The sequence below is a fragment of the Typopeltis vanoorti genome, chromosome 14 (genome assembly GCF_054136105.1).
Source record: "Typopeltis vanoorti isolate ZY-2024b chromosome 14, IOZ_Tvanoo_1.0, whole genome shotgun sequence".
In the NCBI taxonomy this organism is placed as follows: domain Eukaryota; kingdom Metazoa; phylum Arthropoda; class Arachnida; order Uropygi; family Thelyphonidae; genus Typopeltis; species Typopeltis vanoorti.
This window is the reverse complement of record NC_143562.1, coordinates 38220373-38508730: the sequence shown is the minus strand read 5'-3', so window position 1 is coordinate 38508730 and position 288358 is coordinate 38220373. Positions and strand designations below refer to the sequence as shown.

Sequence of the window (288358 nt, the reverse complement as noted above, 5' to 3'; positions counted from 1 at the left end):
ATGGCCAGCCCATCTTCACTTAGCCTATTTAATGTATTTTACAATATCCATGACACCTGCTTGAGATCTTATCCAGATATTTGTCTTCCTATCTCTTAATGATATTTTTAGCATACTTCTTTCCATGCGATGTTGTGTTGTTCTCAGCTTTTTGTTTAGGGCTTCTGTTAAAGTCCACGTTTCTCCTCCATATGTTAGGACAGGAAGTATGCAATTGTTGAAAGCTTTCCTTTTTAGACTCATAGGGATGACACTTCTGAATATGTCTCAATGCAAGGTGAATTCTTCGTTCAATCTCTTTTCTTTGGCACTCCTCAAAGGATAACAATTGGCCCAAATATACATATGAAGTAACTTGTTGTATTTCATGAACAAGTAAATAAATACATAAACCATAGAACATCAAAGTTTTCAACTTTGATAGTTCTATGTGTTTATTCCTTCTGTTTCCCAATCAAGGCTTCTAAAGACTTCCTCTAGTGCAGCTGCAAATAATTTGGGAGATATGGTGTCGCCTTGCCAGATGCCTTTTGTATTGGGAACTTTTCACATATCTTTACCCTGGAATAATTCAGAGTAAAGAAATTACCCCATATCCCCGAGTAATTAAAAAAAAGATAATACATTTCTAGACTGGTTTTGCTGCATAAGTAAAGGAACATCTCCAAAAATTAATTGATTTTTTAAGTCACTGTGACCTCAGGATCATTCTAACTTATTACTCTTGATCTGGATCCCTAAATGATACTGAGGTGGTTTACAAGACACCACCTACAAAAACCTAGGCTCTACCCAGTGACTGGGTACAACCTACCACTGAGCCGAACATTAGCCTCCTCAAGCAGCCAGCATGAACTGCTTGTCTATTAGGAATTAAAGAAATAATGAGTAGCGAAGAATAACTTTACTCAATGCACACGATATTACCCTAGTATTAGAAGCAAATGAAGTAGTTCAGGAAATGAGTACTCTCTTCACAAAGATCTATCACTCTGGTATGTGTAATATAGTGCACAATGCCACCACAGTGCTGGATGAAGAGATAGATTTGCATAAGGAGGTTCTAGAGCTGTTGTAACCTAGATATGAATATGGTAGTTGGTACCGATGGGATATCAGTATGCAGGTCCATCGAGAAAGGGGAGAAGGGAGGGGAAGGATAAGATTTCCCAGTAATTTCCATTGGGCAAGTTAGGTACTAATATATTAATATAATCTTTTGATATAGTATAGCTCACAGAAAACATTCGACTTTTCTTCATTCGATTTGCAATTTCGAACATTCGATTGGCAATTTACCCAGGGAATTCAAGATATTTCATTTTAAATACCCGGCAACATTTATTCGGTTATCTATTTTTGTTAAGGATCGCAATAAACAGCATCCTTTGTTACTCGGCGAAATTCCCTACTTTCCTCTGCAGCATGATTCCCTGGAGTTGTTCACAGTAAGGGTATAGACCAGTGGTGCACAAAGGTGGGGGGGATGGGAATGGCCCTGGCACCTCCAAAGAAAAAGGGAAAAAAACACTAGAAAATTTTCTAAAACTCTTTTTCTAATTAAAATTCATTTTTTTTTTTTAATTTATGTTGTGTCGTGTTTTCTATTTCTATACTACTTATGAATTAGCGGTCACATGAGGTGGGAATGCCCTATAACTGTCGGGAATCACGGCCGCTGTGAACGCAAAGCGAACGAAGTAGTGGTCGGGCGCTCCGAGCGCTACTTCGTTTGCCCAGGCCAGGCCAAAGGAGATCACTGATATCATGTATTGGCGTTCATTACAGATGCTCAATGATAGGTCGTATGCGATGCGCAGTGTGTATTCTCAAATCGTCTACTCAACTCATCCCCCCCTCCCTTCAAGATTAAGTCCTGCGTGCGCCACTGGTTTAGACTTTGGTCAGTGTATAGTCTATTCATTTGTAAGAGACTATCGATGTAAACAAATACAGGGTGTTCGGGATAAATTTGACATATTTATAATTAATTATATTTTTCCGTAAGTTACATGTATTAACACACACTTCTCTTCATTTAAAAGTTTAGACCCTTCTTCATTCATATACAAGATGTCAGAAAGGATGGATAGCTGGAACCTACCTGAATCATGGAAGAGAATAACTTGTATCATGATGATTTGTGCCCGCCATCAAAATAAGGATATTACGACTGCTGCCCAATGCTCCCTGAATACAGTAAAAACAATCAGGCATGAACTAGAGACTTGCAATGGTGACTACGAGGATGTAGCAAGAAGAAAGATCCCTAGCAGACGATCTGATTGCGTTCGTACAGCAGAATTCCTCGCAAATCTGCAGGAACAGGTGTTGAAGAACCCTGGCATTGGAATTCGGGCTTTGTTCGTGGAGTTGCTAACTGTAGTCAAGCCCTGGATAACAAGGGTAGCCAATGGTAGGCCGTATGTATGGCAGCAGGATTCGGCCCCTTGCCACACCTCTGGGAAAAGTCAAAAATGGTTGTCTGAAAATTTCTACGACTTCACCAGTCCAAATGTTTGGCCTCCAAACTCCCCAGACCTTAACCCCATGGATTATTTTGTATGGGGCGCAGTTGAAAAAGACACCAATCGCACTTCCAGTAATACAAAAGCCCAGTTAATGGATAAAATTAAAACAGTTTTTGCGGCCCTTCCCAGGGAGACTGTAGCATCAGCTTGTTCGAGGTTCCGAAGCAGAATTGAAGCTGTGATCGATGCTAATGGTGGTTATTTTGAGTAAATCTTGTTGATAGTATTGTAATTAACTCTGCCTGTAATGTTTTTTTGTCAATTCATTAAATTTAATAGATACAAAGAAGATTTTCTTTTTCCTTACGAAACTGTCAAATTTATCCCGAACACCCTGTACATGTGAACAATATGTGATCATTAGGTAAAGTTTATTATATAAATATAATTTTACTGTTAATTCGATTTCCGTATATTCTACTTTATTATTTATTTTTTAGAAATTGAAATTTCAAGAATGAGCTACCATCACAAATGGAGAAATAAACGGAAGGAAAAATTATGAAAAGAACAAGAAAGAAAGAAGAATCAAAGAACTTTGAAGAACCTAGGATTTATAAGAGAGCATAAGTACAACTACAATAAAATTACAATGTTTTGATTTAGAAAACGAAGGGCCAAAGAATCAGAACAGCAGTTGACTAGGCAAGAGAGCTATACTCATTCATACTTAATAAAAACAATAATAATAATAAACTAACATCTTTTATTCCCTTATAGGGAGTAGGCGAGGCCTTTTGACCCTATCTAGCTTTTGTAGATGGAGTAGGCAGTTCAATAAAAACAATAGACCATTATGACATAGGTGTAATTGAAACACGAAATATTGTACATCAATTCATGTGGAGGAGGTGGTACACCTAGGTCCAGGAAAAAACCTACAGAATTTCCAAATGATATTCTTGGGTATAAATTTCCAATTAATTTGCTTAAAATAACTTTACAGAATCGTGAACAAATACCTTGAGAATTAACTTGTCTGGAGTGACAGCAAACAAGTATTGTTTTGATTTTCCTACAGACATTTTTAATAAAGCTTCGACATGTCATACATCCAGTTTTGCTTTGAAATCTGAATATTCAACAACACAGAAATAGAAGAAATTGTATGAAAAAATTCCCGAACATGAAAATAATACTAACCATAAAATAAATTATATGCAATGGAGAATTTTAGAGAAAAATCTTGGCAACACAACAACTGTAAATTCATATCTTCATGATTATGTCAAGAATTGGGAACGCAAATGGAAACAAATCAGCTAACGCCTTTCTGTTCCCGTATAGGGAGTAGGCGACGCCATTTTAGCTCTATCTAACTTTTGGAGACTGAGTGGGCAGTTCAATCTCCACTGATAGCCAATCAGAGACAGCTGACTCAAGATCACTAATTAATCGTGACGCAGTGAAGAAGGCGACTAGCAAGTGCCACCATCTCCTGGTCCCTAACCCTAACACAATATTTTTAATGTCTGAAAATAGTTTTCAGACATTAATAATTTTTTTTTTTTTTGAAGAATGTGTTAAGGTCTACTGTGTGCCAAAATCATCTCAACCATCTAGGTACTTTGGCTATTAAAACAATATTAGCCAGACAGTTAGAATTTCATTATATTATTCAAATGTTCGCAAGTAAAAAACCAGGGAAGCTCTAATATAAATGCAATTTATATATTTATTATTTTTTTATATTAATAAAACAAGAAAGTATATAAATAATTGTTTTATCTGTTCTTTTATTTTGGGACGACCTGCTCAGAGCTTTTTCCCTGGCCCAGAGTTGGCTCTCTACGTCCCTGTCAGTATGTGTGCTAAAAGAATGCTCAGCCGAACTGGCTAGGCTCTTTACATGTTTGTATAATTTGAGTCTTAACTGAGGAAAGATCCCTCAAGAATGGAAGGTATGTGCTCTAATCCCATTGCACTAGGGTCGTGCAAAGACCTTTGGAGTAATTGTAAAGATTTTACAGAAGCTACTAAGGATAATGGCATAGATAATGGCATATAATAAGGATGATGCACACTCTTACTAGAGTACTACTACTCTAGTAAGAGTGCGCATCAGGGCCGCCGAGAGAAATTTTCGGGCCCGTAACAAGTCTGTGGTCCGGACCCCACTTAAAAAAGTGCATCACTTTTGTTTAATAAAAAAAAAGTCAGCAGTTAAACTATTAGCACATTGTTTACTTGAAATTTCAATATCTTGGTGTTTTTCTCTCTTCAAATATTTCAGTAGTAAATGCTTGTTTTTTAAATCTTCTTTTGCCTTCTCACGATCTCTTTTCTCCTTTCGTTTTTGATTTCCATATTTATGATGATACATTTCTATTGGTCAAATTTTTGTTATTAAAAATATAATTTTAATAATTAAAAATCAAATTAATAAGAATACTTACTTTTATTTTTTAGCTGACGGCCTACACTATACAGTTGCACACTTTACAAACAATCACAAAACCTTCGTCTATCAAAATACTAACAAGAACGAAGCGTTCTGGCAGGGAACATTACTATGAATGCAATTAATAGCTAGCGCTACTGCAGCCGACTACAACAACTTTGCACGAACGCCTATTGACGTTATCACCCGCTATAACTACAGCGATCCGCTACGAGAGAATCGGTGTCTTCCGATGATACTCATCGCGAGCTAAAGAGCGTAGCCGTCTGTCTAAAACAAAACACAGTATCATTCTAGATATGCCATTATCCTTTATCATTCTTGTTATTACGAGAATTAAAACTAGGCATTATAAACACAGTTATGTAACACATCGGGGCCCAACGGTCGGGCCCTTTTCGATGCCGGGCCCGTGACTAACGGCTTAGATGTCACCCCCCCTCTCGGCGGACCTGGCTCGCATACAGAAATTGGTCAACAAACAAGATATTGTTTGTCGACCAGTAAGCAGTTTGCTCATGTTTTATAACATGAGCTGTTACTGCTGAGTTGGATAAAGGTAATGGACACACTATGACACTGTTCGACTTTGATAAGGCATAATAGGATACCACATGAAAGGCTGTTGCATAAACTGGAGAATATGGGATTGGAATATAAACTTTGGCGTGTATAAGTGGGTAGCTTATGAACAGGTATCAAAAAGCGGTATATGGGGGATGTGAACATGCTAGATTTAAGGTGACTAATGGTGTAACTGAAGGGATAGTTCTTAAGCCATCGTTGTTCATTCTATACATTAATGACACCTTTTTCGTGAGACATTAGTAGCAGAGGCTCTATGAATCAAACAACCTTTGGTGGGATTGTGCTTGGAGTGACTGACGAGGATAGAAATCTTGGATTATAATGGAGAGAAAGTTGAAGTTCAAATGTTAAAAATGTTGAAGTTCAAAAGTGGTATATATGGGGGATGTGAACATGCTAGATTTAAGGTGACTAGTGGTGTAACTGAAGGGATCAGTTCTTAAGCTATCGTTGTTTATTCTATACATTAATGACACTTGTTTCGTGAGACATCAGTAGCAGAGGCTCTACCAATCGACCGACCTTTGGTGGGATTGTGCTTGGAGTGACTGACGAGGATAAAAATCTTGGATTATAATGGAGAGAAAGTTGAAGTTCAACATAAAAATTGTAGATACAACTCAGAAGATAATTGCGATGTTGAAACGAACATTGATATGACTTCACCTGGACTACTGTGTACAGATTTGGTCTCTTGGATACAAAAGAGATAAAGAAACTGTGGAAAGCTGCAAAGAAGAGTTATAAAGTTGATATCTGGATTATGCAATGTAAAAGGAATTGTAGGTACTGGCGAACAGAAGAAACAGGTATAATATGATAGAGGTCTATAAAATATTTATAGGGCGCATGGGATATTGTTTAATAAATTTTTTTATTATACAGAAGGTGGGGAGAGGACATCAGTGGAAGTTAAATTTGTATGCAATTAAGAAAGGGGTAAGAGCTAGATTTTTAGATCATAGAACAGTGACTGAGTGATCAGTTTGCCTTCAACAATCTCGATCTTGAGCCTCTCTCTTTTCCATGTTATATCCATAGATTTCATTAATGGGTCTTCCCATCTTGTAGGTGGTCTTCCTGGTTTTCTCCTTATTCTCGGTTAAGTGTGTTCAAAAGCACTAATGAAAAGCGAATATATGATTCTCGGGGCCAAGTTCTTGTAAAATTATTATTTTAAAATGAAGCGTTACTTGATTATAAAATAATAATTGATATTTATTATCCTATCTTTTAATAGCTTTTTGATTCAGGCTTTTGCGCTCCTTACTTCTAAACCTGGTTTATTTTGGCCCTTTTCTTCTTAACCTGGTTTATTTTGGCCCTTTTCTTCTTAACCTGGTTTATTTATTTAAATTCGCTAACCTTGACGTTTCCTCTGGGTTTATTTTTTAGTATATGAGTGTTACAGTAGGAGGCATCGTACATCAGTATTAAGTATGGGTGCGAATTTTGATATCCGTCTTAGAAAAGTTAATAAAATTTATCGCGAACAGGTATATATATAATAATAATAATAATACAGAAAGTTCATTTTTTTCAAGAAATCTATTTTGAATATAAAATCAAAATTCATTAAATCAAACGAGTTGTTATGTTAATAGACTTATACTGTTGAGCTATGGCTGAAGGAACCTCCCATTTCCTCATGATTTTACAATGCTTAAAAGGACTGAAAAGTTCTTTAAATTCTGAAATAGGAGTAAACTGTCATACACAGCGCAAGTAAAGTGTTGAATTAAGCGGTATAAATTGCTTGGAGTGGAGGTTAAACCATTTGCTATATGAGAAATCATTCTTAAATAATTTATTTTTTGAAAGCTGACTTGAATTAATAAGAACTAAATTCATGTCTTGATTTTTCCTATAGTTTTCAGATATGGTAACTTGGATATTATTGTCTATAAAATTGAACTTACACAAAGAAAAATGAAGCAGTTCTATGTATTTAAAAGAACTCTCATTAAAATAAAATAAATTCTAATCATGAGGGAAGTCTATGTATGAGATGTGAAAGAGTCATCTGCGAAATGAAAAATATTGACTTTAGTGTTCATGGTTGGCTTTCAAGTTTTCAAGACAGATGAATCACATTTAAATGAATAGCAACAAAATTTTGACATTATACTACTATTTTGTCTTTATCTCTCAGTTTACCAAACTGAGAGATAAAGACAAAAGAATTTAAGAAAATGCACAAACAAGATCTCCCTTTTCTGCATCTATTTAATAATCTTGTATGCTGTCAGCACAAATATGGAGTAGTAACAACTTGAATACTGCCTTTTCTTCTGTTTTCAGAATTGTCCTTCAGAATTACTGTAATGTCTTTTCTCATAATGGTTCTTTCCATATTAGGTCCAGCTAACCACTTGTTTTGAATGCATTTCAACAATTGCCATCACAGTCATGTATTAAAAGGCATGACTTTGTATGAGGCATTGGCCACATAAGTGGAAGCGATGGATTGCATAACATTCTGTCCTCACAGATACTTTTAGCAACTGTATATTAGCATGGGTTGGAAGCAGGAAGGACCTCATATTTATGAAGACATTAATTTTGATATTTTGGAAATTGATTAGTTGGTTGTAGATAAAAACTTATGTTTTAATGTGATAATATGTAAAAGTGAAACTTTTTTACAAATTATTATTTTGGTTGAATTCCATGGACAGGAAGTAACTACATTGCCAGTGATGTAGTTGTTACAAAATCATACTGGACTGATGAAATAATAAAATTTTCAGGAGTAGCATGGGGAAGAAAAGTCATAGATAGGTTTAAAGTCATCTTAGAAAGGCTTTCAGCTAGCAATAGATGGATAATGGCTGCTGCTGATGTTTTTGGATCAGTTGATGTGCTTGGCTATCAAACTGTTTGAATTTTTGGAGCAATCTACAAGTCTAATTTTTTGTTACCTCCTCCCTCTCTCTTTTTTTAATGGTCTTTTCAAGGATAGCTTTTTCAAGAACACCCTGACATGTATAATCAACTTTTTCAGTACAAAATCTTCTGGTATTTTCATAATTTTCTTTGTGAGTATTTACAAAATGCGATGTCAAGTAATAGCAGATAGGATTGAAAGAGAGATTAAATGTGACATGATTGAGAGAGCAAGAGAGTAAAAGTGTTGATTGAAAGAATAGTTTGACTGATGTAAAGAATGAAGAGTTGGCTGTAATGAGAGAGATAGCTCAGTTATGTAGAGTTGCTACACAATGCAAAGCTGGAGCTGGAATGAATGCAGAAACCTCTGGTGGGTGGGTGGGTCAGCTGATAACAGAAAGAAGTGCAAGATAAGAAAAATGAAGGCTTGACCAAGAGAGAGAGAGAGAGAGAAGGAAAATTCAAGGAGTGAATCTTGTATGGTGATTCAATCATAAGAGGTGTGATCGATGAGAGATTGACAAAATTGTCCTTTCCGTGTGCAAAAATTAATGATGTTAGCAAGGCTATTAGAGTACAAAAGGGTAAGGTGAAAGAGATGATCATTGGTTGGAGCAGATGATTTGAAAGGAGAAAAGTATCGCATGAGAGAGGACATGAAAGAATTACTGGAAGTAACAAAAGAAAAGAGTGAGAGAGAGTTAAGATAGTGAGTCTGTTGCCACGGTATAAGAGAATAGAGCTGAGAAGGATGGCCATAATAGTGAATACTCAATGCGTAAGTTATGCAGGAGGAGGGGTGTGGAGTTTGTGAATGTGTTCAGTGAGTTTGACCAGCAAAAGGACTTATACAAGAAGGATGGTTTGCATCTGAATGAATTTGGTGTTCGGAGACTTGAAAAAGTGTTGTTGAATGAAGTGCAAGTGTTGATGAAGCCCGAGACTTGGGAGTGTTAGTGGATAGGGAGTTAAAGTTTAGGGGCACATGGCAAAAGTGGCTAAAGCAACTCATATTACTTGGTTACTGAAGAATACTTTGATGAGCAGACAAGCAGGTTATTGTTCCTCTTTATCAAGCTTTGATAAGACCCCCATCTTGACTACTATGTGCAGATCTGGGTGCCAGGGTTTCTTGGCGGTGAGGAGGAAGTGGAGAGGATCCAGAGACGAGTGACCAAGATGGTAGCAGGTGTATGGAATGAACCTTATGAGAACAGGTTGAAGATTTGTAGGTTACAGAAACTGGTTGATAGGCAGAAAAGTGGTGATATGATTGAGAAATACAAATTACTGAAGGGTTTTTACAAAATTAATTCAGAGAAGTTGAGAAATTTTTCAGAACAGGTGTGGTGGGAGAACTAGGGGCCATCCATGGAACTGTGTAAGAGCATAGTTAGCAAGGATGTTAGAACTATGTTTTTTGCTTGGACAGTAATGAATGAGTGAAATAGGTTGCCAGAGTCCATTGTGGGTGCCATGACTGTGAATGAGTTCAAGTTGCATAGTATCTATTATTGCAAAGTATAATAGATACTATGCAAATGTTGAATAGTTCTTCACAGGATGTTCAGGACCTCCCTTGGTGAGTCTAAGGACTCCTTGGAGTAGTCTATAATAATAATAATATCTCAGGTCTCAGTAATTTTGAAAGGTTAATCTGCATGATGCATTTTAAATAGTTATGGCTTTGCATAATTTTATTGTGCTCCAGACATTCTCAGCAATTGCTGTATAGCTGTCCCTAGTTAACACACTATCAGCACTGGGTTACATCATTAATTCAGTGTGCATCGCTTTCTGTTTCCTTTATGAGTGACTATTAATGAAGCTCTTTTATATTTCTTATAAGAAATATTGAAACAGTATCATTATCACATTTTACTGGCATATAGAGAGCTCATACCAGCCAAAAAATTGGAATGTGTGAGACATGACTACATGATGATAGAACTAGAGCAGGAAGAATGAAAATGGTGTGCAAGAGAGATTGATTATTGTTAATGTTAGCAGACAAATTATACCCAGCTCACATGGAGAAATAAGTTATCGGAAGTTGGGATCGGTGATTTCATTGCGTGATGTTACATCTTGTTATTGGAAGCCTAAAGTGGCATTAAAAAAAAAAAAAAAAACTGTTTAGCCTCCATAATAGTTTCTGGTTATTGTAAGTCTCCAATGGGGAAGAAGGCATAAGTTTAAAGCTGTTTGGTGGAAAGTTGACAAATTTGACAACACGTAGTATAATGTTGTTTTTTGGATTTATGGCCAATACAACTAAAGCTATAAACAGGGCTTGACATGTTAAAAGAACCTTACTTGCCCAAGATCCCCCCCCCCCTTTTTATTATTATTTTTAATATGTCACAGTAAGTCAATAGGCGCTCCAAATGGTGATTAGTGATGTCGCATTCCTTTTGTCTTAAAAAGATTTTCTTTAGAAAGTTAGTTTTTTATTAAATAAGAATATTCTATTTTGTCTAGTCCACAGTTACTAGCAAGCTGGCAAAATCCACTTGACATGGAAAAGCATATTGGTTGAGTCCTGGTTATGAGGTTAGTGTTATTATGTCTGTAAATTGCATGTGTCTTTAGGCCAGTTTTCCCAAGTTTATTATTATTACATGATATCTTCCATGGAGTCCAAGGGCTCATCACCGGAGGGCACTTTACTCCATCCCCACTAACCCTCTTATCATCTCCTTAATTCTCCTACTACCCACAACTACCATCAGTGCCATCTACTGCTAATCACTACCAACAGTATTTTTTGTCTATAAATTGTGTGTGTTCTGATGGCTGATTTGCCTGTACACAGGATGAAAAACCCGAGTTTCCAGGAGAAGAAAACCCTGTCACCTCCATATGAGATAGGCTAACTCACTTTCAAATGAAAAAGCCCATATAAAGATTCTTCTCGTAACAATGAGAATCAACGTTATGAAAGGGATCTTTATATGGGCTTTTTCATTTCAGACCTTTTCCAATCAAAGGGTGCAATATACCATCATTCTTCCAGTTGCACTACAGAAGTATGTTTACATTTGGAAAGCCTTACCGTTTCCATATATGAGATTGGTTTACTGTACTTAAATGATGTCTTAGGACTATGTTGGTTTCATGAGATGGTACTGTACCTTCTCACATCTCTTCACCATCTCCATATAAGACTGGTTTACTGTACTATCATGATGTCATAGGTAATAATACTAGAAAATGGATGACTTGTGCTTTGCTACTCTTGACTGTCTCCATGTGTTTTATTTGATGATGATTTAACCCTTTAGTCATATCCAACTCTTGGTAACTTTGTAGGCAAATGTTCTTGCCACAAAGTGTTTCTGGTGAGATTTTTACAGGGTAGTTCACTATTGCTTCCCTTCCCCCCCATTTTATCTGGGCTTGGGACCAGCATATAACTGATGAATCAGGCCTATGGCTGGATCATAAGTATTTAGGGCTGTAATCCATGTGTGTTCATGGGGCCAGTTTGCCTGTTCCTAGGACGAAAAATCGAGTTTTCGGATGAAAAAAACCCCCTCTGCCTCCATATGAGACCGGCTAACTCACCTTTAGTCAAAAGAGACCAGATATAGGTTCCTCACGTCGGTAACAGGAATCGAACCCATGTCTTTCCAAACAGAGGGCTTCATCTATACCAACTGAGTTTCGGAGGTCTATGTTTTATTTATTCTACTATTATTGCCAGCTTTGCTTTTTAATTTATATTTTGTATTTGACAAGCATACGTGTATATATATTTACTCTGGAGATGTCACAAATTAATGTGTGGCAAAACTAGTTGGTTTCTTTTAATCTTTTTTTTTAAACCCTTACAACAAAATAAATACCCAGTTTTCTTGTGATTAACCTTTTATTGGGTGACAGTACTTGGAATATGAAATCTACTTTATTAAAGGCACACTTCCTTCATATATAAATAGAATATGCTTAGAGTACTTCTACTGCTAGAATCAGTGCCATAATTAACTTTTCGTGAGCCCTGTGCAAGATTTTATTTTTGGCCTCCCCTTTTTTTTTTTTTGGAAAAAAAAATAATAAATAAGATAGAAATAGATCAGTGAATTTTTAACTTTAACCAAAAAATGTTATGGAATCAGCTTCCATGGTGGCAAAATGTAAAATTTGAAAATGAAAATATAATACTGATTATTTTTTCGATATCCATTTTCCTTAATTAAGTTAAGGGGATAATAAATCCCTCATTATTTTAAAGCCGGATACGAAACTCGGAGATTGAAATCTATTGAAATCTAAGAGTTTCATGCCGAAGAACTATCGGCGAGTCCAAGCGTAAGTCAGCACCTGGGTGGTACAACACTTGGGCAACTCTGAGCAAAGGTGGAGCAAGCTCCATCACTATCCTTAATATTTTCTCCTAAGGTACGTGTGTTGAGGCTTAAGTGCTGTGAAGAATTCATGTTAGAGGTTTAATGTAATATTAACAGCACTGAGAAAGGATTAAAACTAATTTTAATACTTCCAATATTTCATCTCTGTCACAGAGACATCTTTGGGGATTACAAAAACTTTTTTGTAACAACACACACACACACACACAAATACAATACAAAACCAAAGTCCTATCTAGGTGGTGCGTCCTCTATGGGCATTTGCAGGTGGCCTGGGATGTAAAGAGGGATCTCTGATAATTAAAGTTTCCCAAATTTTGGGAAGTTTAATGCAACCGTATTTGTTTAAATTAGGTTGATTCCTGAGTGCAGATGCAGATTCAAAGAATAGTCTTTCTTTTTTGAATTTACTATGGTGGAGCATGGTAGTTTTTTTCCTGGAGATCCAGGTATTTTTTCCAAAAGCAAGACTATTCTTTGAATCTGCATCTGCACTCAGGAATCAACCTAATTTAAACAAATACGGTTGCATTAAACTTCCCAAAATTTGGGAAACTTTAATTATCAGAGATCCCTCTTTACATCCCAGGCTACCTGCAAATGTCCATAGAGGGTGCACCACCTAGATAGGACTTTAGTTTCACTTTGTATTGTATTTGTATGTGTGTGTGTGTTGTTACAAAAAGTTTTTGTAATCCCCCAAGATGTCTTTGTGACAGAGACGAAATATTGGAAGTATTAAAATTAGTTTTAATCCTTTCTCAGTGCTGTTAATATTACATTAAACCTCTAACATGAATTTCTCCTAAGGTAAAACGCAGCCCCTAGGAGATGTATTACTGTTTTACATTATGAGGAGAGGTCACTATACAGACCGGTTTTGACCTTTATCGAGGTCTCATCAGTGAGTAGGTAGACCTGGATAATACCAAGGTTTAAGTGAACTGAACTTACATATACCCCTACTAACGAATTGCCAGACTGGTGTACCCATATATTATTATATTATTATCCCCTTTAACTTAATTTACGCTGCCGCAAAAATAGCCTCTTGGCTCTTTATCATAGTAATCCATTTTCCTTTTTAGAAATTATGGACTTTACAACTGTGTTATAAATAACTACCATATTTGCCGGCGTATAAGACTCAGTGGCCTATAAAATGCACCCCCTTTTTTGCACATATTTTTTAGGAAAAAAAAAACTATCACTGAATATTATATTAAATTTACAGTATTTCAAATATAAAGTAATAAGTAGGTCTACTTTCAACAAATACCTAATCTAACTAGGAAAGAGTACCCACCTTTTAATATTCTTCGTTAAAACCAAGAAATTCATCTCCAGAGCTAAATGAAGAGAATCAGAATCTGAGTCCTCTTACAACAAATTGTCCTCTGTACCATCCAGTGCATTACTAATGCGACACTTCTTAAATGATTTAACCACTCAGTTTTCACAACATCCCATGAAGCTTTGACCCACTCACAAACTTGTGAAATACTAGGCTTCTTCCTGATGGCGAAACCTCAAAATCTGAAGACTGCATCCAGCAGTCTTCTGAATGTAGTGTTCCACTTCTCCTTCATAAATCTCTTAAATGGTTTATTAATACAGACATCTAAAGGTTGAAGCTGACTAGTTAGACCTGGAATTACAGCTAACCAAGTTTTGAATTCATTGAGTTTATTTTTAACATCTTCTGTTCTGTGAGAACGAAACTGATCCCATACCAGCAGGGCAGGCTTCTTCATCAGAACGCCTAGACCAAATGTTATCTATCCATAACTGGAATACTAGAATTATGTATTCCAGTAACTGAAATACATAACTGGAATGCTCTCTCACACCGCAAGGAATCAAGAAAGAAATCACGTAACTCAGAATAGAGTTACGTGATTTCCAGAAATGAAAGTAATAAAAAATTGAGTATCGGCGTATAAGATGCACCCTGTTTTTCAGACCTATTTTCAAAGAAAAAAAAGTGTGTCTTATATTCCATCAAATATGGTATTTTAATTTCCCGACGTTTCGACCTTCATATTAAGGTCATCATCTGGAGTATATACAAATATACAAGGACAAGCTGAGTTACATTTCACATGGTAAGCTAAAGAAACAATGATTTGATCACCGGTTATTCTACTGGCATGACCTCTAGTGAACAACAAAAGAAAAAAAAAAATACAGATAAAATTACAAATTAATTAATTATTTAGAAACTACATCAAAGCTAAATTCTATTTAAGATAACATGAGAGAAACATTCTTTCTTATACATAGTTTTCTTACAGTAATGGTCATGTCCTATTTTTAACATTACAATTGTTATATTAGATTTAGGATTCTGGATTATCTACAGTCCTGTTTATAGTTGACGCTTAGGGAGAAAGGTTCCGTGGGTAGAATATGTACCTTCCATATGCTTGGATTTTAGACTATCATTATTGTTCAGATTGGGGTGGTTGATAAGAATCTCGCAGGCATCCTTAAATTTGCGTTCATACCATGTTTTGGTGTGATGTAAACAACTGGTGCTTTTCCAGTCAATTCTATGTAAAGTGTTAAGGGCATGATCAGAAAGGCCAGCTTCACCATAGTTATTATATTTAATGTGTCGTTTATGTTCCTTTTGTCTGATAGGAATTGTGCGTCCTGTTTCCCCTATATGTGGTAGATTACAGGTGCAATAAATACGGTATACTCCATGGTGGGCCAGCGGAGGGAGTGGGTCTTTGGATGAGTTGAGTAAGCTTTTTAATTTTGCAAGAAGTTTAAAGGTGGCTTTGAGGTTGTATTTCTGTAGTATTCTGTTTATTTTATCTGATGTCCCTTTAATGTAAGGAATGGTTATAATTTTATTGTAGTCTGGTTTATCTTTGTTTTTTACTGAGGTCTTGTAGAGAATTTTGTTAATAGTGTTTTGGCTGTAACCATTTTTTAGAAAAATATTGCTGACAACTTAAGCCTGTATGCTACATGAATGTGCAAGACAATTGGTATTGCCTCTGATGAAGTTGTTCCATTTAAGTCTGTGGTAGGGTTCCAGGTGAGTAGAAATAGAGTAAGATAGTTCCATCACATAGAGGTGGCTCCAAGACAGAGATAGACAGACCAATTAATATATCAGAAGTTGTTAAAGTATTGGAAAAATCCAATATATTGTGGATGAGGATGTGTTATTCTATAGTAGGCAGCATGGTTTTGTAAAGGGTAGGCCCTACTTAGTAATTTATTCACATTTTATAATAAAGTGACAGTGGAATTGGATAAAGGAAATCGCTACATCGTGATATTGCTGGACTTTGCTAAGGCATTCCAAAGAATATCACATTGAAAACTATTACAGAAGTTAGAGTAAATTGAAAATGGATATGAAGCTAATAGCATGGATGGAGGGAGAGTTGCAAACACCAGAGAGCAGTATATGGTGGAATGGAATCTAGGAGAATGAGAGTGACTAGTGGAGCAACCTTGGGGTTCTGTACCAGGGACACTTCTCCTTAATTTGTGTATCAATATACAAAAATATTTAATGAAGCAGGATATTCAGTTGTTTCTTGATGATGCAAAACTGGGAGAGCAATAGTTGATAAAGGTTTTGTAGATATCCTGCAGGATAATTTAAATAAATGGGCCTTGTGGACAAAGGATACTGATTGTCAATTTAATATTGCAAAATGTAAGGTTCTGCACTTTGGGTTGAAAAGTTTGCATACAGTATATCATATGGATGGTACTGGATTGCAGGAAATTGATTATGGTAGGGACTCGAGGATAATGATGGACAGAGAATTGAAGTTCAAGGGGGCATATTGCAAAAGTTGGTAAAATGGCTCAAAGGATTACTTGGATGTTGAAAAACACGCACTAATAAGTAAAGATAGAGAAGTTATTATCCCTCTTTATAAGGCTGTGATTTGGTTGCATCTTGACTACTGCACACAGATTTGGTTATCTAAGTTTCTTGGAGACCAGGAGGTGGTAGAAAAGATTCAGAGACGAGTGACTAAGCTGGTGACAAGTCTGTGGAATGCTCCCTATGAGGATAGGTTGAAGATGTGTGGGTTACAAAGTTTAGTTGATAGGCAGAAAAGAGGGAACATGAAAAGGGATTTTATAACAATTGATGTAATGGAAATTTTTCAATGTATGAGAAATAGAGAACTAGAGGTGATCTGTGGAAGTTGTGTAAGAGTGTGGTTAGTAAGGGTGTACAGACTAAATATTTTGCATGGAGAGTGGATTGCCAGAATTAGTTGAGTTCTCTGACAGTGAATGAATTTAAGGAGAGGTATGAAAAGTTTTTCTGTATATAATAGTTTGAGTCTCCCAAGGCGATACATATAATAATACTCGGTGAAGTTGCCATATAGGTCTGCTCTCAGATCATGCCATATAAATTAAGCTATCTCATTGAAAAATGACAGCAGCACTTGCATCACATAACATAATCAATATGGATGCCATTCTTGTAATTATTATACAGTTATGTTAAAATCACTTTTTTCTTAAGGAAAATTACAATGTTATCAGTTTTTACCAAAAATTAATGAGCAAAAAAGTTCTGTGAAAATTGCATTTTCACAGGAACTTTTTCGTTTGACAAGCCATACTGTTCAAGCATGAAAAATGCTGCATTTCTTCGGTGGAATACTCAGAATCATACTTCTCATTTGTCATCGATCTGCAGGATGCACTTCCAAGCAGTTTGTCATATACCTATATGGTTTTACTAAATTTGCTCTGCTTGCATTATGTTAAAGATGGAGATTTAATTTGTGGCATTAAGACCACATTAATCATTTGTTTTGTCCTTGGAAATAGTCCCCCTGATAACAGTTTTCCCTGAGAATTGTAATCCCCAGCCATTCAAGAAACTTATTCAAAAAAAAAAAAAAAAGAGAGAGAGAAAATGCCACAGTAACAATATTGAAAAATCATATAAACATTTGATTTATGTTCTTGGCTGTGGTCAGAAGTACTTATTTCAGTCATTTAAAATACTCTTTAACAGATATCCAGTATGTACATTACTTTTTAATAATTATAATTGAATTAATTTTTGATATTGGTATATTTTTATGGTTTCACTACAAAAAAAAAGTACATTAATTTGTAATTTTTAAAAATTCATATTAAATTTAACTTTACATAATATCCTTTACATTATTGAATTTTTGTGTACTATTCATCAAAGACTATAAGTTGATATATTGTAACTCAATGTTTTAATAGGAAGATATTGCAGGAGTTATTGTTATTGATAGCAGAAGTGAATTTAAACATGAGGGGATATTGCTCACAATGGAAGGAAATGTTACTATGCAGCTGAGTGCTAAAAATGTTGGTATTTTGGAAGCATTCTACAGTTCAGTTAAGGTAAGTACAGTGCTTTCACTTATACTTTTTATTTAAATCATATGGCATTTGTATGTTTGCATATGTATTGTGAGCAAGAGAGACAGATAGTTATATGACTTCTACTCGTGAAAGGCTGTAAATGTATAGCACATTTTTTAGTATCATGGTAAGCTAAGGTATAGATATAACTAGACCCCCCCATGCCAGAGACCAAATATGATATATATATATATATATATAGAAAGTTTTTTTACCTTGGGTATAATATACGTTAAATATACCAAGCTTGTATACACATTTTATATGTATATAAAAAAAAAAAAAAAAAAAATCAGCTAACACCTTTTTATTCCCGCATACGGGGAGTAGGCGAGGCCATTTAGCCCTATGTAACTTTTGGAGACTGAGTGGGCAGTTCAATCTCCACTGGTACCAATCAGAGACGGCTCAAATGTGCCGCCATCTCATGGTCCCTAACCCTAACACAATATATTTTAATGTCTGAAATAATGTGGGTTCTACGGTCGATTTTCTTGAGTTTACGGGACGACAAACCCGAGTTTCTGGGAGGAAAAACCCGCTTGCCCATGCCCGAGATCGACTAACTCGGGAACCGGTTGAAAAAAGGCTTAGAAAAATTTCCTCTAGTCGCCGACTAGACTCTAAACCAAGTCTTCCTTCGTGCGGCCAAGCGCCATGGTGTGCAAACGCCACATCCACTGAACTACACAGGCGTATATAAAATATAAATGTTTATATATATATATATATATATATATATATATATATAATAGCTTGGTTTTAAAAGAGGTATACCGTGAGTAGACATATCGATACAAAATTAATAATGGAAAAAACTCACGTACAAAGATTATTTAATAGTATAATTTTCGCCTGTGTGTCACAGGCATCTTCAGTACATTAAGCTCAAATTAAACAATAACTGACAATTCCAAAAAGCGCCACCTAAGTAGCTGGTGTAAGATAACTAAAAAGGTCAATAACTTTCCTAAAAAAAAAAAAAAAAATCAATACAATAAATAGTTAGGAAAGATTAGCTGATTTGTAAAGTACTATCTCCCATAAAGGGGATAGACGTAAGCCGTTGGATCTGTTTAAGTTAGGAGAATGAAGTAGAGTTTCACATGTTTCTTTATAAAGGCGTTCCATGAGAAACTGACTTATCTTATTTCGGACAAACGGGAAGATCTGCCTCTATTCGGCTAGAAGAACACCAATCTTATATTGAATACTTTAAACCTGAAAAGTCTGGACTTGCAGAACATGCCATCTTCACTAGACACAGAGTTCATTGGAGAAAGACAAGAGTTCTTCACAAAAGTCAGTTTCTCATGGAACGCCTTTATAAAGAAACATGTGAAACTCTACTTCATTCTCCTAACTTAAACAGATCCGACGGCTTACGTCTATCCCCTTTATGGGAGATAGTATTTTACAAATCAGCTAATCTTTCCTAACTTTTTATTGTATCGATTTTTTTTTTTTATTTTTAGGAAAGTTATTGACCTTTTTAGTTATCTTACACCAGCTACTTAGGTGGCGTTTTTTGGAATTGTCAGTTATTGTTTAATTTGAGCTTAATGTACTGAAGATGCCTGTGACACACAGGCAAAAATTATACTATTAAATAATCTTTGTACATGAGTTTTTTCCGTTATTAATTTTGTATCGATAATAGCTTGGTATCTTTAACATATATATATATATATTAAGGCATCTGGGTCTTCAGCAAGTGGGATGAGATTCAACTAGATGATAAAAATCAACCACTTAAAGACATTCACAAGCATCTTTTCTTTGATGCTTACATAGTGATCAGAATACATTATCAAAAATTATGGAGTCAACTACCATGCTAGAGCAAAACTTTAGTTTAATATAAACCAAAATGAACACTCGACGTTTCGACCTTCATATCAAGGTCAACATCTGGAGCATACACATATATACAAAGAAATAAGCTGCACTACAATCTACATGGTTTACTAAAGTTACTGACCAACCATTACAATTATGGGCCTGATCTTTGGTGAGGAGAAAAAAAACCTTTACTACATCAAAGCTAGAGTCCTATTATTATATTTTGTGTGATGTACATCATACAAAAACCTGGTATGAAAGAAAATTTAAAGAACCCTGTGAAATTCGCCCTTGGTGGTTAATCAGAATTTCACAGGGTTCTTTAAATTTTCTTTAAATTCTGGCCTTGAAATTCACGCTTGCTCTTGTTATCATTCAGGGAGTGAGAGGTGTGATTGAAGTCTGATTAGTGGAATAATGAATTACTGACCATTTAAAACTATATATTTAGAAATTTATGTACATTTAATCTTACAAATATATTTATTTTACAAATGATATTCTATCTTTTTCAATTTAGCTACTTGAATACAAATTCTACCCTACGGTTCTTCTTTATGAACTGGTTAATAACATCGTCATAAAAAGTTGGTTGTAACTTAATTTTCCCAAGCAACATGCACACTTGTAAAGGCTGGCTAGAGCTACGTTGACTGCCTATGGCCTGTGTTTAAGCAACAGAGTGAGGTGGAAATGACTTTGTGCGCGCGCATGAAATCACAGTGCTGCTGCAAGGACCTGGAAGCTTCTACAACCGAGCAAGCCAAGGTAGTTTGACTAGACGAGTAAGCATTGGCCTTCAATACACAATGCAAAGCTCAGTTATTGCCACACAAGCTTAAGACATCTTTTGTCTACAAAAATAAAAGCCTAAATAGAATGCTTATAAATGCATGCATTTATTAACAAATAAATATTTCTTCTTTCTCAATTAATGAGGTTGCGCAGCAAGCATGAAGAATTTGTCCCTGTTAACCACCCTAATCTCAACAATGCTGGTGGCATAAAATTTCCAAGAATTTGGATGGCGCATATTCTGCCTACTTAGTTTCCATCATACTTTAGGTCTTTAAGCAATTGGAAACTATTCCATACCAATTGGTTGAAATTTATATGTATAATCACATAGTTTTATATATACAGGGTGTCCACAAATGTTTACCCTGATTATAATATATTATAACTCTTCAGTGGATACTTGAAATGGAACACAAAGTTAGACTTCAGTGCATAACATATAGAAAAAAAAAAAAATGAACAACTTCAACATGTGCACCGCCTGTAACACATCTAGGGATGTAATGTCTGGTGACCTCGGGGACCATTGGATTGGACCATCTCTGCCAATCCAGCGATTCGGGAATTCTCGATTAAGATGATTGCAAACATCACGAGACCAATGAGGAGGGGGGGGGGGCTCCATCCTGTTGAAAGATAACATTTGGTTGCATATCCTGTAACTGGGGAATGGCATAATTATTGAGCATGTCTAAGTACATATTACCATTGATTTCTTTTTCAAGAAAGAAGAAAGGGAAAATCACTTGACTATGCATTAGTCCACACCACACATTGAGTTTTGGACTATCTCGAATGTGTTCTCTTATGGCATGTGGGTTTTCAAATCCCCAGATCCTTACATTGTGTCTGTTGACTACTCCACTCGTGAAATGTTGCCTCATCAGGGAAACAAATGCGCTGCAAAAAAATCCTTATCCTCATCAATGCGGTTCAAAATGAGGTTAGCAAATTCTTCACGCTTTGGATGATCATCTGGCTTTATCTCCTGAACAATTTGGACTTTGTACGCAAACAATTTCAAACGTTTGTGTACCACAAAGTGGTATGCAAACATTGCCATTGTAACTGGAGATTTTGTTTCTGCTAGCCACAGAACACATTGGGCTTTTTCCTGTACTGAAGCCATTTTTAAAGAAAATCAGCAGCAGCACTCCCGGTGGCAAAAGCAGTATACTGAAGATACCAGTATGGAAACTTTATGAGTGCCCAAGTTTACCTGCAACAAAATTTATTCAGTTAGTTTCATTGTTAAAATATTATAGCCAATTGAAATCAGAGTAAACATCTGTGGACACTTTGTGTATGTATATATATATACACATGTTGCTCTCCAGCCTAATTTAATTTTGTAACGTAATAGATAATAATAATAGGACTCTAGCTTTGATATAGTAGAGGTTTTTTTTTTTTCCCTCAGTAACTTTAGCAAACCATGTAGATTGTAGTGCAGCTTGTTTCTTTGTATATATGTGTATGCTCCAGATGATGACCTTGATATGAAGGTCGAAACGTCTAGTGTTCATTTTGCTTTATATTAAACTAAAGTTTTGCTCTAGCACGGTAGTTGCCTCCATAATTTTTGATAATGTACATTCACAAGCATTCATATCACAGTGGGATTCAACCCGTAGCTGTAAGTTGGGGGCGCTATTCACAGAGCCCAGTCAAGCAAGGGAACCTAATTATAGTGACAGTGAAATTGATGAGAAACGCCAATCTTGAGGTCAAAACATTAAAAGTACATTGCAGTATAAACTCGAAGATAGTAAGTGAAAGTTGTTGTGCTGTTTTTTCTTACACATAAAAGAGTTAAAAAAGTAATAAATTTATTATCACAGCAGTTTGTTCAAAAACTACATAGTTCACTTGACATTAGTTGCTATCACAGATTTAGCTCTCCTATTTTGTATCCTTTTTCTGATATGTTTTTTAATATATCTGTCAGGGATGTACATGACACAAGGATATTTTTTATAAAAATATATCTGAAAAAGGATACAAATGGAACATCTATATCTCTGACAGTAGCTAATTCAAGTGAACTTTGTTGTTTTTGAACAGACTATTTTTGTTACTATAATAATAAATTTCTTTTTTATTTATTATCTTATTTATTTAATATATTTATTATCTTATTTATTTAATATATTTGTTATCTTATTTATAACTTTTTATATTTGGTCACTTAACACTAAGTATGAGATATTTTCCTTTTGGATTTATTAGTAGACCATAATTATTCATAAATATACAATTGTCAACAAGTTTCGCCAGCTAATTCTGTTTGGCTTCTTCAGGACAAGAAAATAGGTACACTAACGTTTACTGGTAAAAAAGAAGAATGGAGTAACACAGTTAATTAATTAAAAATTGAAACTAATGCATAACATCAAGAGCATGGAGCGTGGAGTCTTAATCATTGTTTGTTGATCGCATTTTATAGTTTTCCGTGAAATTAAATTCTGCTAAGCTTAGTGAATTTATTAAGCTTTTCCAAATGTCTTTCAGTATCATGCCTTGATTTCTGTTTAGATTATCTCCTGTCTGGAGTACCACTGCAGCTTCTTTAAAGTTTCTACATCTAAAATCTTCTTCAGTGTAAGGCATGGAGCTGTTATCCCAATTGATGGAGTGGTTCAAAATTGAGAAATGATGGACTAATCCTGAGGTATCTGTTCTGTTGTTATTGACATCCCCTATATCTTCTTTTTTTTGGATTTCTAGGCTTCTTGATGTTTAGCCTATATAATTTAGTCCACAGGAACGTGGGATGTTATATACACCTGCATACTTGTAGAAGGCAATACTGTCCTTAGGAGATCTTAGCATGTGTCGTGTAACTTTAACAGGTTTGAAGGCAACCTGATGTTGAAAGACCTCATGAGTTTGGCTATTTTTGTTGAAACTGAGCCGGCATAAGGTATGACAATGGACGATGTATACTGCGTGACCGGAGGTTGTTGCTGTGGGTTGTTTCTATGGAGAAGCTTTTGGATTATATTTTTTGGGTAACCATTGCTAACTAGAGTTTGAGATGTGAGATAGAGTTCATCAAGGAGATCTTTTTCTTCTGAGATAATATTTGTTGCTCTATTTTTAAGCATATGTATAATGCTAAGTTTTTGTGCATGATGGTGAGAAGATTTGAAGTGCAGATAACGTCCTGTGTCTATAGGTTTGCGGTAGATTGTGAGCTTGATTTGTTCATTCTCTTGTTTTTTTATTAGTGTATCTAGAAAAAGTAATTGATTGTTATTTTCTAGCTCTAACGTGAACTTGATTTTTTGGTGGAAAGAATTTATTTTTTTAAGGAACTCGTGTAAGGCATTTTCTGTCTTTCCATATAATGAAGACATCGTCTATGTATCTCCACCAGACTAATGGCTTCATTATTTGGAAAGACACAGAAAATGCCTTACATGAGTTCCTTAAAAAAATAAATTCTTTCCACCAAAAATCATTTTACAATTTAGCTAACTTATATGCTAGGAACTTTCGATGCACTTTTCTTGTCCCATGGCTGCTGCTTTAGCTTCTTGAATCCATCAGGAAGCTCCTTGCAAACAACTTCATGACTTGTCACCAAGTTCAGAATTAGTTGGCGAAACTTGTTGACAATTATATATTTATGAATAATTATGGTCTATTAATAAATCCAAAAGTAAAATATCTCATACTTATCTTATTTATTATTTTTTTATCCTTTTATCCTCTTTTAGCAGTAACAATATTTTTTAATGTCTTAAAAATATAGCAGGAAAAGGTGATAAAAATTAGCCTCTACTTGTATATAGAGCCTAATAATTTCACATTAATTGCTTTGGTATCCAGTAATGCACTGCACATATCCTTGCAGACATTATAGCACTATAAATAATGGAAGGGCCACTATCTTGGTTTTATTGAGGTCTCGTCAGTGGGACCAGACCCAGAAGTGATACCAAGGTTGAAGTAATGCAGATGTCATATTTCCATATACAAGTAGCCAAAATATGTCACACCTTATTACTAAAATACTCTGGATTACAGTTAAAGGATTAATCCAAGAATATAATTTTTTTATTATTATTACATAATAGTCCAAAGACTCATCGAGGTAGGGCACCTGCTCTACAATTCTCCATCTCCACCACTCCACTAACCGCAACTACCTTCATCATCTATACCAGCGCCATTTACCGCCGACCACCACCACTATTTTCACAGACAATCGCAAAAGATGTCAATTTCTTGGCATCTTTAATTTATAGTATAACCAAGTGATTTCTTGGCTATTTGTGTTCAAGTAAAATTTTCATCCTGACAGCCTCTGTTTGGCCTGAATCCAACTTGTTTATATTTCACAGTTTTTCTTAGTCTCTTCTCAAATATGTTTGCATAAATCAGACCTGGAATGCTCGTTAATAAATTTTATATTTTAAATAAGTAGTGAGTACTCTACTCCAATCGTTTTGAATTGAACCTTCTGACTAGCCTCTTTAAAAAAATTTAATTATTTAATTTAAATTAAATTCAATATGGAGATATATAGCTTGATCATCTCCATATTTGAGTATTTTCGATAAAATATCATCTACTTCAGCAGCTATTTTTCCACATTTCTAGTTTCTGATATGTATGTATATATTTTTTTGTATACCTCAAGTATTGATGATTGCACTTTGGTTGAATATTTGCATGTCACTGTTTACTTTGTTTTAAGTGTCTTTCTGAGTAATTATTAGATGCATCCAGAATATCCTTCAGTTTTTTTTTTCTTTTTAATCACCATCATCAAACTCCTGATATGTACCCTCAAGGGGTGTACAGGATATGATAGTACTACATGAAAAACTTGACAATTTTCCTCCAAATCAATCTGTTATTTGTCATGGCTCCAACAATCAGATCTTATATTTCTATCTTCTAAGGGAGATATATCAATCCCCCTATATCTTGGTCTTCCTCTGTATCTTTTTTTCCTGCCAATCTGGCAAAGAACACTTGATTTGCTAATCTTTCCTCTCCCATTCTGTTTGAGTGACCATACCACCTAATTTTTTTAAAATTATCTCTGAAAGTTCAGTTGTTTTTATCATTTTGTTTTTATGTAGCGTATTTGTCGGCATATAAGATGCACTTTTTTTTCTTTGAAAATAGATCTGAAAAATAGGGTGCATCTTATACACCGATACTCAGTTTTTTATTACTTTCATTTCTGGAAATTTTCTCTATTCCGAGTTAGGCGATTTCTTTCTTGTTTCTTTGCGGTGTGTGAGAGCATTCCAGTTACATAGAGTTTAATGGATGCGCATGCGTTGTCAGTGATGATCACAGCTGTTAAATCACTGATCTGCCATTAAATGTTCTCTAAATTTCTTGGCAAATAATGGCTAAAAACATCAGCATTGCTACAATATTGCATACAAGCTACATGTGATTGTGTATACTAAAGAACATGGAAACAGGGCTGCAGAGACATTTCGAGCCATACACAACTGATAAAAATGATAAGAACGTGGCGGAATCAGGAAGAGGATCTAAAAAAAGCAACTCGCAGTAAATATAACCTACGAAGTGGAACTACAAAATGGCCAGAACTTGAGGCAGAACTGAATACTTGGATTTTAGACCACAGAAAAGTGGGACTTTCAGTCCTGCTTTTCTGTGGCCTTCCTGCTGATATGGGATCAGTTTCGTTCTCACAGTACAGAAGATATTAAAAAATAAACTCAAGGAATTGAAAACTCAATTAGCTGTAATTCCAGGAGGTCTAACTAGTCAGCTTCAACCTTTAGATGTCTGTATTAATAAACCATTTAAGGGATTTATGAAGGAGAAGTAGATGCAATCTTCAGATTTTGAGGTTATGCCATCAGGAAGAAGGAAGTGGCCTAGCATTTCGCAAGTTTGTGAGTGGCTCAAAGCTTCATCGGATGCTGTGAAAACTGAGACAGTGGTTAAATCATTTAAGAAGTGTGGCATTAGTAATGCACTGGATGGTACAGAGGACAATTTGTTGTATGAGGACTCAGATTCTGATTTAGAAGAGGTTTCAAGTGTCTCTTCATTTAGCCCAGAAATTCATCTCCAGAGCTAAATGAAGAGACACTTGAAAGCTCTTCTAAATCAGAATCTGAAAGTAGACCTACTTATTACTTTATATTTGAAATACTGTAAAATCATTATAATATTCAGTGCTAATTTTTTTTTCCTAAAAAAATGTGTACACAAAAAGTGGTACGTCTTATACGCCGGCAAATACTGTAATCTTCTAATCCTTCACTAAGAGGGCTCAACCAGTTCAAAGAGACAGTGGAGGAATGGGGAGAACCCTACATGAATAAATTAAAATATGTAATTTTCTGTGTTCCTTGAAAAGTCTTCCCATGGCTTCCATCTTACAATTTAGCTAACTTATATGCTAGGAACTTTCGATGCACTTTTCCCATGGCTGTTGCTTTGGCTTCTTGAATCCATCAGGATTCAAGAAGCCAAATTCCACCAAGTTCAGTCAGTGTTTTCTTCAGATTTTGTAATGATTTTGGTTCTTTTTTTCACACTTTTCATTCCCCCCGGATAATATTTTCCCACTATTTACCAATAATTTTCTGGACACTTTAGCAATTTACAATTGATACCAGCAGACGAACCCTAATATCGGGTATGTCCACCTTTGACTTTGATTACCTCCTGCACCCTTTGATTGGCTTTCCATCAATGTGCAACAGGCATCAGGTGGAATTTGTCTCCATTACTCCATCAGAGCAGCACTGAGTTCAGCGACAGATCAAGGGTGTGCTGCTCTGGACCTCAATCGCTGCTCCAGTTCGTCCAGCAGATATTCGATGGAGGTTGAGGTCAGGACTCTGCACAGGGCAGTCATTTAACACCAATCTCTTCATACCATTCCATAACAGCTACAGCTTTGTGGCATGATACATTGTCTTGATAGCAACACAAGTCCATTCCAAAAAAACTTCAGTGTAGGCAGCATTTAATTATTAAGATACTGAGCTTCTAAGATACTAGTACTAGTAGTCCCACTCCAAACCAACTGAATGCACCCACACCATTACTCCACCACCAAACTTGACTGTAGATACCACACACACTGTGCTAACAAGCATTCACCAGGCTTCCTCCAGCCATCAGGGTGGAAACAGGTGAACCTTGATTCATTGTTCCAGAGTATCATTGTCCACTGGTCAGTTGTCCAGTTCACACGCTCTTTGTGCCAGGCCAGATGAGCTGCCTTATTTATTGTGATTTTTGGCTTGTGTGCCGCTGCTCTTCTGAAGAAACCTAGTAAATGGAGATCTTTTCGTACAGTATTAATGCTCACCATGGTGTTACTGGAGCTTTGGAACTCATCATGGATGGTCTGTACTGATCGTAGCCGGTTTTTGCATGCCACCCGTTTTAACATTCCTGTCAGTCATTTTCACCAGCCATCCTAGGTGTTTTCCTGCACTAATGATGCCAGAACTTCTCCATTTGTTGATCACATTACCAACCGTTGATTTTGGATGCTCCAGTTGAGCAGCAATAGCATGTATGGAAATTCACCAATGTGACAGCCCATGATGACCCCTCTCAAAGTCACTGAATTCACATCATGCCATACCACCTGTATTCAACTGCTACTATGAAATAGTCTTCCTACTATCTGTACACTGGTTTTTATGTTGTTAACAAACCTGGAATGTTCCATAACTTCAAATAATAGGGATATCTGGACAATGATTGGTAGATAGTGTATATTTCAGTACAGTTTATTTTGAAAGCTGCTAGACTGATTATTTTTAAAACTTTTGTACATATTAATATCATATTGAAATCGAAAAAAAAAAAAAAAACCATCCTGGTGATCACTTCCTGTTTCAAATTTCCCATATTCTACTTGTGCTGTCTTGTATTCATACCGTTGCAAAAGTGTCACTATCAACATTAACATAGTCAATAAGACTATTATTATTATCATCTAATCTCCATGGAGTCAGACTCATCGTGGGAGGTACACACTATTGCACACAAAGCTCATCCTACCTTTCCTTAAAGTGATTTAGTGTGTTACATTCATAACACACTCAGGCAGTGCATTCCACTCACCAACCACTCCCCATGTAAAGAACCTCCTCCTCTGTCCACACCCTCCTTATCCAGTTTCCAGGGATGGCCTCTTGTTCTACCCCTTCTCCTATTCTATGAAAAATCTCTTCCTTGTCGACCTGCTAATTCCTGACTATCTTATTTGTCTCAATCATATCCTTCCTCCTATTCATGAGGCTTTGCAATTTACATTCCCTCACATGTCCTCATACTCTACATTCCAAAGACCACTGACCACCTTTGTGAATCTTCTGAACCTTTTCTAACATATCCTTGTCACTGTGAAAACCCAGTTACCAAATCTGTGCACAATAATCAATATGAGGCCTGATCAAGGATCCTCTGCTTCATTACCATTATCCTATGTGACGTCTTCACAACTTGTGCAATGTTGCCTCTGAATTTCAGGACTTTGTCCACCACCACTCCCAGATCTCTCATCTCCTCTACCTTTTTAAAGTTTCTCCACCAAGTGTATACTTTGCATCCCATTGTTGCCTACCAAATTTCAAACCTTACACACTTTGTAACATTGAACTGACAGTTCTACTTACCTGCCCATTCATGCAATCTATTCAAGTCCTCCTGTAAGGCCATAACGTCTGCTTGACTCTGCATTGTTTGCCCCAATTTTGCATCATTTGCCAACAGCTGCATATTACCCATTAAACCCATCCCAATATCATTAATATACAAATTGAACAATAATGGTCCCAAAACTGATCCCTGCAGCACATCACCACCACCACCACCTTCTTTCAGGATACTGCACTTCCATATACAACTTTCTGATACCTATCTGACAGCCAATCACTGATCCAACTCAGAAGTCTGTTATCCAGTCCCATCCATTTCAATTTATTTAACATGTGGCAGTCTATAAAAGCTTTTGCAAAATCTAAGTTTACCACTGTATATGCATCTCCCTTGTCCAAGACATTTATCACCTTGTTATAGTATATAAGTAAGTTAGTAAAACATGATCTCCCTTTAACAAACTCATACTGATAACCACCGAGAATACCGCTGTTATCAACACATTTCTGTATCCACTTCTCACCAATTTCTATAATACCTTCATTATAACTTCAGATATACAGTTGGCCTGTAATTTGTAGTCACAGCCTTATCACTACCTTTATTCAGTGGAGCAATTTTACCTTCTTTCCACTCCTTTGGGACCTGTCCTGTTGTAAGACTTATTAAACAGACATGCCGATGCTATTGTCAATTCCCTGAAACATTCCCTTAATACTTGTGGTGATATGTTATCAAATCTTATTGCCTTATTGACATCAGAGTCATTTATTTCCTCAGATACCTCCTGCTCACTCACAATTAAGCCATCCTCTCCTATGTCCTTTACATTTAAGTTTCTCATGATTTCACCCTGATGAGGATGAAACACTCTTATAAATTGATCACTGAATACTTCAACAATGTCTTCTACAGCAGTTACCATTCTACCATTTTCATCCATTAACATCATCTTACCATAATCATTCGTCCTTCTACCTACTGCATATCTAAAAAAACTCTAGGGTTTTTCTTTGCCTGATTTTTTGCCTAATTTCTGCTGGTGCTGCACTTTTGTTGTCCTTACTGAGTCACTCTCCTTGCTTGTTCTTCATGTAACTGATTATTACCATTATTCATCTGTGATGCCACCAAAGTTCCTGTGACTTTCTTCTTCTTCTTCATGTAGCTTCCTCAGTGAGAGGGTACAGCACCATGTCCTTCCAGTTCTCTCTCTGTTGGTGCTTTCTTTGTCTCGATACCCACAGAACTTCTGAGCAGATCTTTATTTTTCTAGAAGGCATCTTTAGCTATGGCTGTTCTTATTTTTATTTCTTTATCTTGCTTTCCATCTGCAGTAAAGCAGGTGCCTAAATATTTGTATTCTGTTGTATGTTCAATTTCCTATTGTTTATGAATATTTCTGGTTCGGATCTTTTCTTTTGAGATTTTCATAAATTTGGTCTTTTTTGCATTTATATCTAATCCAAACTCTTTACCTTCTTCAATTAGTAACTGCAGTAATTTGATTAATTTGTTTCTGTTTTCTGCTATTAGAATGGTATCATCAGCATATCGAAGATTGTTGTATTTTATACCATTGATACTAATTCCTATTTTTTGTTTTTTCAATCTTTTTCATCACTGTCTCACTATAGATATTAAATAGATTTGGTGAAAGGATACCATCTTGTCTAACTCCTCCTTTTATTTTCACTACAGAAGCCTGAGAGTTAAACAGCTGCATTTTCTGTTTGGCATAATCATTTTTATAATCTTAAGTACATGATCTTCTATGTCTAATTTATCTAATATACTGAACATTTTATTATGTTTACCCAGTCAAGGTAAACATAATAAAATGTTTACCTTGACTCAAATCAAAGGCCTTCCGAAAGTTTATGAAGCACATGTAAATGTTCCTATTTCTTTCAAGTGATCTTTCTATTAGTATATTTAGTTCCAGGATAGCATTAATAATTCCCGTTACTCTTCTGAAGCCTTCTGTTGTTCACTCAATTCACCGATTAAGGCTCTTTCAATTTGTTTGTTAACAGTGGTTAAAATAATTTTAGATGCATGAGATATTAGGCTCACAGTTCTGTAATCCTCACAATTTTGTGCATTATTTTTCTTTGGAATTGGTATGCAGATAGATGTGGTAAAAACTTCAGGTAATTGTATTGTTTTATAGATGTACTGAATGGATTCCACTAAATAGTGTTATTATTGCCATTCAAAGCTTTCAGCAACTTAGCCAGGATATTATCGCACCCAGGAGATTTGTTATTAGGAAGATTCTTAATTACATGTTCTATCTCCTTTCTTGTCGGTAGAGTGGTATCTATTACATTTAACTTAAGGTGTCATGAATCATCTATCATGTTACCATTATCATCATCATAGAGATCTGATAAGTACTCGACCCATCTTCCATTTATGTTTTCCTTATCAATGATTATTGAAAGTTTATTTTTCACTTGGTTAGAGTATAATAAATTTAGTTTAATCCTTTATCCAAGTGTGAGCAAACAAAGTTTGCGCCTGAAAGTATCTTCAGGACTGGGTTAGGGTGGTACAACACCAGGGCAACTCGTTGCAAAGGTGGAGCAAGATACCAACACTCCTATCTCAGTATCTCCTATAATGCAAAACACATCTCCTTGCGGATATGTCTAATGTTATGCATTAAGGGAAGGGCCACTACCCAGACTAGTTTCGACCTTTATTGAGGTCTTTATGTTGGAGGTTTAATGGACTTTTTTACAGCACTCACAAAGAATTAAAATAGAATTTAATAATTCCTATATTTCGTCCTAGTCACTAGGACATCTACGGGGATTACAAAGACAATTAATGTAACATGCACACAAAAACTTACAATACTAAGCCCAACCACGTGGGTGACAATAAAGTCCTATCTAGGTGGAGCGCCCTCTAAGGGCAGTTGTAGGTGGCCTGGAATGTAAGGTGGGACCTCTGGCGATGACTGTTTCCCAAATCTTCGGAAGCTTAATGCAACCGTATTTGTTAAGATTTGGTTGGTTTTTGAGAGCTGCTGCTGCTTCTAAGAAAAGTCTCTCTTTCTTGAATTTGCTGTGGTGGAGCATGGTGGTTTTTTTCCATGATACTCTGTGGGTGGTGTCCAAAACATGGTCAGCCAAGCCTGAATGGCCATAGTTGTGTTTAACGATGTACGACTTGTGTTCCTCTAGGCGGATGGATGCTGATCTGCCTGTCTGTCCAAAGTACGCAAGCTTACAGGAACAGGGTACTTTGTAAACTCCAGGCAGAGAGAGAGGAGGGAGCTGATCTTTCGTAGAACGGATAAGGGTAGCCAGTTTGCGGTAGGGCTTATATGCTGTGTGTAGGTTATACTTTTTTAGTATCTTAGCTATTTTTTCCGAAGTGCCACGGATGTAGGGTATGGTGATGGCATTTTTAAATTCTTGTTGATGAGAGGGGCGGGGAATGGGGGAGGAATTGATTATTTTTTTGATACTGTGTTCGCTGTAGCCATTGGAGAGGAAAGTTCTGTGTATGTGGTTAAGCTCAGTAGTGAGGGCGGTTCCACTGGAACAAAGATTGTGGGCTCTCTTGGTAAGGGTTTTAATGATGCCATATTGTTGTGAGGGGTGGTGGTGGGAGAGTTTGTGAATGTATCTGCCTGTGTGTGTGGGTTTTCTGTATACAGTGAAGGCAAGTGTATCATTAGGCAGGCGCGTGACTAAGGTGTCTAGGAAGGGTAAACAATTGTTCTTTTCCTTTTCCATAGTAAGCTTTGATATCTCCTCCTTGTTTACTAATATTCCCTTAACTGACACTTTATCTCTCTTAGAAAACGTTTTTCCCCCTGACATCTTAGATCTCTTTTCCTTTGCCATCAACTCTGGGTATTTCGCTTGGAATAACAAAATCTACAAGCAGATAGAGGGAACCGCCATGGGCTCCCCCCTCTCCCCCCCCCTTGCCAATTTCTATATGGAAGATTTCGAAAAACGAGCCATAGACTCAGCCCCACTCAAACCTTCTATCTGGCTAAAAAAATATGTAGATGATGTGTTCTCTATTTGGCCTCATGGCCCAGACACGTTAGATTCCTTCCTTGGTCATCTCAATAGCCTACATCCAAGAATCCAGTTTACTATGGAAAAGGAAAAGAACAATTGTTTACCCTTCCTAGACACCTTAGTCACGCGCCTGCCTAATGATACACTTGCCTTCACTGTATACAGAAAACCCACACACACAGGCAGATACATTCACAAACTCTCCCACCACCACCCCTCACAACAATATGGCATCATTAAAACCCTTACCAAGAGAGCCCACAATCTTTGTTCCAGTGGAACCGCCCTCACTACTGAGCTTAACCACATACACAGAACTTTCCTCTCCAATGGCTACAGCGAACACAGTATCAAAAAAATAATCAATTCCTCCCCCATTCCCCGCCCCTCTCATCAACAAGAATTTAAAAATGCCATCACCATACCCTACATCCGTGGCACTTCGGAAAAAATAGCTAAGATACTAAAAAAGTATAACCTACACACAGCATATAAGCCCTACCGCAAACTGGCTACCCTTATCCGTTCTACGAAAGATCAGCTCCCTCCTCTCTCTCTGCCTGGAGTTTACAAAGTACCCTGTTCCTGTAAGCTTGCGTACTTTGGACAGACAGGCAGATCAGCATCCATCCGCCTAGAGGAACACAAGTCGTACATCGTTAAACACAACTATGGCCATTCAGGCTTGGCTGACCATGTTTTGGACACCACCCACAGAGTATCATGGAAAAAAACCACCATGCTCCACCACAGCAAATTCAAGAAAGAGAGACTTTTCTTAGAAGCAGCAGCAGCTCTCAAAAACCAACCAAATCTTAACAAATACGGTTGCATTAAGCTTCCGAAGATTTGGGAAACAGTCATCGCCAGAGGTCCCACCTTACATTCCAGGCCACCTACAACTGCCCTTAGAGGGCGCTCCACCTAGATAGGACTTTATTGTCACCCACGTGGTTGGGCTTAGTATTGTAAGTTTTTGTGTGCATGTTACATTAATTGTCTTTGTAATCCCCGTAGATGTCCTAGTGACTAGGACGAAATATAGGAATTATTAAATTCTATTTTAATTCTTTGTGAGTGCTGTAAAAAAGTCCATTAAACCTCCAACATAATGTCCTCACAGCACTTAAGCCTCTACACAAGAATTTATTGAGGTCTCTCTTCAGTGGGAGCCAGGCCCAAGTGGAGATATCAGGCAGAAGCATTAGCAGGTCAATTATTAAAAAAGGGTGGCACACCAATTGGCAATTCCTATAGGTGGAGATGACCTGCTAATGCTTCTGCTTGATATCTCCACTTGGGCCTGGCTCCCACTGAAGAGACCTCAGTAAAGGTTGAAACTAGTCTGGGTAGTGGCCCTTCCCTTAATGCATAACATTAGACATATCCGCAAGGAGATGTGTTTTGCTTTATAGGAGATACTGAGATAGGAGTGTTGGTATCTTGCTCCACCTTTGCAACGAGTTGCCCTGGTGTTGTACCACCTTAACCCAGTCCTGAAGATACTTTCAGGTGCAAACTTTGTTTGCTCACACTTGGATAAAGGATTAAACTAAATTTATTATATTATTATCAATGATTATGTTTCCATCTTTGTCCTTAATGTTATTAGACTGTGTACGTTTTGCTTTTTCATTAAGTTCTTTCACTTTCAAGATGGCTTCTCTGGTTTTGTTCCTATTTTGTAATTCTTCTATCTTGGTGCATTGCCTATTTATCTTGTTTTCTTTCAATCTTCTGCAATACTGTTTGATTCTTTTACCCAATGTTTTATATCTTAATCTTTCTTCTTCATTTGCTCCTCTTTTCCATGTTCATCTTTCATCGATAAGGTTGATTATTGATTACTTCTTGTGTTATCCATGTTTTTTTCTTTCTTTCTTCCTTCCTTGTTTATTGATGTGGTTTTTAGCAGATGTTATGATAGCTGCTTGTAGTCTATTCCAGTGAGAGGGTTCATTTTTGTTTTGCAACTGTGCAAACAGCAGTTCTGAAACGTTTTCATTAAATTTTGATTTTACTATTGGATTTTGTACCATTTACAGATCCCATTTAGAGGTTGACTTCTTTTAATGTTTATTGTTTTCAGGCAAATATTCATCTTTATTAAGACCAGTCTATGATCAAATCCACAGTCAGCACTTGGCATCACCTTTGAGTTTTATATTCCATTGAAGTAACATTTACTCACCAAAATATAGTCTTAATTGATTTTTGTATCTTCCGTCCGACATTCCCATGTGTATCTTGCTGTTGGTTTTTACTCAAAATAAGTTCAAGATCATCATCTGGAGCATACATAAACATACAGGACAAGCTAAGTTACATCCTTAACTGTAAGCTAGAGAAACAATGATTTGATCCCATGTTACTCTACTGGCATGACCTCTGGTAAAAAAAAAAAAAAAAAAAAAAAAAAAAAAAAAAAAAAAAAAAAATTACATCAAGCTAAATTCTATTTTACAATGACAGGAATAAACATTCTTTTAGATGGTTTTCTTTCAGAAACAATTGCTGTCCTATTTTTAGTATTACAATTTTTATTTTTGATTTACAATACTGGCGAATATATACCTTCCATATGTTTGGGATTTTTAGACCATCATTGTTGTTCAGATTGGGGTGGTTGGTAATAATCTCACAGGCTTCCTTGAATTTCTGTTCATACCATGTTCTAGTGTGATGTAGACAGCTGGTGGTTTTCCAGTCAATTCTGTGTAAGGTATTCAGGGCATGATCAGAAAGGCCAGCTTCACCATAATTATTATATTTAATGTGTCATTTATGTTATTTTTGTCTAATAGGAATAGTGCATCCTGTTTCTCCTATATATGGTATGGTGCAAGTACAATAAATCCGGTATACTCCAGGGTGAGCTAGTGGTGGGAGTGGGTCTTTGGATGAGTTGAGTAAGCTTTTTAATTTTGCAGGAGGTTTAAAAGTGGCTTTGAGGTTGTACTTTTGTAGTACTCTGTTTATCTTGTCTGATATTCCTTTAATGTAGGGAATGGTTATAGTTTTACTGTAGTCGGGTTTGTCTTTGTTTTTTATTGTGGTTTTGTAGAGAATTTTGTTAATAGTGTTTTGGCTGTATCCGTTTTTTTGTAAGTTATTACTGATAATTTAAAATTCGTCTTTCAGTGCCTGTTCACAGGAACAGATCGTCTGAGCTCTGTTTTTTAGCATGTTGATGACACCTAGTTTTTGTGTTGGGTGGTGGTAGGAGTTTGTGTATATATTGTCCCATATGTGTCGATTTTCGGTAAACAGTGAAGGAAAGATTGCCCGAGGGAAGATGTGTGACTGGTGTATCTAGAAACAGAAGTGTGTTGTGTTTTTCAATTTCAATTTTGAACTGTTTGTGTTGTTTGTTTAGGTGGCTAAGGAATGTGTCTAATGTCTGGCGGCCATGGGACCAGATCACAAAAACATCGTCAACGTATCTAAGCCAGACTTTGGGTTTTAGAGGGGAGGAATCTAGGGCAAGTTGTTCAAAATGTTCCATGTAAAAGTTAGCAAGGGGGGGGGGAATAATGGCAAATCCATGGCTGTGTCTTCTTTTTGTAAGTAGAAGGCGTTTTGCCATACAAAATAACCCGACAGTAATACATGCGCAAAAAGCGCCGTGATATCTGGAGGGAATTTGTTCTGTAGGAGAAGGATTGTGTCATTGATTGGGACATTCGTAAAGATGGCAGAGACGTTAAAACTGACTAATAAATCATCTTTTTCTAATGTAATGTCTTTAATGATGTTTATGAAGTGTTGTGTGTTTTTGATATAGGAGGGGGAATGACCTACCAACTCCTTGAATGTTGCCGCTAATTTTTTTTGGCTAAGTGATACATCGGGTTATCAATTCCTTCAACGATAGGTCTTAGCAGGGTGTTTTCTTTGTGAATTTTTGGTAGCCCATAAATTCTTGGGGAGCATGCTTAGTGAGGAAACAGTTTTTTGACTATATCTTCGGGCCATGTGGTAATCGACTTAAATAGTTTTTGTTTTTTGTTCTGTTAGTTGGGTTGTAGTTAACTAATTTGTATGTGTTATTGTCAGAGACCAGCAGATTCGTTTTTTCTATATAAGTAGTACGGTTTAAAATGACAGTGGCATTTCTTTTATCGGCTGTGGTTATTACTATGTTCGGATTTGTTTTAAGTGATTTTATCGCTGTTAATTCGTGTTTTGTTTTGTTATGGTTTAAAATGTTTGCAGTTTCAGTTTCTATACGTATTTTGTCTGCTATGTTATTAGGTATGAATCTTAGGCCTCTTTCCATATTACAAATAACTTAAAGTTTGTTTATCATTTTCGGTGCTATAACAAAATTTAAACCTTTGCTAAGTATAGAGATTTCGTCTTTGTGTAGAGCGTGGTTAGATAGGTTGACTATATTATTGATACCTGTGGGTGATTGGTGGCTCCTGTTGTTTCTTGCTTCTGGTTGGTTGTTGTTGTTGTTCAACTGTGGCAAACTTTGAATATAGCAGCTGGTTTTGTCGTTCTTTTAGTCTTTGAAATTTGGAAATTAGGTTTTCTTTATTCGTTTGTTGGATGTGGTTTGCTGTGTTGTCCGTAATCCTTTCTAGGATTATCCAGATATCTGCGTTTACGTAGCTAGACGGCTCCATTTTTTCTTTTAGTAGCTGGTTTTGTGTAGCGGCTAGGTTCTTTCTGGTAGCTTGAATCTGCTCTCTCAGTGCCTTTGTTGAAGTGAATTTTCTCTTTAGCCTGATGCAATTAGGAGTGATATTGCTGTCCCTACACCGTTTTAAAAACACCAGTCGATTGATCAAATTTGAAACTTGGATCTTCAGCTTACCTTATTGATTACATCGCTTGTGGGTCGAATCTCCATGAATTATCGTAATCCTTTCTTTTAGGGTTACACGGTGATCAGCATTCATTTTAAAAATTTTATGGAATTTACAACCGTGTTAAAAAAAACTTTTTTTATTATTCCGACGTTTCGATCTTCATATCAAGATCATCATCTGGAGCATACATAAATATACAGCACAAGCTTAGTTACATCATTAACTGTAAGCTAGAGAAACAATGATTTGATTACATGTTATTCTACTGGCGTGACCTCTGGTGAAAAAAAAAAAAAAAATTTTTTTTTTTTTTTACGTCTTTTTTGACATCTCTGCCCTCTTTACGAATGTCCAAATCAATGACACAATCCTTCTCCTACAGAACAAATTCCCTCCAGATATCACGGCGCTTTTTGCACATGTATTACGGTCGGGTTATTTTGTATGGCAAAATGCCTTCTACTTACAAAAAAGAAGGCACAGCCATGAGCTCGCCATTATCCCCCCCCCCATTGCTAACTTTTACATGGAACATTTTGTGCAACTTGCCCTAGATTCCTCCCCTCTAAAACCCAAAGTCTGGCTTAGATATGTTGACGATATTTTTGCGATCTGTTCCCATGGCCACCAGACATTAGACACATTCCTTAGCCACCTAAACAAACAACACAAACAGTTCACAATTGAAATTGAAAAACACAACACACTTCCGTTTCTAGATACACTTGTCACACGTCTTCCCTCGGGCAATCTTTCCTTCACTGTTTGCCGAAAACCGACATGTACGGACAATATATACACATAAACTCCTACCACCACCCAACACAAAAACTAGGTGTCATCAACACACTAAAAAACAGAGCTCAGACGATCTATTCCAGTCAACAGGCACTGAAAGACGAATTTTAAATTATCAGTAATAACTTACAAAAAAACGGATACAGCCAAAACACTATTAACAAAATTCTCTACAAAACCACAATAAAAAACAAGACTACAGTAAAACTATAACCGTTCCCTACATTAAAGGAATATCAGACAAGATAAACAGAGTACTACAAAAGTACAACCTCAAAGCCACTTTTAAACCTCCTGCAAAATTAAAAAGCTTACTCAACTCATCCAAAGACCCACTCCCACCACTAGCTCACCCTGGAGTATACCGGATTTATTGTACTTGCAACATACCATATATAGGAGAAACAGGACGCACTATTCCTATTAGACAAAAAGAAGATAAACGACACATTAAATATAATAATTATGATGAAGCTGGCCTTTCTGATCATGCCCTGAATACCTAGAATTGACTGGAAAACCACCAGCTGTCTACATCACACTAGAACATGGTATGAACGGAAATTCAAGGAAGACTGTGAGATTATTACCAACCACCCCAATCTGAACAACAATGATGGTCTAAAAATCCCAAACATATGGAAGGTATATATTCGACCTTCCTCACCAAGAACAACTATAAACAGGACTGTAGAAAATCCAGTATTGTAAATCAAAAATAAGAATTGTAATACTAAAAATAGGACAGCAATTGTTTCTGAAAGAAAACCATCTAAAAGAATGTTTATTCCTGTCATTGTAAAATAGAATTTAGCTTGATGTAAATTTTTTTTTTTTTTTTTTTTTTTTTTTTTTTACCAGAGGTCACGCCAGTAGAATAACATGTGATCAGATCGTTGTTTCTCTAGCTTACAGTTAATGATGTAACTCAGCTTGTCCTGTATATTTATGTACGCTCCAGATGATGATCTTGATGTGAAGATCGAAACGTCGGGATAATAAAAAAAGTTTTTTAACACGGTTGTAAATTCCATAAAATTTTTAAAACAAAATAAGTGTTAGTTATGATGAGACTGTGCTTGTTACAGAAATCAATCAGTTTTTGTCCTCTCTCATTCTGAATTCAAAGTCCAAATGGACCCATGTGTATAGATGTTCTCTCTGATCCAACTTTTGCATTCCAGTAACCCATAGCACAGATAACTAGCTGGGCTGTCATTTACATTTCTGTGACTTTACATTTCTTATTTTTTGTATGTTCTGTCCATGTGAATTTATGCTCATCTGTATGTTTGAACATGGTGTTAGTAATCACTAGTCCAAGTCCTAAACAAAATCCAGCAGGTACTTATTTACCCTTTTTCTCAAAACAGTTCTGTATATCTAGTATTCATTTCCTACCTTACTGTTTAGATCTCTATCAAGAACCATATTTTCTTTGTCTTTTATGTTAGTTATCCTATCTAATAACTCAAGAAAATTTATACTTCCTGAGTAGAACCATCTGCAGGGACCATAATCATAAATATCTCATTGTTCATATCCTTATTTTAAAAATTTTTGCACATCACTGCTTGCTACTGCCCACTATTCAAGAAGTTTATTTTAATCGATACGAAATTAATAATGGAAAACTCACGTACAAAGAATATTTAATAGCATAATTTTCGCCTGTGTGTCACAGGCATCTTCAGTACATATTAAGCTCAAATCAAACAATAACTGACAATTCCAAAAAGCGCTACCTAAGTAGCTGGTGTAAGATAACTAAAAAGGTCAATAAATTTCCTTAAAAAAAAAATTATACAATAAAAAGTTAGGAAAGATTAGCTGATTTGTAAAGTACTATCTCCCATAAAGGGGATAGACATAAGCCATCGGATCTGTTTAAGTTAGGAGAATGAAGTTGAGTTTCACATGTTTCTTTATAAAGGCATTCCATGAGGAACCGACTTTTGTGAAGGACTCTTGTCTTTCTCCAATGAACTCTATGTCTAGTGAAGATGGCATGTTCTGCAAGTCCAGACTTTTCAGGTTTAAAGTATTCAATATAAGATTGGTGTTCTTCTAGCCGAATAGAGGCAGATCTTCCTGTTTGTCTGAAATAAGATAATCTACAAGAGCACAGAATGTGGTAGACACCTGGATAATTAAGATGTGGAAGCTTAATTATTCACTGAATATTTTTGTCGCTTTTCGACAGTTTAGAAAAATCTCCACCTTTCTCACTTCTCCTAAGGACAAGAGCACGGAATCTGGTAGACAACTGGATAATTAAGATGTGGAAGCTTCTCCTTTATTGTATAGATTTTTTTTTTTTTTAAGAAAATTTATTGACCTTTTTAGTTATATTACACCAGCTACTTAGGTGGTGCTTTTTGGAATTGTCAGTTATTGTTTAATTTGAGCTTAATATGTACTGAAGATGCCTGTGATGACACACAGGCGAAAATTACTATTAAATAATCTTTGTACGTGAGTTTTCCATTATTAATTTTGTATCGATATGTCTATTCACGGTATACCTCTTTTAAAACTTATTGCTAGAACTTCACGGAGAATCTATTTCCAAACAATCTGCTAGATACGGTAAAGTATTGGTAAAGAAGGCCAAATGCATTAACAGATTAATATTCCTTAAACGATGTAAGATGGCTCAGGTTATTCCAATCTGTTGTAAAATAAAAGAAGTTTTTAGGTCACCAAAAGCTCATCGGATCTACTTAAAAGCTAGTAAGTCTCTTTTAAATAATCAGCTACACGAAGCTAAAAAATCTATTGCCCTCTTAATTAGAGAAATTATGGACATTAAAAACGCTCTGGAATCTGTTTTAACGGTTGAAACTTTTAATACTATAGTGCGCATATCTTTGAATTCTTACCTAAAGGTCTTTAATGATTCTCGTGACAAGCTAAAACGCAAATTTGAATCGCTGGTCAGCCTACCTAGATCCAATAATAATGCTATTGATATAGATAAAGTAGTTATAAATGTTTCCGGACATCCACTAACAGACTGTGAACGTTTTGTTTTATCAAAAAGACATGATTTTGCCATTATGCTGAATAAGGTGCCGCTTATGGATTTTTTTCATAACATAGACAGAGGTATTCGATCCTTATCCCAAAAAACAGCCAACAGGTTACATTTTCAATGTGCAAAAATTCTTTTTAATGTCAAGCCTCCTCTTCCTAATCTTTCTTACTCTGAGTTTAAAGTATTGAAATCACTGAAGAACAACCATAATTTAATTATTACGAAAGCTGACAAAGAGAGGGCTGTAGTGATTCAAGATAAGAAGGAATATGAGCGAAAAATGTCTCTATTACTTCGTGTCTATTCAACCTGTAGGCCTCTTACATCAGATCCTACCGGGAGTCAATTGAAGAGACTTAATTCTCTTATAGATAATGTATCTACATGGAATGAAGATCAAAAGAAAAAACTTAAAACCTTCTTCAGTCGTCCACCTAGATTGTATGGTCTTCCAAAAGTTCATAAACCAGGCATTCTGTTAAGACCAGTCGTAGATTGTATAGGTTGCCGCACTTACAAAATCTCAAAATTTTTATCAAATTTACTCTCCTCTTCAACTAGAAGAACTGATACTTATATAAAAAAAAAATACTTCGGATTTCAAAAATAAAATTTCAGATCTTTATTTGGATGTTTCTGATATCATGATCAGTTTAGATATTGTTTCTTTATTTACAAATGTGCCTCTTTCTGAAAGCATTGAATTACTGCAACAGGAATTTCCTTCAGACATTGCAAAATTATTTGATTTTGTAATACAGTCTGGTTATTTTTCCTTTAAACATAAGTTGTATCAACAAATTGAAAGAACAGCAATGGGCAATCCTCTTTCTCCTGCTATCTCCAATTTCTTTATGGAACATTTTGAACAATGTATCTTTGACAACATTTCTCCCAGACCTACTCATTAGTTCAGATATGTCGATGACATTTTTGCTGTATGGAATGGCTCTTCTGATGAACTTCAACAGTTTCTCACTAAGTAAAACACACTTCATCCTAGGATCCAGTTTACCCTAGAAGTAGAATCAAATAAGCAGTTAGCCTTTTTAGATCTTCTAATTCTTTGTCAACCAGATGGTAACCTACATTTCTCAGTCTATAGAAAGAAGACTCAAACAGGCCATTATATCCATGCTGAATCTCACCACCATTCCAGTCAAAAGGCAGGAACTATTAAAACACTGGTTCATCGGGCCCACTCCTTTTGTTCTTCACACGATCTTTTACAGAAACAACTGCAATATATAACTTCTTCTTTTCTATCTAATGGTTATAAGAATTGCTTCATTAAAAGAGCTTTGAGTAGTTTTAATATGTCTTCCTCTTCAAATATAGAAGAAATAACACTCATTCTTATCCCTTATGTACAAGGCATTAGTGAACGTATAGCAAAAGTTTTAAAACCACTAAATATTTTTGTTGCCTTTCGACAGTTTAGAAAAATCTCCACCTTTCTCACTTCTCCTAAGGACAAGATTCTACATTTTAATTATCCAGGTGTCTACCAGATTCTGTGCTCTTGTGGATTATCTTATTTCGGACAAACAGGAAGATCTGCCTCTATTCTGAACACCAATCTTATATTGAATACTTTAAACCTGAAAAGTCTGGACTTGCAGAACATGCCATCTTCACTAGACATAGAGTTCATTGGAGAAAGAGAGTCTTTCACAAAAGTTGGTTCCTCATGGAACGCCTTTATAAAGAAACGTGAAACTTTACTTCATTCTCCTAACTTAAACAGATCCGATGGCTTATGTCTATCCCCTTTATGGGAGATAGTACTTTCAAATCAGCTAATCTATCCTAACTTTTTATTGTATAGATTTATTATTATTTTTTTTTTTAAGGAAATTTATTGACCTTTTTAGTTATCTTACACCAGCTACTTAGGTGGTGCGTTTTGGAATTGTCAGTTATTGTTTAATTTGAGCTTAATATGTACTGAAGATGCCTGTGACACACAGGCGAAAATTATGCTATTAAATAATTTTTGTACGTGAGTTTTCTGTTATTAATTTGTATCTATATGTCTACTCACGGTATACCTCTTTTAAAGTTTATTTTAATGTTTAGTGTTAATTGCTGTAGATACTTCTTACTTATCATTGTTGTTGTTACTTAATGTTAGAGGGATAGGTGGAGCTCTTTTAGCCCAAAGTAACTTTTAGAACTCAGCAGGTAGCCAAGCTCCACTCATAACCATAACCAATAACTGTCCATGGCTATTGATGATTTTCATGGCAGCAGGGAAAGAGAGAGTATAGTGGTTTATGATTAAGAAATGACAGAGTACCGCAATTTCTTGAATCCTAAACCATAACACTTATGTTGTTTCTGAGATAGTGCAAGTTTTACATTTGATATTTTCTTAGATAGTGGACTAAAATCTTAATTTTCAGGGGGGGGGCATGTGTCAAAGATTGACTAGTTTTAGGGTACTGGCTGAAAAAAAAAATGCTTAGAAGTTCCTTTGCTTGGTGACCAGAATCTAACCTTTTTTTCTGGATCAAGTGTTATGGTGCTAGAAATGTTGCCACAAGACAACAGAGGCAGTTCCTGATTAGTGCTGCCCAAATGTAACATCTTATAGTTAGCATTATCTCACCTGTTTTAGTTTCCTTTTGCCTTAACAACATTTATGTCTGCATGATATTTCCTCTCAATTTTTCTGCCTATGCTACTTCATATGTTGATGGTGTTTGTCTTCAGTTTTGCTATTGTTGAGTTTGAGTTTGTTTCCTTAGCTGATTTTTCACTGTTTCCCTAATGAAAACAGTTCAGCCCTTGTTTAACTAGGCACTATCCCATCAAGCATGATATTTTTTCATGTGCTGTCTTTTAAGCCAAAACAGAATACAATTTAGTCGGCTAAGTAGCAAATTCTCAACCCATCCTTATTCAGTATTCTGATGGATACCTAATCTAATAACCAGATTCATTGTGAGAAGAGGAGATTTGGCACTGGCTCAGAAGCCCCAAGTTGGTTTCCCTGTTCCTTGTCTATTGGTGCATGAAGAAATTTTCCTTGCCATTCATCCAAACATTCCAAATAGCCTTATTGCCCCATCTAGCTTTCTTCTATTGAATTGCAGTGACTACCATTTGATTTCTCATCAGTCTTCAAAATTCTCTAATGAGATGTGATTGTCATGAAACCACTACCAATTCTTAAGAAATTACTTTCATAAGTTGAGGAAACTGACATCTTGTTCTGTGTAATACAAACTATTAATGTTATGCTATTTGCTGATATTGCTCAAATCGTAGATTATTTACTATCAAATCTAGGAATTATAAAACTTTATTTATTCTTAATTTTGCAGCTATAGTGAGTGCCAAGAAATCATTTTTAATCTTAAAGACCCCATTAAATCATTAGCTTCTTATGAACTTTTTTCCCTTTTTGTTGTAAATACTATTTTCAGATGCCATACTTGATAACTAATATTTAAGGAATTGACAGCGTATACTAGAAATATAAATTAAATAAACTTTAATATATACTTTCCGATATTTCGGCAAACGTCACGTTGCCATCTTCTTGGGAACTTAATACAAAGACACGTGCACACAAGTACTAATAACAGCAAATGAGACTGAAGCTAGGAAGCTAACGTTTTCCTAAAGTCCTGATGGTGCCCCCTGACGGGCTATATTGGTAGTTTTTGGCCTTTGGGCTGAAGTTCTTCTGATAAAAGTTTCCCAAATTTGGGGCAGTCTCATGCATCCAAATTTGTTGAGGTTTGGCATGTTTCTAAGGGCCGAGGCTGATTCCATGAATAGTCTTTCATACTTGAACTTGCTGCGGTGTTATTACTGTGGCTTTCTTCCATCTTATTCTGTGGCGAGTATCCAGAGTGTGGTCTGCAAGCCCAGAGTGGCTGTACTGGTGAAATCGGATGTAATCCTTGTGTTCTGAGATTCTGAGATTTGCTGTCCTGCCTGTTTGGCCAAAGTAGGACAATTTACAGCTGCAAGGGACCTGGTATACACCAGGTAGGTCTAGGGGAAGTGGTTGGTCTTTAGTGGAGCAGATAAGGGATGCCAGTTTTCTATGTGGTCTGTAACAAGTGGTCAAGTCATGTTTTTTTAAGATTTTATTGATTTTTTCCGAGGTGCCTCGGATGTAGGGAATGGTGATGGATTTAGAGTAATCTTTTTTGTGAAGGGGAGGGGGTGGTGGGTTGTGGATAACTGGGTTAAGTATTTTTTGAATTTTTTGGATGGGGTAGCCATTGGCTGAGAAAGTGTCACGGATGTGATTTAGTTCAGTGGTTAGGGCTTGATCATTTGAACAGATTATTTTTGCCTTGTTGAATAATGTCTTAACTCCATATTGTTGTGAGGGGGGGTGATGGGATTGTTGGTGAATGTATCTGCCTGTATGGGTGGGTTTTCTATAAACTGAGAAAACCAAGGTTCCATCAGGTTGGCGGGTGACTAGTGTGTCTAGGAAGGGGAGGTTATTGTTTTCCTCTTTTTCCAGGGTGAACTTGATTCTAGGGTGTTGGTTGTTTAAGTGTGTTAGGAAGGAGAGGAGTGAATCCGGGCCATGTGGCCAAATAGTGAAAACATCATCAAAGTAGCGAAGCCATATGGTAGGTTTTTGTGGGGCTGAGTTTAAGGCTTTCTCTTCAAACGTCTCCATGAAGAAGTTGGCCAACGGTGGGGAAAGTGGTGAACCCATGGCTGTCCCCTCTATCTGTTTGTAGAATTTTTCCTGCCAAACGAAATAGCCCGGGTTCATTGTAAACTGAAATAGGGCTGAGATATCGGGAGGAAATTTAGCTTGGATTAGCTCTAAGGTTTCTTTGAGGGGGACATTCGTGAATAGGGAGGAGACATCAAAACTGACCATTATGTCATTATGTTGGAGTGTAAGGTTTTCTCTACTGGCTTTGAAGTGGGCTGAGTTTTTTATGTGTGATGGTGTGTTGCCAGTATATTGTGAGAGCACTTTGGCTAAATGCTTGGCTAGTTTGTAAGTGTTCTGTTCAAATGATCAAGCCCTAACCACTGAACTAAATCACATCCGTGACACTTTCTCAGCCAATGGCTACCCCCTCCAAAAAATACTTAACCCAGTTATCCACAACCCACCACCCTCTCCCCTTCACAAAAAAGATTACTCTAAATCCATCGCCATTCCCTACATCCGAGGCACTTCGGAAAAAATCAATAAAATCTTAAAAAAACATGACTTGACCACTTGTTACAGACCACATAGAAAACTGGCATCCCTTAAGAAGATGGCAACGTGATGTTTGCCGAAATATCGGAAAGTATATATTAAAGTTTATTTAATTTATATTTCTAGTATACGCTGTCAATTCCTTAAATATTAGTTATCATGTTTAACCAGCATATAAGCCTCTCAACAAGAATAACAGATGCCATACTTTTGTCTAATAAAGCATTCCTAAGCTGTATTCCTGTGTTCATTCAATTTTAGATTAGAAAGAAAAATAGAATACCTCTGAATGGAGAAGTATCGCACAAGAAGACAAAGTTCTTTTCTTTTGAAATAAATAAAAAGATCTTTTTTTATTACAGATTTACAGTATTTTACTTTAGTTTTTTAATATCAAGTACATTAACCAATCGGCTTGGTTGACAAAGTGGTTAGTAAATAATAATATTTGGTTAACCGATCAAGTGTTGATCAATATTTTATTAATTAACTGGACCAACTAGTTTTGCCACACTTATCTGTTGGCTTCTTCAGGGCACTAACATATAGGTTTAAACACTCTCACAATTATGCGTAACTGCAAAACTGACTAGAATAATTACAAATGAAATAGTATCGAACGTGAGTGAAACACGTATCGCGTGTACAAGATCAGCTAGCTGTTGCTGAGGAACCTTCTATAGTTTGTATTAAAGTTCATTTCTTCCGTTTTTAAGGCTCTGATTAGGGTTTTCCATATCTCTGGCAGTATTAGGCCTTGATTTCTGTTAAGGTTCACAGTAGAACGGGCAACTGTGGCTGCTTCTTTGAACATTCTTGAATGGTAATCTTCCTCTAAGTAGGGGGAACAGCTTTTGTCCCACTTGATGACATGGTTAGTTATGGAGAAATGAGACGATAGCCCAGAAATGTCCTGTCTGTTGTTTTTGACATAGCCAATGTGCTCCTTTTGCCTGATTTTGAGGCTTCTCGAAGTCTGTCCGATGTAATTAGAGCCACATGAGCATGGAATATTATAGACTCCAGCATATTTGTAGAAAGGATGGTTGTCTTTTGGAGATCTTAGTAGTTTACGAATAGTATCTATAGGTTGAAATGCTACTCTTATTTTGTGTTGTTTGAGGAGATTGGCGAGCTTGTTGGAGATGCCACTTACATACGGAATTGCTATCGTTTTTATATATTGAATGTCTTCTTGTTCTCTTTGTGGTGGTTCAGAGAAAAGGATTTTATTGACTAGTCTTCTTGGATAGCCGTTCTAGTACAGATTGTTGGAAATAAATTTTAACTCATCTTGAAGGGTCTTGTTGTCCGTTGAGATGCAAATAGCTCTTTTCTTTAACATGTGTATAATGCTGAGTTTATGTGATATGTGGTGAGAGGAGTTAAAATGTAGGTAGCGACCTGTATTGGTCGGTTTTCTGTAGACCGATAGATTTAAACTGCCATCAGTTTGTTTTTTGATTAAGATGTCTAAAAACGGAAGTTGTTTTTCTCTTTCAAGTTCCAGAGTGAATTTAATAGAATGATGGAAAGCGTTGATCTTTTTGAGAAAATCATATATGTCATCTTTGTTGTTGTTCCATATGATGAAGATATCGTCCACGTATCTAAACCAAATTTTAGGTCTAGGAAAAATTTGTGATAGGATTTTGTTTTCTAAGTCTTCCATAAAGAGGTCAGCACATGAAGGTGAGAGTGGGCTTCCCATTGCCAAGCCTGTTAACTGTTGATAGATTTTATTTTTCCAAGAAAAATAATTGGAGTTTAGGCAGCGAGCAAACAATACGGTTATATCTTGTGGGAATAAGGTACTTAAGATGTCAATGACCTCTACTACGGGAACGTTTGTAAAGAGAGAGGTGACATCTAAGCTGGCTAGAAGATCATTATCCGATATCTTGATGTTTTTTAGCTTTTCCGAAATGTCCAGAGTTTTTGATGTAACTCTCTGAGTTGTGGATGTATTGCTGTAGGAGTTTCGAGAGATGTTTTGACAATAAGTAGGTGGGCGAGTTGATTGCATCAACGATTGGGCGTAAAGGAATACCCTTTTTGTGCACTTTTGGAACTCCATAGAGTCTCGGAGTTAAAGGATGCATCGATTTTAGTTTTTTAATCAAGTCTGTTGGCCAGTTAGATAAATTGCGTAGTAATTCGTTGGTATCATTGTGATTTTTTAATGTTGGATCTTTTGTTAAAAGACGGTAAACAGACAAGTCAGAAAGTAGATGGTTAACTTTGTCTTCATAGTCCTTTGAGTTCAGTACCACAGTACTGTTTCCTTTATCTGCTTTAAGTACTATGATCTCTTTGTTGTTTTTTAAATTCCGTATGTAAGTGGCATCTCCAACTAGCTCGCCAATCTCCTCAAACAACACAAAATAAGAGTAGCATTTCAACCTATAGATACTATTCATAAACTACTAAGATCTCCAAAAGACAACCATCCTTTCTACAAATATGCTGGAGTCTATAATATTCCATGCTCATGTGGCTCTAATTACATCGGACAGACTTCGAGAAGCCTCGAAATCAGGCAAAAGGAGCACATTGGCTATGTCAAAAACAACAGACAGGACATTTCTGGGCTATCGTCTCATTTCTCCATAACTAACCATGTCATCGAGTGGGATAAAAGCTGTTCCCCCTACTTAGAGGAAGATTATCATTCAAGAATGTCCAAAGAAGCAGCCACTGTCGCCCGTTCTACTGTGAACCTTAACAGAAATCAAGGCCTAATACTGCCAGAGATATGGAAAACCCTAATCAGAGCCTTAAAAACGGAAGAAATGAAATTTAATACAAACTATAGAAGGTTCCTCAGCAACAGCTAGCTGATCTTGTACACGCGATACGTGTTTCACTCACGTTCGATACTATTTCATTTGTAATTATTCTAGTCAGTTTTTATTCTTGTCAGTTTTGCAGTTACGCATAATTGTGAGAGTGTTTAAACCTATATGTTAGTGCCCTGAAGAAGCCAACAGATAAGTGTGGCGAAACTAGTTGGTCCAGTTAATTAATAAAATATTGATCAACACTTGATCGGTTAACCAAATATTATTATTTACTATTTATGATCAAGAAAACAACCTTCATGATGAATAAAGTGGTTAGTGTTTAGTTAGCTGGAGTTACCCTTTCCAGCAAGCTGTAGTTTATATCCTGCCATGGGGTATGGATGTTTGCGATTGTCTTTAGGTGGGAGATGAATTTCATTCCTCAGTAAGACCACTGCCCCATTTATTGGAAGCATTAAGTGGCTTGAAAAGGTTCCATGTTTCTTCTCTAGAGCAGGATTTCTGGTTTATATAAAAATAAAACATATAAGCAACAAGCAGTGTCAGCACCAGGGCTGTGGAGTCGGTACATAAAACCTTCCATTCCAACTCCTTTATTTATATATCAATATAGGAAATAAATAATAAATATACTAATTATTTATTTCCTATATTAATAAATAATAAATATACTAATTATTTATTTCCTATATCAATTGAAAGAACTTAACATACAAGGCATTTCATCATTCCCAACCTGAATCATCGGGCTACTTTTTAGAACTCTAACCTGTTAAAGTTTTGGTCTAAAGGCTATACTATGCCATTGTGGCTTTTAAATTCTATTTATTAAAGAAATTACAAATATTCAGTAACATTAAATTTTAAACAAATGACAAAACTTAGAAAATGAAAACGTTGGTCAATTGAGGTTATATTTTTATCAAAAAGCTATAAATAATAAAGTAATAAGAATACAGAATATAAAACAAAGAAACTATAAAAGAAAATAAGGAACATCTTTCTCTGCTAGTTCTCTTCCTTTTTGAGATTGAAGTATTGTTTGGATATAAAATTTAAGTGAATGGACATGAAACATTACATTACATTAAATAAAAATTATATTGTAGATTAAAAAATTGTTCCTTTCAACATTTTTAAAGAAACTTAGCATCTAGCTGTAGAATAGGGGTTAAACCAAAAATGAAATCCAAAATTTACTACAAATTGTTCTTAGAAACAGAATTACTTCTGTCAATCTGATTTGACTATTTTCAGTGCCGAAAACAATTTTTTTTTTTTTTTCAACACTGACTTAAGTAGGTGTCATTGTTCTTACAATTCTGGCTACATCACTAATAACCTCTGGATAAACAAAGATGGCTTCTTCTATAGTCAGTTTCGATGAGCTGTCATACTTTTCCACTTCTTTTAATTGTTTAAAAAAACTCTTGCTGTGATTCCTTTATTTTGACATTTACTGGTTTTTCCATGCATACGCGACATCACTTTACTTTTGAACATTCCATTTTGTCCAAATAGGCTTCAAAGTCTAATTCTTCATTTGAACTTGAAGAGGATGATCCTGAGTTACTGATGTTTCTAGCTTTATCCAGTAGTTCAGGTAGTACTTGTAACCGTTTCATGCAAACTGCTACTTTATAGAGTGCCTGTTTTCCTGTAGTAATTTGGTCATTACTGAACAAAATATGGTTCATTGGATTAATGTAAATATCTAACAGGATTTGATTATCCAGCAAGAGATCCTCTCTTTTCTTCATTGAAGATACAGTGCTATCAGCAATTAATTGTCCACTTTTGTTCAGGGATACATCAAACTCTTTCACTTCAACAGGAATTTACCAGGTGTTAAATCTCACATCGTAACTTCTTGGTGACAGTAAAAGGGTGAGAAAGTCTTCAAGAAAGCTTTTTAGCTCAAGCAAACACCTTATCATCAAATAAGTGCTCCCCCCAGTATATTACCTGATCCAAAAATGGCTCCTTTTCCAGCACATCTCTGCAGAATAGCATCTGTTTTAGGGGTGTTGGTTGAACAGCTACTTGCCTCAACTTGCCATTGAAAGTAGCTGCATGACGATCTTTCAATCCATTTCTTATTGCTAGTTACAGAGAATGAACAGCACGATGCATATGTTGAACTGTAATTAGCTTAGACGCTTCTTCAGCAGTACCATCTAAAATTTCAATGCTCTCTTCTGTTTCTACTGTTTGTGAATTACTTGCAGAAACATCATCTTCTAATATTTATATGATTTCTTCATCAAATTTATTAATTTTCTCAATTGCACTTAACATATTTGAAGCATTATCTGTTATAATACATAGAACCTGCTCCTTTCAAATTTCGAATTCTTCTAAAACATCTTCCACTAACTTTTGAAGATATTTGCTGTTATGATGCACATGGGCTTTACTCCCAATGTCTGAGTTATCATTTTATTGTTTTCATCAACAAATCTAACAGCAATATCAAAATAATTGACTCTGTGATGTGTGCATGCATCCATTTTAATAAAGATAAAGGGTCCCTTCAAACTTTTTTGAAGTTCTTCTTTTAACTTTTGACCTCTTCAATTATCAGTCTCTTACCAGAGAAACTCCAAGTTTTCTAGCCATTTCTCCATTTAAGCCTAAAAAGGCTGGTTGTGAAAAAGGGATAGAGGTACACTATTCTTCACTGGCATTTCAATGATGTGGTTTTTAAACTTTCCTGGCATCATTGTTATGGTAACTTTGTCAGATGTAAAGAATCTTGGTAGTTGTTTTTCACCTCCAGTAGATTTCTGATCTCTCTTTATCCCTGAAGTAGAGGGGATTTTTTTTATTGCTGTCTTTATCATTTACAGCCTCTAACACTTTAGGATAAAAATGCTGCAAGTGTCTTTTTAAATTTGATGTTCTTGCAGGTGCATTTTTATCTGAACCACAAAAACTATTAATTTTTGCATCACATGCTTTTTCATAATCATCATCTTCTATAATACATTGACACACATAATATTTCCCATCTGTTGTTATTATAAAGTATTCAAAAACAGAGGACTTTGACACTCTTTTTGCCATTGTGAATTTTTAATCATGGGGTGCTTCTTTCACTAATATAATATATAAATTATTATAAAATATGCTTCATTTTGAAATTTGCCAAGAACTTGAAAATTTTAATTTTATATATCATGAAAATATAATGTGCAAAAAAAAAAAAAAAATAGGTTAATCAAATTATTATCTGTGAAATAGGAAATTTTAAAATATTATTTATATTACAATTTAAGTTCATTAGGAGTTGATACATTTTTACCGACTCTGACTCCACGACTTTGACTTCATAACTCTATTCAGCACAGTGGTAGAAAACTCCCAATAGGAATGCAGTCAGGAATACATAACACTTGAAGTAGAAAAAGTCATCAAAAAATCTGAAATGTTTTTTTTGTAGAAGGGAAGATTGGTGAAGAACAAGCTGGATTTAAGCCAAATAGGGATAGTCAGGATCAGATTTTCACTTTAAGACAAATAGTTGAGAAATCTTGGGAATATAACAAGGATTTATATTTAAGTTTTGTTGATCTGGAAAAGACATATGAAAGGTGCCAAGAGGAAAGCTCTTCAAACTGCTACAGTTATATTATGTAAATGGGACATTATATCAAGCAATACATAGTCTCTATTTAAGCTATAAGTCAGCATTTAGATTTGAAGGAGATACAGAAAGATGGTTTGAGATAAAATCAAGTGCAACAAGGGTGCACATTATCTCCACTGTTATTCATTATCTATATGGATCATTATGAAGGAAAGTGGGATTAAATGTGATATTAGAATTGGTGATGTTAATCTTAACTCTTTACTTTATGCAGATGATGTTATACTTCTGAATAAATCCAGTACAAGTCTGCAAGATTCCCTGACTAAATTAAATAACTGTTGTAATAAATTTGGTATGAAAATCACCAATGAAAAGACAGACAATGAAATAAGCTTGAAAACCTCAACTGTATACTGAATGGTGAACCTAGAGAACAAGTAAAACATTTCAGCTATTTTGGCACAATTTTTAGAAAAGATGGTAAATTGAATATGGAAATAGACAACAGAATTAATAAAGTTGGTATGGGAGGAACTCAGCTGAATAAATTTGTATGGAATAAGAAAGAAATTAGTCAAAACACTAAATTATCTATTTACATGACAGTGTTAAACCAATTTTAATTTATAGATCTGAGAGCTTGGTTAGAAATAAACACTTGATCAATGACTGGAGACTTCTGATATGAGAGTTCTGAGAAAGGTTAGTGGAGTGAACGGATGGCATCAATAGCAGTATCACATTAAAAATGAGGATATTAGGAAAGAACTTGCCATTGTTACCATTCAGGAATGTGTTAGTAGAGCTAATCTCTGGTGGTATGGTCACTTAAACAGAATGGGAGAGGAAAGATTAGCAAAACAAGTGTTCTTTGCCAGGTTGCAGGGAAATGACCTAGAGGAAGTCCAAGTTGTAGATGGATTGATACAGTAAAAAGTACCTTAAAAGATAGAAATATAATATCTGATAACATTGGAATCTTGACAGATAACAGATTAATTTGGAGGAAAATGGTTAATCGGAAGTTAGTAATGTTGTGAATTTTCCATGTAGTACTATCATAATTATCCTGTACACTTGATATTTGCCTGAGGGTATATATCAGGAATTTGATGATTACGTAAAAAATAAATTAAAATACAAAAAATACATTAAAAATTTGATAAAAATCCTTGGCCCACCTACTGTACAAAATATATATATAGATTTGTATACCTTTTTATGAATGGGAGCAACATATAAAAGAGTAAAATAACTGAACCCATCATGTTAACTAAATAATAAATATGCAAAATATTGTAAACTGATAACAAAAAATGTATTTTTTAAATGATTTTAGAAGTAAAGAATTTTGCCTTGTGTAGTATCCTTCAAGAATGGCTCAGAAAGAACCATGTAAATTTCATTTTTTACTAAAAGAATTTTACTAGTTCATGTTTTATGATTATTAGAATTTTCTCTTATGTGAAAGGAATGAATTAACAATAACTCTGTTTTCTTGCATTTTAAATTACCTATTGTAGATTTGCCAGTTAGATTTTTTTTAAGTGAATTATACCCATGAAAGGATATAAACCTCTAGTAGATTAGAACTGTGGATAGACTAACTGTTAGATGATCTGAAAATCCTGTTTTGAAGATAAATTTCAAGCTACTTCAAGCCTCCAGTAAACAGGATTGTGATGGCGTTACATTGGCAATAAAATTTATATACCACCTATTGATATTCAGACATTCATTCCTTCTGTAGGATTCAAACCCATGGCCTAATGATTTGACAGAAAAGATTAGACATTCAGCCAACCATTTCCTTCACCAAACTTGTTGCACTTTCTCTACTTTCAAGTCTTTATAATCATCATCATCAAATTCCTGCCATGTACCCTCAAGGAGTGTAAAGGATATGATAGTACTACATGAAAAAAAATTTACATCATTACCAACTTCCTATCTACAATTTTCCTCCAAATCAGTCTGTTACTTGTCAAGACTTCAACATTATCAGATCTTATATTTCTATCGTCTAAGGCACTTTGTACCGTATCAATCCACCAATATCTTGGTCTTCCTCTGGGTCGTTTTCCTGCCAACCTAGCAGAGAACACTTGTTTTGCTAATCTTTCTTCACCCATTCTGTTTAAGTGACCATACCACCTGAGATTAGCTCTGCTAACGCATTCCTGGATGCTGACAATGTCAAGTTCTTTCCTAATATCCTCGTTTTTAATATGATATTGCCATTGATACCATCTGTTCACGCCTCTATCTGCGGTCTCTAGTCTTTGGTCAAGTGTTTTACTTCTGACCCAGCTCTCAGATCCATAAGTTAAAACTGGTTTGAACACTGTCTGTATAGCTAATTTAGTGTTCCGACTAATTTCTCTCTTATTCCATATGAATTTATTCAATTGACTTCCCACCATACCAGCTTTGCTGATTCTGTTATCTATTTCTATATTTAATTTACCATCTTCACTAAAAATCGTGCCTAAGTAGCTGAAATGTTTTACATGTTCCACAGGTTCTCTATTCACAACACAATTGACATTTTCAATCATTCTGCCTATTTTCATTGTCTTTGTCTTTTTATTGCTGACCTTCATACCATACCTATTACAACAGTTATTCAATTTAGTCAGAGAATCTTGCAGACTTGTTGCGGATTTATTTAGAAGTATAACATCATCCGCATAAAGCAAAGAGCTAACATTAACATCTCCAATTTTGATATCATGTTTAATACCACTTTCCTTCATAATGTGATCCATATAGATAATGAATAACAGAGGGGATAATGCACATCCTTGTCTCACACCAGATTTAACATTAAACCATCTTCCTGTACTTCCTTCAATTCTAACTGCTGACTTACAACTCAAATAAAGACTAAGTATTGCTTGATATAATGCCCCATTGACACCATATAACCGTAGGGTATTGAATAGCTTCTCTCTTGGCACCTTGTCATATGCCTTTTCCAAATCGATAAAACTTAAATACAGATCTTTGTTATATTCCCATGCTTTCTCGACTATTTGTCTTAAAGTGAAGATCTGATCCTGACAGCCTCTATTTGACCTGAATCCAGCTTGTTCTTCACCAAGCTTTTCTTCCACAATTCTTCTCAATCATTTCTCAAGTATACAAATATATATTTGAGCGCCTCCGTAACGCAATTGGAAGAACGACGGTACATTGCGCCCTTCGATTGGAATAGGCCTAAGTTCGATTCTCGTCGCGACGGGAGGAATCTTTATCTGGTCGATTTCAATCGAAGGTGAGTTAGCCGATCTCATATGGAGGTAGCAGGGTTTTTTCTCCCGGAAACTCGGGTTTTTCATCCCGCATACATACAAATCGGCCCTTCAGAACACACGCAATTTACAGATAAAAATTACTAGTTGTGGTGGTGTTGGAAGTGGGCGGTAGATGGCGTTGATGGAGATGATTCATAGTAGAGGTTAGGTGTAGAGACAGTTGTAGATGTCCTCCCACGATGAGTCTTCGGACTCCTTGGAGGTATCAGGAATAATAATAATAATACTTGCATAGATCTTGCCAGGAACACTCAGTAGGGAAATACCTCTGTAATTCTCACATTCAATTTTATTTCCCTTTTTATATATGGGTAGTATGAGAGCTCTACTCCAATCATCAGGAATTCGTCCCTCTGTCCAGGCTTTCTGAACTATGCAGTGCAGCCACTGTAAGATTTTTATACCACCATAATTCAGCATTTCTGGTCGAATATCATTACTCTTGCTGCTTTTCATATTTCAAGCCTTTGATGGCTTTTTCTACTTCAAATATGGATATGTATTCCTGACTGCATGCCTGGTCAGTGTTTTTTACCACTGTGCTGTCATCACTGCTTGTTTCATTTAGCAGTTTTTCAAAGTAATTACTGCATATTTCAAGGATATCTTTTTCTCCCGTTTTCATGTCACCTTTATCATCTCTAACTCCTTTTACAGCACTCTTTCCTCCATTCCTAAGCTTCTTCAACAACCTCTAGAATATTTTGCCATCTTCTTGATATTTATTTTCTATATTCTTGCCAAAGTCCTCCCATGACTTTTGTTTAGCTAGTTTTACACACTGTTTAGCTTTCTTACATTTGTCTCTGTATTCTCTATGAGCACAAGTTGACTTATTGGCCAGGAACTTTTGATATGCTTTCTTCTTTTCCTTCACTGCCTCTTTAACTTCCTGTGTCCACCATGGAGTTCTAATTTTTCTATCCTTGCAGACAACTTAACCACATGCCTCTCTAGCTGAATCAATCAATCGAGGCTTTTTTCAAGGCTTGCCATTGAATCTCCAAGGTTTGATTCCTGTTCTCAAACTCTTTCATTTTTTCTTCAATAATCTTTATGTATACAGTTCATATCTGAGAGCTGATCAACTTTTATTCGCTTTAAAACTTTCTTGCATGTTATTCTTTTCAATATGAAATTCAATTTTCATATTGAAAAGAAATTTCCTGCTCAAGACTAAATAGTGATCACTTCCAATTTCAAATCCTCTGTACACTCTGGTGTCCTGCACCAGGGAGAAAACATCACTATCAACAATAACATAGTCACTGAGACTTTTCTTATTCCCTGCCTCTTCTCTCCACGTGAATTTGTGCACATTTTTATGTTGGAACATGGTGTTAGTAATAACCAGTCCATGTCCTGAGCAGAAATCCAACAGATATTTGCCATTATTATTAGCTGTGCTCTTTTCTCCAAATTTTCCCAAAATATTTTTGTATGTCTCACAATCATTTCCTACTCTGCTATTTAGATCCCCAACAAGGACCATCTTTTCCTTCTTCATTGTGTCAGTTGCTTTTTCTAAAGCCTCAAAAAAATTCCTCCACTTCTACCTTAGTAGAACCTTCTGTGGGACCATAGGCACAAATAAGTCTCATTGTCCAGTTCCCCCATTCTCATATTTGCCCATATTACTCTACTTGAGAATGCCTGCCATTCAAGAAGATTAGCTCCATATTTTGTGTTGAATACTATGGCTACTCCTTCTTTTCCTTGATTGTCATTGCCTGAATATAACATCTTGTATTTATTGCTCAGAAAGATCTCACCAGTTTTTGTCTTTTTTGTGTCGATCTATTATGTCGATCTGGTACTTATCTAATTCCTCAGGTAGCTCCATTTCTTTGCCATTCAGGCTTCTTATGTTGATAGTACCGATCTTTAACTCTGGTGATGTTGAGTTGAGGTTTGTTTTCAGATTTGTTCCAGTAGCTGACTTTTCGCTGTTCGTCCTGGTTCTCTGGTGAAAACAACGGGGGCCTTGTTTAACCGGGTGACGCTCCAGCCGGCATGAAATTTTGTCATGTCGTACCATCATTTTTTATTTTGGTTTAACCAATAAGAATACAATTTGGTCGGCTAAATCCCAAATTGCCAGCCCATCCTCGTTAGTTCAGTATCCAAGCAGATACCCAACAGGGTGCACCACGAGAAGGTGAGGATTGGACATTAGGTCAGAAGCCCTGGTCGGTTCTCCGCATTCCTTTAAAGCTATATGGAGGTCTCCTTTCAGTTATACAGCTTTGACCCTTAAGCACCCCGTCTTTATAATCTTATTGTTTTATATTCAAGATTTAGATGTTTTCTAAATAAACACTCACTTCTAAGTTACTTATCTTCAAAAGTAACAAACAAAAATAAAACACCATCTCACTAATAGCGTTCACATGCACTGTGGCGGGTTGATGCTTGATTTCAACTAATATACATAAATTAAGATAGAAATGGCATGAAAAAGTACTGTTTGATCCTTAGAGCAAGACCTCTGGATTATGTGATTCTTAGCTCATTTATGGTTCTAATGTGCTATTGATTTGCCTTTCATGGAAAAGTTTGTCATCAGAAACACACACACACACACACACACACACACACACACGTGTTTCCACGTGCATGATAAATATATGCAAGATAAAAGCAGTTTGGTTTAACGTAGATTCCAGTTCTGGGGTTGTTACCTTGCGTGTCCATATTCTTGTACTGTGAAATCTCCATTAAATGTAATATTACTGTCTATGATATCATTTATATTCAGTACAGAGTGGCCCATAAGTTATAGAACATTCCATAGAAAAGGCTTCTTTGTGAACCCAAAAATGGAAGGCATTTATGTGATGTGGTTTTTCCTAACTAATAAAAAAAAATCTTGTGATGTTAAAAAACACTTGCAGTTACTTCACAAAGACAGGTCCTTTCTATGGCATGTTCCATGACATAATGGTTGCCCTGTGTTATCACTCTGTTTACTAGAATTCTTATTAGAATGATGAGGATTTCTAATAAACTAAATTGTTTCTTGTTTTCAACTAATTCAGCCTTTAAAAATCATCTGCTTTTTAGAAAATTCAAATTTATCAAATTTTCTTTTTCTAAACATTTTCACAAAGTTATCAGTTATTTATTTTGCAAAGCAAGATTTCTTCTTTAGTATCCTGACTGGAAAAAGCATTCTAAATATATAAGTTTATTCTTGCTATAGTAACAAACTCGTAGGTTTTGAAGTTTTATACACACACACACACACACTGCTTGGAAATAAGTCAGTGGACATCATAGCATGAGGAACAAGCTGCCATGATACCCCCCCCCCCCTTAATAAAATAAAGGTCTCCTTTACTGCAATGACTGCAACAATCCTATAGGGCATACTTTCTACAAGCATGTGATGGCAATGGCAATCGATGAGAATTTTGCGACCTCATCTGACACTCCAGTTCATCCCACAGATGTTCAGTAGAGTTGAGATCTGGGCTCTATGGAAGCCAGTCAAGTGTGGTGATTTACAAACCACTACCACAACCATTTACATCTGTTACATCAGTTCAGCTATTCTGGTTATTTAAAAGAAAAAATCTGTCAGCTGCACCATTTATGTTAATTTCTGTAAAAAGATTGTTTTACATTGAGTGTTAAGTAATTACACAAGAGTTCATTCCAATTGGTGCAATGACTTTTAGCTCTATTTATTTTTAGAATCCAGAAAATTATTGACTCAAGACCAGATAAAATTATATACATTTAATTAAACTACTCCAGTTCATCCCACAGATGTTCATTAGAGTTGAGATCTGGGCTCTATGGAAGCCAGTCAAGTGTGGTGATTTACAAACCACTACCACAACCATTTACATCTGTTACATCAGTTCAGCTATTCTGGTTATTTAAAAAAAAAAAAATCTGTCAGCTGCACCATTTATGTTAATTTCTGTAAAAAGATTGTTTTACATTGAGTGTTAAGTAATTACACAAGAGTTCATTCCAATTGGTGCAATGACTTTTAACTCTATTTATTTTTAGAATCCAGAAAATTATTGACTCAAGACCAGATAAAATTATATACATTTAATTAAACTAAAACAATATATACATTTTAAATAAAATTGCATAAATAACTACAAAACTAATAGGATCCAGTGCCTTCAAAATAAGTCTACACTTGAGAGATTTTCTTATCCTAAAAAAGATTATTTATTCTCTGACTCATTCTGTTACTGGGTTGTTTAACATATACTTAATCATGTCTACCAGACTAAACACCTTTTTTTCACAACAAAATGTTTATCAGTATTCAGTTTTTTTGTTAGGCCATTTCCAAAAATATAAAATTTACTTCATTTCCATGGGATCCTTTTTTTTTATCTCACTCTTTAGCATACACCTGCTCCACTCATCCCCTTTGCCTCACTGGAGCACAAATATTCTTACCTTATGTATTTTTACCACCAACCTACACCCTTAAGACAGAAGACAAAACTTTTCATTCAGCATTTCCTCAAACATTGAATTAGAATGTCAACTTCAATATCTTCTTTTATTTACTAAACACTTGTTGACAGTCAGTTCTTCCAGTTTAAAGATTCACAGTGCTATGATTCCTTTTCGGAATCTTCTATTAATATTTTCCCAACTGTCACGTTTTCTTAAAAACTTCCTAAGAACAAAATTCTTGGTTCCTGTTCTCAAATTTCCATTCTCTCTCTCTCTCTCTCTTTGTTTTCCTTGTTACTATGATACTGAATGCTCTCTCTGTCCGCTGTCAGTCACCCATCAATCTCCTCGGTGAGCATGCACACTTTGTGTAAATGGCAAGCAAGATGTTAAGTAGTAATGGCTAATGTGTTGTCTTTGTTAGTGAAAAAAGAATGTCTTTACAAAACACAACAAATATCTCAACACTTAACAATTTTAAATTACAATAAGAAGATTGAAATCATTACATCTATCAGAATCTAGTAAGTACATTAATTTCAAATGCTTTATATTTCATTTTAACAATAATAATAATAATATCAATGATGGGCATATCACAAGTGCTGATCATATGTGTTACGAAACCAAAACTAATAATATACTAACCTATGTAGAGAAACAATTGTAAAAAGATTCATAATTTTAAATTGATTATTTTTACAGCAGCCTTACGATATGGTGCATTGTCTTGCTGCAATAGACAATGGTCATTTCCATAGAAATGCACATTGCATTATCCAGAATGTTCAGATACCTCTTAGAGTGCAATGTTTGTAGCATCACAAAGATCTGATGCCAAACCAGGAAAAACAGGACCATACCATCTCACTACCACCTCTGAATTTCATAGTTGGGGCTATGCCCTCTGGTAAGAAACGTTCACTGGGCATCCGTCAACCTACACCCATCCATCTGCTTGGTAGAGGGTGTGATGTGATTCATCACTCCATAACACATCTTTCCAAGTTTCGACGTCCCACTGTACATGCCTCTTTGCACCACTGAAGATGATGCTGTATGTTGGTTTGGGTAATGTGGAACTTGCATATTGCAGTCCTATCATGGAAACCAATTGGAGCCTCAGTTATGGATGTTTTTGTGTTCCAGTCTATGCCTTTGCATTCAATGTATCAGCAGACAAATGGTGGTTTTTACATATTATCATTTGTAGCACCCTATGATTACGTTTGGTGAGTGTGGTGGGCCATTCACTCCAGGTAGCACTTGCAGTTGACTCCCCTGCTCTTCCATCTCAGTATGGTATTACTGATTGTTGATATGAGATGGCCCAGATTTGTCAACAATTTGCTGAATAGCTAGACCTGCAACATTCCATCATTTTACAATGCTTCTTTCAAACTCCATCAGGTCCCTTCTTGCAGCCATTTCACCCGGACACAGTTGCACTGACTTGAGAGCATCATATTCCTCCAATTTATACCGACTACAAACACATGATTCATTACATGTGGGCTTTGGTTGTGACTAAAGCCCACAGGTACAATATCTTTTGATAATTTGTTATAATGATGTTTGCTATAGTGAAGTTGATTGTATAATACTTATTATTATTAATATAATTATTAGTTATTAATAATAGTTACACAATCTACTAAATATAAATAAAAAAAATTATTTCTTGTAGCCAGTCCAGTTGTTGAATTATACTCTTGATATTTCCAAACCAGGAAAATTACCAGCTGGCAGGACAGAAATACCTTTTGAATTACCTCTGAAACCCAAAGGCAATAAAATGTTATATGAAACATACCATGGAGTTTTTATAAGTATTCAAGTAAGAAATCATTTATCATTTTGTTCAAGTTTTGATTATCAGCTTATTTTTAAGAATGTGCAGTTGGATTATTATATAAATTTGATGCCTGTTTCAAATTTCAAATAGGAACATAAGTACACATAATTACCCTAAATTATTGTGAATAACTTATTGTGAAAATTATGTAAATAATTTTACTGTATCCATTTATAAAAAATGGATACAGTAAAAAAACCATTCACAAGATGATCCTCCACAGAGATACCACTAATAACAAATAATATAGAAATAGGACATATTTCTATTAGCTTTGACATAACTTCCCTTTTCACCAGTGTCCTAATCAATGATACTATCTTGCTCTTACAGAACATATTTCCCCACGACATCACGACCCTCTTTGCCCACATACTCTGCTCTGGGTATTTCGTGTGGCAAAATAATTTTTACCTTCAAAAAGAGGGTACAGTCATGGGCTCACCACTCCCCCCCCCCCCCCCCCCCCAATAGCAAACTTTTATATGGAAGACTTTGAGCAATGAGCTCTAGATTCGGCGTGCCTAAAGCCCAAAATTTGGCTCGGATACGTTGACGATATTTTCGCCATTTGGCTGCGAAGCACTAAATGATGCATTCCTTAGCCACCTGAATAAACAACACAAATGTATCCAATTCATCATTGAAATAGAAAAAAACAACTCTCTTCCGTTCCTAGACACACTCGTCACACATCTTCAGGCTGTCTCTCCTTCTCAGTCTGCTGCAAACCTACACACACAGGCCAGTACATACACAAAACTTCTTATCATCACCCAACACAAAAACTAGAGGTCATAAGCACCCTTAAACACAGAGCCCAAACTATTTGTTCAAATGAACAAGCTCTTAACCATGAATATGAGATCATTAACCATACCTTTATACAAAATGGATACAGTAAAAAAACCATTCACAAGATCCTCCACAGAGATACCACTAATAACAAAAAAGATTTTAAGAATGCTATTGCCATACCATATGTTAGAGGCATTTCCAAAAAAATAGACAGAACATTACACAAATACAACATCAAAATCATCTTTAAACCCCCAACAAAATTAAGACACACCTACTCAGTTCTTCCTCTGCCACAGGGGGTTTACAAAATATAATGCACATGTAACATACTATACATAGGGGAAACAGGGTGAACTATCCCCAATCAGGAAGGATGAACATAAATGACACATTAAATATCTCCATTTTGGAAAAACCGGCCTTTCTGACTACGCACTCCAAACATACCACAGAATTGATTGGAAAGGTACCAAGTCCCTACACCGCACCAAAACCTGGTTCGAGCGGAAATTCAAAGAAGCATGTGAAATGCTAAAACATAATCTGAATCTGAATAAAAATGATGGTCTAACCATTCCAATTCATAGCAACCACAAAGAAAAATCTCAATACAAGAAGACTTGGTGAAGTGTTTTTTTTTTTTTTTTCATGAACATTCAATAGCAACCTGAACTGTACTAATCCAGAAGATAATCGTAATATAACAATATGAACTGTACATTTCTAGAAGAATATTAGTATGTGAGGACTTTAGCAGAGTTTATTGTAGGTTTTTTTTAGAGGTCAGGCTAAGAAAAAGATTAGTTAACAACGTAGATTTAATTTACCTTTATAGAGTGCAACAGCATGTAGCTTGGTTCCTATACACATGTATCCTTCTGATGATGACCTCAATACAGGGGTCAAAACATCGAGTTGTTAGTTTATTAATAATTAGTAAAATAATCTTTTCAACATGTGTGTTTTATGTCTCTAAATTCATAAATATGAATGCTGATCACCGTGCAACCTTAAAAGAAAGAGTTCTCTCAAAATATGATTTAGCCTTTCTTATTGTACTAATTACCATTCTTGAATGCACTTGGTATTGCTCATGAGCATGGTGATTATCTTTTTTGTTTCTTTTATTTTATTTTTTATTTTTATTTTTTTTCCCAGCTCATGCTGTATATTGCTATGCATCCACTTAATCCTTACTCCCATTACCTTCTTGACTGTGGGTATGCAATATGATACGCTCTCTCAAACAAACAATCCCTGCCCACTTCCCATGGCACTGCTCTAAGCTGCCACTTAAGTTTGTCATAACTGCCAGCTTTGAAGTTCAACATAAACCCTTTCTTGACTGAGAATTCCACATGTTGAGCAACCTCCCAGAACAAGACTGTGTGGTCACTTTCTCTAGTTGCTACTGTAGTTATAGAGAGAACATATGATGTTATTAGCATATTTATTTTTGTTGATCAAAGTTTTTCAGCTATCATTAATAATACCCCTTCTCTACCTGTCCTATTTCCTCCATCTTCTCTAAAAATACAATGTCTTTTACATTGTATCTACATCATCCTCTGTCAATTAAATTGCACTGGTGTTGATATTTGTCACTATCTGTAGATATGCATGAGCTGGGTTTGCTGTTTTGAGGGATGAAAAAACTAAAGTTTCTAGGAGAAAAACATTCCACCTCCATATAAGATTGACCAACTCACCTTTAGTCAAAAGATTCCTCACGTCACAGACTGGAATTGCATCTAGGTCTTTCTGACCAAAGTCAGTCTGCACTGACTGAGCTATGGAGACTCAGGAGGTTGTGAAAAAGGCCCAGAACAAAATGACCAAGTTGGTGAGTGTTCTCTGGAATGCTCCTTATGAGGATAGTTTAAAGGTATGTGGATTGCAAAGTTTAGTTGATAGGCAGAAAAAGAGGGAACATGATACAAATTTACATTACTAAAGGAGTTCCATATGGTTGACACAAAAGAAATTTTTCAATACAGGATGAATGGGGACAAGGGGAGCTAGGAATCACTTCTGGAAGTTGTATAGGTATTGCTAGTAACAGTGTGCAGGCTAGATTTTTTGCTTAGAGAGTGGGGAATAATGAGAACAGATTGTCAGAAGTAGTTGTGAGTGAACGAGTTTTATGATAAGTATTGCATGTGTAAAGGTTAGTATGGGTCTCTGACAGTAAGCCTTCTGACTCCACAGAGATACCATATAATAATAATCATAATTCTTTTTAAAATCATTAACCTTAAAATGCAGCATATGATGTGTTAAAATAATGTTTAGGATTCCAGTTTGGGATTCCTCTGATTGTTTTCATTTATTTTGTCTTCCTTCTTTGGATTGCCTGCCTGCATTATTGAATTTAATTTTTTGGCCATGCATGCACCTTTCTTTTCATAGTGGTGAGTTATATGCTTGAATTACACTACTATTTGAATTGAATTGAAAATTTTTGGAGTTAGTCTGTTTTGAGAGTTATTTGGGCTCAAGCTGTGAATCCTCTACATATGAATCTTAATTTCTGTATTTAACCTTCCTACCAGCCGAGACGGATGAAATAGTGAGACCAGATTGCACTTCTTATCCATGTTATTCAACTGGTGTTACAGGATCGTATTCAGATTTAGCTGGACATCTATAGATGTCATGGCTGGTTGGGATGTTAAAGGAAAAGCATTACAGTTCCACAGCAAAAACTTTACAAAAAAGTTAATATTTTACTATTAAAGATATCCAACAAACATCTTTAATATCATATGTTTTCTTTTTGAATCTGAACTGTTGAAATTAACCTGTTACCTCATAGTGTCATTCATTATTTGCTTTCCTTTTCCCTTATATATTGCATATAGTAGTTTCAGCTTTTTGCAGTGATCTGAATAATTGTTTTCTGACATGCATTATTTTGCTTCTTTCATTTTGAGTGAATATTTTCAATCTCAAGTCTGATCCTTTGACTTTGTTTGCTGTGGACTTTTTAAATATTTTCATTCTATATAAGAATATATAAGTTATTGTTTCACCATTTTAGTAATTCCTTCTCTCTCTCTCTCTCTCTCTCTCTCTATATATATATATATATCATCTAGGAATGAAATATGTTTGAGAAGTTGGAGTATAACTCATTCATGTTTTGAGATGTAGTATGGTATGTTATTTAGTATTATGAACTTATATTGCAAAATCATGGATGCAAGATTGTTAGCAAACCATTCTTTTTTGTTGAAATATGACTGTTTCATTGTGGTAATCACTACCTTCCCTTTGTTGTTTGAATGAAATATGGAAGGTTGTTTTTTATATTCATGATCATAGCAGATAGAAGTTAATTGATTTTTTTATTTTTGAGACAATTATAGAAGAACAGAAACAAAATGAAAAAATAACAAGAATTTGCCTTATTTATATAGGGCACTGCTGTTTAATTGGGCAAGTCAGTAACTTCGACCACATGGAGTGTTAGAAAAATTTACATAATTACTGCATGACTCATTCATTTAGTATAACATGAGTTTGCATCCATTGATGATAACCCTGAATATTATAATAAAAATGAAGATTTTGAGAATGAAATTGTGGAGGAAATTGCAGCAAAACATCAGAGGGCATTAGAAGAATGTGAAAGTTGTGAGGATGATGCTCTCAAGCTTGAACAGTTGAGTAACCAGGATGATAGAAAATTTATTGCTTGATTATGAGTATTTTATACAAGTAGGCAATGAAGGTAGTCCTATATGTACACTAAACACCTATGCTAATTTTGTTCTATTGCAGTCAGTCAAACTCAGACAGAACAGGTAACATTTTCTCAGTTCATAGAATGTCATTAACTGCTAAGAACTGGATGTGACCTCCACATAGCCTTTAAAGGAATCTGGAGAACCGACCAGGGCTTCTGACCTAATGTCCAATTCTCACCTTCTCGTGGTGCACCCTGTTGGGTATCTACTTTGATACTGAACGAACGAGGATGGGCTGGCAATTTAGGATTTAGCCGACCAAATTGTATTCTTATTGGTTAAACCAAAATAAAAAATGATGGTACAACATGACAAAATTTCATGCTGGCTGGGGCGTCGCCCAGTTGAACAAGGCCCCCGTTGTTTTCGCCAGGGAACCAGGGCGAACAGCAAAAACTCAGCTACTGGAACAAATCTGAAAACAAACCCCAACTCAACATCACCAGAGTTAAAGATCGGTACTATCAACGTAAGAAGCCTGAATGGCAAAGAAATGGAGCTAGCTGAGGAATTAGATAAGTACCAGATCGACATAATAGGGGTGACTGAAACAAAAAAGACCAAAACTGGTGAGATCTTTCTGAGCAATAAATACAAAATGTTATATTCAGGCAATGACAATCAAGGAAAAGAAGGAGTAGCCATAGTATTCAACACAAAATACGAGGCTAATCTTCTTGAATGGCAGTCAGTCTCAAGTAGAGTAATGTGGGCAAATATGAGAATGGGGAACTGGACAACGAACTTATTTGTGCCTATGGTCCCACAGAAGGTTCTACTAAGGTAGAAGTGAAGGAATTTTTTGAGGCTTTAGAAAAAGCAACTGACACAATGAAAAAGGAAAAGTTGGTCCTTGTTGGCGATCTAAATAGCAGAGTAGGAAATGACTGTGAGACATACAAAAATATTTTGGGAAAATTTGGAGAAAAGAGCAAAGCTAATAATAATGGCAAATATCTGTTGGATTTCTGCTCAGGACATGGACTGGTTATTACTAACACCATGTTCCAACATAAAAAGTGAAGGAATTTTTTGAGGCTTTAGAAAAAGCAACTGACACAATGAAAAAGGAAAAGTTGGTCCTTGTTGGCGATCTAAATAGCAGAGTAGGAAATGACTGTGAGACATACAAAAATATTTTGGGAAAATTTGGAGAAAAGAGCAAAGCTAATAATAATGGCAAATATCTGTTGGATTTCTGCTCAGGACATGGACTGGTTATTACTAACACCATGTTCCAACATAAAAAGTGAAGGAATTTTTTGAGGCTTTAGAAAAAGCAACTGACACAATGAAAAAGGAAAAGTTGGTCCTTGTTGGCGATCTAAATAGCAGAGTAGGAAATGACTGTGAGACATACAAAAATATTTTGGGAAAATTTGGAGAAAAGAGCAAAGCTAATAATAATGGCAAATATCTGTTGGATTTCTGCTCAGGACATGGACTGGTTATTACTAACACCATGTTCCAACATAAAAATGTGCACAAATTCACATGGAGAGAAAAGGCTAGGAATAAAAAAAAGTCTCATTGACTATGTTATTGTTGATAGTGATGTTTTCTCCCTGGTGCAGGACACCAGAGTGTACAGAGGATTTGAAATTGAAAGTGATCACTATTTAGTCTTGAGCAGGATAAAATTGAATTTCATATTGAAAAGAATAACATGTAAGAAAGTTTTAAAGTGAATAAAAGTTGAGCAGCTCTCAGATGTGAACTGTAGACTAAAATACAGAAAGATTATTGAAAAGAAAATGAAAGAGTTTGAGATCAGGAATCAAACCTTGGAGATTCAATGGCAAACTCTGAAGAAAACATTGATTGATTCTGCCAGAGAGGCATGTGGTGAGGTTGTGTGCATGGATAAAAAAATCAGAACTCACTAGTGGGCACAGGAAGTTAAAGAGGCAGTGAAGGAAAAGAAGAAAGCATATCAAAAGTTCCTGGCAAATAAGTCAGCTTTTACTCTTACACAATACAGAGACAAATGTAAGAAAGCTAAACAGTGTAAAACTAGCTAAACAAAAGTCATGGGATGACTTTGGCAAGAATATAGAAAATAAATATCAAGAAGTTGGCAAAATATTCTGGAGGTTGTTGAATAGGAATGGAGGAAAGAGTGCTGTAAAAGGAGTTAGAGATGATAAAGGTGACATGAAAACAGGAGAAAAAGATATCCTTGAAGTATGGAGTAATTACTTTGAAAAATTGCTAAATGAAACAAGCAGTGATGATAGCACAGTGATAAAAAACACTGACCAGGCATGCAGTCAGGAATACATATCCATACTTGAAGTAGAAAAAGCCATCAAAGGCTTGAAATGTGGAAAACCAGCAGGAGTAGATGATATTCGACCAGAAATGCTGAAGTATGGTGGTATAAAAGTCTTACAGTGGCTGCACTGCATAGTTCAGAAAGCCTGGACAGAGGGACGAATTCCCGATGATTGGAGTAGAGCTCTCATAGTAGCCATATATAAAAAAGGGAAATAAAACAATGTGAGAATTACAGAGGTATTTCCCTACTGAGTGTTCCTGGCAAGATCTATGCAAGTATACTTGAGAAACGGTTGAGAAGAATTGTGGAAGAAAAGCTTGGTGAAGAACAAGCTGGATCCAGGCAAATAGAGGCTGTCAGGATCAGATCTTCACTTTACGACAAATAGTCGAGAATGCATGGGAATATAACAAAGATCTGTATTTAAGTTTTGTCGATTTTTGGAAAAGGCATATGACAAGGTGCCAAGAGAGAAGCTATTCAATACGCTGCAGTTATATGGTGTCAATGGGGCATTATATGAAGCAATACTTAGTCTTTATTTGAGTTATAAGTCAGCAGTTAGAATTGAAGGAAGTACAGGAAGATGGTTCAATGTTAAATCTGGTGTGAGACATCCCCTCTGTTATTCATTATCTATATGGATCACATTATGAAGGAAAGTGGTATTAAACCTGATATCAAAATTGGAGATGTTGATGTCAGCTCTTTGCTTTATGCGGATGATGTTATACTTCTAAATAAATCCGCTACAAGTCTGCAAGATTCTCTTACTAAATTGAATAGCTGTTGTAATAGATATGGTATGAAGGTCAGCAATAAAAAGACAAAGACAATGAAAATAGGCAGAATCATTGAAAATGTCAACTGTGTTGTGAATGGAGAACCTGTTGATCAAGTAAAACGTTTCAGCTACTTAGGCACGATTTTTACTGAAGATGGTAAATTAAATATAGAAATAGGCAACAGAATCAGCAAAGCTGGTATGGTGGGAAGTCAATTGAATAAATTCATATGGAATAAGAGAGAAATTAGTCGGAACACTAAATTAGCTGTATACAAGACTGTGTTCAAACCAGTTTTAACTTATGGATCTGAGAGCTGGGTCAGAAGTAAAACACTTGACCAAAGACTAGAGACCGCAGATATGAGAGTCCTGAGAATGATTAGAGGCGTGAACAGATGGCATCAATGGCAATATCATATTAAAAATGAGGATATTAGAAAGAACTTGACATTGTCAGCATCCATGAATGCGTTAGCAGAGCTAATCTCAGGTGGTATGGTCATTAAATAGAATGTGAGAGTAAAGATTAGCAAAACAAGTGTTCTCTGCCAGGTTGGCAGGAAAACGACCCAGAGGAAGACCAAGATATAGGTGGATTGATACGGTACAAAGTGCCTTAGAAGATAGAAATATAAGATCTGATAATGTTGGAGTCTTGACAAGTAACAGACTGATTTGGAGGAATATTGTAGATAGGAAGTTAGTAATGATGTAATTTTTTCATGTAGTACTGTCATATCCTGTACCCCTTGAGGGTACATGGCAGGAATTTAATGATGATGATAATGTAAATTTAAATTATTTTCATGGCAAATATTTTATTTTAATTAAAGCCATTTGTTTATAAATCTAGTCATTATATTGCAAAATCATGGATATAAGATTGTTAATAAAAACCTTTCTTTTTTGTTGAAATATGACTGTTTCATAAGTGTATAAGTCTAGTCCACGCAGTTAGCCTAGTGGCTGTGCGCTTCACAACCATATGCCTAGGGAAGGAGTGTCGTTGGTTTGATTCCCGTCAGTGACGTGAGGAGCTGAAGGATTTTCCTCAGCCATAGCCAAGTTAGCCAGCCTTGGGCATGGACAGTAGGATTTTTTCCCCAGTTTATCCTGGGGTTTTTTGCTCCACAAAACAGGCAAACTGGTCTTGAGAACCCAACACTACGGACATAGGATACACCGGAGTGTAGGGCTTGACCACCTTATCCTGTGAACGGTTTGAGGTCCGATGATAAATAAACCCTCAACACCACAAGGTAAAAGAGGTAAATAGGAAGATGAGAAGAGATGTTTAAGTCAATAATTTTGCTATTCATCCAAAGAAAAACTTATCCTTTATCTTATGTACATATATCTTTTCAACTCTATGTGAACTTCATGTAATTGGCCACATTACGCTATACCTGATGTGGTCCAATTAACTGGAATCCACTGTATAAGATAATAGGAAACAGCTAGTTTTTTACAAATATGTTAATGATTTTACTTCTTATTTTTCAGTATGTTTTAAAAGCTGAAATGAAGAGATCACTTCTGAATAAGGACTTACAAAAGGCAGTAGAATTCATTGTGGAATATAAGGTACTTTTTTTTTTGTAATACTTCTATGAAAAAACAAGTAAAGGAAACAATTGCAGACAATCATAAAAGTAGCATTTTTTATAGTGATATCATTTGTTATCACAGTTGAACCTGTGACTTTGCAGCAAGAAAAGTGCAGCTCCAATTTCATCAACCTTTGTAGGCAATGAAGGTAGTCCTATATGTACACTAAATACCTATGCTAATTTTGTTTATTAGTAATTTTGTAATTAAAAACTATTCCAAAAAATATTTTTAGACTGTTACTAGAAACATTGCCAACATATAATCATGTGGATGCACATTTGAAGATAAAATCCTTTTTCTTCAGAGCTAGATGAATTTTCAAAATTTGGAGCTGCCCTTTTTTTGCACCAGATTGCATAAAAATATGCTGATTAAGGTAAATAATTAAAATACGTAACAAAATGTTATTACAAAACCATTTATTACTACATGGGAATATGTCAGAAAATATCAAACAACACAGTTTTATGAAAATTGCAAAGAAATATTTACAAGAAATAATCATATTAGTTGCAAAGTTGTAGGGTGCAAGTACTATGATCATTATAACTCTGCACTGGCTTATTGGCTGCCTCATTCTTATTCCAATCTATCAGGGTTTTTTTTTTTTAACATACAGTGCATCCTATAACTCAATTTTCAAGCATAAATGGAGCTTCCTTCTTTTTCATAGTAATATCTTCAACTTTTACTTTTCTTTTCTTTTCTAAATCGCTTAGGGAATTGAACAACGTAGATCCGAATATAAATTAAATTATACTTTAATAAATATTTCCAATATTTCAGGAACGTCACGTTGCCATTTTCAAAAGGAACTTACAAAAAAGGCACGTGCACACAGTCACTACAACACAGTAACTGAGAATGAAAATATGAAGCTATCGTTCTCCTAGAAGTCCTGCTGGTGCCCTCTAGCGTGCTAAGTAGGTGTTCCTGGCCGTTGGGCTGAAGGTCTGCTGATGTATGCCTCCCAAATTTGGGGCAGTCGCATACAACCATTGAGGTTTGAGGAGTTTCTTAGGGCTGAGGCTGATTCCATAAATAGTCTTTCGAATTTGTATTTGCTACGGTGTATTACTGTAGCTTTCTTCAACCGTATTCTGTGGCTTGTATCCAGAGCATAGTCTGCAAGACCAGAATGGCTGTACTTGTGAAACTGGATGTAGTCATTGTGTTCAGAAATTCTGATATTCGCTGTCCTGCCTGTTTGGCCAAAGTACAATAGTTTACAACTGCAAGGGACCTGGTATACACCAGGTAGGTCTATGGTTGGTCTTTGGTGGAGTGGATAAGGGATGCCAATTTTCTGTAAGGCCTGTAACAGGAGGTGAGGTCATGTTTTTTTAAAATTTTGGTAATTTTTTCTGAGGTGCCTCGGATGTAGGGAATGGTGATGGATTTAGAGTAATCTTTGTTGTGGAGGGGGGGGGGGGGGCTGTGGTTTGTAGGTTTTAATATTTTTTGGATTTTTTTTTTTTGGGGGGGGGGGGTAGCCATTGGCTGAGAAAGTGTTCAGGATGTGATTTAGTTCAGTGTTTAGGGCCATGTCGTTAGAACAGATTAGTTTATCCCTGTTGTATAGTGTTTTCACCACTCCATATTGTTGTGAGGGGGGGGGGAATTGTTGGTGAATGTATCTGCCTGTATGGGTGGGTTTTCTATAAACTGAGAAAACCAAGGTTCCATCAGGCTGGCAGGTGACTAGTGTGTCTAGGAAAGGGAGGCTGTTGTTTTCCTCTTTTTCCAGGGTGAATTTGATTCTGGAGTGTTGGTTGTTTAAGTGTGTAAGGAAGGAGAGGAGTGTTTCAGAGCCATGTGGCCAAATAGCGAACACATCATCAAAGTAGCAGAGCCATATGGTTGGTTTTTGTGGGGCAGAGGCTAAGGCTTTTTCTTCAAAGGTCTCCATAAAGAAATTGGCCAAGGGTGGGGAGAGTGGTGAACCCATGGCTGTACCCTCTATTTGTTTGTAGAATTTTCCCTGCCAAACGAAATAGCCTGAGTTCATTGTGAACTGAAATAGGGCTGAGATATCGGGAGAAAATTTAGCTTGGATTTGTTCTAAAGTTTCCTTGAGTGGGACATTTGTGAATAAGGAGGAGACGTCAAAGCTGACCATTATGTCAGTATGTTGGAGTGTAAGGTTTTCTATGCTGGCTTTGAAGTGGGCTAAGTTTTTTATGTGTGATGGTGTGTTGTCAGTATAGTGTGTGAGCTCATGAGAGGAACAAAGCTGAATTTATTGAGCTGTTGCAAAACAATTTTGTCTGTTAGCATATAACAGAAGCAGCTCAAGGTGAGTGTTAGACCTGATTGTAATATCAGAGGGATTTCAGTTAAAGATGTTGTGTGTCAACTGTTGTGGTTTAATTGTTGGAGAGACCGGTGAGAATCAGAATCCAGAATCGGATTGACAACAGTGGTATTATCTTTGATGGACAGCATGGATTGGCTAAAGGGGGGGGGTCATGTGTTAGTAATATACTTATTACAATAAGGTGACAGTTTCATTGGACAAATGAGATGGATACACAGTAGTATACTTAGATTTTACAAATGTTTTTGATAGATTATCACATGATAAGTTGATAGTCAAACTTTGGCAGATGGAGTTTGATATTAGACTAGTGCATTGGATTGGAGACTGCCTATCTGGGGAAGCAGTATCCGAGAAGAGGAAAGTCACTAGTGGTGTACCTCAGGGGCCCTAAAACAGACCCTTGAATATCTCCATCCAAATCTTAATTTGGATGGGGATATTCAGTTGTTTGCAGATGATGCAAAGTTTGGACAAACTATGAGGAGTAGATAAGATGATCTGGCCTTACAAGAAAACTTGAATAGATTGAGTGAATGGGCACAGGAGTGAGGATGACAGTTCAATATTGCAAAATGTAAGATTTTAAAATTTGGAAACAAAGATGGGATGTAGAATTGTTGGAGGTAGAGGAAATAAGAGATCTTGGGATGATGGTGGATAAGGATTTAAAATTTAGGGGACACGTTGCAAAAATTGTGAGGACAACACAATGAATTCTGGGAATGGTATGGAGGACACTGACTATAGAAGTAGGGAGATTCTTGTTCCATTGTATAAGGCCTTGATTAAGCCACATATGGACTACTGTGCACAGATTTGGTTACCTGGTTTTCAAAAGGATTAAGAGATGTTGGAAAGGGTCCAGAAGCAACTGACTAAGATAGTTTCTGATCTCTGGAATGTTGAATATGAGGAAAGGTTGAAAAGATGCAATTTACAGAGTCTAGTGGATAAGGAAGAGGGGTGATATGATAGAGATGTACAAGTTGGTAAGGGGTTGTTATAGGATCAATGTTGAAGAAGTTTTTCATAAAATGGTGGGATATCAGGGGAGAACAATAGGTCATCCCTGGAAGCTGTGTAAGGAGGGTATGAACAAGGGAGTGAAAAGCAGGCATGCAGAGTTGTGAATGATTGGAATTCCTTGCCTGAGAGTGTGGTGTCTACATAAAATTCAAATGTGTTTAAGGCAAGATATGATGAGTTATGTATGACAAAAGGAACCTCCAAGATGAGTCTTTAACTCCATGGAGTCTTAGAACAATAATAATGTGACTGTTATGCCTCCAGTTGGTGATACTGATCTGGGAAGTGGCTAAGTATATTGATGTCCATTTAGTAAAGGTTAAGTGCTGAACTTCTTCAACCTATCCATCCCTTAGGATGGTAGAGTCCTCTTATTAAGGATCATGATGAATTAATGCAGCCAGCACATCACTCCTCTGCAACCAATGGGCTCGTCTATACCAACTCTGCTACATTCCCTAAGGCCAGTATTTTATGGCTGTAGATCTGTGTTTGTCTGTTCTGAAGGATGAAAAATCCAAGTTTCTATGAGGGAAAATATCCTCTATCTTTTATGAGACTGACTAACTCACCATTTGATTGAAAAGACCTGATAAAGGTTCTTCACCTCATAGATGGGATTCATATTCAGGTCTTTCCAACCAAAGGGCTTGTCTATACCAACTGAACTATGGAGACCCATGTGCTTAACTACAAACATTAAAAATAATACTTAAATGATGTAATATCAGAATGTTTCCCTAGAGTTCAAAGAATAAATAGGCTAGTAGTGAAATGGATATGAAAACTTATTAAACAAGAGATTCTTATGAAAAAGATATTGAAGGAATACCGTGTGCATAAACATAACGTCTATGAAAATTATAAGTGCAGGCCAGAAGAGTTAAAAGTATTGTACAGGAAGCTGAGTATGAAAACCTGGCTCTGTGAGCTAAAGACAGCCATCCAAAAAAATTCTATTGTTTAAAACAAGAATGAATGTGAAAGAATCTGTTGAGTGTAGATTGCAGATGCAGAGTAGATAATTTAAATGATGAGTATCCATTTTTGCTATTCGACCTGGTATATGCAACATGGAGCTCAGTGTTATCTCTACAGTGGATGAAGAAACTCAGGTGTATGAGGAGGAGGAGCTACTAGAGCTGTTGCATAAAGTGAATAAGAATTTGGCAATAGGGGTTGATGAAATATCAGCATGGATGCTAAAAGAGTGTTTAACTCAATATGATGATTCTGTTCCTGAACTGCCTGTGACTTCTTGGGTTCATCATGAAGTTCTGATTTTCTATTTTTGCAGACTTTACCACATGCCTCCCTGGCTGACTCAGTCTGCTTTTTTCTGATTTTGTGACCAAGTCTCCAAGATTTGGTTGTAGTTTTCAACCCCCCCCATGTCATATTTGTATATTTGAGTTTACAACTTTTGAAAGCTGCTCGAATTTGATTGTTTTTAAACATTTTATATTTCAATGTGATATTAATTTTTATCCTGCTCAAAATTAAATGGTGATTACATCCCATTACAAATCCCACTGTGTACTTCTTGTATCCTGAACCACTATGAAGATATCAGCAATACCATAGTCAATAAAATTTATTTTATGTGTGCTCTCTTCATGTGAATTTATACACATCTTTGTGGAACTTGTGTTAATAATGATTAGTCCATCTTGAACAGACATACTTATTATTATTAGCTTTACTGTTTTTTCCAGATTTTCCCAAAACATTTTTGTATGTCTGGTGTTCATTTGCTGTTATTTTCATTAAACTATGATCAGCATTCATTACAATAAATTATGGAGAGAACTATCTTGTTAGATTAATAACTTCAATTTAATATAAACCAAAATCATTACCTGATGTTTCGACCTTCATATCAAGGTCATCTGGGGTGCACGCACACACAAAGAGACAAACTACATTACAATACACATTATGCTAAAGTAACACTAATTTGATCATCTGTTAATGCTAAACCTGTCCTCTGGCAAATAAATAAATAAATACATCAAAGCTAGCATCCTGTTCTCTGCTTGGTTAGAAATTACTAACAGACAAATTGGAATGAAAACAGTATTGGTGGTGGCTGATATATGAAATAAAAGCTGAAATTATTGCTAAGAGTCCTGAAGCAAGGGTTTGCTGGAGAATCTGAGAGTTGTGTGTGCTGTCCATATTCTAGGAATTTTTATGGCACTGTCATTGTTTAGATTATGATGATCAAACTTTCACATGCCTCTCTAAATTTTCATTCATGTTTGTATGTAATATAAGAAACAAGTTCCTTTCCAGTCAATTTGATGTAGAGTGTTGGGAGCATGATCAGTTTTTTCATTTCTGCCCTTTTCACAAACATCCCAATCAGTGACATGATTCTTATCTTGCAGAACAAATTTCTGCCTGATATTATAGCTCTTTGCTCATGTACTACATTCTGGTGGTTACTTTATGTGACAAAATAATTTTTACCTATTTGGCCCATTGCTATCTGCTCCTATTGCTAACTTTTATATGGAAATTTTTGAGCAATGTTCTGTACTTTAAAATCTACTGTTTGGCTTAGATACATTGACAATGCTTTTGTTATCTGCCCAAACTTTAAACACCTTCCCTAGCCACCTGAACAAACAACACAAACACATACAATTTACCATTGAAATTGAAAACCAAAATTCACTTCCTTTTCTCGATATACTTGTCACATGTCTTCTCACAAGCAGTCTATCCTTTACTGTCTACCGCAAGCCTATGCACATCGATGACTGCATATAAACTCTTACCACTACCGTTCACAAAAACTTTTTCATGAACACCTCCTAGAAACAAGCAACAACAATTTGCTTCAATGAACAAACTCTTAAGCAAGAATTACAAATTGTTAGCAGCATGTTTATCAACAGTGTCTATAGCAAAAATACCATCAACAAAATTCTTCACAAAACTATACCTGAAAATGGAGTTAATATTGATTACAGTAAAACTATAGCTATTCCATACATTAAAGGGATATTAGATAAAATAAATAGAATGCTACACCATTACAACCTCAATGTCACTTTTAAACTGCCTACAAAATTGAAAAACATATTCAACTCTTCCAAGGATTCTCTAACCCACCCTGGGGTATATCAAATCCACTGCATCTGTAACTTATACTGCTGAAACTCGACAAACAATTCCAATCTGTTAAAATGAACACAAATGACACATCAAATAACAATTTGGTAATTTGGACCTCTCTGATCACACTCTATATCAAATTGATTTTAAAGGAACTTGTTCCTTACATCATACAAAAACTTAAGTGTGAATGGATTTAAAAATGCCTGTAAAATTTGGATCTAAACAATAATGGTGATCTAAAAATCTCTTGAATATGGATGGCGCACATTCAACCCATATAATTTCTGTTTTAGATTATCCAGCAAACCCTCACTTCATCAGTAAGCAATAATTTCAGCTCTTATTTCATTTATTGTCCACCATAAATACTGTTTATGTTTTAATTTATCTGTTAGTTATCTCTAGCCTAGCAGATAACAGGATTCTAGCTTTAATGTAGTTCCCCCCCCCCCCCCCCATACACACACACCACCAGAGGTCAAGCATTAATGGTTGACCAAATTAGTGTTACTTTAGCATACTGTGTGCATTGTAATGTAACTTGTCCCTGTGTGTGTGTGTGTGTGTGTGTGTGTGTGTGTGTGTGTGTGTGTGTGTGTGTGTGTGTGTGTGTGTGTGTGTACTCCAGTGATGAGCTTGATATGAAGGTTGAAACATCATGTTATTATAATTTGGATTATATTAAACTGAAGTTATTACTCTAACATGGTAGTTGTCTCCATAATTTATTATTATTATAATGGATGCCTTTGTCAGCTGTCCTCTATGACTCAAAAAATTCTGTACTTCCTTAATAGTCTCTTGGATGATAATGAAAAATAAGTAATTTCCATTTTGAAATTGCCCATGGCACTCTACTTGAAATTTCCTGCTATTTAAAAAGTTTTTCTTCAGATTTAGTATTGAATACTATAATTATTTCTTAGTTTTCCCTGGCTTTAATGACCAAACATAAATAAATTTGGACCAAAAATCTTAATAGTTATTATTGAGTAATATATTGCTTGTTTTTATGTAACACCATTCACTTTGATATGGCACTTCTCTAATTGTTTGGCTGGTTCCACTTTTTTCCATTGATACTGCTTATGTTATGGGGTCTGTCTTTAATTCTTCAGAGGTAATGTTTTGTTAGTTGAGTTTTCTCTATTCACCCTGGTGTACTGACGAAAACAGCAGGTGATATTGTTTAGCCTGGAAATGTCATAATCATATGACATATTTCACTATATTGTTACATAATTTTTGGTTTAAGTCAATAAGGAGTACATTTGGTTGGCAACATCCCATATTGCCTATTCTTTCTTATTCATTCAGCATCCAGGTGGATATCTAATACTTGGGTGCACAACAAGGAGGTGAAGATTAGATGATTTATCAGAAACTATGGTTAGTCTCCATATTCCTTAAGGGTTTGTGAAGATATCTTTCTCTCCATTATCTTTTACCATTACATGATCTCTCCCCTCCCTTTCTTGGTTCAATTATCAATATTTTTGATTTGTTAGACCTATTATGATGTTTTTGTAATAGATTTGCATTATTCAAAAAATTCTGTCAAATAATTTTGTGTTTCCCAGTTGTGTCACTACAAATGGTCTAATTGAAACAATTTGACAAGTTTTAATAGCACTATACCGACTGCATTAAATTCCATTCAGCCAGTGTTGATTTATTAATATCACTGAACGATTTTGCCCATAAAAATGATTCAATTGAAACCAAAAGTGAACTGCTTGAGTATAGAAGATGTCAAGTGGACATTCTGTATGTGTCCTGAATCCTAAATTTTATCACAGCAGAGTTATTGTCACTTTGCATTACTACAGATGGTCTTATCATTATAAATATTTCCTCAAGAGGTGTAAAGGCTACTATGACAGTACTACATGATTAAGTTTACATTATTACTAATCTCCTCTCAACAGATTTCCTTCAAATTAGTCTATTACTTGTCAGCACTCCTATAATTTCATATCTAACATTTTGGTATTTTAAAGCATTCTGACTGGATCAATCCACCTAGATCTTGGTCTTATTCTGGATCATTTTCCTACCATTGTGGTATGAAACACCTGCTTTGTTAGTCTTTCCTTACCCATTCTTTTTAAGCCACCATAACACTTTAGATTAGCCCTGCTCACACTTTCTTGAATGCTAACAATGTCAAGTTCCTTCCTAATATCTTCATTTTTGATATGATTCTGCCACTGATGCCATCGGTTTAGGAACATAATTTTTTTCAGATCCGTGATGTCTGATCTTTGGTCAAGTGTTTTATTTCTAGCCCAACTCTCAGATCCATAACATAAAACTGATTTGAACACTGTCTTGTATACTACTAGTTTGGTATTTTGGCCAGTTTCTCTTATTCCATATAAATTTATTCAGCTGGCTACCCACCATACCAGCTTTGCTTATTCTGCTGTCTATTTCCAGATTTAACTTGACATCTTCACTAAAAATTGTGCCTAAATAGCTGAGATATAATTGAAATTTTTTATGTTTGTACCTATTTTCATAGTCTTTTTATTGCTGATTTTCATGCCAAATTTGTTACAGCTGTTATTCAGTTTAGTTAGAGAATCCTGAGAATCTGAGTTAGAGATTCTCTGATTTACAATTTAAAATGTAGACTTTGCTTTTTTGTAATTCTGTATTGCTTTTAATAATGTTCTATTTACCCCTTATAACTGTAAAATTATGAAGAGCTTTTCATTGAGCACCTTGTCATATGCCTTTGGAATAAGTAGATGCTTGTTATATTCCCGTGATTTCTCAACTTTTTATTATAAAATGAAAATCTTATCTCGATAACTCTATTTGGTCTGAATCCAGCTTCTTGTTCTCCAGGTTTCGTTTCTTGCCCAAATTTTTTTTTAACCTGTTTTTAAGTATGCTCATAAATCTTACCTGGAATACTTATTAGAAAAATTCCTCTGTAATTCTCACATAGATGGGGAACTGTGAGCTCTAATTAATTCATCTTAAATTTAACCTTCAGACTGTACTCTCTGAATTATGCAGTATAGTCGCTGCGAAACTTTTACACCTCCATATTTGAGCATTTCTGTAATATCATCTACTACTCCAGATGCCTTTCCACATTTGAAGTTTTTGATAGTTTTTTTGCCTGAAGTAAAAAAAGTTTGTGTTAAGCAAACCGTCAAAGGACCTGTGGTCCTTTGACGGTTTGCTTAACAGGCTTTCAAAGTAATTAATCCAGATCTAGAATATCTTTATCTTCAGTTCTCATGTCATTGCTATCATCTTTGATTCCTTTTACAGTTTACTTTCCTCCATTTTCATCCTGTTCTTTACATTGACTATTTCTTGTATTTCAGCGGGTGTCATTTGGGATATTTGTGCATATCAACATGTTGTGTACACTGCCATGAACTTTCCTGATGAAATCTAGGTCTGCATGTGTATAGTTTGGGCTGCATTGTTTTTCTAAACTGTCAGTGAAAGCTTCTACTTTCTCAGCATCACGATAGACCAAACCTGTTTCACCATGGATTAGTGGGAGGGATTTGTGGTTCATTCTAAGAGCCTTTGTCATCTTCCATAGTGAGTGATCATTCTCAATGTTTAGGGACAGCAGTTTCATTTCCCACTTGAATAGGTGGCTCTGTTGAAGGTTTGTCAGTCATCAGGAGTCAGCATTCTGTGATACCGGCACTTGGCTCAGTTCTTGAGAGAAGATTCTTGATTTTTTCTGGGAGGGGGGGGGGGGGGGAGCAGTCAGTATTTGTTAATCATCTCTTTAGATTTCATATGACAAATTGAGGTCATCCACCACATTTAGCCTATATTGGTAAGAGCAACATTTCAGAATATAGCAATGTCTAAAATATTGGGACATCCTGTTGTGCTATAATGTGTGGGTTCTTGAGGTCCCACAACTGCGATAATCCTTGTGGTGGTAAAATCGTTGAGTATTTTACTGTTCCGATTAGTGGTTGTGCTATTCCAGACTGGGTGCTTGGCATTTATGTTGCCTGCTACTAGCACTGCTCATTTCTTGTCTAGTATTTCTGCTAAGTCTGTTAAAGTTTCAAGTAGCCATTTGTTGGTGGAGTTGTAGAAATCTAGACAGCCAATCCAGGCTACCTGCATTGGCTGTCTAGATTTCCATTCTGTGATCTCACTATTAGCAGCTGAGGGTTTTTCGATTTTGCTGTATTAGTATTCTTTTTATAAAGATACCTGTTACTCCTCCCCTGGCATTGGGCCTGTCATTGCAATATAAAACGTAGTTTCTGAGCATTGAATTTTTGGCTGGGTGGAGATGCATTTGTTTACCAGGACATGTTAACATCATGACATGTCATGAATTCTTGAAGCTCATGCATTATGTTTCCTGGGCTGTTTAGCATTCCAGAAAATTATTGGAATGTAATAGCCTTCTACGTTCATTAACCATCATTGATTAGAGAGAATTGCATGCATTTGTCTTACAAACAAGTTTGTTGCAAAATGTTGATAATTCATTAAATAAATCATTTATTTTGTTTGTATTGTAAAGCAGCTATGGATGAAAATTGCTATAATATTGTTCGCTATAGTAAAAATGGACTTTACATCACAGATTTTTTTTAATACAGGATCCAACAGAGAAAGCTGTGGCCAGACCTGTTAACTTTTCTATCACTCCTGATTCTCTTCAGAATATAAAAGATGTAAGTAATTCCATATTTGCATGAACTGTATGGATCAGATGTGAAAGTTACACTCAATAATTTCATCTCATCATTAACATTTTAACAGAATCGTTTATTAGCCAAGAAACTTAGTTTTCTTAATTTAATTTAATTTTACTTTACTTGTACAGAACAATAAGTCTAGTCTCTAGTTTGCTCTGTTCCCTTTTATCACATGAAAAGCTCTGTAAATGCATTCTTCACATCCTGCACAGGATTTGAATCTAGGCCATTTCCAAACAAATGGTATGTCTTTCCAGATACTGCAGAGATTCTTAATTTAGCATATCTTTTATGTTTCTTTTATCAGAAATGGAGACTCTCCCATCCAGATTTTATTATTTTTTTTTTAATATTGATTCAGTACAAGAGGTTGAAGAACCTATAGGCACATCAGTGTCATGTGTGGGGTGCAGGTATGATCAGACAATGTGTTTTAGTAGTGAGAAATACATTTTAGCTGGGCATACCTTACAAGGGCAAAATAAACTATAAATTTATTGTCTGCTGATACTTTACTAAATTCAAACTCACATCCTTGAAGCACAGAAGTATCATAAGAAAACATAAGACATTACAATCAAATAACCATTGAAAAACAATTCAAAATTGTAATGGGAAAAAAAGCGAGAACCGAAGTTCAAGCATATATACTTGTCTGGGACTCCTGATACAAAGTACATCCAGGAACTAAATTAAATTTTGTTGTAAGAATGAAATGACAACATTTTCAGTTGTCATATGAATCATAACATCTCCAGGTTTTTTTTATTTTTTTTAAATTTTTTTTTAGTCTGATGGTAAACATCTGCATTTATTGGTGTTCCTTGAAGCATAAAATCAATGAGCAAACTGCCAATTATATAATGGATCTCCAAGAATGACCAAACTGGCTGCCTGTCATTAATTGCTATCACTTTTCTTGACCAAATGAATGAGAAAATTTGAGATAAAATGAAGATTCACTGTTTCTGAGCTGAATACATATTTCCTGCACATCTCTCATTCTTTACCACACAAAACTCATAAGCTAAAGGCCAAGAAGGAAAGCATGCTGCTTTTTTTTTTTTTGGCATGCTTTCCTCCAAGAAGATCATGTGTACCATGTTTTGAGACATATGCAGTAGTTTGCTCATCAGGAATGACAAATAAATGCAGATGTTTATTCCGAGACACTAAAAAAAAACTGCGATCTACTTCATCCTCCCTTCACTGAATATCTACATCTCACCATTCTTTCTCATGACATTTTCTCTAACTTGCTGCTAAATTTCAGCCAGGCAAATGTTTTGCATTTCAAAATGTTAATCACTGACCATATCTCACAACAAGCAGGATTTTGGATTTGCTTACTCATTTTATGGCATGATAGCATATAAACATGGACTGAGAACTGAAAATATATCTATCATACACTTCTTGACTCCTCCATCACTGCAGAGGCACATCTTCCACTCCTACCACTTAGACTGCCAGTACAGGATTGGAACTTTGTTTCTAGATGTGCTTTGTATATAGGTAGCCTATGAATAATAATCTCACAAATTTTAGATCAAATCAATGTGTGACTATACTTGTTGTAGTGGGAAGTGTTTCATTGCTAACATTGATGCACCAAAAATAGTCTCTCAGATTGGATGGCTTCTATGTAATATTATTTTTTTGTATCCTTTGGGAAGGAATACCCAAAGCATAATCAGTCCTGACTTACTATAATGATGGTTGCTGTCATTATTATTATGTGACACCTCCAGGGAGTCCAAAGACTCATCAGGGGAGAGTATCTACTCTACAACTCTCTGTCTCCACCACTCATCCATCAACTACAACTAACTGCATCTATACCAACACCATCTACCGCCCACCACCACTTTTCCACATACACATTTCCACAGACTATCACAAACATCCATGCCCATGGCAGGATTCGAACCCGCAGCCTTTTGGCTGGAGAGTGCATATGCTAACCAGTCGAACAAACAGGCCAGCATATTATGGTAAGTGTCCTCAAAGATATACTGTATTTGCTGGCCTATAAGACACCCCCCCTTTTTTGTACACATTTTTTAGGAAAAAAACTTTATCACTGAATATTATAATGAATTTACAGTATTTCAAATATAAAGTAATAAGTTGGGTATCTACATGGATACTGAACAAACGAGGATGGGCTGGCAATTTGGGATTTAGCCGACCAAATTTATTCTTATTGGCTTAAACCAATATAGAAAATGATGGTACAACACGACAAAATTTCATGCCGGCTGGGGCATCGCCCGGTTAAACAAGGCCCCCGTTGTTTTCGCCAGGGAACCAGGGCAAACAGCGATAAGTCAGCTACTGGAACAAATCTGAAAACACACCCCAACTTAACATCACCAGAGTTAAAGATCGGTACTATCAACATAAGAAGCCTGAATGGCAAAGAAATGGAGCTAGCTGAAGAATTAGATAAGTACCAGATCGACATAATAGGGATGACTGAAACAAAAAAGACAAACTGGTGAGCTCTTTCTGAGCAATAAATACAAAATGTTATATTCAGGAAATTATAATCAAGGTAAAGAAGGAGTAGCCATAGTATTCAACACAAAATATGAGGCTAATCTTCTTGAATGGCAGGCAGTCTCAAGTAGAGTGATGTGGGCAAATATCAGAATGGGGAACTGGACAATGAGACTTATTTGTGCCTATGGTCCCACAGAAGGTTCTACTAAGGTAGAAGTGGAGGAATTTTTTGAAGCTTTAGAAAAAGCAACTGAACAATGAAAAAGGAAAAATTGGTCCTTGTTGGGGATCTAAATAGCAGAGTAGGAAATGATTGTCAGACATACAAAAATATTTTGGGAAAATTTGGAGAAAAGAGCAAAGCTAATAATAATGGCAAATATCTGTTGGATTTCTGCTCAGGACATGGACTGGTTATTACTAGCACCATGTTCCAACATAAAAATGTGCACATATTCACATAGAGAGAAGAGGCAAGGAATAAGAAAAGTCTCATTGACTATATTATTGTTGATAGTGATGTTTTCTCCCTGGTGCAGGACACCAGAGTGTACATAGGATTTGAAATTGGAAGTGATCACTATTTAGTCTTGAGCAGGATAAAATTGAATTTCATATTGAAAAGAATGGCATGTAAGAAAGTTTTAAAGTGAATAAAAATTGAGCAGCTCTCAGATGTGTACTGCAGACTAAAATACATAAAGATTATTGAAGAAAAAATGAAAGAGTTTGAGAACAGGAACCAAACCTTGGAGATTCATTGGCAAGCCTTGAAGAAAACCCTGATTGATTCAGCCAGAGAGGCATGTAGTGAGGGTGTCTGCAAGGATAGAAAAATCAGAACTCCATGGTGGACACAGGAAGTTAAAGAGGCAGTGAAGGAAAAGAAGAAAGCATAACAAAAGTTCCTGGCAAATATGTCAGCTTGTGCTCTTAGAGAATATAGAGACAAATATAAGAAAGCGAAACACTGTGTAAAACTAGCTAAACAAAAGTCATGGGAGGACTTTGGCAAGAACATAGAAAATAAATATCAAGAAGGTGGTAAGATATTCTGGAGGTTGTTGAAGAAGCTTAGAAATGAAGGAAAGAGTGCTATAAAAGAAGCAGTGATAGCACAGTGGTAAAAAACACTCAACATGAATACATATCCATATTTGAAGTAGAAAAAGCCATCAAAGGCTAGAAATATTGAAAGGCAGCAGAAGTAGATGATATTCGATCAGAAATGCTGAATTTCTGATCGAAATTCAGATTTGATGGTGGTAAAAAAATGATTTGATTGTGGTATAAAAGTCTTACAGTGGCTGCACTGCATAGTTCAGAGAGCCTGGACAAAAGGACGAATTCCCGATGATTGGAGTAGAGCTCTAATAGTACCCATATATAAAGAGGGGAAATAAAACTGAATGTGAGAATTACAGAGGTATTTCCCTACTGAGTGTTCCTGGCAAGATCTATGCAAGTATACTTGAGAAACAGTTGAGAAGAATTGTGGAAGAAAAGCTTGATGAAGAACAAGCTGGATTCTGGCCAAATAGTGGCTGTCAGAATCAGATCTTCACTTTACGACAAATAGTTGAGAAAGCTTGGGAATATAACAAAGATCTGTATTTAAGTTCTGTCGATCTGGAAAAGGCATATGACAAGGTGCCAAGAGAGAAGCTATTCAATACACTACGGTTGTATGGTGTCAATGGGGCATTATATCAAGCAATATTTAGTCTTTATTTGTGTTGTAAGTCGGCAGTTAGAATTGAAAGAGGTACAGGACGATGGTTTAATGTTAAATCTGGTGTGAGACAAGGATGTACATTATCCCCTCTGTTATTCATTATCTATATGGATCACATTATGAAGGAAGTTAGTATTAAACATGATATCAGAATTGGAGATGTTAATGTCAGCTCTTTGCTTTATGCAGACGATGTTATACTTCTAAATAAATCTACTACAAGTTTGCAAGATTCCCTGACTAAATTGAATAACTGTTGTAATAGATATGGTATGAAGGTCAGCATTAAAAAGACAAAGACAATGAAAATAGGTAGAATTGTTGAAAATGTCAACTGTGATGGAACAAGTAAAACATTTCAGCTACTTGGGCACGGTTTTTACTGAAGATGTTAAATTAAATATGGAAATAGACAACAGAATCAACAAAGCTGGTATGGTAGGCAGTCAATTGAATAAATTCATATGGAATAAGAGAGAAATTAGTCAGAACACTAAATTAGCTGTATACAAGACAGTGTTCAAACCAGTTTTAACCTATTGATCTGACAGCTGGGTCAGAAATAAAACACTTGACCAAAGACTAGAGACTGCAGATATGAGAGTCCTGAGAAAGATTAGAGGCGTGAACAGATGGCATCAATGGCAATATCATATTAAAAACGAGGATATTAGGAAAGAACTTGACATTGTCAGCATCCAGGAATGCGTTAGCAGAACTAATCTCAGGTGGTAGGGTCACTTAAACAGAATGGGCAAGGAAAGATTAGCAAAACAAGTGTTCTTCTCCAGATTGGCAGGAAAACGACCCAGAGGAAGACCAAGATATAGGTGGATTGATACGGTACAAAGTGCCTTAGACGATAGAAATATAAGATCTGATAATGTTGGAGTCTGAACAAGTAACAGACTGATTTGGAGGAAAATTGTAGATAAGAAGTGAGTAATGATGTAAATTTTTCATGTAGTACTATCATATCCTGTACACTCCTTGAGGGCACATGTCAGGAATTTGATGATGAAGTAATAAGTAAGTCTACTTTCAACAAATACCTAATCTTACTAAGAAAGAGTACCCACCTTTTAATCTTCTTCATCGAAACCCAGAAATTCATCTCCAGAGCTAAATGAAGAGACACTTGAAACCTCTTCTAAATCAGAATCTGTGTCCTCTTACAACAAATTGTCCTCTGTACCATCCAGTGCATTACTAATGCCACACTTCTTAAATGATTTAAACACTGTCTCAGTTTTCACATCATCAGATGAAGCTTTGACCCACTCAGAAACTTGCGAAATGCTAGGCTTTTTCAATATTGTAGCAATGCTGACGTTTTTCAGCCATAATTTGCCAAGAAATTTAGAGAAAATTTAACGGGGCAGAAATTTATCAACGTTCACAACAACCACGACAACAATTGGAAAGTTTAAATGAATAGGAACAGCTGTGATCGTTGATGTCAACGCATGCACATCCACTGAACTCTACGTAACTGGAATGCTCTCACACACCGCAAGGAAGCAAGAAAGAAATCGCATAACTCGAAACAGAGAAAATTTCCAGAAATGAAAGTAATAAAAAAACTGAGTATTGGCATATTGGACGCACCCTGGTTTTCAGATCTATTTTCAAAGAAAAAAAGTGCGTCTTATATGCTGGCAAATACTGTAAATCTTCAAGGCAGATGTGCTAGTTGTCTGTTCAAAGTGAGCTAAGTTGCAAACACACGGTACTTTATACACTGCTAGATGTCTGAAAGGATGGAAGTTGTCTTCATGAAAATAGTCAATGTTTGATGTATGGTTTAGAAGTGATGTGAGGATTATGTAGTACCTTTGTCTGTTCAGATATAAGAGGTGGAAATAGCTTTGATTTATTATTTTGAGTTGTGGAAAGGAGGCAAAGTAGGTATTTTACAAGAGTCTTCTGGTTGTAAAAATTTTTCTAGTTATAAAAAATGTGGTGTGGTTAATTAAGTTCAGTGGTGTGTGAGTGGGTTGGGTTGAAATTACAGCTGAAGCGACCAAGGCTATAAGACTTTATACTCAGATTTTTCCAGCTGAAGGAGAAATTGTTGTCACCTCACAACTGTGAAGAAGCACCTGTTATGTTAATAGAACAAATATCATCAGACCTACATGTTAATGTTTTAAAGGTACTGTTCAAAATTTTTGGTATAAACTACATAGGAAGGAAATAACTAATAACTAAATTAAGTATTTACAACCTGATGTTTCACTAGCTCAAGCTAGCATTATCAAAGGCATTTTAAGATGCATATTCAATGAGGAAAAATTATAATGGCTTCCAGAACAAGAACAGTCATATTCATGGAAGGTGACAGTGGCGCTCTCTGTAGTTGTGGTGCTGTTTCATGATTATTGCTGATGGGTGGGTAGGGGTAGCATGCCAAAATTTATGCAGAATTACACTTTCATTTCTGTTACAGTTCAATGGGTTTTTTTTTTGTAGCACATAGCTGCTTCTCCTTTTGGGCATAATAGTGATGTGAAGTGGCATGCAAGTATCTGCCTGTGTAGAGGATTCCAATAGACTGAACGTAATGAGGGGACCTATCTGGTTTCCTTGTAACCAAGGAAACCAGATAGGTCCGAGAAGACTAGAGTCCTTCTTTTTTACTCTTCAATAGTAAAAGTGATTTGGGGTTCATATTGTTGAGGAATTGTAAAGTTGGAGAGTTTTGTGGGCCATGTGACCAAATGGCAAAGACATTATCTACATACCTCAGCGAAACTTTCTGAAGGTGGCTGAATTAAGTGTCAGTATTTCAAAGGATGCCATGTATAAGTTAATGGTGGGGGAGGGGGACAAAAGTAGGGAACCAATTGCTACACCTTCAATTTGTTTAAAGAGCTGGTTATTCCAGCTAAAATACCCTAACTCAAGGCAGTACTTAAAGCTTATGCAAATATCTGGGGGTGGGCAGTCTTTTGGAAAACAGCTTTAGTGTATTGTCCACTGGAATGTTAGTGAAAAAAGATGACACACATCAAAGCTTACTAAGTGATCCTCTTCCTCTAATTAAAGGTTTTATATACAGTTTTAAAATGTGCAATGTTTAATGTAAGATGATGTCTTGCCAATATGCTTGTTGAGTTCAGATGACAAATGTTTACCAAGTTTATAGGTAGGGCTATTTATGACATCAACGATGGGGCATGGCGAGGTTCCATATCTGTGGACCAATGAGATATGGGCTACCTAAGATCCACAGATATGGAACCTCACTATGGGCAAAAAAAATTTTTAATTTGAACATAAGTTTCAGTTGGCAAGCTTGTTATATTGTCTAAAAGACATATCGTTTTATTTTTTATCAATGGGATCCTTTGCTGTTGGAATGTATGTTGACATATCTGACAGCAATTATTTTGTTTTGTTGTTATAGTCAACTGCATTAAGGATCACATTTTAGTTTTAGATTTCTCAAGACTTTTTGTCCCTTGGATATGTTACATTCTGGATGGCATGCATTTTTTTTAGGAAATGTGAGGCTTTTGACTTAATAATGTTGGCTTTGTCTGGTGGCAGTCTTTTGATGCCAAATTCTGTGTTTGCCATGATCAGTGCACAAGGGATTTCTTCAGTGTTATAGCAGAATTGAAACCTTTGTTTAAAATTTTTGTTTCATTTGCGAAAGTGCATAATCTGACAAGTTATGAATTACCTTGTCTGCTGGAAGTTGCTTAACACTTTCCTTTGTTGGAAGCATGCTGAACTTCGTGATTAAATTTCTGGTTAAATATTTTCAGTTCATTATTGGCTGAGAGCCATTTTGTGAATGCCCAAATATCAGGTATGAACTGCTATGAAAGCTTAAGGTGAAAATCTTTACATATTGTGTTGAAAACACTAAGAATCTTGTGGGCATTTTTATTTATTCCTTAGGTAGAGACAGGCTGGTATCTGTATAAATTCTGAGTGCTTGAGGGGAGCAAAAGCCTTGTGTAATCCTGACACATGTAGGGATTAGACTACTGTCATGGCAGTGTTTAAGAAAAGTAAGTAATTTAAGAAATCTGGCTCATTTTGTACCCAACATGCCCACCAACTAGCCCAACATACCTTAGATGAAAACCATTTCTTCAGGTGGAAAAAAGCAGAGCTGCTACATAGATTCAGGTTTAAATCACAGATATTGTTCTTAGAAGTGGTTCATGTGCTATAAAACCTGTTGAGTTACCACAGAAATGATATAATTCTGCATAAATTTTGGTTCTCTGTTCTTTCTTCCCATCAGCAATAACCACAAAACATCACCACAGAGAGAGCCACTGTCGCCTTCCATTCACATGACTGTCCTTGTTCTGGAAGCCATTGTAATTCTAGTCTCCATTGATTGTGTATATCTTAATGCCTATATGGGAGTTAAGGATACTGTAATGTTGGAACAGATGGTGGTGGGATTATTTACATCGGTCTTCTGTTGTGCTGGCTTTCTATAAATAGAAAATGATATTGAATTATATGAATGACATGTAACTAACATGTTCAAGAAGACCACAGTTAGTTGATTCTTTATTTTTTCTGTAGAAAATATAAAGATTTTATTTTACAAATTTAAAATATTGTAAATATAAATTTACAATTTATATTTACAATATTTTCTGTGGAAAATATATTTTAATGATGGCTGTATGATGATGTCAATGAAATACATTCATTGACATCATACAACTAGCCTGTATATTTGAGTGTAGCTACATTCTGTATAGAGATTGTGTCAAACAGCAATGAGGAGTTTTAACTGGAATGAAAGCCCTGATTTTAGTAAGAACTATTTCAGTTACTTAATCAGAGTAAGTGTCTGGATCAGAGAAAAACACTAATCAGACTATGTGAAGAAAGAGCAGAAATCATTATCATCTCATCTCATCTGGCACTAGTGTAGTGCCAAAGGCATCCCATAGAAAAGGAAACTTGGATAAGGTTGTGGTCATAATTTGCCTGTTGAATTGAGATTGTATGGTAAGTTTTATCTTTTGTGTCTTACTTGATATGCTTGAGCATTTATCTTACAAGTTCAAGATAATTGTTTTGTTTTCTACATGCAAGCAGAAATCATGTGATCAAAGAATGGAGACTCTGAAGAAAATTCAAAAAGTGAATTGCATCAGTGGCAGAACCATATTAAAAATTAACGTATTCAAGCTCCTTTTTAGAATTTTTAAATCATTAGTATCCAAGAATATGTAAGCATAGCTAATATAAGATGGTAGTGCATTAAACAGAGTTGACAGATTAAAAAAAAAACAGCATTTGAAGCAAAAATTGCAGGTAAAAAAATCCAGAGGAGTTTAAGATCTAACTGGCTTGTAGCTATTTTTTTTAGACATAAATAGAAGAATTAATCAAATTAATGACTCCAAATCATAGATCAGTTCAAAGTGTGAGGAGGGGTGAATGCTGGTAGGTTGTTCTTGTGTTGCTCTGTTGTGGTATCTTGAATTTCTGTATGTTCCTTGAGGAGGAACATATTTTTTGAATATATCACAGCCATGAAATGATGATTATTACATGGCAAAGATATAGAAAAGATAATGGATGCATGATTCTCTAACTCTGAATACTTATAAATGTATATTAGATGTTTCTATCTGGAAAAAAAATATGTGCTACTAAAATGGGCATTTTCAGATAATTGCAGTACAACACATTTTATAATATTAGTTTGATGGACTTAATAAAGTGCAAAAATTGCAGTGGAACACTATGGAGCAACTAAGTTTTCTGTTCTAATTCTTATAGTAATATCAATTTTAACAAAATATTATTATATTATAAGCTTTTCTTTAAATTTTCATATCTACTTTCCAAGGTGTATATTTCATCTTATTTTGTTTCTTTGTTTCAGAAAAGAAAAGTTCCAAATTTTGTCATTACTGGCAAATTAGATTCAACAGTATGTTGCATAACTCAGCCATTTACAGGCGAGGTAGGATTTAAGGGTAAAATATAGTTGTTGTTTAAATGTCATTATTAAAAGTTGTTAAAAAAAATTTTTATCATTAAAAGTGTTACTATTTCAAGTGTGCAAAAGATTGTGACAAAACAGAGTGATGGAATGCATGATAGCAAGAGAGAGAGAGAGAGAAAGTAATGGCAGAGTAGAGAGAGAATGCAAGCTGGATGGCATCAGAATGGAATGGTCATATTTAAAGAAGTATAGTGAAGAAAAGGGAACATTAGCAAAGTTGTGGATTAGTGAGAAAGTAGTGACATGGATATACTAAAGTAATGAGTATTAGAAATAAGAGCACTCAGTTTGTAGCATTGATGATCAAATCAATATGCTCAGTTAACTGAGAATGATATATGTGTACATACACAGATAGAAATGGAATTATAGAATCTTCTGGGAGAATAGGAAGGAGGAAGTGGGGGGGGGGCGTATTGTGGCTGCTAAATCCTCAAGGAGCAGGATATTGCAATAGTACTATATGATTTCCATATAGTACCATATGCTATCAGTACTAGTAATAATTTGCATTATTACTAGTACTGATAGCTTTCTGTCAGCAAATAACGTAACACTTTCTTCAAAATCGTTATGTTATTTGTCAGATCTTGTATTTTATTCTTCTGAAGCACTTATAACTGCATCAATCCACCTAGATCTTGGTCTTTATCTGGTCATTCTTGATCAAACCTTCTTGCCCAATCTCATTTTAATATGATTGTCACTGATGCCATCTACTGATTCTTCTAATTCTTCTCAGAACTTTCATACCTTGTGGTTTTGTTTCATCCTGAATGAAGAACCTTTAAAAGGAAACAATTCATTCAGGAATTAACAAGTCAGAAAAATCAGCTGAGAGAAAAAACTTGTACTCGAGCAGAAGAAATAAAGTACTAACTGTAAATAGAAATAGAATTACCTTCTTTTAGTAGAATTGTAATACCATGTATAGAACTTTGTGTATAAATTAGTATTATATGAATGCATCATGTATACAATGAATGGGTAAGTTAGAGGTAAACAATAGTCCAAAGGTCATGGATGGGCCTGAGGCATTGGCAATCTCGGAAAGCGACGCACATTTGTTTCCCGGAAGACGTTGTTAGAGATCTCACGATGTGCCGAAATCCCCGCGGACGAAGAAAGTAGTGGGGGGGGATTGCAGAAAGTAAGAGGGCGCTATCGCAGCTAGTAACAGGGTGCTATAAAGGGGGGAAGTGAAGGGAGAATAAAAAGGGTTTGCACCCCTTCCTCAAGGCTTTTTTCGCCTATTTTGCTGGATGATGATTCGACTTCTCCCATGGACCGGAAGTTCCTGATGGTTGTTTCTCGGCGATAGTATGATATCGGACGGTGCGCCTTTCCCTTCGATGTCTGAATTTCTGCCGGTACGAAAGCGTGAGATGTCGGCATATGCTATCTTCGTTCCTTCGCTGAAAGTTCCGACGGAATAATATCACAGAAGTATACCAGAACCAGCAGTGGAAACGACGATGGTCCGAAACAGATCGAGAATAGACAAGGGAAAAATGCCAGGTGCAGAGCATAGCTTAATCTGATGACCATAGTGACCCACCACGTGGACGCAGGCTTATGGAAGTATCGAGAGGTAATTGAAACAAAGAAGGACAGTTCAGACGGACCTGGAGATCCTGCCCCAATAAATGGTAAAGTACAGATTTTGTTGAATAATTACCCAGTCAGTAAAAGGGAAAGATCATTGTAGTGTAATAATCAAGTATGGACAGTATTTAAGAACTTTAAGTGATTATTTAGCAGTGGCTAATATCCATAAGACAAATTGTCTGGAATGATTATAGATGATTGTGACTGGTTTAATGTGCAAGACTAACATAGTAGGTAGAAAATTGAGTAGAAGTGTATAATATGTATATTATGTGTGTTTAATCTCTAACTTAAAAGAAGGATTTATTGTTCATGCATTAGAGTATTAATCAGTTTGATACAGTTTGATTTAACATGTCATTGAACTAATTGAAAGTGAGATTGGTCTAAGTGTATATTGTGTCTTTAGATTCCAATAAATATGTTTTTTTCTTCTATACCTGAGTTTTGCCTGTGATATGAATCAAAACTGCCACTCACTAATCTGAACCATAGCGGGGGGGATTGAAAGAAAGGTATAACATGCTGTTATAGAGGTTACAACTGCAAACAAGAATTTACTTAGCCACAGTAAAGAATTTGATTTATGAGTTTAAGCACTAAATTTATTCACCTATGTGCACCAAGAGTCTGGAAAAATCTCCCAATAAGAGTCCCCTCTATTCTAAGATATTGGTTGGCGCAGCTTTAAAAAATAAATTTGTCAATATCTGAAGAGGAGATGGCCCCAGAAAGAAATTAGAGGATTCATTTCTTTTAGCAAGAAATAACCTTTAACAGTTAGGGTAAGCACATGAGTAAAATTAGGAATTGATTAAAGATATAGAATTTGCTTTCCTTATAGAATGAACACGTAAGAAGTGATACTGATATTAGAGTCAGGGAAATTTTGTAAGTCTTGTAGTTATTGTAGAGAGGTAAATTCATAAAGGAAGTAAATTATTATAGGAAGAGTAACGACATAACAATGGTGCAGACGACAATATATTTAACAGTTTGTAGTCTTGGATCCATAAGTTAAAACTGGTTTGAAAATTGGTTTGTATGCTGCTATTCAGTACTAAACAGAAGACTGAGGCATATAGCATCTGAAGAAATTTGATTTGCAAACCAAATTTCTTCAGATGCTATGTGCATCATCAGTATGCCAACTTAGAATTGTCATTTTCTTATTGCAGATTTGAACAACCAGAAATACTCCTTGTGATTCCTTTTCAAGGATAAATTTAATTCTGGTGAAGATTGATTTTTTTTTTTTTTTTTTTTTTTGCTAGAAATATTTGTAAATTATAATCTGTATGTTTTCAAGGGGGTCCAACTCTACCTCCCCATGGTGCACCCTGGGGGTGTTGGGAAACCTAACCACTATCGGACCTGGACCCAACATCACTAACAGAGTTCTGGCAAACACTTCAGAACCCTGGTCAGGAGAAGTGTATATGCGACCACAGCAAAGATGCTACTACAACAACAGAAACGGCCCCGAGTCCTGCGCGGCCCACACTCACCTTTCTACAGCGGCAGTAAGGCACCGAGTGTGGCCAGGGGTGCTAAGAATCTCGCAGATGAAAACAGGCCGCCTCTTAAATCTATGAAAATGGCATTCGGTACCCTCAATACTTGAACTTTGGCAAAAGACTACAGAATAGATTTATTAATCAAAGAACTAACCAATATCAACTTGGATATCCTACTAGTGAATGAAACAAAAAGATTGAAAGAACTGACAGCAAGATGGTACAGTGGTGCACAGATACTCCTTGGAGCATCCTCAAACAATGGCAAACAAGGTGGAGTGGGCTTCATTGTTAAATCTAAGCTCACCAAGTCGATCCTTTCTTGTAACATCATATCTGAAAGAATAGGTGTACTCGTAATTGGAATAGAGAACAATATAACAATAAAATTAATATCCTGCTATGCTCCAACATCTGTAGCTGATAATCAAGAAATAGAAAATTTTTACATGAATCTTGAACAGGCATTAAATTACAAGTCAACATACACATTCATTGGTGATGACCTTAATGCCAAAATAGGATGTGGAAAAGAAGATGAAAAGTTTATAGGACCACATGGCCTAGAAGAAAGAAATAGAAGAGGAGAGAGATTAGCTGAATTTGCTGCAGCTGAACAACTTATCATGAACACTTTTTTCAACAAACGCCTAGGAAGAAGATGAACATGGCAATCGCCGAATCGAAACACAAAAAATGAAATGGACTACATTTTAACAGACTGTAAAAGACTGGTACAATTGGTAAAACATACTTCAACATAGATTCTGACCACAGACTCCTCAGAGCCATTATAAGAATAGACCACAAAAAAAGAACAACATATCAGGGCAACATCAACCATAAAACATAACCCAAACAAATAGACTACACAAGTTCAGGAAGTGCATAGAAGAAACTGAATGGACTATTAAAAACTGTTACATAAATGATGACTATATTGACTTTATTAATAAATTCAACGAGTGCAAGAAAAAATCAGAAATTCCTGTGAAACAAAAGAAAAGAGAACGACTCTCACCTCAAACTATAGAACTACTGAAAAAGAGAAAAGAACTGAAGAAAATTTTCTAGAATACAAAATTATCTGTAAGTTACTAAGGAAAAGAATTTCAGAAAACTACAAAGCTTTCAGGATACAAAAATTAAGAGAAGCAGTGCCGGCAAAAACCAGCCTGAAAAGAAATAGAGAAAAACATACTAATAGAAAAAGGATAGAAGAAATTGTGCAGAATTTTTATAATGATCTCTATGCAACCAAGTTTCAGAACTTATCATTCCAAAACCAAGCAATATACCAGATGTACTTCCAGAAGAAATAGAACATGTCCTTAAGAAAATGAGTAAAGGTAAAGCCTCAGTACTTGATCATGTTAAGGCTGAAGAAATCCAACAAGGTGGACCAATTATTTTCAAAGCCTTGGCTGCCAGATTCACGTGGTACTTCAAAGAAAGAAAGATTCCAGAGGAATGGAAAACCTCAAAAACCATATATTCAAAAAAGGGAACAAGGAAGACATAAAAAAACTATCATCCAATCATCCACTCTCTCACATATATAAGATCATGAACAGAGTAATGCTGAACAGAATCCAAAACACACTAGAAGACAACTCCAGCAGAGAGCAAAAGGCAGGATTCAGAAGAGGCTTCTCCACAATAGATCATATCCAGGTCATTTCACAACTAACAGAAAAATGCAGAGAATACCGAATCCCTCTATGTTTCTTTTTTATTGCTTTTAAAAAAGCAATACCATAGAACACAATGCAGTCATCAGTGCCTTACTGGAAATAAATGTGGACCCTACTTATATCCACATGACAAAAGAAATTAACAAAAATCAGACCTATTTGATCAACCTATAAATATAGATATAAAGAGAAGGGTCTGCCAAGGCGATGTGATCTCCCCAAATCTATTTACCAGCACTTTAGAATACATTCTGAAAAAAATAGACCTAAACGGAGGAATAAGCATAGATGGTGAAAAGCTACAAATTCTTATGTTTGACAATGATCTAGTACTGATATCCCACAACCCAAAAGACCTAGAAGAAATGGGTGAAAAAGTATACACAAACAGCAGTAAGATAGGCTTAGATATGAATCTAGAAAAAACAAAATGGATCAAAAACATCTACACAAGTGACAGTCACCTATGTATTGATAATTATCCCTATAGAACAAGTTGACTCATACAAGTACTTAGGACAGACAATAAAAATGAATAACGATTTATCTGAAGAACTAGCAAAAAGAAAGAAAGCTGCATGGCTATAATTCATCAAACTAAAAGAAACACCGATCCAAATCTTGACATCTCTCCGAAAGCAAAACTATTTGATAGTGATATTCTACCATCACTCACATATGGATCAGAAACATGGAACACGACAAGAAAAGAAGATACTCTCAGAATAACTCAGCGTGCAATAGAACGCAGGATTTGTAATATCAGTAGAATGGAACATGTTAGAAACGTGGAACTAAGAAAGAGATCAGGCATAACGATGTGGTAACTGCAGTATATGAAAGCAAGATGAGATGGGCAGGTCACATAGCCAGACTCAAGGATAAGAGATAGACATATAGAATACTCAACTGTCAACCAAGAATAAAGAGAAAACCAGGAAGACCACCTACAAGATGGGAAGATCCACTAGTGAAATCTATGGGTATAACATGGAAGAGAGAAGATCGAGATTGTTGGAAGCATCTTTGTGACCTGCACTCATGGAGAAATCCTGAGTGAAACATGGGTCCATCAAGGTAAATGTTTTCGAGACTACAAAAAAGGCTTTTGGTATGTGAGATCCATAAGAACAGGTTAGGCTTTTAAATATGTCTTCTTCTTCTTTCACTATGCGTTATTCCCGCTTCCTATGCAGGGTCCACGTGTTACTTAGATGTGACCTTTGTTAGTACCACTGCCAACTGACCTGTTGCCTAGCCTGCCGCTGGGGGATATATTGTTGACTGTAGAGGCATATGGTTGCGAAGTGCAAAGCCACTAGGCTAACCATGTGGACAGGCTTTTAAATATGTCTAAGAAAGTATTTTCTTCTTTATGCTCCAACAAATAGATTTGTCAGAATATAGTGTAATCAGATCTCTTTTAATAAGGACTCATGGTATATGTTCCTGTGAAGCACTTCTCCAATAGGAAATATCAAACTATTAAGCAGATATGTTCTTAAATGGTTACAATTCAAAGGTGAGTTCAGAAAATTGTTATCTGTAGGATCCTTATTCCATATGTGAGAAGTGGCTGTGAACATGCTCTGAAATATCTAAGAAAGTTTCTACTAATTTGTACCTTCAAAGTAATCAACAAAACTTTTGTACTATTGTCCTCTCTTAAACACAGGCATGTTCCTTTTGCTACCAGGTATTTTTCAAGTCCCATGCTCTTTCAGCCTATCTTACTTTGTCAACATGCTGTGCAGCTGAGAAACAAATCTCTGAGCATCAACACTTTGTTCAGCTGATAAAATTTCATAAGTACAGATTGGCTCTTATGAAATTATCATTGGGAATATTACCAAATTGCTTCATGAAAGCATTTTTAAATATGAACATGTGTTGAAAGAAAGCTCTGAAACCTTATATGCCATTCATATCTTAGTCACAATGATTGACTTACTAATCCCAAAATTTGGGAAATTGTAATTATAAATTATGCAACTTTTCTCGCTTAGATTTCTAATGGTATTATCATTTGAACTTAGCACATGCAGCTGCATTAAAAATTTCTACATCATACAGTTATAATCAGCTGTTTTTAAATTCACCATTGTTCGTTTACTTTCATATACTGATGTTTTTTGATACTCAGAATGAAATATGCTAAATGATTAATTAAATATTCCATCTTTTCACTGTGAAAACATATTGTTTCTTCAGGTAAGGAAAACTTGCATATGTTCCTCTACATCAGAAAATTGAGTGTTTAAAATAGATTCAAATAAAATAGAAATAGACACAGTTTAGTTTTAAATGATTTTTTCTTCTTCAGCCCTTTTTCTAGTTATTTTCCTCTTCAGCTTTTTTTTTTTTCTTAGTCTTTTCTCAAGTATATTTGCATAAATCTTTCCTAGAATATACTTCTCAGAAAGGAAATTTCTCTATAATTTTCACACATTTCTATTTCATTTTTATAAATTGGTGTGATAAATCTGAAATCATTTGGGATTCATCCTTCTGACAAAGGTTTTCTGGTTGCTCTGAAGATGCTGGGTAGAAAACCAGCATCTTCAGAGCACAAATTATAACTGTAACAGGCACTAAACTAAATCATTAGAAACGGTTTAAATTGTAACTGAAACATCTATGAGCTGAATAATCATAAAGTTAATTTGAAGATGTTAGGCTATGTGGTTTCAGAATACCCGTCTCTCAGATCTTTGGCAAATTAATGCAACCATGTTTATTAAAGTAGGGGTGGGGGTTTGCAAGTTTTCCTTACCTGAAGAAAGAATGTGTTCAAAGTGAAAAGAACATATGTCCATAGCAGATACTGATTCTAAAAATAGTCTCTCACTTATTGTGACACTTGTGTATAATACCGATGTCTTCCTCTATTTAGTCCGATGTGAAATCTTGTCCTGGCTTGCCATATAGATGATCACAGAAAATTTTTGTGTTCTTCAGGGTGGATGCCACATGATCTACCACTCTGTCCAAAGTAAGCCTAAGGAACTTTATACACTCCAGAATGTGCAAGAGATTGAAGTTGATCTTTTAAGAGCGCAGATGTTTGTAGAGAGCTTTAATTATCTTTTCTGATGTGTCCTTAATATATGGGATAGAAATAGTTTTGCTATGATCTTGCATGTCAGTTGCAGGGTGGGGGGGATTGAGAGCATGCAGTATTTTATATGGGCTGTAGCCATTGGCTGAAAAAAAGTGTTGTGAAGGTCCCTGAGCTCAGTTTCAAGGGCTGTATCATTTTGAACAAATAGCCCTGCTGGCTCAGTGAGTAAGTTTTGAAGATGCCATACTGTTGTGATGGGTGGTGGCAGTTTGATTGCTCAAGTAAATACCTTTCTGTAAATGGAAAAAGATAATGAGCCATTAGGAAATTATGTCACTAGTGTATTTAGAAAGGGGGAGACAATAATTACTTTCATTTTCTAATGTGAAATTTATTTTACGATGCTAAATGTTGAGATGTGCTAAAAATGTATCTAACATGTCTGGGCCATGAGACCAAATAGCAAACACATCATCGATATAGCACAGCCAGACCATTAATTTGAGTGTAGCTGTGTTGAGCTCTTAGTTTTCAAAATGTTCATTGAAGAAGTTTGCTGTGTGTGTGTGGGGGGGGGGGGAGAGTCCCATAGTAGTCCTGTCATCTGTTTATATATTTTTCCCTTCCATAAGAAGTAACAAAAATAAATAGTGAATTTGAATAATTCACTATTTTTCACTAACCTCTGATTATATCAGAGGGAAAATGAAGCTTAATGTCTCTGCTAAAGGTATATTGATGAACAGTGAAGTACTGCCAAGGCTGGCCATGATGTCAGCATATGTCAAGGTTAAATTTTTTAGTAATGGTTTCAAGTTAAAGGGATTTTTAATAAAAGAGAGTTGCCTATGGGAGAAGGGAATTGATTTGGATATATGTTTGACCAGTTTGTAGGTGGTACTGTCTATACTGTCAGCTATTGGACAAAAGATGTTAATAGGTTTGTGAATTTTGGGGACCTGTGTATCAACATGGAACTCCCATTTGAGAATCTTTTCTGAATTACACAGTGGCACTGATATTGCCTGCTCTGCATATTTCAAGTCATACTGTCTGCTCTAGCTGGCTTTTCAGTATTCATATTTCTGATGGCTTTTTAAGTATTTGTATTCCTTTTTGATTGCATTCCTATTGGACATTTTCTGTCATTGTCCTATTATTTATGTCTCATTTAATAAGTTTCAAAATGAAATTTATTAAATGAGATGTTTAATAAGTTTCATTTTTTTAATAATTTCATTTTCATATCCTTATCTTCAGTTGGAAAGATTGAATGGAAAAATGTTCAAATAAGGTAAAAGGCAAAAGGATTAATTTTTGGATGTTAGTTCAGAGGTTGAAAAGGTCAAATTGAACTCATTGTTTTTTTACTTTGTTAATCCTATTGACAAACTGTTTTAAACCTATCTTACATTTAGTACTGTGGATGAGCTAAGGGTGAGATAATCCAGAATTCCTGCTTTAAAAACCAAGAATGGAACTTTGAAAAGTTCCATTCTCTCCACTTGACTCATCTAAGCTAAGTAATGTTAAGGTAATTTATAAATATCGTACTTTGCTGAATTCACATTTGACTTCTTGAGGCTTATTTCAGCTTCAGGTAACCTAGTTCAAAGATTTATTTTGCTCATTCTCTTACCTTTTATATTTCTGAATACTTTTTTTTGTTTCATATAGCTCTGTGTAGAGAAATGTGATGCTCCTATTCGATCAATTGAACTTCAGTTAGTAAGAGTAGAAACCTGTGGTTGCGCTGAAGGTTATTCTAGGGATGGTAAATAACTTTGAATCTACATTCTGAATATTTTCATAAGAAATAGTGATATCAGTATAATTTTGAATATTTTAAGCTAAATTACTACTAAAATATAATTATATGCTAATCAGAGATCTTCTGTCTCAAATGTAATTCTTACCATTGATTTTTTTTATATCTCTGTCTCTGTTCTGGGTATTTTTATTTTTATCTGCATATTGTGTTTGAAGAAATTAAAAAGATAAAGGTTCATTCATTCTTATATTTTTACCATCTATGAATATCTCAGTATATCAAAGGAAGGAGAAAAGGCCATCTAATATATATGATAAGGAGTTTCTTTCTGGTTTTATGTGATAAGGAGTATCAGAAACAAAGGAGTAGAGCTTGTTGCCTTGATTAATATATTGAGACCTCATATTGTAGGCATTAGTGCAGCAGACATACTAACTATAGTTTGTCCACCATTTGTAGATCTCTCCTTGGCATTTTGCCAAGAATAGTCGATTCATGCTGAAAGGGAGAAAGAAATGAAGGATGTACAAATTGCTCGCCAACATGCGAAATCACGTGCTTTCTTGTCTGTCGCTGTACTAGTACTAGCTTGATTTTTGTGGTCACTTTTTTGCATTTTTTTTTTATTATTAATTTGTATGATGGATCCAGTACAGTCAACAAGTTCTGTTGTTAAACATTTCAGTAGCTCTTGCAAAAGCATATTGAATAATGTGCTGACATTCTGCGAAAAAGAATAGTCTCCTTGTTCCCCTTTCTCAAGTCATAAAATGTGCAAGTGCAATTGCAGGCGTATAGGGGTCGACTGTTAAAAGAATTCGTAGGGAATCAAAAGGTGAAGGTAAGCCAAAATTTTAATCTCCTAAAAAAAAAGCGCCAGAGTAAAGAAAACCATCAAAAACCGTAGCATTGAATGATTTTGATGTAGACGTTATAAGAACTATTCAAGAATTTTACGTGGTCGAGAGAACAGTGCCAACTGTTCCGCAATCGATTCCTGTGCATAAATAAAAAAATAATTTTCCTTGGAAAAGAGAAACTTTAAGGAAAATATTTCATGAAATCGGATTTTGTTTTAAAAAGTCCCAGAATAAAAGGAAACTTATCATGGAGTGAAGTGACATGTTTTATCTAGAATGCAGTATTTGAGAGCAATAAGACGTTTCAGGGAGGAGAAAAAAACAATTTTGTATCTAGATGAAACTTGGATTGATAGTAATTTAACTTTTTCTTTTCTAAATCACTTAGGGAAATGAACAACGTAGATCCGAATATAAATTAAATTATACTTTAATAAATATTTCCGATATTTCGGCAACGTCACGTTGCCATTTTCAAAAGGAACTTACAAAAAAGGCACGTGCACGCAGGCACTACAACACAGTAACTGAGAATGAAGATATGAAGCCATCATTCTCCTAGAAGTCCTGATGGTGCCCTCTAGCAGGCTAAGTAGGTGTTCTTGGCCGTTGGGCTGAAGGTCTGCTGATGTATGCTTTCCAAATTTGGGGCAGTCGCATACAACCAAATTTGTTGAGGTTTGGGGAGTTTCTTAGGGCTGAAGCTGATTCCATAAATAGTCTTTCAAATTTGTATTTGCTACGGTGTATTACTCTAGCTTTCTTCCACTGTATTCTGTGGTGTGTATCCAGAGCATGGTCTGCAAGATCAGAATGGCTGTACTTGTGAAACTGGATGTAGTCCTTATGTTCAGAAATTCTGATATTCGTTGTCCTGCCTGTTTGGCCAAAGTACGACAGTTTACAACTGCAAGGGACCTGGTATACACCAGGTAGGTCTAGGAGAAGTGGTTGGTCTTTGGTGGAGTGGATAAGGGATGCCAATTTTCTGTAAGGCCTGTAACAGGAGGTGAGGTCATGTTTTTTTAAAATTTTAGTAATTTTTTCCCAAGGTGCCCGGATGTAGGGAATGGTGATAGATTTAGAGTAATCTTTGTTGTGGAGAGGGGGGGGGGGGACTGTGGTTTATAGGTTTTATTATTTTTTGGATTTTTTTGGGGGGGAGGGTAGCCATTGTCTGAGAAAGTGTTGAGTATGTGATTTAGTTCAGTGTTTAGGGCCATGTCGTTAGAACAGATTAGTTTAGCCCTGTTGTATAGTGTTTTCACCACTCCATATTGTTGTGTGTGGGGGGGGGAGGATTGTTGGTGATTGTATCTGCCTGTATGGATGGGTTTTCTATAAACTGAGAAAACCAAGGTTCCATCATTTTGACTAGTAAGTCTAGGAAAGGGAGGCTGTTGTTTTCCTCTTTTTCCAGGGTGAACTTGATTCTGGAGTGTGGTTGTTTAAGTGTATAAGGAAGGAGAGGAGTGTTTCAGAGCCATGTGGCCAAATAGCGAACACATCATCAAAGTAGCAGAGCCATATGGTTGGTTTTTGTGAGGCAGAGGCTAAAGCTTTTTCTTCAAAGGCCTCCATAAAGAAATTGGCCAAGGGTGGGGAGAGTGGTGAACCCATGGCTGTCCCCTCTATTTGTTTGTGGAATTTTCCCTGCCAAACGAAATAGCCTGAGTTCATTGTTAACTGAAATAGGGCTGAGATATTGGGAGAAAATTTAGCTTGGATTAGCTCTAACGTTTCCTTGAGTGGGCATTTGTGAATAAGGAGGAGACATCAAAACTGACCATTATGTCAGTATGTTGGAGTGTAAGGTTTTCTATGCTGGCTTTGAAGTGGGCTGAATTTTTTATGTGTGATGGTGTGTTGCCAGTATAGTGTGTGAGCTCTTTGGCCAAATGTTTAGCTAATTTGTATGTGGGAGAATCAATGCCATCCACTATGGACGTAATGGCACATTTTCTTTATGTGTTTTTGGGAGTCCGTAAATACAGGGGGGGGGGGTATAGAGTTAAATGGCTTTAATCTGTTGGAGTAATTTAACTTATGGAAAATGTTGGCAGTCTAAAGAAGAATGTGGAGTGCTACAAACTGGAAATGCCTCGCGGTGCATAATAATTTTGCGTGCAGGTGGAGAAAAGGGTTTTTTTACCGAATTCAAACTTACTATACAAAGCCAATTACCATAGGCAAATGAATTCTACGATCTTCGAAAAGTGGGCAGAAGAAAAACTGATTCCAAACTTTCCTAAAAATGCTGTTGTTATAATTGATAACGCTTCATATCACTCTATTCGATCAAACGTTCCAGATTGGTCTAATAAGAAGCAAGTTTTTATGGATTGGCTCTCTGAAAGTAACATTTCTCATTCCCCTGATATGTGAAAAATCGAATTGCTTAATTTTGTCAAAAGAAACTCGCCCACAACTAAACTATTTAAATTCGACACGATGCTCAAAGAGCATGGATTTCTATCTTTGAGGCTACCACCATATCATTGCGATATTAATACTATTGAGTATGTTTGGGCAGAAGTGAAAAGTTTCATTCGCCATCGCAACGTTAACTGGAGATATTGACATGTCGAAACTTTTTAAGCTTTCAGAACAGGTGATTGAAGGTATTAGAGTTCAAAACTGGGGAAAATATTGCTTTCATGTCACCTCATTGGAAAATATGTATTGGGACAGAGACGGAATTATCGAAGAATTATGCGAACCTTTGGTAATCAGTTTAAGTGAAAGTGATGGTGATTCGGACACCGATTCAGATGACTCTGAAGATTAAAAGGATTTGATAATGGTATTTTTTTCCAACCTTTTTTTGCATGGGTTTGTTAAAAGAGTCACAACAAGTCATAAATAATTAATCGGTTTAGGACATTAAAGTGCTTCAGTTCTCTCAACTGTAAGTTTAGAATATCTAAGTTCATTCGAAAAAATTTCTGTTTTTCTGTATAATTATTTTTATTTTATAGAAAACTTTCTTAAAAATAAACTTAGTTAAATTTTGTTTTATGCTATATCTTTTTTAATTTTGTTAATACTCTACGTACATTTTTCCAACTGTTATACAAGCAAAATAATTACACTTTAAAAACTACAATGTTCGTAAAAGAAAAGCTAAATTTTCTGACCTGTATTAATAAACAAACACATCCCAGAAGACAGATTGATTACCCTATTATCAGAATGGATTCTCCTTTTTCTGACATGCGCAGAAGTGTCAAGGGACCTCTAATCGGTGGGCGAACTATAGCATTGAGTGCAAAGGGTACAGTATTTTCAGTATTACAACCTATGATGATTGTAATACTAGTTGCAGTTTTTCATGTGGGAGTGAGTTTGAAGCCATCTGGTGTGAGGTGGAGTCTAACGGGATTAAATATATATTGGGGTGTTGTTACAGACCTGCTGGATCGGTTGCTAGTGATGAAAAAATGCGTCACCAAATAAATATGATTGGTGTGATCATAATGGGGGACGTTAATTATCCAAAAATCATGTGAGAAAAAGAAACTGAATTTATTGAGCTGTTGCAAGACCACTTCCTCAAGCAGCATGTGACAGAAGGAACTCATGGTCAAAGGGTGTTAGATCTGGTTATAGTGTCAGAGGAGGATTTCAGTGAAAGACGTAACTATTCTGATTCTGGTTGGTGACAGTGCGGTACTTACTTAGGAAGTGGGTAAGTTTATGAATGCTTCATTCGGAAAACGTTACATGTTGAACTTTGTTACAAAGCAGGAAATTATGACCACCTGGTGAGTATTCTGAGGAGTATATCAACAATGCATGGGAAGTTAAAAAAAATACTTAAATGATGAGATATCAGAATGTGTCCCTAGACTTTGAAGAATAAATAGAGTAGGAGTGAAATGGATGTGTGATCTTATCAATTCAAAAGAAAAGGATGATGTGGAAGGAATACCGTGTACATAAGGATGATGTCAGTTATGATAATTATAAGCAGTAGGCCAGAAGAATCGCAACTGTTGTGCAGAAAGCTAAGTCTGAGTATTAAAAGTAATTGACTCTGTAAGTTAAAGACAACCGAAAAGAATTCCATTGTTATGCTGCAAGTAAAAGAAAGAATGAATTTGAAAGAATAACTACCAAATGCAGATGATATGTGGATAACTGATGCAGCAGTGATTGTTCAACTAATGAGTAGCCATTTTGCTAAACATTATCTACCTGGTGTATGCAACATTGAAATCACCTCTAACCTCTTCACTGTATGAGGAAACTTGTGTGTGAGGAGGAAGTACTAGAGAGCTGGTGCACAAACTAAATAAGAATTCTATAACAGGAATTAATGGGGTATCAGCACAGATGCTAAAGAAGTGTTCAGCTTGATCTGGCTATTCCTTTAACCAGGCTGTATAATTTGAGTCTCAGAATAGGGAAGATTCCACAAGGGTGGAAAGAATGTATGGTAATCCCATTGCACAAGGGTGGTGTAAAGACCAATGTATCCAACTATCGACCAATCAGTATCTCAGAGTGGTGGTGAAGATTTTGGAAAAGTTGGCTTGAGCTTGCATTCAGAAATCGGCTGATGGAGAATCTCTACTTTGCAATGAACAGCATGGGTTTACTAAGGGAAGGTCATGTTTTAGCAACTTGCTCACATTCTATAAGAATGTTACCATTGAACTAGACAAGGGGAATGGATACACCATGATACTTTTGAATTTTGCTAAGGCTTTTGACAGAATACAGCATGGAAGACTGTTGCATAAATTAGAGAATATGGGTTTGGATTATAGAATATTAGCATGGATAAGAGGATGGCTCACTGACATATCAAAAAGTGGTATATGGGAGGATGTGAGTCAGCAAGATTTAAGGTAACTAGTGGTGTACCACAGGGATCAGTCCTTGGTCCACTTTTATTCAATCTGTGGATTAATGATATTGTGAGGGATTTGACAGGTGACATACAGCTAGTTGCAGATGATGCAAAGATAGTAGGGTAATCAGGAATGCTGCTAATATGCAGTACTTGCAGAATGATTTGAATAGGCTGTAATTGTAGGCATAGGAAAATGGATGTCAATTCACTGTCAGTAAATGTCAAGTCATGCACTTCGGCGTGATTAGGCTATCCGATGTCGTATTATATTGATGGGATTATGCTAGAAGAAACTGATTGGGCTATGGATCTTGGAGTGTTAATAGATAGGAAGTTGAAGTTCAGGGGCCATGTAGCAAAGAATGCAAATACAACTCAAAAGATAATCGCAATTCTGAAATGAGCCTGGTTTTCGTTGTGATTCTGACACATTGGAGAGTGTTAAAAATGATATCAGGATTTTGGGATGTTCATTTTGAAGACAGATTGAGAATCTTTAGACTACAGACACTAGCAATCCAGAGAAAGAGGCGTGATATGATTGAGACTTGCAGACTTCTAAAAGGGTCATACAGGATTTCAGTTGATATTTTTTATTTTATGGAGGATGGGGAAAGGACAAGAGGGCATTCTTGGTGGCTGATAATAAATACTGCTAAGAAGGGGGTGAGATCTAGATTTTTCTTTTATAGAGTAGTGCATGATTGGAATGGATTGCCATTGGATGTTGTGTGTGCAAGTATTGTGAACGAATTCAAGAACAAGTATGACAGCTGATATGTGTAGTATGTGACCTCCCTCGATGAGTTCCTTACTACCTGGAGGTCTCTCTTGATAATGATAATATGTGCTGTTGTAAAGTCCATTAGTAAGGCAATAATAATACGTAAAATAGGTATGTTTGTTTTTGGGGTGAGTGAGGGAAAGGGGATGTAACAACTGTAATCCACTTGAAATATTGTTCATCACTTGAAATAGGGATTAACTTTAAAAAATGTGGTTATATTTGTAGTTACAATTTTGTGTGTGTGTGTGTGTACGAAAAAATTTATTTAACTTGTTAAAATATTATGTAGTACATTTTACTCTTAGGTTTCTGTGTATATACAAGGGTGGGGGGGGAGGATGTGGAAGGTTCTGATAACTAGAACAAAAATGATATTAAAGCAGCTGATATAACCAAGAATATACTAGGTTATGAATGTGACTTATGTTCTTATATTCTTACTAGGGGGCTTCACCCCCCTGACACCTACGGTGCCCAACCCCCCGTGTTCTGAACTGGTAGGCCGGTTCTCTTTGAATTCCGATGACTCGAATTTTGAAGACTCAACACTCGGGGTAGCCCCTGAGTTGCAAAACGTTTCAAATAACTTGCCAAAAATGTTACACACAAAAACGTTACAAAAAATGTTACAAAAAACGTTACACAAAACCGTTACAGCCTACATCCGTTTCCAATTTCAGCTTATCATTTTATGGTATAGAGTAGATATCCTCATATGTTCTTTCTTGTGGTTATATCAGTTATATCATTTTTGTACTAGGTGTTTATCAGACTTTCCAGACCCACCCCCCCTCCTTGTAATAAGTGTCTCAATAATTTACTACACATTTGCATTTATTGATATTGCAAATTTAGCTACAGAAATCCAAAATATCCAGATTGGGGAAGGAGATGTGTGCCGCAACATTATGATTCCAATTTACATGATTTTCCCACGGCTGTTTACTTGTCCAACAATGATTACTAACAACTTCAAAATCGGTAAGAAATATTCTAAAATAATGGAAGTGACTAATATCGCATCTTTGAAATGATGTTTAATATACGATATACTTAATTAAATGTTACTCTAGTTATATCTATAAATTTCATCATTTAGTTTTAATTTATGTTCTGCATTTTTTCTTGGAATTTTGATTGGTTAATTCTACATTACCACCTTTTTATTATTATTATTTTCATTGAAGGACTTGAAATAAGAAAATATTCTCAGCACTGTTCTGAGGCATGACAGAGCATTTGAGAATTTTAAAAGACAAGTCATTCTAATAAAATAAGTTGTGTAGGGTGGAGGTACTGTACTTATGATGCTCAAGTAAAACCATTCATGCAATACTGTTTTCTAATAAAATAAGGTGAAATTTGTGTGAAATAAAATGTGAAATTGCATGCACATTTTAATTAAAATGCGTATACAATTTCATCTGTGTTGGGATGTATTTAAATCAATATTTCAATTCTCCCCATCCTACACAATAATTGTCCTTCTATATCCGTGTCAACAGAGATGACATGGATATGGATATATATATTTTGTTCTGTGGTTTGTTCACTGGAATAAAAGTTTGTGCCTGATGATCTGCCAGTAATACACATATGGGATAGGCAGGGTGGAAGCTTGAGAAACGAGCTGACATAGCTATACTACCTCCTATAGCCGTGTTTTCCTTAATCCCAATGTGGCTCGGAATCCAACAGATGCATACATACGTAGCTTCCATAACTGATAGAGGACATTAGATTCAAAACAGCCCTTGATGTTTTTCTGCAGCTTTAGCTGGCTTATTGCTTCTAGAGAACTTTGTGAATCTGAGTATATTATGCACCTTTAGTAGCAATGCAGTCTTATGTATTTTAATGCAAGCTCTATAGTATATAGCTTGGCAGTAAAGTTGTTACATTCTAGTGGAATCTGAGCAAATATCTGTCTGGGAAGACAGCAGAAGATCCCACTAGGATTTCTGATTTTGAACTATCAGGGTAAAGGGGCACAAAACTAGCACAGAAAAAAACTTTAAAGTGAATATGAATGCTACAGTGGTAATGCATTTAGTGGCATCTGTGCTATGCTGTCCACCCCAATATCTAGATTTTATAAGAGCACTTTTATTCACAAACCAAAAGGTCGTAAAGCAGTCTGATGGGTGTTGTACAGATTCACCCAATATGGGCAGAAAATAGTTAGCCATGCAGGGTGGTCTGGCAGGGATTTCATTTTTGTAGCATATAATAGAGACTGCTGTCATAGGTTTATCTTGATGTACAGACTAGGGATTGGTGCAGTTACTATTTCTATGACTTGATGGTGAATGGAGTCCAGCCATTGCAGGATACTCTCTGGTAGAAGCATAGACTTGGGATCCATAATCCAAGTTTTGATCTGTCAGCACCCTAAAGAGGTGGAAGATAGGGTATGAAGGATGTTCATTGCTTTATAACACTAATCTCACAACTAACATATATATGAGGGAGGACACTGTTTTGTGTTGAATATGAGCTCCAAGAACTTGACCTCTGGTGCTGGGATTTGCGCCCTTTAATCCTTGTTCTAGTCTGAGTTCTGGGTCAGGATGAAGACCATGTCTTTAACAAAATCTGAACTTGATTTGTTGGTGTCCATTTTGAAAGATGTTCAGTGGCTTACTGCAGCTGTCTTTCTATGACCCTCATATTACATAAATGACAGATGGTAAAGTCGTCCACATTGCTCACAGTTGGGGAAGTTTTTTGGTTATCGAGGTAACCTTCATTACAAAAGGTGTGACCTTGTGAAATTCCCTCCTCCTTGGGTATGTGGTCAGAAAAGAGCAGTTTTCCCACTCAGACTTAGATTTGGTTGGATAAAAAGATGCCATTCGAAGTTCATAAAAGTTTATGGGCACACTTCTCCTTTGTTTTTCGACAATTAAGAAATGGGCTGCCGAGTTTAAAAGTGGCCATACCACATTTAAAGAACTTTTTTGATTTATCAAGAGGAAGATGCTTTCTGAGATCATAGTTTTGTAGGTAATTCAAGATTTCCAAATCCCCAAGTGTGTCATATGTCTTTCCTTAACAAAGAAAACCATACTAAGTGCTTATGTTTTAAGAAGGCATCTCTAATGGATGCTTCCAGCCAGACTAGATGATCAGTTATAGAATGATATTTTTGGAAGCCTGATTGCGTTCTGGCAAAAAAAGATTGTTTCTCTCCAGCAACCATAAAATAACCATTTTTTCCCAAAATCAAAATCTTGCACCAGTCAGAGTAATTGGATGATAGTTTATTGGGATTTTGGACCCCTTCCCTGGCTTAGGAAAGACAATAATAATAGCCTTTTGTCAGGTATCCAGAAAAGCAGTTCTCACAGAAGATTCTGTTGAAAAGGTTAAGCATCTGTTGTCATCTGCATAACAGATGTTTTACCATTTCATAATGGATGCTATCTAGTCCAACAGCAGTTTGAACAAAGTAGAATTTATTGTTTTTCTGCTATGCATTTTTGAGCAAGGAGGATAAGGAGATACTGCTGATGTTCTAACAGTTATTCCTCCAAGTGTGCCAGTAATTGCTATTGAATTGGCAACTGTGCATCTATTATGTTCAAGGATAGTGGTGTATCTGCTTTTCATTTTCCAGATTTTATCCCATACTTCTTTGCTCTTGGTTAATCTTGTTATAGAAGATGTGTACTAGATTCAGGATTCCTTCTGGCTCTAATGACAGATGTGTCTTGCTCAAGCTTGTTTGAAAGTAATGAAGTTTGTTGTTGTGGAGTATATACAGAAGATACTCCATGCTTTCTTCTATGCTTCCTTGGCTGCTGTGCAGTCATCATTCCACCATGGCTTAGGGAAACCCACTAGATGTTTTAGGGATTGCAGTTGTTGCAGCATGTGTAATACACTGTCATGTGGTTCATTGCATTATTAATAGGAGATAAGTTGACTCGCACAGAAATTAAATATTGCTAAATTAGAGAAGGTGAGGGTACTATCAGGAAATTGATAATGAGCAACAGTGGCTGTAGTGAATTCATCTACTCTGACAAATGTTGTAAAGTCTTTATTAAAGTCTCATAGCATCATTGATTATTAATTAACTTAAGGAATTGACAACATACACTAGAATATAAATTAAATTAAACTTTAATATATATTTCCAATATTTTGGCAATGTGATGATCAGTAAATGAGGACAAAGATAAAAAAAATTCAGCACCATCAGTGAATGAGGACAAAGCAGGAAGCTATTGTTTCTCCTAAAAGTCCTGATGGTGCCCCCCATATATATGGACTCCCAAAAATACATAAAGAAAATGTGCCATTACGTCTCATAGTGGATGGCATTGATTCCCCCACATACAAATTAGCTAAACATTTGGCCAAAGCACTCACACACTATACTTGCAACACACCATCACACATAAAAAACTCAGCCCACTTCAAAGCCAGCATAGAAAAACCTTGCACTCCAACATACTGACATAATGGTCAGTCATCACCTCCTTATTCACAAATGTCCCACTCAAGGAAACCTTAGAGCTAATCCAAGCTAAATTTCCTCCAGATATCTCGGCCCTATTTCAGTTCACAATGAACTCGGGCTATTTTGTTAGGCAGGGAAAATTCTACAAACAAATAGAGGGGACATCCATGGGTTCACCACTCTCCCCACCCTTGGCCAACTTCTTTATAGAGACTTTTGAAGAGAAAGCCTTAAACTCGCCCCACAAAAACTAACTATATGGCTTCGCTACATTGATGATGTGTTTACTATTTGGCCACATGGCTCTGATATGCTACTCTCCTTGTTAACACACTTAAACAACCAACACTCCAGAATCAAGTTCACCCTGGAAAAAGAGGAAAACAACAGCCTCCCTTTCCTAGACACACTAGTCACCCGCCAGCCTGATGGAACCTTGGTTTTTCTCAGTTTATAGAAAACCCACACTGGCAGATACATTCACCAACAATTCCTCCCCCTCACAAAAATATGGAGCTATTAAGACACTGCACAACAGGGCTAAACTAATCTGTTCAAATGGCAATGCCCTAACCACTGAACTAAATCACATCCTCAACACTTTCTCAGCCAATGGCTACCCTGCCAAAAAAATCCAAAAAAGATTGAAACCAGTAAACCACAACCCCCCCCCCCCCTCCGTCACAACAAGGATTACTCCAAATCCATCACCATTCCCTACATTCAAGGCACCTCGGAAAAAATTACCAAAATCTTAAAAAAACATGACTTGACCTCTTGTTACAGACCATATAGAAAATTGGCATCCCTTATCTGCTCCACTAAAGACCAGCCACTTCCCCCTAGACCTACCTGGTGTATACCAGGTCCCTTGCAGCTGTAAGCTGTCCTACTTTGGCCAAACAAGCAGGACAGTGAATATCAGAATTTCAGAACACAAGGACTACATCCATTTTCACCAGTATAGCCACTCTGGTCTTGCAGACCATGCTCTGATAAAGGCCACAGAATATGGTGGAAGAAAGTCACAATAATACACCATAGCAAGTTCAAATTTGAAAGACTTTTCATGGAATAAGCCTCAGCCCTAAGAAGCATGCCAAACCTCAACAAATTTGGTTGCATGAAACTGCCCCAAATTTGGGAGATGTACATCAGGAGATCTTCAGCCCAACGGCCAAGAATACCTACTGTGCCCCCCCCCCCCCCCTAGTGGGCACCATCAGGGCTTTTAGGAGAAGCAATAGTAGCTTCCTGCTTTGTCCTCATTTACTGTGTATAGTGCCTACGTGCATGTGTCTTTATTTTAAGTTCCTTTGAAGATGGCAACATGACATTGCCGAAATATTGGAAATATATATTAAAGTTTAATTTAATTTATATTCTGGTGTATTTTCTCAATTCCTTAATTAATAATCAACGTATAAGCTTATCTACGAGAATTCATAGCATCATTATTCTAAAGGAAGTTTTCTATAGTAAAACCATCCACTGTAACAATCAACAATTTAGACTGCTGGTTTGAACTCATTATGGAGTTTAAGGGAATAAATACCATACATATAAATAATTAAACAACATATTTAATCACTCCTATATTTCATTGTCAGGGAAACAATATTACAATTGCATAAACAAACACAAAGTGGAAATGATTAGACTGAAAGCCTATAGTCCTGTGAAGGCACCCTCTATGGGGGCTGTTTGACAGCTGGGTGGGAGGCCTAAGAATTAAGTTTCCCCAAATCTTGGCTAGAGGGTTAGAGCCCATGACTGTATCCTATTCGTTTATAAATAGTAAAAATGATTAAAAAGATTAATGATATTTATTTTAGTAGATTTAAAGTTTCAGAAAGAGGGATGTTGGTAAAAAAGGAGGTGATATCAAAGGTAATCATGATATTGTTATTGTCTAAAACAAAATTTTGGATTTAAGATTTGAAATGAGTAGAATTGTTCATATAAGAAGAATGACCTATAAGTGAGTTAAAAATTTAGCTGTTTGGATGGTTAACTTAAAAGAGGAGAGGCATTAGTGTGTACGAGGGAAGTCTGAAAAGTTCTCGACCATAGATGGCAACACTATTGTTAAGTTTTTTTTTCTCCCTAAGTTTGGTACATCCGTCATAAGCATCCATGTGAAATTGCAAGTCATTCTATCAAGTAGTTTGTTTTATATACAGCTCTCTGAAGCAAAAGTGTTGTCAGTATCCTTTGAAATGGATAAAATTGAGTATCGTGCGGTTATAAAATTCTTTGTAAAAGTAGGTTTAATGCCAAAAGAAATTCATTCTAAGTTCATAAAAGTTTATGGGCACTCTTCTCCTTTGTTTTTTGACAATTAAGAAATGGGCTGCCAAGTTTAAATGTGGCCATACCAACCATGAAGATGAGCCATGTGAAGGACATCCAAAAAGTGTAACAATACCAGAAATCGTTGATCAAGTGCAAGGTATGGTATTGAATGACCAACGAGTCAAAGTGCATGAAATTGCTGAGACTATAGGCATTTCAAAAGAACTTGGATATATTTTGCGTGAAGAATTGCAAATGAAAAAACTTTGTGCAAGATGGGTGCCGCGCTTGCTCACAGTAGATCAAAAACACACTCGCATGAAAATCTCTGAACAGTGCTTGGAGCATTTTAACAAGAATAAAACTGATTTTGTGCATAGATTTATTACTATGGATGAGACTTGGATTTGCCATTACACACCAGAATCCAAACAGCAGTAAAAAAACAGTGGACAGAAGCAGGGTGTTTAGCGCCAAAGAAGACAAAGTCGGTTCCATCAGCAGGAAAGGTCATGGCATCAGTGTTTTGGGATACTAAAGGCATTTTGTTTATTAATTATCTTGAAAAAGGTAAAACAATAACCTGGGAATATTATTCCGATCTTTTAACTAAACTAGATGAAAAAATTCTTGAGAAAAGACCCAGTTTGCAGAAGAAAAAAATCATCTTTCATCAGGACAATGCACCTACCTACAAAGGTGCTTTGGCAATGGGAAGATTAAGGGATCCTCACTATGAATTGTTGGAACATCCACCCTATTCCCCAGATTTGGCTCCCTCTGACTTCTATCTCTTCCCAAAACTAAAACTCTTCCTTGCTGTCAGCGTTTTTCTTCGAATCAAGAGGTGATTGCAGCTGTAGAGGGGTATTTTGCAGAACCACTACAGAAATGGGATAATGGCACAGGAGCATTGCTGGAAAAATGTATTAGTCTTAAGGGAGATTATGTTGAAAAATAAAAATAAATTTGAAATTATAAATTCATTTTTTCATTGTTAGGCCGAGAACTTTTCGGACCACCCTCGCTATGGGAAGGAGAGGGTTATTGGATTTATGAATTTTTGGCAATCCATATATACGGGGGTAGGAACCAAAGGTTTATCTATTTCAGGAGACCAAAATGTGACATTTTTAAGAAGTCTTTTTAATGTTTTCTTTTGAGAATTACTGGCATCATAATCTAGTGGTTTATAAGTAGTGCTGTTGCTGACAAGACATTCATCTTTCAGTTATATTCACTAGTATTGATGAATAGAATTACTCTTGTCAGCTGTAGTGATTATTATGCTACTGTCTTTATGTAATTTATGGAGAGAGATGAGTTGGTTGCTAGCTAGATTTCTTATATTGAGTATTTGGAGAGGCCAAGCAGAGAACACACCAGTGTTCTCTGTTTGGCACATAGCTTAGGCACATTAGACTCCTTCGTTCTCCATTAAACAGCACCCCAGAAAAAGAAAATAATAATAACCTCTCATCAATATGGTGTTATCAAAATCCTTGCCAATAGAGCCTCCAATCTATTTGACTGAGGCTGATCTTACAGCTGAACTCTCCTTTATTTGCCTTAGATTTTTCGGTCTAATGGTTATAATGCCAAAAAAGTCAACAAAGAAAAAAAAAATTTAAAAAAAAAAGTACAATCTCTCCATGGCATTCAAAACCTTATCTAAAGCTGGCTACTCATCTGTTCTCCCAAGGATCCTCTACCTCCTCCATCAGTTGCAGATGTTTATAAAGTTCCTTGTTCCTGCTACTTATCTATTATGGTCAAACTGAGAGATCTGCTATCTGCCCTAGAAGAACATAAAAAGTACATCTGTCACCATAAGTATGGCCAGTCAGGGCTTGTTGTCCATGCCTTGGACACCTTGCACAGAATCAAATGGGGAAAAAAAACTATTATGCTTCACCACAAAAAATAGAAATTTGAAAGACTTTTTTTTTTTTTTTAGAAAAAGCAGAATTAAAAAACTGACCTAATTAATAAATATGGTCATATTAAAGTTCCCAAGATTTGGAAAACTTTAATTCTAAGGCCTCCTGCCCAACACAGCTAAGGCTAGCCAACAACACCTATAGAGAGTGCCCCTCATAGGACTAGAGGCTTTCAGGCTTATCTTTTCCACTTAGTGTTTTTGCAATTTTATCATTATTTCCCTGATGATTTTATTTAGTTAATTATTTATTTTTAAGTATTTATTCCATTAAACCTCATAATGAGTGCATCCACTGTAACAGACTGTTTCTTTGGTAATGAGCATTTAACTGTATGCTTTTGATTATTGGTTTACATAAATTAATATCTGAATTATGTAAGATTTCTTGAAATATAAAGATGAATAGAGTTATTTTAAATATTCTTTTGATTAGTAATATTATTACATCTACAGTGGATAACTGGCTTTCCACTGTATATGTGGACATACATTTGAATTTATATGTATATATAATTTTTTCTTCTTTAGAGTTTGAAGTCAACATTGTAGTAGTATTTGATGATGATCATCTTATTACTGAAAATTTTCCTATCAAGCTTACCAGATTTTGAATCTAATGTCCAGGAGAATTCTGTAATTATGGACTAATTATAGTTGGACAGCTGGTTTTATGCTGATATTGTATATTATTTGTAAGGCATCATTAATGTACAGATGTAAATATTTTTTGTTTTCTAATTTAATCCGATTGCAAATAAGAATCAAGAACCTTTAACTCTTGTGAAATTTCAGCATACAGGATAATGGAATAATGCAGATTAAAGTAAAAAAAAAAAAAAAGTTGGTTTGTAATGCAGCAAGAAATATTGAACCCATTGCATCCTCATTTGTTTTTTTTTTGAGGACAGTATTTTAATATTTTGTTCTCATTTTTTTTTATTCTGAGGACAAAAAAAAAAAGTAAAACCATTTTCCTTAAACTTAGTTTGTCATTAGTTTCAATGTTTTATTTAAGGTAGCTTTGTCATTAAAAGGAGTAGATGTGTATGTAACCACTTTTTTTTTGTATATATATATATTTTGGAGGTATTTTTAACCAAGTCCAATTATTGGTCTCAAATGAATGGATAAAAACTGTAATATTTTATTTTATTATTATATTTTTTTATTAGAGAAAATTTTCTATATTACAAGAAATGTTAGGAAAAAGCAGAATTATGGTCATTCCATGATGTCTTTCATACATGATCAAGGTTTAAAAATTAATTCCTATGATGACCATGCTTTTCACAATGTACATGTAAGAATATCTGAGGCTTGAAGATTTTTAAAATGTAAACAATGTTTTCTTTCTAGCCATAGAATCAGTATATATTGATGAAATTTCTTTGTGTATAAGTTAAAAAAAATTGAATTTTCAATCTAGAACTGAATTTAATAATTCATCCTATATGTAAAATTTTTATGTTCCTGAAATAGAATGTTTTTTAAAAAATCTCAATATCAAAGGTGATGTTTCTAACTAGAATTTCCTTGACCTCAATGCAGGTTATGATGTGATGGATGCAACTTAGCATATGCTTGAATAGTATTTCTCTGTATGTAGACTCCCATGATAATTTCACAAGTGATGCAACCTTTTATATAATCTAAAAAAAAAAGATCAGAGCATTAATGGTGGTTGTACTTAATGACTACTTATAAACCAATAATGCTAAGGAAAGAAATTTGAAACATTAGTATAGACTTTGTAGTTTTCTAAAGAAATTTTCATCTTGTGTAATTTCATCCTGTATATATATATATATCTATATATATCTTTTGAGACTGAGGTTTCATCTTGTGTATATATGTGTGTGGTTATATATATATATATATATATATATATATATATACCCACACTCAATAAATGAGGTTTGGCCTATTTTTGATATAGATTTTGTGTTTTATAAAGCAAATTTGTGAACTGATAACATAGTATTATGAAAAACTTGTCAAAATTTTCTTACTCCTGTTACACATTTTATGTTATAAAGAAACTTTTTGTAATAGATTTCATGGTTTGATAGTTATTTTCTTATCCATCTGTGTTCATATCAAACCGTGAAATCTATTACAAAAATGTCTGACAAACACATAAGCCTATCCACGCGTATAAAGAAACTTTGTATTCCATTATCTGCTGGTTTCAGAAAAGGAAAAAAATCATTATTCATGAAGTACCTTGAGTCAAAATTATTTTCCATGTAGTTAATCACTGAGTTTGCACAAATTACTTCAACAGCTATGAAAATTTCACCTAAAGATGAATAGAAAGTAAAAATTGTTTTACTATTAGGTAATGTACCTAACAGTGAGTAAAATATGAAGTATTTGTTGAATTATTTATATACAAATAAGCATCATCAGTGGAAAAGGTGGAGTAACAGGAAAAAACATTGATATAATTTTTTTTTCTTGCCTCATTAGTCACATGGACATTCTTCACTCAAAATCAACTTCAAATCTGTTACCTAGAGATTTTCTGGTGTAAGATTACATCACACTTATTTGGAGGAGATTATTTTATTTTCTGACTTCACACTAAAACACTGCTACATACTGTGATTCCCACAGTTATGACCAGAAGAGGCCTAGGCACCAACAATGTTCTATACTACCCAACTCTAGACCTGGGAAGTCAAGAGTCATTCTCTGGTAAGTCCTCCAAAGAGAGTATCTTGAAATATATAAATAAGTCTTGGTTTTCAGCAAGTAGACAGCTTTCTTGTGATGGAGGGTAGTGAGTGGCCACCCAGCACCCACAACTTATACATCAATAATGACATCTCCTCTCTTTACTACTTAGGAAGTTGAGAGTCACTCTCTGCAAAGTCCTTCATGCTGCCAGTACATTTTGCAAGGCATGCAACGAGTATCTTGAAATCTGCTCAGGCTTTCTCAATCCAATGTTAGGACTAACCTATGCTATATTCTGACATGGTGTATGATTTAATATGATGTGCTCTTCCTGATGTAGCCATACCAAGTCTTGGTATGCTCTGCAATTCTTGTCATCACTTCTTGCTTGAGTTGGCAGAGCATTGATTCTCATCCAAGAATCTAAACATGTTCCATCCTGAGATGGAACATGTTTAGATTCTTGTAATGCAGCTCCATCTACTGAATGATGCAACATTAAAGCCCATCTCTTTTGGTGTCCTTCCATCAAGCACCCATCCATAGGGTATGTCTGTAATCATCTTTAATACATGAAGTACTAGAGGTAGCAAGACATACATCTGAAGAGAAGATACAAAATTTCTGTAATCTGGATAGATGTAATCTAGGCACTAACCATTACAATGAGGGAATACCAAGACCTCCATAATTTGCATCATGAGGAAGACATAACCACGAAAGACCTGCTGAGCGAACTGCTACAGCCATCTGGGATAGTACTGAAAGAGAGACTTGACTTAGGACTAACCTAACCTATGATAGTCTAGGAAGAGGGAAATAATTCAGAATGAAGAGTTTCTGTTGAGGTTTAAGTGGAGCTTTACAGAGAGAAGAAAGAAAAGATCCTAGAGTGCATGGGAAAGAGGAACAGCCTGTCAAAGAGAAGAGAACATCAAGGCACTTTTCCAGAATGGAGATAAAATGCAAGGATATGCTGTGCAGGAAAAACTCAGTTCTCAACTTTCAATATCTTGTCCTTACCTGAGGGAACAAGAACGCGTATATAACTTCGTCACATTGATGTTTAAACCACAAACTTGAAAGAAGTCAACTGCTTGGTTGAGGAGTTCCAGTAAGCCTTCTCTAGTACAGGCTGTGAGTATAAGGTCATCGGCAAATGTGCCATAGCATTAACAGTGCTTGTCAAGAAGAGAGCAAAGATGCAATGGAAGAAAATAGGAGAAAGAGAGGGGGGGGGGTCTCCTTGGGATAGACATTGATTTGGAGCCCAGGGTTTGATGGCAAGAAAATTTGCAGAGTAAATCTTTGATATATAAGTGAGGAAAGTTTCTGGACATCCTGCAATAGACAGAGCTCAAAGTATAGCTTGGAGGAAGACACTGTTAAAGGCCTTTTGGAGGTCCAGGGATGTGATAGAGGCTGGTGTCAGGATTCAGAGAGAAGAGAGAGGAAAGAATGAAGATCTCAGCACAGCCATCTGCAGGGATGAGCCTCTCTGCCTAAAATCATGTTGAAATGTATGGCTGCAGGTGTTCAGCTAACACTTTATGAAAGAGACAGAGAACATGAGCAACCGTAATTGGATGGTGATCACTGGGTATAGATGCATCTTACTCCTTTGGAATGAACACTGTTCTTTACTGGCAAAGATGCGATGGTAAACAGAAGTAGATCAGTTAAATCTTGCAAGATAGGCAGAGGAACCTTTTGAAGTTCTGCAGCTGACAAACAAATTGGAAGTGAAGGCTTTATTTCATCAAAGGAAGATGGATAGAAAAGTTCTGCTTCTGGAATGATGGACCTGGAAATAGAAAGGGGGGAGGTGATGCTCCATCCAGTATTGTTCTAGAACAAATGCTTCCATTCTTCTTATATAATGTCTGTATTTGCATAAAGGTGCTTTCTCTTTTTCTGTTTGGATCAAACAGATGATGCAGGATGATTCTCAACTAACCAAGAAGGAGAATGTTGCCTGGAAAATTCCATCTCCAAATAATGATTTAACTTTACTGCAATAGATACTACACTGAGTGACAGTCTAATAATATTTGAAACACTGACTATACCGAGGGAGAGGAGGCTGATCCTAAGATTTTGTAAGGTGTACTTGAAGAGATGGAATTGTACTAGCCCTGCACCTCTCTTGAGATGATAGTGATGGAGTAGGAAGTATGGGGGTATTTCCTGCTCTTATGGGATTTTTTAATATAGATGTCTGCAGTTGCATCACTTTTTGCTATATCTACATGAGCTATATCTTCTGTGGCTAATGAGGCTTCACAGAAGGCAAGATGATATTCCTCTTCAAAGTCCACCCCGTCTTTTGCACATTCAGTACAAATTTTAGCATTAACAGCAACAGGATGTGTTTGCATGATGGTGAATACCAAGACCACCTCTATTGGTGGTCTTGGTATTCTGAGCAGACAGTGTTTTTGAGATGATGCTCCCGGTTGGACTAAGATATTTTGATAGTTGGATGTTGTAGGAATGTTGGAAGTTACAGAATGTTCTTCTTCAATAGTCCATTGTGCTTTTTCCTGCTCAGTATAAACTTCAGCATTTCAGCAGCATTGGGATGTTTTGCATGGCAGCGAACACCAAGACTAATAACAGTGGTAAAGGATCTCTGACAATCTGAACAGACAAAGTGTCTGAGATAATGGTCCTAGTTGAACCAAGATATTTTGATAAGTGGATGTGATAGGAAGATTTCAAGTTGCAAAATTTTGTGTGAGATGATGGGAATGCTTTGCTTGCCAATGAATACCCAGGCCTGCTGGAGTAGTAAAGACCTTATTGAAAGTGGGACAAACATGCTCTCTCTGTGTTTGCAACAGTCATATTCATTCTAGAATTCAATGCTGATCTTTTCATAAAGGTGGTGAAAGTTACTTTGTAGGTATTGCAGGGACATCATCATTCAAGAGGAAGATCAATCACAGGAGTAGAGTTCCATGGTTCCTCCCTAAGCAAGTGAAGGTCCTCATTAAACTCATGGTGATGGAACAATACTGGGGCTGCTATCCCCCCCCCCCCTTTTGAAAATGCTCCTTGTTTGGTCTCTGGAGTAGGGGAGTAGGGTTCTTAGAGGCCTAATGGAGTGAAACAGCATTGAGAAAAGATTCAAAATATTTAACTCTTCCAATGTTTCATCGTTCATCATCTCTCTAACACACAAAACTAAGTTAAACATGTGGATGAAAGACTAGAGTCCTAACTAGGTGGGACACCCTTTGTGGATACCTGTTGGGGACCTAGGATGCAAACTGGGATCTCAAAGTATGTGTTTTCCCATATTTTGGGAAGTTTAATGCAACTATATTTATTTAAATTACGGTAACCTGATTTCGGAGAGCAGCTGTAGATTCCAAAAATAGTCTTTCTCTTCTAAATTTATTGTAATGGAGCATCCTATCAATGCTCCATCAGAAGAGGGTGGGATCGATATTATCTTCAGAAACTATTCAGAATTCAATTAGCAAATTATTTATATTATTAGTTCATTAGAACTAATCAACCTTTATTGATATAAACTTTTAGCATAATTCCAACTCTTGCAAAATGAATAAATAATAAGGAATCTTCCTCTCTATAGCTTTTATCCTGCCCCTACCTCCGTATGAGACCTGCTAATTCAGCTTTCATTAAAAGAGACCAGATAAAGGTTCCTCGCATCACTGATGGGAATCGAACCCCGTATTTCCGACCAAAAGGCTTCATTAAACTATTACATGTATCTATAAGTGAGGGGACAAAAAAAAAAAAAGCAGTGATTTTTGCTATATGATGGTGGTCTGGAACGTAAAGTCTTGAGTGGGATATGCCTGTACTTTAAAATTCTAGATTATACTTAGCTAGAACTACTTGGGAAAAAGTCCATAGGCTATAGTTACTTTTATTACAAAACAGCAGTTATTGTCCACTTCGAAATACATGCATTGTAGTTTGTCCAAATTTAATAGCACGATGCATTGTAAATCACTGAATGTAAGGGAGATTGATATATTATATATATACATACATACAGGTAGTGGACAAAATAATGGAAAAACTGAACTATTAGGACATGTTATTGGTAGTTGCAATGCAGCATCTACTATGCACCAAATACAGATGTTGATATGTAAATATACTCTCAACATTCCTAGGGATATGTGTATAAAGGCAAACGGAGGCCTGCCACCATGTATTGCATATTAGAATGGAATCCAGAGAGGACCTCAGTGACTTTAAAAGGGGCATGACTGTTGGAGCCAGGCTGACAGGCGCAGGTGACTAGAACAGCTAAGACTGCATGTTAGTCAAGGAATAGCCCCTAAGGTTATGTCAGCATGGCAGTCCACAGGACAGATATCAGCAGAATGCAATAGTGGACGAAAGTGCTTACTGCAAGAGAGGGATGATCAAGCATTAGGGGCTGTACCATGAAAAGTAGACAGAGCTACTGCAGAGAGTTGTGTGAAAAATTCAAACACTGGTAGTGAGAAACCCCATTTCAACAAAAACTGCTGGGAACTACACAGAGTTGGATATCACAGTAGGATTGCCTTGCACAAGCCTATCAATGAACATCATCACAGGCAGTGAACTACACAACAGTGGAAGGATGTGATATGGTCCGATGAATTCACATTAACACTTTTTGCTGCAAATGGATGAATACGTGTGTGGTTTCAGCTTACCAGCCGGAGTGCTTGTTTACAACTGTAAAAGGTTTTGGCAGTTCTGTAGTGACCTGGGGTGCATTCTCATGGCATGGTTTTCAGTCCACTTGTATTGGAAGGCAAAGTGGATGCTGCACATTATCTTTCAGTCATAAGTGATAATCTTCATCTCATGTTGACACTTTTCTCCTAAGCAGCTGGCCATATTATAACAGGATAATGCTCCCATTCATTGAGAAAATGTGGTACCCAGTGGATTGCCGAACATGATGGTGAGGTGTCCTGTCTACCATGGCCATCCCAATCACCAGACTTAAATCCTATGGGACATTTTGGAGCAAGCTCTCAGGCAACATTCCCATCTCCAAAAAAAATAAAGGCAAATTTTATCCAGTTTCTTTCAGACAAATTATGTAAAATTCCTCTTGTTGAGTTCCAGGCACTGACAGCCTCTCTCTCTCGACAAATACAGGCTGTATTAGATGCCCACGGTGGACCAATGGCATATTAATCGAAACATGTCACTGTTTCCATTTTTTTTTTTTTTTTTTTTTTTTTTTTTGTCCATTAACTGTATATTAGATGCCCATGGTGAATGAACAGATTGAAGTAACTTTCCCATTTTGGTCTTAGACCATATCTGAATTAATGTGTAGTTTTCATAAGATTATAGAATGAGGGGGGGACAAGGACAATAAAGTGCAGTCAGAAAAAAAATTGTTTACATTGTGTGCAAAGAATCCTCCATTGCTAGAGGAGACTGACAAGTACAGTAATAAATGCATGCTATCATCATGTGGTAGAATTAATGAAAATCTCTTCACTGTCCTGTCCAAATTTTCCATTACTTGTGCACTTGCATATCCAAATTTAAACATTACAAAAATCCATTGCGTCACAGTAACATATACATACAGATAGCCTATAAATAAGGCTTAGCATAATTCTGCAAAGTATATCCAAATTACATGACTAAGCCAACTAGATTCCAACTTATACCATAGAATGGGTATGATCATATGGTTTGACATCATTTTGTGCACACGGTATACAATTAAGTTTTTCATATGTAATGGTCACGTTTATGATTAGCAAGAATTATATAGAAAATGTGATCCTCCCCTTAAAATTGGTAATTTATCATCATCATCAAATTCCTGCCATGTACCCTCAAGGGGTGTACAGGATATGACAGTACTACATGAAAAAATTACATCATTACTAACTTCCTATCTATAATTTTCCTCCAAATCAGTCTGTTACTTGTCAAGACTCCAACATTATCAGATCTTATATTTCTATCGTCTAAGGCACTTTGTACCGTATCAATCCACCTATATCTTGGTCTTCCTGCCAACCTGGCAGAGAACACTTGTTTTGCTAATCTTTCCTCTCCCATTCTATTTAAGTGACCATACCACCTGAGATTAGCTCTGCTAACGCATTCCTGGATGCTGACAATGTCAAGTTCTTTCCTAATATCCTCATTTTTAATATATTGCCATTGATGCCATCTGTTCACACCTCTAATATCTGTGGTCTCTAGTCTTTGGTCAAGTGTTTTACTTCTAACTCAGCTCTCAGATCCATAAGTTAAAACTGGTTTGAACACTGTCTTGTATACAGCTAATTTAGTGTTCCGACTAATTTCTTTCTTATTCCATATGAATTTATTCAATTGACTTCCCACCATACCAGCTTTGCTGATTCTGTTGTCTATTTCTATATTTAATTTACCATCTTCAGTAAAAATCATGCCTAAGTAGCTGAAATGTTTTACTTGTTCCACAGGTTCTCCATTCACAACACAGTTGACATTTTCAATGATTCTACCTATTTTCATTGTCTTTTTATTGCTGACCTTCATACCATATATATTACAACAGCTATTCAATTTAGTCAGAGAATCTTGCAGACTTGTAGCGGATTTATTTAGAAGTATAACATCATCCGCATAAAGCAAAGAGCTGACATTAACATCTCCAATTTTGATATCATTCTCAGCCTAACAATGAAAAAACGAATTTATAATTTCAAAATATTTTTCAACATAATTTCTCTTAAGACTAATACATTTATTCCAGCAATGCTCCGGTGCCATTATCCCGTCCCTGTAGTGGTTCTCAGTAAATTCCGCAAAATACCCCTCTACAGCTGTAATCACCTCTTGATTCGAAGAAAAACGCTGATCAGCGAGGAAGAGTTTGTTTTGGGAAGAGATAGAAGTCAGAGGGAGCCAAATCTGGGGAATAGGGTGGATGTTCCAACAATTCATAGTGCAGATCCCTTAATTTTCCCATTTCCAAAACACCTTTGTGTGCAGGTTCATTGTCCTGATGAAAGATGATTTTTTTCTTCTGCAAACCGGGTCTTTTCTCGAGAATTTTTTCATTTAGTCTGGTTAAAAGATCGGAATAATATTCCCTGTTATTGTTCTATCCTTTTCAAGATAATAAACAGAATGCCTTTAGCATCCCAAAACACTGATGCCATGACCTTTCCTGATGAGAACTGACTTTGGCACTGAACAACTGGCTTCTGTCCACTGTTTTGACTGCTGTTTGGATTCTGGTGTGTAATTGTGAATCCAAGTCTCATCCATAGTAATAAATCAATGCACAAAATCAGTTTTATTCTTGTTAAAACACTACAAGCACTGTTCAGAGATTCTGAAGCAAGTGCATTTTTATCTGCTGTGAGCAAGCATGGCACCATGTTGCGCAAAGCTTTTTCATTTGCAATTCTTCATGCAAAATATATCCTACACGTTCTTTTGAAATGCCTATAGCCTCAGCAGTTTCATGCACCTTGACTCATCGGTCATCCAATACCACATCATGCACTTGATCAATGATTTTTGGTGTTGTACACTTTTTGGACATCCTTCATGTGGATCATCTTCATGGCTGGTATGGCCATGTTTAAACTTGGCAGCCCATTTCTTAATTGTTGAAAATGAAGGAGAAAAGTGCCCATAAACTTTTATGAACTTCAAGTGAATTTCTTTTGGCGTTAACTTTCTCTTACAAAGAATTTTATAACTGCACGATACTCAATTTTATCCATTTCAAGGATACAGGCAACAATTTTGCTTCAGACAGCTGTATAAAACAACTTGATAGAATGACTTGCAATTTCACATAGATGCTTGTGACAGATGTACCAACTTAGGGAAAAAAATCTTGCCGATAGTGTTGCCATCTATGGTCGAGAACTTTTCAGACCACCCTCAGGTGTGTGTGTGTATATATATATAGGTCAAGAAAATGTGACATGGAAATGAAAGAATTAACAAAGGAAAATATGCCTTTTATAGCCAGAAAAATTTGTTTATTAATAAAATGAATAAAAATCTAAAGAAAAGGCTTATTGAGTGCTATATTTGGAGTATGACCTTATATGGGTCAGAAACATAGACAATTAGGAAGAAAGAAGCTAAAATGTTGGAGGCATTTGAAATGTGGTTATGGAGAAAATAAAGTGGACTGAAAAAATCACCAATGAAGTATTACAAAGAGTTGAAGAAGAAAGCATAACTAGATAGGACATGTATTAAGAGGAGACAGCCTACTGAAAAGAATGATAGAAGGGAAAATTGAAGGAAAGCAGCCAAGAGGAAGAAGATGACTAATGATGCTTGATGATATAATGGGAACAAGAAGATATCAGGAAATGAAGGAGGAAGCAAGAGACAGGGGAAATTCGGGGGAAGAGAATCTGCTGAGTTATACCATTGGACCTGTCAAGAGACAGAACACTAATGATGATGATATATAGGTCAAAAAATTACAATTCACTGCAGCATCACCTGACAGCAAAAATCTAAGAATGCATTTAACATCATCAAATTCCTCTCATGTACCCTCAAAGTGTGCAGGATATGATAGTACTGCATGAAAAATTTAAACTTCCTATCTACTTTCCTCTAAATCAGTCTGTCACCTGTCAAGACTCCAAAACCTTATCAGATCTTATATTTCTGTCTTCTGAGGCACTTGTTACTGTATCAATCTGCCTATATCTTGGTCTTTTTCCTACCAACCTGCTAAAGAACACTTGCTTTGCTAATCTTTCCTCACCCATACTACCTGACATTAGCTCCGCTAACACATTCCTGGATGCTGACAATGTCAAGTTCTTTCCTAATATCCTCTTTTTTAATATGATATTGCCATCTGTTCATGCCTCTAATCTTTCTCAGGACTCTCATATCTGTAGTTTTTGTTCAAGTGTCTTACTTCTGACCCAGCTCTCAGATCCAAAAGTTAAAATTGGTTTGAACACTGTCTTGTATACAACTCATTTAGTGTTTTGACTAATTTCTCTCTTATTCCATATAAATCTATTCAGCTGACTTCCTACCATACCAGCTTTGTTGATTCTGTTGTCTATTTCCATAGTTAATTTACCATCTTCACTAAAAATCGTGCCTAACTAGCTGAAATGTTTCATTTGTTTTATAGGCTCTCCATTCACAATACAGTTGATATTTTCAATGCTTCTGCCTATTTTCTTTGTCTTGTTATTGCCGACCTTGATACCATATCTATTATTACAGCAGTTATTCAATTTAGTAAGGGAATCTTGTAGCTGATTTATTTGGAAGTATAACATCGTCTGCATAAAGCAAAGAGCTGACATTAACATCTCCAATTTTGATATCAGGTTTAATACCACTTTCCTTCATAATGTGATCCATAATGAACATCCTTGTCTGACACCAGATTTAACAATAAACTATCTTCCTGTACTTCAATTCTAACTGCTGACTTACAACTCAAAGACTAAGTATTGCTTGAATAATGACCCATTGACACCATATATATATATATATAACTGTAGCATATTGAATAGCTTCTCTCTTGGCACCTTGTCATATGCTTTTTCCAGATCTACAAAACTTAAATAACAGATCTTTGTTATATTCTCATGATTTCAACTATTTGTCATAAAGTGAAGATCTGATCCTGACAGCCTCTATTTGGTCTGAATCCAGCTTGTTCTTCACCACGCTTTTCTTTCTCAATTGTTTCTCTAGTTGATTTAATAAATCTTACCAGAAACATTCCCTTACTAAATTACCACTGTAATTCTCACAATCAGTTTTCTCTTTTATATATATATATATATATATGGGTACTATGAGAGCTCTACTCCAATCATCTGGAATTCGTCCCTCTGTCCAGGCCTTCTGAACTATGTAGTGCAGCCACTAAGACTTTTATAGTCCATACTTGAGCACTTCTGGTTGAATATCATCTACTCCTACTGCCTTTCTACATTTCAGGCCTTTTTCTACTTCAAGTATGGATATGTTATATTTATCAGTTAATTCCTGACTGCATGCCTGTTGAGTCTTTTTTTTTTATCACTGCTTGTTTCATTTAACATGTATACTAAAATTCATGAAACATAACACTCTTGTGAATGTCAGATGCTGTAAACAGAAATTATAATACAACACTGCAATTCAGATTACTGAGAAGTTGCAAATATTCCAAAATAACATGTGGATGGTAAATCACAGATTCCTGAAAATAAGTTCTTTTCATTCTCAGTGTGTGTGCATTTGATAGCGCTAGCTGGAGACAACAAAATATTGGCATGGAAATAATTCAGTTAATTATTTTCATTCCAGTTCCACATAGTTTTGTTTCAGAAACTTCTACATAAATCAAAGTAGGTAGTAGGTTGGATTTTTTTTTTTTCCCCTCTCCCATAGACTGCATTGCCATACTTCTTGGCGAACTAAGGCTTGGAATTTTGAGTGGAATAAGGCCTTCATTCCAGTGAGGATTATTTCTGTTATTCAGTTTGAGGTGTTTGGATCAAGAGAACATTAGTGATGCCATAGAAAGGAGGTATAAAAATCACTGAGGTCATTTTTATTTGGCACCTTTGTAATTCCAGATATGAGAACGTTGGCAAATGTTCTTCCAAACAGGCAAAACTATGTTTTGGAAACATTAAAGGTGACCAGGTTGTTGATGCTCTACTGCAGGATGGTGTGAAGATCAGTGTTTAGAGTACTTATCGTAAATGGCTAAATGATCATCCAGCTTGAAATATCTGAGAGCTGCAAGGTTTAGAATATGAGTAGGATGAAGAGAGCGCTATCATCAGGAATACTACCCTGCACAATTTTTGGAAAACTATGGCTTGGATATATAAGATGGGAAATTTGAACAGAGTGAGGAATGAAAACCTGCATTCCAAGATGGATAATTTCTATAACATGATCACAAGTATTTGGATCTGAAGAATGGAAACAGTAGTTTGACCATGGAATGGAGGAGTTAATGTTATGGAGATCTACACACTTAGCATTGTTATATAATGCCAAACTACACAAGGTTGTGCATAGTTGAGAAGATTCCACATCAAGTGAAACTTGGATGAGATTGGTGATATGATCTGTGAGCTGGTTGGAATTGCAGACATTAAAGCTGCCAAGGAAGTTAAAAGATTAGAATGATTTTCAGAATTGAGGGAATAGCAGAGACAGCAAATGAACGAGGTAGGAAAATCTCAAGCCATAGAAGGTCAAAAAGGAGATTCAAGATTAGGCATCCTCTGGCAAGGACAAACATCAAATCACAAGCGATTCTTATGGAAGGAGACAGTTAAGAAGGGTTGTGGCAGAGATTCGAAGTTGTTAAAAATAGGGGATCAAGTTCAGATGTTTGCAAATTATGATGCACATTATTTAAGTTAGTGTTGATATGATTAAGGTTGAAATGAATGTGGAAGAATATTTTAAATTTATTTAACTGAAGTTGCACTACAATTATTTAGGCTTTCATACTAGTATAACAATGAAGAGAAAAAAGGGTTGGGGAACATACAGTAAGAAGAGAAGACCAAAATGTTATCTATATAAAAAGCTTCCAAACTTCATGCAATAACATGGCCTTGACAGTGTCTATCATATATTGCATAGGCGCAACTTGGTATTGTAGAATAACAATAGTATGTACTAGCTGATCAGAAGCCTTTAGAATGCATCACCATCTTGCAGACAGACTGGAGAACTCTTTACTGCTTTACCTTCAAAGATGGTGAGAGTACTGATCCCTACAATATGTCTGACATGACTGAAGGGTATTGCTCAGTGCATACCGAAAGACTTTGGGGGGGGAACAGAAACTAGAACTCATACTCTGGAAACCAAACATGGCAACAGCTACTTCAGGCTCCCAACATTAACTGAGTGCCATATTTGATTATTTTTACTAGGTGATGACTTTCATTGCTCAGTGAAATACCACAGAATTAACTTAATAATAACCAAGTTTTTCCTACATATCACAGCATTGTTACAAAATAAAAAAACATCTGACAATAAATTCATCCCACACAGTTATTCTTTTTCTCTTATGAGCATTATACTACTTCTATTGAAAAAAATAAGTAATCCTATCTCATCAGAGTTCAGTGTTTTTTCACCATACAACACAATTATCCAGTCAGTACTCGACTTATGAGTTGTTTTGACAATCCCATTATAAGTCAGAAACACATGCATATATATATATATACAAGGAGTGTTCAAAAAAAGACCAAACTTTTTAAATAGTGTGCCAATCAGCATAGAAAGAGCACCTAGCCGCAGGTTTTGACAACAAACTGCCATTTGTCCCATTCTGCTATGAGCATTAGTCATCAAGTTACATCTGCTGAAGTGAGCATGTACACAAGCTGTTTGTCGAATTAGTGACAATGAAGAACGTGTGCGTGTGAAATTTTTCTGCAAACTTTTACAAAGAAATAACCACTAAAAAAATCACAAATGATGGTAATAAACAGGGTCAGCAGAAGCAGGCAGGCACCACTACAAGGTGGGTGCCGTTTTGAAGTGTTAGTATGAAGTTTCATTCTTTCTTTAAATTTTTGTAAATGAATTAAGTAATAATTAGGTAAATCAATATTATTGCTGCAAATTTACAGTTACAAAAAATTCTTGTAATTTCTTTCCACATGATTATGATAAAAATAAATAAATTGCCATTTGTTTGGGGATGCCCATTTCAGCTTTGCAGGCGGGCGACATCCAGCCTAGTGCCAGCCCTGGTAATAAATATATGTTGTACAATGGATGGAGTAGTTATCATTAGACTTTATGACCAAGTGTCAGAAATTGAAAATAATTTAAGATTAACACTTTTGCAATGAGCAGGAACAATCATCTCGATGGGAATCTGTTTCTGGACATATTAGAAACCAATAATTAAGGAAAATTCTCAACAGTTGATCCTTGATCAATGCAGGGGAAAGAAGGGACCAATCCCCCACTCAATTGAAAATCCACACAACTTTTGAACTCCCCAAAAACTTGCATTTCAACAAAGAATAAACAGCAGCAATATAAGTGCTTTATGGTAGCATAGTCTATACACTAATGAATGAATCACTATAAAATTTTTATGCTGATTAAATTTAATAACAGTTAATTTTATGCAGTTATGACTTAATACTGCATCTTTACTTTTGTTTACATTTTTCTCATCTGCAAATGGTACCATGTGCAGTCTGTAAATGTTTGTGCTCATAAATTTTAACTTTTTATAATAGATTTGTGCATATTTTATGGTAGTAAATGATAAAATAGACTAGTCTCTACATATATTTTATGCATTCATGACATTTCTTTTTCTTAATTTTTTCAAACATTTCTACGCCATGCGGTTTGCCAGCAAGTTTTTTTCAAATTGTCGCAAATCTCCAAAAAAGTTTCCAATATATTTATTGAAAAAAATCTGTATATATATATATATATATATAATATATAAGTGGACCTGTGTTATTCATGGGTCAATTGCATTTGTTGTTATATTTTAATTAATAATAAACAGCATCTATACTGGTAGCTTAGTACTGGAATGAAAATGACCCTCTATAGCAAAAACATTTCTCCCTCTCACCAGCAAAAAAATACTGTACTGCAACCCAAACAAAGTACAGTAGAAATTTTTTTTAGCACTAAATACAGTATGAACACATTGTTTTTTCTTTTTTTTTTTTTTTTAAACGATAATAAGTACATGTGGTCATAAGTCAAGAACTAACTGTACTGGTCAAAAGACCCAATGATAAGAGATCAACTGCACCACAGAAGGGATCACTTAAGGAGCAAAGATATTTGAGAAGACTACATAACCTTTAAAGGCTGTCAAGAGCCAACCAGGGTTTTTGGATCAAATATCGAATCCTCATCTTCTCGCAATGAATCCTATCATTAGGTCTAATTGAATACTGAAGGAATGAATATGGGCTGACAGTTTGCAACTTCAGCAAACAAAACAGCATTATATATATATTGGCTTAAGTCAAAAACAACACATGATAAAATATCCTTCCAGCTGGATCATTGCTTAGTTAAGCAAGGTCCCTGCTATTTTCAACTTCAGACTTTAACAACTCAAACTCAACATCAGCAGAACTGAAGTGGCACCAATGTAAGAAATATTAATGAAAAATGGCATTAGTCAAACAGAAAAGTATCATGTCAAAATAAGTTATGGAAACAAAGACAAACTGATGAAATACTGTTAAAAAATAACTATAGGATGTTATATTCCAGTACTCGTTTCAGGAGTAGCTAATTCAATACACTTATTGGATGATAACTTCAAGTGATGTGGCCAAATCAGACAATGGCATGTATTTCTCACTGATGTGCTTATAGGTACTTTTTGTATATGAGATCAATATAAAAATTGTACCCATGGTACAAGCAGGTTTCATTAAAGAAAGAATTTTAAGTCATTAAAGAAGGAAATTAATACTGGTCATATAACATGTCCTTTAAAGGAAAATTTGGATAAAAAAGAGCAAAGCTAATAATAATAGGTAAGTACCTGTTCAGGTACCACTAATATTCCAACATTAGTGGTAACATAAAGAAGTGATCACATTAGAGAAATAAATCAAGGTTATTGCTCACAGTGATGGCTTCACACTGGTTCAGAATACAAGAATACACAGTGGATTCAAAACAGGAAGTGATTACTCTTCATTTTGAAATAAACACTAATATAATAATGAAATTATTAATTGAAATTAAAAATTGAAAAGAAAAATATGGCCCCTGCTTTTACAACCTAATTGGTCCCAGGAAAATTGTTGCTAAGCAAACCATAAATTGAACTCTAATTTCCAATAGGCTCAGTGGCATAAATTGGGGTCATTCCTTGAAATAGTTTTAATTCTATAACATACTTATTTTGTGTCTGTGCATTTTAAAATAGTGCTTACCATAAGAATGGGACAACTGAAACTTGGAATAAGTTCCAATTTCATCCTAGATTACTGAAGGCTAAAATTGTGCTTCTAATGCTAATACTTTTCACTTCAAGGATTTGGTATATAAAAATTTGCTTTTCCTCCTTCTGGATGTTGAAGCAGCATTATAGCTGAAGAACATATAATCAAGATGTAGTTGCACTGTATTAATCTTGAAAATAAAGAACTACTTTATTTGTTTTATATGATGATGCCTTCTAGATTGCTTGCCTCACTTCATTCATTTCACACCTACCTTATTTAGCTTCCTAACTGTTGGAATATATTCAGAGACTGCCTCTGTCAGATAGTTCTTGAACAGAGTCCAGGCAGCATTGATCTTTCCATCCAGTCCCTCATTCCTTGATAGAGCTACAAGCTCTTGAGATTATCACCAATCTTATAGTTTCACATACCTTTTGCTAGACACTACCTAGGTGATCACTTAGATAGTGGCAAACTGGAAGAATATTTAATACCTTATTCATAATAACATCCTTCAATGAGATGATCAAATCCAAGACCATTGTGTGCAGTGTTCTAGAAATTCATTCTCTTTGTCTCCAAGATGCCATCTCTTTATTTCCAGTTTATTACCATAATTGAAATTACTCATAATGATCACCCTTTTATTTGCCAATACATTTCTTTCTCACTGTCCTGTACATTAGTGGGTCTATAGCAACATCGAACCAATATTTCATTCCATCCAACTTACACTATACTGCCTCTTGCATTTCCAAACTTGGATGAGTATAACTCCTCTGCTATTATCAACAGCACTTCTCTCCTTTTCTGTCCAGTCTTCATGAAAAACATCATATTCTTCTATCTCTATTCCTGTCAGGATGTCATCCTCATTCAACCACATCTCACTTATTCCAACAGTTTTTGGGCAAATTAACTCAATCAATGCAACACTTGTGTTCCCTTATTTTGGCTACTTCTAGCGTTTCTGGTTCTGTAACAAGTTCCACTGATACTACTTCTTAATATGACTCCTCCCCAGACAAAAACATTTCTTGAGCATCCCAGGCCATCTCAATCCTTCCTTGTCTACTCACAAGTTTTGAACTTGCAGCCTGCTGGTTGGAGAGTAGATACACTAACCACTGGACCAACCAGGCCAGTATATGTTTGTTTACATAATAAACATTAACTGACAAATTTACATAGCTATATGAGTATCGTTCCTCCATTTTACAAAGTCACAGAAACCAAATACAATGCTTATAATGTTCTACTCCTACCTTTTCAACACTGCTAACATTCATGTTCTCCCACTAGTTAAGATTATTCTTTACAAGTATTTATGAGAAATTATCAGTACTATTTTCTTCTGAACTGTACAACATGATGCAAAATTTTGGATTTCCCAGAAGTCCCCAAGAAGCATATCAGAATTAATTTTTAAGACTGCCAAAATCTTGCTGCCATGTTATTTTTAAAGGATCATTTGTTTTTAAACTGCTCCAATTAGATTTTGCATTTGTGTGATAATCATGAACAACCAAACTGTGATGCTTTTCAGAATCCATGATATTAAAAAATGAGATTTCCAAAAACTGTGTGTTGATGTATAAATATTTTATGGAAAAAAAAAAAGCGTACATAGTTTCTACATAAACTCATGCATAAAAATGTAAATAGTCTTTATATCATTAAAATTTTTATAAACTTTCGAATTATTCAAAACCAACCCAACTTCATAGAGTGCATTGCTGAAAATTCACTTCATGATTTATAACCGCATCATCTACACCAATGCCCACCACCACCATTAGCATTTTCACAGACAATCACAAACATACATGCCCATGGTGGGATTCAAACCCACAGTCTTTTGGCTGGAGAGCAGATATGCTAACCACTCAGCCTGGCACTATATGCATTAACATTTTTATGAGTTCATGTGTTAAACAGAACGATACATGAATGTGCACAAACAAGACATTACTTGAACTGTAGTTTAAGTGGTCTAAAAATTGTTTAATGTTCCTGTACTGCCTTACAATTAAAGGCAGTATCAGTGTTAGCATGCAGATGTTCCCTTGACAACTAGGAATGATGCCTATCACTTATTTTCTTAATTAGATGATAATTCACCATATGTTAATATGCATAAAAGGGGGAAAAAATCAAATCTTGAATATAAAAACTGTTTATCTTAAAGATAGTAGTGCAAGAATGAAAATATACAGAAATATCACACAATGTATATACTGTACATATCTCAACAATGGTAATTTCAGAAACAGAAGTTACAACATACATTCATAAAAATTAAACGATTTCATAGCCGTAAATACTCATTACTGTACATAAGCTGACTAAACTTAAGAGTAGCAATGATGCAATCAATTTCACTAAGTACCTCATAATGCTGAGTAAGTATATATATGTATAAATATACATATATGTAAGGACCAGAAAATGTGGAATGTACAGAATTTATTTTGTACATTCATGCGCTTCAGTGATAATCAGATAAAAATAATTGCACTTAAAGGTCATCTGATAAAGGACTGTAAAGAAATTTGTCCTAAATTAAATGTTTTATGTTATCAGCACAATTAAAAAAACAACAACACCACTGAATACAATATAAATACTATATAAAATAAAAAAGCTCAATTAAAACTTTTTATAAATAATACACATAAGCATAAAAAAATAAAATAAAGCTCTCAAGCTGCCAAAATACATTGTTTCATAATATACATGAAATGGGATAATCAAACTTCCAATATAATACTTAAATGCAGTTATTTCCAAATTTATCAACAAACATTCTTAACTGCATGATACAACCATTATGATTTCTTATGTAAAAAAAAAAAACTTTCCTAAACCTTAACAGAAATTTGGATATGCAATGCTTTATAAAATTCAAAATTTAAATACAATGTAAGAAATTTATATTCCTAACTATACAGGCTTGAAGAGAGAAAACCAATGCAGTAATTATGTTTATAGTATCTGATATGCACAAAAATTAAAGTTTCGTCAATGTGACATTACACTGAAAAATGGCACTGTTCAGTACATCAGAAAATGATGTTAGTTATACATGCAAACATATACATTTGAATTTTACACCATAAAATAGATGGTTTTACACCTACATAATTTGTTCATAGCTTTCAACTATACATACATATTATTAGCTATGTTGCATTTCTGTACATTATTCTAAGATACTATATACAGACACAGGCTAACTTCAAAGATGAAATAAATTACTGCCATAATTTAATGTTCAACAAGTTATTGCACTTTATTTACAAAGTCTTCAGACCAACTCTTACGCTAAGAACCACAATATTTCAAAATATCTTGAATTTAAAAAAATTGAGTTTAAATTTTATTCTTTTTGTGCATTAAGGAGCTTTTTTTTAGACTGTCATTTTACAATTTGAGCAAATACAATTATACAATCCACATATGCAAAAACATATATCTGATGGTCTTGTATTATTTTTGGATGGCAATATGGTAAATAGCTGACTTCAAGTTCACTATTAGATTGTTAGTCCTTCCACTCTGAAGTTAGGAAGAGGCGACGGAGGGAAGAAAAGAAAACCCTCAATACACAAAGGATTTCTTCATCTTTTTAAATTCAGATATATTTTTAGCTCAAAATACATGCGATGTTTTACAAGACAGTAACAGAGATAACTACAAATTAAACTGATTTCTTATATAATACAGTAAACCCTTGATTTAATGGACTAATAGGGGCTAAGGGGTGTCCATTAAATTGCGAATTTTTTTTTATAAAAATATCTAACATTACACTGCAATTTTATCAATATTAGCACTGTAATAACAAAAAAATCATTTTACACACACTTTTAGATACGTTAACGTTTGATGTTGAGGCGCTTGGTTTCGGTAATCCTGCTTTGAAAAAACTATGAAGTTTTTTTAAACTTTTGAATTCTGCTTATTTTATAATCAACTCCCTAAAATTACGAAAATGTGTGTAATAAAACTGCTGCAGAAAGTCACGACATGCAACAAGAGAACCAATTACAGTGCGATTGGTGTGATCACATCCTAATCATTCGCTGAACATGTTTTATGAGTGGTGACTCATTTATGTCGGCTAAATTACTACAGCGTTTTTCCAACATATGACCTATTCACCAAAATTTGAAATTTAAAAAATAACAGGAAATTAATAACAAAAAATAACCTGCTAATTTAATTATAAGCAAATCTTGGTTAAAAGCATTTTAAAATTAACAGGGTGTTAATTTTCACGTGACATATGGACTGGAAATTTTGTCCATTAAATCTGAAGTCCGTTAAATTGAGGATTTATTGTATTGCAAAATGTAATTCTGACAAGGTATTAAGTTTAATATTTTATTCATTCTTGACAATTAATGAGATACTTGTACTATGAGACAACTGTAAGATAGAAAAAAAATTAGAAAAGAGATGACTAAATAAGAAATTATTTCTGCCTACAATCAACGTATTAAATAAAAATCATACTGGCAACTCAATCAGTTGTATTAAAAAGATACCTTCTTGGAAGAATATAAAAACACCATTAATCCATATAACACAGTATACTTATATACAGTAGCATATAAGTGATGCCAAATACAGTAATGCAAGTTACTGAGAAAACAGAAAAATGTTTGCAGAAAGATATTTGTGATCCAAATGGAATATATCTAATATATACATAACTAAAATTATGTTGTATCCTGTATTCTGTTATGGATACACTATTGTTTTTCCAATGGTAGTTCTTTGATTAGGATGATTAATTGGTTTACTGTTACTAACGTTAATGAGTTTTATTTCTTTGCTACCATTTCATATATATATTTTTAGAAAAAAAAACTTATTAGCTACAGAACAGATGAATAGCTCTGAAATACACATAACATGAGTGAACTATCATTTGTTACAATATAAATCTATTAATGGACACCTGTTTTTACTATTTGCAACTCTAAATGCATAAAGCTCTAGAAATTAAAATACAACATAGTAGTATTTTTGCAATGAAAGGTTGATATTTTAATGAACCATGTCTATTCCAAACAATGAACTTATTAATTGAATACTTAACCATTAATACTAGGATTAAAGATTATCTATCATTGTAACTTTGTAACTGGCTGTTAAAATTAAACTGCAAGCATGCATTACACATATTTTAAGGTTAATATTTGGAGATATAATCAGTGCTATTTATGCTGGAAAATTCCTCAGTTTTGTTACTATTCAAATTATTAATAAAAAATTTTAGGAACTTTCAATGGCTGTTTTTTAAATTAAATTAACTTAATAAATTTTTATAACAAAATTAAGAGTAGCACTATAATATGATCAAAATATTCCACTTCTATAAGCTGCATTTCAATTGCATTAAAAAAAAAGCGCATACTTCATGCTGATCTTTAAAGGTACCTGTGGCATAACAATCAAACAAAAACAACACATTAACCACAATAATTAACTTCAATGACAAGCATAGATATTTCATGCTGAAATTAACACCGCATCGTCAGCGTGTGTGGAAACAAGAAATATATGCAGTTTTCATTGAAGTTAATTACTATGATTATAGTGTCATTTTCATTGCCTGTTACTTTATGTTAACCTACTTATTAGCCTTATAGCATAAATAGTTTAAGTTTTATTAATATAACCTATGAGCCTTATAATTTTGATATACTTAAAAAAATAGAGTAAGAGGTATTTGATACAGTCATTCCAGGACAATATTCTGAATTTTTGGAAGATCTCAAACAGTAAATTAAAACTGACATCATTCTATAATTTTTTTCAAATACCCTCTTACTTTTATTAAGCCAGCATACTTTGAATATGTAGAAACAAAAAACTCAACTTCAACTTAAAACATTTGGGTGATTTAATAAAAATAAAATAAATCTAACATCTTTATTTCCTAAAGGGAGTAGACAAGACTGTTTTAGCTCTATGTAACTTTTTTGAAGACTGATGGCCAGCTGATCTTCACCCTTAGCTATAACTGATAGCTGGCCCAAGATTATCAATGATCCAAAATCATCCAAGAAGGCAGACAACTGCTGCTATCTCATGGTCTCTAACACTATATACACACGAGCAGTTGAATTAGAGATACCTGCCATGTTGGCGAAATGGTGCTGTGGTCGCCACGCCGAATGGAAGTGCCACATGGCATGACGGGACGTCATCAGACCATCTGAGTAATAGTCAAGCACAGAATGGGGAAGACTCTAGATCTCAGCGAATTCGATCGCGGCCAGATAGTCAGAGCCAGACGTATGCGGCACTACATCTCCGAAGTCGTGTGGGCACTGGGCTTTTCACGGACTACTGTGTCAAGAGTGTACCGTGACTACATGGAATCAGGTAAAACCATAGCCGCCAGGAAAAACTGCCGTGGTGTACAACGTGTTGATTACAGGGGATGCCGCCAGCTAGCTTGGATGGTAACAGTGGATAGACAGGCCACAGTGCTGCAGATCACTCGCCAATTCAATGCTGGACAATGACAACATGTGAGCAGCCACACCATCCAGAATCATCTCCTCGCTATGGGGTACAGAAGCCACTGCCCGATTAGCATGGGCGCAGGAACACCGCCATTGGACCCTCGACGCATGGAAAAAAGGTCGCCCGGACTGATGAGTCGAGGTATACGTTGGTACAAGGCGATGGCAGGGTACAAGTGCATCGGCAAGCATATGGAGCGATGGATCCCTCGTGCCAGCAGGGTGCAGTTGGCCGGTGGTGGTATCCTCATATGGGGACCGTTTACGTGGGATGAAATGGGTCCCCTGGTGCATCTACCATCGTCCCTCACCGGCAAACAATACAGCGACCTGCTGTCAGATCATGTGCACCCATTTCTGTGCCTACAGCACCCTGCAGGAGACCTGTACCTACAGCAAGACAATGCACCAGCCCACCACTCCCGAATTGTGGCCGAGTGGGTGGGTGAACACTCCATGGACATGAGGATGCTTGGCTGGCCCCCCCCAAGGTCCCCTAATCTCAATCCTATTGAACACATCTGGGATGCTGTTGAGAGAGATATACGTGCCCTGGACCCTGCTCCAACCAATCTCCGTGCATTGTGGGAGGCTGTGCAATGCCCATGGATCAGTTTGGCTCCCCAACGCTTCCTATGCCTTGTGGAGTCCATGCCACGCTGCATCACCACTGTCATCAAGGTAAAAGGGGGTGCTACCCGCTACTAGGCAATTATCTCTAATTCAACTGCTCATGAATGTATTATTGTCTAAAATTGCACGTTTTATATTTGATTTTCTTGAGTTATGAGGTTAAAACTCTTTCTAGGAAGGAGGAGAATCCTAGTTTTATCATCAGAATATTTCTCTTTAGTTTAGAGTTGTTTAACCTTATATAATACTTGCTTAATTTGGAGAGGGGGGGGGAGGCACTTAAAGATCAAATCTAGATAACAGTAAGACCTCTATGCATGATATAGTTGTGTGTGTGTCGTAGCCTGTAAGGAATGCAAAAGAACCAAATAGTGCTGAGCTAATGTCAAATCCTCACCTTCTCAAGGTGCACCCTGTTATTACATATTCACCTGAATAGTAAATAAATGACAATGGGAAAGCAATTTGGCCTTAACTAAATTGCATTCAGTACTAGTTTAAATGCACATAAGTGACTTTGTACCAAAACTGAAAAAAACAGGAAAAACTTGAAAATTTGATTCTCATCACAATGAGAAGAATCTTTCTATGGACTTTTCAATTGAAGGTTATTTTTAAAATATATTTAAAAAAAATTAACTTTTTTATATAAAAAAATAAACACATGAACACCAGCAAAATTACATAATCAAATGCAGGCTTTAAAAAATAACAAAACTCATTCTGTCTGAAACTCGAATAATAAAACAGATAAACAATGCTTTAAAGAAAACTTTAGAACATTGTTTAATGTAATAATGTGATGCAAGTTTTCGAAGTCCTACTATCTGAAGAGAAATGATACTTCTGTTTGAGCTGATTTGAAGTAACAATTAAGAAAACTGATGAGAAAATGTACATTTTGTTTGAAATATGTCAGTTCATTTATAACAGAAAATTTATAGGAAAGACAGGTTTAAATGAAATTTGTTAAAAAAATTCTCGTAGAATCAAAAATCAATCAATCAGCTTTCAAAAAAGAGCTGATCTGGAAAATATTAAATTAAACACAGGAAGTTGAAAAGCATCATGCTTGATGAAGCCTTTTCAGAATGTTTTAAAAAGTGGAGGAAATGTCAAAAGCAGTGCACTCAAGAAAAGGGAGGATTATTTTTAAGATGTAAGCTCAAATGATTATTAGCTCTAGTGGTTTATCATTAAAAAATAATTTAAGTATTTTCTCATTACAATTCTTTCATAGTGGAAATCTGACTCAAAAATGTCATGCCTCATTTTGTTATAAACTATCACAAATATTTCATTATGCTTCACCTTTGTTATACTATTTTCTTCATTTTAGGTAAGACTCATGCAAATGGTTCCTAATAACTGTTTCTTTGTAGTTAAAAATTATAATTAAAAATTCTGATGACTTACATGCAATCTAAATGAGAAGCCTCTTGCCATGATAGTACTATTAAAAGTATTGTTTTAATCAAGTAAAACTTTTTCAACTAAATATTGTGGTAAACTTGGTATGGATACATAGATGCTGATCACTCATGTTTTTGTGTAATGAAAGAAACAAACATCTGGGTAATAATTAACTAAGTGTCAATTACTTATTAAGCCAATATTTTTGCTTTGGCCACTAAAACATCTTCACATGCATACAAATAAGAATATGCACATGCACAGAAAGCACACAGAAGGCAAATAATAAACAATATTAAATAGTGTAATCCTAATCAGCACCATCTACAAGCATAAGGAGATCTTGGTTGTTGGGTTAATGGTCTCAAAATAATTGTTCTCAGATTTTAGTGAGGCAGATTCCAAAAATTCATTTACATCTGCATCTCTCCCCCTCACTGAATACAATGAACCAAATCAATGACAAGATCTGTAATCCCCTCAAGTGTAAATGAACATTTACACTTGAGGTCACAATTACAGATTAAAATGCCTTGTTAGAACATTAATTAATCTTCAAAGAAGCCAAACCAAATTACTTGGCTGTGATAGGCAACTGAGTCTAACATACAAAGGAAAATGGGAATTGGATCAAAGCAGATATTAACATTTCTTCAAGTTTGGATGAAGTAGGCTAATATGAAAGAAAAGGAAATTCTTAAATACTAGGATAATTTATGAATACACTGAGTGAACATAAAAATTAATGTCTAGTCTCTACATTATACATTTCTTGAACAGCTGTTCAAGGAATGCAGATCATGTCATTGACTTGGATCATCATATTCAGTAGAAAAAATTTTTATTACAAAGCTGCAAGATTTAAATTGTAATTTGTCACAGCTCCAAAACATTCCTCCATTATAAATAAATGTCTGCCTTGCATTACTAAAAATCTAGGAGACTTATTATGAAACTGTCATGGCCCAACACTATCTTGTTTAACATGCTTACAAGAGATTCCAGGACCATGGGATTATCTATTAATACTGTATCATTAACCTCCCTTTTCTGTGTGTACTACATCTAGGTGGACATTCTTAATTTTATGCATATGAAGATGCCTTAGGTTACTAAAGCAAAATATTGACTTAATAATTAAATAAAATTTAGTTAATTATCTCTAGATGTTTTGCTTATTTCATTATACAAGAACATGAGAAAATATCTTGGACAAAATAAAATAAAACAGTTTATATATTTTATCTAGATAGCCCAAGGACAAGCATGACTTGTTTATTATGCTTCTGCATAAAAAATTCTCATAGCTGTATGAAAGAATCCAAGCCAGAAAGTATGAAGTCCATCTCAGTGGCAAGGAATGCTAGTATATACAAGGTAGAGAAGATTAAGAATGGATTATTTAAAAAACCAGTATGAGCTAACATGTCTGCCTGATTGGATGAGTGGTTAGAATATCTGCTCTCCAACCAACAGGCTGCAGGTTCAAATCTTGCCATGGGCATGGACATTTGTGATTGTCTTTAGGTGGGATAGGAGATGAATCACATCTCCTGGTGTGAGCCCACCTCCCCACTGATCAGAGGCTTGAAGTGGCTTAAAAAAGTTCCATGTTTGGTCTCTAAAACAAGGTTTCCAAGACCAGGTAAAAAAATAAATATAAATGTATAAAATTTACAAAAATAAAATAAAATAAAATTCTTAGCCCACCCGCAGTATGAATATGTGCTATATGTTTACAAGAAAAAAAAACTTTCGTGGGTGGAAGTCTCAAAAGAAGCCATGTAATGGCATAAAGAGCAATGCAATGCAGGTCTGCACTAGACCAAATTTCTGAGAAATCTAGTCTAGCACAGCACAGGATTGACATTAACGAGTTTTCTGGTCTCACCTACTCCACTGTTGCAGCTTCAGTTTTGAACATTTATTTAAAGAGACTGTTGAAGCCTAGCAGGTTTGTCCTAATCTAAATTAGAACTGCCTCTCCTTGCCAAAAAAAATCTGGGTAAAGTCTCATTCTTATCAGATTTATTTTTTCCCATTATATAATTATTAAATCTCACCACATTATCCACTATTAACATTCTACCTTGTATGTACTACCCTACCTTCAACTGACCTATTGTGTTTGGGTTGAAATATCTGGCAAAAAAAGATTTTTACTCTTTTACTTTATTTTAATTGTTTCATTTATCCGTCTACGTATAGACAGTTCATTATGGTACAAGTATCTCTTAAACAATGCAGAAATTATTTTCCAAAGGAAAATGCTTCAGTTCAGTACTATGGAAGAAGAAAAATCAAACTGGACTTGATAAACATATAAAAACTAATAGTAATAAATCTTTCTCTGTCATAATCAAGTAAACAAACAAACAAACAAAAAAAAAAAAATCCTATTTAACACAGGAATGGTTGTTCACATGTGTGCGTGCCTTTGCAAGGAATAAGCTTTGCACCAACTTTTATCTTTCACAAAAGTAGTCAATTAGAAACAAAGGAAAAATAAAAAGTTTTTTTTTGTTTAAACAATGATGCTTGGCTTTTATTTACAGCCATTAACAGAAATTTTTTCAAAAAAGAGATGGTTACAGCATCACTCTATTCTATCTTCATTTCACTGTAAGTTTATGCTGTATTTATTACTATGTCTATTGATGCATTTACCAATCATTTGATTTGTGTGCCAATTAAAATTCTCCATACTTCAAGTATATACTTATATTTGAATTATATAATAAAATTAATATATAACATATGTACTATAATCTTGCATTTAAAAATGATATATAATGTAATTTACTCCTACTTAACTATTACCCCTACCAATCCATCCAACCTTCATGAAATTAAATGATAAATATATGCAGATGCTCAAAAATTTGTGAGATAGTACCTATCTTGATGAAAGGTATATAAATTTATATGACCATTTTCTAAGTTCTTTAATATTCCTAACCATATCCCAGGTTTAAATAAAACAATTTAATATATATTTTTTATAATGAATTTCCTTTAGCATAGCACTGATGGAATGGAGTTCAGCCAAGGACTTTTCAGTAGTCTGTATACTAAAAGTTAGCATATACACAGGGGATATTCAATATATATATATATATATATATATATATATATATTGTGCTTTATATCAAATGATGTGATCCAAATCTCTGAGGAGTATATATTTAATTTTCTTTGTAATGGTTAATTGTATATTAAATATTTCTATTACTGGAATATTTAATCCTAGTTATAATAGTTACTTGAAACAGCACTTATAGTTGGCTTCACTATAAGTACTGTTTCAAGTAACCATTATAACTAGGATAAAATATTCCAGTAATTGTAATACTTAATATTCAAGAAACCATTACAAAGAAAATTTAATATATATACTCCTCAGAGATTTGGATCACCAGTTAAAATGGATATTTTATATGGCCATTTTCTAAGTTCTTTAATATTCCAGGTTTAAATAAAACAATTTAAAATATATGTTTTTATAAGGCAACTTACAGTGAAGTAAACTATTTGCAACACTGCCACAAATGTGCAAATTTCTGCTTGCACATTTGTGGCAGTGTTGCAAATAGTTTACTTCACTGTAAGTTGCCTTATAAAAACATATATTTTAAATTGTTTTATTTAAACCTGGGATAATGTTAGGAATATTAAAGAACTTAGAAAATGGCCATATAAAATATCCATTTTATATGGCCATTTTCTAAGTTCTTTAATATTCCTAACATTATCCCAGGTTTAAATAAAACAATTTAAAATATATGTTTTTATAAGGCAACTTACAGTGAAGTAAACTATTTGCAACACTGCCACAAATGTGCAAGCAGAAATTTGCACATTTGTGGCAGTGTTGCAAATAGTTTACTTCACTGTAAGTTGCCTTATAAAAACATATATTTTAAATTGTTTTATTTAAACCTGGGATAATGTTAGGAATATTAAAGTCCTTCAAATTTCTGCTTGCACATTTGTGGTGTGCACAATTGCATTAATCAACTGTCATTATAAAAAACACCACTATAGTGACCCCTATCTGCCAAGAAATCCCAATGAATGCTAAGGTGAGGGACATTTAGTATAGTGACTCTTTCACGATAAATTCCTCCGATTTGCACAAATAAATAAAGTTGACTGTATCTAGATATAATATGAATGAAAACAAAAATACTATTTATTATATACTATAGCAAACTTCAATATAAAAAAAATAAGATTTGCTATAGTGATGTTTTTTTTATGATAAGCTGGGCAGTGGGCTCACACCAGGTGATGAAATTCATCTCCCAACTAAAGGTTATTCATGGTAGTATTCGAATTGCAGCCTGTTAGAGTGAGTACACAAACCAAGTTAACCAGGCGAGCAAATTCAAAGCACCAGTGGGAAGTTATTCCCTTTTAGGTAATTACTTGTCTCCAATCCGAGAAATCATTTCATACAGTAATATAATCTAGTCAATTTCATCTGAGATGTTTTACTTATTTTTTTTAGATTTTGAAATTTTAACCATCATACTTTTCAACCTATAAAAGAACTCGTCTCAAATAGGTTCTTTTGTAAATGGTGAAACCTACTCACACTATGTACAACAGCAATTCCCATATGCTGGTGACTGGCATAGTATTGACAATAAATCAAACTTATTGTATGCTATTCTGAATATCAATTGTTGTAAGCTTAACATTACAGATCATTTTGGATACTGAAGGTCAGTTGTGCAGAAGTCTAGTCACTATTAGTGACATCGCTAATGTGATTCAATATTCATTAATTCACTGGCCTGAATGGTCAAATGAAAAACATCACCATTCTTTATCCTACATACTATGGATTCAAATGTTTGAATGTCTGTAATGCTTAAGTGGTGGATGTTTTAATCAATTAGTCTTCCAATAACCATGGTTATTATAAATTTGAAATGGCTTGAAAGAGTAGAGTACTATGGTTGGTCTCTAGAGCAGAGATTCCAAATTAAATAACCTGCAGTTCATGCAAGGTACTAAACGTGATATAGATTTACATCCTTTTGTGGACAAGACTGATATGCATGCATTGTTGCCTTTTTTTAATCATTGCTGTGGTTTCTTTACAACTGATTAAATGAGAAAAATCGTCTTTAATTTTTGCAAACTCCACTAGTGATACGAATTATAAGAGTAATACTAGGTAATTTCATTTGCTCATTAAGTTCTGTTTTTAAGTTTTGATCTCCTCTGGCTTGAGGTTTCCTTGTCCCACTTGGTAACATATACCAATCTCCAAAATCTGAAACATTCGGACCTCTTCACCTTCTTCTAAATGAAGCTCAACCATCATCAATCCAGCTAATCAAACAGTGACGTCATCTTCCTAGGTGACCTTAATGCCTATAACTCTAGCTGGCTTCCCTTCTCCAACACTACCAATTTAGCTAGACAAGATACAGAAGTATTTGCTATAAGCAATGATCTAACGTAAATTGTACATCCACCTACTCAAATTCCTAATAATTCCCTCTACTTTCCAAATACCCTTGATTTTTTTTTTTTAACCAGTTCTTCAGATACACTGTCGAGGTCATCACTCCTCTCAGGAATTCAAATCACGATTTTGTGCAAGTTTCCAGTCTCACAGAACACACACACACACACACACACACACACACACACACACACACACACACACACACACACACACACACACAGCCTCATGTCCTTTGGCACCACAAAGGTAGAAAATGGGATGACCTCCAGAACTACTATTCTTCCTTTCCATGGACTGACTACTGCTTCTGCTCTTCTAACCCAGACACCTGTGCTGAGCAAGTTACAGAAATTATCCTCACTGGCTCGAAGACCTTCATTTCTCATTCTACTCAAAATTCTCATCCACTTTCCAAGCCCTGGTTCAAAAGAAAATGTATGAATGTCTGCCAAAGAAAAAAAAATCAGTTTACTACAGGCAGCATGCATCAAGAACCCAGGCTTCATACTTAGCCTATGCTGAAGCATGCAGTAAATGTAAAACAATTATCAGCAAATCCAAATTTAAACTTCATAAAAACCAGTAGAAGAAAATCCATAACTGGCTTATATTTCATTAGATTTCAAACCAACATGCACAGTTTGTTACAATGAGTAAGTGAAACAGTTCAAATTGTAATGGACAAAATACCTAAAGTCATAATCTAGCACCCTCTAATCTTGTATAAAAGAAGCATTACAGCTGTGTAGGAGTTGATCTTAGGATGACAGTCTGGAATTTTTGGAAATTAATGTAGTCATACTTGTTAAGTTTAAGAGAATGCTTCATAGTCATTGCTAACTCTAAAAATAATCTTTCTTGCCTATAATGACTTCTATATAGCACATTAGTTTCCTTCCATCTAATCCTGCATGAAAGGGGTTCAAAGCATGGTCTGCCAGTCGAGACTTGCCATAATAATGGTAGTGAATGCATTATTTATTTTTTTTAATAGCCTTTCTCCACTACCTGTGCAACAGAAAGTGGATCAAGGTTGCTAATTTAACATATGGTTTGAATGTGATGTGAAGGTTATATGTGCTTTGGTGGTCTTTTCAGATGTACTTCAGAGATATGGAATAGTAGCATTGTGTTCTTGTGTGTTTGGGAAAGGGGAAGTGGGTGGACCATGTAGCATTTCATCTATTTTGTAGGAGATATAGCCATTGGCCAAGAAAGTATGGTGAGGATATCTGAGTTTTGTAGAAAGAGCTGCATCATTAGAACAAATAGTCCTAATTCTGTGTAAGTGTTTTTAGAATTCCATACTGTTGGGTTGGATGATGATGATGTGATTGTTTATGTGGATATCTTCTTGTGTGTGTGTGTGTGTGTGTGTGTGTGTGTGTTAGCTTTCTATAAATGGAAAAAGATAGTGAACCATCTGAAAGGCAAGTGACTAATGAGTGAAAAAGGCAAATAGTTATTTGATTATTTTTCTACTGTGAATTTTGATGTGTTGACTGTTAAGGTAAGTCACAAAACAATCCAAAGTGTCTTGTCTATGGGGGCCAAATGGCAAACACATCAACACTTTGGATTCTTTTCTAACTTGCCTTAACAACCAACACTCCAAAATTCACTTCACAGTAGAAAAAGAATCAAATACCTATTTGCCTTCTGTTGACACATTAATCACTCGCCTTTCAGATGGTTCACATCTGTGGAGAACATAAGAAATACATTTGCTGCTATTATTATGGCAAGTCTGACTGGCAGACCATTCTTTAAACAGCCTCCTCATACAAAATTAGATGGAAGGAAACTAATGTGCTATATAGAAGTCATTGCAAATCATAAAGATTATTTTGGAAGCATTCTTTGTAACCTTAACAAGTATGCCTGCATTAATTTGTCAAAATTTGGGACACAACTGTAATATTTCTTTTAAACAACATTAGAAGGTGCCTAAATAGGACTTTATCTTTTGTCCATTACAATTTGAATTGTTTCACTTACTCATTGTCACATGTGAACTGTAGTTTTCTCTACTCTGATGATGCTGGCTTGAAATCCAGTGAAATATAAGCCAGTTAATAAACATCTTTTTAAAATTTAGTTTGTTTGGTATTATAATAATATCAAAATAAGTTACAAGTAATAAACTATAGCACTTTTTATGAATGTTAGTCAAGTGAGTAAATTTTTTTTCCTATTAGTTTCACCGATTTTTGCTATCGGCATCTTCAGGGATATGATTGGTAAGCGATATGAAGGTAACAGACTAGGTTTTAACTGACAGTTCTAATTCATACAAAATTGTCTTGCACAATACTAATTTTGTATGAATTAGAACTGTCAGTTAAAACCTAGTCTGTTACCTTCATATCGCTTACCAATCGTATCCCTGAAGATGCCAATAGCAAAAATCGGTGAAAATAGACGAAAAAATTAAAACTCACTTGACTAACATTCATAAAAAGTGTTATAGTTTATTATACAAGTAGTCAAGAAAAGAAAATCACGCCAAGTTACAAGTAACTTCCAACACCTAAGCTTGTCAACTAGAACAATAGCAGAAAACTCGCCTCTTGTCCAAATTGAAGCAGTGCCACACTCTGTTCCCTTGCAAAAGCCATCAGATGCAAATTCTGCTCATCTGAGCTTTCACTTCTCTCTCATCCAGATGTCACCACTGTTACAGCATCTAAAGATAAAGCTGATTAGTAAAACGAAAGATATATTCATTACCTTGAGCACACATAAATTAGCATATGATCTATTGCCAGTCTGGCTGGATGAGTGGCTAGCATATCCACTCTCCAGCCAAAATGCTTTAGGTTTGAATCCTGATTTGGGCATGATATTTATGATGTCCTTTATTCATTCACACACATTCACATATACAAAATATAAATTCTCCTAAGATAGACCAGGTTGTCATGGTAGAAGTAGACCCAACCCTAACTCCCCATTAGGGTAAAGAGGGCTTTATTGGAAATACATCCACTCTTCAACCAATAAGCTAGAAGTTTAAATCCAACTGTCATAATGAATGTATGTGAATTCTTCAGATAGAAAATGAATTTCACTGCTTAGAAGAGAAAAAAAGTTCACATTTGGTCTCTAGAAATGAATACCAGATTAACTAAACCTTTGCACGCCTATGATACTAATATGTACTATACGTCATAATCTTTGTAGATGAAATTCATATTAAAAAATATATATGTTTTTTTTCCCCCAAAGCCTTCTTTAGTGAAGCTTAGTGGATTACGTGATAAATTAAAGATGCTGAGAAATTATATTCTTGGTTTCATCCTTTATGTGTAAACAAAGTTTGCATGTGAAGTCGCTTCACAACTGGGCTACTTATAGAGGCTAATGACTTCACATCCAATTACCTTAGTATCCCATAATGCAATGCATATATAGACTTCTGCATTACTTCAACCTTGGTATCACTTCTGGATCTGGCTCCCACTGATGAGACCTCAATAAAGGTCAAAACCTATCTGGGCAGTGACCCTTCTCATAATGCATAGCATTATACATGTCTGCAAGGATATGAGCATTGCATTATGGGACATTAAGGCAATTGATATGAAGGCATTAACCTCTATATATAAATAGCCTAGTAGTGAGGTGACTTCACGTGCAAACTTTGTTTGCTTCCACACTGGACAAAGGATGAAACCAAGAATAAAATTTCTTGGCATTAATTATATATTCAGTTTTATCCTTTATCCAAGTGTAAGCAAACAAAGTTTGCACCTGAAGTACTTTCAGGACTGGGACAACTCGAGGAAAAGGTAGTACAAGTTCTCATCACTTGCCTTAGTATCCCATAATGCAAAGCACATCTCCTTGCAGACATGTATAATGCTATGCATTAAGGGAAGGGTCACTACCCAGACCAGTGTCAACCTTTATTGAGGTCTCATCAGTGGGAGCCAGACCCAGAGGTGGTGTTACTAAGGTGGAAGTAATGGAGAAGTCATATTTCCCTATATGAGTTGCCAAAGGGTGTCACACCCTATTATTAAAATTCTCTGGATTAGAGATAAGTTTATGGAAGTTTTTTCACTTGACTATGCTACTAATTATATATTTGGTTTTATTCTATAAACTTATCTTATCACATTAATTTATATTTAATTTTGTTTTTATAAAAATGGAAACCCTGATTTAAATACTAAACATGGAAATTTTTTCCAGCACTACAGCAAAATAATAAGGATTTCTTTTTTCAGCAAGATGGAGCTTCTCCTCACTATGCTGTAACAGTGCATGATTTTTTTGACCAAGAATTACTCCATAGGTGGTTAGGTTGACAAGGACCAGTTGAATGGCCACCACGATCACCAGACCTCACCCCAATGGACTTCTTCTGGGGTATTATCAAAGATAAAGTATTTTCAAGAAAACCACACACTGTATATTACATGATTCAATTCATAAGAGAAGCATGTCAAGAAATTGATGACAATAAAGAACTGCGCCAAAGTGTGCTTGAGTGCAGAAACTACTACAGGAATGTGTAAATGCTGACAGCCGACAATTTGAACACTTAAGAGATTGTACTTAATTGCAATTGTATGTGATCCTTATTGTGACTCAATAAAGCTATTGTATTAATCTTTACTTTGTAATCATGGCATATTTTTTTCCATAATAAAAACTGTACACCTATGTTTGCACCCCTGTGTGTGTGTGTGTGTGTGTGTGTGTGTGTGTGTGTAAAAATTAATAAAGTTTAAATGACCAAACTACCTTTTCAAAAAAAGTAGTTATAAACAAATCTTCCCATTCTCTTTCATCAGCAGAAGTAAGTGTTCTTGCAAAGGGCCTCAATTTCGTTCTCGCACCTACTTCCATTCCAAAAGAACTTTTCCTAACGAAGATAGAAAAAGTTGCATCCTCACTGCCAACCCAAGAAGCAAACCTTCTACATATAAAAGCTATATTCACGATAAATAATGCTAGATCCCCTACTGACAACATTTCTCATAGTGAAAGATTAGCCATTAACAATTTAAAGAAGAATAAAGATATCATAATTCTTCCGGCTGACAAAGGGAATGCTACAGTCATCCTGAACAAAACTAACTACCGCAACAAAATACTTGAATTATTGGAGACAGACACTTACTCTGAACTTAATGATCCCACAAGAGAATTTCATAACAGGACCAACAATCTTCTAAAAACTACTTCAGAATTACCAAGGCACATCCACCTTGGTAATTCTTTCTCTCACTTCTGTTCACCCTTTAATCCCATGATTATACGGTCTTCTGAAGATCCATAAAATCCATACTCCCCTAAGACCAATAGTTGAAGGTATCAACTCAGCAACTTACAACGTGTCTTATCTCGCCTCTTCCTTAACAGACACCTAACAGGAAAAACTTCTTATATAAAAAATTCAGCTGACTTTGTTTTGAAGATCAAAAAACTCAAACTAAACAATTCAGATTTAATGGTGAAACCTACTCACACCATGTACAACCGCAATTCCCATATGCTGGTGACTGGCATAGTATTGACAATAAATCAAACTTATTGTATGCTATTCTGAATATCAATTGTTGTAAGCTTAACATTACAGATCATTTTGGACACTGAAGGTCAGTTGTGCAGAAGTCTAGTCACTATTAGTGACATCACTAATGTGATTCAATATTCATTAATTCACTGGCCTGAATGGTCAAATGAAAAACATCACCATTCTTTATCCTACATACTATGGATTCAAATGTTTGAATGTCTGGCAAGTTTCGACATAGTGTCTCTTTTCACAAATGTTCCAACCCAGGAAGTTCTCAATCTCCTCAAGAGCAAATTATCTAAGAAATTCTTCGCCTTACTCTCCCACTGTGTCAACTCAGGATACTTTAGATTCGAGGACAAGATCTTTAAACAAAACTCAGGTTTAGCTATGGGCAGCCCGCTCTCCCCAGTACTAGCAAATATATTTCTTGAAGACTTAGAAGAAAGAGCGATTAGTTCGTCAACACTAAAACCTAAAATCTGGCTGTGTTTTATTGATGATGTTTTTCTAATTTGGGAGCACGGCCTAGATAACCTTAATATTTTTCTGGATCATCTTAACTTTCATCACAAGATTAAATTCACCTATGAACTAGAAACCAACAATTGTCTCGCTTTTTTAGACTTAAAACTTACAAGATGCTCTGACAATATCAAAATCTCCATCTTCAGAAAACCTACACATACAGACAGATACCTTCATGCATTGTCCCATCAATACCCTCCACAGAAATTTGGCATTATCTCCACCCTGGCACATCGAGCCAGATCATTATTATCAGATGAGATAGAGCTTCAAAATGAACTTAATTTACTAAAAAGGATCTTTCTCAACAATGGCTTCACTCTAAAAAAATATTGAGAAATTTCTTTTCCATCATTGTCAACCTACTATGGAAGACTCTTCTTCCCCCCAGAGCATATATCTCTTTGCCTTTTATTAGTTCCCTCTCTCCCAAACTGGCTAAAATTCTTAAGTTCAACATCAAAACATGTTAACTATGTTTCCTAAACTCCATTCCATCCTCAGTTGACCTAAAGAAAAACATCACTTTCTTCAGTACCCAGGAGTTTACAAGATTATTTGTAATTGTGGAAAGCCTTACTACGGGCAGACTGATAAATCTATCCTTTTCCATGTTGAGGAACACAAAAGAGATTTTCTATAACAGAACCCGAGCTAGCACTCTCTCCAGCCACGTCCTTTTTCTCAATAAACTCCGACAAAGGCCGCCAACATCTTATAGATATTGGTCTCAAACTTCAAACATGCATAAATGTTATGAACTTGAGAGATGTATTCTCGAATCTAAAGAAATTTCACTCGAATCAATCCACATGAATAGTAGCCTCAGCTACAATTTATCTGATGTGCACATTTCTGCTGTCCAGTACTGGTGTTCTCACGATATCTCACACACGCAGTTACATACAGCTGGAACTATAGCATGTACTACAGTTTTAGTAGATCTGTTGTTGTTATTATGTAATGTTTTTTGTATATAATTCTTTGTACTTGGACACCTGAAGTTGTTTGTTTTATCAATGAAACTAGTAGTGTTCCTATTAAACCCCATTCTTTATTATTCTCGGTGTTTAGTCATTTAAACTTTATTAATTTTCATATCATTTTAACCGAGTAAATATGAATTCTAATATATACAGGGTGTTCGGGATAAATTTGACAGTTTCGTAAGGAAAAAGAAAATCTTCTTTGTATCTATTAAATTTAATGAATTGACAAAAAAACATTACAGGCAGAGTTAATTACAATACTATCAACAAGATTTACTCAAAATAACCACCATTAGCATCGATCACAGCTTCAATTCTGCTTCGGAACCTCGAACAAGCTGATGCTACAGTCTCCCTGGGAAGGGCCGCAAAAACTGTTTTCATTTTATCCATTAACTGGGCTTTTGTATTACTGGAAGTGCGATTGGTGTCTTTTTCAACTGCGCCCCATACAAAATAATCCATGGGGTTAAGGTCTGGGGAGTTTGGAGGCCAAACATTTGGACTGGTGAAGTCGTAGAAATTTTCAGACAACCATTTTTGACTTTTCCCAGAGGTGTGGCAAGGGGCCGAATCCTGCTGCCATACATACGGCCTACCATTGGCTACCCTTGTTATCCAGGGCTTGACTACAGTTAGCAACTCCACGAACAAAGCCCGAATTCCAATGCCAGGGTTCTTCAACACCTGTTCCTGCAGATTTGCGAGGAATTCTGCTGTACGAACGCAATCAGATCGTCTGCTAGGGATCTTTCTTCTTGCTACATCCTCGTAGTCACCATTGCAAGTCTCTAGTTCATGCCTGATTGTTTTTACTGTATTCAGGGAGCATTGGGCAGCAGTCGTAATATCCTTATTTTGATGGCGGGCACGAATCATCATGATACAAGTTATTCTCTTCCATGATTCAGGTGGGTTCCAGCTATCCATCCTTTCTGACATCTTGTATATGAATGAAGAAGGGTCCAAACTTTTAAATGAAGAGAAGTGTGTGTTAATACATGTAACTTACGGAAAAATATAATTAATTATAAATATGTCAAATTTATCCCGAACACCCTGTATATATATATATATATATATATATATATATATTTTATTTTTTTTTTGCTACTATTTATGTACATGACAATCTCCATATTGCAAGGCATCTACAAAAATTACAAAGTATGATACTCACTTAATGGCTGAAATATTTAAAGGGAATATCTGATGCCAATAAAACAACTGGCATTTTTGCTGTAGATGTAACAATATTATTACAAAAAAGGGAACTAAGCACAAGTTTGTATAGTTGATAAAACACCCACCTTATTGGGTGAAAATTAAAACTTGAGCAAGAAAAACAAAATAAGAATCAAAATTATGTGTGGAAAATGTACAAAACCAGAAATAAAAATATGTATAATGATAACTGCACTGTAAGAAAAGGAACTTTATGGTTTCTTCAGTTTAGTTGTGTATGCTTGCCAAAAGTGATAAGTCAGGAACACTTATTGAGCCTAGCAATCCTTGCATTGAAAACAAACCAGTACATAAAAATAAACCATAATGAAATCAGTTGAATTTGCAAAGCAGAAAGCCCACAAAGAAAAATTTTGAAGAGACATTTTTGCTGAATTTATACATTTTTGTCAAAATGGAAAACAAAATTTTATATTATTTTTTTACACATTTCTCTTTGTCTCAAGTACAAAACATTTGTGCTTTAAAAAAGTTTCGATTTTTTTTTAGCAAAAATGTTTGTTGCTCCCCTCTCCCAGATTTTTGTAGATCCAATCCTGGTAAAACTGACTGCATAGAGATCAGTAAAAGCCAACTCTGAATAAGCAAGAAAAACAAGCTCGTACTAGAGTTTATAAGACCTCGCTTTTAAAAAAATTAAATACATTAATTAATTAAATGAGCACTGTATAAAGTGAAATTTACTAATTTTGGCATGCCACCTTAATTCAGTTCAAACAAGCTAACTTACAAAAAGGTTGCCACAATGAACATGACAATCGCATTTCTTATAATTAAATAAAATCATACATTTGATTCTAAGTCATTTTGCTATCTTCACTGAAAGTATGCCTCTGCAACAACAAATTCCTCCTATTATAAAGGAAGAATTTGTTGGAGGAGTTTCCACCTTTACAAAGGGTGAATCCACAATGGATTCACCCTTTGTAAAGTGGATCCCATGACCTTTTACAGTGATTATTTTCTCCCTTCTACTACTTGACTTGAGTTTTCATTTGCATCAAACTGTAGCCTTTTTATGACCAACTTTTTTTTTAAAGGAAAATTCAACATTTTAAATAGATCCCATTGCAAAATGAATTTCACATTATTAAACTGAATTGGCATTAACAAATTTAGCAATTAAATATTTCATTACTAGTTTTCTGTATTTTATTTCACAAATGCTTTCATGAGTGCTACTAGTCAAACCATATAAAAATTCACGTGAGTGTATAGTAAACTATAACTAATGATTAATTATTTATCCATGGTAATAATATTAATATGAATCATGACCTGAATTTTGTATTACCATTTCCATTTTAGTTTAAGTTATGCTCTCATTCCTTTGGAAAATTAAAATTATGAAAGAAACTATGAAGTTCCATATATAAAATTTATGTAGGAATTTGTAGTAGCAACTAGAGGGCAACATGGTGTGTAGTGTTTTCAGAGAACTCCCAAAAGCTAAGTATTATTTTGAGTGAAAATTGGAATATTGGTTTAAACCTTAACGTAGTATTGTTTATTTTTGGTAGCTTGTTGTGTCTGTGTGATTTTGGTGTGAATTCCGCTTTATTTACCTTAGTATTTTAAAGATACATTTGATAGAGTAGCACATGGCACCAATGCGATGAAAAATAATGGCATCCAAAAATACGTCTTTGCTCAAAAACTTTAATGTAAGAGAGTTTGTCCAGTGTGATGTGTGTGTGTGTGGGATGTATGCTTTCCCGAAAGAGGCTGGAGTTTGGATGGACAATGATAGTGGTGGGACACTGTGCAGAAAATGTAAAGAAAGTGAAGAATTGAAGTATGTGTCAGGTCATGAGATTGTTGTGGTAGAAGAAAGCCAGAATGTGGGTGAAAATAGTGGCTTGATAGGAAACTGCGATGTTGTACAAGATGGCAATGAGAGCAGTGATCAAAGAGTGAAAGTAATTATACAGAGAGAGAAAATGGTTTAAATGATGAAAATAATAAGGAATTAGTTGTAAGGAGTGAGATCGCATGGTTATGCGGAGTAATACACAGTGCAAAGCGACAGTTTGAGTGGCTGCAAAACTCTTTCCAAAGTGCCTCGGCTAATGGAAATAAGCAAGTGTTTGAAAGGAAAAATAAGTGTAAGAGTGGGAGAGTTTCAGAAATGAAGGAAAGAGTGTTGTATGGTGACTCGTTAGTAAGAGGTGTGATAGATGATTGTTTAACTAAATTGTACTTACCAGGTGCAAAATTTAAGGATGTAAGTGAGAGTATTAGAGTGCAAAAACAGAGGGTGAAAGAACTGATAGTTGAGGCGGGTACGAATGAATTGAAAGGAGATAAATTTTTTATGAGAGAGGACTTCAAAGTATTGTTAAACGTAGCGAAAGAAAAGAGTGACAGAGTTAGGATGGCGAGTCTGTTGCCGCAGTATGACAGAGAGGAGTTTAGAAGGGAGGGCCATAAATGCAAATGACTTTATGCGCAGGTTATGCAGACAGTGTGGTGTGGAATTTGTGGACGTGTGGAATGAGTTTGATGGGCGAAAGGATTTGTACAAGGATGGCCTGCATTTGAATGGATTTGGTGTGCGGACTCTGGAAAAAAGTGTTGCTGAATGAAGTGAAAATGAATGTGCAGAACAGGGAAACTAGAACTATCAAGGAGGGGGGGGGGGGTATGTTGACATCAGTGAGACAGTTGAGTGTAAGAATGTATATAATGTATACCCGAGCCAATACTAAGGACAAGAAATTAGAATGGAATAGTTAGAATAAGGCATCAAGATAGGGGTGGGACAAAGGGACCTCTGCATTTCATGCCAGAATACTAACGCCAGGAGTATTAGGAACAGAAAGGAAGAATTATTGGCCTCTTCCTGGGCACAGCTTATTGGCATTACTGAAACATGGCTGAAGGAAGATGATACAGTTAGTGCGATAGAATGTGTAGGTTATAGTGTGTTTAGGAGGGACAGAGAGAATAAAATGGGGGGGGGGGGGTTACTGATGATAGCTGATGAACTGCAGCCAAGGAGAATAGAAGTTGTATTGCAGGAGTGTGAAAAGAGTTCATTTGAGGCTATTTGGTGTGAGATTGAGACTAGCAGAACAAAATATAAGGTTGGGTGCTGCTATAGACCAGGTGATGGAATAGATGGTGGAGATAGTATGCATAAACAAATTGATGAAATGAGTGGAAGGAGAGTAATTATTATGGGGGATTTCAACTATGGTAACATTGACTGGAAGGAGGAGAGGACACATGTGAGGAAGGAACTGGATTTTATTCAGTTACTAAGGGATAACTATCTGAGACAGCATGTAATAGAAAATACTGTGGATTTGAGAGTGCTTGACCTGGTAATAGCATCTGAGAATTTGACTGTAATGAATATGACCATGTTGCCACCTACTGATGAGAGCGATCATAAGGTCTTGACCTGGGAGGTGGCTAAAGGTGTAGAATTTTTGATTAAGACAAGGTATATGTGGAATTACCATGCTGGCAAGTATGACAAGCTTAGGAGATTGCTTGGTTCAGTGCCATGGCATGTAAAGCTGCAAGGGCTGGATGTCGATAGGGCATAGGAAGTAGTCAAGGAGCATTTGCAGGAGGTTATGGCTGATTGTATACCTAGGGTCCAAATAGTAAAACAAGTAGAGGTTAAATGGATGAATAACACCATTAAGCTTGAGCTGCAAAAAAAAGAAACAACTGTGGAGAGAATTTAAAGAGAAAGGTGACCTGCAAGCACACGAGCAGTATAAAGCACAGGCCAGAAGGGTAATGAGTGTGGTAAGAAAAGCAAAAGCAGATTATGAAAGGAAACTAGCTATGAAAGCTAAAGAGAATCCCAAACAGTTCTTTCAATATGCTGCAAGTAAAAGAAAAACTGTACATGGCAGAATGATTTTAAGGAATGGCAATGGCAACGAGGTCACTGAATCAGTCGATATAGTGGAATTACTGAGTGAGCACTTTGCAAGAGTATATCATCCAGGTGGTGACATTGAAAGAATGAAGGAACCATTAGTTTATACGGGAATTGTGGTGAATGAAGTACAGGGGAATAGTCTATTACAGAACCTTAATGTGAATACATCTGTGGGATTGGATGGTATACCGGCACGGGTCTTACATGAAGCGGCTAAAGAATTATCAATGCCCTTGACCATGTTGTTTAATCTGAGTCTCAGGTCTGGTTTAGTCCCGAAGGTGTGGAAAGAGTGGAAAAATAGTTCCACTGCATAAAGGAGGATCCAAGACTACTGTTGCAAATTACTGACCGATCAGCATATCAGGAGTCGTTGTCAAGGTCTTGGAGAAAGTAGTCAAGGGAAAAATACAGGAATGGATTGATGAAAATGAGATACTGTATGGGAGACAGCATGTCTTTGTGAAGGGTAAATCATGCCTCAGTAACTTGCTCAAGTTTTATAACACAGTGACGGCTTAACTGGATAAGGGTAATGGGTTTACAGTGATACTGCTGGACCCGCCTAAGGCCTTTGACAGGATACCACATGGAATTCTAATCCGTAAACTGCAATATATGGAAATTGATAAAGGGTTGGTGAGATGGATAGGAAGGTGGTTGATGGAGAGATATCAGAGAGTAGTTTATTCAGGAGTAGAGTTCAAAAGACGGCCTGTGACTAGTGGTGTACTGCAGGTTCATTCTATAATGAACCTGTTGAAGATTTGTGGGTTGCAGAAATTGGGTGATAGGCAGAAAAGAAGAGATATGATTGAGACATTCGAATTTCTGAAGGGTTTCTATAAGATTAATTCAGAGGATATTTTTGAGATCAGGACTGGTGGTGGGAGAACTAGGGGACATCTATGGAAGCTGGGCAAGAGTGTGGTTAGTAAGGGTGTTAGAGCTGGGTTCTTTACTTTTGGAGTGGTAAATGAGTGGAATAAGCTGCCAGAGTCAGTTGTGGGTGCTATGACATTGAATGAGTTCAAGGCAAGTATAATAGATACTGTGAGAATGTCGAATAGTTGTGTGGACATGATGTTTAGGGCCTCCATCAATGAGTCTAAGGACTCCTTGGAGTCGCCTGTAGTAATAATAATAATAAAAAATTAAGTCAATTGGCATGATCAAAAGGATTTGTCTTCACTGCCATAAGTAGAGAAGAGTAACAGCTTATCATCATAGGTATATATAAACTTATATCATTAGTAACTTCCTATCAACAATTTTACTCCAACTCAATCTGTTATCTGTCAAGACTCCAACATTGTCAGATCTTATATTTCTATTTCTAAGGCACTTTTTATTGTATCAATCCACCTATATCTTGGTCTTCCTCTGGGTCTTTTTTCCTGTCAACCTGGCAGAGAACACTTGTTGTGCCAATCTTTCATCTCCCATTCTGTTTAAATGACCATACCACCTGAGATTAGCTCTGCTAACACGTTCCTGGATGCTAACCGTGTCAAGTTCTTTCCTAATATCCTCGTTTTTAATATAATATTGCCATTGACACCATCTGTTCATGCCCTTAATCTTTCTCAGGACTCTCCCCTAGCCGGCCTGTCGCTGAGGGGGAAATGTATTTTTTTTTACTGTAGTAGCGTGTGTTCACAAGGCCGGTTTGCCTGTTTACGGGATGAAAAACCCCAGATAAACTGGGAAAAAAGCCTGCTTCCATGCCTAAGACCGGCTAACTTCGCTATGGCTGAGAAAGATCCTTAAGCTCCTCACGTCGTCAACGGGAATCGAACCTAGGACACTCCTTCCCCAGGCATACGGTTGCTTAGCGCATAGCCACTAGGCTAACAGCGCAGACTAATTAGCATATTACATAATATTAATCATAAAGTTCTGTGTTATTTCTCACAAAAAAGATATTACTTCAACTTTATTATACCAGATCATCTGTCCAGATGAGTTCGCTTCTTGGGCTAACTTACACTTCTAGCTTTTCATGGCAGAAAAACATCAACATTCATAGCATCTTTAACCTCCAAAAAAAAACTGGTTTGTTCTGTTCAAGAAGAATACTTCTCATCTCACTACTTCGACTGCTAACTATAAATCCTAAATCTGCTCAACCTTGGAATACTGCCTACACATTTCAGAAGTACCAAAAACCTCTAAATCATCACTTAACTGGATTGCAAGCAAGCAATCCAGTTAAGTGATGATCCCTTGTTCACAGATGCACTTCACTCATATGTTTCTGCCTTATGCCTCATCTATAAATATTTCATAGGCAATGTTCTGCTGAATTAGCCATCATTTCTAGATTTTATTTTAAGACTAAAATGGAAGCAGCTGCTTGTCGACATCCCTTTACTGTCCAGCTTCAAACAACCAACTGAACTAACTTCTTGTCCTCATTTTTCTTTCTTTGAACATGCCTGTTCTTTAGAACAGCCTCCTTCACACTTTCGTCTTCAAAAACTATAACCTCTAGCTCTTCAAGAAATACATCAGCTACCTATTTCCCCTTGGTCTCCTGTCCACCTGTACAGCATTGATGTGTGTAAATTTTTCAATCTTGTTGGGAAATGATTATATATATATATATACACACACACACACACACACACACACACACACACACACACACAAATTCTGAAGAAAAGTAAATTATAACTTTTCAATGAAATTTGTTAAAAGAAAAAATAAACATTCACTGTCAAAATGCATTAAAAACACTAACTTTCAATGCCTCCCTGCTAACTGCATGTTTTTTTTTTTTTTAATTGTATGTTGCATTTAAATAAAAGAATATAATTCCTGAATGTGTGTGTGTACACAGTAGTCCCCTTGTGGTTATATCAGTTGCTTTAATATCATTTTTGTTCTAGGTGTTTATCAGAACTTTTCAGATCTCTCTCATATATATATATAAAATATGGCTAATGCACTGGGCTTATAATCCATGAGAATTCTCATTTAGTGTAAATGCACTAAAAGAATTATGATGTTCAAAACTAATCATTCATTTCATTTCCCATATATTAAAAATGGAGATATCAAATTTATAAAGAAGTTTAATAGATGAATGAATTTAATTGGCACTTTTGCCAATTAAATTTTGCCATATTAACAAACATTTAAAAGCTATGATTTCTTGTTAATTCTCATATTGCTTAAACAGTTCATAATTAATATCAATTTATATTTTAATGAGAAGGTCAAATTTATAAAGAAGATTTATAACATGTAATCACTAATGACATTATTTTAGTAATATGCTGCTGCTTGCTGAAAGAAATTACAACAATACTGTCAAGATATAAGAAAGGAAAAAATTATTGAAATTTGGGAAAATGTTGCTATTAAGCAGAATTATTCTTCTTTCAAGAACACTGCTGCTAGCAATTCTGTACTTAAGCATAAAATTAAAAAATTAAAAGTTATAAAACTATTTGCTATTATTATAAGAGTATGGGAAAACTTGTACAAATGACTTGTATTAAAAAATGTATGAATCAAATTTGTTTTGATTAATTTTCCTTATTAAAAAAGTTAATTGACTACTTTTGTAAGAAATAAAAAAATCTTTAATACATTAAAAAAAAAAAAAAAACTGGCAAAAGGACGGAAGAAAGAATGTAATACAGCAATATTTTTACATATTTTATGTTCCAATAGTTTCTACATTTAAAACACATTTCTAATTGAAATGTTAGCACTTACATATTCAACATTTTGATGCTTAGTGGCAAGAAACTACTCATCATAAATAATCAGTTATCAATAAAATTATATAAAAACAATTTATTTAAACTTCAAATTATTTTAAAGACCTCTTCAGTTATATTTTTACAAAAATGTACAGAATTATCAAAATTATATTTCAGTTACTTTCAAAAGAAGTGTTTAGAATAAAATAAATAACTCTTACATCAATTAACTGCACTGTAAAATTCCCATTCAAATTTGCAGATAAAGTAATATTTCAGAAAGTAAATATATTCAGCCTTTTAGTTTATCTTATGAAAACTAACATTGCAGATGCTGGCTTATTTTTAAAACAGTAAAATATTTTTTAAACAGATATAGCAAACTACAACTGTATGTGCCAATAGATAAATTTCTTTAAACTTAGCATTTTGACTGTATTACATTACTTAACTATAATTAAAATATGTAAAAATTTAATTCTGAAATATTCTCTATAATTGAAATTTATAATATATAAAAGAACAAAACAGCCATTTCCAAAAGAGTTCTAAAAGATCTGATGAACTACTGTCCATCTCATTTGAAAGATTTCACACCTGGTGTCATCCTATATATTATATCAGAAGGAAAAATATTATCACATGGACGAGAATTTGTACTCATTAAAATTTCATGTCTACACCTCAAAATAAGCAGACACTACTGCATTGATGTATAAATAAAAAATATACACAACATTATATATATACATATATATGTACACACACATGCACGACAGCATATCCACTCATTCACAACACTGTTAAGTTGATAAAATAGCAAATTAAAAATAAAATCCGTTCATAGCTTGTATCTGATAGTATATAGCAGATATGGACTTGAAAGGATAAACAGGTGACAATGACGATGACACTAAATGAGATTTTCAATTCTGATTTCTGCACTTCCATTATGGCGTCTAAATATATCTATTGTCTAATAATTAAAGAAAGTGATAGTTGTAAAGTAAGCAAACTAAAATTTAAATCTTCAGTAATCTTACAGGAGCACTGTACAGAGTTCTTTTCACTTGCTTTTTTCCTTTTTTTTTCCTTTTTTTAGTTTTGTGTAAACACTTTCTAAACATCCTAAAGCTTTCTAAAATCTCTAAATTAAACTATGCATTTTATAATATAAATCTTATATGATAATGTAAAAAGTACTACTTTTTATATAGATTTTAGAGCCTTAATGAGTTGGCAGTAAAGACAGGATATATGTTCAAATTAGTAAAGGCATATTCTTTCACTAATTGCTTCAGTTTTTAATGAAATAATGCCTAATCCCTAATAAAAAATATACTGTTGTTTCAGTCTTAGATTGTACAAGTAATCATGTAGTTGTAAAATTACCTTTAGCTTCCCCTCCCCTAGTGGATTCACAAATGATATTGAACATCACAGTCACTGAGAAAAATGATGGCACTTTGAAGAAAAAAAAATACTGGAGTCCCTTGGCTCTATATATTACACCAATAATTTACTATACAGCACTTTGTCTCAGCAAAGAAAGTTGACTTCCACCATCTATAGAGTCCTGTTCATTTCCCTCCATTCGCAGCGTGTGCAAAGGAGGTACCACTGTTGATTTGCTGCTGAAATCAGAATCTAGAGGTATGCGAGAATGAGGAGTTACTACTGTCATTGATACACTATTACGACTTGTCCCTAAAAAGATTAAAAAAAAGAAAATGATATGGGAATGCTAGGCATAGCATGAATGCTCTTATTTAGAATAATTCATTCTTATTTAAAATAATCATTAGAATATATAACACAAGTTTTTAAGAAATGAACCATGTAATGAAAACATACAACAATAATAAGCACAGATCTCTCACTCAAACATTCTTTGTCTTATTCTCACTATAAGAAACGCCATTACATTTCATTATAACAAACTTCTAAAAAGTCCCAGCCAGTCTCAAAGCATCAATGCTATTATGGAGGCGATTCACATTCATTAGCAAACGATCCACAATAAACTATACATCTGATTCCTAGAAGTTTGCTATAGTAAGAGAGTTCACTGTATTACAGTTGTAGCACTAACATTTTCAGAAGATGACATACAACTTACAATTATCTGCTTTTTTTTTTTATGTGTGTGAGAAATGTATTTTGAAGAGAAAAGGCACAGTGAAAATTATGACTAGTAAGAATTATAATCCAAGTAAGAAGCAATTCAAATGGTCATCACACCATGAATTTATAAAAGGAAGTTCCAAAATATAATGAAAACACTAAGTGAAAAATAGTCAGGCAAAAAGAGAAATTCCTTTCTAAATTTTAGTTAAAATAATAAATGACAGTCATATAGACTAATATAAAAGTAAGGATGAAATGGAAGCTTCCCAACAAGAATTTGTTATTCTTTAATGTTTAACTGGCTGTAACAGCAACTTTTATACATTACTGCCTGGCATGTTCTGGACATTTATATACCTAATGAAATAAAATAATTCTGTCCACATAATAATCACAAGAATAAAAGTTTCTTCATTGTCACTTTTCATTGCGAGCAGATGCTCTCTCTCATTTATATATATGTTAATGAGGTCATTATGTTATCTTTTCTGTGTATGTATTTTAAACAGATGCAAAGTTACAATAGTTTTATTCAGGAGTTGATGTTTGATACGTCTTTAAAATTCTGTTTTAGTAACATTCATTTTAACTAGTGGCATTCCCCATTAGAAAATTGTTTAGAGTTTGTTCTCTGGGAACAAAAAATAATAATAATGAAATAAACAAAATTTTACTTTACTGTATGTTTACAAAAAAAATAATGCTGATAATAAAATAAAATTTTTCAAATAATAAAACATGGTAATATTAATGTTACCTAATAAGTGCTGAGGATTAAGCATACTAAGGGCATAATTACAATAACAGTACATTACTATACACTGGTTAAATACATATTGGTTAAATAAGGTGCTAATTAGATAAAAATAATGTTTTTAATTTTTTTTAGATAGTTTTTCTCTATTTTTTTTTAACTTTTGTGATTTAACTGCACTATTAGTGCTGTTGCTAAATAAAAACACATTCAGCTTAAAAGATTTTCTGTGAAATGTCAAGATGTATTTATTACCATGTAGTGAAGTGTTCTGATATGGGACATCTCTCGTTCCATGATAGCCACCATTAGCTGGCTTGATAGTTGTATTTATAGTTCCATATGCTCCTGATGAAGTAGGTGTCTGTGTAGTTTCAAGTACAGGGGCTGAAGATACTCCATTCTGCAGAAATGTTTTAATCATAATTAGAAAACTGTATTAATGAATCGGTTAGAAACAAAACAACAAAAATTCAAAGCACATCAATTCAACAGTTCATTATTACTAAATTATGTAATAATGCAATAATAAACATTACTGCATTATTATTATTGCAAGAAAGTAATTCTAATAGTACTATTTTAACCACATCACAGTGAGAAAAATTCTAATAGTACTATTTTATCTGCTTTAAATTTCTTTGCTGTTCTTGTTTCTATAACAGTCAATCATGTATGAAAAATTGCATTGTGTTTTATTATTAGCAAAATATGCATCTTTAAGTGTTGGAATATTAATGAAATAAAGATTTCAGTTTATAATTTTGCCCTTTTAAGAAAATCTGGTGGGGTGCTTAAGGGTCAAAGCTGTATAACTGAGAGGAGACCTCCACATAGCCTTTAAAGGAATGCGGAGAACCGACCAGGGCTTCTGACCTAATGTCCAATCCTCACCTTCTCGTGGTGCACCCTGTTGGGTATCTACTTTGATACTGAACGAACGAGGATGGGCTGGCAATTTGGGATTTAGCCGACCAAATTGTATTCTTATTGGTTAAACCAAAATAAAAAATGATGGTACAACATGACAAAATTTCATGCCGGCTGGGGCGTCGCCCGGTTAAACAAGGCCCCCGTTGTTTTCGCCAGGGAACCAGGGTGAACAGCGAAAAGTCAGCTACTGGAACAAATCTGAAAACAAACCCCAACTCAACATCACCAGAGTTGAAGATCGGTACTATCAACGTAAGAAGCCTGAATGGCAAAGAAATGGAGCTAGCTGAGGAATTAGATAAGTACCAGATCGACATAATAGGGGTGACTGAAACAAAAAAGACCAAAACTGGTGAGATCTTTCTGAGCAATAAATACAAAATGTTATATTCAGGCAATAACAATCAAGGAAAAGAAGGAGTAGCCATAGTATTCAACACAAAATACGAGGCTAATCTTCTTGAATGGCAGTCAGTCTCAAGTAGAGTAATGTGGGCAAATATGAGAATGGGGAACTGGACAATGAGACTTATTTGTGCCTATGGTCCCACAGAAGGTTCTACTAAGGTAGAAGTGGAGGAATTTTTTGAGGCTTTAGAAAAAGCAACTGACACAATGAAAAAGGAAAAGTTGGTCCTTGTTGGGGATCTAAATAGTAGAGTAGGAAATGATTGTGAGACATACAAAAATATTTTGGGAAAATTTGGAGAAAAGAGCAAAGCTAATAATAATGGCAAATATCTGTTGGATTTCTGCTCAGGACATGGACTGGTTATTACTAACACCATGTTCCAACATAAAAATGTGCACAAATTCACATGGAGAGAAGAGGCTAGGAATAAGAAAAGTCTCATTGACTATGTTATTGTTGATAGTGATGTTTTCTCCCTGGTGCAGGACACCAGAGTGTACAGAGGATTTGAAATTGGAAGTGATCACTATTTAGTCTTGAGCAGGATAAAATTGAATTTCATATTGAAAAGAATAACATGTAAGAAAGTTTTAAAGCGAATAAAAGTTGAGCAGCTCTCAGATGTAAACTGTAGACTAAAATACAGAAATATTATTGAAAAGAAAATGAAAGAGTTTGAGAACAGGAATCAAACCTTGGAGATTCAGTGGCAAACTCTGAAGGAAACATTGATTGATTCTGCCAGAGAGGCATGTGGTGAGGTTGTGTGCAAAGATAAAAAAATCAGAACTCCCTGGTGGACACAGGAAGTTAAAGAGGCAGTGAAGGAAAAGAAGAAAGCATACCAAAAGTTCCTGGCAAATAAGTCAGCTTGTGCTCTTAGAGAATATAGAGACAAATGTAAGAAAGCTAAACAGTGTGTAAAACTAGCTAAACAAAAGTCATGGGAGGACTTTGGCAAGAATATAGAAAATAAATATCAAGAAGGTGGCAAAATATTCTGGAGGTTGTTGAAGAAGCTTAGGAATGGAGGAAAGAGTGCTGTAAAAGGAATTAGAGATGATAAAGGTGAAATGAAAACAGGAGAAAAAGATATCCTTGAAGTATGGAGTAATTACTTTGAAAAACTGCTAAATGAAACAAGCAGTGATGACAGCACAGTGATAAAAAACACTGACCAGGCATGCAGTCAGGAATACATATCCATACTTGAAGTAGAAAAAGCCATCAAAGGCTTGAAATGTGGAAAGGCAGCAGGAGTAGATGATATTCGACCAGAAATGCTGAAGTATGGTGGTATAAGAGTCTTACAGTGGCTGCACTGCATAGTTCAGAAAGCCTGGACAGAGGGACGAATTCCCGATGATTGGAGTAGAGCTCTCATAGTACCCATATATAAAAAGGGAAATAAAACTGAATGTGAGAATTACAGAGGTATTTCCCTACTGAGTGTTCCTGGCAAGATCTATGCAAGTATACTTGAGAAACGGTTGAGAAGAATTGTGGAAGAAAAGCTTGGTGAAGAACAAGCTGGATTCAGGCCAAATAGAGGCTGCCAGGATCAGATCTTCACTTTACGACAAATAGTCGAGAAAGCATGGGAATATAACAAAGATCTGTATTTAAGTTTTGTCGATTTGGAAAAGGCATATGACAAGGTGCCAAGAGAGAAGCTATTCAATACGCTGCAGTTATATGGTGTCAATGGGGCATTATATCAAGCAATACTTAGTCTTTATTTGAGTTGTGAGTCAGCAGTTAGAATTGAAGGAAGTACAGGAAGATGGTTTAATGTTAAATCTGGTGTGAGACAAGGATGTACATTATCCCCACTGTTATTCATTATCTATATGGATCACATTATGAAGGAATGTGGTATTAAACCTGATATCAAAATTGGAGATGTTAATGTCAGCTCTTTGCTTTATGCGGATGATGTTATACTTCTAAATAAATCCGCTACAAGTCTGCAAGATTCTCTGACTAAATTGAATAGCTGTTGTAATAGATATGGTATGAAGGTCAGCAATAAAAAGACAAAGACAATGAAAATAGGCAGAATCATTGAAAATGTCAACTGTGTTGTGAATGGAGAACCTGTGGAACAAGTAAAACATTTCAGCTACTTAGGCACAATTTTTACTGAAGATGGTAAACTAAATATAGAAATAGACAACAGAATCAGCAAAGCTGGTATCGTGGGAAGTCAATTGAATAAATTCATATGGAATAAGAAAGAAATTAGTCGGAACACTAAATTAGCTGTATACAAGACTGTGTTCAAACCAATTTTAACTTATGGATCTGAGAGCTGGGTCAGAAGTAAAACACTTGACCAAAGACTAGAGACCGCAGATATGATAGTCCTGAGAAAGATTAGAGGCGTGAACAGATGGCATCAATGGCAATATCATATTAAAAATGAGGATATTAGGAAAGAACTTGACATTGTCAGCATCCAGGAATGCGTTAGCAGAGCTAATCTCAGATGGTATGGTCACTTAAATAGAATGGGAGAGGAAAGATTAGCAAAACAAGTGTTCTCTGCCAGGTTGGCAGGAAAACGACCCAGAGGAAGACCAAGATATAGGTGGATTGATATGGTACAAAGTGCCTTAGACGATAGAAATATAAGATCTGATAATGTCTTGACAAGTAACAGACTGATTTGGAGGAAAATTGTAGATAGGAAGTTAGTAATGATGTAATTTTTTCATGTAGTACTGTCATATCCTGTACACCCCTTGAGGGTACATGGCAGGAATTTGATGATGATGATGATGAAGAAAATCTGGAAAATTACTAGTGATTTTTATTGAATAAAATCACTACCTTAATGAAGTCCAAGACACTCATGTTTTACTTTTTTGTTTAACCAGAAAGGAAAAAACCATTACTCCACTTTTTTTCAGTGACTCCATCCATTTTTAATAATTAGAGCCTAGTGATCCTTAACAAGGAAATAATGAATTTTGTATAAAATGAAATGAGTGTACAAGTGCACCAAGCTAAAAAATGTGAGAAAAATATATTTAGTAATTTGACTATAAAATTAGTCAGCAGAATATGGCTGTGTTGCAAATTAGCTGATCAAATAACATGTCAATATCTTTAGCAACCCCCTCTATAAGAATGGAGATGTATTCGATATTACATTACAAAAAACTCTTTTTTTTTTCTAATATCAAACAGATGGTTTATGCATACCATTATTATTTGCAATACCAACAGTTTCCCAGCAATGTAAAATGTCCTCAAATTACTGATCAGCCAAAAATCTCTAAAATTTCTCAACAATATCAATTTGTTCAGATTTGCATTATTTGCAACTAATTCCTAACAACTTATGCCTTTAAAAAATAGAGAAATAGCAAATAATACTTATAGTTAGCATGTAAAAAACAAAAACAAAACAATGCATGATGCAAAATATAAATAAAAATAAATAAAGAATACATAGTTTGGTAAAGTGCATTTCCCCATTGTGGTTTCTCCCTCTTCAATGAATAGCAGGTTATTAGAACAATGCAAGTAAATCTTAATTTTAAATCAAAAATGTGTTAAATTATATTCAACTTAATCTTTTACAAACTGCATCAATCATAATAGAGTTCAATGTTAATGATTTTTATCCAATGTTACTAAGATACAAGTAATATTTAACATCCCATTCTCTTTTTTTACATTTAGTTTAAATGCAGCAAATGTCAGAAACCCAATAATGGAAAAGAAATAAAAATAATATGTCAGTTTTTTGTTTTTATTTTTTAATATGTTATTCAAGTGATAAAATTCTGTTTGTTTTTTTGTAATGCTCCTATGAGAAGATATTAAGAATGTTTAATAACAAATGGATTTTGAATGTAATTATTAGTAATTCTGATAAGGCAATTACAATATTTATTCTGTTATCTTAAGTTTTAACTGTAGATGACAGTCAAAAACTACTTTATACAAATTAGTTAATGAAGGAGGAAACTTGTACCTCCCACAAAAAATAAAATATCTTTCTGTTATTTTGAAAGTTTGCTAAAATTCTGCCTGTAATTGGCTTCAAATTAACTATGAGACTTAACAAAGCATAGAATGTTGCCGATTTATATTTATGCAATGCTTATTTAGTTAGATTTTGTTAAAACAGTCTTTTATCTTGTTGTGGACATTAAAAACACCTGTCCTTGAACCAAAGTTCAGATTTAACCAAATCTATATCTAACAAACAAGCCAAGTGAACAAGGCATATTTCTTCAAAGATATAACAAAATGGAAATAATGAGAACCATTTCACTCTGAATGAAGCTAATATATATATATATATATATATATATATATATATATATATATATACATACCAGTATTTTGCTGCATAATAGTTAAATGCATATCCATAAAAAAATACTCAGTTTTAATTCTGAATCAAATATCTTTATTGTTCATCATGCAGAATAACAATATATATATATATATATATATATATATATATATATATATATGTGGCGATCAGCTTTCACTCGGTTGTTATACATTTGAAAAAAATAGATTTAATGACTCCAAGACCGAGATAACATAAAAATTTTAATGATAAATACTACTAGTTTCGGCATATAGCAGCCTTCTTCAGGTATTTATAAAGGAAAGGAATACTAATAAACATTGAATTATTTAAACAAACTGTAAATTACAGGTACAAATTGCCTCACATAATCGATACATAAAAACGTTGTATTTTTCAAGTTGTTCCAACTGGCGTGCCATTGTTTGTTGCAATTGTGCGTGCAAGTTCACGTGAACGCCAATATTGAATAACTGCAGCATGGCTATCTGGGATGTTATAACTTAAATTATTATTTAAGTGGACCGGGTTCAGTAGGATTTCCCTTGATTCTACGATTTTCCTTTCAAACTCATCTTCACAGCGAAAAATATTTTCTGATCTATTCCAGCATACAGAGTGGCTTTGTTGGTCATCATTAGGATTATTTGAAAAAAGAACATGACTGGATAACGCAGTTGCATGAGATCTTTTGTATGAGATGTCTCTCTTATGCTCTTCTATGCGTTGTTCAATAGATTTGTTAGTTTGACCCGGTCCACTTAAATAATAATTTAAGTTATAACATCCCAGATAGCCATGCTGCAGTTATTCAATATTGGCGTTCACGTGAACTTGCACGCACAATTGCAACAAACAATGGCACGCCAGTTGGAACAACTTGAAAAATACAACATTTTTATGTATCGATTATGTGAGGCAATTTGTACCTGTAATTTACAGTTTGTTTAAATAATTCAATGTTTATTAGTATTCCTTTCCTTTGTAAATACCTGAAGAAGGCTGCTATATGCCGAAACTAGTAGTATTTATCATTAAAATCTTTATATGTTATCTCGGTCTTGGAGTCATTAAATCTATTTTTTTCAAATATATATATATATATATATATATTTTTTTTTTTTCCCCCAGCTAGTTAAGATACAAACACATGCAACAGGAAGAAGATGCACTAAACAGTGTTTATTGGATTACTTCCTACAGATTAAAATATTTATTCACCAACTGATTGAATGATCCAAATAAGCCACAAAAATTTTCTGACCACAATAAAGATGCTACTCATACTGAATATAAGAATGACTGGCAAATACTTAAGAACATTTTTTATAAATAAAAATTTAATATGATTTGAGAATTTAAAATATTGCAAAAACTTTTACCTTTGGTTGTGAGGATTTAACAGATCCATAATTGCCTCGTAGAGCTATCTGACTTTCTGGTATCACAATGCCTCTTCTGTCTATGAGGCTATAGCAAAGTTAAAAATATAAATTTATTTCAATGAATTTTCAGCTGGTTAAGACTTAAAGTGTGTTTTGGACTCAATTTTGAAAATAAAGATTGAAACTCTCTAACAAAAATTTAACTATGTTAAAATTTAATTTTAAATAATGTCATATTGGCTAGTGATGATTTGGACAATATGTCCCAGTGTTGATCCACTGATTAAAATACTGTTGAATGATATTTATTGCACAACCTGTAAGTCTAATTGCTGCTAAATGAGTGTTTGTCCAACATAAGAAAGCAAACAGACTATTGCAGTGAAGTTTGTCTTGTGTTGCCACAAGACAAACTCCACTGCAATAAATGAAACCATTACATAACTGGCTTCAAATATGTTCATATGTTAACTGAAAACCTCAGAAGCTCTTTGTCATTGTCCAAATTTTTTAACTACAGTAATTATATGCTAATCAGATATGGGAAGCTACTGCATTAAATTATCAAAGTTTAATAGCTAAAGGCAGGTATGACAAACTTACATTATAAAACATATGCACCATTTACAACTGTTTAAATGTATCTAAATCATTAACCATGCGGAGGTTGCGATCGAAAAAATTGCTTAGGTCGCATTATCTGAAAGATACATTCATTACTAGTATGTGCTAAAATGCGATAGAACTTAAAAAAAAAAAAAAAAAAAAAAAAAAAAAAAAAAAAAAAAAAAAAAAAAAAAGCAAATATAATACATGATGGTTTATTTATTTTCAGTTAAATCTAGAAATTATTAAACAAAGAAATATAAAGAATAAAAATTTAGCCGATTATTGTGATGTAAACCAGCTAGATATAAGAGGCATATAAATGCTTTCAATTCTGTTTTGTCTATTCATTTAGCATCTCTTTCTCTTGAATATTGGTTCGAAATAGAATCTATGTATTTATTTGTATATAATAAGATTAGATCTAAAATATCATCTGTGATAAAGCAATTCCAAGTTTCAAGTTCTGCCTTGACAATTTTTTGAACTAATGGAAGTTGACACAAAATATTCTGCGGCTGTCTTCTAATTTGTTTTCTTATCGGATTTTTCCTCCATTTTGATTCTTTATCCTTTCCAAGAAAATACTCTTCATTCATGTCTAATTCATCTTCACTAGAAATATCTTGCTCAGTATCCGAATCGTCTGAATGAACTTTCACATAATCATCTTCTAAATCACTTTCATCTTCGCATTCAACTCTATCATTCTCATCATTGGACTCAATTAACATTCACCGAATCTCTTCAACATCTGATGGATTATCCAATTGATATATTTTTATAGCCATTTTCAACAGTAAATAAAAAACAACAACAACTAAACCATTACTATACTGACATCGGAGTTCGTGGTATCTCTCAGATATAATTTACTATCAAATATCACACACCTTTACATAATCTGTGTTAAACAAAAACTGACCGCATAAACAGTGTGGAATATCACTCGTAACATATGCATGCACAGCTAGTCATGACCTCCAAGCTATACACTGGATATGTGTAAGAATATTTGTGTTAAACAATTTGTTTGTATCTGTTAGATCAGCCGTGACCTCTATAGAGTTAAATGTTTTATTCAGTCTGAAGATGATACAAACTGACAATTAGACCTGAAATGTTCCTCATTTCTTTCAAATATTTATGTCCATAAACTTTTAACAACCATGGCAATAGTCTGTTACAGCAAATTTCATTTGAAATACCATTTGTGCTATTGTATTTTGGCCAGGGATTTTTGGTCAATGTTTACGATAGTGACAGCTGACTAAATCACACTTGCAAGATGCAAAACTACTTTTGAATAATCCACAATAACATTGTTAATATTAGAGATTTTTATTTAAAGGATATTATCATAATATTAATCCTACCGGCTGCACCACTGTTTAAATTAAAGGATTATTAACAATATATTTAATCCTACCGGCTGTGCCATTGTTTATATATAGGATTTTTATTTATTATATTTAATCTCTGTATTTCTAACAATTATTTTTAATTTCCGAGCACTTTTATTATATTTATTTATTGCACAAGGGTTCACTCCGATTGGTGCAATGACTTCTTTTTTACTATTCCTTTCAGAATCCAAATAAATCACTGACTCAAGACCAAAATACAAAAATAAACACATTTAATAAAACAAAAACAATATATATACACTTCAAACAATATTACATAACTAACTACAAATTTAATTGGATCCAAAAATAAACTTAAAGGGCCATCCAGACAAAATGTTCATAGCCAGTTTCTTTCTCTGTCAAGGCCCTTTTCCGAAGATATATGACTTTATACTTCATTTTCATAGGATCCTTTATCATCACTTATGTAGCACACATTAATTCTTCCTAACTCAATTCTGTCTCTTTTTAGTAGAAATAATAGTTAGATCCGGCGTCCTTAATACAGATGAAACTTCCTAATCAGAGTTTTCTCAAACATTCCTTTAGAACATAAATAGCAATTTCTTCTTTTATTCACTAATGCTTATTGACAGTCTTAACTCTTCCGCTTTAAAAAATTCACAGTTCTACGATTCCCTTTTTGGAATCTACTATAAATCTTCCAATTAGAGTTTCCTCGAATATTCCTTTTAAAACTCCATGAAACTGGTAAGCAAGAAGTTAGGTATAATGGCTGACATGTAGTCTCCATTAGCAACAAGAGAATGTCTTCATAAAAACACAAAACTTAATATATTAAATTACAATAAATTTGTTCAAAGTAACACAACTATTCAAATCCAGTAAGTACATAAATTTTTAACTGCTTTACATATCATTTTTGACAAAACAATACGGTTGGTGAGATGGATAGGTGGGTGGTTGATGGAGAGATATCAGAGAGTAGTTTATTCAGGAGTAGAGCCCAAAAGACGGCCTGTGAATAGTGGTGTGCTGCAGGGTTCTGTTCTTGGACCACTGCTGTTTAATTTGTTCATTAATGATATAGGGAAGGATCTAAGAGGAACAGTTCATTTGTTCTCTGATGATGTGCAAAGTTAGGGCAATAGTGAATGCAGAAGATGTCAAAATCTTGCAGGACGACTTCGATAGATTGGAGTTCTGGGCTAAGGAGAATGGATGTCAATTTAATGCGACAAAATGTAAGGTTATGCATTTTGGAGGTGAAAAGATTAGCAGCAGTATACCACATTGGTGGAACTGTACTCCAGGAGATTGATGAGGCCAGGGACTTGGGAGTGTTGGTGGATAGGGAGATGAAGTTTAGGGGGGGCACATTTGCAAAAGTGGCTAAATCAGCTCAACAACTCACACTTTGACGAGCAGAGACAAGCAAGTTATTGTACCTCTGTACCGAACCTTGATAAGACCTCATCTCGACTGTGCCCAGATTTGGTCACCTAGGTTTCTTCTTGATGGGGAGGAGGTGGAGAGGATCCAGAGGCGAGTGACCAAGATGATAGCACGTCTATGGAATGAACCTTATGAGAACAGGTTGAAGATTTGTGGGTTGCAGAAATTAGTTGATAGGTGGAAAAGAGGAGATATGATTGAGACATTCAAATTGCTAAAGGGTTTCTATAGGATTAATTCAGAGGATATTTTTGAGATCAGGACTGGTGGTGGGAGAACTAGAGGACACCTATGGAAGCTGGGCAAGAGTGTGGTTAGCAAGGATGTTAGAGTTGGGTTCTTTACTTTTAGAGTGGTAAATGAGTGGAATAAGTTGCCAGAGTCTGTTGTGGGTGCTATGACGGTGAGCGAGTTCAAGGCAAGGTATGATAGATATTATGAGAATGTCGTATAGTTGTGTGGACATGATGTTTAAGGCCTCCTTCGATGAGTCTAAGGACTCCCCAGAGTCGCCCGTAATAATAATAATAATAAAAACAATCTATAGCAATATTTTCTTTTATTTATCAATACTTATTCCACTTTGAAACTTAAAAGTTCCATGATTCCTTTTTCGGAATATACTATTGATTGTCCTCCGACTGTCACATAAAAACTTAAGTTCCTCCTAATCTAAATATCTGCCAGCCTGTGTTCTAATTTTCTCTCCGAACGCCCTCCTTGTTTACTCTCCCATTGTTTCGATACCGAACTTGTCAGCTGTCAATCACACATCAAACTTCTCGGCGAGCATGCGCACTCCATGAAACTGGTAAGCAAGAAGTTAGGTATAATGGCTGACACGTTGTCTCCGTTAGCGACAAGAGAATGTCTTCATAAAAACACAAAACTTAATATTTTAAATTACAATAAATTTGTTTAAAGTAACACAACTATTCAAATCCGGTAAGTACATAAATTTTTAACTGCTTTACATATCATTTTTGACAAAACAATTTCGATAACGGGCACATCACAAGTGCCGACAATGCGTGTTATGAAACTAAAACTAATAAACATTCTAACATAAAGAATACGTAAAAATATTCAGAATTTTAAATTATGATTATTTTTACAACATTACGATTCAATAGCTACATTTATATTTTCGTGCACTGCAATTCAAGATGGGTATAAAAAACATCAATTTTCTACATACCCACAATAGGCATACAGGCTACTATGACAGAATTACGTGATTAGGTTTATTTGTATTATTACTAATCTCTTATCTTATCAAGAATTTTCCTCCAAATTAGTCTATTACTTGTCAATGTTCCAATATTGTTGTATCTAACATTTTGGTCTTCTAGGGCACTTCCGACAATCAATCCACCTGGCTCTTGGTCTTCCTCTGTGCCTTTTCCTGCCATCAAATACCTATTTGCTAACTAACCTTTCTATTCCCATTCTGTTTAAATGACCACATCACCTTAGATTAGTCTTGCTTGCACATTTCATAATGTTAACGATGTTAAGTTCCTTCCTAATGTCTTTTTTTTCCTAATGCTCCTCTAATTTTTCTCAGAACTCTTACATCTATGGTCTATTGTCTTTGATCAAGTGCTTTATTTCTAACTCAATGTTAAGAATCCATAACTTAAAACTGGTTTGATCACTGGCTTGTATACTGCTAGTTTAGTATTTTGATTAATTTTTCTCTTACTCCATATAAATTTATTCAATTGGTTCTCTACCACATATTAACTTTGTTTATTCTATTGTCTATTTCCAGATTTAATTTGCCACTTTCACTAAAAACTGTGCCCAAATAACTGAAATATTTTACCTGTTCTATAGAACAAGTAAAACATTCTCAATGGAGAACCTATAAATTCTCCATTGAGAATGCAGTTGAAGTTTTCTATGTTCCTACCCATTTTCATAGTTTTGGTCTTCTTCTTAGCAGCTGTAACAACACTTCCATATTCCGTGTTGTTATGGCTGCTATTCAATTTAGTTAGAGACAAGTACAATATCATCTGCAAAGAGCAAGTTTGATATCAAGTTTAATGCCATTTTCTTTCAATGCAATCCATATAAATGATCAATAAGAGTGGAGAAAGTGTGCAACCTTGTTTAACATCTGATTTTACATCAAGCCATCTTTCCAGTATTTCCTTCAATTTTAACAGCTGACTTATAGACCATGCACTGCTCTGCATGGTCTATAAGTCATGCTTGCATAATGTTCCATTTATATGGAGTAAATGAAACATCCTATATTGCTCAGTAATGTTCCATTTATCCCATATAATTATAGCATTTGATAAATGCTTTTCTCTGGGTGCATCTTATCATATGCATAAAAAATAAAAATAAAAAATGTGCATCATTTATGTGATAGGTGTTTTTGTTGCACAGCATGAGACCATTATCCTACTCAGTAGAGTTCTGCAGCAGATAAAAAAAACTCCCATGTTTGTACTCTACAGTGAAACTCCAGATTTAATCATTAGTCTAAAAGGTACTAATGTGCTACAGGAATTTTTTGTGGGATGGATTCATATATATATTACAAAAAAAAGCATGAATTTTCAAACTTTAATATGAAGCAGAACCTTTTAATTTTACATAACTCAGGAAAAGAAGAAACATACCACAGCAAGGGAGCTGCATTCAGCTGTCAATAGGTTGGTGACTACCACCTGCCAATCCACACAGCCTCTCCCAGTCATCTCCATCTTCCAACGGCAAGATGAGCATTGCTGCCTTATAAGCATATCTTCCTATTTGATGAAATTGCTAGCTAGAACTCTAGGTGGTAGATGATGTATAATACTGGTGAAATACTACCTCCCTGTTATTGAAGACACAAAGTGGCTATTGCCATGTTTCATCTCCAGTTTCTGCTCCCTCCCTTACCTCACATATGCAGTGCAGATGGCCTTGCAGTACATGCTCTCCACACTAATTAATTAGCCAGAGAACCAGCACTCCATTCAAGGAGTACAGCAGTAAAGCATCTTCTGCAAGCCAGCCACTAAATAGTACATGGGACCAATCCTGTTGAAAAAGGTTTGGGAGTCCTCCCATTTAGGTGACAAATGATCTTGTTACTGATTATTCTTCCAGGATGTGTCTGGAGGGAGTATGATTAGAACAGCTTGTTGGGACACTGTTGAGACTCTGTCTAGATTGGAGTCTAGGTACTCCCTGTGTGGGAATTGTGCCCACATTTCCTTCATGCCTACTACATATTCTATAAGTTTTCCACATGTTCCACCAACATTAAAGATAGCATAAAAAATTACAGCATCACTGCAGTTAAAAGCAAACCTTCCAAAATAATTTTAAAAAATATCAAAAATGCAACAAAAATTTTTCAAAAAGAAAAAATAATATCCCTAAAAAATTCCATGTATAAAAAAATACTTCCACATCGATTTTTACCATCTATGGATTCAATAATAACACCAAAGACATCACTTACAGACATCTAAACCCAATCTGTTATTGATCACCAAACTCAACTGGTATCCCCTACAACAACAACAGCTCACCTAAACTTTCCACAGTATATCACGCACGCTTCCACAAGAAAGGTGAAACATGCTTCTCTCAGGTGTAGTAACCCATACCAAAAGTTATCAGAACTGAAGTCCTTGATTTGCTTTGGCTCAAGATTTCTTGACTCACTTTGCTATCTTTATAAATAATTCCAGTGACTACACTAACCTATGATTATCTGAGAAAGTTGATGACAGTCTAATTAACCAGAGAGATAGAACAATTGAGGAGCTATCTCTGATTGAAGTTGAGAATATTATTATAAAGTAATAAAAATAATAAAGCAGTTGGTGAAAATAAAATTACAGCAGAACTTCTAAAAATTGGAAGAACACCCTCAACAAATGAGATTTGCAAACTTATCAAATTGATATGGCAAAAAGAAGAAATCACAGTTGATTGTAATACAGCCATACTGTGCCGTATATTTAAAAAAAGGACACTAGTATAACTAGTAACTACAGAGGTATCTCATTATACAATTGCTACAAAATATTGTCTACAATGACTTGGAAAAGGATCATTGCGACTTCTGCAAGGGAAAGTCGATGACAGCTCATACTGTCACTCTCTGGCAACTGCCAGAAAAGAATTATGAATTGGATAAAGAATTACATCTAGTATTTGTGAACTATGAACAAGCATATGACAGCATATATCGGAACACACACACCATGGAATGAAATGAGACTTTTTAAGAATACCACAAAATTATATACATATGACAAGTATCACTACACCTCTGTAAGATACATTTCTTCAAGGAACATTCATAAGTTTTGAAATAAAATCTAGACTGCCAAGGAGATGCTCTCTCACCAACCCTGTTCAATCTGGAACCGGAAAAAGTCATTAGACCTAAATGAACAACAAAGGATGGAATTAAAGGAAACAGTATATTATTGGCTTATACTGATGACACTTATCCTTGGAAACTCTCGTGAGGATGTTATACACACTATGTCTAATTTAATCAAAGCAAGTAAGCCAACAGATCTTGTCATAAACAAGGAAAGAGATTAAATATGGGTGAATTTCAAGGACCCATCAATATTGAGCTGACCTGGTTGTTAATAATTATATCTTTGAGCAAGTGGATAACTAACTATCTAGGAGTCAACATTAACTACAATGATATGTATCAAGAGATAGAGGAGAAAATTGAGGAGGTTAATCATGAATATTTTGTAATTTTACAAAGAATATTACCTAAAAAAATCCAAAGAAAAACTAAGCTATTTACGACTGATATTAACCTATAGTTGTGAAACATGGTCAACAAAACAGGGAGATAATAGAAAATTATCACATTTGAAAAAAAAAGTTTTGGACAATCTCAATCAAAATACTGGACTGCATGAACAAAGACATAATGAGAACTACAAAACCTGTTTCAAAGATCCAACATTCCATCATTTATAAGAAGCAAGAGAATTGAGTGCTTTGGTCATGTTTGGAGAGCAGATGACCAGTTAAACAAGTAATAAATACTGATTTATTATTACTATTATTAAACACTAAGTTTTAATATATGATATTCATTTGATTATTGTACAATGGACATATTCTCTGCATGTATATATTTAACACCAGAATATTTCTAAATTTTATTACCTTGGTGGAGTAGGACCACATAACACCACAAAACAATTTTTACAGATAGAACCTTGGCTGTATGGATTTGAAACATCTTGTCCTCGTTTTGCTGAGAAAGATCCTTTAATCTGCAAGAATGATTAAGAGTATTTGAAATGCTTTGTTTATCATTAAACTTTGTAAGGAAACATGTACAGAGCATGTTTTTTTTTATAAAAAAAGTCAACATGTGAAAAAATACATCTGATATTTCATTCTTGTTACAAGGATATTGTAAGAGAAAATAAAGGAAACTGTGAAGCAGCATTCAGAGTGAAAAATGTCATGTAGCATGCATTTACTACCTGAGCCTGGAACAAAGTTGAGTGAGTAAAAGAACATGGTATTTAGAGTTCAAAGGAAATAAACATTTGTTTCCTTTGAACTTTCCTAGCAAATGAGATTCAGCTTGTGTTGTAAAGCTTTACACATTTCCAGAAGTGATGATCAAACTTAAATCTACTGGAGTGGAGTAAATGAGTCTGATTCCAGACTGCAGTAAACTCTGACTTTCTCTTTCATTGACTAGTGTCAATGAAAGAGAAAGTCAGGCCAAATTTATCAGATTCCAAGTATTTGATGTAATACTGAGGTTTACACATTTCCAGAAGAGATGATCAAACTTAAATCTACTGGAGTGGAGTAAATGAGTCTGATTCCAGACTGCAGTAAATTCTGACTTTCTCTTTCATTGACTAGTGTCAATGAAAGAGAAAGTCAGGCCAAATTTATCAGATTCCAAGTATTTGATGTAATACTGAGGTTCATGGATACTAATCTCATCAGATTAGCCCATCAGTTCAAAATAACGCAATTGATAATAATAAGTCAGCTGATACACATCAAGCAAGATTATGGCAGAGCTAATTTATCCAAAGTAGAGGGATGAAAGTTTCTAAATAGTCTGAAGGTAGTGCATACATTAAACAAGTAAAGAACTTATGCTTTGATATTTTCTCCCTGGTGCAGTACAGACACCCTAGTGTACAGAGGATTTGAAATTGGAAGTAATCACTATTTAGTGTTGAGCAAAATAAAATTGAATTTCATATTGAAAAGAATAACATGTAAGAAATTTTTAAAGAGAATAAAAGTTGAGCAGCTCTCAGATGTGAACCGTAGACTAAAATACACAAATATTATTCATGAAAAAATGAAAGAGTTTGAGAACAGCAACCAAACCTTGGAGATTCAATGGCAAGCCTTGAAGAAAACACTGATTGATTCAGCCAGAGAGGCATGTGGTGAGGTTGTCTGCAAGGATAGAAAAATCAGAACTCCATTGTGGACACAGGAAGTTAAAGGGGCAGTGAAGGAAAAGAAGAAAGCATATCAAAAGTTACTGGAAAATAAGTCAGCTTTTGCCCTGAGAGAATACAGAGACAAATGTAAGAAAGCTAAACACTATGTAAAACTAGCTAAACAAAAGTCATGGGAGGACTTTGGCAAGAACATAGAAAATAAATATCAAGAAGGTGGTAAGATATTCTGGAGGTTGTTGAAGCTTAGGAATGGAGGAAAGAATGCTGTAAAAGTAGTTAGAGATGATAAAGGTGATGAAAACAGGAGAAAAAGATATCCTTGAAGTATGGAATAATTACTTCAAAAAGTGATAGCACAGTGGTAAAAAACACTCAACAGGCATACATATCCATACTTGAAGCAGAAATAGCCATCAAAGACTTGAAATGTGGAAAGGCAGCAGGAGTAAATGATATTCGACCAAAAATGCTGAAGTATGGTGGTATAAATATCTTACAGTGGCTGCACTGCATACTGGACAGAGGGAGGAATTCCCAATGATTGGAGTAGAGCTCTCATAGTACCCATCCATATATAAAAAGGGAAATAAAACTGAATGTGAGAATTAGAGGTATTTCCCAACTGAGTGTTCCTGGCAAGATTTATGCAAGTATACTTGAGAAACGGTTGAGAAGTACTGTGGAAGAAAAGCTTGGTGAAGAACAAGCTGGATTCAGACCAAATAGAGGCTGTCAGGATCAGATCTTCACTTTGCGACAAATAATCGAGAAAGCATGGGAATATAACAAAGATCTAGATTTAAGTTTTGTCGATCTGGAAAAGGCATATGACAAGGTGCCAAGAGAGAAGCTATTCAATACGCTACAGTTATATGGTGTCAATGGGGCATTATATCAAGCAATACTTAGTCTTTATTTGAGTTGTAAGTCAGCAGTTAGAATTGAAGTACAGGAAGATGGTTTAATGTTAAATCTGGTGTGAGACAAGGATGTACATTATCCCCCCTGTTATTCATTATCTACATGGATCACATTATGAAGGAAAGTGGTATCAAACATGATAACAAAATTGGAGATGTTTATGTCAGCTCTTTACTTTATGCGGAGAATGTTATACTTCTGAATAAATCTGCTAAAAGTTTGCAAGATTCCCTGACTAAATTGAATAACTGTTGTAATAGATATGGTATGAAGGTCAGCAATAAAAAGACAAAGACAATGAAAATAGGCAGAATCGTTGAAAATGTCAACTGCGTTGTGAACGGAGAACCTGTGGAACGAGTAAAACATTTCAGCTACTTAGGCATGATTTTTAGTGAAGATGGTAAATTAAATATGGAAATAGACAACAGAGCTGGTAGTAGGAAGTCAATTGAATAAATTCATATGGAATAAGAGAGAAATTAGTCAGAACACTAAATTAGCTGTATACAAGACAGTGTTCAAACCAGTTTTAACTTATGGATCTGAGAGCTGGGTCAGAAGTAAAACACTTGACCAAAGACTAGAGACCACAGATATGAGAGTCCTGAGAAAGATTAGAGACGTGAACAGATGGCATCAATAGCAATATCATATTAAAAACGAGGATATTAGGAAAGAACTTGATATTGTCAGCATCCAAGAATGCATTAGCAGAGCTAATCTCAGGTGGTATGGTCACTTAAATAGAATGGGTGAGGAAAGATTAGCAAAACAAGTGTTCTCTACCAGGTTAGCAGGAAAACTACCCAGAGGAAGACCAAGATATAGGTGGATTGATACTGTACAAAAGTGCCTTAGATGATAGAAATATAAGATCGGATAATGCTGGAGTCTTAACAAGTAACAGACTGATTTGAAGGAAAATATCAGAAAGTTAGTAATGATGTATATTTTTCATGTAGTACTATCATATCCTGTACACCCCTTGAGGGTACATGGCAAGAATGTGATGATGAGAACTTATGCTTTTTAAGTAGGGTAACTCCTAAGATCTAACTGCAATCTGGTTGACAGATGATATCTATCTAAGAATGTCCTGAATTAACAGACTATTGTTGTGTCCCAATTTACGATTTCTACTCTAATCTTACAAATTCCTTTTATCTATATTCTTCTAACTTCTATGCCCGAGATTTTACCCAAACTTATACCAATATCTAAGTTATTACTCCCCGTAGTACCCCTAATATTTGTATTTATACTGCGCCTTTTGGGATATTACATACATAAACAAGGAGAAAGAACTCAAATATATCTGAAAGTGTAACTATTGAAGTCGTGACACTTAACTCGATTCTCAACTTAAATTTTCCGCGTGACTAAGTACAATATTTTCAAGTGGTTATCAACTGCACCATTTATGTTGTCATAAATAGGGAGAAAGTCAATCTCTAATATATCTCTTAGTATTTAAATATTATTACAGTCGTGACTCTTAATCTCTTTCCTCAACATTAAATTTTCCGCGTGATTAGGTACGATGATTTTAAGTGGTGCATTGGATTAGCAACATCAGACAACTCTTTTATCACTGAACAACAGGTTTATTAAGTTTCTAAACATGGTACAATTCAATTACTAAACTAAAATACTTATAGACTAACATTAAATCATTACAAGCAATATGGCTATTTGTGATTATGCCACCATACACATTAATTCATAAATTCACCTGATGTGAACAAATTAGATAAATTCACACTATCTGATTTTTCATACTGAAGTAGATTAACAAGTCATTCACTGCTAACACATACTTGTGACATTTCAATTATTTTATACATTACATTAGGCATTCAATCCTTAGGATACGTAATTACTTAATTCACACTATTCTGTTATACCGTTATTTGCACTAACACACAATTATGCCATTTAAATATCTTGTGCAATATAATAGACATGCAAAACACCTTAGGACTCTTAATCATTCACAAATCTTTAACACTAGTCAATCTACACATAACACATTCTATCATATACTAAAGTCCTAGTATAACTTCAACAGTTCTATATTGGAATCACGATACTTTTCACAGACAAATTTCTAGCTAACATAGGTTATGATTTACAGTATCTTTCTTGAGCCTTTCGTATGGGCCTTTATTCTTTTCCAAACGAACCTTCGGTATAACTTCTCATAACTCTGGAATACTTTAACACACATATATTTGCTCTACTATCAGCAACGAGGACATTGATCTCTTTACAGCTTTTTGCTTTGCGTAGTTATCACTAGCGTCGAAACGAAGAAGATCCCTCCTTTTCTAGGACTCTATGGCAATTTTTTCTTTGCTTCCTACTCGGGAAAACGGGAATCAAAATCCCGCTCACTTTCGTTTCCGTGTTGTGATGAGGAGATATCACCCCTGTCGCCACTCAGGAAAACCCCATGAACTCCACCGGAACCAAAACCAAACTCCAAGGCCAAAAGCGACTATCCAAAAAAAGGTCTCCCCAGGGGGTTATCAACCCTTTTATAGCTGCTCCCCTAACGGCACCTTTTCTTACTTCCTTTCTCCTCCTTCTACTTGTTTTTTTTATCATTGACCAATTAGGGTGGCGTTTTCCCGCCAAACGTCATTTGATCGGCAAGCCCGTTCTCAATGTTTCAATCCGGGGATTGGCCCTAAGCGATAGCTTTGCTTTTCTTGTGCTAGCCTGACTTAATCCCCTTTCAAACTTTTTCTATGAATTCTACTTAATAACTTAATCTCTCACATAACGTATTTTATGACTCACCCATTTCTACTTATTTACTTAACTCTCTCATTTTTAATCTTATTACAATATTAATCTATATTTTCCTTTGTTAGCTACTTATTTAGTTAAAATAAGGAATTCTAAGTCATATTACAATATTAATACATTCCTTCCTTTATCAACAACCCTTACGCTTTATACCTTTTACTGGATGCAAGAAATTTTCCATTAAATAATTCATTTTTTTATGCAGGGGTTTTAATTTATGATATTTATTCTTCATGTTACACCATGATATCTTAGGAATACTATATTCCTAAGATATCAGGTGTAACACTATTTTATGGGAAAAAAAAAAAACTTTTTTAGTACAATATTCCCTCAACCTCACATCTGGCTTCATCTTGTAGGTGAAATCTCTGCAGCCTGGCCACAACCAGAGGCTGAATTACTACTTCTAAATAAAATTTAGGTAGAAAAATTACCTACCACCTAAACATATCACAAACATCCAAGAAAAATTAGATTCAAACTTACAGTTGTTGTTTGATTTTTTTTTTTTCTGGCACATCGGTAGCTTATAATGCACCATGATGATAAGGTTAAATTATGCAAAAAAAGCACCGTATAAATTATGAATAAAGATAAAAGCATATACAAAAAAAATAAAGTCAGGAATAACGTAAACTAAATGATCTCTCTTTAAAAGTAAATGTATATAATTTATAAAGGCGAGTCTCTTATAAAAATTTTAAAACACAAAGGAATAAGATAAAATCCACCTGAATAGATAGGGGAGATTAAAATGTTCAAATGACAACTGCACTTAGTGATGAAATGAAGGCAGTTGATTAAAATGTGTATGATGGTTCATGCACAGCAGTAATCACCCCTTAAAAGGAGAGAGTGTGTGCAAAATAACTGTGGCCTATGTGAAATCAAGTAAGAAACCAGACTGCCAAAGTTTAATTCATCTTTATATTTGTTATAGCTTGTTATTCTCTCTATTCCACGATGTTTGTAACTAAGATTAATTTTTGTCTGCTTGTAATTATATATGAAACAGGCAGAGAATGGTGGTATCATGGAAAAACAGAGCTGACCTAGCCATAGCATTTGAAGACCCATTTTTCTTGATCCTAACATGGCTTAGGATCAAATACAGATTTGTTTGAATGAAGGTCTTCATTCCTATAAGAATTATTTCAATTATTTGGTCAGAGAAGGCAATTAAATTCAGGAGAGTGGAAACAGTAATCAGATCACAGGAAAGAAAAGTTGAAATTAAGGAGATCATCCCAAAGTGACTGGGGGTGGGGAACAAAGTGCAAAATTCTGGTTTGAGTTGCCAACACAAAAGCTGATAGAATATCTAGAAAAGGTGTTAGAGAGGATGGTTTAAATTTAAACCAGTTTCAATACTGCTTTCTTTTAGAATTATCTCATTCTGGTAGATGAGAAGATATTTGCATTAGGTCAATGTTTAAAGTAAACAGTGTTTATTCAATCTTGTTCCATTTTAGGTTTACAAATACAAGTTTTTAAGCAGCATTCTCTAGGAAAACAACCTTGCTATTTGAATATTTGAACTGTAGAAAATCAAGTTTCAAAGATATATTCAAGGTCATGAAAGCCCGATTATCAGAATTTGCAGGATGCAAGACATGAACACTACAGAATAAATAAAGAAAACTTTGCCAGAGATCCTCAAAAATGAGTTTCACGTTTGGCATTACTTGACATGGGATGTCAGATCTGATGTATGCACAATTCCTACTTATGTGACAGAAGGAATTACAATTCTGAGCAGTTACTTGCTATCAGTTGAGGTTTTTTAGAAATATATATCATGTTTAGATATCTACAAGTGATGGTGTGAACATAATTTAAAGAATAAATATTGTTGATAAATTAGACATGGAGATTTTTTGGTTATAGATATTTGTTTGTTGAGTTTGATTTGATTGGCAGCGATACTGCAGACATTTGTAATGCATTCCATAATTGGTGAAGAAGAAAAAGAATTAATGAAAAAGTAGGCTGTGTGCTATGTGTGAATGAAGACTTATGAACATATCTTCCAGGCAAACCCCTGTAGCTCAGTCGGTTTTGATGATGGTTTTTGTCTGGATGACCTCATTTCAAATCACATCTAGGAAATGAAGAACCTTTATCAGGGCTTTTCAACTGAAAATGTAATAGAAATAGTATATCATTTCATATGAGACCAGGTGTTTGGGAGAAAAACTCCCAGAAACTCAAGTCTTTCATCCCACAACTGGACATAAGAGCACATGCAATTAACAGACACATACAGCCTTAGTTGCTTTGGCCATAAATTCAAAATAACCAGATAGAGAGCAATCCGTCTCATGGCCATTGTACACCTTGAGTGTCTACATAATACATTTGTTACATATATTCACTGAAAAGTTGTTTGTTCATGAGAGGAAGGGAAAAACCTGCAATAAATTGGACTTACTTGAAATAGGCCCTCCTATCACAGTGGATATTCAGGTTCCCTTTTTAAGCATATAGCATTAGGCAATACTATAGAAGGCAAAAATACCATATGATATATTTATTTGCATTAATAATTCTAACAGTTTCATTGTGATGCCTCCCCTGTTTGTATCTTTTGGCATTACTCAATGTATATTCTTAAAGTCTGCAATCAGGTCTTCAAAGTTTGAGAAATAAGAGGGAAGAAAGGGAACATGACAGAAACATACATGACAGGTAAGTAAATCTCAGAATAAAGATAGAGGAAATTTTGCAGTTCATGGGAGGGAGGGAGAGAGAGTGTACAAGAGAGATTTAAGGTGTTTTCTGGAGGTTGATTAAGGGGAATAGTCAGGAAGCATATGAAAACTAGGTTCTTCTCATAGCATGTAATGAGTGAAGAGAATAAGCTGCTGATAAGGTTGTAAATAGTGAATATTTTCAAGAAAAGATGTGATAGGCATTTAAGGCATCATATGACCTACAAAGGTCCCCCTGTAGGAGCTTCTAACAATATAGAATTACAGGCAGCACTCATTATATGATCTTTTGTTAGCTGTATTTTCAAAGCTATGAGATTTCATTTTGGCACAAAAAATATAGCCGTTTCCTATCCAAGGTTGCACCTTGTTTTCCCTCCCTCTGCTGTGCTTAGTGTCCCTATTGCCTTATTGGTCTATGTGGTATAGGTTTTTATCTGTAAATTACTTCTCTGCCCTGAGCAATGAAGATCTTTTGGCTAAGGAAAAACACATTGGAGTCTAAGTCAAGTTCTAAGGAGCTTAGGCCTGAGAAAATTCTCACAATGAAGGTTCAGGTCTCATGCTTTTAAGCCCATAGCTCTCTTCAAGGTACATGACTGACCATACAAGTTCTAAAGTGAAAAGGAAGACTGAAAAGAGCTAATGCTACAAGGATGATTACAATCAGAAGTTGAAAACTAAAAGTCAGGCTTCCAATAAGAGATTCTTGAAAAAAGCAGCCTACAACCTCTTATGAACCTTCAACTTAAGAAGATATAGTAATTAAGAAATGATTACAATGTATTAATCTTGAAAACAAATAACTACTTTAATTGTTATTGGTTTTATATATATACTGAATATTTTGTTTACTATTCTATAAAGCATTGGTTCATTTTCTATTAAATTAATCTTGAAAGATCAGAATCTCACGTGTTTGGATTGCAACCTCTATCATCAAGTTATAGATAAATCTCGTTTTATGCATTTTCGATATACATGGCTATTCTCCAGAACACAAATCCCCTTGTATAACAAGTTATACAAGGGGGTTTGAATTTACTTGGCCAGAATTCCTTCAAAGACAAAAAAAACTCTCTTCACTGAATAAATCTGCTTGAAGAAGAACTGGAAAAGTGCATGAACATAATTGGCATCACTGAAACAAAGAAGGCAAAAACAAGTGAGATCTTACTCAATAATAAGCATAGGATGTTATATTTGGACAACAATAATCAAGAAAAGGAAGAAGTGGCAATATCATTAAATACCAAACATGAAGATAAACTTCAAAATGGGGAAATGGACAATGGAAGTTAGTTATTTGTGGCCATGGTCCCACAGAAGATTTTCCTAAGAAAGAAGTCAAAGAAATTTGAGTCACAAAATCAGGAAATTGACTTAAAAGAAAATGGAAAAAGTGGTCCTTGTTGGAGATCTAAATAGCAGAGTAAGAAGTGAATCCCATTAAGCATGTAGGAACACTATAGGAAAATTTGGGGAAAAAGGGGTAGGTTAATAATAATGATAAGTATCTGCAGGATTTCTGTTCAGGATAGGGACTGGTCATTACTAACACCATGTTCTAATACAAAGATGTGCACCACATGGAGAGAAGACAAGATATAAGCCTCATTGACTATGTTATGGTTGATAATGATATCTTCATGCTGCTGCAGGACACAAGATAGTACAGAGGATTTGAAACTGGAAGCAACCATCACTTAGTTGTAAGTAGGATAAATATGAATATCACTTTGAAAAGAACAATATGCAAGAAAGTTTTAAAAAGAATTGAAGTTGAGCAGCTTTTAGATATAAACTAATACAAAGATGTGCACCACATGGAGAGAAGACAAGATATAGGCCTCATTGACTATGTTATGGTTGATAATGATATCTTCATTATCAACCATAACATAAAATAATGTTTCAATAATGTTTGTATATGCTCAACATATACAAACTCAACTAGACTCAACATATACAAACATTACTGAAGGAAAAATGAAACAGTTCACAAAAACTTGGAGTCTCAGTGGCAAGCTCTGACGAAAACATTGATTGAATCAGACAGGCATGTGGTAAAGTTGTCTGAAAGGATAGAAAATAAGAACACTATGGTGAACACAAGAAGTTCCAGAAGCAGTCCAAGAAAAGAAGAAAGCACACCAAAAGTTCCTAGCAAATAAGTCGACAGATACCCTAAAAGAATATATAGAAAAATATAAGAATTAAGCTATATGTAAAAGTAGCTAAAAGACATGGGAAGATTTTGGTAAGAATATAGAAAACAAATATCAGTAGGCTGGAAAGTTTTTTGAAGGCTATTGAAAAAGCTTAAAAATGGAGGGAAGACTTCTGTAAAAGGAATCAAAAATGATAAAGATGACATGAAAGCTGAAGATAAGGATACCTTAGATGTCTGGAGTAATTACTTGGAAATTGTTAAACAAAACAAGCAGCAACAGAACAGTAGTAGAAAAATTAAGAGAAATGAAAACAAGAGTACATATCAATACTTGAGGAGAAAAAGCCATGAAAAACTTTAAATGTGGAAAGGCAGCTGGATTGGCAGTATAAAAGTTCTGCAGTGGCTACACTGTATAGTTCAGAGGCCTGGTCAGAAGATCAAATTCCAGATGATTGGAGTAGACCTCTCATAGTCCCCATCTATAAAAGGGAAGATATAAAGCTGAATGTGAAAATTACAGAGGAATTTCTCTACTAGTGTTCTGGTTAAGATTTATATAAGCATACTTGAAAACAGGCTAAAAAAAATTGTGTAAAAGGTTTATTGAGAGAGGCACAAGCTGGATTCAGACCAAACAGATTGTCAAAATCAGATTTTCACTTAACAATAGTTGAAAAATCATGAGAATATAACAGGCATCTGTGCTTTAGTATTGTAGATCTGGAAAATGCACACGACTTTGCTTTATGCAAATGATGTATTTCTAAACGCATCCAGTGAAAGTCTTCATGATTCTCTAACTAAACTGAATCAGCTGTAACAAATTTGGCATGAAAATCAGCAATAAAAAGACCAAAACTCTGAAAATATGCAGAAAAACATCAACTATATTCTCAATGGAGAACCTATAGAACAAGTAAATTATTGCAGCTTTTCAGGCACAATTTTTAGTGAAGATGTCAAATTACATTTGGAAATAGCTAACAGAATAAGCAAAGCTGATATGGTAGGAAGCCAGATGAAGAAATTTATATGAAATGAGAAAAATTAGTCAAAACACCAAACTAGAACACAAAGCAGTATTAAAACCTGTTTTAAATTATGGATCTGAGAGTTGGTTTGGAAATAAAGAACTTGAAAGATCAGACTGCAAATACAAGTTCTGAGAAAAATTAGGGGTCTGAATAGATGGCATCAATGGCAGAATCAATAAAAATGAAGGCATTGTTCACATTATATTAGCCATGCTCACATATAAGAATATGTGAGCATGGCTAATCAAACTAAATTGGTATGGTCACTTAAACAGAATAGGAGACGAAAGGTTAGCAAAACAAGTGTTTGTTGCCAAGATGGAGGAAAAAAAAAAAAAAGAAGAAAAGACCCAGAAGAAGAGGAGCAAGGTCTAGGTGGATTGCTTCAGTCAGAAGTGCCTTTGAACAGTGCTTCCCAAACTGTGAGCTAAGGCCCCGTTGGGGGCTGTGAAATAATGAAAACAAATTAAAAATGTTTTAAGACTAAGTGTGCCATGTCAAATGTGTATGCAAGATGAGATGCTAAAAATGTAATATTTGCATTCGATTTTTGCAATATTTGCTGTGTATGTTTTGTATTGAATATAAATACAATAAATATAATAACATATGTCTGTAATACGAATTTTTTTTTTTGATGGGGACCGTGAAATATATTAATTTTTCCAAAGGGGCCTTTACATTCATAAGTCTGCGAAGCATTGTTTTAGAAGAATGAACTATTAGATACAACAATATTGGAGTACTGACAAGTAACAGACTAATGAGGAGGAAAATTGTTGATAGGAGATTAATAATAAAGTAAACTTAATCACGACAGTGTTCAAACCAGTTTTATCTTATGGACCCGAATGCTGGGTTAGAAATAAAACTCTTGATCAAAGACTGGAGACCACAGATATGAGAGGCCTGAGAAAGAATAGGAGACTGAACAGGTGTCAATAATGGCAGAATCGTATTAAAAATGAAGATATCAGGAAAGAACTTGATATTGTTAGCATTCAGGAATGTGTTAGCAGAGCTAATCTCAGGTGGTATGGCTACTTAAACAGAATGGAAGAGGCAAAATTAGCTAAGCAAATGTTCTTTGTCAGGATGGCAGGGAAAAGACCCCAGAGAAAGACCATGCTGTAGGTAAATTGATGTTAGTAATGGCGTAACTTTTTCATGTAGTACTATCATTATCCTGTACACCCCTGAGGTTACATATCAAGAATTTGATGATGATGACTTAATCATGTAGTGCTGTTATAGTAGCCTGAACACTCATTGAGAGTACATATCAAGAAATTGATAATTAAATCTACCAATTCCTCAAACCTTTAATATTTACATATTCAAGAGATTTACAGCTCAGACCTTTACTTTAAGCACTTGGTCAAAGTAAAGGTCTGAAAAGTCAAACAATCTCTAGAAGACTGAATATATAAATTATATCAATTTTCTGAATTAAAAATTTGGTTCCTCAGTCTACATCAGGAGTATCAAACTCAAATGGACCATGAGCCATTTGCCATAAAAGTATATCTCAAGTAGGATGCAAAAAATTTGACTAAAAAAAAAAGCTGCACTAATTAGAATCAAAGGGAAGTGAAAGAATGAGTATAAATAAACTGGAAAATTAATAATGAAAATTTTATTTATTCTAAGTCATTACAAGACATAAAATAATAGTATAATGATTATGACAACTCAAAAAAATAAAGAATATTTTTTATTATATTAATATTTACAATATATAGCATTTAAACCAAAATTAAATTTTATTTGAACAAATCAAATACCTATATAGTATAAAATATATATATAAATATCAAATATTAATAAAGTATAAAGTCTCATTAATAACCATCTCAAAAATTTACAGAGCCTCCTATTAGTTTGAAATTTTTTGTGTTTGTGTGAAATAATATACTTATTTTTTTGAGGGGAAATGTCTATATTTTGGGGAATTTTTTTAAATGTCAATGATAATATTTTGGGGACAGATGATAATATTTTGAGGTAAAAAAATATATACTTGCATAATATAATTATAGTAATTTAATTGCAGTATTTTATTTTTTTTCTGACACTTGACAATGTTTATTGTTAACCAGCTGGACAAAATTTGGACTCAAAGATTGAGAGCATACGACATTCATTATGACAGAAAATTGATGCCAGTTAGTCTTGATCTGTGGGCTGTTTTGTTACCTTTCATACATAGATTTCATACTTTCATCATAAAATAGAATATTTGCTGCAAACTTTTTTATTTCCAGAATTTTAGACCTAAATACGTGTATATTTTTGGAACACCAATTTCTTGGTATTTCTCTTTTAGAATGGAATCATTCTGGAAATCAATAAGTTCCATTTGAATACAAATAGGAGCTTTTTCAAAATTAAAGGAAAAAGGACCTGCAAAAAGCAAAAAAACTTCTTGCTCCTTAAAATCTTTAAATTGCCTATCAAATTGTTTTTTAATCTTTTCTAGTTTCAGACAATATTGAGAAAAGGTAAAACTTGATTCTTATTGTTCAACTGCTCACACACATAGGAAAGTAATTTAGAATATTCTCTTTTAAATGATTTTGAAACAAAATCAATTTACTAAAACTTGTCAGTGCATCATACATTTAAATCATTCAAATGTCCTGTAATAAACTAATAATGCTAGATCTTGTATCCATGTCTGATCATTAAGAAATGCAACATCATGATTTTTCATTTCTAGGAACAATTTTATCTCATCTAAGCTTTTTAGAAGTGTAATAAGGTAGCCCTTCAAATTCCCTCTCCAAGTCTTTAAGTAATTGTGCAAACTGGAGGTGATTGAGGCCTCTGGATCGAATGAAGTTCAAAATATCTGTCACAGGCTTGAATATGCTGCTCATTTCCAATACTTTGGAGCACAGGACCTGCTGATGAATAATGCAGTGGAAAGATTGCAGTTTTGGAATGCCTGGATACATTTCCTTTAACTTTGCTGCAAGTCTTACAAAACCTTTATTTTTGCCTATCAATGCTGGAGCGCCATCGGTTGTCACAGCTACAAGCCTGTTCAGAGGAAGTTGATATTTTTCCAAAATGCTCCACACTGTGTCAAAAATGTCTTCCTCTGTAGTGGTTCTATGAATGGAAATCATTTCCGAGAACACTTCAAGTAATGATCATATTGTCGTTGCAAGTCTGAAGAAACAGAGCAACTTGAGCCACATCATGAATATCGAAAATTTCGTCAAGTGCAATTGAAGAGCACTGTACGTTTGCAGATATTTCTTGCAATTGGTCATGCAGATTATCTGCCATTTTGGTTATTCTTTGGGAGAGACGTTTTCGGCTGCTTTTATCATACACTCCTTAACCAAGGAACCGTCACTTAAAGGTTTTGAATGTTTCGCTAATAAATAAATTTATTTCATACTGGCTCTCACTGCTGATTCATTGTCTTTCATAATTTTCGAAAATACTTGTTGACTTTCAAGTGACTTCTTCGTACATTTTAATCTTTCTTCTCTCAGTTTACCCTCAAAGCATGAATATTGTTCTTTGTGAATTTTACCATAGTGCCTTTTTATATTATATTCTGTTTCACAGAATTTTGTCCTTTGTTTCAGTACAGAAGTAATTCGATTCCCATTTTTCTTGAAATTTTCTCTCCTCATTAGCAATTTTTCTTTTTTTTGTTTGTTGTTGTTGTGTCCCTATCTATGATTATTAAACTTTCTTTTATCCTTTCAAGTGAATCTCTATTATATCTTTATTCAAAAACTTAACTATGCACGAGATATTACAAAATTCAAATATTTATGCTTTTTCTCCCCTTAGTGTCCCTAATATTTATATTATACTGCACCTTTCAGGACATTTAGTTTAGGATATATAATTCGAAAACAAGGAGCAATTACAAAAATATGTCTGATATTGAAACTATTAAACAGTCGTGACCCTTTATCTCGTAACTTAACACATTAATTTCCCGCGTGATTAGGTTCGTCCATTTTTCAAGCAGTGCATTAGGCAGCAATTTCAGACAACGGTATTATTAATGAACAAAAGCTTATTTAAGATCTCAAACATGGTACAATTCAATTTCTATTATATAAAACACGGTTCAATACTAAGAATAAAATTACACAAGCAAAATACAAGTATCAGGGCAAAATCCTATGTGGGAATTTGCGATCATGCCGTCATAACAGATTTATATATATAAATATTCACATATAATACTGGAACAAATTAACACTTTACTTAACCTTATACTAGTCAGAATGCTCAATACTGTTATAATACCATGGACACTAATGTTTAAATTCAGTTTACCTTATCTAACTTACAAAACAAAACAACATAGGTTAAACTATCCTTGCGGTATGCCCATACATACATGTGACCTTTAAGACACTCTCATATGAAATACCATGTGCATACATAAATCTCTAGCACATGAATGCTTATCAAATAATATAAACTAGTTTACTCTCATTCTGCTCTGATTTGTACTAAAGTCCAACTATATCTTCGACTGTCCAGTAATTAACAATGATTGCAATTATATGCGATTTCAATTGATACAAGATTTTACAGTACCTTTCTAGGACGAACCCTGGTTTTCATGATCTATACCTTTCATGCTTGAATAAAGGACACACACAGGATCTTTTATTCTATCACTATGGAACTCATCACGTGGTCACGGATTTCTGTATGGATTTTCTTTCCCTCGATACAAGTACTGGATGATGAGATACACAGACAATTTTTTTCTTCTTGTAACTATGCAGTGTTCCTCGTCTCTTGCAATAGGAATACGGAATCGAATTCCCGCACACTTTGTTTCCTTGTTGTGTCGGATGGAGATAACTCCTACGCCGTCACTCAGGAAAACCGCATGTTACCTATACGAAGATTTCATGAAGAGACTCTGAGGAAAAAGCCATGTGGTGGTGGGGGGTGTTCCTAACCCTTTTACTGCCCCTATCGGCACCTTCAATTTCTTTTCTCCCCCCCCCCACCACCACTGGAGTCGATCTCGCTCACCAATTAAAGTAGTGTTTTTCTGCCCAAAACATGCTACGGTTCGCTTGCACGCGATGATGTCTCACTTCGGGAATTGACCTCGAGCGGTCATCATTTGTTTTAAGCGAGCCTCTATACTAAATTAATCCCCTTTTTTAGAATTTACTTGAATATTTTAATCTCCATTTTTTCAAGTGTTAAACTAGCCTCTCACATACAAATTCTTATCTCTAATCTTCTTTGTCTTACTTAACCAATTTTTTTTAATATCTTTTTTGTAATAAGATTCCCTTTTTTTTATTATTTAGTTAAACAATTTCTGCTATAATTACTTTACTTGGATGCAACATTTTTTCTGTTTTTAAATATTTTGTATTAGCTACTTACATAGGATTTTATATTTTTATTTTCTTGTTACACCATGATAACTGAAATTTTTACATTCTTGTTTATCAGGGTGTAACAATGTCTTAGGAAGCAACATTCGTTTGCCAAATTGCCAGCTCATCCTTGTTCATTCAGTATTCAGGTAGATACCCAACAGGGTGCACCACGAGAAGGTGGGGATTGGACATTAGGTCAGAAGCCCTGGTCGGTTCTCCGCATTCCTTTAAAGGCTATGTGGAGGTCTCCTCTCAGTTATACATCTTTGACCCTTAAGCACCCAAAATATAAATTTTTATTATTGCAATTATTGTAACTACAATATGGATGCATTAGTCATTGCATCCAAATTGTAACTACAAATTTGTATGAAAACGAATAAATGAATGTTTAAATCAATATTTCTGTTTTATTATAAAAAGTAACCACCCTATTTTTTGTATCTTTCCTTGAGGCGTCACGGGCTGAATGAAATTACTTTGCGGGCTTCCGGTCTACATATTACAGAGAACCCTACAAAACTGAAGTATATGCTTTTCTTTACTTTAAATATCTGTCACAAATGTACGAGATATTACAAAACTTAATCGCCTGTGTGCATGGGTGATTAAGTTTTGTAAATCGCCCATGCCCCGCCCACACATGCATGTGTGCATGTGGATAAGAGGTTAAGGTCAGAGTAGGAATTTGCTGATATTTAATGAACAGATGGAATTTATTTATTCATATGGAGTTTCCTCCCTTTTCTCTGCCATCCCTATTGGGGTGAGTTGAGCCCCCTCAAGGGAGGTTAAGTATTTATGGCTGTAAATACGTGTGTGTTCACTGGGCTGGTTTGCCTGCTTGCGAGATGAAAAACCCCAGATAAACTTGGGGGGGAAAACCCTGCTGTTCACACCCAAGACCGGCTAACTTGGCTATGGCTGAGGAAGATCCTTAAGCTCCTCATGTCAGCGACGGGAATCGAACCCAGGACACTCCTTCCCCAGGCATACGGTTGCGAAGTGCAAAGCTACTAGGCTAACTGCACGGACTGAAAACTTATGAAAAAAAAAAAGTATGGCAGAAACATTGCATCTAGAAAAAAATGAATGGAGTGAATCAGATTCACTCCAACCACTTCTCTGTATCATCAATTAACTGGAGTGCCCTCATCTGGATAGCATCAAGTCCCAAACATGCTCGGATGGCATCAGGCATGTATGTAACATTTTTGGTGCACTACCCTAAATGTGGGAACAGCATTCCAAGATTGAGTTGATTGGGAATTTATACAATACAATACAATGTTAACAGTAATATAAAGTAAGTGTCTTGAAAAAACTCAATTTTTTGGAGGCTGAAGACACCTATGGACATGATGTGTTTGTGTGAAAGAAAAGGCTGACATGTAAGTCAGCTTCGACCCAAGAGAAATCTACTCCTGACTGGAGATCTGGGTATTAAAAAGTGAAGTGAGATCTTGCTCTTACAAGAAATAAAATAGAACTGTGTTTCAATAGCATTAAAGTTTGTCAGGCTGTTGTTATATTTAAGCTTTTTTATATATAGATGATATTATCATAATATTAATCCTACTGGCTGCACCATTATTTAAATATAGGATTTTTATTAATTTAATCCTGTATATAGAAATGATCTTTGTTCAACAATTATTTTTAATTTATTTCCGAGTGTACCTATATATTATATGCACAAGGGTTCACTTCGATTGGTGCAATGACCTCCTTTTTTGCTATTTCTTTCAGAATCCAAATAATCACTGACTCAAGACCAAAATAAACACATTTAATATAACAAAAACAATATACATTAGACTCTCGACTATCCGGCCTAATGTGGTGGAAGGGCAGGCCGGATAACACAAAAGCCGGATAGGCCGGAGTTCTAGGCCTACCTTTTCACGCAAATGTGAAAAGGTAGACCTAAGATGAAAGAGTCAAAACTTAGTTTTTAGTTTTTGAAAAAGTCCTTGATAGATGACTGCTTCACCCTTTTAGCCCTCTTCCATGACGCAATGTCCTTCCACTTATGCAAGCAGATGATATCAGTTGGCGTCGCTTCCTCCTGCTCACTAATGTACTGCAGCGCTGCCTCAATCGCCTTGAACCCTTCCGAATGTGGGATGAGATTTTTCCTGTCATCTAAGGATGCTTCCTCCTCTTCTTCTTACACGTCACCATTTCCACAATATCGTTGTCAGTTATTTCATCAACTTCGTCATTTGACATCCATTCTGTAATGTCCTCTGCTTTGACATCGTCACAGCTTGGTACATTTTTGAGCAACGAAACAAGTTTATCGTTTTCATCTTCCACTTCGGTTTTTTTACACACGGGTTCAAAGTTGAAATGTCCACCTTCATGGTCCAAAAGAGTTTTCATTATTATCAATCGCTGATATTAACGAACTGAGAAGACACTGACGTTACTTTTTCTTTAGCATTTCAAGGATGCCCTGGTCCATCAGCTGACAAACAGCAGTCACATTGGGTGGTAAAAATAAAGCTTTGATTCTCCACAGCTTTTCTCAGCAAATTGTTGTCTTTCAGATGTTTTTCTACAGTCGGTACGAATTCATTTTGGAACTAGGTTTTAAAGATTTCTGAATTCACCCATGCTTTCTTTTGATGTGTGTAATATAAGGTTAGTGATTCCTGATTTTTCAGTTTTTTAAAAGCTCTAGGTTTCTTTGATTTCCCTATTAACATAAGCCTAAGCTTGTGGTTGCCGGTTGCATTACTGCAAGCCAAGATGGTGACTCATTCCTTGCTTTTCTTGTATCCTGGTGCAGCGGCTTCTTTTTTTGATTCAAGCGTTTTGTAGGGAGCATCTTATAATTTAAACCAGTCTCATCGCAGTTGTACAACTGCTTCCCAGAAATTCCCTCCTTTTCAATAAGCTTAAAAAGATAGTCTTTGAACAACGATACAGCCTCCCCACTTATGGTAATCTGGCAAATACTGAATCGTTTTTTCCACCAATCTAACCATCCATCACTGGCATTAAATTCTGGAACTTCTCCTTCTACATGTATTTGTCGCTTAAATTGCAATGCTTTTTGTGCAATATTGGCCAAGTAACAGGCAAGTCTTTTCCTCTTAAGTGTTCATGCCACAAAAATAAAGCTTCCTCAACTTCTTTATGCTTACCTTTCAGCATCGTTTTTCTTACTTTCATTCCACTTCCACTAGCTTGGGCAGCACACCACTTTTCAATTTCTGCTGGATTTTTCTTCCAGTCTCCAACTGTACTTTTCCCCGACTCCTACCTCCGAAGCAATAGTTTTTGCCGTTACCCCAGAGTCTAGTTGCTTTATAGCGCATAGTTTCTCCTTCATAGTCACTACAACCTTTTTTCGTTTATCGCCCATTTTGTAATCATTAATAAAAAAAAACAATGAAGCACACCAAATAACAATTTACTAACGTAACCAGGAACAGTGGCAAACATATTCCGCATTTGTGGACATCCGATACACAACTGACGAAGTGGGGAAATCTGCACTTTGCATGTCTCAACTTGTGTTATGCATACGGCACGTAGGTGGATTGTAGCAGACACCTGCTTGCAACGCCTTGGCAATGTAAATTACAGTACGTATTCCTCATTTTATCACGGAGAATTACTGTATTATTATAATTCTCCATGATAAAATCCGGGCTCCGGATAGTCGAGAGCCTACTGTATATACACTTCAAACAATTTTACAAAACTATAACTATAGAATTAATTGGATCCAAGGCCTTTTAAAAATAAACTTACACTTAAGACTAGACTAAACACTTTGTTTGCACAATGACAAAATGTTCATAGCCAGTTTCTTTCTCTGTGAAGGCCCTTTTCTGAAGATATATGACTTTATTCTTCATTTTCATAGGATCCTTTCTCATTACTTATGTAGCACACATTAATTTTTCCTGACTTAATTCTGTCTTCATTTTAGTAGAAATAACAGTTAGATTCGGCATCCTTAATACAGATTAAACTTCCTAATCAGAGTTTCTCGAACATTCCTTTAGAACATAAATAGCAACATCTTTTATTCACTAATGTTTATCGACAGTCTTAACTCTTCCACTTTAAAAGAATTTACAGTTCTACATTTCCCTTTTCGGAACCTACTATAAATCTTCCAATTAGCGTTTCCTCCAATATTCCTTTTAAAATGCCTATAGCAATATTTTCCTTTTATTTATCAATATTTATTCCACTTTAAACTTCATGGTTCCACGATTCCTTTTTCGGAATATACTATTAATTTTTCTCTGACTGTCACATAAGAAAAAACTCTATTTCTTCCGAATCTAAATATCTGCCAGCCTGTGTTCTAATTTTCTCTCCGAACACTCTTCTTGTTTACAGCCGTTGCTTCGATACCGAACTTGTCAGCTGTCAATCACAGATCCAACTTCTCGGCAAACATGTGTACTCCATGAAAGTGGCAAGCGAGAAACTAGGTATAATGGCACACGTTGTCTCTGTTAGCGACAAGAGAATGTCTTCATAAAACACAACTTTTGATCATTTTAAACTACAATAAAATTCCTGTAAATAATACAAATATCAAATCCAGTAAGTACATCAATTTTTTTTTAACTTCTTTACATATCATTTTTGACAAAACAATTTCAATAATAGGCACATCGCAAGTGCCGACAATGCGTGTTATGAAACTAAAAATAATAAACATATTCAGAATTTTAAATTATGATTATTTTTACACTGTCCTCACCCCACCAGAGAAAAACAGCAAGAAAATCAGAATTTAAACATTGGTTATACTGGACCCCCAATCTTTGATCTGTGCACAAGGTTCGTCAAATAAGGAAAAGGAATGGAGCATACTTTCATCAGCAAAACCATGGATTGGATTATTAGTAAGAAAAGGTCATTAATGAATAAAATGAAGGAGCATGGGTGAAAATAGAGAACCCTGGTACTTAATTAAAGCACTGATGTGAAGAGAACTGTCATGACATGCAGTAACTATCAGTAAAGAAGCTAGGAATCCAAATGCAAAAGGCAGATCATAAGATGATCATCTAGTAAAGTAAAAAGGCCTTTAAGAAAGATCTGACTAAGTACCCTGGAAACTTATGGTCAGAGTGACCATAAGTTTCACTAAACCCTTCCATGGCATTTGTCCAAATATGGGCAATGCTGACTAGGATATTAGTGAAGTGGGAGTAGTGGAATCCAAATTGCTAGTCACAAAAAATAGCCGGTGAAGAACTTGGCTGTTGATGACATTCAAAATTTTTGAGAGAACTGAAGTAAAGACAATAAGACCTTAATGATGCACTGCCAAGAAATGTAAAGTTAACACAGAGCAAGAATTAATTCTGGAGCATAATTAAATAAATAAATTAGCACCAGAAGATTTGTTTACAAGTCTACTAGAACAGAGTAGATAAACCACATAATTCTTACCTGAATTTTTACTTATCTTCTGAGAATTGTGCCAACATGAGTGACAAAGCATACATATTATGTAATTTATTATCATCATCAAATTCCTGCCATGTACCCTCAAGGGGTGTACAGGCTACGATAGTACTACATAAAAAAAATTTACATCATTACTAACTTCCTATCTACAATTTTCCTCCAAATCAGTCTGTTACTTGTCAAGACTCCAACATCATCAGATCTTATATTTCTATCGTCTAAGGCACTTTGTACCGTATCAATCCACCTATATCTTGGTCTTCCTCTGGGTCGTTTTCCTGCCAACCTGGCAGAGAACACTTGTTTTGCTAATCTTTCCTCTCCCATTCTACTTAAGTAACCATACCACCTTAGATTAGCTCTGCTAATGCATTCCTGGATGCTGACAATGTCAAGTTCTTTCCTAATATCTTCATTTTTAATATGATATTGCCATTGATGCCATCTGTTCACGCCTCTAATCTTTCTCAGGACTCTCATATCTGCGGTCTCTAGTCTTTGGTCAAGTGTTTTACTTCTGACCCAGCTCTCAGATCCATAAGTTAAAACTGGTTTGAACACTGTCTTGTATACAGCTAATTTAGTGTTCCAACTAATTTCTCTCTTATTCCATATGAATTTATTCAACTGACTTCCCACCATACCAGCTTTGCTGATTCTGTTGTCTATTTCTATATTTAATTTACCATCTTCAGTAAAAATTGTGCCTAAGTAGCGGAAATGTTTTACTTGTTCCACAGGTTCTCCATTCACAACACAGTTGACATTTTCAATGATTCTGCCTATTTTTATTGTCTTTGTCTTTTTATTGCTGACCTTCGTACCATATCTATTACAACAGTTATTCAATTCGGTCAGGGAATCTTGCAGACTTGTAGCAGATTTATTTAAAAGTAGAATATCGTCCGCATAAAATAAAGAGCTGACATTAACATCTCCAATTTTGATATCAGGTTTAATACCACTTTCCTTCATAATGTGATCCATATAGATAATGTACATCCTTGTCTCACACCAGATTTAACATTAAACCATCTTTCTGTACTTCCTTCAATTCTAACTGCTGACTTACAACTCAAATAAAGACTAAGTATTGCTTGATATAATGCCCCATTGACACCATATATATATGTAGCATAATTTATTAACTCCTTGTTAATCTTTGTAAACCAAAAATTTACAAAGATTAGTAAAAAAAAAAAAAAAAAAGATGCAAGAATGCAAATTCACACTCCAGATGCAACATGTCACATAAATTAGAAACTGAGTTAAATAAGAACAAAACTATTTAATAAAACATCTGTACAATACTAGATTAATCAACAAGTTATACATTTAGAAATGTTTATTTATTCATTTTAAATCTCTCTAAATCTCTTAACATAAATTTCACTTTAGTGTTATCTGAGGAATGCACATAATTCAAGATTAATTGCAACAATCTGTTATCCAAATTTAGTATACATAAAAGTAATAAAATAAAATCTACTCATTTGGAAAAAATTGAACTGAAATAAAAGCAAACATTTAAAGGGAAAGAAAGGTTTAATTTACTTACATCTTCATTAGTAGTCTGATTGGAAGTTGTAAGGTATGTATGGAAGCCTGCCAGTCCCAGTATTGACCAAACAGAGAAAAAACATATCACACCCTCTACAACACTGTTGAAAAGTTAAGAACTTATACTGAATGGATAGTTAATAATATTACAAAATTTTCAGTAGTATGCCTTCTACACTTAAACAGAAGACATGTAGAGAATTAAAATATTATATTTGACATATATAGGAAATGATGAAAGGTAGCAATTTCAACAAAAATGAACAAAATGATCCATTCATAATAGATAAATGAAGTCAATTAGAAAGTAACTATTCATTTCAAGAGAAACAGGCAGTGTTAAAACTTGTGTTTGGATTACGGTTCTTTTTATGGTAAACAAAAATATATAAAACAGAAATAATCCTCAATATTCTAAATCAGGGCTCAATATTCTAAATCAAAACCCACCTGTGGGTTTTGATTTTCACGATAAAATAAAATAATTTGATTCGAATACATATTAGATATTTTAATTCTATCACTAATCAATAATCTCAATGAATAACGAATCTCGATGATAGTAATTTTATTTGGTGTTTTTACATCACTATATACCCACGTATTTTTCAAATATTAGATGTGTCAAAGAAGTGTTCTTACATTGTTTTGTTCCAACGTGCATGCTCTGAGCACTCAGGGAACGGGAAACGTGTGATTAGTGTTGTTCAGCTATCGAGGGGGTGTGTCGCTGCTGCTCACCAAATTACTAGAAACACATTGTGATTTATTTCTATGTTATCTTTAGTAATCTACTTCTACTTAATAAATTTTATTACAACTTATTGTCAAAACAACCATGCCTAACAAGAAAAGAAAAATTAAAGATGAAAAGAGAGTCAAACCGATGGGAATCAGACTATTTGATTACAAACAACGAATAAAATTCAACGTCTTGTTTGCATGCAAGCTTTGTCAGTGCCTAAAGAGTATAATGTGAAACAACACTACATTACACAGTAAAACATTTGATATGTATATTGGAGAACTAAGAAGCACCATTACCACAGAATATAAGAAGCAATTGATGCCAAATGAGTTATTTTGCAAAACATAGCACTGAAGTCAGCAAAAGCAAAAAAAGGTTTTTAGTGATGCTGTGTTTGTGAAGAAATGTGCAATTGAAATGGTAAAACAATTTAATGAGCTGAGAAGTTCGAAACCATGGCATTATCATCTCAACAGACCGTCGCAAGACATGTACAACACGTGGATCACTATGTATCATAAAAGCTGTGTGATTTAATAGTAAAATGTGAGTACTTTTCACTGCATGTGGATGAAAGCACTGATCAAACAGAAGTCAACTTCTAATTTTTGTTCAAACTATTCAAGAGGACTTTACCATTAATGAAGAAATCCTCAGTCTTATATCTTTGGATATATATCTTATCGAATCCTCCATAACAGATGGGGCCAAAGCTATGACGGGGACTGGAAGTGGTTTTGTGGGCTATTGAAACAAAATAATTTTAACTCCCTACATGAATTTCATAATTCACCAAGAAGCATTTTTTGGAAATTTCTATGTCAAGTCAATGCCATGAAAGTAGCTGTAAAAATAACTAATATTAAACAAGGAAGCAATAGATCTCTGACTCATCGTAAGTTTTGCAATTTCTTGAGTGAAATGGATGCTGCATATGGCAATTTGTTCCTTTATTCTGATATTTGCAGATTGAGTGCCAGAAAATATTTGGAATGATTTTTTGCTACCCATATTTCTTAAAAACAATGTAAAGTCTGACACAACAGAACTTGAAAATCAAATTCAAGATCCCATATTATTATCAGATCTTGCATTTATAACAGATATAACCAACCATTTGAATGAGTTGAACTTAAAACTGCAGGGCAAACAACAGAATATTGCCAACTTATATAGTCATATGAATGGCTTTAAAAGTAAATTGAAGCTTTGTAAATCAACACTGCCTAATAATATTTTTACTTTTTTCCGAATTGCAAAGAACATTTTGAGGTAATATCATTTTCAGCTGGTGTAAAGTATAGTGAAATGATGATTGAGGATTTTGAGAATCGATTTAGTAATTTTAAGGAAATTAAAGAAGATATTTCAATATTTACTCAACCCTGGACTGTCAGCATTGAAAATGTAAGATCTAACCTTCAGCTGGAATTGTGCGACTTGAATTAGACCCATTTTATACTAACAGAAGTTAAAAAGGAGATTTTTTTAAATGACTACCAATAGAGAGGTACCCGAAATTGTGGAACTTTAGACTCAAGATGCGCTCAATGCTTGGGAGCACATTCTTTGCAAAGCACTTTTTCAATAATGAAATTCATTAAATCAAAATACAGATATTCATTGACAGATAATTCTCTCGCAAATTTACTGCGATTGGCAACTACAAGCATCAAAATTGATGTAGGTACTTTTGTAAACAAAGCTATACTACCGCAGAGCTCTCGTTAAAATGAAATAAACAATTATTGTTTCTTGTTTACTGTTTCAATAAAAACTTTTAAGCACCATGACTTTTCTTTCTTATGAAATTCTTGAAGTGCTTGCTAAACCTAACTAATGGTAAGACTCTCCAAGTAATTTAATATATGTGTACTGTATTTATTATTCTGGATGCGGCCCTCTGATAAATCTTTTTTTTTCATGTGGTCCTCTGATTACCTAAGGTCAGTCCTGTCCTAAATGACAGTATTTCTTTTAGGAATTCTTTCCTAGTATAATTTTTTGTGCTTTTTGCATGCAAGATTTTTTTTAATCATCATCTTATGGAAAACATGTAAGCATAATGAGTAATGATTCTCATGTTGCAACAGCTCTAGAACCATGGATTATTTTTCACCTAAATTGCACTATAATGTTTCAAGTTTTTGATATACTTAAATTCCCTTGTTTTTTCGCACATTGTAGTTTGTCAACAAACGAGGGAACAGGTAGATAGTGGTGCCTACAACATATGAAATAAGCTAGGTTGTAGTTCAATAGTGTAGCTAGCAGTGGCAGCCGGTGAAAATTTTAAATGGGGGTGCTGCATATAAAAAAAAAATAAACTTTTTCCCCCTAATCAGTAACGAATTTATTAATAAATAAATTTGCATATTAAAAATTGCTTTATTAAAAATATTTCATCCTCACCAGGAACAAACACACCAATAATGAAAGTTTTGTATCAATAGCAATGACAAGTGCAAACGAATATCGGCATTAGATCGCAGTGCATTTATTTCGTGTAACGATAATTGAAAAAATATTCTTTTCATATTTTCAACAGTGACACTCGTCATAATTCAGCCTTTTATCTATAATAAATAAATATATGTTATTTTAACAAAATAAAATAAGACTTACAAAAAAATAGTTCACCACAAACACGTGCCAATAATAAACGTTTCATATCTCACAGAAATAACGAGCGCAGGCATAAGATACACTGCCCATGCGGCAGTGTATCTAATGAAGTAACGTGCAACGACAGCAAACGAATATCGGCGTTAGATCGCAGTGCATTTTTTTCGTGTAACGATAATTGAAAAAATATTCTTTTCATATTTTCAACAGTGACACTCATCATAATTCAGCCTTGTATCTATAATAAATAAATAATTATATGTTATTTTAACAAAATAAGATAAGATTTACAAAAAATAGTTCACCACGCACACGCACCAATAATAAATGTTTCATATCTCACAGAAATAAGGCACATAGGCATACTAAAAATACATTGCCGCTTGAGCAGTTACAGTTGAGAATGACGTAATGTACAATGACAAGAGCAAAAGAATAGCGGCGTTAGATCGTAGTGCATTTGTTTCATAATCTAAAGCGTTAATCGAACAATTCCAATTATTAACTATTCAATCAATGTCAAAACATAAGCTGTAACCCTTAACATGTACTGCATTTATATAATGTTGTAAGCATTGTTATTATTTATAAACACAAACAAAATTTAATTTTTTCATTTTTTTTCTTGGGGGTGCTGCAGTGTCGCAGTGCTTATGTACGGGCCACCACTGGTAGCTAGCCAGTTACTCACTTGTGCTCACAAATGGAAAGTAAAGACTCTTCAGGTATACCATACAAATCTAATGACAAACGTACTAAATATTAAGTTAGCCCGTTCAGGAATGAGTATTTTGATAATAGCATGCAGTTCCTGTAGAACTTACATTATACAAGGCATTAATTATGTAAATACTTTTAAATATTAATTTTTATCTTATTTTGATAAAAATTAATGCATTTCACCATTAAGTTCTGTAATGTCATAAATAGTATGATATCACTATTAGGAGCTTAAAATGTGAAAAATATTAATTTTTATCAAGTTGCACAGCTTGTTCTTGTATTCATAATTCAAATGTGGTTACCAATTCTTCTGCCTTCTCATGAATGAAAATGCATAGGAGCAATAAATTCTATTTAGTTTTCTCTTACATGTATGAAGCTGTTCTTTAAAACATTATATTATGTATAACTCTGTTAAACATATAAAAAGATTTTTAAAAGCTACCATTACTTGTAAACACAATAACAGAACTTACATTATACAAGGCATTAAATATGTAAATACAGTAAAACCCCGAAGTTACGTGGTAGGTGGGACCAACAAAAAGCGTGTAAGTCGAATTTGCGTAACTTGGGGTATAATTTGCATGTAATTTATATATACAAACACAATTGGGACCAAAGGTTTACAAAAACACCCATATTTTTTAAGAAATATAATCATAATTGTAGTTTTTTGTACATAAAAAAAAAGAAAGTTATTTCAATGTCGATGGTTTCATAAAATCTAATAGATTTGTCTGATGGCATAATGTCTTTTTCTTGTCACGCAAAATTTCTTCATAGCAAGCTAATGATTTTTTATTCCTTGCCTTGTGGCTACAATTTGTTCCTCGTTAGAATCTATGTTCTCCAAAATCTGTAAACCTTTCTTTTATGATTGTTCTTACTGTGGATTCCTGTAGATCGAACTTTTTTGCTAGCTCACAAATTTTCATTCCACCTTCAAAATCCTTAATAATGTTGAGTTTTGTTTCCAGAGTCAATGTTTTTCTTTTCTTGCTAGCAGTAGAAGAATCGTACTTGCTTCTTTTGGATGACATTATTATTTTTTATGTGTTAAAATTTTTATCAAGAACATAACATTAAACAATCGTAAGGTTTGTAGACTATAAAAATCATGTATGAATGGAGACCGTGCAAAACACGTCAATGCTTGTTCACAGCATGTATGACACTGGCGAATGCAGCCGGCACCTGAAAGATACAACTAGTGATGAGGCATGAAGCGGGACGGGAATACGTACATATAAGAAACCGTGTAACTCCGGATTCGCGTAAGTCGGGGTATGACTGTACTTTTAAATATTAATTTTTTTCTTATTTTGATAAAAATTAATGCATTTCACCCTTAAGTTCTCTAATGTCATAAATAGTTTTTGTATTCATAATTTTTATGAATAAACAAACTGCTTATTGAGTTTTTCAGAGACAATCGATTAGATAGATGGCTGAGTGGACAGTAGTTCAAATCCAATCATAAAATGGAAGAAGTTGTGAAATTTATGTAAAGAATATCTACATGAAAATTCAGATATCCCATAAAAAAAATAAAAAAAAAAAAAAAAAAAAAAAAAAAAAAAAAGCAGTTTATATAGTTATTGAAACATGTGTTTCTTTTTTGTATATCACATGCAAGATGTTTTGAGATGCAAGTTTTATATTCTGGTCACTAAGTCTTGCCTATTAAGTATAAATGAAATTATTAAGATAAAAAGTACAGCAAACAAATATGTTCATAGGATTCATCATATTGAAATTATGCTATATGCCAATACTCAGAGAGAAATCAAAAAGTGACAGTTGTATTCAAATTTTAGAAGTAATTAATTAAAGTGAACTTTTCTTAATGTTAACACCATATGAAATGAAGAAATATTATAAATGTTCATTCTGATCAGTATGTGGCAATGATTCAATGAAAAGATAAGTGTTGTATGAGGGTTGTCTGAAAAGTTCTCGGCCTAACAATGAAAAAAAAAAAAAAAACGAATTTATAATTTCAAAATTATTTTTATTTTTCAACATAATCTCCCTTAAGACTAAATTTATTACAGTGATGCTCTAGCACCATTATCCCATCAGTAAGATCTGCAAAATACCCCTCTACAGCTGCAATCACCTCTTGATTCAAAGAAAAACACTGACCAGCAAAGAAGAGTTTTAGTTTTTTTGTACACTGGGAAGAGACAGAAGTTAGAGGGGGTCAAATCTGGGGAATAGGGTGGATGTTTCAACAATTCATAGTGCAGATCCCTAGTTTTCCCATTGCCAAAACACTTTTGTGGGCAAGTGCATTGTCCTGATGAAAGATGATTTTTTTCTTCTGCAAACCCAGATCTTTTCTCATGAATTTTTTCGTCTAGTCTGGTTAAAAGATCAGAATAATATTCCCCAGTTATTGTTTTACCCTTTTCAAGATAATTAATAAACAAAATGCCTTTAACATCCCAAAACACCGATGCCATAACCTTTCCTGGTGATGGAACTTACTTTTGTCTTCTTTGGTGCTGAACAACTGGCTTCTGTACACTATTTTGATTGCTGTTTGGATTCTGGTGTGTAATGGTGAATCCAAGTTTCATCCATAGCAATAAATTGGCACACAAAATCAGTTTTATTCTTATTAAAACACTCCAAGCACTGTTCAGAGATTTTCATGCGAGTGCATTTTTGATCTGCTGTGAGCAAGTGAAGCACCCATCTTGCGCAAAGCTTTTTCATATGCAATTCTTCATGCAAAATATACCCTACACGTTCTTTTAAAATGCCTATAGTCTCAGCAATTTCGTGCACTTTGACTGGCTGGTCATCCAATACCATATCGTGCACTTGATCAATGATTTCTGGAGTTGTTACACTTTATGGACATCCTTCACGCAGATCATCTTAAAGGCTTGTAGAGCCACGTTTAAACTCGGCAGCCCATTTCTTAATTGTCAAAAACGAAGGAGAAGGGTGCCCATAAACTTTTATTAACTTCGAATGAATTTCTTTTGGCATTAAACCTTCTTTTACAAAGAATTTTATAATCGCATGTTACTCAATTTTATCCATTTCAAAGGATACAGACAACACTTTTGCTTCAGACAGCTGTATCAAACAAACTAATTGATAGAATGACTTGCAATTTCACATGGATGCTTATGACAGATGTACCAACTTAGAAAAAAAAATCTCTTGCCGATTGTGTTGCCGTCTATGGTCGAGAACTTTTCAGACCATCCTCGTATGATACACAAATGAGTCAGGAAGTTGCATATGACAAGAATTAAGGTGAATCTCCTTGTTAAATGTATGCTAGCCTTACATAGAATTCCCAATGAACTTATTCAACCTCAAATAAAAACATCCAGACTGTAATATACATTTTTTTTATATCTTCTTTTAAATAAATATTTGTTTAAAATAATACCATTTATTTGTGGAAACTATATATGGAAAAAACTACTGTTTTATATTTTAATAAACCAAGATGTTACTCACTGAAAACATTCAAACAGAAAATGGAATAAAATGTTCCAAATGCAATTTGAGATTTTTTTTTTAAATACAGATATATGAACTAACTTTTGGTTTCTACAGAGTACTCTTAAAACCGATATATGTTGTATCAGTAGTTTTCTCAACCTTAGATTAGTTCTTACATAAAGGATACCTTGCTGGTGAGTCCCGTACAGCATCAATGAAGCTGGACTGGCGGCTAACTAAAATAAGAATACTGTTTATCATTCATGTACTGAAAAGGAGGTAGTTTATTCAATGTAAAGCATCAACAATCTGTAATACAAATCAAAATTGTTTATATATTACTCTTAATAATTATTCTTATGTACCATCATTTTAAAACATACTCCTATTAAAAGCACTGATTTAGAATTTTTTATAATTTTTTTTCCATTTAATATATCAGATATATATTATGAGACTAGTTACCTTCAGATGAAAAAGTGCTAAGTCTTTGCATACCAGACAAGATTCAAATTCAGATTTTCTCTCTATTATACATAAATGACTTACTCTCAGTCACTACTAATCTTATTCATAGCTTTGCTGATGATAGCACTGTCCATTCATCCTACTCAATTGACAAATCATGCCGTGCTCAGACATTCCATGCTTCAAGATCATCTTTAACAACAATGCCTTAAATACTAATCTCCTTCAATGGAAGCAAGGATAAGCTGGTCACTTTCAATGCCATTAAAATGCAGTTTTGCATTTTTTTTCTCATAAAAAACATCTCAGCAGACCTGTCCTTACCTTGAGCAATACACAACTCACTAGCCAGGATCAGATCTCACTGCTCGGACTAAAATTTACCTCTACCCTCTCGTGGCATAAACACATCACATCTGCAGCATCTAAAAAACTAGATACTCTTTCACTCAAGAAGCTATTTTTCACTGACCCAGCTACTAACTATACAAATCCCAAATCTACCTATCCTCAGAATAATGCTTACATGATGGTGCACCTAAAAATTAATTCTGTCCAGAGGAGAGCAATTCAGTTCATAGACTCACTTCACACTATTGCATGATACAATGCTTCAGCACTGATAATTGTGCGAGTTCTACAGGTGCTTCCATGGTCACTGCTCCACTGAACTGCAGCCATCATTCCTCCACTTGCTGCTGGGCCTGTTGAAACAACAGCAGCACTACCCCACATCCCTTTTCAGTGCAAAAAAGGGATGCTGATGCAAACACACCATACCTGCTTCTCCTCATCCATCCATTCCATCTATCCAGGTCTTCTGACAAAGGCTTCCTTATAAATTATTCCCAGACAACTACAACTTCCAATTCTTAACAAAATGTCAATAAATTTCTTTCTCAATCCTTGTTTGTACCCAACATGCTTATGAGTTATTTGACCTCTTATGTATGAAATCAACATAAGAAAAAAAAAATTCAACCAAAAGACAACTAAATGAACTACAGAGGCTGTTTTAGAGAACAGAGTTAGATGGAATGGAAGTAAGAAAAGAAATATTCACTGGATTAACGGGGGGGGGATGTAAAACCACCCATAGAAACAAAGCAAATTGTAGTGGGAAGGAGGAATTGATGATTAGCTGAACAGCCATTTTCTGAACAGCATCAAGAATTTTTTTTTTTAAGAGGGGGGGGGGAGGGGAAGTAAGGTGAAAAGTAATGTCTCAAACAGAATTGCTAATTTTGGAGGCCAAGGAAGCTATAATTCATGCTTTGTGCTAAGAAAAAGCTGACAATAAATGTCAGACCAAGAAGAGCAGAGAAAGAGATCTAGTCTTTTTGGTGGACTAAACATTATCAAAAGAGGAGGTGAACTAGGGTTTTTTTTTTTGTTTTTTTTTTGCAATAATTATACATTCATAGATAAGAGATTTGAAACACAATATATATATTTGATTACTTGGCTATTGAAGAACACATTAACATGTGGAGATAAGTTGTTATTCCTCTTTATAAGGTCTTGATATCCTATAAAACCCCTTCAAGTCCTCAGGAATGAGGAAGTGGTGGAGAGGATTCAGAAGCGAGTGACCAAGATGGTGAGTGGCCTGTTCCCTATGAGGATAGACTGGCGGTGTGTGGATTGCAGCAGTTGGTTCTTTTCCTTTTTCCCCTCTTTCAAGGAACTGTACTCAAGGATAAGGTGGTTGGCCCTATGCCTCCCAGTGTATCATGTGTGTGTGTGGAAGCATTGAGTTCTCAAGTCTGGTTTGCCTGCTTGTGGGATGAAAAACCCCAGATAAACTGGGGAAGAAAAACCCTGCAGTCCATGCCCGAGACCGGTTAATTTGGCTATGTCTGAGAAAGATCCTAAGCTCCTCACATCAGTGATGGGAATCGACCCCAGGACACTCCTTTCCCAGGCATATGGTTGTGAAGTACTAACAATTCGGCTAACCATGAGGACTATTCAGCTAGCCCCTGAAGAAGTTGGTTGATAAGAGAAAAAGAGGAGATATGATAGAAACATTTGAGTTGCTTAAAGGGTTTCATAGGACAAATGAAGGGAATGTTTCAGCACTTGGCTAGAGGAACCAGAACAAGGGAGTCATCATCACTGGAAGTTGAATAAAAATGTGGTTAGGTTTGAGGAGTAAATTTCTTGCTTGGAGAGTTGTGAATGAGCGGAATGGGGTGCCAGAGTCAGTTGTGAGTGCTTTGTCTGTTAATGGGTTCAAAGAGAGGTATGATGGATTGTGTGGATAGATTGGGTCTCCCGTGACAGAGGTGCCCATATAATAATAATAATAAATGGTTTCAAACAGAAATACATCCAATTATAACTTATACCTCTAGTAATGTTATGAATCATTATAATTTCTACTTAATTTCATTAGAAAATACTAGTACACTAACTACTCAAATAAAACTACATGTATTTCTTCACTGGCCTCTGATGCTCACCTATTTCAAATTCTTATATCAAGCAATCCATTTCAAGGCTAAAACTAACACTTCGGTTCAAATACATGCATTCAAAAAAGATCACTGTTTGTTTAAATGTGTACAGCAAAGCCTGTCACTGATAGAATTGTTTTTTCATTAATTACACTGAATTTTATTCATTTATCGACTGTGCAATATCAGCAGATTGGGGGGGGGGGGTAAATAATAACTGAAGCTTATTCTTTTTTTTATTCTGCTTCTAGTAAATTTTGTCTATACAACCCAAGATTATGTAGATTGTTCTGATTCTCAAAGTAACACAATGTAAACATTTCATAAGAAAAGCTATATATTAAATCTGACATGCTTAGATGTTGGACATCATAACTTATTTTGAGCCTCTGTAGCTCAGTCGGTATAGACAAAATCCTTTGGTCGGAAAGACCTGGGTTCGATTCTCATCCATGATGTGAGGAACTGTTGTGTCCCATTTTTTGATTATTATTCTATCTAGAGAAATTCTGCTTATCTATATTCAACTTTTATCTATATATGAGATTTATCCCAAATTACAAATATTTAAGCTATTTCTCCCCTTAGTGTCCCTAATATTTATATTATACTGAGCCTTTTGGGACATTTAGTTTGAGATATAAGATACAAAAACAAGGAGCAATTACTAAAATATGTCTGAATGTGAAACAATATTGCAGTCGTGACACTTTATCTCGTTACTCATTTAAATATTCTCCCCTCCCACGTGATTAGGTTCGTACGTTTTCAAGTGGTGCATTGGGCAGCAATTTCAGACAACTGTTTTATCAATGAACAAAGGTTTATTAAACTCATTAGTATGGTATGATTCAATTTCTAATATAATTCAATTCAATACTAAGAAAATATTTACAAAATAACATTAGCTTATCACAAGTAATTTGGCTATGATCCTATATGGGTATTGTGATCATGCCGCCATAACAAATTCAACTCATACAATCATATGTATAATCCCAGATCTAATTAACACATTAGTTAACCCTATATTAGTCTGAATACGCTATATGCTGTAGCACTGGACATATGTGATCAACTCACTCGATTTAAAACTATGTAGATTAAATTATCCTTTCACTGTGTTAACACATAACTTTGACATTTAAAACTTTCCTATAAGTTACAATACACATGCATAAATCTCAGGACACATAATTACTTATATAATATTAATATTAACAAGCACACTTTCATTAAAATCAGTCATGTACTAAAGTCCTAGTATAAATTTCCTTAGTCTCTTCAACAGTTCGGTAATAGAATAATGATTACAATCACAGACGATTTTTAGTTAACACGAGATTTTTACAGTACCTTTTTTCTTTCGATTGTGCTATCCTGGTATGATCTCTCCTATAATCTGTCACTCCTAAATTCCTTTGGCATTAAACTGTGCTTATGCGATCTTTACTTTTCGTACTTGAATTACGGACACTTTTAGAATCATCTATACAATGGCTGTGAAACTCGCCATGTGGACCCCGACTTCTTTACAGATTTCCCTTTTTCCGTAGTTGTCACTGGATTATGAAACACTTAGACAATACCTTCTTTCCTTTGGCTAAATGGCATTCCTCGTTTCTTACCATAGGAAATACGGAATCGAAATCCCGCTCACTTTTGTTTCCTTGTTGTGACGATGGAGATCAACTCCAATCCCGCCACTCAGGAAAACCACGTGAAACCTCTACGAAGGTGCTCGTGAAGAAACTATCCTGGAAAAAGCCTCCGGGGGGGGGGGGGGGATTTCTAACCCTTTTATACCTTGACCCCTTCCGGCACCTTCTTTAATTTCTTTTCTCTGCCCCTTACTTGATTCGACTTCACCGACCAACTAGGGTGGCATTTTTCTGCCAAACATCCTTTGGTCGGCGAGCCCGTGACGATGTCTCAAATCCGGGAACTGACCCTAAGCGACAGTCTATTGTTTTTTATTTTTGCTAGCCTCTAAATTAATCCCCCTTCCAAATTTTCTAAGAATTTGCTTAATATTTTAATCTCTAGCCTCTCACATATAATTCCTTATGACTAATCTTTTCTGTTTTAATTAGCTAATTTTTTTTATCACAACTGTAACATTTTCCTTCTTTTATTATTTAGTTCTTCAAACACTTTTTTGTTATATATTTTACTTGGATGCAAGAATATTTTTCTTACTTTTAAATAATTCATCTATTAGCTTTTATACAGGGGTTTTATTTTATTTTCTCTTCATGTTACACCATGATAAATGAAAATTCCACATAGTGAAGGTATCAGGGTGTAACAGAACCTTTATCTGGTCTTTTGCCTAAAGGAGAGTTAGCTGGTCTCATACGAAGGTATGAGAGTTTTTTCACGAAAATCTGGTTTTTTGTCCTTCAGAACAGGCAAACCATATTTTATGACTATAAATCAGTGAACACACACATGGATTTACAGTCATAAAATACGTACTTAATCCCTCACAAGGAGGGCTCAACCTATCCTGAGGAACTGGGGGGCATATAATAAATAACTTATTTTAACAGTATTTACAATACTACACATTAACTAAATTATAAAATTAAATACAAATGAAATGTTTTCAGCACATACCTATTACGAGATGGATAGAAACACCGGCAAAGATGAAGACACACAGAAAGGCAAGAGACATTATGAACATATAAAAGTAACGATAATTTCTCTTTCCAACACAATTTCCCACCCACGGACAATGGTGATCAAATCGTTCTAAAATAAAGGAAATACAAAATGAAATTATATATATATATATATCAGAGTATAGCAAATAATTTTAGGTTACAATGATTGAGAACCGAAATGGCCATTTAATCATCTAGTTTAGTTACAGCCTTTTTCATTTTCATATGATAAAAAACTAATAATAAAAAATTATAAATAAAATGCATAATCTACAATCTGAATATAGCTGATTACATGACATTAAGTTGTTATTAACTATTCATGATAGCTCAGTTTTGCCTCTGATTGTGATGAAATACCTCAGTAATACTATGAGGTGCTATCAAAAAGAAACTGAACTGTGCCAGATACTTGGTGACAGATTGAGTTAGTCTAACACTGCCAGTTGTCAGTGGCATAGCCATTGTTGAGTCAGCCTGATGCATGATGTTGAGCTGTGTGCACAAGAATTTGTGTAACGTGCATTATTCTTATCATGTATTTGTGTAGTTCACTATTTCGCCATGAATGCAAAATTAGAACAAAGGGAAAATGCAAAAGTTTGTGTAAAACTGAGGAAATCTGCCACAGAGATCCTTGGATTACTTCGTAAGGCATATGAAAAATTTTGTTTGAAAAATCAAACAAAAGCTCAATGTTTGAAAAAACAAACATTGAGCTAAACTCAGTGTTTTGAGTAGCACTCGAAAGAAGGACAAAACTGCCTTGGAGGGCAATCATCCACCAGCACAGCCCACGTAAATGTCAAAAAAATCAGAGAGATCATCAGTGCAGATCGTGCATCACCATCCAGGAAGTTGCTGACAGAGTTGAGATTTCATGCAAAGCAACTCAAGCGATTGTCACAAAAAATTTGAATATGCATTGTGTCACTGCCAAGTGCATTCTCCTGTCTTGACTTCTGACCAAAAGGAGGAATGTGTGAATGTCTGTCAAGATCTTCATCAAAAGGATATTGATGACCCAATCTTCATCTCAAGGGTTATTATTACAGGGGACGAGACTTGGGTTTACAGCTACGACCCGGAGACAAAACAGCAATCATCATAATGAAAGAGTCCACATTCCCCAAGAGTAAAAAAGGCAAGTCAGGAGTGCGACAAAAAGCATGATATCTTTTTCAAACATTAAGGGGATTGTGCAATGAGAATTTGCTCCACCTGGTCAGATGGTCAATGCAAAATTCTACTGCAACATTTTAGGGCAGATGAGAGAAGATGTTTGTCACAAAAGACTGGAACTATGATGAAGCCACAACTGGCTCCTCCTCGACAATGCTCCCTCCCACAGTAGCTTAAAAACACGAGTTTTTTGGTGGCCAACAGCATGGTGGTCATCTCACATCCTCCTTACTTGTGACTTCTTTTTGTTTCCAAAAATGAAATTGAAGTTGAAGGGATGGCGGTTCAACGCCATTAAGGAGATCCAAGATGATCAAGCAGTGCTTGATGTGCTTCAACAAAAAGACTTCCAGGAAACATTTGGAGCATGCCAAAAACAGTGGAATCGCTGAATGAACTCAGAAGGGGATTGAGTCCAAATTTAAATTGGGTAAGTTATAAAGATTTTATTAGCCTAGTCTGGTTACTTTTTGATAGCACATCATATGTGCAGCTGTCCACTATACAGATGTTAAAAATGGCTGTACACTTTCCTTAGCAAATAAGAATTTCTTATTTTTTACACCACTGTCAAACATGAATCTAAGGTTCAGAATACCACTTGGCTACTGCGAAACATATACCTCCACTCCATATATGAGCATTTATATATAATCACTCTAACATACAAGAGCTGCAAAACCTATAGAAATTAAATGCCATGTATGGACAGGGATCAAGTGCAAAGTAACCCCATATGATTTTTTGAAGATCTGAAGGTTGTAGCCTTGAGGGAATACTTCATGAGGAAGGCTATTCCAGAGAACCAAACTGATAAAATGACAGATGAATGGGAGTAGCAGGTTTAGTGAGAGTCAGCAAAAGGATGTAGGATGGTATTTTACATCCACAGTTCATAAAACCGGGGCTGGCAATGTGCCAAGAATAGTCAATTCATGCCATTGGAGAATGAAGAGAGGAGAAAGAAGTAAAGGCTGTACGAATTGGTCACCAACATGTAAAATCACATGTGTATAAAGCATGTGATTTCCAACTGTTGTACAAGCAAAATAGTTACCACTTTAAGAACTATAATTTCCATCAAAGAAAAGCTGATTTTCTGACGTTTAATAATAAACACTCATCCCACGAAACGCACTGATCAGCCTAATATTGGAATGGATTCTCCTTCTGACATGCACAGAAGTGTCAAAGGGTCTTGCATCTGTAGGCATACAGTAGCTATCACTAATGCTACTGTAGGTTTAGAAAAATGGAGGCATGATAGATGGATGCCAGTTCTGTTTAAGAGCATGGAAATATCTGTAGAAGAGACACAAAATGGAAACTGACCATCTATAAAACATAGCCATGGAAAGCCTAATGGCAGGGCTGTCAATCGGATGAACTGTCCTCTTCTGAACAGCATTAATAATGTTGAGTGCATTAATCTCCCTACCGGCTGAGGTGGATGAAATAGTGAGACCAAACTGCACTTCTTATCCATGTTATTCAACAGGTGTTACAGAATTGTATCCAGATGTCTAACCCTCCAACTGGCCATGATGTCTATAGACATCATGGCCAGTTGGAGGGTTAATAATGAGCCTTGAGTGAAAAGAATGAAAAGTTTTTTGGAAGTTGAGGACACTATAGAAATAATGTAGTTATGCCTGTAAAGGTAAGGACTAAGAGAGTCGATAAAGAGAGATATGGTCTTGACTATAAGTTCACCATTATTAAGAGGTAAGGGAAGAAGGTCAATTTTTCAAGGAAAAAGAAAAAATGCATTCTGGAAACAATGGAGGTGACTGATTGTATCACCTCCATTGAAGGATGGTATTGAGTATCAGTGTTTAGGCACTGATTGTGGATGATTTCAAAGCTTGAAATGCTTCAGCACCATAGTTTTTGTATGAGTAGGATGAGTGGGGAGTGCTATTGGCAAACTGTGGATAGGGTTTTCAAGTCAGTTATGCATAAAAGAGGGTGGGGTGACAAAACAGAGGCCCTGAGTAACACCAGCATCAGCACAAAAAAGCTGAAGGAAGAACATCCTCCACAAAGAGTGAACAACACCCAAGAGAAAATTGGCAATCTAACAAAGGAGAGAAGGCAGACCATAAGGATGACCTGAAAAGCCCCTTGATGCCAAATCCTATCAAATGCCTTGGAAATGTCAAGTACAAAACAAAGGTTTCTCCAAACCTTTCCATGGCAAGTGTCCATCCGTGAGTAATGTAAGCAAGATCTGTTGTGGATCATCATTAGGAGAATCAATATTGGTGATCACCGATTATCACTCAATACTAATAATTAGCAATGGCACATCTCTTGACACAAATGATGGGATACCCCATCAGGAATTTACCGAGAATGACGCTAGGAGATGAGCTTTATCTTTAGGTAATGTTGCAATACTGCCATATGGGTAAGAAAGAGAGAGCACAGATGGGCAGAAAATATACCCAACAACATTTGCAAGGGACCAGAAAACATGACTGCTATTGGTGCAAGTGGCAAGTTTATTACATTTAATAATTTCAAAGTCAAAAGCCCTGTTAATGACTTTTCTATGTGTTACAGACTTCCATGTAGGCTGTGAATGAAACTGGAGTTTTGTCTCAAGCTACTTGTACTGATTTATTTTAGTTCATGTTACCCTACCACACCTCTTGGTAAACTATGACTTGGATACTACATGAGGAATTTTGAAGAATGGAAAATAGAGGTCCTCATTCCAGCATCAATAATTTCTGCAACAAAATCACAATAAGGATCTGGAGAACAGAAACAGTAGTCTGACAAGAAAAGAAGAATAAGTCTCAGTTCCCATCTGGCATTGCCATACTGCCAAAAGACAAGGTTGTGAAAGATTGAGTTGAGAGAATTCAAGCAAAGAATGAAATTTGTATATGATTATGATCTGAATTACAGAGAATAGTGGTCTCTTGAATAGTGCGCCAAGAAGACAAAAAGATCTGGAGTACTGTGTGTTTGGAGAAGATTGCTGGGTATTCTGCCTTACAGCAAATACCTCAACTTCTCTTTCAGCTAGGTCAGTGAAAAACAGGAAAGACAAGAGCCAGCTGAAGTTGTGGACATTTGTCATTAAGGAAGATGACTTCGATGTTAGAGAAGTTGGAATGCAGGAAATCAAAGATAAGAGGACAGGGATCAGAATGATTTTCAGAAATGGATGAATCATCATTCAAACTATGAATGATACATAATGAGTCAAGGATTCTTAAGCCACAAAGGATCAAAAAGAGGAGAGACAAAGTTTTGCATTCTCTGACAAGGAATATCAGATTCCAATCATCTGTAAGAAGGAATAATACAAATGTAGTTTAGCCAAGATGGACTGTAGTTGTCGTGGCATTAATTTGGGGATCAGTTGAACACAGGAAATCAGGTTTAGATATAAGTGATGGAGCACATAATTTAAGTCGGTGTTTATACCATAAAATGTTAGTGAAAACAGAGAAGAGATTTTTCGAAGGTTTGGAGTAAATTCTTTGAAAGTTTGTTTTTTATTTTAACTGTAGTGACACTATATATATATTTAGGTTTACTGTCATGTTAGTATATTCAGAGGTTAGCAGAAAAAGAGTAAAGTAACATACTGTGGAAGGATATACTCTTAGACATGTCACCCATATAACAGAGAGCATACCTCACCCCAGGCATGACTTGACAGTAGAGATGGCAGAGTGATTAGGGAGTCTCCTAAATGAGCTATCATTAAATTGAGTCTAATACAGTATCTGGATGGATACCTACAGAACTGCTTTACTGCAAAGATAGGGGAGGTTCCAGATCTTCGGAGAATGTTTGGCTTACCCACGAAGGATATCACTCCCACATGTTACACTGTGTGGTGGTGGTGGGGGGGGATAGAATATCATCGTTGGTTAGAATATTCTGGATGAATATCACATGCTCAAGCTTTCTGTATTTCATGTTTCTAATGTATTTTCTACCTTATTATTGATAATATGTACTCTTGATTGCATTTCTGCTGAACAATTTTTTCCCCACTGTTTTATCACTGGAGTTGCTTAATGGTCAAAGCTAGATAAGTGGGAGACCTCCACATAACCATTAAAGTATGCAGAGAATCAACTAGAGCTCCTAATATCTAATCCTCATTTTCATGTGGTCACTGCCCCATTAGGAAATCTACATTTTGGCATCCTCTAGCAGGGTATATCAGATTCCATCCATTTGTAAGAAGGAATAATACAAGTGTAGTTTAGCAGGATGAACTGTAGTTATTGTGGCAGTAATTTGGGGTAGTGGACTACTGGATACCGAACACAGCCGACCAAACTGTATTTAAATCTCATTATTATCTTGATGTGATATCTACACATTAGTTCCTGATACAAGAGTATAGGGGCTGTTCGATAAGTCTGTGCAAAATCGAAGAGATGGTGCCACCAGTAAGTATCGAGGTTATTTTTAGTTGCTGGCAACTGTTGGAGGTTCACACATTAAGTTTCAGTCAGATAGATCTATTACTCTGTGTTTGGCGTTCATTTGAATCGATCAAGTACTGCGATTTGTGGAAAATGGATGAGAAAGAATTTTGTGTAGTGATTAAACATTACTTTTTGAAAGGCAAAATGGCTCAGAAAAATAAAGCTAAACTTGATAAACATTATGGTGGGTCTGCACCTTCGATTAGAACGGTTTATAAGTGGTTTCGTAACTTTTGAAGATGCCATATGAGCACAAGTGACACTAAACGTTCTGGACACCCTGTTGAGGTCACTACTCCAGAAATTATTGAAAAAATCCATATGGTGATGGATGACAGAAAAGTGAAGGTGCATAAAATTGCTAAGGCTGTGAGCATCTCAAATGACAATGTGCATATTTTACATGAACATTTACATGTGAGAAAACTATCTGCAAGATGGGTGCCATATTTGCTCACACTGGATCAAGTGTGAACTGTTGCAAGGATAGCTTGAAGCTGTTTCAATGGAATCCAGAGGAATTTTTGCATCGTTTCGTAACAGTGGACGAAACATGGATTCATCACTACCAATCTGAGACCAAGGAACAGTCAAAACAAATGAATTGCAAGTGGGGAATCTGCACCAAAGAAAGCAGAAACTGTTCCTTCAGCAGGAAAGATTACTGCCACCATCTTCTGGGATGCTCGTGGCATAATCTTCATATATTCTTGGAAAAGGAGAGAAAAAAAAAATTTCTGGAGTGTATTATGTGTCTTTGCTGGATCGTTTAAATAATGAAATAAAGGAAAAACGACCACACTTGGCAAAAAAGAAGATTCTTTTTCACCATGACAATGCACCCGCTCACTCTTCTGCAATTGTGACCGCAAAATTGTTCGATTTATGCTACGCAGTCCTTTCACCCCCCACACACACTCTCCAGATTTGGCTCCTTCGGACTACTATCTGTTTCCAAACGTGTAAAAATGGGTTGCAGAAAAGAGATTTTCATCAAACGATGAGGTGATTGCTGAAACAGCTGTATTTTGAAGAGTTGGACAAATCATACTATATGAATGAGATCAAAAAACTAGCATCGTTGGACTAAGTGTATAGACTAGAAAAATAAAAAATGTTTGTCCCAAAAAAATTGTTTTCTTCATTTTTGCACGGATTCCCCACTTATCGAACAACATTCGTATACACAGGAGATCAAATTCCTGCCATGTACCCTCAAGGGTACATGGCAGGAATTTGATAGTAATACATGAAAAATTTACATCATTACTAACTTCTTATCTACAATTTTCCTCCAAATCAGTCTGTTACTTGTAAACTCCAACATTATCAGATCTTATATTTCTATCGTCTAAGGCACTTTGTACCGTATCAATTGAATTATATATTGGTCGTCCTCTGGGTCATTTTGCTGCCAACCTGGCAGAGAACACTTGTTTCGCTAATCTTTCTTCGCCCATTCTGTTTAAGTGACCATACCACCTGAGATTAGCTCTGCTAATGCATTCCTGGATGTTGACAATGTCAAGTTCTTTCCTAATATCCTCATTTTTAATATGATATTGCCATTGATGCCATCTGTTCACGGCTATAATCTTTCTCAGGACTCTCATATCTGCGGTCGCTAGTCTTTGGTCAAGTATTTTACTTCTAACCCAGCTCCAGATCCATAAGTTAAAACTGGTTTGAACACCATGTTGTATACAGTTAATTTAATGTTCCGACTAATTTTTCTCTGATTCCATATGAATTTATTCAATTGATTTTTCACCATACCAGCTTTGCTGATTCTGTTGTCTATTTCTATATTTAATTTACCATCTTCAGTAAAAATCGTGCCTAAGTAGCTGAAATGTTTTACTTGTTCCATAGGTTCTCCATTCACAACACACTTGACATTTTCAATGATTCTGCCTATTTTCATTGTCTTTGTCTTGTTATTGCTGACTTTCAATACCATATTTATTACGACAGTTATCAATTCAGTCAGGGAATTTTCAAGACTTGTAGCGGATTTATTTAGAAGTATAATATCGTCGGCATAAAGCAAAGAGCTGAGATTAACATCTCCAATTTTGATACCATGTTTAATATCACTTTCCTTCATAATGTGATCCATATAGATAATGAATAACAGAGGGGATAATGTACATCCTTGTCTGACACCAGATTTAACATTAAACCATCTTCCTGTACTTCCTTCAATTCTAACTGCTGACTTACAACTCAAAGACTAGGTATTGCTTGATATAATACCCGATGGACATCATATAACTGTAGCATATTGAATAGCTTCTCTCTTGGCACCTTGTCATATGCCTTTTCCAAATCGACAAAACTTAAATACAGATCTTTGTTACATTCCCATCATTTCTCCACTATTTGTCGTAAAGTGAAGATCTGATCCTGACAGCCTCCATTTGGCCTGAATCCAGCTTGTTCTTCACCAAGCTTTTCTTCCACAATTCTTCTCAACCGTTTCTCAAGTAGACTTGCATATATCTTACCAGGAACACTCAGTAGAGATATACCTCTGTAATTCTCATATTCTGTTTTATTTCCCTTTTTATATATGGGTACTATGAGAGCTCTACTCCAATCATCGGAAATTCGTCCCTCTGTCCAGGCTTTCTGAACTATGCAGTGCAGCCACTGTAACTCTTATACCACCATACTTCAGCATTTCTGGTCGAATATCATCTACTCTTGCTGCCTTTCCACATTTCAAGCCTTTGATGGCTTTTTTCTACTTCAAGTATGGATATGTATTCCTGACTACATGCCTGGTCAGTGTTTTTTATCACTGTGCTGTCATCACTGCTTGTTTCATTTAGCAGTTTTTCAAAGTAATTACTCCATACTTTAAGGATATCTTTTCTCCCGTTATCATGTCACCTTTATCCTCTCTAACTCCTTTTACAGCACTCTTTCCCCATTCCTAACTTCTTCAACAACCTCCAGAATATTTTGCCACCTTCTTGATATTTATTTTCTATATTCTTGCCAATGTCCTCCGATGACTTTTGTTTAGCTAGTTTTACAGAGTGTTTAGCATTCTTGCATTTGTCTCTGTATTCTCTAAGAGCACAAGCTGACTTATTTGACAGGAACTTATGATATGCTTTCTTCTTTTCCTTCACTGCCTCTTTAACTTCCTGTGTCCACCAGGGAGTTCGGATTTTTTTATCCTTGCAGACAACCTCACCACATGCCTCTCTGGCAGAATCAATCAATGTTTTCTTCAGAGTTTGTCAGTGAATCTCCAAGGTTTGTTTCTATTCTCAAACTCTTTCATTTTTTCTTCAATAATCTTTGTGTATTTTATTCTACAGTTCACATCTGAGAGCTGCTCAACTTTTATTTGCTTTAAAACTTTCTTACATGTTATTCTTTTCAATATGAAATTCAATTTTATCCTGCTCAAGACTAAATAGTGATCACTTCCAAATTCAAATCCTCTGTACACTCTAGTGTCCTGCACCAGGGAGAAAACATCACTATCAATAACATAGTCAATGAGACTTTTCTTATTCCTTTCCTCTTCTCTCCATGTGAATTTGTGCACATTTTTATGTTGGAACATGGTGTTAGTAATAACCAGTCCATGTCCTGAGCAGAAATCCAACAGATATTTGCCATTATTATTAGCTTTGCTCTTTTCTCCAAATTTTCCCAAAATATTTTCATATGTCTGACAATCATTTCCTACTCTGATATTTAGATCCCCAACAAGGACCAACTTTTTATATTTCATTGTGTTTGTTGCTTTTTCTAAACGCTCAAAAAATTCCTCCACTTCTACCTTAGGAGAACCTTCTGTGGGACCATAGGCACAAACAAGTCTCATTGTCCTGTTCCCCATTCTCATATTTGCCCACATTACTCTACTTGAGACTGACTGTCATTCAAGAAGATTAGTCTCGTATTTTGTGTTGAATACTATGGCTACTCCTTCTTTTCCTTGATTGTCATTGCCTGAATATAACATTTTATATTTATTGCTCAGAAAGATCTCACCAGTTTTTGTTTTTTTTGTTTCAGTAACCCTATTATGTCGATCTGGTACTTATCTAATTCCTCAGCTACCTCCATTTCTTTGCCATTCAGGCTTCTTAGTACCGATCTTTAACTCTGGTGATGTTGAGTTGGGGTTTGTTTTCAGATTTGTTCCAGTAGCTGACTTTTCGCTGTTCACCCTGGTTCCCTGGCGAAAACAATGGGGCCTTGTTTAACCAGGCGACGCCCCAGCCGGCATGAAATTTTGTCATGTCGTACCATCATTTTTTATTTTGGTTTAACCAATAAGAATACAATTTGGTCAGCTAAATCCCAAATTGCCAGCCCATCCTCGTTCGTTCAGTATCCAAGTAGATACCCAACAGGGTGCACCACGAGAAGGTGAGGGTTGGACATTAGGTCAGAAGCCCTGGGCGGTTCTCCACATTCCTTTAAAGGCAATGTGAAGGTCTCCTCTCAGTTATACAGCTTTGACCCTTATATATATATGAAAAAATTAGCTTGAATGACTATAATACCAAGAATAAAAAGAATAAAGTTTAATGCTGAGATACTACTAGTTTCGTTGAACAAAATTCAACTTCTTCAGGTTTCAAAGACAAAAGAATTATGTAAAATAACAGTCATAATAAAATTATATCAAAAGAACTAATATAAAAGACCGAAGCACGACAGTCATAGTTCTGTTGATGTAATTTTATTATGACTGTTATTTTTCATAATTCTTTGTCTTTGATACCTGAAGAAGTTGAATTTTGTTCAACGAAACTAGAAGTATCTCAGCATTAAACTTTATTCTTTTTATTCTCGGTATTATAGTCATTCAAACAAATTTTTTCATAACATTATCTACCGAGTAAATATGTATGCCAATATATATGGATATATATATTTTTTATTTATTTATTTATTATGAAAGTGATCATCGCTTAGTTTTAAGTATTTTTAAAAAAATCAATATCATACTGAAAAGAAAAATATGCAAGAAATTTTTAAAAATAATTAAATTTTAGCAGCTTTCACAGGCAAACTGCAGGATAAACTATATAAACAATTCAATAAAAAATAAGTTTGAAAACAAGAACCAAACCTTGGAGCCTCAGTGGTTAACTCTGAAGACAATTGATTCAGTTAGGAATGAATGTGGTGAAGTCATTTGCAAGGATAGAAAAATCCCAAGTCTGTGGTGAATGCAGAAGTTAAAGAGACAGAACTAGAAGGGAAAAAAAAAAAAAAAAAAAAAAAAAAGTTCCTGCAAGTAACTGAACAGATGTGCTATAAAGAATACAGAGAAAAATGTGAGAGAGCAAGCTAAGCTATGAATAAAAGTAGCTAACAAGTCATGGGAAGATTAAAAATGTTCTGGCAGCTATTGAAAAAACTAGAAATGGAAGAAAGAGTACAGTACAGGAAATCAGAGATGGTAAAGGTCACATGAAAACTGAAGATATTTTGGATGTCTGGAGTTATTGCTGCTTGTTTCATTGAAGTCTTTCAAAGTAATCAGCCAGTGGTAGAAATATTCAAGAGGAATGCAATCAGCAGTGCACATCAATACCCAAGGTAGAAAAAGCCATCATAAGCACGAAGTGTGAAAAGGCAGGAGTAGACGATATTCAACCAAAAATGCTCAAATATCGAGGTGTAAAAGTTTTTCAGTAGCTACGCCATAATTCACAAGACTTGGTCAAAAAGGTTGAATTAATTCCAGATGATTAGTAGAGCTCTCCAATCATCTTTCATAGTTCACATCTATAGACAGGGAAATATAAATAAATACCAACTTATAAATTCAGACTTACAGATTATCTTCAAAGGACTACGAAAAAAAATTATAAAAATTTTATTTAATGTGCTTACATTACTTGCATACAACCACAGTGGCAGACAGATCACACAATGCATTTCTGAGTCTCACTTTGAATACAGATATTCTGTGTGCACTTGTATTCATATATTAAAATAATGTAGAGTATAGTCATGACTAAAAAAAGTAGAAAGTGAACCCACAAAAATCAAACTTACCTAGAGATAAAATTAAAATGATGAATTGGAAAAGTCTAACAGTCATAGGATGTGATCATGGTCCTACAAACACTGAATACAACTGTGGAGGATGCTGCCTGTATAAAGAACATGTGAAAGATCTTTGCATGCCTCTTTAAATTTGATAAGTGTTTTGGTGCCATTTATGGAAAATTGTGGACTATTACGGAAGGTAAAATGGCCAAATTAAATATTTTTCTTTTCTCTTTTGTCATACTATTTATATTATACCATATAGTACAAATAGTATTACTGTGCATTAATAATCACATTCCAAAATGTAATTTGAATGTGCATTTTGTGAATGAACAAAGAAATTACCTTTAAAACATGTTAATGTGCTACTGTAACATGTCTGTTAACATGTAAGGAATAAGGTATGATTAACAGTTGGGACAAGGTCTGATATGTAAAATTCCTGTATATGAAGGCTTGCGGAACATAATACTTCATATTTCACAGTCTATCAATAAAACTGAATACAAAGATTACAGAGGAATTTCTCTACTAAGTACTCCAGATACGATTTACACAAGCAAACTTGAAAAGAGGATAAGAAAAATCGAAAATTTGTGAAAGAGAAACTTAAACAAGCTGAGTTCAGGTTCAATGTCCCCTCTCCTGCACGCGTACACACACACCCATAGATGCATTTAATGGTTAAATAATGTTTTTAAGCAGTCATATTATGCTTGTAAATGACGTAATTTTGTCTTTGAAGCATTTACTTATGTCAGATATGCAAACAAAAAATTTCAAATTGTTGCAAATGAAAACGTTATTCGGAATGATTTCCTTAAGGGAACATGCCAACTAGTTGAGTCATTAATCTATACCATTAAGTTTTTCCATTTCAGCAATACGATTATCACATTTACAGATAACTACAGTATTAACTAATGTAGAACTTTTCATTTCATGTTTGTTTTTGACAACTGTAACAACAATAGTGTGAGGCAAGTTTAGCCTACAACCTATTTCACTGTTCGATACACCACCACTAAATTTAATAATTTTAATCTTAGAATGTAATGTAATAGGGTTAAGTGTCTTATTCTTTCCACAGGAAAAAAACAGCACCCTTACTTTAAATTTTATCTACTATTATTATCAACAATAAAAGAATAGTTATAGCTTAGCAGCGATCTATTCCCAAAATAGAGTAAAATTGGCACACTTGTAGACATGGAGGACCTTTTTAGATTTGAACATGACTTTAATTTTCATGCAGTTCTCACAGTATCAAAAAAAATAATCAATCCTTCCTCAATCCTCGACCTTCTCTTTAGAAAAATTTTAGTAATGCTATCATCATTCCCTATGTTCAATTCACGTCAGAAAAAATAAAAAGAATCAGTTGGAAAAAAACCAACATGCTTCACAGCAAATTTAGAAGAGAAAGACTATTTTTGAAATATGCAGCTGCTCTCAGAAATCAGACTAATTTAAATAAAAATGGTTGCATTAAAACTTCCCAGAATATGGGAAGGACACTAATACTTTGAAATCCCAGTTTACATCCCAGGTTACCAACAGGTGCCCACAGAAAGCACCCCACCTGGTTAGGACTCTAGTCTTTTCATTCACATATTTTCACTTAATTTTGTGTTACCTTTGCATGTGTTACAAGTCTCATATTGTACTCTCTGATGATGTCTCAATGACTAAGACAAAATATTGGAAGAATTAAATAAATTTTTAATCCTTTCTCAGTGCTGTTTCACTCCATTAAGCCTCTAACATGAGGTTCTCCCAGCACTTAAGCTTTAACACATGGGTTAAGCAGAACATCATATATAGTCCATACTTAAGTTGTAAGTAAGCAGTTAAAATTGAAGTACAGAAAAGGTGGTTGGATGTAAAATCAGATATGATACAAGGGTACACTATTTCCACTCTTATTCATTATGTATATGGATCACATTATGAAAGAAAGTGGCATTAAACATGAATCAGAATTGGAGAAATCAAACTCAGGTCTTTACTTTATGCAGATGATGAACAAATCCAGTACAACTCTCAATGATTCTTTAACTAAGCTGAATAACTGCTGTAAAAAATTTGGCATGAAAATTAATAAAAAGACCAAAACTATGAAATAGGCAGAAACATGAAAATTTGCATTCTCAATGGAAAACCTATGAACAAATAAAGTATTTCAACTTTTAAGTTTCACTTTTAGTGAAGATGACATTCAATATGGAAGGAAATAAAAAGAACAGGTAAAAATGATATGGGCAGAAGTCAAATAACTAAATTAGCCAAAACATGAAACTAATAGCATTTTTATACCACTAGTTTAATGTTTTGGCTAGGAAGGAAGTGTTCAAACCAATTTTAACTTATGTATCTAAGGGGTGGGTTAGAAATAAAACAGCTGATCAAAGATTGGAAATCACAGATAATGGTTGGTATCAACAATAGAAATATAGATACCAGGAACTTGACATTATTAGCATTCAAGAATGCATGATCACAGCTAATCTAAGATCATTTGAGCAGAATGCTAGAGGAAAGTTACAAAACCAGTGTTTGATGCCAAGATGATAGGGAAAAAAAGGAAAACTGACATCTAGGGGAAATAATGCAATCTGAAGTGCCCTAGGAGAAAGAACTATTAAGAGCTGAGAATATTGGAGTGCTGACAAGTGACAGACTGATTTTGAAGAGAACTGATCATAGGACATTAGTAATAATGCAAACTTAACCTTATAGTACTGTCACAGTATCCAGTACAAGCCTTGAGGGTACATATCAGGTTGGTTGATTGATAACGTGCTATCACTGCACTGCTTATCTTATTTAACAATTGTTCCAAGTACTTACTGCAGACACCCAGAATATCCTTAATTTCAGTTTTGTCACCTGTTCTATCTCCAATTACTCTTGCTACTCTTTTCTCTATTTCTAAGCTTTTTCAATAACTTTCAGAATATTCTACTATTCATGATATGCATTTTCTATACTCTTCAGTCTTGCCATGACTTCTGTTATAAATACTTTTACACATAACTTAGCTTCCTTATATTTTCCTATATATTCTCCAAGGCTGCATGCTAACTTTCTTACCAGGAAATTTTTGTATTATTTCTTCTTTTCCAGAAAGGCATTTAACTTCTGGAATCCACCATTCAGTTCCGATTTTATTATCCTTGTAGTCAACTTCACCATGATTCCATTGCTGAATCCATGTTTTCTTTTCATATTTTGCTAATGATTCTCCAGAGTTCACTTCTTGTTTTCGGTCTCAGTTTTTCTACAAATTGTGCATTTGCCTCTGAAAATGGCTTAACTTTGATTATTTTTAAAACTCTCTTGCATATTTTTCTTTCAACATTTTTGTTTATCCTGCTCAAAACTAAATGGCAATTTACTTCAATAATAAATTTAGTTTAATCCTTTATCCAAGTGTGAGCAAACAAGGTTTGCATCTGAAAATATCTTCAGGACTGTAGCAAGGTGGTGCAACAGTTGGCAACTTGGAGCAAAGGTGGACCAAGCTCTCATCACTCCTTGTCTCAGTATCCCCCCCCCCCCCCATGTCCTTGCAGACATGTATAATGCTATGCATTGAGGGAAGGGCCACTACCCAGACCGGATTCGACCTTCATTGAGGTCCCGTCAGTGGGAGGCAGACCGACCCAGAGGTGGTGACACTAAGGCAGAAGCAATAGAGGGGTCATATCTGCCTATATGAAGCAATTTACTTCTCTGTTTCAAAATCCTAACTTCTTATATCCTAAACTAGTGGAAGATACTATTAATAATAAGTCAATAAGACTTATTTCTTGTGTGTTCTCTCTACATTTATGCACATCATGATGGACATAGTATTATTCATGGCTAGTCCAGGTAGAAAAGTGAAATACAGCAGGTATTTCGCCATTAGTATATGCTTTGCTTTGTCTTGTCTTAAAATTTTTTTTTTCAAAACGTTTCTGTATGTCTGGGATTCCTTTCCTACTCTGCTCTTGAGATGTTTAATAAGGAACTAAACAGTAATTTAATGTATTAATTTTCAATGGCTCTGCGTTCATGAATTTCTAATTATGTATGAATCATAAGATTCCAAAGAATTTATGCATTACTGCAGATGAAAACATGTTTATGCAGATTTAAACCATCAAAACTGAAACCTTGTCTTTGGCTATTCCAACAATTAATCATCATGTAATTTTTATGTAGATGACATTCTGAAGTAAATGTTTAACTGGATTCCATTAATTAAATTGATTAATGAATACAGACTGTCTTGTTATTAATTTGATTATGGTTAATTAAAACAAATGGTTGATGTTTTGAGGCATTCCAGTAGGTGAAATATGAAAAATAACTGTGTCAGAATGATATTGCCATATAAACTTTTAACATGAACTACTCTCACTAAATGCATGAAGTCCAGACCAAAATAACATAGGCACCTTGCTCTGTGTTGGTTCCTATGAGTGTGAAATTTATTATTTTTATGACAAAGATGTAACTCGTGATATCTATATTTAAAGACAAATATAATAGGAATAAAGAAAATAATCATGCTGCTTACTTTAATTTTTTCGTTTGTAACAACCATAAAATTTCAATGATACATTTTTAATTAACTATAATGTGAAATTCGTGGATATATAATACCAATTAATTATGTAACTGCTACCATGCTACAATTTTACTGAAGGTCCTTCCCTCATGTGAAATTAGCAAATCAAGCACCAGCATTCTTCTACATTTAATCTTGGTCAGATCAGGTTCAATCATTTTCTTCATTTCTTCAATTGTAGTATCTGACTAAGCTAATAATAATGGGAAATACCTGTTGGATTTCTGCTCAGGACATGGACTGGTTACTACTAACACCATGTTCCAACATAAAAATGTGCAAAAATTCACATGGAGAGAAGAGGCAAGGAATAAGAAAAGGCTCATTGACTATGTTATTGTTGATAGTGATGTTTTCTCCATGGTGCAGGACACCAGAGTGTACAGAGGATTTGAAATTGGAAGTGATCAATATTTAGTCTTGAGCAGGTAAAATTGAATTTCATATTGACAAGAATGACATGTAAGAAAGTTTTAAAGCGAATAAAAGTTGAGCAGCTCTCAGATGTGAACTGTACAATAAAATACACAAAGATTATTGAAGAAAAAATGAAAGAGTTTGAGAACAGGAACCAAACCATGGAGATTCAGTGGCAAGCCTTGAAGAAAACCCTGATTGATTCAGCTAGAGAGACATGTGGTGAAGTTGTCTGCAAGGATAGAAAAATTAGAACTCCATTGTGGACACAGGAAGTTAAAGAGGCAGTGAAGAAAAAGAAGAAGGCATATCAAAAGTTCCTGGCAAATAAGTCAGCTTTTGCTCTTAGAGAATACAGAGACAATGTAAGAAAGCTAAACACTGTGTAAAACTAGCTAAACAAAAGTCATGGGAGGACTTTGGCAAGAACATAGAAAATAAATATCAAGAAGGTGGTAAGATATTCTGGAGGTTGTTGAAGAAGCTTAGAAATGGAGAAAAGACTACTGTAAAAGGAGTTAGAGTTGATAAAAGTGACATAAACACAGGAGAAAAAGATATCCTTGAAGTATGGAGTAATTACTTCGAAAAATTGCTAAATGAAATGAGCAGTGATAGCACAGTGGTAAAAAACACTCAACAGGCATGCAGTCAGGAATACATATCCATACTCAAAGTAGAAAAAGCCATCAAAGGCTTGAAATGTGGAAAGGCAGCAGGAGTAGATGATATTCGACCAGAAATGCTGAAGTATGGTGGTATAAGAGTCTTACAGTGGCTGCACTGCATAGTTCAGAAAGCCTGGACACAGGGATGAATTTCCGATGATTGGAGTAGAGCTCTCATAGTACCCATATATAAAAAGGGAAATAAAACTGAATATGAGAATTACAGAGGTATATCCTTACTGAGTGTTCCTGGTAAGATATATGCAAGTCTACTTGAGAAATGGTTGAGAAGAATTGTGGAAAAAAAGCTTGGTGAAGAACAAGCTGGATTCAGGCCAAATAGAGGCTGTCAGGATCAGATCTTCACTTTACGACAAATAGTGGAGAAATCATGGGAATATAACAAAGATCTGTATTTAAGTTTTGTCGATTTGGAAAAGGCATATGACAAGGTGCCAAGAGAGAAGCTATTCAATACGCTACAGTTATATGGTGTCCATCGGGCATTATATCAAGCAATACCTAGTCTTTATTTGAGTTGTAAGGCAGCAGTTAGAATTGAAGGAAGTACAGGAAGATGGTTTAATGTTAAATCTGGTGTGAGACAAGGATGTACATTATCCCCTCTGTTATTCATTATCTATATGGATCACATTATGAAGGAAAGTGGTATTAAACCTGATATCAAAATTGGAGATGCTGATGTCAGCTCTTTGCTTTATGCGGATGATGTTATACTTCTAAATAAATCCGCTACAAGCGTGCAAGATTCTGACTAAATTGAATAACTGTTGTAATAGATATGGTATGAAGGTCAGCAATAAAAAGACAAAGACAATGAAAATAGGCAGAATCATTGAAAATGTCAACTGTGTTGTGAATGGAGAACTTGTGGAACAAGTAAAACATTTCAGCTACTTAGGCACGATTTTTAGTGAAGATGGTAAATTAAATATGGAAATAGACAACAGAATCAACAAAGCTGGTAGGAAGTCAATTGAATAAATTCATATGGAATAAGAGAGAAATTAGTCGCAACACTAAATTAGCTGTATACAAGACAGTGTTCAAACCAGTTTTAACTTATGGATCTGAGAGCTGGGTCGGAAGTGAAACACTTGACCAAAGACTAGAGACTACAGATATGAGAGTCCTGAGAAAGATTAGAGGCGTGAATAGATGGCATCAATGGCAATATCATATTAAAAACGAGGATATTAGGAAAGAACTTGACATTGTCAGCATCCAGGAATACATTAGCAGAGCTAATCTCAGGTGGTACGGTCACTTAAACAGAATGGGTGAGGAAAGATTAGCAAAACGAGTGTTCTCCCAGAGGAAGACCAAGATATAGGTGGATTGATACGTTACAATGTGCCTTAGACGATAGAAATATAAGATCTAATAATGATCATATTGGAGTCTTGACAAGGAACAGACTGATTTGGAGGAAATTGTAGATAGGAAGTTAGTAATGATGTAAATTTTTCATGTAGTACTATCATATCCTGTACACCCCTTGAGGGTACATGTCAGGAATTTGATGATGATGATGATTATTTTAATAATGAAAACTCTGGCTCATTCAAGTGTGAAGTCATAACTCACAATATATTGTATAAGGCAACAACAAGGATTTCACAGAATTTGCAAATTATTGGTATCCATTTAAAAATCATATAAAAAAGATATCTTACCTACACAGTTGTCACATAAACTACAATGAGAAGCTCGTGGTGGCCTAAATATTTTACAAGTGAAGCAATACTTAAGTTTCACTGTTTGACCTCTAATGATTATTTCTTTAGTTCTGGGAGGGGGTCTGTAAGTAGGAGAATTTGAACCATTGGGTACTTCTGAAATAAAGAAAACATATACCATAAATTTTGAACAGTTATCAAAATTGCATATAATGGAAATAAGTTGCACAAGTTAATCCAATGTTCACGCATATGATTAAACACATGTACATATAAGAGCCTACTGATCTTTCTGGTTAGTAGAACAGTTTTCAACACTTAAGGGGGGGGGGGGGACACTGTTAAATCCTTTAACATAAATGTATATTATTGCTTACAGACATCCAAGATCTAACTTTCTATTTTTGACTAAACCACAAATACTATTGGATAAACTATTGTACATCTTGACTATAAACTATATTGTGTATGATTTCTACTACAATGGCCAACACTTTTTGCCTTTGTGTGATCTAATGTTCCATGCCAGAGAAAGCCAAATCTAGAATCATGAGGATTTTAATCCTTCTCTGGTTCGAAAGGTTTACTTGTCCTATTGGGTAACATTTGATATCTTTACTACTCTCCAAATTCTAAAAAACTCAATCCAAATACACAAATGACAACTCCAACTGGCTTCCATTTCAAAGACAAAGCTGGAAAAGATGTGGAACTATCTGTTGTAACCAGCGATCTGATACAAATCAGATACCTGCAATCAGAATACCAGATAACATGTCTCCACTCTTTCAATATGGTTGATCTTTTAAGTTCCAGTTCTCCTGGGCATACACCATAGTAGTCACTTCCCCCGCTCAATAACTTGGACCATAACTATATGCAAGCTCTTCCCTCTTCCACAGAAGGTCCTTCCCTCACACAACCTTGCATCCTTTGGCACACTACAGAGATGAGTGGAATACATCACGAAATGTCTACTCTTTCTCTGGTCTGACTATTGCTCCTGATCTAAATGACTACCCAGAGCAAAAGAAATTATTCTCATTGGAATGAAGGCCTTTATTCCACACCAACATTCAAAACTTCTGCCCACATCCATGCCATGGTTTAACAACAAATATGCAAAGGCAGCCTAAGGAAAAAACTTTTCAGCATATCACGTAAGATGTGAGACAAGAACGCCAGCTTCATTCTCAGCCTAAATTGAAGCATACAAAAAAAAAATAATAATAATCACTATCAACAAATCCAAATCCTACCTTGAAAATGCCAAATGCTGAAAACTTGCCTCTTGTACAAATGGTAATCACACCTTTTAGTGTCTTGCAAAGGCCAATGGGTGCAATTTCTATTTATCTTTGCATCAATCTTTCTCAACTAGACATTATCACTGTGGCAACACAAAGATAAAGACGACTTACAACTTCTGCACAGATGATCAAGACAAACTACCTCCTACCATACCAGAAGTACACTATACCTCTTGAGATCTTTTGCCAGAAAGACATCAGAAAAATCTCAACTAACGTAGATATCAATAAAGGTTGCTGGTTCTGATGGTATCTCCTAAGCTGTGTTCCAGAAGAAACACCCATCTTGTATCATCTCTTCACCTTTATATTCTGGCAGATATCTATCTCCAAGAATGGAAGCAAGTTTATATTCACAATATTTCAAAAAAACTGACCAATTATTCTCATCTTAGTCCTCTTTAAAATAATGGAGATAGTCAATAATTAACTCCACTATATGTAAGTCAACCAGTTAAGATCCACAACGGGTTTTCTAGCTTAGTTCACAAGTTCACACATCTTTGGGACATGTGACATGGAAAGGTTTGAAACCTGTTATTGCTCTTAACATTTTCCAAGAAAGTGTTTGGGGAATATCTGGTCTAGTATTAATACTTTCTCAGTAAATTGCCATCCCATAGTCTATCTTTCACTCTCCGCAATCAAAACAGACCAGTCCCAGTTTGCTGTTTCCTCAATTACTGCATGGTTTTCTCCATCTCCTCTTTGCACTGTTCTATTGTTAATTCTTATACATAAATATTCCTCTTAGTCATGATAAACTTCAGTACACAAACATTCCAATCTTCAAGGTCCTGTCCCCCTTTCATTTAAACACAACCTTTACACCAGTCTTCAATGGAATGAGGCTAGACCAGAATTTGTTTGTTTGATGTTATCAAAACTGTCCTACCTTCTTTCTCACAAAAACAATCAAACATTACTTTTGATTATACACAAATCAATAGTAAAACTGGTGAAATCACAAATTGGATCCCCTCCAATTTGTGACACAATATAGCAGCAGGATTATTTGCTAACAAGATGGGAAATCCCTGAAAAATTACATCAAGTTCAATCCCATGTACTAAAGTAACCTAGTTTTTCATGAACCTTCCTTCTCTGGTCAGTATATTATTCATACTTTGGCTCACCATTCTCACAAAAATATGTTATTAAGCACCTTCTTTCAAGACCTCATTATCTGTTCTCCATCTGATCTATTTCCAAAAGAAATTTTTACAAGCAAAGAAACAAGCCATTCTCAATAGTTGCAGCTCCAGAACAACAGAAAAGATTAGCAGATGGAGAAAAATGATTGATATTGGAAGAAAATCACCATCCTGTACATTAAAGTCATTTCAGAGTGCATTTCTCATATCCTAAAGAAGCTTAATATTTCCATAACTTTCAAGCCTATTAATTCAATTAGCTCCATGATTCCATCTCCAAAAGGATACATTTCCACCTCTACTGCTACATGGAGACTATTCAGTCTCATGCAACTGCAAGTAATTCTCTTTGAGCAAATAGGCTGATCTGTTTCTATACATCCTTCTGAACATCAATCCTTCATTATCTTTAAAAAACGGAACAAACTGAGTCTGGCAGAACATGGGATTATTTAAACACTAGTCACAGGATCCTTTGGGACGATGCCAAATAACTATGTAGATGTTCCCATAAATATGAGTATCTCTTTAAAGAAAGTTCTAAAACGTTCTGCATTGTCCAAATCATAATCTTCATGATGGACTCTCTGTGCCAAAAATCTGGGAAATTATTAAGAAATATACATTTTTTTTTCACAACTGCATATAAGGAGAAATTCCATTCTCCACACACTTTCATGGTTGCTTCATTTTTTAAATTTCCAATAGCATAACACCGATGATAATCCACAATATGTGAATCAAATCATTTGTAGTTAATCTATCTTAATTAAATAATTTTTCAATCATATCTACATGTAACTTATGCAGAATTATGAATAAAAGATCAAGAGTATATAAGATGACAGCTGCTTGATGAGGCAAGTCTTGTTCAGCATGCAGTTTCTTCTGGTCACAGTGTTCACTAGAACAAAACAAAAACCATTCATAAAAGTGATCTTTTGGAAAGGGATGCAGAGAGAACTGTGAAGCTCAATCACAGCATAGTTTAAATATAAATGACTTATTTTTTTCCCAATTTTTGAAAATAACTTACTTCAGCATTCCACATTATAATTATATATGCCTGAAAATAACTAATCATAATGGTACTTCAGACCAAGCTTTTCTGCACCACCATCACATTTTACTTATTGCATAATTAATTGTTTTATTCTACTCTCATTGGTTCATCCCAATAACCTTCATGTGCACTAATAAAGTTATGAAACATTGAAAAAATTTCAACCAGATATAAGTTTCACCAAATTAAAGCTATATATTTTATAAAGTTACAAAAATGATCCTTAGTGATCTCTCCAAAGATGCAGAGTGGAAAAAATCAAACAAGCACAATGAAATAAGTGCCAAATACATGAAAAAAATTTGAGGGAGTTAATCCATACTGAAAATTTTTGTTTTGACTTTTGTTTAGCTAGTTTTACACAGTGTTTCGCTTTCTTGCATTTGTCTCTGTATTCTCTAAGAGCAAAAGCTGACTTATTTGCCAGGAACTTTTGATATGCTTTCTTCTTTTCCTTCACTGCCCCTTTAACTTCCTGTGTCCACCATGGAGTTCTGATTTTTCTATCCTTGCAGACAACCACACCACATGTCTCTCTGGCTGAATCAATCAGTGTTTTCTTCAAGGCTTGCACTGAATCTCCAAGGTTTGGTTGCTGTTCTCAAACTCATTTTTTCATGAATATTTGTGTATTTTAGTCTACAGTTCACATCTGAGAGCTGCTCAACTTTTATTCTCTTTAAAACTTTCTTACATGTCATTCTTTTCAAAATGAAAGTACTTTTTACCGTATCACTCTACCTATATCTTGGTCTTCCTCTGGGTCGTTTTCTTGCCAACCTGGCAGAGAACACTTGTTTTGCTAATCTTTCCTCTCCCATTCTGTTTACACAGTGTTTCATTAAGTGACCATACCACCTGAGATTAGCTCTGCTAACACATTCCTGGATGCTGACAATGTAAGTTCTTTCCTAATATCCTCATATTTAATATGATATTGCCATTGATGCCACCTGTTCATGCCCCTCATCTTTCTCAGGACTCTCATATCTGCAGTCTCTAGTCTTTGGTCAAGTGTTTTATTTCTGACCTGGCTCTCAGATCCATAAGTTAAAACTGGTTTGAACACCGTGTTGTATACAGTTAATTTAATGTTCCGACTAATTTCTCTCTGATTCCATATGAATTTATTCAATTGACTTCCTACCATACCAGCTTCATTGATTCTGTTGTCTCTTTCCATATTTAATTTACCATCTTCACTAAATTGTGCCTAACTAGTTGAAATGTTTTACTTGTTCCACAGGCTTTCCATTCACAACACAGTTGACATTTTCAATACTTCTCCGTATTTTAATTGTCTTTGTCTTGTTATTGCTGACTTTCAATACCATATTTATTACGACAGTTATCAATTCAGTCAGGGAATTTTCCAGACTCATAGCGGATTTATTTAGAAGTATAATATCATCTGCATAAAGCAAAGAGCTGACATTAACATATCCAATTTTGATATCAGGTTTAATACTAACTTCCTTCATAATGTGATCCATATAGACAATGAATAACAGAAGGGATAATGTACATTTTTGTCTCACACCAGATTTAACATTAAACCATCTTCCTGTACGTCCTTCGATTCTAACTGCTGACTTACAACTCAAAGAGTAAGTATTGCTTGATATAATGCCCCATTGACACCATATAACTGTAGCGTATTGAATAGCTTCTCTCTTGGCACCTTATCATATGCTTTTTCCAGATTGACAAAACTTAAATACAGATCTTTGTTATGTTCCCATGATTTCTTGACTATTTGTCATAAAGTGAAGATCTGATCCCGACAGCCTCTATTTGGCCTGAATCCAGCTTGTTCTTCGCCAAGCTTTTCTTCCACAATTCTTCTCAACCGTTTCTCAAGTATACTTGCATAAATTTTACCAGGAACACTCAATAGGGAAATACATCTGTAATTCTCACATTCAGTTTTATTTCCCTTGTTATATATGGGCACTATGAGAGCTCTACTCCAATCATTGGGAATTTGTCTCTCTGTCCAGGCTTTCTGAATTATGCAGTGCAGCCACTGTAAGACTTTTATACCACCATACTTCAGCATTTCTGGTCGAATATCTACTCCTGCAGCTTTTCCACATTTCAAGCCGTTGATGGCTTTTTCTACTTCAAGTAGAAAAAGCCATCAAATGATAAGAAATGACAGAGGACCTGAATGAATTGTTTGAGGTAGCAAAAGAAAACAGTGAGAGAGTTAGAATGATTAGTCTTTTGCCACGGTATGACAGTGAAATGTTTAAAAGGAGGGCCATAATTGAAAATGACTTTATGCGTGGGTTATGTATGACGAGTGGTGTGGAATTTGTGGACGTGTGGAGTGAGTTCAATGGGCGAAAGGATCTATATAAGATGGATGGCTTGCGGTGTTTTTTACCACTATGCTGTCACTGTTTGTTTCATTTAGCAATTTTTCGAAGTAATTACTCCATACTTCAAGGATATCTTTTTCTCCAGCTTTCATGTTTTCAAAAGTGTTGTAAAAGGCATTTCTAATTACTGAAATAAAGAGCCAAAAGGCTTCATTTCAGCGATGTAAAATTATTTAAATTAAGGGGATATTAAATCCCACATTATTTCAAAGCCGAATACGAAACTCAAAGATAGAAATCAAAGAGTTTCATGCTGAATATATATAAAACTATAAAAGTTTCGACAGATTGTAGTATACGCTAAAACACATGGTTCAATACTAGGGCAATTCGCAGCAAAGTTGGGTAAAGTTCTGATCACTATTCTTAGTATTTCCCATAAATTGCCAAAACTTTTATAGTTTGCTATATATTCGACATGAAACTCTTTGATTTCTATCTTTGAATTTCTTATTTGGCTTTGAAATAATGTGAGATTTAATATCCCCTTAATTTAAATAAAAGGCATTTCTAATGCCTTTTACAACACTCTTTCCTCCATTTCTGAGCTTCTTCAACAACATCCAGAATATCTTGCCACCTTCTTGATATTTATTTTCTATGTTCTTATCAGAGTCTTCCCATTACTTTTGTTTAGCTAGCTTTCTTTCTTTAGCTAGTTTAGCTTTCTTACATTTGTCTCTGTATTCTCTAAGAGCACAAGCTGACTTATTTGCCAGGAACTTTTGATATGATTTCTTTTTTTCCTTCACTGCCTCTTTAACTTCCTGTGTCCACCATGGAGTTCTGATTTTTCTATCCTTGCAGACAACCTCACCACATGCCTCTCTGGCTGAATCAATGAGTTTTTTCAAGACTTGCCACCGAACCTCAAAGGTTTGGTTGCTGTTCTCAAACTCTTTCATTTTTTCTTCAATCATGTTTGTGTATTTTAGTTTACAGTTCACATCTGAGAGCTGCTCAACTTGAATTCGCTTTGAAATTTTCTTACATGTTAATCTTTCAAATATGAAATTCAATTTTATCCTGCTCAAGACTAAATAGTGATCACTTCCAATTTCAAATCCTCTATACACTCTGGTGTTCTGCACCAGGGAGAAAACATCACTATCAACAATAACATAGTCAATGAGACTTTTTCTTATTCCTTGCCTCTTCTTTCCATGTGAATTTGTGCACATTTTTATGTTGGAACATGGTGTTAGTAATAACCAGTCCACATCCTGAGCAGAAATCCAACAGGTATTTGCCATTATTATTAGCTTTGCTCTTTTCTCCAAATTTTCCCAAAATATTTTTGTATGTCTGACAATCATTTCCTATTCTGCTATTTAGATCCCCAACAAGGACCAACTTTTAATTTCTCATTGTGTCAGTTGCTTTTTCCAAAAGCCTCAAAATATTCCACCACTTCTACCTTAGTAGAACCTTCTGTGGGACCATAGCCATAAATAAGTCTCATTGTCCAGTTCCCCATTCTCATATTTGCCCACATCACTCTACTTGAGATTGCCTGCCATTCAAGAAGATTAGCCTCATATTTTGTGTTGAATACTTGAAGGAGATCATAATTTTCTCAATTTGCTAAATAAAAAGAGATACAGGCCCAGTTCTCGTTTTTTCTGTGTCGGACCTCATGTACCACATTGGTGGAACCATACTCCAGAAACTGACGAAGCCAGAGACTTGGGAGTGTTAGTGGATAGGGAGTTAGAGTTTAGGGGGGGGGGGACACATAACGAAAGGGGCTAAATCAGCTCATCAGATCACTTGGTTACTGAGGAATACTTTCATGAGCAGAGACAAGCAGGCTATTGTTCCTCTTTATTGAGCCCTGATAAGACCCATCTTGACTACTGTGTATAGATCTGGGCACCAGGGTTTCTTGGTGATGGGGAGGAGGTAGAGAGGATCCAGAGGCGAATGACCAAGATGGTAGTGGTCTATGGAATGAACTTTATGAGAACAGGTTGAAGATTTGTGGGTTACAAAAACTGGTTGATAGGTGGAAAAGAGGTGATATGATTGAGGCATTCAAATTACTGAGGGGTTTTTACAAGATTAATTCAGAGGAAATTTTTCAGAACAGGTAGTGGTGGGAGAACTAGGGGCCATTCATGGAAATTGAGTAAGAGTGTTAGAACTAGGTTTTTTACTTGGAGAGTGGTGAATAAGTTCAAAGCAAAATATGATAGATTCTGTGTGAATGCTGAATAGTTCTTGATGTTTAGGGCCTCCCTCAATGAGTTTAAGAACTCCTTGGATTTGCCTGTAATAATAATAATCCCAGGAATGGTGCTTCGTTCCTTCAATCTAATGATCCTTCAAATTTGCAAACAAAAAATCAATTTCCAAATTCATTTGAATAAATGGTCAATTACTGTATATGTAATCCATCAACAAATATATTATTTTATATAGCCATCTACTAGTTCTCAAATATAATAAACAGATGTTCACTGTTAATCTTATTAATAACAACTGCATTTCATGAGCTTGTTGACAATACTCATACAAGATATTATAATTTGTTCTTTGTAAACTTTTATATATCCATGTACAAAATGCATATATATAAAAAATAAACCTATAAAGTGTCAATAGCATAAACTAACCTATTTGTTTTTCTATATCAGCTGCTTCATCAGGAGATGCTCGAGGAATAACTCCAGGGTCTGTGAAACTGGTTCGTAATAATGCAGACATAACAAATAGGAAGAGAACTGATGCAACTGCTGGAATTGCTGGACTAATTTCTTTCATTAGAAAGGGACAGCTGATGTGTAAGAAAAAATAAAGTTCAAAGAATAAAATATTTATAGCAACTGAGTAGCCTATGCAAAACTAAAGAAATAAAAAGCACAAAGAATGCTTGTTTCATTCAGCCAATTCTACCATCAGTAGGTCATGTGGCTCTTAAAATCTTATATTTATACTTATCAATTCATGCAGTAAATAGTAAATCTATTGTGAGTTGCTCTAAGTAAACACAATTGCATAAACATGCAATAAATGTATTTTTATGTGCATGTAAAAATGAAAAAATGTTTTTTTTTCCTTTAATGATGAAAAAAAATCTCATAACCATGGTCTGAGAAATTTACAAATGTTACTTGATTATTGTGAGCAGAACAAGCAAGAGTCACCACATGACTTTAGAGAGAAAAATTTTAAAAAAATGCATAATGCAAAATTGGGTTTACGGTGATTCTACTGGACCTTGCCAAGGCCTTTGACAGGATTCCACATGGAATTCTAATCAGTAAATTGCAGCATATGGGAATGGACATAGGGTTGGTGAGATGGATAGGAGGGTGGTTGACGGAGAGATATCAGAGAGTGGTTTACTCGGGAGTAGAGTCCACAAGACGGCCTGTGACTAGTGGTGTGCCACAAGGATCTGTTCTTGGACCGCTGCTGTTTAATTTGTTCATAAATGATATAGGAAATGATCTGAGAGGAACAGTTCATTTGTTTGCGGATGATGCGAAGTTGGGTAGGGCAATAGTGAATGCAGATGACGTCAAAATTTTGCAGGATGATTTGGATAGATTGGAGGTCTGGGCTAAGGAGAATGGATGTCAGTTTAATGTGGCAAAATGTAAGGTTATGCATTTTGGGGTGAAAAGATTGGCAGCAGTTTACTGCATTGGTGGAACCGTGCTCCAGGAAATTGATGAGGCATGAGATTTAAGAGTGTTGGTAGATAAGGAATTGAAATTTAGGGGACACATTGCAAAAGTGACCAAAACAGCTCATCAAATCACTTGGTTGCTGAAGAATACGTTGACAAGCAGAGACAAGCAGGTTATTGTTCCTCTGTATCGAGCCTTGATAAGACCCCATCTAGACTACTGTGCTCAGATTTGGTCACCTAGGTTTCTTCTTGATGGGGAGGAGGTGGAGAGGATCCAGAGGCGAGTGACCAAGATGATAGCAGGTCTGTGGAATGAACCATATGAGAACAGGTTGAGGATTTGTGGGTTGCAAAAATTGGTTGATAGGCGGAGGAGGGGAGATATGATTGAGACATTCAAATTACTGAAGGGTTTCTATAAAATTAATTCAGAAGATATTTTTGAGAACAGGGCTGGTTGTGGGAGGACTAGGGAACATCCATGGAAACTGGGCAAAAGTGTGGTTAGTAAAGGTGTTAGAGCTGGGTTCTTTACTTTTAGAGTAGTGAATGAGTGGAATGCGCTCCCTGAGTCTGTGGTGGATGCTGTGACAGTGAATGAGTTTAAGGCGAGGTATGATAGATACTGTATGAATGTCAAATAGTTGTGATGAATATGATTTGGGGCCTCCCTCGATGAGTCCAATGACTCCCTGGAGTTGCCCGTAATAATAGTAATAGTAATATCATGTCAACAGAGTGGACTCCTTGGAGGTGCAGGTAATAATAATAAAAATACTGTAATTGGAAATACCTCACTGAGTTATAGAACATCCCAAAACCTAAGTTCTGGATTGGAGAGGGATAATTTGTGTGGAATAACAACATTAATATAGGAGAATGTTTGATACTAGATCAACAGGCATAAGATTCTCCATGACAGTCAACATGAGCATGTAACATCCTACTTTAGAAAGCAAAAATATAAAAAAAGATAAGTATTACAACCAAAGAATGAAGGCTACAAAATCCAGCAAATGCATCACCAATTTAACTTTATGGGTACCAAACAAGTGATCATTATGGGTGACTTTAATTTTCCAAACATTGATTGGGAAGAAGAGAAATCTCATGATAAGTAAGAAGAGGAATTTATTGAATTGTTGTGAGACAACTTTCTCGAGCAGCATGTGAAAGAAGGAACTAGAGGCCAAAGAGTGTTGGATTTGCTCATAGCATTAGAAGGGGTCTCTGTTAAGAATATAGCTATTTTGCCACCAATTGGTGACACTGATCATGCTGTGCTTTCTTGGGAAGTATCTAATTGTATTAATGCTCCGATTAAAACAGGTTACAGACTGAACTACAAAGCTGGAAATTATGATCAACTTAGGAGAATACTATCTTTGGTCCCATGGTATCAGTTACTGAATGGGAAAAATGTCAGCAATGAATGGTAATCTTTGAAAAAGTACTTAAATAAGGCAGTATCTGAATGTATCCCTAGTGTTCAAAGAATAAATAGGTTGGAAGTGAAATGGATGTGCAACCTTATTAAGAAAGAGATCCACAAGAAGTCTATGTAGAAAGAATATCGTGAGAGGAGTTATGAAATATATAAAGCTTAGGCCAGAAAAGTAATGTGTATTGTGCAGAAAGCAGCTAAATTGGAATATGAAAAGAAATTGGCCATACACGCTAAAGGCAATCCAAAAGAATTTTATCGTTATGCCACAAGCAAAAGAAAGAATGAATGAATATGAACTTGAGTCTCAGCCCAGGAATGGTGAAATAAGAATGGAAGTAATGTATGATAGTTCCAGAGTACAAGAGTGGTGCAAAAACTAATGTGTTTAACTACGGACCTATAAGTATCTCTGGTGTGGTAGTGAAGATTTTAGAGAAGTTGGTAAGAACTCTCATACAGAAATGGGTAGACAAACATGCTACTCTGCAAGGGGCAGCATGGGCTTACTATAGGAAGGTCATGTTTTAGTAAACTGCTCATATTTTATAACAATGTTACAGCTGAGTTGGATTGAATTGTTGTGAGACAACTTTCTCGAGCAGCATGTGAAAAAAGGAACTTGAGGTCAAAGAGTGTTGGATTTGCTCATAGCATTAGAAGGGGTCTCTGTTAAGAATATGGCTATTTTGCCACCAATCGGTGACATTGATTGACAATATGATATGAATAAGATAGGTTGAACAAAATGATTTGAATAAGATGGAAATTTGGGCAAACAAAAATGGCTATTAGTTTAATGTTAGTAAATACAAAGTTATGCACTTTGGTGTGATTAGAGTTCCAGCAGTATATTGTATTAGTAGGGGTATGATATAAGAAACTGAGGAGGCAAGGGATCTTGGCATATTGGTGAATAGGAATTTCAAGCTTAAAGGTCACATAGCAAAAGTTGCAAATACAACTCAGAGGATAATTGCGATGTTGAAGCGAACCATGACATGTAAGGATAAGGGAGTCATTTTGCCTCTTTATAAGACTACACTTGGATTATTGTGTGCAGATTTGGTCTACCAGGTTCCAAGAGGATAAAGAAGCCATGGAAAGGGCAAAGAAGAGTTACAAAGATTATATCTGGATTATGGGATTTAGATTATGAGAACACATTGCAAGTATGTGGATTGCAAACTCTGGTTAACAGGAGAAAGAGGGGGTGACATGATAGGGATCTATAAACTTTTGAATGGTTGTTATAGGATATCATCTGATGAAATTTTTTGTTATATGGAAGGTGGGGGGTACACAGGGGGCATCCATGAAGTTAAAGTTTGTTCACAGTCAAGAAAAGTGTAAGAGCTAAGTTTTTCTCCCAGGGAGCAATGAGTGGAATAGTTTGCCTTTAGGAGTAGTGAGTGCATCTAATGTGAATGAATTTAAGGGAAGGTATGACAGCTGGTTTGGGTGATTTATAGTCTCCCTCAATGAGTCCTTGACTCCCTGGAGGTCTCAGGTAATAATAATAATAAATTATGTCTTAATTTTTTTTCTGGCCAGTTTACCTGTTTTTTTTGTTTTTTTTTAGTCCATTCAAAACAGCCAAACGGGGAAAAACCTGCAGCCTCCATACAGACAAGTTAACAGACATAGATAAGAGGTTAACCAAAGGGTAAGGAGGTTGCCAGAAAGATATCAGCAAGTTATTTATGAAAGGGATGTCCTAGAAAAAGGAACCAATAGTGTGCTAGAGATTGTTCAAGGCTCAATACTATTCATGATATTTTATGTGATTTGAAAGTGGATGTTTCAGTTGTTTGCTAACATTAAGTTTCTTAAGTATTTAAACAGACTTAACTAGACAGAGAAGTGGGATTACTGTTTTAATTGGAGATATGTTGAAGCACATGATTTGGCCAAATAAATGAATACTGAATATTTTGCAAAAGTTTGTTTAGCAAAATACTCATTAAAACTGATTTTATAAAAGGCTGAAAAAGCATGATAATACTTCACCTAGCCATGTAACCACAGGAAAATGCAAAAATAAAATGTTACGTTCCTTAAATTTAAGGAAGCAGCCATTTAATTTTACAAGGAACAGCAGTTATTTTGTGTTTTAATAAAAGAATACAGCATAAAAAGTAGAAGAAAAAAAAAAGCAAATATACAGATGCTTGAGCAGCACCTATGTTTTCTATATGGTCTGCACTAAGGCAACTCGCGAATGCCGGTGAGTGTATTCCCGTAAGCTCCCTGTCAACTTATTTTTATGAAACTTTCATAGTTTCTACATTCGGCTTTGAAATAATGCTGGATCTAATATCCACTTTACTTATATAACATGGGAAAGTCTTATTTAGATCAGATGTCATTTTTTATTATTATTTTATTCATTTATTATTAATTTAATTTTTTTTGTAATCAGTCTGCTGTTAACTACTTGCATTGTTCTATTTACACCACCACCACCATGCAGCTCTCAGTGTCTGAAATAATCTACGGTTTGTGTTTTATCCTGCATTTCATTATATTATGTATGCCAATGATGATGATGCCCTGCAATTTTCATGTTGAAATACTTGGCCATTAAAGTTTAATACTTTATTCATCATCAACCTAATGTCATAAAAAATTTCAATATTTAATCCAAATTGGATTCATTCTAATAGATGATGTTTTTGCTGTTTGGAATAATTCACATTAACAACTAGAAGCCTTCTTACCAAAACAATAACTATTACAGAATCAAATGGGACTATATCTTTCCTAGATCTCCTTATAAAAAAGGAATTGGATGGTCAACATCTGTTTTTCATAAACCTTCCTTCTCTGGTTGGTATATCCACCATACTTCTACTCATCATTCCTCACAAAAATATGGTATTATTAAAAGCCTTCTTTCAAGACCTCATTATGTTCTCCATCTGATCTACTTCTAAAAGAAATAAGCCATTCTCAATGATCACAATGCCAAAACAATAGAAAAGATTTATCAAACTTTATATTGTCTCTGAACTTCTAGTTCAGTTCATGTTGCTTTTTGTAATCTGATATGAAATAAGCCAAGTTTTTATATTATAGTGTGCTCCATAACAAAAGCATGGCTTATCTCATTATATCAAAGATTTATCAAATGTTTTTCTCCATCTTCTATTAAAAGAGACGACTTGCATAGAATTCCCATCCCATACACTGAAGGCATTTCAGAACACATTTCTTACATTTTGAAGTTTAATATCTCCACCACCTTCAAGCCTAGTAATTCAATCAGCTCTATGATACCATCTCCAAAAGATAAAATTCCATGTCTACTTCTACCTGGAGTGTATTTAGTACCATGTAACTGCCAGTTATTTTACCTCAGACAAACAAGCCAATCTCTTTCTATATTCATTTTTGAATATCAATCTTATATTACCCTCCAGAAATGCAACAAAATGGGTCCAGCAGAACATAGGATTACTAATATAGCCACAAAATCCTTCGGAATGAAATGATACTAAATTTTCTACTCAGATGTTCCCACAAATACAAGCGTCTCTTTAAAGAAAGTTCCGAAGCTCTTCTTTGTTGTTCTAATCTCAACTTTAATGATATATTGCCTGTGCCAAAACTTTGGGAAATCATTAAAAACTATGCAGTTTATTATTATTATTTTTTTTTAATTACTTGGCTACATCTCATTACAAGGAGAGCCATTTTCCATATCTTCTTCAACTATTATTCCATGTCCAACTTTAGCAAAATGATGATAGTTTTGCAATACGTGAAATGAAATATCTATTGTTTAACCAGTCTTAATTGTGTTTATTATAATGAATAACACACATAATGAGTTTTGTGCTCAATCCAATCAAGTGCCTTAGACATATCAAGTAACCACTAGAGTTTCTCCATCCAAATGTTTCCATGGCATTCATCCAAATGTTGGTGAGTAAGATCCCCTGCTGATTGTCAGTATGGATTCAGCCATGCCAATCATATATTAAATGAAAGGTTTCCAGGTAGTGTAGAAGCTGAGTGTTAATGAATTTATATACTATTTTGGAAATAGTGGAGTGAGAATAACAAGGACAGTAATGTGAGAGTAAAGATATATATAGCCCATTTTAAGGAAGATGTTGAAAGCAAGCTAATTTCAGGACAACTACCAGTGGAAAGGAAAAAGCTAGTTGATTCTTCTCTAGAATAATCTTGACATGTTTCCTGGAGTCCTAAAGCTTTGGCAGGGGACAAAAAAGATGCAGAATGAATGTTTCTATAAGAATAGTTTCAATAATGCATTAAAATATTTGAAACAGAACACTAGAAACAGTATTTAAAAAAAAAAAAGTACTTAAAACACAAAAAACTGCAAATGTAGGAAAGCTTACATACAATACACATGATCTTTGGAATAAATTGAGTATATCAGTGGAGTTCAAAAATGCATACAGAACAGATCTTAAGAGTACATGCAATTCCATGCCATTTAGAACATATTTTGATTATCAGTGTTTAAAAAGAGTTCACAGTGGTGAGCTGAATACACAGTACCTGAATACATGGTATGGTAACTAGGGTATGAAATTCACCAGGGGTCAGGAAAGCTTATCTGACAAAATTAGGCTACATAACTCCAATCAAGCTACAAGTCATATGCCATGAAGATTAATTCATTCAATTGTTAACATTAAAAACATTGAATTGCTAAATAATAATAACTTAGAAGATCACTAGGTGTCCTGAATGTGCCACAAAGTTTATCATTCAAATACTTGGACTATAACTAACTGCATTAATGATTATTAGAAACTGAGTTAATCCTATGAAGTGTATCCAGATATGGATATACCTCATAGGATTAACTTTGTTTAAGTCAGATTAACCCCATATGTAAAATGAAGTATGATACATTTCTTTATTGTGTTACTAGCACTATTTTAAGGCTATACTGCAACACAGCCACATATTGTTTGATGAGAAAAAAATATTGAAAAATCATGATTCACCATATAAAGACCAATAAAGCAATTTTACAGTGCTCATGAAATGTTGTATGTTTTTGAGTTTAACATACTTAAAGTTTATTGAATATTAAATATAATCATACTCACTCAAATATGAAGAAGAGAGTACATGTAATGACAATCAATCCTAAAGTGAAATAAAATACTCCTGTTTGGCGGGCCATCATGATTCTTCCATCACAACAAAATTTGTTCCTGCCAGGGAACATTTCCCACTTCTTCACCACCCTTGGCATTTCTGTAAGAAAAACCAATTGCTTCTCCTTACAAATGTTATTTCCTTGGTTAAGAGAAACCTACATACTTCTTTTTTCCTCTATCAAGTAGATTTTTATCTAGATGAAATTAACTTGGTTATTTTTGTTTCAATCATCTTTTGCTATATAAGCACAAAGGCTTTGAGTTTTCTGGCTAATGGATGAATACCTGTAAGTAAAAGTCATGTTTATTATTGGACAAATGGGTATATATTATAAAATACATTACATGCCCAATCTTCAAACTAGTTTGACAGTCTCAAAAACTACAAAATACATTAAATTTATATTTTATACGTTAATAACTTGAATTTTCTTAGCAGTGAATACTTTCATTCATCACAAAGCTTACTTACTGCTCTTTGATGATAATTTAACGATAAATATTTCTACATTTATCACATGAACGAATTTGGTTTCTGATCAGTCAGAGTTAATGACTTCATGTCTCAAAAAATAAAAAATAAATAAATAAAATAATTAAAAATAACAAGTTAGAACATATGTTGTATCAATGGCAAAATTTAATTTAATGTTGCCTGTGCAGTCTTGTGGTTTATGGTACAATATTAAACAGCCAGAAGAAAGACCATTATATAAGTTTGATTCTGGTCATAGACTAGAGTGCTTTCTTCTAGGCCTATTTTCAGCCAGTTTTCTCTCGAAAATTTGAGTTTTCTAACCCCATATCTCAGGAAGATCAACCAAAGAACTCACTATTTCAAACAATTTAGAATAATGAGACAGCTGAAATCGCAATTCTGATAATTTTACATGGCTGAACCAAAGTGTGTTTGGATGTGGGAGGGGGTAAAATATTCTATCTACTTCATCTGAAAGGGGCATCATAAAAATAAACACTGTTTAATGCTGATGATGTGGTATTAAATGCTTCATATAAGTAAGCCAAATACTGAGAAAGTAGAAAACCACTACAATTTATCCAGATAACATTGTTATCTTAATTACTGAAAAATATAAATTCACCTTTGAAATTCCAGCAATAAGATTACCACTAATATGCCAATAAAGTAACCACTTTTAAATTTCAACCAACTCCTTGGTTTTCTCAATATTTTGTTCACGTTTATACATGGATGTTTTTATGATTGCTTACTATAACAAGAGATAAAGACAGAACACTCCATGCTTGCCTACTAAATTAGAAAATCTTACCATGATGACCTGCCAACTCATTCATTTGTCTGAATAACCTATTCAAATTCTCAAGCTGAAAGCCATGGCATCAGTTTCACTCCTTATAACTTTGCAATACCTATATACAAATGTATATTCCAGATTAAGAGGAATCCTGTAAGAGGATCTGTATACAACCATGTGGCATACAGGTCCTCTTACAGGATGCTGCTCCCTCATACTCAACTTGCTGATAATTTAATAGTAATAGGAAGAATATCAACAGCATATGGGAAGCTGTGAAAAGATTATGCATTTCCCTAAAGTTTGATGAACAAACAGGATGAGAGCAAAATGGTTGTGCAACCCTATTAAGGAAGAGCTCCATAATATGATGTGGAGGGAATAGCATGAAAAGGATGAGAGGAGTTCTGAAATATATAAAAAGCAGACCAGAAAAGATATGAGCATTGTGAAAAGAAACTTGCCATGTAGGCTAAAAAGAAACTCAAAATGATTTTATCATTATGCTGCAAGTAAAAGAATGACTGTAGAAGAACAGCTATACTGAACAGAAACAGTATGCTTATTTCAGAAGCAGATGAGTTATTCAAATAATGAGTACTTACTTCACTAAGATCTATCAACCTGGTGTATGCAACACAGTCCCACCATTACACTGGATGAAGAGATATAGGCACAGAGAAGGTGGTTCTAGAGTTGTATAACCTGGATAAGAATTCAGCAGTGGGAACAGATGGAATATTAACACATATGCTAAAGGAATGTTCAGGTGAGTTGGTTAAGCCCTTAATGTGTTTATATAATTTGCATCTCAGATAAGATACTAAAAGGAATGGAAATAATGTATGATAATCCCATTATATAAGGCTGGTGCAATGGTGGTGGTAAAGGTTTTAGAGACGTTGGTAAAAACTTGAATACAGAAATGGGCTGACAGACAAGCTATACTTTGCAAGAAACAGCATGGGCTTACTAAAGGAATCATGTTACAAATAAAAGGGAATGGGTACATCATGATCCTATCAAATGTCTTTGCCAAGAGACCTGATAGGATATCACGTGAAAGATTGCTATATTATTATTAATAAGAGACCTCCAGGGAGTCAAGGACTCATCAAGGAAGGCCACATATTACACGCACCAGCTATCATACTTGTTCTTGAATTCATTCACATTACTTGCACACACACACATTCCATGGCAATTCATTCCAATACACACCATTCCATGAGAGAAAAATCTAGTCCTCACCGCCTTCTTAGCAGCATTCGTTCTGTTTCCAAGGATGCCCTCTTGTCCTTTTCCCACCCCTCCATTAAATGAAAAATTCCATCAACTGAAATTCTGTACGATCATTTCAGAAGTTTGTAAGGCTCAATGATATTGCCCCTCTTTTTCCTGTTTGCTAGTACCTGCAAATTCTCAATCTGTCTTCATAATCAGTATTTCAAATTCCTGATTTTTAGCATTTGTTTAGTCATTTTTAGCATTACTCTTTGCACTCCTCCACTGTATCAGAATCACAGCATAAACCAGGAGACTAGACCTATGCACAATAATCCAAGTGAGGTCTTATCAAGGCCTTGTAAAGAGGAAAAATGATATCTTTATCTTTACAAGTCAAAGTTCGGTTCAGCATTGCAATTATATTTTGAGTTGCATTTGCAATCTTTGATACATGGTCCCTGAACTTCAACTTCCTATCTACTAACACTCCAAGATTCTTAAGCCTAATCAGTTTCTTCTAGCATAATCCCACCAATATAACATGACATTGGATATCTAATCACACCAAAGTGCATGACTTTACATTTACTGACATTGAGCTGGCATCCATATTCCCATGTCCACAATTCCAGCCTATTCAAATCATTCTGCAAGAACTGCCTGATTACCTTACCTAAGATAATGAAATAAAAATAAATAAAAATATGTCTGAAAAACAATCTATAAACCAAGGAGTAAGAATAGGGATGCCCTCTGTCTCCAACATTTAATATTTATATTAATGAAGTATTAATACAGTGAAACACCTTAAATAATCCAGGTATAGAATTTTCCCAGAATAACAAAATAAATACGTTATTATTTGCTGATTAGTTAATAATATCTGATAAGGAAGATAATTTAAAAAGAGCAACATATAATTTGAACATTATAATAGAACATTTTGGAATGAAAACATCCATAAATAAAACTAAAACAATGGCATTTTGTGGACAAACTGGAGTTTGTCCACAAATGAAGTAAATAGAAGTAAAATAGTTATTAATAATAAAGCAGATAAATACTTTAAATTATCTTAGATGTGAAATATCACATGAAGGAGAAAAAAAAAACAATATTAAAAACTTCAAAATTTGAATACTATAAATCTGTTAATTAACCTAGAACATTCAATCCAAATATTATACACTTGAAAATATACAATACATTAGCAGTACCTACATTATATGGCAGCTAAATTTGGGCAAAAAAACAAACGAGATAAACAAAGAATAAAAACAAGTGAAATCAGATTCATGAGAAGAAATGCAAAATATACATTAGACAAAAAAAAAAAAAGAATAAATATATTTTAAAAGAACTAAAAATGAAATCAGAAGAAAAACTAAACAATTACAAACAAAATTGGATAGGACATGTAAACTGAATGGCCAACACTCAATATCCTAAAACAATGAATGAAATATAAACCAACTCGAAAGAGAATGCCAGGTAGACCTCAAAAGATATTAGATAGATCAGGGTTTCGCAAACTATGTTCTGCAGAAAGTGAATAAGGATTCCATGAAAAATTATCGCAATTAATATGAGTGTGGAATGGTTTTAAATGCTGCAACAAGTTCAAACATGTTTGAAAATCAGGAGCTCCTCACTCTGTTTATAGGACTGTGGAATTAAAGCCAGTGCACACTGCCCTTGACTCAGTCGCTGGTTGACAGCCACGCGCGGTTGTCGACACCTCCAAGCATGAGTGAAGTACAGAGGTATCTGTTCTAGGAAATGTGCAGTCACAAGAAAGGTCGATGTGATGCGATGTGGCCCGGCACACCTGTAGTATGCACTGTCGCATTTTTGTGATGCGATACAGCCCGCTTCGGTGATAGTGTGCACTTAGCTTTACAATGAATATGAGTATGATAATACTCGACTAACCAAGGTGTTCCATTAAAATTTTAGGATTTGCAAAGTGTTCGGTTGTAGGAAAAGTATGGGAAACGCTGAGATAGACGAGACTAGAACAACCAATATGGTCTATATCTGTAATTAGCATTATGATGATAAACATGGATAATTTATAATTAAGAAAACTTAAGTTAAATGATGACAATGAATCAATGTGGTTGGTGCTATTTCTGATAGTAACATACATACTGTAGTACTGTTAGGATTAGTTCTATAAAACTGTCATATGCCAGTATAATGATGACTATTTGTCGTTTGGATTCATTTCATCTGGAGAAGAGTAGCCACATCAGTATGTTGCTTGTGGTGAGAAACTGGTAAATCAAGCTATGGTTCCAGGAAAGTTGAAAAGACACTTTCACACAAAACACTCACATTTATGTGAGAAATCTCAACTGATATTTTAAAGATTTATTAGATGATCAAACACACCAGGTTAACAGAAGTGACTAAAATCAACAACTACGTCTGTCAAAACCTCAGGAAGCAAGCTAGAAAAAAGAGATGGTGTGTGACAAAGAGAAAGAAACGGGGTGGGCTTTTTTAAGACCAATGAAATACATCATAGAATTTTTTTTAATTAACATTTGACTTCCATGGAGTCAGAGACTCACCAGGGATTTTTAATATCTCATTTCAATAATTCTAATAATAATATGAAGAGAAATTTTAAAAATAAATCTTTTGAAATCTATGATCAACACATTATTTTTAAATATAACAATGATTGAAATTTTTGGCATTAAACTTTTAAGAACAATCTTAATACTCATTTTATAAATGATAAAATCTCTCCTTAAAAAACTAATGGTATGCTTTAACAATTTTAGCACCTTGTTCAGCATGCCAAACTGAAAATCGCTAGTATAGCACGTAGTGATATTTTAGTGATCTTTCCAGATGTAAATAGTTAGGCAGAAATATTACAATCATGGTAATATGATGCTCAATTACATTTGACTTGAAAGAATGAATGGGGGATCCAATGTAAGAAATGTTGCAGCTAGATTAGCAGCTATATTTATAAGCAATGCTGTGCTATGATAATATATCAGATGTTATTGATCTATTTTTGTTTTAATAAGTTCTGTAGTTTATTACTATCATCATCATCAAATTCCTGCCATGTACCCTCAAAGGGGTGTTACAGGATATGATAGTAATACATGAAAAATTTGCATTATTACTAACTTCCTATCTACAATTTTCCTCCAAATCAATCTGTTACATGTCAAGATTCCAATATTATCAGATCTTAATATTTTTATCGTCTAAGGCACTTTGTATCGTATCAATCCACCTATATCTTGGTCTTCCTCTGGGTCGTTTTCCTGCCAACCTGGCAGAACACTTGTTTTGCTAATCTTTCCTCACCCATTCTGTTTAAGTGACCATGCCACCTGAGATTAGCTCTGCTAACGCATTCCTGGATGCTGACAACGTCAAGTTCTTCATAACATCCTCGTTTTTAATATGATATTGCCATTGATGCCATCTGTTCATGCCTCTAATCTTTCACAGGACTCTCATATTAGATGTGTTTTACTTCTGACCCAGCTCTCAGATCCATAAGTTAAAACTGATTTTGAACACTGTCTTGTATACAGCTAATTTAGTGCATCGACTAATTTCTCTCTTATTCCATAAGAATTTATTTAATTGACTTCCTGCCATACCCGCTTTGTTCATTCTATTGTCTATTTCCATATTTAATTTACCATTTTCCCTAAAAATTGTGCCTAGGTAGCTGAAATTTTTACTTGTTCCACAGGTTCTCCATTCACAATGCAGTTGACATTTTCAAAGATTCTGCCTATTTTCATTGTCTTTGTCTTTTTATTGCTGACTTTCATACTATATCCGTTATAACAGTTATTCAATTTAGTCAAGGAATCTTGCAGACTTGTAGCAGATTTATTTAGAAGTATAATATCGTCTGCATAAAGCAAAGAGCTGACATTAACATCTCCAATTTTGATATGATGTTTAATACCACTTTCCTTCATAATGTGATCCATATAGATAATGAATAACAGAGGGGATAATGTACATCCTTGTCTGAACACCAAATTTAACATTAAACCATCTTCCTGTACTTCTTTCAATTCTAACTGCTGACTTACAACTCAAATGAAGACTAAGTATTGCTTGATATAATGCTCCATTGACACCATTTAACTGTAGCGTACTGAATAGCTTCTCTCTTGGAACCTTGTCATATGCCTTTTCCAAATCGACAAAACTTAAATATAGATCTTTGTTATATTCTCATGCTTTCACAACTATTTGTCGTAAAGTGAAGATCTGATCCCGACAGCCTCTGTTTGGCCTGAATCCAGCTTGTTCTTCACCAAGCTTTTCTTCCACAATTCTTCTCAACCGTTTCTCGAGTATACTTCCATAAATCTTGCCAGGAATACTCAGTAGGGAAATACCTCCAATTCTCACATTTAGTTTTATTTCCCTTTTTATATATGGGTACTATTAGAGCTCTACTCCAATCATTGGGAATTCCTCCCTCTGTCCAGGCTTTCTGAACTATGCAGTGCAGCCACTGTAAGACGTTTATATCACCTACTTCAGCATTTTTGGTCGAATATCATCTACTCCTGCTGCCTTTCCACATTTTAAGCCATTGATGGCTTTTTCTACTTCAAGTATGGATATGTATTCCTCACTGCATGCCTGGTCAGTGTTTTTTACCACTGTGCTGTCATCACTGCTTGTTTCATTTAGCAGTTTTTCAAAGTAATTACTCCATACTTCAAGGATATCTTTTCTCCCGTTTTCATGTCACCTTTATCCTCTCTAACTCCTTTTACAGCATTCTTTCCTCCATTCCTAAGCTTCTTCAACAACCTGCAGATATTTTGCCATCTTCTTGATATTTATTTTCTATATTCTGGCCAAAGTCCTCCCATGACTTTTGTTTAGCTAGTTTTACACAGTGTTTAGCATTCTTGCATTTGTCTCTGTATTCTCTAAGAGCACAAGCTGACTTATTTGACAAGAACTTTTAATATGCTTTCTTCTTTTCCTTCACTGCCTCTTTAACTTCCTGTGTTCACCATGGAGTTCTGATTTTTCTATCCTTGCGGACAACCTCACCACATGCCTCTCTGGCTGAATCAATCAGTGTTTTCTTCAAGGCTTGCCACTGAATCTCCAAAGTTTGGTTGCTGTTCTAAAACTCTTTCATTTTTTCATGAATAATGTTTGTGTATTTTAGTCTTCAGTTCACATCTGAAAGCTGCTCAACTTTTATTTTCTTTAAAACTTTCTTACATGTTATTCTTTTCAATATGAAATTCAATTTTATCCTGCTCAAGACTAAATAGTGTCACTTCCAATTTCAAATCCTCTGGTGTCCTGCATCAGGGAGAAAACATCACTATCAACAATAACATAGTCAATGAGCCTTTTCTTATTCCTTTCCTCTTCTCTCCATGTGAATTTGTCTACATTTTTATGTTGGAACATGGTGTTAGTAATAACCAGTCCAAGTCCTGAGCAGAAATCCAAAAGGTATTTGCCATTATTATTTGCTTTGCTCTTTTCTCCAAATTTTCCTAACATATTTTTGTATGTCTGATAATCATTTCCTACTCTGCTATTTAGATCCCCAACAAAGAACAACTTTTCCTTTTTCATTGTATCAGATGCTTTTTCTAAAGCATCAAAAAATTCCTCCACTTCTACTTTTGTAGAGTCTTCTGTGGGACTATAGGCACAAATAAATCTCATTGTCCAATTCCCCATTCTCATATTTGCCCACATCACTCTACTTGAGACTGCCTGCCATTCAAGAAGATTAGCCTCGTATTTTGTGTTGAATACCTTTTCCTTGATTGTCATTGCCTGAATATGACATTTTATATTTATTACTCAGAAAGATCTCACCAGTTTTTGTCTTTTTTGTTTCAGTTACCCCTATTATGTCGATCTGGTACTTATCTAATTCCTCAGCTAGCTCCATTTCTTTGCCATTCAGGCTTCTTATGTTGATAGTGCCGATCTTTAACTCTGGTGATGTTGAGTTGGAGTGTGTTTTCAGATTTGTTCCAGGAGCTGACTTTTTGCTGTTTGCCCTGGTTCCGTGGCGAAAACAACGGGGCCTTGTTTACCCAGGCAACGCCCCAGCCGGTATGTTTTGTCATGTTGTACCATGATTTTGTATTAAGCCAATAAGAATACAATTTGGTCGGCTAAATCCCAAATTGCCAGCCCATCCTCATTCATTCAGTATCCAGGTAGATACCCAACAGGGTGCACCATGAGAAGGTGAGGATTGGACATTAGATAAGAAGCCCTGGTCGGTTCTCTGCATTCCTTTAAAGGCTATGTGGAGGTCTCCTCTCAGTTATATGGGTTTGACCCTTAAGCACCCCTTTATTACTAGTGGTGAAAATATTTTATAACCTAAATATTTAAATATATTACTGATGAATTTGTATATGTTTTGAAATTTTATTTTGTGAGGAGAGAACATGATTTTGGCAGACTGGATTGAATATAAACTAATGACTTAGATAAACTGGTAGCTGACAGACAAGTCATCAAACTTTCTTTAGTCCACTGCTGAATGACATTCATTCAGCAGTGGACTGAAGAAAGCTGTTGTTGGTGCCATTTCTGAAGAAATCTGTTGTTCTCTTTGTCTATCTGTTGTCAGACATTCTCATCATATGTGCTGGGCAGGACCATATGTTGCCTTTTATTACTAATGCAATGTCCGTTACCTTTGTTTGCTTCCTTATTCAAGTTTATTCTTTTTAACTAACTGGCCAAAATAGCTGTTCCCATATTTCTGTGTGTTGTTTAAGTTTCTCTAGGTGTTTTAAAGACACCTAGAGAAAGGTGTCTTTCTTTACGTGTCTACACACACAGGTTGTAGATCTTTCTTTTTATGTAGTTGGGTAAATTATTATTATTCCTGACACCTCCAAGGAGTCCGAAGACTCATCGCGGGAGGACACCTACGACTGTCTCAACCACCGAACCTCTACTTTTTGCTTTTAAAAATCTCTATAATTTTTAAAAACTTTCCATCTAGCTGAAATTTCATCAAGTTTATGGATGTTTGTAATGATTTGGCCTAGATATCTGTATATGAACTCACTATTTCAATCAGTCTTTGATTAAAGTATATGTGTGACACCTTTTGGCAACTCGCATATAAAAACATGACTGCTGCATTATTTCAACCTTGGTATCACCTCTCGGTCTGGCTCCCACTGATGAAATTTCAATGAAGGTCGAAACCGGTCTGGGTAGTGACCCTTCCCATAATGTATAGCATCATGCATACCCATAAGGATATGTGCTTTGCATTATGGGATACTAAGGCAAGTGATGTGAAGTTATAAGCTTCTATATACAAGTTGTCCCAGTCCTGAAAATAGTTCAGGTGCAAACTCGTTTGCCTACACTTGGATAAAGGATTAAACCACGCATATAATTTCTTGGCATCTTTAATTTATAAATATTGTCTGTCTATTCCTATGTTTTAAAGCTCCAAGCATTTTACATAGGTCTATTAAGTTGAAGACCTTTTCATAATCAATGAAGAGCAAAGAAATTGGTATATTCTTTTGTTTTTTCCGTTACTTGATTTAAGAATTGCAACTGATCTACAGTTGAAAAGGATGTTCTGAAATCTGCTTGTTCCTCTGGTTGATGAAACTTTAATAGATTGCTTACTCTACTATCTATCATTTTTGTAAAAAGCTTATGAAGGACTGGGAAAAGGGTTATAGGTCTATAATTTGTGACAATTTTATCACTTTTCTTTTATAAAAGGATGATTTTCCCAGTATTCCGACTTTTAGGAGTTCTTCCTGTTCTTAAACAGTCAGTATGCAATTCTGCTAGTTTTATATGCAAGCAATCTCCTCCATTTTTTTAACATTTCTATTAATATTCCATCAAGCCTAGGTGCCTTACCATTTTTCATTTTTGTAAATACATGTTTTACTGTCTTTGACTGTATATTCATTATGGTTGTTCAGTATTCATTTCTCTATTACCTTCCCCTTATTTGTATGTATTGCTTCATAAAATTTAGCTATAATCTCTATCTTATTTGTAAATGGTATTCCATTTTCACCTGTCACATATAAAGATGACCCGAATTATCAAAAAGTTTTGAAAAGAATTATAAAAATGGAAGAAAACTCATTAAAAAACTTTATTAAATACAGATCTTGATTAACTTCATTAACATGAGTTTTCCTCTGTTTTTATAATTCTTTTCATTATGCCAACTCACAATATTTCATTACTGAAACAAATCAAGAAGTTTTCTTTTCTTTATACTGTTATTTCTACTGCTGTTATTTTTGAATTGAAATGTCTTATATCCTTTCTTATCACTGTCATTATTGTTTTGCAAATTCAGTATATTCTATGTTCTTACATCATGTGCATCTTGTTTCATGTTGCCCTGTGAATGAAACTAACAGAAATAACATTTAAAACATTTTAATGCACTACCACATACTGTAAACATGTAGGCAGTAGGGTATAATTAACAGGTAAAGTGAAGGGATTAAATCTGATTTTGTAAAATTTAAGTTACATGAAGTCTATGGAATGTAACTCTTATGAAGTTGCTAAGGACAGTGTGTATAGAAGAAAGCATATATCCAATTCCAAAAAAGGAAAATAAGTCTCTTGTTATGCTACTAACTGATTTCCATCACTTCAATCTTGTCCAAAATAACAGATTATCAATTCCACTATCTATGCATACTCAGAACGACAGACAGAAATGGAGATAGAACCACCTTTTTTTTTGAATGTGTACATCCAGGAAGGAGATATACACATCCAAAGAAAAGAAGATGGTTCTATCTCCACTTCTATCATAAGCCAACATTTTCAGGTTGCTACATTCACAATTCTTCAGTTCATCATCCATCTCAAAATTTTGGCATCATTAAATCATTAGTAACCAGAGCACACAGATTCTGCTCCTCCGAAGACTCTTTAAACCAAGAATTGGAAATAATCAAAAATACAGCCATACAAAATAGATACAATCCAAAAACAACTCAAAAAATCATCAGTCACTTCCCCACACATCAACCTAGACAAGAACAAGCCTGTAGGATTCCCATACCTATGTCAAAAGGCATCTCCGAACGTCTTCTTTCAAAAATTATGAAGAAATATAAATTGGCTGCTATCTACAAACCAATCAACCAGATCTATAATTGATTACCGTTTCCTAAAGACAAACTTTCACCTCTGATGCTTTCTGGTGTATACAAGGTCCCAGGTTCCTGTAAATTGTCCTACTACAGGTAGATCCATTAGCAAATGCATTTCAGAACATCAAGACATATCAGTCTTATCAAATCATAAACCATAGGCTCCATTGGAAAAAGACCAAACTTCTACATAGATCTCTATATAAACATGAACGTTTATATAAAGAAAGTGCATGCTGAAGCCCTACGTCACAGGCCCACTTTGAACCATAATGACATTCTTACTATCCCTAAAGTCTGGGAAATTGTCGTCCTAAATTGTGTAGAATAATTTATATATGTTATCTCATTTTAATGCAATCCTTTTTTTTTCTCTCTCTCTCTAGATATATTTTAATTTAATTCTATAACAAACTACTGCAAGCACAGAGGGATTCCATTGTAAGCATGTGCCATAACTGTATGTGATTCCTAGTATTGTTTGAATTACCTGTACTTACAATGTCCTATGATACTTAGGACAAAATATTTCGTTATTAAAAAAATCTTATTACTGTGGTTACATGTATATGTTTAGTCATAACTGGTGGTATTTTGTTTAGTTTTAAATGTGCTGTTAAGTGGTGTTGTTTAGTCAACTATTATTACGTGATATTCTTTCAAAAATGTTCTTTGTTATGGCACTGATGCATAAGAGAAAAATGGCAACCAAGATATTGATGTTAACTGATATCAACATGCGGGATTTAGTGCTATGTAGCATGTGTTTAATGTATTGGTTGTCTAGAGTGGATGGTTTGTGGTATGAGAGTGAGAATGGAGAGAATATTTGTCGGAATATTTCATAAGCGAGTATAAAAAATGTGAGTCATGTCGGGAGCAAAGGAATGAAGTGACTGATATTATGGATATAAAGCAGGATTCTTTTGGGAGACTAAACTCCTACTAGTTGCGTCTCTTGGGTGGCAGATGAGGGATGCCCCAATAGGTTGCTCCGAATAAAGAATAAGGAGCTGTGGACTAAAGGGTGTGGCAGAGAAATGGCAGGCCAGCCACACTAAAATTCCAAAGACTTCCATGGATTACACAACTACCAGGAATACATCTCATACTACCACGTATGGGGTAGCCAATATGCCAACATGAGCCTCACATAGTGTTGGTGAGAAATTTTCTATGTGGTCAGCAAAACGTGGAAAGTATATAGCTACTGTAAATATCAGATCTCTATACAAAACAGGAAAACTCCAAATTCTACAAGAAAATCTGAAAAAGGATAAAGTGGTATATTATAGGAATCTCAGAAACTCACTGAACAGAAGGATGATGCCTAAACACGTCAAATTATTCTATTCAGAAAGAAAAGACAATGTACATAGGGAAGGAGTTGCAATTCTAATAAAACAAAATCTTACTGTAAGTATAACAGATATCAAGCCTATCTTATACAGAATAATAGGAATTAGACTAAAAGCCAAAGAAAGAGGACTACACATGAAGGTTATTCAGATTTATGCACCGGATGCAAGTCATAATGAAGAAGACATCGAACTATTCTACAACGATCTCCAAAAGGAAATAGGTGATACTAACTCCAGAGACATCTTATTCATAATCTGAGATTTCAACTCTAAGATCAGAACTTTCAGAAAAGAGCTAAAAGATGTAATGGAGAAATTTTGAATTGGAACTGAAAATGAAAGGAAAGAAACTATGCTCAATTTCTGTAAAGAAAACACCTTGTCATCACAATTACAATGTTTTACCATAGACCTAGTTTTAAATACACTTTGACCTCGCCAGATAGAGAAATACAAAACTGTATAGATTATATCCTAATTAGAAATAAATTGAAACCTCAATCAAAAATGTAAGAACACTCAAAAGCCTAGAGACAGACCATGAACTACTCTCTGCAACAATGTGGATAAAATTCACACAGATAAACTCTGTGTGAATTTTATTGTTCTAATTGTTTTAACACAGATAAACTCTGTGTGAATTTTATAGAATTCACACATACAGAATTATTATTCTGTATGTGTAAATTCTGTATGGCACCAGGGGGCATAGTCCCCTTTTGAAAACTCGACACTCAGGGGCTACCCTGAGTGTCGAGTCTTCAAAATTCGAGTCATCAGAATTCAAGGAGAACCAGCCTATGCCCCCTAGTAACCAAATAAGATTAAACTACATTAGGAAAATTGAAGAAATAAATAGGACCCAAAAAGATGAAATCAAAAACTTTTTGAAAAACAGGAAAAGAAACATTAACTTAGCAAAGGAAACTTTAGGAATTTATATGACCAAATAATAAATGGATAACATATGAATTTTAGAAAAATATGAAGAAAAAAGAAAACTAAAAACAAAAATAAACAGACATACCTCAGAAGAAAACAAGAAGAAATACAAACAACTCAAAAACAAAATTAATAAACTCTGCAGACAGGTTAAAGAAAACTGGCTAAACAAAAAATCAGAAAAATGCAATGAGACATAAACACCATAACTCAAAAATATTACATAACACTTACTGAAATAAGAACCAACAGGCTTCACTTCGGCAAAATAAAATTATGCAAAATTAAGTGGATATTGAATACCACATTATTTCTTAGCCGAATAAGAAACTCAATAAAGTTTCATGCTGAATATAGAAAACTATAAAGTTCAGCAAGTCCAAGCATAAGCCAACACTTGGTAGTGCAATGCTAGGGCAACTCGTAGTAAAGGTGGAGTAAGCTCCGATCACTGTTCTTAGTATTTTCCCATAAAATGCAGCTCCTAAGAGATGCATTACTGTTCTACATTATGAGAGAAGGTCACCACCCAGACCAGTTTCGACCTTTTTTTTGAGGTCTCATCAGTGAGTGGCTTACGCTTCGACTCAAACTTTATAGTTTTCTATATTCGGCATGAAACTCTTAGATTAGATTTCCTATCTTTGAGTTTCTTATTCGGCTAAGAAATAATGTGGTATTCAATATCCACTTAATTTTGCATTACATAACACAATTAAAGAAATTACAAAAAACCTTTTGCCACTACCTTTAACAATGATCAACCATCAGGGCAAGGAAACATGAAATCCAAACGCAATAAAAGCAATATAGACGGAACACTACCAAGAAACCGTTAAGAATGAAAGCAATAACTACCAAATAACAAGGTCCCACACTAACACAAGACACCTTAAGGATCCTTCCATCGGAAGTGGAGAATGCGCTAAAGCAAATGAAATCTGACAAAGCACCAGGGATAGACCAAATGCCATCAGAACGCTGGAAAGAAGGAATGCAAACAACTTTAAAATTCCTTGCCATACTTTTCAACAAAATCACTAAATCAGGAGAAATACGAGAAGATTGGAGAACGGGAATTATCATACCAATTTACAAGAAAGGTGATAAGAACAACTGTAAAAATTACAGACCAATCACATTACTCAGCCATGCTTAAAAAAACAATTTACAGAACAGAATAAAGAGCACGTATGAGATCATTCTTAGTGAAGAACAGGCAGGCCAATGATTTGTTCAGATCATCATAATATATGATGATCTGAAGAAATACAAAGACTAGCAGAATTATACTGGGAACATAACAAAAATATCTATTACTGTTTTACAGATTATAAACAGGCATCTGACTCAATAAATAGAGTAACTTTATTAATATTAAAACAGAAACATATCGATGAAGATACTCTAGACTTCTTAGAAAAATATTATGGTCTCACAGAAGCAATAATTAAATTTAACAGTATAACAAGAAATAAAATAAACATCAGTAAAGGAGTAGCCCAAGGATGTCCCATCTCTCCATACCTTTTTAACATCTACCCTAAGATGTTAAAAAAGTATGGAGAGGTGGGACATTTTTAACATTAAAGCTTTGGAAGGAGAAAAAAAGGGATCAACCTAAATGGTTATAACCTTAATAACATAAAATATGCAGATGACATTGTAATGATAGTGGAACAAAAGAAAAAATGGTGAACCTAATAACCAAACCAAACAATACAGCATGACCACAAATACGAACAAAACAAAAATCATGGTAACTGGAAAAAATGAAGAAAAGAACTTCTTATTGAATGGATCAACAATTGAACAGGTAAAACAACTCAACTATTTAGGAACGGTAATAACAAAACACTTAGAATATCGACTGGATGGTCATCATTTAATAAGCTAGGTAAAATCTCCAAACCTCTAAAAATAAAATTATATAACATAATTATAATACCCACTGTGCTATAATGCTTCAGAAACTTGGACACTCAAAAAGACAGAGATCAAAAAAACTGGTAGCTTTAGAGATGAAATGAAATGTCTCAGAAAAATAAATAAAACAAAATGGACAGAAAAGAAAACAAATGAAACTGTAAGACAAGACCTAAACTATACAGACTCATTAACAGAAAATATCAAAAGACAACTTCAATGGTATGGACATGTCAAGAGAATGCCACAAAACGGCTACTCAACCTCGCTCTGTATGCAAGATTAGAAGAAAAAAAGGAAGACCAAGACTAAATGGATAACATCAATGAAGGTTAACTCCGGATTACAAACATACGGACAGATCATCAGCCATGCAAGAAACCGAGACTCCTGGAGGTCATTGTGGAAATGGAAGACTTAACCTGTCCCCGAGAGAAGAGGGCAGTAAGCATGTAAAGCAGGATTGTCAAAATGTTGTGGAGAATGTAGTGGAAGCAGTGAATAATAGTGCATGAAATACGAATGAGAGTTTCAAGGAAGTAATTGAAAGTAACAATGTGGATGATGAGATGCCAGCACAGAAAGAAATTGCATGCTTATGCAGATTCCTTCACAAGACAAAACATGAGCTTGAACAACTGGAGAAACGATTGCCATGTGGTATAGGACATAGAATGAAAGAAAGAGTGAATGGGAAAAGCATAAAAGTGCAAGAAATTGGGAGAAAAGAAACAGTATTGTATGGGGATTCGATGATAAGATGTATATTTAATGAGCAAGTGACAAATGGGTATACAGTGTGATACCGATTCCTCCAGATACCCCTTGACTATCTCTGATGCACTGTGAACATCCTTCCCTTGCAGATCTTTATGCCATGGTACTGCTTTAAGCAGCCTCCTTAGTATATCATAATTAACTGCCTTAGTTCCACACATATCCCTTCTTAACTGGAATTTCCACATTTTGCTACCTCTCGAGTCAAGACTATGTGATTACGGAGGCAATGTAGCCACCTTAGTTATGGACAGGTGTTGTGATCCTATAACAAGATCCAACACTCTTGTACTCCAAGTGCTCTCTCTCTATTGCATTCTGCTTCATGTAATTCTCAGTAAGTGTATAAATTCTACTTCTTTCCTGTCATGTGATCTTTCCTCCTCCTAATCCACGTGTCTCTGAAGTTGAAGTCCTTCCCTCATAATAATTATTCGACTTGCACTCATTGTACTAATACTAATCTGCTGATGCGCATCTTCCACAACCTCCCTGGCTCCTTCTGGCCTATAACAGCAACCAATTTTTACATTTCTTTCACCACTGTATAACCCAGAACTCCATTCACTCCAATACTTCTGATTTCACAGCTTTCAGTACTAACTTCCTCCACTTTAATCTCTCACTCAGAAGGAGTCTTGCATTTCTGGCTTGTAAAACATCTATAATCCTTCCTCTGCTTTCTGCTCTATCAAAACAAGTGCAACAGCTGCTCAATCTCTTTGCCGTGCAACTGCAAATACACTAAACTTGCTTCTCCCATCTACCTCTGCTCTCCGGAAAAGCCTCATGAAGTATTCCCAAACTGCAACTTCCAACTTTTCAAAAAAGTGTCAACAAGCTTCTTTCTCAACCCTCACCTGTTGCATCATCACACAGTAATGATGTTCTATAGGTTTTTCTACCTCTTATATATGGGATCAATGTTAAAAACACTCTAAAATACCACCTATTTCATATTATTTAATGATTACACGCATATATAAAAAGCTGCCATAAGAAGAATTTTGACAAACTTCAAGGGCTGATTCTTAGTGTTAAGCAAAAAGTTTATGTTGATACAAGTCTGATTTCATAGTAGTGGGAAGATATGGTCACAATCAATTTTTGCATATGTTCTTAAAGCTTATAAACAGAATTTTGTTTTGTTGTGTGCTAGTGGGGTGACCATGTTTAACTCTGTGCTTTTACTACAATGTAGGAAATCAGTCACATGGTGTAGTATCTGACATTAATATCCATATTGAAAACATGTTTAGAGAAATACAATGAAATTCCAGAAACCAAATATTCAGCAACATTGCAAGCCATGCAACCTGTTTTGAGAGCATAAAGTAAAGAGGGCATTTATGCTATACAATTTCCAAATTAATAACTTAAAGAAAGGTAAGCTGCAAGCGAACTTTTGTCATTTGATGCTCAAATTCTAATGTGTGGCTACACTTTATTCACCAATTAAAATTAAATAATGGTTGGAATATGTAAAAAATTAGCAAATTTATTAATGTGTATACATTTTTCTTGTTACAAAGTATATATGAGTTAATAATAATTAATTCATGTCTCACACACATTCCCTTAAGATGTCTATTATTCCCAATGAAGCAACATTTACTAAATTGAATAAATAACATTCAATTAGCTTTGAATATTCTGAATCATACATTTCATGTAGCTACTAGATGTAAGATAATAAACTGTAATATGATAACAAATACAGTACTATTACTAAGATGAAATACTGAGCCTCCGTAGCTTAGTCTGTATAGACGAAGCCCTTTGGTCAAAAAGACCTGGGTTAGATTCCCATCCAAGACGTGAGGAAACTTTATCTGGTCTCTTTCGACTAAAGGTGATTTAGTCGGTATACTACGGAGGTATGGGTTTTTTTTTACCCAGAAACCCGGGTTTTTCATCCTCCAGAACAGGAAAAAACCGACCCATGAACACACACACATATCTTACGACATAGGGCCAATTACCTTATCCTTGTGACGGTTGCAGTTGTGAAGTTCATAGTTAAAGAACCTCAATGGTTCATGAAAAAGCTTAAGACAAGACAAGATAAAATATTAACTTAACATTTATGGGCTGATGAAAATCCTCTTGCAACAAATGGTCACCTTAAATATTGCAAACTCACATCCCCTACATATCACTTTTGGATATAAGCAAACCTTTCTTGCTTGTTTGGATATAAACAAACAAACAAACAAACCATATAAACAAACAGAGGCTCTACGATTGGTAGAGCCTCTGCTACTAATGGCTCACAAAAAGTTAAACAAGTTTGAGAACAGTTAGTAGTTAAAAGGGGATCGTTCGATGCTGTTGACACACTTTCCCTCGATGAGTCTTTGGACTCCCTGGAGGTGTCACATAATAATAATATGTATACAAAATTAATAATGGAAAAAACTCACGTACAAAGATTATTTAATAATATAATTTTCGCCTGTGTGTCACAGGCGAAAATTATACTATTAAATAATCTTTGTATGTGAGTTTTTTCCATTATTAATTTTGTATCGATATGTCTACTTACGGTATACCACTTTTAAAACTTAATAATAATATCTGTCAGTCAGCCATCCTCATATCTATGCTAATATTTTATAGTCCAATCCCATATTCTCAAATTTATACAACAGCCATCCATGTTGTATCCTGTCAAAAGCCTTAACAAAACCCAAAAGTATCCTGGTGTATCCATTCCCTTTGTCTAACCGAACAGTCACATTATTATAAAATGTGAGAAAGTTGCTAAAATATGACCTCTCTTAGTAAACCTATGCTGTTCATTGTAAATTATAGATTTTTTGTTAATCCATTTCTGTATGCAAGGATTTCCTCACCACTCTCCAGAGATACTGATAGGTCAATAGTTAGACACTTCAGTCTCTGCACCATACTTGAGTAATGGAATTATCATACATTCTTTCCATTCCTGTGGAATCTTCCCTGTTACAAAACTGAAACTATAGTCTGGTCAAAGGAAAAGCTAGTTCATCTAAACACTGTTTTAGATCCATGCTGATATTTTACCAGCCCCTGCTGTGGAATTCTTATGCAGTTTGTGCAACAGTTCTAATACCATCTCCTCATACACTTGAGTAGTTTCTTCAACCAGTGAAGAGGTAGCAGCGAGCTCAATGTTGCATAAACCAGGTTAAATGGCGTTTAACAAAATGGGCACTCATTAGTTTTAGTCTCTTCTGCATCTCTTACCTGCATACCATCTGCATTTAGTACAGTTATTCTTTCATACTTCTCATTCTTTGTTTATTCGCAGCATAACAAAAGAATTCTTTTGGACTGTCTTTAGCTTCCACAGCCAGTTTCTTTTCATACATGTGTAGTTTACCATAAAATCATAACTCTCCTGGCCTGCTCCTTATAATTTTCATAACCAGAATGGAATAGTTAGTATAAAGCTTAAGGGCTATTACACTTTATGTACACTAATGCCAGGAACATTTGGAACAGGGGAGGGGGGGAATTTTGGCATTGGTCAGTTCATCCTGGCCAAAGGTTATTGGCATGAGTAAGACATGGCTGACAAAAGATGATATAGTTAGTGGGACAGAATGTGAAGGGTATAGTGTTTTCAGGGAGGATGGAGATAAAAGAATGAAGGGGGGGGGGAGGAATGATAGCCAATGAACTGAAACCAAAGAGAGCAAGAGTTCAACTGCAGGCCAATGAAAATAGCACATTTGAGGCCATCTGGTGTGAGATGAATAGCCAACAGAACAATATACAGTTGGTTGCTTCTATAGACCAGGGGATGATGGCGATAGTATGCATTAGCAAATAAGGTCAATGAGTTAAGGGAAGGTAATTATGGGGGACTTCAACTATGGAAACATAGATTGGAAGGAGGAAAGGACACACGGGAGGACAGAAATGGAATTTATACAGTTACTAAGAAATAATTACCTGAGGCAGCATGCGATGGAAAATACTAAGGGTTTGAGAGTGCAAGATCTAGTAATTGCATCAAAGAATTTGTCTATAACTAATATGACCAAATTGCCACCAACTGGAGAGAGAGTGATCATATGGTCTTGACCTGGGAGGTAGCTAAATGTGTGGTGAGTTTTCAGTTAAGAGGGGGGGGGGGGTATATGTGGAATTACAGGGCTGGTAAGTATGGCAAACTTAGGCAATTGTTTGGATCGGTGCCAAGGCATATGAAACTGCAAGGGAAGTGGAAAAGGAGTGTTTGAGAGAGGTAATTGCAGATGGCATACCTAGAATCAGGAAATAAATCAAGTGGGAGAAAAATGGATGAATACCAACATTAAGCTGGAGCTACATAAAAATAAAGTAAATAAATAAAATGTGGAGGGAATTCAAGGAAAAAGGTGACTAGTAGGCATATGAGCAGCACAAAGCACAAGGGTAACCAGTTGGTAAGAAAGGCAAAAGCAGAGTAGGAAAGGAAATTTCATACTCTGGAAAGTACAGGCCGAAGATAATCCCAAAGAGTTCTTTCAGTATGTTGCAAGTAAAAGGAAGAATGTTTATGATAGAATGATTTTAATGAATGCTGATGGTAGGCTGATAAATGAATCAGGCAAAATAGTAAAATTACTAAGTGAATACTTTGCAAAAGTATATCATTAAGGTGAAGATATTGCAGTAACAACAAAGAGGAGTTTTATATGGAAACTGATGTAGATGAACTGGAGAAGATAGTATACCAGCTCAAATTTTATGAGAAGGTGATAGGGAATTGGCAGTGCTTTTGATGTTTAATCTAAATCTCAGCTCTGGATTAGTCCAAGGGGAGTGGAAAGAGGTTTCCATTGCATAAAACATAGGTGTGGAGAGCTCCAGGACTCATGTAGCCTCATGTATCAATTACTGACCAATCAGCATATCAGGAGTGTTACAGTCAAGGTACTGGAGAAGTTGGCCAAGAGTAAAATACAGGAATGGATAGAAGGAAATGGGATATTATATGGGAAGGGGCAACATGGTTTTGTGAAGGACAGATCATGCCTTGCTCACATTTCATAATATAGTGACAGCTGAGTTGGGTAAAGGTAATGGGTTAATAGTGATACTGCTAGACTTTGCAAAGACTTTTGACAGGATACTACATGGAATTCTAATTAATAAATTGCAGCACATAGGTATGAAGTGGATAAGAAAGTTGAAGTGGGTAAGAGGGTGGTTGATGGAGAGATACCAGACCATAGTTTATTCAGGAGTAGATTACAGTAGAAGGCCTGTAACTAGTGTCATGCCACAGGGTTCTGTTCTTGAGATGCTACTATTTAATTTGTACATTAACAATACAGGAAATGATTTGAGAGGAACTATTCAACTGTCTGCCGATGATGCAAAACTCAGTAGAGCAATAGTTAATAAAAATGTTAAAATTTTGCAGGATGATTAGGATAAACTGGCAGTCTCGGCAAAGGAGAATGGATGTCAGTTGAATGTTGCAAAGTGTAAAGTTATATATTTTTGGGTGAAAAGATTACTAACTGTGTACTACATTGATACAACTGTACTCCAGGAAAATGATAACGCCAGGGCAGAGGCATAGCTAGGGGGGGGGGCAGAGGGGGCGGTCCACCCCGGGCGGCACTTTGAACCTTTTTGAACTTTTGCAGTTAATTCTAAAATGCAGTCTCGAGAACTCAGTTCAAGTAATACTACAGCGAATTTTCCTCACAATTGCTGTAAGTGTTGCTAGTTGTGAGAGGGGGTTTTTCTAAATAAAATTTATTAATTACCTACATTACTATGAAATAGACTTCACCAATGTCATTGACGATTTTGCTAACAGAAAAGCAGGAAAAATAGCATTTTAAAATGTTGAAATTAAAGTTTTACTTCAAAAATAATCAGTGTTGTAATTTATTTCCAAATACATCGTTCTGACTTTTTGTAGTATTTTTGGTGAGTACTGAGAGGGGTGGCAAAAGCTCTAGCTACACCAATGCACCAGGGATTTGGTGGTCATAATCAGTAGGTTAGCAAAAGTGGCTAAAGCAGCTTATTGGATTATTTGGTTACTGAAGAATACTCTGGTGAGCATTGGCAAGCAGGTTATTACACCTTTTTTACACAACTTTGGTAAGATACTATCTTGACTACTGAATGCAGATCTGATCACCTTGGTTTCTTTGAGATGGGGAGGAGGTGAGAATCAAGAGGCAAGTGACCAAGATAGTAGCAAGTTTATGGAATGAACTTTATGATGACAGGTTCAAGACTTGTGGGTTACAGAAATTGGTTGACAAGCAGAAAAGGGATAATATGATTGAGACACAGAATTACTGAAGGGTTTTTACAAGATTAATACAAGGGAAATTTTTCATAACAGGTCTGGTGTTTGGGAGAAATAGGATCATCCTTGGAAACTGAGCAAGAATGTATGTAGTTATCAAGGGTGTCAGAACTAGATTTTTTGCTTGGAGAGTGGTAAATGAATGAATAGGCTATCAGAGTCTATTGTGGGTACCATGACTTTGAATGAGTTCAAAGCAAAGTATGATAGATACTGCACAAATGTTGGATAGTGCATGGTATGTTTAGGGACACCCTCAATGAGTCTAAGGACTTCATGGAGTTGCCCATAATAATAACTGGCATCATCCTTATGTACACGGTATTTCTACCATATCATCATTTTTTTGAACATCTATTTCATTCCTACTCCATTTATTCTTTGAATTCTAAGGACACATTCTGAGGCTGAATCATTACACTATTTTTTAAATGTTCCCCATGCATAGCCAACACCCTTCCCATTTAGCAACTGATACCATAGGAGAAAACCTAGCACATTCCTCAGTTGGTCATAATTTCTTATATGTAGTTCAGCATTTAACCTGTTCTTGATGGAACATCCATAAACTTAGCCACTTCCCTGAACAGTAAAGCAAGATCACTGTCACCAAGCAAAGGCAGAACAGTTGTGTCTTTAACTAACACCCCCCCCATCCCAGACACAATAATGAGATCTAACACTCTCTAACCTTGAGTTCCTTCTGTAATATGCTACTTGAGGAAGTTATCTCACAAAGGCACATTAAATTAGATTTCATTCTTTCTGATCCGACTTCACCACTACCTAACCAGTGTGTGGATAGGTAAAGCCATTCTTAAATGATTACTTGTTTTGCACCCATCATGTTTATTTGGTAATGCATTTCATTGTTACTAGCAGTCAATTCACTAGGTCTGTAACAACACTCCACTTTGATTGTATTTATTAGATTCTGTCTCCCACCAAATGGTTTCAAACTCACTGCCAGATGGAAAATTGTTAATAGTATTGCAGTCATAGCTTGCTATGCTAAATGGACTCAAATCATCCAATATTATTGCAGTATGCCCAACTCCAACCTATCCTATTCTTCCTAAAAACCATACCCTTTACACTCAATAACAGTTAATATATATGGTCTCTGATAGCCAGGTGTCACTAATGCCTAATCTGAAGCCCAATGTATTATCAAGCCATGAAACACTAAATCAGATCAGATCATAAGTGTTCAACAATTGTCTCAGTGCAGAAAAAAAATTAATTTGAGGAATAAGCCACGTGGCATTTTAAAGAATGTAACTTTATTGACTACAATGGAGCTCCATTACCTGAATAAGGAGGATGGGCAATCATTTTCCATGGCCAGTTAAATCTCCTAATTTTAACTTTTTTGATTATTACACCTAGTCACTGAAACTGTTGGTGTATGGAAAGAAATAGGAACAGACTGTATCAGAGAATTTTGGATGATGCAACCTATACTTATAATGACCAAGAAAACCAATAATACACAACAATATGCATAAATGTGTAAGCAATACAGGAGCTTTATTTGTGTTATTTAATAAAGTAACTAATTTTACCAACTTAAAGCAAGCATTAAGATGATATTAAATATTCTGCAACTAATGCTAAGAAAATTCAGCACTGCATCTGCATTCTCGTTTTCTTAAAATTGCCAGCAAAAGAAAGGTCCATATTTTTATTTTTTTCATTTAAAATTACTTGAGTAATCAATCCTGAAGGGTTAAAAAATCTCCTAACTAGTCACAATTCAATCCAACATGCGCACACATGCATGGAGGACATTTTCTGTCCTACAACACTCGATGCCATAAGATTTTAGGAGTATTTCATGCCAATTTCAGAATAGTTTATGAATATGGTACATGTGTAGAAAGTTCATGAGAAGCTGTCAAAAGGTATAAAATGGGCAAAAATATGTCTCCTACATTACATTGCACCTGCACAGAAAGCTACTACAGAGCCAATGATGGGTATGAAAATGGTCAACGATTCACACACAATGCATGGACAGAAAGTAACTAATTTCATATTCATCATATCATAATTAAGAGATGATCAATAATGTGATAATAAACATCTTCTGGATGTTTATATTAAAATTGAAAAGAGACTACCAGCATAAAAATATAATGAACAGTATGGAAAAACTTATCTAAACATGTGTGTGAACATAGTTTTTTTTTGTGCATGTGGAAAAACTTACCTATATATATGTATACACTGCTTGGAAAGAAGTAGGCAGCACCATAGTGTGAGGAACAAACAGCCATGGTGCCTAGCTAAAAAAGTGTAGGACCTCATTTCACTGTGATGACTACAGCAATCCAACAGGGAATACTTTTCACGAGTGCATGATAGCAATCAATGGGAATCTTGGACCATTCTTCCTATAGGAAAAGAGGTCCTGGTAAGTAACAAGGTCTGTGGGGTGGACATCCCTTGATCTCACCCAATGCTCAAGTTCATCCCACAGATGTTCAACAGAGTTGAGATTAGGGTTATGTGCAGGCAAGTAGGAAGCATTGCACTGTCCAAAATGTTCAAATACCTCTGAATGTTCGTAGCACCACAAACAGAGGTTCAAGGCCAAACTGGACCGAATTTCATAGTTGGGGTTATGCACTCTGGTAAGAGATATTCACCATCTGCCACACCCATCCATCTGCTCAGTAGAGGGTGTAGTGTGATTCATCACTATAACACAGCTTTCCATGCTTCCACGTCCCACTGTACATGCTCTTGACACCACTAAAGATGATACTGCATGTTGGTTCGGGTAATGTAAGGTTTGCATATTGTGGTCCTATTTATTTTTGTGCAGATTCATGTTTCAGTCGATGTCCAAAACTCCATATTCTACACGTCAGCCAATAATGGTTTTCACAAAATATCCTTCATAGCGCCCTACAATCATGTTTGATGAGTGTGGTGTGTCATGCACTGCACGTAGCACTTGCAGTTGACTACCTGCATTTCTGTCTCAGTATGGTATCACTGATTGTTGACCTGGGATGGCCCAATTTGTCAACTATTTGCCAAACAGATATGTCTGCGGTATGGCATCCTATCTCAATGGCTCTTTCAAACTCCATCAGATCCCTTCTCACAGCCATTTCACCTGGACACAGTTGCACTGACTTAAGAGCATCATATTCCTCCAATTTATACTGACTACAAATGCATGACTGATGACATGACGCACCTTGCCCATGGACCTGTCAGTTGACTTCTTTCCAAGCTCTGTGTGTGTGAGAGAGAGAGAGAGAGAAATATTTTTTTATGCCAATGGAATGAAAAGAGGACATAGTCCCACTGCATAAAGGAGAGTTCAAGACAGAAGTAGCAAATTATAGGCCAGGCCAATTAGCATCTCAAGAGTGATGGTTAAGGTACTGGAGAAATATTTTAACAAGAAAATACTTTCAAATACCTAGGATGACTGTATTTTAACTGGCAATGGCAGCAGCAAAAAAAAAAAAAAAATGGATACCAAGGATCCCAGTAATGCAAACTGATAACTGATTTCCAGTTTGGACCTTAATTACTTGTTTGCATAGAATTCATTATATTAATCAATAAAATGCAAGGCCAAAAACATTCAAAATCACTGGTATGGACTTAAAATTTAATTGTTTAAATCAGGGTTGGATATATTTGGTCACATCAAAATTCAGAGTGCTTTCTAGTTGTTTATAAGATAGCCTCATAATGACTTGTTAGATATTAGCTGTTTGAGTGAATCTATTGGCTGATGGTAATATTCATGTTCGTTCATGAGTTTCACTTCATGTAGTGCAATTTTTTTGCATAAAGAGGAATAGCAGTTAATATATGGTTGGTTCAATTCCTCATTATTAGATGGCACTTTCACATCAATGTTATCACAGAAGGAGCAATCCTTCCAGAGATTGATAGTTTGTTCTTGTTGTTGTTTGAGATGTTAACAAGAAATTTGTAAATTTTTAAATTTACACAAAACAGCATTCTTCACAAACGTTTATATGCATATATAATAGAGTTCAGCAATCTCTTATTTGCTCATTCTTCCCAATATGTACTCTTAAGTTATCCAGTCCCCCCCCCCCAAAAAAAAACTACTACTGAAAATTCAAATAAAATTATGGTTGGATTCTAGATTTGTTGTTATCTTATATCATGCTTTTTAACCACAGTTCAGTTATGATTGCACCTTGTCACTTCATGAATTTATATCTATATATATATATTTTTTTTCTTGCTGTTAAAGTTGCCACACTATTATTGGTCATTTGTGTAATTATTATTATTACAGGCAACTCCAAGGAGTCCTTAGACTCATCGAGAGAGGCCCCTAACATCATGTCAAGAACAACTATTCGACATTCACACAGTATCTATCATACCTCGCCTTGAACTCATTCACAGTCATGGCACCCACAACAGATTCTGGCAGCTTATTCCACTCATTCACCACTCTCCAAGTAAAAAAACTTAGCTCTAACACTCTTGCTAACCACACTCTTGCCAGCTTCCATGTATGGCCCCTAGTCCTCCCATGACTAGTCCTATTCTCAAAAATATCTTCTGAATTAATCTTATAGAAACCCTTCAGTAATTTGAATGTCTCAATCATATCACCCCTTTTCTGCCTATCAACAATTTCTGCAACCCACAAATCTTCAACCTGTTCTCATAAGGTTCATTCCATAGACCTGCTATCATCTTGGTCACTCGTCTCTGGATCCTCCCCACCTCCATCATATTCTGCTGTGATCCTTTACAGAAAGAAAAATAATTAGTTCCAAACTACTACTCTTATTTCTCTGTTCAAAAAAAAGTGTTCATTTTATAATATTGTGCATGCTGATATACATGGTACTGTTTTCTACACATGAAGTTTTAAGTTTTATACATTAAAATGCATTTGGATAAGCAAGTGTTGTATAAAAGAAGTATTAGTACTTTCCATTATTCACTGTGGTATCATAAATACCGCTTCCCAACCATGCGACACAAGGAAGAATGGTTTGTTGTTCCCAGCCCCTCTCTCTCTCTCTCTTCAACTATGCGCTCATAGGTGAAGTGCGAGCGTAGCTACAAGCAATAACGGCAAAAACTAACATGGGAGACCAGCAATCTATCACACTGTTACCATCAAATGTTATACAGTGCATACAAATACGATAAATTAATGTATATTAATTTATATTTCCTTTCTATATTTATATATTTTCTTCAGACCTCGACATTTAATAGGAGTGAATCTATCATTCTGTAGAAAAATGTGATATTAAAATATGCTAACTGTATTTATATGTACACAAGAGTTATATAGTATTTGCTTTATAAATTAGAAACAAACGTTCGGATCCTGATACACCAAAACTACATAAGCGAAACATGACTATTAAAAATGAGACAAATGCACCCACATGATACGATGCACAGAGAGCAATATACTTGTTACAATAACTATATACAAAGAAATAAAAACTGCGTGTATATATGCATGCATTTTAAAGGTATACTTATGAATACTTGACAAAAATATATAGTATATTTAAGGGGGGGGGGGGGGGGGAATGCCCAGTTAAACAAAGTATGATCACTAAAGCGGCTCGTAAAAATAAGGCTCTTAGTGACTCATGCTTAACCTTGTCAATATTTAAGAACAGCTGTTAATCAGACGAAATTTAAAATTAAAAAATACATATCTATTATATATTGCATTAGCATTTCCTACCTGGTCGAATACATAAGGCCGATAAACAGGTCTTTCGTTTTAAAACAACTTTTAATTGATAAAACACCGAAGCAATCACGACTACTAACACATAGTACAATTAATATACACAAGTTACCTTACTATATCGAAATCAACACCCCCTAGCGCTCGTGAAAGAAATAACTGCCAAAAGAGTTCCATTACTTCCTTTCGGAAATGTAAAGGTGTGGATTTTTTTATTTATTTTAAGAGCAATTATTATCTTTTTTTTTTTTTTTATATTTCATTTACTTAAATATCGGAAGTGACAACTATTTTTCACCTTACAACTGCAATTGCATATAACTTGTTGAGCCCAGTAAATGTTTTTTCGATTAATATTTGATATCACTTGTTCCATTATTCGATGTTCGATCAACATTTGTTATTACTGTTTGCAACCAATGTTAATATTCCACCAAATGCTATTTAAATCTGCGAAAGACTTTTATTCTACAAAGGTAATAGGCTAAACCATTTAGTTCTAACTAGCTTTTGAAGAATGCCGAGCAGCCCAACTATAAGGCTATCAATGATTTTAATAGGCATCCGAGGAAGACAGTACGGCAGACAGCTGCCTTCTCTCGTGGTCTCTAAAAACTAACGCTATATATAGTTATCTGAAATAGTGCGAGTTCTACGGCCGACTCAGAAAAATCGAGTTGTAGCAAATATAGCAAACAATAACAGTTTTTTTGGGGGGAAGCATAACGAATTTATTTGTTTATTTTGTAAAGGGTTTGTCTTCCTAAATTACTTCGCATTCAAATTTTAATAAGATCAGTTAGGGTAATTTATGGAGAAAACAAGAATATAATTTGCACATCAATAATATAATGACATCAAGAAGCAATAACACCAAGTACATCAACAATGCAATAACATCAAGGACATCAAAAATATTTGTACATCAGTAATATAAAAAATGGTTTAAAGGTGAATATCTAATTTCTTGCTAATTATGCAAAACTGTGAAGAGCAGAAACAAAAGTTCTGATCTTCATATTTAATAAAGATAATATCGAGATCCTTTCAGGATGGCTTAAATAGGTTGGAGGCATGGGTAAAGGAAAAGGGATATGGTTTAATGTCACAAAGTGTGAGATCATGAGCTTTAGGGAAAAAAAGACCACAAGCTGTATACTACATTAATGAAACTGGGCTACAGGAAATTGCTTTGGGCAGCAATTTGGGAGTGACTGTCGATAAGGAGTTGAAGTGTATAGGGAATATTGTAAAGTAGTCAAAATAGTGTGTTAGACTGCATTGATGCTGAAGAATATGCTTGTCAGTGTGTTCTTCAACATCAATGTAATCTATCCACACTTATCAGTGTGTTCCTCAACATCTACCTTGTTATATCGACTACTGTGCCCAGATTTGGTCACCTCGGTTCTTTCTTGATGGGAAGGAGGTGGAGAGGATCCAGAGCCGAGTGACTAAGATGGTAACAGGTCTATGGAATGAACCATATGAGAACAGGTTGAAGATTTGTGGGTTGCAGAAACTAGTTGATAGGCGGAAAAGGGGAGATATGATTGAGACATTCAAATTGCTAAAGGGATTCTATAGGATTAATTCAGAGGATATTTTTGAGATCAGGACTGGTGGTGGCAGAACTAGGGAACACCTATGGAAGCTGGGCAAGAGTGTGATCAACAGGGGTGTTAGAGCTGGGTTCTTTACTTTTAGAGTGGTAAATGAGTGGAATAAGCTGCCAGAGTCTGTTGTGGGTGCTATGACGGTGAACGAGTTCAAGGCAAGGTATGATAGATACTGTGAGAATGTAATCGCATAGTTGTGTGGACATGATGTTTAGGGCCTCCCTCGATGAGTCTAAGGACTGTTGGAGTTGCCCGAAATAATAATAATAATAATAATAATAATAATAATAATAATAATAATAATAATAATAATATTATTATTATTATTATTATTATTATTATTATTATTATTATTTTTTTTTTTTTTTTTTATTATTATTATTATTATTATTATTATTATTATTATTATTATTACATTAATGTTGAAAAATACACTCATATGCATGGATAGGGAAGTTGCTGTTCTTCTTTATAAGGCCACATATGAATGACTGCGCACAATATGATTGGTCGGTTTTTTTGGGAATGTGAAAATGGTGGAGATGATCCAAACCAGTGAGGAAGGTTGTGACGAATTTGTAGAATGATCTTTATGAGGACAGATTGCAGGTGTGTGTGGGTTATGAAAATTAGTTTGATAGGCGGAAAAGAGTGGATATGATAGAAACATATAAGTGATTAAAAGGAATTTTTAGGATTGACAAAGTGGACGTTTTGCAATACATAATAAAAAGTGGAAAATTTCTTATTATGTATTGCAAATATACTCCTCACACCCTTGTGAGGAGTATATTTTTTGCTTGGGGGTAATGAATGGGTGAAATGGGTTAACACAGACATTTTGACTGCATTGTCGGTGAATGAGTTCAAGGAGACGTATGACAGATGTTGGGTGAATAATCATGCTGGGCCTCCCACGATAAGTCTTTCACCCCCTGAAGATGCCCGAGAAAATAATAATAAGCCCCCTCACTCTATTCAAAAGTTAGGCAGAGTTAAAACGGTCTCCCCTACTTCCTATATGGAATCAAAAACGTTAACGGATTTACTTAGTTATTTATATAATAATAATGATAATATATTCATGTATAATTTACGTTGAAAAGACAAGTATTCATCGAAACGTATGAGGTAATTACAATAAACGTTTCATGGAAACATTCTTAATATTTGAACATATTTTAAGAATTACGGACAAATTTCGGATTTTTTCAGGGGGGCGCCGGCCATATGTGAATGTGGCCAGCGCCCCCTGAAAACATGAAAGCGATGCACACAGGGGCCAGGATAGTAAAGGC

General features: G+C 35.1%; 2 protein-coding genes across 3 annotated transcripts; one reads left to right on the top strand and one right to left on the bottom strand.

The window, feature by feature from the left end:
* The first annotated feature begins 6937 nt into the window (after nt 1-6937).
* Nucleotides 6938-120725, top strand: LOC150099374 (vacuolar protein sorting-associated protein 26C). Its single transcript, XM_090403719.1, has 9 exons — nt 6938-7016; nt 18018-18161; nt 63183-63332; nt 72469-72549; nt 83656-83730; nt 93870-93950; nt 103550-103646; nt 111004-111129; nt 119382-120725. The coding sequence occupies exons 1-9, from the start codon at nt 6960-6962 to the stop codon at nt 119462-119464; spliced, it is 894 nt and encodes a 297-aa protein (XP_090259845.1). The 5' UTR covers nt 6938-6959; the 3' UTR covers nt 119465-120725.
* Nucleotides 120726-166489: 45764 nt separating this feature from the next.
* Nucleotides 166490-285841, bottom strand: app (Palmitoyltransferase app). Of its 2 annotated transcripts, none has more exons than XM_090403614.1 (11): nt 285740-285841; nt 256661-256999; nt 249102-249262; nt 240573-240731; nt 221439-221576; nt 216080-216128; nt 208324-208426; nt 184983-185092; nt 176386-176473; nt 169581-169728; nt 166490-168151 (listed from the first exon to the last, which is right to left on the bottom strand). In XM_090403614.1, exons 2-11 carry the CDS (start codon nt 256807-256809, stop codon nt 167967-167969), a joined length of 1290 nt encoding a protein of 429 aa, XP_090259740.1. In that variant the 5' UTR covers nt 256810-256999; nt 285740-285841; the 3' UTR covers nt 166490-167966. The 2 variants fall into 2 exon arrangements, with proteins under 2 accessions (XP_090259740.1, XP_090259739.1); XM_090403613.1 differs by lacking the exon at nt 285740-285841 and adding an exon at nt 285436-285568.
* Nucleotides 285842-288358: the final 2517 nt, after the last annotated feature.

Coding starts and splice junctions, on each gene's coding strand:
- LOC150099374 (XM_090403719.1), top strand. CDS start 6,960: ATGGGTGCGAATTTTGATATCCGTCTTAGAAAAGTTAATAAAATTTAT. Junction 18,162..63,182: donor CATTCTACAGTTCAGTTAAG/GTAAGTACAGTG, acceptor TATTTCTTGTAG/CCAGTCCAGTTGTTGAATTA. Junction 63,333..72,468: donor GAGTTTTTATAAGTATTCAA/GTAAGAAATCAT, acceptor CTTATTTTTCAG/TATGTTTTAAAAGCTGAAAT.
- app (XM_090403614.1), bottom strand. CDS start 256,809: ATGCCAAGGGTGGTGAAGAAGTGGGAAATGTTCCCTGGCAGGAACAAA. Junction 240,732..249,101: donor TGATATAGAAAAACAAATAG/GTTAGTTTATGC, acceptor TCTTTATTTCAG/AAGTACCCAATGGTTCAAAT. Junction 169,729..176,385: donor TTAAATCCTCACAACCAAAG/GTAAAAGTTTTT, acceptor ACATTTCTGCAG/AATGGAGTATCTTCAGCCCC.